General features: G+C 48.4%; 1 protein-coding gene across 3 annotated transcripts; it reads left to right on the top strand.

Annotated features, from left to right (window-relative positions):
• Nucleotides 1-166,145: 166,145 nt before the first annotated feature.
• On the top strand, nt 166,146-288,134 carry SH3PXD2B (SH3 and PX domains 2B). Of its 3 annotated transcripts, XM_027520489.1 has the most exons (14): nt 166,146-166,261; nt 200,114-200,194; nt 217,291-217,366; nt 224,225-224,301; nt 236,163-236,254; nt 244,045-244,070; nt 251,946-252,080; nt 257,752-257,856; nt 259,429-259,512; nt 262,868-262,985; nt 266,006-266,232; nt 267,830-267,879; nt 268,751-268,876; nt 281,702-288,134. In XM_027520489.1, the coding sequence occupies exons 1-14, from the start codon at nt 166,187-166,189 to the stop codon at nt 283,298-283,300; spliced, it is 2,871 nt and encodes a 956-aa protein (XP_027376290.1). In that variant the 5' UTR covers nt 166,146-166,186; the 3' UTR covers nt 283,301-288,134. The 3 variants fall into 3 exon arrangements, with proteins under 3 accessions (XP_027376290.1, XP_027376292.1, XP_027376291.1); XM_027520490.1 differs by lacking the exon at nt 259,429-259,512 and having other exon boundaries at nt 166,147-166,261; XM_027520491.1 differs by lacking the exons at nt 257,752-257,856; nt 259,429-259,512.
• Nucleotides 288,135-288,358: the final 224 nt, after the last annotated feature.

Raw genomic sequence — 288,358 nt, 5'->3', positions numbered from 1 at the left:
GGGCCTTTGCACCTGTGGTTCATCCCACCTGGAACTTTTCCCCCCAGATTCCAAGTGGCTTCGTCTCATGATGCACGTCTCAGTTCCTGTCCTGTCCTCAGGAAAGTCCCTGAGACCTTGACCGTCTCGACTAATGGGGCTTAATCTTCCTGCCCCTCTTCTCTCAGGATCAGGTTGTCTCAGCCTTCTATTTTTTTCAAATTTATGCACTTAAAATTTTTTAATTAATTTATTTTTAATTGAAAGATAATTGCTTTACAATATTGTGTTGGTTTCTGCCATAAATCAGCATGAATCAGTCACAGGTATACATACGTCCCCTCCCTCTTGAGCCTCCCTCCCAGCTCCCTCCCCATCCCACCCCTCTAGGCTGTCACAGAGCCCCAGTTCGAGCTCCCTGAGTCACACAGCAAATTGCCACTGGCTGTCTATTTTACATATGGTAGTGTATATGTTTCCATGCTGTCAGCCTTATGTTTTATTGTCTTCAAAGACTTTATGTAATTCAGATAGGGTTACTTGTTTATCATCTTTTTTTCCCTCTGAAAGGCCAGCAATACAGGAGCCAGAATCGCATCTGACTTGTTCACTGCTGTACCTTCAGATGTGAAATATAGAAGGTACTCAATAAATCGCTGTTGAACCAATGAATGAGCCCTCAGCAATGCTATTGCTATTTCTCCCATGTTATATTTAATAGATGAAGACACTGAGACCCAGAGGGGTTAAGCGACTTGTCCAAGGCCACACAGCCTGTACATGGGCATCCCCCTGGGCCCGTGAGCCCCGCAGTAGGTCTGGAGCTGAGAATCCCCCACAGAGCCCAGACCCTCCTTCCCTGCTCAGTGAACAAACCTTGAGGGACATGCGGTGAAAGGCTGGGGAAAGTCTGCCTAATTAACCAGTGCGGGGGCTGCCAAGCGGAGAGGGTGGGCCTTTGATCACAGCCCTCGGGACAGGAACTCCACCCATAAGGATGACTGTGTCATTTGGGCTAGCAGCACTGACAAGCAGACACCAGAGTTTGCTGTCATCAAGTCAGGTTATTACAGGGCATCACTGCCACCATAAAGGGCCTTGGAATGAAGGTGACGGGAAGAGAGCTTTTTGGAAATTTCCGAGCCAACTCCCAAGACCTTCCACCAGCTTAGAGGGAAGGGAGCTCGCGCTTACTGGGCTCCTTTGTTTTGTTGCTCAGTTGCTCAGTATGTCTGATTCTTTGCAACCCAAAGGACTGCAGCACGACAGGCCTCCCTGTCCTTCACCATCTCCCTGAGTTGGCTCAACCTCACATGCATTGAGTCAAAGATGCCATCCAACCATCTCATCCTCTGTCGCCCCCTTTTCCTTCCCTCCATCTCAGGGTCTTTTCCCATGAGCCGGCTCTTCGAATTGGGTGGCCAAAGTATTGGTACTTCAGTCCCAGCATCAGTCCTTCCAGTGAATATTCAGGGTTGATTTCCTTTAGGATTGACTGGGCTCCTACTGTGTGTCAAATGCCACACTAGGTGCTTTGCTTACGCTTTCCCATCAAATCCTCCCTGCCAACATGGGAGTCACGTACTGGTGCCATGGTGCACCAAACACAAGATGCTGTCCGTCATAAGATGCGTTTTGATTTCAGACACGCTGAAATGTGAACAAGCGTGACTTGTAGAATCTGTGAAACCTGGAATCGCTTCGTCTTACAAAGACACCCAGGCTCAGAGGGGACCAGTGATGATCAGTCGGCGTCCTCCAAACTGCTTGGTCTGGTTCCCTACCCTCTCCACCATGCATCCAGCTGCCAAGCCTGTCTGCTGTACCTTCTGCCTGGACCTTCCTGGTCACCACCCCACTTCAGCCTGGTGAGCTGCATGGCCCGGACATGACCCCGTCTTTGACTCTCCCTGGCTTTGGCACTCTGTGGATGAGTCTCTGTTGGCAGCTTGATCTGGAAAGCAGTTTATTGGTTCTTCCAGGACTCCCCCATCATCTGTCAGAAGTCACATAGGTAGAGTCACCTGAGGGGCTCTGTTCCTCTGTGTCACGGATGTAAGAACCATGAGAGGCGGGCATCTGAAATGCAGAGTCCTGACCCTTGACCTTAGAATTCCTGATTCTAGGTCTGGGTGAGGCTCTGCAATCTGGGTTTCTACAACCCCACCCTGTGATTCCTTTGTGGGAGGCTTTCCAATTCACTGCCTTAAGCTTTAGAGTCTTAGGTCATTTTGACTAGCACTAAGGCCCCCAGGCGTCTGCCTCATGAACTGAACAATCAGGACCCTTCTGGCTGTCAAGTGGGAAAGCAATACAACAGTAAGCACAGCTGCCCAAAACATTTATTTCTATATTACACCATCCCACCCAGGCTGACCTACCTGTTTATTCCCACTGGAATCAAAGCTTAGCCCTCCTAAATCAATTTTACTTTGATAAGAAAAAATAAAATTAAAAAAATAAGTCATGAGGATGTAAGGTACCGCATCAAGAATGTAGTTAATAAAACTGTAATAACTTTGCATGGTGACAGATGGTTACTAGACTTACGCTGATGATTTTGTAATGGATTTCAACATAAAATCACTATGCTGTACACCTGAAACTTGCTGTACAAGTTTCATCACGTTGGACACCTGGGCTTCCCGGGTGGCACTAGTGTTAAAGAACCGGCTGCCAACACAGGAAACATAAGAGATGTGGGTTTGATTCCAAGGTGGGAAGATCCCCTGGAGGAGGGCATGGGAAACCACTCCAGTACTCTTGCCTGGAGAATCCCATGGACAGAGGAGTCTGGCGGGCTACAGTCCATAGGGTCGCTAAGAGTCAGACACGACTGAAGCAACTTAGCAAGCAGGCACACACACCTGAAACTAACATAATATTGCATGTCAACTACAATTCTTTGCAGTCAAAGATGGAGAAGCTCTATACAGTCAGCAAAAACAAGACCGGGAGCGGACTGTGGCTCAGATCATGAACTCCTTATTGCCAAATTCAGACTTAAATTGAATAAAGTAGGGAAAACCACTAGACCATTCAGGTATGACCTAAATCAAATCCCTTATGACTATACAGTAGAAGTAAGAACTAGATTTAACGGACTAGATCTGATGGACAGAGTGCCTGATGAACTATGGATGGAGGTTCGTGACGTTGCACAGGAGACAGGAATCAAGACAAAAGAAATGCAAAAAAGCAAAATGGCTGTCTGTGGAGGCATTACAAATAGCTGTGAAAAGAAGAGAAGTGAAAAGCAAAGGAGAAAAGGAAAGATATACCCATTTGAATGCAGAGTTCCAAAGAATAGCAAGGAGAGATAAGAAAGCCTTTCTCAGCAATCAGTGCAAAGAAATAGAGGAAAACAATAGAATGGGAAAGATTAGAGATCTCTTCAAGAAAATTAGAGATACCAAGGGAACATTTCATGCAAAGATGGGCTCAATAAAGGACAGAAGTGGTATGAAACTAACAGAAGCAGAAGATATTAAGAAGAGGTGACAAGAATACACAGAAGAACTGTACATGACCCAGATAATCACGATGGTGTGATCACTCATCTAGAGCCAGACATCCTGGAATGTGAAGTCAAGTGGGCCTTAGGAAGAATCACTACGAACAAAGCTAGTGGAAGTAATGGAATTCCAGTTGAGCTATTTCAAATCCTAGAAGATGATGCTGTGAAAGTGCTGCACTCAATATGCCAGCAATTTGGAAAACTCAGCAGTGGCCACAGGACTGGAAAAGGTCAGTTTTCATTCCAATCCCAAAGAAAGGCAATGCCAAAGAATGCTCAAACTATAGCACAATTGCACTCATCTCATACGCTAGTAAAGTAATGCTGAAGATTCTCCAAGCCAGGGTTCAGCAATATGTGAACTGTGAACTTCCAGATGTTCAAGCTGGTTTTAGAAAAGGCAGAAGAACCAGAGATCAAATTGCCAACATCCGCTGGATCATCAAAAAAGCAAGAGAGTTCCAGAAAAACATCTATTTCTGCTTTATTGACTATGCCAAAGCCTTTGACTGTGTGGATCACAATAAACTGTGGGAAATTCTGAAAGAGATGGGAATACCAGACCACCTGACCTCTCTCTTGAGAAACCTGTATGCAGGTCAAGAAGCAACAATTAAAACTGGACACGAAACAACAGACTGGTTCCAAATAGGAAAAGGAGTACATCAAGGCTGTATATTGTCACCCTGCTTATTTAACTTCTATGCAGAGTACATCATGAGAAATGCTGGGCTGGATGAAGCACAAGCTGGAATCAAGATTGCCAGGAGAATTATCAATAACCTCAGATATGCAGATGACACCACCCTTATGGCAGAAAGTGAAGAAGAAATAAAAAGCCTCTTGATGAAAGTGAAAGAGGAGAGTGAAAAAGTTGGCTTAAAGCTCAACATTCAGAAAACGAAGATCATGGCATCTGGTCCCATCACTCCGTGGGAAATAGATGGGGCAACAGTGGAAACAGTGTCAGACTTTATTTTGGGGGGCTCCAAAATCACTGCAGATGGTGATTGCAGCCATGAAATTAAAAGACACTTACTCCTTGGAAGGAAAGTTATGACCAACCTAGACAGCATATTAAAAAGCAGAGACATTACTTTGTCAACAAAGGTCCGTCTAGTCAAGGCTATGGTTTTTCCAGTAGTCATGTATGGATGTGAAAGTTGGACTATAAAGAAAGCTGAGTGCCGAAGAATTGATGCTTTTGAACTGTGGTGTTAGAGAAGACTCTTGAGAGTCCCTTGGACTGCAAGGAGATCCAACCAGTCCATCCTAAAGGAGATCAGTCCTGGGTGTTCATTGGAAAGACTAATGTTGAAGCTGAAACTCCAATACTTCGGCCACCTGATGCAAAGAGCTGACTCATTTGAAAAGACCCTGATGCTGGGGAAGATTGAAAGCAGAAGGAGAAGGGGACGACAGAGGATGGGATGGTTGGATGGCATCACCGACTCAATGGACATGGGTTTGGGTGAACTCCAGGAGTTGGTGATGGACAGGGAGGCCTGGCGTGCTGCAGTTCATGGGGTCACAAAGAGTCGGACACGACTGAGCGACTGAACTGAACAATTAAAATTAAAAATAAAAAACAAAACCTAGAAAAACATCTTATGCCTCCTATGTCCTCTCTGTTAGAGTTCTGCTGTTGCTGGGAGTGTGCTGGCTCCCGGACACCCTGGCTTCTCAGGGTGCCAAGGTAAAGGTGTGCAGCGTAGGTGTGTGTATTCACTGCTGTATGTTCACAAGGGTTGCCAGGAGATAACACCTTCCTGCAGAGGTGTGACGTTAATGCTGGCACTCTAGGCCTGGCGGCAAGCTGCTGGTTGTAGGTGAGGACTGACATTGCTCGTGTAGATCCCTAGCACTTGGTATGTGCTCTATCAATGATTTATAGAAAAACCAAAGGACCCAGATCTCACTCCTGAGCTCTCCTATTTACAACTTCGCAATGTTTTTATGGCTTTTCAAACACTACTTACCCAGAACACAAGACTTCATAGGGTGAGTTCGAGACTGGCTGGGGAGAGCCCTGGGCCTGGGAGTTTTCCGGCTACTCTAGATTAATAGGGAGCCGTGGAGGGATTTTGAACAGGCTGGCAGAGGGACTGGAGGACAGAGAGTGGAGATATGCACCCCCATGAAGAAGCTGTTGCAATATTTTATCCAGTCATTTATGGACTGCTTACTGGTGGATAAGGAAGGTCCCTGTCCTTGGAGAGCCCACAGCCCAGATACTCAGCAGTAACCAGGGGGCATCAGGCTGTGGTCAGGTGGGTATGTGGTTCCTTCATGCTCTTTTGGGGTGTGCAGGTTTATTTATTTATTTTTAAAGGTTTATTTATTCATTTGGCTATGGTGGGTCTTTGTTGCTGTGCCTGGGCTTTCTCTAGTTGCGGCAAGCGGGGGCTGCTCTTCGCTGCGGTTTTTAGGCTTCTCATCGCAGTGGCTTCTCTTGGTGTGGAGCATGGACTGTAGGTTTGTGGGTTTCTGTAGCTGCGGTGTGTGGGCTCAGTAGATGTGCTGCCTGGGCTTAGCTGCTCCGTGGCATGTGGGATCTTCCCAGACCAGGGATTGAAGCCACGTCCCCTGTATTGCAAGGCAGATTCTTGACCCCTGGACCACCAGTACGAGTTTATTTTAGAACTAATGCCAAGACCTAAAGGACTGGGCCACTAGAACTTTTCTTTATTCTTGTTCTGCTTCCTGGAAGCCAGTGAATGACCTGGGGAATTTGAATTGTCTGCTTCAAACCTCAGTTCCCACCTTTGTAAAGTGGGGACCAAAATAAACTTGTCTCACAGGCTTGTTGGAATATCCCAAGGAGGAAACAGCTGTGTAGCCATGCCTGGAGTGTGAATAAGTGGCCTATGAGGGTTAGACGTGGGGACTATGTCCAAGACACCCTAGTAGAAAGAATGAGAGAGGCAGACGTTTCTACTAAGGCTCTCAGTGAGCAGGAAGTACAGAGAGCAGAGCAACATTCAAGAAGGAGGTAGATTTCCCTAAAGACCATCCTGTGTGGCTGTTGCCCCAGTGCCTTATACCTTCCCAGTTAGCCTGATCAAAGCAGCACCTCCAAGCTTAGAGACAGTCACATGCAAACTAAAGCTGTCACATGCATTAACCTTTTCTCTTCACAGCACCTGGAGTGTCTTCCCCACAAATCTGATGATGTCACACTTCTGCTTAAAACATTTAAGTGGTTTCCTGTTATTTTGGGATCAAACCCCAGTTCTCCGCTATGGTCCATTGAGCTCTACATGATCTGACCTCTGCTCATCTGACTTTATCTCAGCTCTTTTGGTTCTGCCCATGGGATCTGCTCCCTCTAAGCCCCTGATCTTTTTCATCCTGTTTCCTTGTCCTGGAATCCTTCCTACCACTCCCTCTTCTCCTAGGTACAGTCTTCAGACTTCAAGGAAGACTTGCCTTTATTCCTTCTGTCTCCTATCTTGCTCTGAGCATCCCCATCTCTGCCACACAAACCCTTTTCCTTTGTGAAGCTTCTCAAGGGGACAAGTATGCATGTATTCATGAGCTTATTTACTTATTGCCTCCCTGCCAACCCAGTCTATGACCACACAGTGTTGTCTTTAGGAAAATCTACCTCCTTCTTGAATGTTGCTCTGCTCTCTGTACTTCTGCTCATTGAGAGCCTTAGTAGAAATGTCTGCCTCTCTCATTCTTTCTACTAGGGTGTCTTGGATATAGTCCCCACGTCTAACCCTCATAGGGCACTTATTCACACTCCAGGCATGGCTACACAGCTGTTTCCTCCTTGGGATATTCCAACAAGCCTGTGAGACAGGTTTTATTTTGGTCCCCACTTTACAAAGGTGGGAACTGAGGTTTGAGGCAGAGACTAGTCTATAGTTCGGTTCAGTTCAGTCGCTCAGTTGTGTCCAACTCTTTGTGACCCCCTGGACTGCAGCATGCCAGGCGTCCCTGTCCATCACTAACTCCTGGAGCCTACTCAAACTCATGTCCATCGAATCAGTGATGCCATCCAACCATCTCATCCTCTGTCATCCCCTTCTCCTCCACCTTCAATCTTCCCCAGCAACAGGGGCTTTTCCAATGAGTCAGTTCTTCACATGGGGTGGCCAAAGTATTGGAGTTTCAGCTTTGGCATCAGTCCTTCTAATGAATATTCAGGACTGATTTCCTTTAGGATGGGCTGGTTGGATCTCCTTGCAGTCCAAGGGACTCTCAAGAGTCTTCTCCAGCACCACAGTTAAAGAGCATCAATTCTTTGGTGCTCAGCTTTCTTTATAGTTCAACTGTCACATCCACACATGACTAATGGAAAAACCATAGCCTTGACTAGACAGACATTTGTTGCAAAGTGAGCTCATACAGGGAAAGTGAGCTCTTATAGGCAGCAACGTAATCATTTGTTTAGTGCTGCATCCCTGACTCAGCACAGGGCCAGCATGTAGTAGGTATTCAATGAATGCTGGCTGGATGAATGAAGGAAAGGACGAACAGAGCACAGAAATCATTAGGAAGGACCTACTATGTGCACAGAGCTGAGTTGTGCAGAGGGATTCAGATGGATTAGAGGAGGCTGGGAAGAGGCCAGACTTGGCTACCGGGGGCAGCGGTTTCCACAAAGGACCCACTCCACCTACTGAACCCCAAGAGAAGGGGACTTGGGGTCCTTCATATCTGAGTCAAGCGGCCTGAGCCCACCTTCGTGGCCCACCCACAGCTTGCCGTGTGGCCTGGGGAGTCCTGTGGCCTCTGGGGGCCTCAGAGCGCTCACCTGGGAGATCACCACAGCTGCCCTCTGCCTTGGAGGTGAGCGGTTAGCAGCAGATGCTGACCCCGTGCCCGACACACAGTATGCTCTCAGTAAACACTCGTCCCCTCCTCACTGCAAGTGTTTGTAATTTAATCCATCAGGAGAACATGTTTCTCCCAGGACCTTTCTCTCTTCACATTAGCTGCTGCTGCTGCTGCTAAGTCGCTTCAGTCGTGTCTGACTCTGTGCGACCCCATAGACGGCAGCCCACCAGCGTCCCCTGTCCCTGGGATTCTCCAGGCAAGAACACTGGAGTGGGTTGTATTTCCTTCTCCAATGCATGAAAGTGAAAAGGGAAAGTGAAAAGGGAAAGTGAAAGGGGGAAAGTGAAAGGGGAAAGTGAAAATGGAAAGTGAAGTCGCTCAGTTGTGTCCGACTCTTTGAGACCCCATGGACTGCAGCCTACCAGGCTCCTCCGCCCATGGGATTTTCCAGGCAAGAGTACTGGAGTGGATTGCCATTGCTTTCTCTGTCACATTAGCTAGGAGGCTTTTAAAATCCCATTAACACCATATTTTTAAAAGCTGTGTTCTTGGGAGGAGGACGAAAAGGGAAGGCATTCCCTTGTGAATTTGATTTAGTGGGAAATGATGTTTGAGTCAGGAAATTCTTGTTTGGGGCCCAGTCCCGTTACCACTGAAGAAGCCATGATGGGATTGGCCAGTGCAGCGGGACCAGCTCGGGGTACGGGTGTGCAAGCACACACAGCACCTGCGGTTATGCTGTTAGCATCACCCTTTGCATTATCTGTGCTCTTTAGGAGTCTCTGTGCAAAAATAGCTCTGAGGGCATCATAGGTCCCTGGGGGGATGCTTCGGGGGTGGGGAGACACAGTGCACGTGTGCATGTGTCCCTGTGGGGAGGGCTGGGGGATTTTGTGTTTTACCTATGAAGTGAAACCTCTTCTACCTGAAAGAAGCTGATAGAAAAGCAGGGAGGGACCCACATGGAAAGAAAAGAAGTGAAGATTTGTTTTTCCACAGCTCGGGCGAGACCATGAGTCAGCAGGCGGATCAGGAGGGGAAGGTTCCAGCTGGAGATGCTCAAAGCAGCCCTGGGTTCTCTGAGGGAGACTCATGGGGGCTGGCCTCAGAGCCGGACGGCACCTCTGGGCTCCTCCCATGCCCCCCAGGACAAGTCAGTTCTAAGGAGGCACCAAGGAGGCACCATTCATGTCGTAGAAAAGGAGCACCTTCTACATACCACGCGGTGTGACGTGACGGCCGCTTGGCATCTGCTGTCTGATTTGATCCTCACAACAGCCCTGAGAGGCAGGGGATGCTATGCTCTTTTTTTTTTAAATAGATGAGGACACTGAGGCTCAGACAGGTTAGCTCATTTACCCAAGGCAGAACAGGGAGCCCGTGGTGGGGTTTGGGGGGTTGTACAGACTATCTGTGAACAAGCTGACAATATGCAGCAAAGCCCTCAAAATGTGCCTGCTTCTGCCCCTGTTGCCTCGCTTTGAGAAACTGAGGAACATAATCAGGCAAGGGCCACCACCTTCAGCTCTGTACACATCCTGGGAAGCATTCTTCATCATGGTGAAAAATTAGAGGCGACATTTCAGCCATGAGGAATTTGTGAAATAAATGCTAGCAATGGAATATTATGCAGCCACTAAAAAAAAAAATAGATGCATGCTGTTTACTGATGTGGAAAACATTCAGAAATGGCAGGGCTGAGATTTGAATAGTATGTGAAATTCCTGGATTCCGGGATGGGCTCAGCCACTCATCAGCTGTGTGACATTGGGCCATTGGTTAACCCTCTGGGCCTCTGTGTCTTGATTTCAAAGTGGGGATAAATCAAGAATTACATGGCTTTTATAGGACCATAAGAAGTAGGTGAGTTCAATCTGTGTAAGTACTTAGAATGATACTTGGCACAAGAAAACCACCTGGAAAGCATTAGCTATTAGATCCTTGATTGGGAAATCTGGGGCCATTATTTTTTAAAATATTTTTTGTCCCTTACTCCCATAATTACATGTGTATCAAGCAGCTTGAAGTTGTCCCACAACTATCTTTTAAGAATTTTTTATCCTTTAAAAAAATTCTCTTTTCTCTTTGTGTTTCATTTTTGGTAGTCTCTACTGATGTCTCCGTGTTCACGAATCTTTTGCCATGGAGCCCATCCAGTGTAACGTCTCAGACATGGTAGTTTTCATCTCTAGAAGTCTGTTTTATATCTTCCAAGTCTCTGTTTAACTTTTTCAACATATGGAATGCAGTTATAATAACTGTTTCAATGTCCTTGTCTGCTCATTCTTACATTCATGTCAGTTCTGGGTCAGCTTTCGTTGACTGACGCTTCTTACTATGGATCATATTCTCCTGCCTCTTTGCTTGCCTGGACATTTGTGATTAGATGGCAGACATCGTGAATTTTACCTTGCTGGTAATAGATTATTTTTATGTTCCTATGTTCTGGGGTGAAGTTATTTAGAAGCCATTTCATCCTTTCAGGGCTTGCTTTTAAGATTTGTCTGTCAGGCCGGGCTAGAGCAGTGCTCAGGAATTAGGACTGGCTGTTCTGCTAGTAAGGTAAGGTCCTTCTACGTATCATGCAGGCGCGATGCTCTGTGCACCGTCGTCTGCCCATCTGGGTGCTGAGAACAGGCACTCTTCCTGCCCCAGTATAAATACCCACTGCTCCATCTAATCCTTTTGGATGGTTCTTTCCCCAGCTCAGAGATTAAAAGTTTACCACTTGTGTGTACTGGTCAACTCAGCTGAGTATGCAAGCGAGGACTTCTGAGTTTCTCTGGATCTCTCTCTTTCTCTGGAGTACCCTCCCATCCAATGCCCTCTGCTGGAAACTCTAGCCACTTGGGACTGCCAGGGCTCTCAATTTGATCTCTTCAGCTCAGCGAGGCCATCAGGATCTGTGGGGCTCCCTCCCCTCCCTCTACCCCAGGCTGTGATCTGGGAACTCTCAAAGCAGTGGGCTTGTCCTTGTGTTACCTGACACTCCAGGCTCACTGTTGCCTCGTGCCCAGCCTGGAGAACTGTTATTTTGTGCGTTGTGTCCTGTTTTGTTTGTTTTGGGTGGGAGGGTCAATCCAGATTCTGTTCCTCTATTGTGGGCAGAAGTCCCTGCACTGGCTGGCTGTGATCAACGACCATCATTAACCCCATGCTCTAATGCCTTTTTCGGGCCCAGGATCTTGGGCAGAACGGGATTCAGAGAGGTTAACTGACTTGCCCAGATTGCACAGCTAGTAAGTGGTAGAGCCGGGATTGGCACAGGCTTGGCTGATCCAAAGCCCCTTCTCTCTTCTACAACTATTGCCTCTGGACAGACAGCTGGGCTGAACCGGGGTGGCTGAGTAGCAGGAGGGTGGGAGGCCAGGTTTATGCTTCAAGCTTTGGGATTCACGATCACCAGCTGCTGTTGGGCTGGGACTGAAGGCCAAGCTGAGACAGCACGAGGCCTTTGCAGGTTCTGGAGCCCAGGCTCACCGTCCCACCTGCAGGCTCCGTCCCCGGGACCTTGGTGGTGTGGGTGCTGGTGTGGGGCTGCCTAGTGTAGGTCACAGGCAGGGCCGAGGGCAGCAGGAGGGGCCATGTGACAGCTGCCCTCTCCCTCCCCTGTGGGACAGGACCCCTCTGGGCCCTGCCTGGCTTCAGGGTGTGCTGAGGGGCAGCACCTCCTCATTCATCTGTGTATAGCAGAGTCAGCGGGTTTGCTGCCAAAGAGAGAGTGGAGAAGGGAAGATAAAGTGAGTTTCCAAAGACCGATTTTATCTCTAAGCCATGGCTGTCCTGCAAGAGTCCCTCAAGTCTAGAAGGCAGGCATGCCCTCTAGCATCAGAGAATCTGCATCTAAAGAAACCCCTGGGCAAGGGACCTTACTTCCCTGGCATCAGTTTCCTCCACTGCTAAATGGGAAATGTTTTCATTGTGATTCAAGAGTTAGACACAACCGCTTGTCAGGTATTTGACCTGGGTCTGCCTCAGAGAAATTGCCTAGGAACTAGGAATGAAGAATTCACTGAATGAATGAATGAACACATGCATGCGTATTTGATCACGAAGCCATCCTGCCTACTCACCGCCCCAGGCTTGCAAATCTCAATTCCTCCCCAAGAGAGGCCTAGGCTTTCCTAAGCCTGACCCTCCCTCCTGTAAATACCCTCCCATCCTTGCTTCTCAAAACCCATGCGAAAGAGACTGGTCACTAAATTCCCTGACCTCAGATCTGCCCCGGACACCCCACAGTGGGAGTCCAGCGGCGCCAGTCTTTACTTGGACTCAGGGGTTTTGCCAGCTTCCCCGCAGGGCCCTGGAGCTGGGGCGCCATTTTCCCTGTCATCACCACAAAATCTTGTTTTGTTCCAATTTTGTTCCAACATTGTTCCATTGTTTTGTTCCATCTCCCTCTTGTTCCTCTTGGAACAGGTGAATTGGGGTGCCGTTTCTCTGACTGAAATACAATGTTGTGCCCATATGCAGAAAAGAGAAGAAAAGGAAACACAAAAAATAAATAAAACTTTAAAAAGTCCTCCACAGTCTCAGAGAGAGTCCTGCTAACATTTTAGCATATATGTCCAGTCTTGTTTCTGTATTGGAGTTAGAAATGTACAGAATTACAATTTTGATGAATGTGTTTTTAAAAAGGTTTAAGGAAACCATTGTGTTCGTTGGGTTCTTAAAACAAGGATACTGAAGCGATTTGCCATCCCCTTCTCCAGTGGCCCACGTTTTGTCAGGCCCTGACTGGCAGGGAAATGCCCTTTAGTTGCTCCACGTAGCCAGACGTCCTGGCTTGTTGGATGCCAGGGAAGCCTAGTGCCCTGGTTGCCCCACTGCTGGTCTTCATTTAGAATGTAAACCGTCACCGTTTTTTTCCAGCAATCATGTGTGGATGTGAGAGCTGGGCCGTAAGAAAGAAAGAAAGCTGAGCGCCGAAGAATTGATGCTTTCAAACTGTGGTGCTGGAGAAGACTCTTGAAAGTTCCTTGGACTGCAAGGAGATCAAACCAGTCCATTCTAAAGGAAATCAACCCTGAATATTCATTGGAAGAACTATGCTGAAGCGCCAATACTTTGGTCATCTGATGTAAAGAATCAACTCACTAGAAAAGACCCTGATGCTGGGAAAGATTGAGGGCAGGAGGAGAAGGGGGTGATAGAGGATGAGATGGTTGGATGGCTTCACGGACTCAATGGACGTGAGTCTGAGCAAAGGGAAACCTGGCGTGCTGCAGCTCAGGGGTCGCAAACAGCTGGACACTTAGTGACTGAAAAACAATAAGGAAAGCATGCTCCTAATAAAGTCTCTACAGTGGAAGAAGTTCACAGTGAAGAGTGAACTTCCATCCCTGCCCAGGGCCCCTCTTTACTCTCCTTAGAGATAACATGCTACGTTTTCTTGGAGAGACTTCCAGACAAACTGTGGTGATAGAAAGGTGTGTGTGTGTGTGCGTGTGCGTGTGTGAGCACACATGTGTGTGTTTGGTATCAGAATGCACCTAGTGTTCTGTAAATGCTTCTTTACTCAGCCTCCCTCTGGCGTGTGTTCCCATGTCAATCAGTCAATACTTCTCACACAGTATTCTATCTGATGGCTGCACTTATATAGGAACCGATTTCCAATTGTTGGGCGTATCAGTTGTTACCAATTGTAAACCATCTTGACCACCCTGTGTGTCAAACTGGTAAGTGTTAGACTGTCTAGGGGAGAGCAAGACCCTGATTTGCAGTGCTTGTCCATTTCTGTAGTGTAAATCTTCCCATTCCTCTGTGGCTGATTTCAAGCAATTGAAGACCTCAAGTCGGTATGGTCCTCAGAATCTAGTGCTGGCAGCTTCCAGCATGCCAGAGCCCCACTGCTCCCTTTGGGGACCACTTTGGTGCATATTCTGAATTCTTTCCTATGAATAAATTCCCCAGAGTGAAATGGCTGTCAAAGCATATGCTCAGTCCCAAAGCTGTGAGTGAGCAATACTGAATTGCCCTCCAGAAAGATGTTATCGATGCGTGCTCCCTCAGCCTAGTGTGAGAGATCCCTGCTCATCTCACCCCGCCCCTCCAACCATGGCTGTTATCATGCCTTTTCATCTTGCCCATCTGATAGAATAATCATAGCTCATTGCTGTTTTCATTTGCGTTGTTTTGGGTGAATAATTTTTTTAAACTTATAGTTAAGTGAAATTTTATTGGGGCAACTTTCAAAACATTTCACAAAGCCTCTGGGGATTATCAGTGTCTGGTAAGCAATTTGGGGACATGGCTTTTGTGCGTGGCTTTGTTTATGGATGAGACTAAATAGGAGAGCCAGTCACTCACCAAACAGCATCAAAGCCTTGCCCAGAAGGTTCCTTGCTTGCTGTGTTACTCAACCTCATCCTGTCCCAGTCACTCCTCACCCTCATCCCTCCCCACTCCTACCTTTGTCTCAGGCAAATATGCCTGGAAATACCACAGCATCCACTCAGCATGCCATGGGCATGGATGCCAACTAAGAACTGTGCTCTGGGAAGGTGGATGTGGGCAGTACGAAGTATCTGAGGTGCTTTGCAAATAACAGAGGTGCTTTTATTGGAGAGGTGGAGAGGGAGCTGTGTGGCCTTAGACAAGTTATGTTACCTCTCTGAACCTCAGCACCCTCATCTGCAAAATGGGGATGGGGGACGAAGTGGGAGTAGCACAGCCTATGCAAAACCGTGGTGGGAGTTGCATGAGCAAATGCGTTTGAAGTGCTTAGCACAGGGTCTGGCACCTAGTCGGTGTGCAACAAACCACGGTCATGGTCGTCGTCATCATTTGATCACACTGTCAGTGCTTTGTAAACCAGAAAGTAACGTAGTACCCTTATGACCCTCCGTGTTTCTTCTAGCTCCTCTGCTCTGATCAGGAAGGTCACCATAGACCTCACATGTCCTGCTCCGAAGCCGATGTTCTCTGGAACAGATGGGACCCCTTTGGATTCTTTGAACCTAGTGCCTTCATTTGACCAAACACGACTTTTCTTAGAGCAGAGCTAACGTCTTCTTCAAGGACCTTCCTCCAAAACGTCCTTTCTGCCTTTGCTTGGGTGGGGACAAAAGTGTCTTAATGGAGCTCTTACCTCCTGTCTCCCCCAGCCGATTCGTCCTGCCCAAGATGAGTTCATGAGGCTTTCAGGACACAGCCTTTAACCCATCCATTCATCCATATATCCATCCCTCCATCCATCCAGCCAACAAATTGCTTGTGCATGCCTATTTTCAGCTACAACACAGAATCACAGAAATCCAGTCAGTTGCCAGGGGTCTAATTTCAAGCAAATTTAAACGACAAAAACGAGTTTTACCCTACTCACCTCGCCAGTTTCATCTGCTACCATTCTCCTCTCTCATCTACCGTGTTCCAGCAACACACTCAAGCCACAGCCCCTGGGACACTCTCAGCCGTGTCCCTGCTCAGGGCCTTGGCCCATGCTGTTCCCTCGACCTGGAGGGCTTTCGTCTCTCGCCTTTGCCTGGCCAGTTTCTTCTCATCATTTAGTTTCCAGATTAAATGGTATTTCCTCCAAGGGCACTTGCGTTGCCCTGCCTCAGTGGAAATCATGCCCCCTTCATTAAGCTTCATTCACAGGCTTATCCTAATATGTGAAAATGTGTTTTATCTGTGTTTTTACTTGTTTGATGTTTGTCTCTGCTGGAGGATTGTAGGTTTATGAGGGTGGGGATCCTGCCTGCTGTGCTTATAGTGGTGGGACTGGAGCTTAGGACTGTGCCTGGCAGCGTACATCCTCAGGATAAATGTGTTGAATGAGTGAGGCAATATTTAGCCAAAGCTCAGTGAGAGAAACAGTGTTGAGCAAGAACTGCTTTAAAGACAGATTGTCCACCTTCCTTTCCAAATATTCTCCAATCTTTCCTGGAGGCAGCCAGATGGCAGCCGGTTGGGAACAGAGACTCTCCATGGGAACCATGCGGACCTGAAATGTGTGTTGCAGGAAAGTGTAAATGTGTGGAGGGGTGGGATAAAACATGACATTCCTTCTGTGCTCACTGCAAGAATGTTGGTTATTACGCACTGTCCACATGTATGAGAATCCTTGGAAGAGATCCTTCTCTTAAAACCACAAGATGGATGAAAGCCGAGGCTCTGAATTTACACAGTCTGTATTCCAACCCTTGTTCCACCAAGTGGGCAAGCTATGGACTCATCTTTCCTGTTAGTGAGGATAATAATAGTGCCTCCCTTGTGAGAGGTAGTAAACACCTAATAGATTCTAGCTATTACTATAATTCTCCTGGGTAATTGGTTTGTTCACATGGCATGATCATTGTGATTTATGTCACTGACCAAAATTCCCTTTTCACACTGGCTGCTAGGAAGCTCACCATCAATCTTGTGCCCAATCATAGCAAATTTCTAGAACCTCACGTGTGCTTTCTGTAAATAAGCTTTAGTTGTGCTTCTGTTTGTGTCCCAATGCTGTCATTTGTTCCTTCACTCGCTCTGCTATTTATGGGTGAAGATTGCTCTAACTTACCTGTCCTTGGAAGCTGCCTTTAATCCCTCCAGTAAGAGCTCTGTTATCCTGTATGAGAAGTTTCTGCTTGCAAAAGTTGCCACAGGCCACTTTTGTCTCCTTGATGAGATGACTACATTCTAAGCTGAGTGGGTGAGTTGATGAAATGTTAGAAAGTTGAGGAACTCAAAGAAGCCCTCGTCTTAGCCATAAGAGAGGAAATAACTGACCCAGGAGATCTCCAACCTCTCAATGTCCATAAAACTAAAAACAACTCCATGTGGGAAAGGTCAGTCATCAGTGGGCATGTTTCCTGTGCTTCAAGACTGCAGAGAGCCATGAGGATGTCTGGGAACAGGAGAGGGCAACCAGGGAAGTCTGGCAATCCCAGAACTGCCTCGTTGCTTGGCCAACATGAGGAACCAAGCGCCGTATTGATTCCTGGGAATGGTAAAGAGTGCTACAGACTTCTGCGTCACCCTCTTCTTTCTGGATACAGTGGACTCAGATCACGTATTTTACATCTCATGAAAACGTGGATAGTCTGGCAGCTCTGGGCTGAGTCTGACGTGGCCTCCACTGGTGTCCTCTTCTGATGAGCACAGATCTCTGAGTGCTGTGCTGGTCTCTGCTGCCCGGCCTGCCTCACCTACACATGACCTCGGCCTGCCCCCATTGGCATCTGAAGGCGAGCCCTGGCTGATGGTGACGGTGTCGATGCTGGGACGCAGGCAGCCTTCTTGTCTCCTTGGAGACCCTCTGCCACTGTGCCGACCTCGGCAGGCCCTTGTCCTCTTAGACCCCATCCTCTTTCCTGTAAGCTGTAGGGCCCTCCATGGCACCTCCAGCCCCCTCAGACAGCCATCCCCACCCCACTCCATTCGGCCAAATCCTTCCCATCCTTCAGTCTTGAGATGTCTCATCTCCTCTGGGAGAGCTGCCAGGATCCCCAGGCAACCCTGTTCACACGCCCCCGTGTTGTTCTGATAATTATTAACCCCTAGTTTAGCCACATACCCAGAGACGTCACACCTGCTCAGGGCTCAAAATATGCTTGTTGAATGAATGAATGAGTTAGGGAATAAACCACAGCACGAGTGAGTATTTGAAAGCCGCCTGCGTTCACGTGGGCCCGCGGAGCAGAGCCCGGATTAGAATGCAGGATGCAGAGCCCTGTGCTCGCCTACAGCACCCCTCTGGCTGGGACCCTGGACCCCCTGCTGTCCCCTGCCTGTCTCCCAATGCCAGGCCTTTCCTGCTGAGCCGCTGCACAGCCCTCCCCAGGCTGGAGCGCAGGGCAGAAAGATGTCACAGCACCACACAGGAAGAGCGGCCCCTCCCCCAGCAAGGAGCCTTTCTTCTCCGCTCTCCTTCCCCTCGCCCAGCCCTCTCTGTTTCATCGCTGTTCTAAGGAGCGGGAGGAATGTCATACATGGTGCATCCGCTTCTCTGGAATATGGTGAAGCTGCATTAAAATATGTGCTCTGTGGGCGTCTGGTAGGCTGGGGCCTCTCTCGTTGCTTAATGGGGTGGGGAGAGCTGAGCAGGGAGGAAATGGGAGAGACAGACAGATCGAGAGGGAACCCTCAGAGACAGAGACAGAATACAGAGGGTGAGAGAGTCAAGGAGATAAAGAGGGAAACAGAGGCAGAACAAGAAGCAGATGAGAGAGAAGAGACCGGAGGAAGACTGTGGGTCTGTGGCCATTGCCACGCTCTTCTGATTTTCAGCATTTTTCTAACAGGCCCCGGACAGAGATTTACGAGGGTTTATCTTACACATCTGCAGCACGAGGCTGACAAGATACACATTGCGTTTGTTTTCGGGAGCAGCCCTGAACTGCTCATGGAAACCCAGACGGGCCAGGGCCCCGCGGCTGCTGCCCGCCCACCCTGGTCCCCTCTGAGATGCTGGCAGCCGGCAGCACTGAGTTCCCTTCAAAGTTCATGGGTTCAAGTCACAGAGTCTGGGAAAGGGCCCTCTGGGTCAGCTGTTTGCAGCGGGTGGGGTGCAGCCTGACCTGCAGAGAAGGGGGGCGCCAGAACGAAGGATGCCTGGAGAGACGGGAAGGCGGGGGAGACAGTGGGGGAGCAGCCAGCGGCTCTGGGAGGGAGTGTTCTGTGAGTACAGATTGTACGTTCAGCCATCATCTCCACCCATGAGGTGAGAGTTGTCAGTCCCCCATTTCACAGACAGAGGAATGGAAGCTCAGAGAGGGAAGGGGCCTGTCTAAGGGCCCACAGCTGGGGGCCCCGTGAGAGTGCGGATGGGTACTTGACAACTGGCCCTTCCCCGGGTCCCTCCCTCAGCAACTCCCATTTCCATTTAGGGATCTGAGTGTTGGAGAATGCTGACTCCCCTCTGCGTCTGGGAAGAGCCTGTGATCCAGGCTAGGCAGGGGAAGCCATGCTTCCTGCTGGCCTCAGTGGCTGTGGCAGCGGGCAGGAGGCAGGGCTGCAAGGATCCCAGTGCCTGGCCAAGGGGCTTGGGCCAGGTCCTAAGGGGGGCAAAGACATCTCTCAGGAGGATCCAGAGCAGAGCTTGGAGAGGATCCGGGGGAGGAGGTAGGGGAGGGGTCAGACCTGGGCATGTGTGACAAAGGCAGACATTCAAATATCAATAAATCCAGCTACTCACATAGCATCACAAACCATGGTGTGACTGATTAAAAATAAATAGCAACCCTGCATATAAAGGCCTTAGAGAACACATAGTCTAGATGCTCACCCATTTTACAGTTGGAGAAACTGAGAGACTATTTTATTCAGTACTCTGTGTTCAGATTGTCTTAGAGTAAGTAGTTCAAGAATAGTGGGGCGGTGGGTAGGTCTTAACAATTACCTACACACCACCCTGTACCCTCTCTCCATCCTGTTTTACTCAACAATCCCCTCAGCTTCCCACCTCCTCCACCCTCTGTGGAGGGCTGACACTCATCCCAGTCCCTGGCCATAGTAATTGATTTGGAGAAAGAGTGACCCAAACGCATAATCACAGTCAATCTCCAGAGTCTTGTTTAGAATGCTGGGACAGAATGCTGTTGCTGACTTTCTAGATTTGTGGGAGGATGCATGAAGAGTTCTCTTTTGACAGATGTTAGAAATTATCCGGCCACCAGGAGAGAAATCAGCCTAAGAATGAAGCTCATAGAGACACAAAGGAAGGTGGAGCTGAGAGAACAGCTGGGAAGTGGAGCTCGAGCCCTGATCAAGCCTCACCTGAAGCTCATATACCCCATTTCCCAGCGATATGAGTCAATAAATCTCTTCTCTTATCTGCATTAGCTTGAGTTGAGGTTATTCACTTGTATACTATCTTGAATGATGCATGTAGTACAGGAAGGTCAGGCCACAGACCACAGATTTAAGTTTGAGACCTAGCTCCAGGTGTGGGATCTTGAATGGGTCACTTCCCTCTCTGAGCTTCACCTGTTTCCTCACTTGTAAGATGATGATGGCAAACCCTGATGGACTGGGCTGTTGATGGAGACTAGCTTGTTGGGCTCTTCTAATACAGATGACACCAAATAAGTCTCCAGAATTGCACGCTCTGAGACCTTGCCCTTGGCTTGCTCCTGGGCTTATAAGAGGAGCCTCCTGAAATCCCTTCCCATCATCCATGGTGCAGCAGCTTCTTGGAGCTGGGGAGGGGAGGCACTCTGATTTTGGCCCCAAGGGACCACTCAGGAGCCTTGGTAGGGCACTCCAGCTGGCTTTTAGGAAGCCAGGTGGCCAAAAATTAGTTACTTTGCTAGGTTTTTAATGGGAAATTGATTCCAGGCCCAGGGAGAAGGACTACTTGCCCCATCCTCCTGGAACCTCAGGAGCCTCCACATGGGCCCTCACGACCCCAAGGCCTGCTTCCTGAGGAAGGCCAGGCCAACCCAAGGTGACTGAATGGAGGGTGGGTCTTTGTTTTCATCATGACAGCAACACAGGTGATAAAAACTTACACGCTGTACTTAATATTGGAAAGTAGAGCTCCCTCTGTGTCCAGCACCAGCGCTCTCCTCCGAGCATCCTGAGAAGACGGTGTGGGCAACACGTGCTCAGGCGCTCAGTCGTGTCCGACTCTTTGCGACCCCGTGGACTGCAGCCTGCCAGGCTCCTCTGTCTGTGAGATTCTCCAGGCAAGAACACGAGTGGGTTGCCATTCCCTTCTCCAGGGGATCTTCCCAACCCAGGGATCAAACCTGGGTCTCCCGCATTGGAGGCGGATTCTTTACCATCTGAGCCACCAAGGAAGCCCCATGCATGCTCATGTATGTCCTTTTTCTCATACATGTAGAATCAGACTATACCTGACCTCCCACAACTTGAGTTTCCAAAGAGCTTTATTAAAGTAGAGTTCACATACCATAGAATTCACCCATTTAATGTACAGCTCAATGGCTTTGAGTAAACTCACAATTTGTGTAACCATTACCATAACCAATTTTAGAATATTTTGTGTACTCCAAAAGAGCCACACACTCCTTAGCCATCACCCTCCAATCCCTTTCTATTCTCACCCCTAGGCAAACACTAATCTACTTTCTGTCTCTGCAGGCTTGCCTAGTCTGGACACTTCATGTAAATGGAGTCATAGAGTACATGATCTTTCAGGACTGGTTTCTTTCACTTAGCATAACGTCTTAAAGGTTCATCGACATTGTAACATGTATTGGTACTTCTTTTCATGGCTGACTAATATTCCGCTGTATGGAGAGACCACACTTTATGTGTCCACTCCTCCCTTGGTGGCCACTGGGTTCTTTCTATGTTTTGGCTTTTACGAATAAAACTGCTATATCATTCACGTAGAAGTTTTTGTCTGGATATATCCTTGCATTTCTCCTGGACATCTACCTAGGATTAAAAGTGCTGGGTCATGTGGTGTGTCTTGGTTTCACCATTTGAGGCAGTGCCAGATGGTTTTCCACCCCAGCTGTATCACTGTACATGCCCACCATCAAGATATGGGGGCTCCAACGTCTTCACTTCCTCACCAGCACTGGGCCTTGTCTGTCTCTTTGATTCCAGCCATCCTCGTGGGTGTGGAGTGGGTCTGGTTAGCAATCTGGATTCTTTTTTAGCTTGGAGTTGGCATAGACCCATGTCAACATTTTCAATGCTCATACATCATTCCTCTACACGATGCAGCCTATTTAATCACTCTCCTATTGATGAACCCTGGGATTAGTTCCTGCAGTGAACACCTCCAGGGCAGAGAGGTCCTGGGCATATTCTTCCCTTGTAGGTGTTTAGAGGAGGGTGTTTAGAAGAGACCTTCTAGACCCTGGATGGTACTGCCTACAAGGAGAGTACCCGCTGCCCAGTTCTAGCCTAGGCTCTGCACCTGAAATGCTGTGCAACCTTCGGGCAGTCACGGAACTTCTCTGGGCCTTCTTTGCCTCATCTGTAAAAAGCAAGCCTTAAACTAAGTTCCCTAGCACCTTGCTCTCCTATCCAATCCCCTCCTTACTCTGATAATCACCTTTATCCTCTTGGTGGGTGCATTGAAAGCATTTTTCCTTGCCATCTCTACCACAGACCTTCTGCTGTGATTTCATGGCCTCATTTGCCTTTCCTAGAACTCTTAAAACAGAGACTCAGCTGGGTTTGTGGTCTGACTAGAGGTTCAGAGAGCCTTAGTGACCAGTCCATGGCCTCTCTCAGGTGTGTGTGGACTCTTGTGCCCATTTTACAGAGAGGAAAGCAGAGACCTAGAGAAGTGCAGTGGCCACCCCATGGCCACAGAGAGGGCCAGAGACGGTAGCAGGGATTTGAATCTGGGCTGACGACGCTTTCTCGGCAACCGTGCCCAGCTCTTGCATTCCAGCCTGCTCACCACAGGGGACAGGTTTGCACTCGGCCACTCTAAAAACTGTGAAAGTGAAAGGCCAGCCAGGCCACACACAGGGAGGGGACAGGACGGTGAGCGGGGGCTGGGGGCCCTGGGGAGTGATGTGCCACGGGCCTTTGAAATGAAGTTGAAAAGAAGACCTATAAATAGAAAAAAAAAAACACCCAGGTAGAACAATGGCTGTCCTGCTTTTTCTTTTTTTCATACTTTCTGTTACTCCGAAAAACCAGCTGGTGATGGGTACTGCCAGCTTTGGAAATCCCTTACTCTCCCTGGGCCTGGTCCCCTGCCTCCCCTTAGACTCAGCCTGAGAAGATGGACATCCCCAGCGGGTCCCAGGTCCGCTCTGCGGTGGCTCTTTGGGGGCCCCTCCCTGGATACCGCTGTGCATATGGCTGAGTGGAGGTGGGGAGGCAAGGACGGAGGCACAGATTTTCTCTACGCTTTCTTGCCAGTGAGATCTTCCCTAGTCACTCCAGGTGGACTTGCCACACCACCCCCTGCTAAGTGACTCTCGCCCCACCCTGCTGTCTTTCCTTCACAGCACCTTCCACACCTGATGGACCTCAAAGACCTTCTCTGTTCGTCTGCCTTTCTCCCGCACTAGTCCTGAGGCTCCCTGAGGGCAGTGATCTGGGTCTATTTCATCCATGCACGGCTCAGCCCAGGCTCGATCCTGAGGAGGTCATCTCCTCTCCCATTGCACTCGCCTCCTCACTGATCTCCCTCCCTCCAGTCCACCCTTGGCATCCTCTCTGTGGCCAGAGTGCTCTTGGTAAAATGCAAATCTGACTTTTCGGTCCTCAGATCAAAGCCTTTCTCCCTGCTCAACAGGAAGCCCAGGTTCTTTAGTGTCTTTGCAGAACCCTCCCTGATCTGCCCTGCAGACCCCTGTGGCTGTCCCCTACCCCATAGCTGCCACTAGACTCAATTCACTCCTGGCATTTATGCCATATTTCATCCCACTGCCAAACCTTTGCCCTTCGTGGGGTATCTGACTTCTGCTGCTGCTGCTGCTGCTGCTGCTGCTAAGTCACTTCAGTCATGTCCGACTCTGTGCGACCCCATAGATGGCAGCCCACTAGGCTCCCCCGTCCCTGGGATTCTCCAGGCAAGAACACTGGAGTGGGTTGCCATTTCCTTCTCCAATGCATGAAAGTGAAAAGTGAAAGTGAAGTTGCTCAGTCGTGTCCAACTCTTAGCGACCCCATGGACTGCAGCCCACCAGGCTCCTTCATCCATGGGATTTTTCCAGGCAAGAGTACTACTCACCCTCAAGTCCAGACTTCTGCTCTAGAAAGCCTTCTTTGACCCAAGGCTCAGCAAATGCCTCATGGGCTCTAGAAGCAAACAACCTGTTCATTTCCCTTGGTCTAGCTGTGAGTGCTGTACAACAGGAATCACACATTTTCTGCCTCTTCCTGAAGCAACTGACTGAGCTTGTGCCTGGCATGTTAAAGGGGCTCAGGTCATGTCTATTGATCTGTATTAAGATGAAATAAACTGAATTGAACGGAATAAATACAAACCAAGTGACTTAACTGGCAATTCAAGATAAAGCATTAGAAAGCAATTTTTAATTCTCATTTTTGATCTATGACTCTCATTTGCAGATGGGGAAACTGAGACCCAGAGATAGTAAATGTCAGAGTTCAGATGACATCCTCAAACTTAATTCTCCCAGTACAGGACATTTTTCTTTCTTTCTTTTTTGAGACTGTGGCTACAGGGCTTACTGCTCCACCAAGCCTTCTGGTCTGGAAAAGACCCTGAGGCAGTGTAGGGGAGAAAAAGCTCAGAGAGGTCAAGTGACTAACCCAACATCACAGAGCTAGGAGGTAGCTGAGCTAGGAAGAAATTTGAGATCCATTTGACTCCAGAGCTCCTCCATAGGCTGTAAAATAATGCTCATATCAAGGGGTAGGAGTGGACCTAAAATAGGTCCTGAGGTCCCTAAATAGGTCCCTCAGGTCCCTAAAAAGCAGACCTGAGATTCTGCCTTCAGTCTACGTTTCTTAGCCGTATCGTGGCTGTGATGAATGATGCTGCAATGAACGTGAGTGCAGATATCTCTTCAAAGTCCTAATTTAGCTTCCTTTGGATGTATACCCAGAAATGGGCTGGCTGGATCATATGGTAGTTCTATTTTTAATTTTTCAAAGAAGCTCCATACTATTTTCCATAAAGGATGCATCAATTAACATCCTCACCAGCAGCGTATAAGGCTTGTCTTTTCACTCCACGCTCACTGATCTGTTATCTCTCGTCTTTTTGATGATGGCCATCCTAACAGATGTGAACTGATATCTCACTGTGACTTTGATTTGTATTTCTCTGATGGTTAGTGATGTTGAGCACCTTTTCATATATACCTGTTGCCCATTTGTATATCTTCTTTGGAAAAATGTCTATTCAGTTTCTATGTCCATTTTTAAATCTAGGGTAAATTTTTTTTTTCTTAATGAGTTGTATGAGTTCCCTGGACATTTTAGGTATTACTCTCTCACTGGACACACAATTTGCAAATATTTTATCTCATTCTATAGGTTGCATTTTCAGTCTGTTGATGATTTCTAGTGCCTGTGCTTTTGCTGTGATTTCTAAAAAATCATTGACAGACCAATGTCAAGAAACTGTTCCCTATGTTATCTAGTATTTTCATGATTTTGGTCCATATGGTTAAGTCTTTAATCCACTTTGAGTTGATTTTTGTCTATGGTGTGAGTTAAAGATTCAAATTCATTCTTCTACATGTGGATATCTGGTTCTTCCAACACCATTTATTGAAAAGACTATCTTTTCACGATTGTATGTTCTTTACACCCTTATCAAAAGTCAGTTGACCATAGAGACATCGATTTATTTCTAGGATTCTGTTCTATTAAGACTAGTGTGTCTGTTTTTATGCTATTACTCTACCGATTTGATCATTGTATCCTGTTGGAAGGGCTATGATCAAAAGGACAAAAGATAACAATTGCTGGAAAGGATGCGGAGAAAAGATAATCCTTATGTACTGTTGGTAGAAATGTAAATTGATACAGTCATTATGAAAAAAGTCTGGAAGTTCCCTAAAAAAATTAAAAATAGAAAACCTTTATGATTCAGCAATCCCACTTCTGGAAATTTAACTGAAGGATACAAAATCAGCATCTCAGAGAAATATCTACACTCCCATATTCATTGCAGCTTTATTCATAATAGCCAAGAAATGGGAACAGCATAACTGTCCATTGACGAATGAATGAATGAAGAAAACACGGTGTATATTTACACAGTGGAATATTATTCAGCCTTTAAAAAGAAGAAAATCTTGCCATTTGCAACAATATGGATGGATCTGAGGGATGTAATGCTGAGTGAGATAACCCTAACACATCAGGACAAATACTGCCTGACCTCATTTATGTGTGGAATCTAACATAGACTCAGAAGCAGAACGATAGTCGCCAGGGCTGTGGGGAGGGCCGAGGGGGAGATGGAAAGTGTGCGAGACGGGTGCATCCTGGGGATCCGACCCACAGCACGGAGACGCTAGTTGACAACGTCATGTACTTGAAATCTGCTGAAAGACTAGATCTTAAGCGTTCTCACCACACAAAAAAGTCAACTATGTGAGGTGATGGATACGTTACTCAGCTTGACTGTGGTAATTTTTTCACAATGTATGTATATCAAGACACTGAGCTGTACACCTTAAATATACACAATTTTTATTTGCCGATTACACCTCAGTAAAGATGGAGGGGAAAAAACCTCCAAAGACCACACCTCTGAATAAGCCACCACACTTCAAGGACATACACATACAAAGTAGTCATGGTATACAGTAGATTCGCAAGATCCATGGCACTCCAGCTCTAAGAAGACACCCAAAGGCTGAATTAGCAAATACGGGAACATTGTTCTTGGGGAAAATACAGGGTGAGGGGCCTGCAAGCCACTGGTCACAACATGTGATCGATCGATCAGTGTGTAACCTTGTCTTACGTGTGGTTCTGTTTAAAGACACCTTATTTAATAATATATCACTGATTTATTAACACTGAACTCACGGCCAGTGTCTCCGTACCTCATGTCTGAAGGAAGTCTACCTAACACATGTATTTCCTCTGTAAGGCACAGCCCAGCCTTCTTGAGCTTAGCATCCCCTTGGCACTAGGCTGGGGGACCATATCAAACAGCAGAATCGCCAACAGAAAACACAAAACAATGTGGAAACGTGGCGCTACACGGCTCACAGACAGGACACTTGTTCACACACGTGGGAGAGCTGGAACGAGAAAGTAACATCTTGCCCCATTTGACCTCAGCTGGGGACATCCATGTCGGGTGACTCACGTTTGTTTTGCTGCTCTGCGCGTGTCCCGCAATGACCCCAAAAGTGTCACAAGTATTGATTTTGAGGTTGCAAATAAATTTTAGCAAGTAGGCAAAATACGGAATTTTTGAATAATGAGCATCAGCTTGGTGTCAAAAAGAAGTTGATGGCAACATTGTGATAACATAACCACTGGACATGGCCTAAGGCTAAGTAGGAGGGGTTGGTGAGGCCAAAGTTTCTCAGACGTTGGAACTTTTATTGACACTTGGGGCCAGATCATTCTTTGTTATAAGGAGTAGGGGTCTGCGTGTTGTAGGATGCTTAGCAACATCCCAGGCCTCGCTCCAGTAGTTGCCAGTAGCACCCCACTCTCTCCAAGCTGTGACCACCAAAAATGTCCCCAGCCATTGCCAAATGAGAATCGCTGGGTTAGATAAGCTGAGAGACGGCCACACAATGGAATGCTGTGTGGCCGTTAAAAAGGATGGTTTACATAATGACTTGGAAAGATTTCCACAACATTTCTAAGGAGAAAGAAAAGGTGACAAAACCGGATGTTGCTAAAAATCCCATTTTCACTCAGGTAGAGCAAAGAGAAAATGAGAGAGAGAAGGTGAACACTTTCCATGTTCCAGGGCTTTGCAGCAAAGCGAGGTCTTGAACCTGAACTTTAGGGTCTACTGGGGACACAGATTTGAGAGCCCCAACACTTGCTGCCCGGCACTCAGACCCTTGCCAGGATGGCGTGGGATCTGAAGTCAAGCCTTGCTTCTGTGTGGTCCTCCTGGCAACTGTCACCAGCTCCTTGCCTGGTATGCAGGCTTGCTCTGACCTTGGCCTGCTCCCCTTCTGTACCCCAAGCCTTCAACCTGCTCTCTACTGTATACTCTTGGTCAGTGGTTCCCACTTAGCTGGGTCCCTGGCCCCTCTGCTCAGTTGTAACCAGCACCTTTCCCTGGGAACAGGATCGATCCCTATTATCAGCCCCACGTGTGCATGCGTGCATGTGTGCATGCTAAGTTGCTTCAGTCGTGTCTGACTCTTTGCGACCCTGTGCACTGTAGCTCTCCAGGCTCCTCTGTCCATGGGATTCTCCAGCAAGAATACTGGAGTGGGTTGCCATGCTCTCCTCCAGGGATCTTCCCGACCCAGGGATTGAACCCAGGTCTCTTGTGTCTCCTGCATTGGCAGCGGGGTTCTTTATCACTAGCGCCACCTGGGAAGCCCTTGCCAGCTGCCAGACAGGCCGAAAGCCCTGCTACCATGCCATGCTCCCTCCGCTCCCCAGCTGAGCCTTGCCTCCAATCTGGATGCTTCAGTTTATCTACCGTTCCCCAGCAGAGCTGAGCTCCTCTTCATCATTTTCTGGGGTTGTATACAAATCAATGCAGCCACATCCCCATCTGTCCTCTCCAGTTTCAACAGCCTCCAACAGTCCCCTCAGGCACGATGGGCTCTAGAGCTAGACTAGCCTAGACTCATCCTCTCCTGGGCCTTTACAACCTGCATGGCTTTGAGCAAGTTACTGTCCTTTCCTGAGCCTCACCTTCCTCATCTGTAAAGCGGGTTCCTCTCAAAGCTGCAGGGAAGATTAGCTGAGATAATGTGTGTAGAGCACAGAGACGTCTTCAGTCAATGGGAGCTGACAGGGCTTCCATTTGGGGTGATGGAAAGTTCTGGAACTAGATAGTGGTGAGGTGGAACAACATCGTGCATAGACTAATGCCACAGAATTGCACTCTCTACAATAGTTCAATGGAAATTTTTACATTCTATGTATTTTATCATGGTCAGTGAATCAACAGTGGCTCCCTTCCCAGTCCTGTTACAGAGTTCTCTATATCCCGGCCCTTCCAGGTTTAATCTTTGGATGTCTCTGGCTCCTCTGCCACCTCCAGATGCTCCTTAGAAAACTGCCCTGACCTTGAAGCTGACTAAGACATCCTGTTTTTTCCTCTTCCTGGAAGGCCCCGGTGCCCCCCACCCCCCCGCGAGCCCTTCCACAGGGCGGTCAAGTGAGGGGAAGGACCGGAGGAGACGCAGCTGACCCGTCCTCCAAGCCCCGTGACTGCCGCTGGCAGGCTGGGAGGAGAGGACCCCACCCAGCCCAGGAGTTTGGAGTGAACCCTCTGTCTCTCAGGGCGGTGACTGTTGGCTGCTGAGGGTCCCTCCTGGGGTCTGTAGCTAAGCCTGGCCTGGGGAGCCCCTGCACTGACTCTGCCCCCGAGTCTCCTCTGTCCACCAGCAACCTGTCTAAACCAAGTTCACTCTCAGCATCTCCTTCCCCCCAGCTGCCTCTTCCTTTCTCCCAGCTTCCTGTACCCAAGAGCGGCCCTGTCCACTCAGCTGCCCAAGCCAGAAGTTCAGACCTCACTCCAGATAGCCAAGCTCCTAGAATTCTCTGCCCACACTTCCAGGGCCTAAGGCCATCCTCCTGGGCAGGGACTGTATCACTGGCATGCAGGGGCATCTCTAGACCTGAGGGGTGATGAGGGCGGCCATCTGAGGCAGGAAGAGGACACTGTTTAGAATTTGGAAGTGCTGGCTAAATCCGCGACGTGGTGAGCAGAGGGCAGGGCGCAGAGAGAAGAGGGGCAGGCCATGGGCGGCAGTGTGTATGAAAGATGAGGGTGGGCCTGTCTCCATCACCCACGGAGGGGGTCTTTCCTCCATTCCCAGCTGCCCAGCCTTCCAGAGCGGGAGGCAGGGCCTGGGCTCCGTCTCCCAGCTTCTGAAGGGTGGCTTCATGTGACCTCCTAAGTGTTTAATCCTGTGTTTTCAGTACCTCCATCATACCACTTATCTCTGCCTTCCTGTGGCAAGGAGCCAGGCTTCCCACCAGGGAGGCTGAGGCTTTGCCTGATGCTACTTGGGAGGTCCTCTGCCAAGAAAAAAGAGGGCAGTAGATGCCCCACCCCAGGCAGCTCCCAGCTGGGGCTGAACTGGACCTGGCATGGCCCACGTTACAGCTTTCCCCAAAGCCTGAGGGAGCAGCTGTCAGCCCTCTGGGCCTGACTGTTCCCCACGCCCATTTCTCCTCATACAACTGGTCAATTTGTCCCATTTCTCCCTAGTCTCTCTGCCCCAGCCGTCCTCCTCCTGCAGCCAGAATGAACTCTCCAAAGCACGGGCTGTCTCCCTGCCGACATGTTTTCAGGGACTCCCTCTGCTCTCTGGAGAATGCCCAGACTTCTCACAGGATATAGCCCTAGCTGGCCTCGCCCAGCCACACCCTGCCTTGAACAAACACATGAGCAGACAGAAGTTCTCCCGCCAGGTCGAGCCGGCCAGAGCTCTGGGGCCCTGGCAGCTGCCATAACCTCCACCTGTTCTTTCTCCTTCATGCATAGCGAATATTCCCTCGTGCATGGCCGTCAAGACCTGTGACGTAATTCTTAATAGCACCCTGACATAATCTCTCAGAGGCATCTCTATTAAAGAAGGCGGTCAGGTGTTAGTCTGCTAATACTAGATGGGCCTGGGTACAAATCCCAAGTGATTTTTGGTTGTGTGACTTGGGGCCAGGTACTTAACGTCTCCAAATCTATTTCCTTATATGTAGAATGGGACCAAAATGCCGCCCTTACAGGGTGATCATGAAATTTACATTAACATGAGATATATATGGACTTGATCCTGCCATTGTCATGGCCCCAAAAGCTATAGCTATGACCGTATTATTACTATGTTCTGCATACAGAAGGAGATGTGGGTAGTAGATTCCCAGATGTAATAGGGAAGATCTAACCCAGGGCATGAAATATAGCGATTAGAATAGGCACTATGTAACATCAGGTGAAATAAACAAATCCCAACGGTGAGCACAGCATAACTGAATCTTTCCAAAAACAGTAACGTATTTTTGATTGAGGGAAGAGCATCCCAAGATGTTGGAGATTCTGCATGAAGCAAATTTTTAAGATTTTATTCATTTATTTATTACTCCTCTTATTTTCTGTATTTTTTCCTATTATAAGTGCTGTGGGTTGAACGGTGTCCCCCTACAAGATATGTTAAAGTCCTAACCCCGGGTACCTACGGATGTGATCTTCTTTGGAAACGGTTATCTTTTCAGATATAATCGGGTAAGATGAAGTTATAATGGATTTATGTGGGCCCTAATCCAATGTGACTGGTGTCCCCAATAAGAAGAGAAAAGACACAGAGCCACACACAGGGAGAAAGTCATGTGACTGTGGAGGCAGATGGGAGCGACCCATAGACAAGTTAAGGAACACCAAGGTTTGCCAGCAAAGCCAGCAGCTGAGAGAAAAACAAGGAAGAGTCTCTACTATAGCCTTCAGAGAGAGCATGGCCCTTCTGACACCTTGATTTCAGACTTGTAGCTTCAGGATCTGCGAGGGAATGAATTCTTGTTGTTTTAAGGCACTCAGTTAGGGCAATTTGTTACGGCAGCTCTTGGACTTGTCTGACTTATGTACTAGAAAGGGCTGAGAGTTTAGAAAAAGAGAGGAGGAGGAGAGGGCGGGAGAGAGGGCAGAAGCAGGGGAAGAGGCATGAAGTGTGTCTGCTTAGGGCTCAGCCCAGAGGTGTAGGGAGTGTTTGTCAAATGAACAAATATATCTCCTTCCTATAAAGTTGTTCTCCCTGTGCTGTCTCCCCACGTATCTCCAGCTCCAGCCCAGGGCTGCCCCTGCCTCCCGGGTCAGCCAGGAGCTCTCCTGCCAGGCCCTGCCCAATGCAGGGCAGGTGGGCAGGGGACCGAAGGAGCGGTAGGTCAGCATCTCCAACACCACTGACCGCGCCAGGGTCCCTGTGGGACACATGCCCTCCTGTCCAGCTTCCTTCCTGTTCCTTGTGACCAAGCTACACTTGTCATGGGTCAGACCTTTACAATGCTTCCAGTACAAACTTCCAAAGCACAGGCAGAGCATGCCACGCCCCCCTTAAAGGCTGCCAGCGGCTCCCAGCTCCTTGGCGCAGGCTTCAAGGCCATGTATCCCAAGCCATTTCCTGGGTTTGTCCCCTACCCTGACAGCCCATGAGTCCTGTGGCCCCCCCGCCGACATCCCTCACCGCCACACCTCCGTGCTATCCTCACATGCCCTCGCGGTCTCTTCTCTAAGCATCGACACTCTGCTCAAGCCTCGGAGGGGCTGGGAGGGCACAGCCTTGCTCGCGCTCCTTCCAGGAAGAGGGGCCCGGGGCAGGGACACGTTTAGCTTTATGGGGACTCCGGCAGGGGAAGAAACAGCAGATGTCTTCTGCTCCTCCGAGTGACCCTTGGGCCTTGAAGAATGGCAGGAAGCAGTTCTGGGCCCTGCTAATTAGCTCTGGCCGGTTTCCCTCAGGCCTGGCAAAGGGCTGGGCGGGAGTGCCTTTGGGTCCTCCTTAACTTGTCACCTTGGCCTTTCTTCCACTTTCCAAACGCTTCCTTCCTCTTCCTCCCCCAGGAGGGCTCACATGATAGCAAGCCTGCAGGTGGGCCGACAGCCCAGGCAGAGGGAGCTGGGCTGCTCTCCAGTCTGGGTTTGCTGTGAACAGCTCTTCTTTTCTCCAGCAGAGTTTTGAGGATACCTCACCTTGGTCAGGAATTGCTTACTTCTCTGAACAGAGGAGCCTGGTGGGCTGCAGTCCATGGGGTCCGTAAGAGTCGGACATGACTGAAGCGACTTAGCAGCAGGAAAAGAAAACCCCATCAAGATAACTGGAATCAGTAGGGGAACAACATGGGACCCGGGGACCAGGGAGCCACAAGCCTGTGGAGGAAAACTGTCAGACACCAAGGTGGTCGCGCCCTCCCTCCATCTGGGACCTCCTCTCTCAGGCCATCTGTACTGTTTTCCTTTTTCTTTCTCTACTTTTAAATCTTTTTTTTTTTTTTTTTTAATATTTATTTATTTAGTTGCCCTGGGTCTTAGTTGCAGGATCTAGTTCCCTGACCAGGGATCAAACCCAGGTCCCCTGCATTGGGAGCACAGTCTTAGCCACTAGACCACCAGGGAAGTCCCTGAACCCTTTTTCTGATTGGAGATCAGCTCCCTTCGTTTGCTCCTTAGGGTCCCCAGATGGCAACCTTGTTCTTAAACCTTTCATGGCCCCCCAGGCCCAGCCAATGAAGCAGTTTTCTTCCTTTCTGAGAGTAAGAATTACCATCATTACATAACTGCAAACACCCAGCCACAAACATTTGCACCCCAGTTGTGTAGTGAGCACTGGTCTAAGGCCTTCAAGTGGGCTTTCTCATTTAATTTTCAAAATAACACTACAAGATAGGTTTTATCAATATCCTCACCATAGAAGGAAATAGAAGCTCAGAGTGAATGAGTAACTTGCCCATGATCACTCAACACATGAGTGGGGAGGTTGGGGTTTGAACTTGGGCAGCCCAACTGCAAGGTCTGTGTCCTGGAACTGATTGGCCCCACCGAGCTTCTGAACAACTGTCTTGGATCGGATGCCCCTTCCTGGCCCCATCACTGATGGCCGCAAGGATGGGGTGTGTCCCCTAGCACCCTGGCCTGTGGGAGGAGGAGAGGACAGGAGGGGAACAGAAATTCCTCCAGAGTGAAGATTTTGTCTTTTTGTGCCCTGACATATCCATTGCCTATAACAGCACCTGGAATGCTGCTGGCACTTAGGGGGGTTGTTGAATGAATGAAACCCAGCAACCTGGACTTGTTCTGCCAAACAAAGAGAAAGAGATGTAGCCTAATCAGGGTTATATACGACTGTCTCACCCTTCAAATGAAGATTACTTTTCTCTGCAAGGGCCTCTTTTTCACTGGTTTAATCCAGGAGCCCCATCAGTGATGGCCACAGGGATGGGGTTCTGCTCAAGGTGACGCCATAGGATGACACTGTTTAGTCACTAAGTCAAGTCTGACTCTTTTGAGATCCTATGGACTATAGACCACCAGGCTTCTCTGTCTATGGGTTTTCCCAAGCAAGAACACTGGGGTAGTTTGCCGTCTCCTTCTCCAGAGGATCTTCCCGACCCAGGGATTGAACCCCCATGTCCTGCATTGGCAGGTGGGTTCCTTAGCATTGAGTCACCAAGCCCACCATAGCACATGAGTAGCTATAAAAGACAACAGGCTCTGAGCTCGACCTGGAGGAATGGCAGGTCCAAGACCAGGCCTGAGTATCTTTCAGACTCTTCCTTCACCACCTTACGGAGCCCTGTGACTTACATACATTTCCTCCCAGTTATTTGAACATGAAACCCTCTGTTCTGAAGGCATCTTGTGAGCCCAGTAGGATGAACAATACACTATGAGGAATAAAATTTCAGTCAATCAATTTGTTTGTACTGATTTCATTTGAACAGTTCTTAAATTCATATTGTGTGCACAAGGAGAGTATCTGGTTTCCCTCAGCACCTCTGAGCTTAGAGGGGCATCTGCAGTGGCCCATCCACCATGCTCTCTGCCCACCTTCATTAACCTTGCTTGTTGGAAATCTCGCCTATGAACCCCTTGTACCTCCAGGCCGCCTCAGCCTCCGGTCAGTCTTGGAGCTGGAGCTTCCCACACTCAGGCTGAGGCCTGGCCTCAACCCCTTCCTTTCACGTGGTGGTGTAGAATGCAATTACATCTCCCTACACAGGTTCCAGGCAGCATATGAAGCTCAAAAACAATTGTGGAAGATTGCACTAATTATTTTCTTTCATCTAGTGAATCTGGAGGTTGGGGTCTTAGATCAGGATATGCAAATGAATGAAAATGAGACAGCATTTGTCAATCATTGGGCTTCCTTGGTGCCAGGCAGGTGGCTCCATGCTCTGAAGGTTCTCATCCTCAAGGCCCTTTCCAGGTTCCTCTTAGCTGCCTGATAAATCTCTCATCTTCTGGAACTTTCTTTTCAAGGCATTTTTCTTTTGGAATTCACTATCCTTTGTTTTTTTCTTTATACATTGATGCACGTGTACATGCTAAGTTGCTTCAGTTGTGTCCAACTCTTTGCAACCCTACGGAATAGCCCATCAGGGTCCTCTATCCATGGGGATTCTCCAGGCAAGAATACTAGAGTGGGTTGCCATGCCCTCCTCCAGGAGATCTTCCTGACCCAGGGATTGAACTCATGTCTCCTGCAGCTCCTGCATTGCAAGTGGGTTCTTTACCACTGAACCATCGGGGAAGCCCCTTTATACACTGGCTAATAGAATTAACCAATTAGATTTTAATTCTATTAATAGAATTAAATCTATTATTATTAAAAACCTGTTTATACATACAGATATGTATTTGTTTGTTCTTAACCATTTGCTCCAAGCAAAAATGATGGTTGATCTGAGTGTCAGCTTGGCCTGAGAATCCACTTTTCCCCTCTGCCACCACCAAAGAGCATCCTGGCTCAGATGTCTGGTCCCTGTCTCTCCAGGCCCCCCTCCTCTTGCTACCTGGCTTGGTGCTGCTCTGTACTGACCTGTGTGGACCTCATCAGAGGCCCTTCATGTCCTTTGACTTCCAGCTGGGTGGCCCAATGGGCAGGGCTGGCAGCAGAAGCAGAGGCAGAAGAGTGAATTCATCAATTGATCGCCGTGGCCCCGGCCTGGGCAGCCCTCTCCATAGAGCCTCTGGCTTCTGCTCAGTGGCTTCCTCCCCCTTACCTTCAGGCCAAGAGCGGGTCATCCTGTTGCTTCCAGCATTTACCTATCCCTCTGCAACTGAAGCTATAAGCCCTCTTTGGGAGACGCGTTTCCCTTGTGCCATCCGTTTCCTGGGACCTGTACTGACAGGGCCACTTGGCTTCCCTCCCCGCCCCGCCCCTCCCAGGAAGGACCTGTTGCTGACAATTCCCTGGGGTGTGTGTGATGCCAGTTTGGGAGAAAAGAGGAGAGGGGAGATTCTGGCAGATCTGCGGGGCACAGAGGACACAGGTGGAAGAAAAAAAGAGGATTCTGAGAAAACTCGTTACACACTAGGAATTCCTTTTCTGGTGTCTGAGAAGCCAAGAAGCTCGGCTACTCTGAGCATCTGTCTGGGTTGCATGGGCTTCTGACCTCGGCAGTGGGCCTGGAGCCAGCGGGCGTGAGCCCAGCATGCCGGTTCCCAAGTTAGCTTATCCTGTGGCCTCTCCAGTGTGACTGATCTTGAAACCCCTGCTTCTATTATCCTACCACTCCCCAAAAGGAAACACCCCAAACTAAACTTCACCCCCTCAAAGTAGACCTGAGACAAATCGCCAGGCTTCGAGGCAACCAGTGGAAGGCTTGACAAAGGAAATTCTCACACTTCCATGCTGAAGAGAGCCACTTCCACCCCAGCATCCCAGGGCAGGATGTGTTTGACGCCCCCCTGCAGAGAACCAGGGTTAAAATAGCACGAGAACTGACTGTGCCCTGCACCCTACCCCAGGCACTGGGGAATCAGATGGCTCAGACATGGTGTCTGCTCGCCAGGAGCAGCGGAGGAGGCGGGCTCCCAGGCAACTGTGACATAGTGGAAATCTTGACACAGAGGCCCTGCTGGGCTGTGGTCTGACTCTGCGAGCATCTCAGAGGGGCCTGTGGCTTCCTGGAGGAGGAGCAAACTTCTACACAAGGTGTTAACCCGTAAGGAAGAATTGATAGTAGAGGAATGGGTGATGAAAAGGCTGTTCTAGGCAGAGGGCTTCCCAGGTGATGCCGGTGGTAAAGAATCTGCCTGCAATGCAGGAGACGTAAGATACACAGGTTCAGTCCCTGGGTTACAAAGATCCCCTGGAGGAAGGCATGACTACCCACTCCAGTTTATTCTTGCCTGGAGAATTTCATGGACAGAGGAGCCTGGCGGGCTACAGTCCATGGGGTCACAAAGAGTCGGACATGACTGAAGTGACTTAGCACACACACAGGTAGAGAGCACAGCAAATCTAAGGCTAGAACTAGCCTGGGGCACAGGAAAACGGAGCTGGCTGCTGTAGCTGGGTCATTATGTGGAAGCCACATGAGTAGGTGGGGAGGCAGAAGAGCCTGGTGGGGCTGGGTCCAGGGGACCCTTGAATATCATTCCCGGGGGGTTGACTGCTAACCTGTGGGTTAACCTGTGCGCCACTGCAAGGGTCAGGCAGGGTGTATTGGAGGGTCACCTGGAGGCTGTGGGAAAGTGCAACAGAGGGGAGATCCTGAAAGCAGGAGGACCAGCTGGAAGGCTGCTGCCACACACGAGGGGGAGGTGGTGGCGGAGGGATGCAGGCAGGCAGCGATGTGAGGTCTCGCAGGGCTTGGCTTCTGTTCTCCAGGTGAGTGTCATTTCCAGGGTCCACGGGGAAGCCAGCCAGGTTATGCCAGGGGAGATGGTCTCATGTTAACACTGAGTTAGGCTCTTTGATTCGCTATCCCGCCCTCAGCTCCAGCCAGCAGCGCAAAGGGACGGAGGTGAACGGAAGAGGAGGAGCGGGCCGCCGGAAGTCAGGTGCCCGTCGGCGCTCTGTTTCTAGGGTCCAGGTCCCATCGTGTTTACAGTCCTCTGGGCTGGGTGCTCCTGGACTCAGAGAACAATGGGGCTGTGAGGTTTTTGGCCCAGATGGGGCTTCTGGCTCACAGGAATCGGAGTGGGCTCTGGCTGTGGTTCTCTGCCCCCACCCTGGGTTGGTTCATGCCACCCCTGGGAGGGGATGCCCAACACAGAGCCGTGTCTGGCCCAGATTTCTCTCTGTCCTCTCTCCCAGGTCACAGTGCGGACTGACACAAACAGGGAAGGGCTGATCCAAGCAGGTCCCAGCCCTGCACACGGGAACTGGAATGAGAGACCAGAGCCGGGAGAGGCAGGCCCAGAGGTGCACAGCTGCGGAGCTCCGGCGGGCCACAGCAGGCCAGGAGAAGGCCGGAGCTGTGAGGAAACGCGCACAGAGGCGATGGGAGCAGCCCCGGGGCGGGAGGATGCCCACGACAGCAGCCCAGAGCCGAAGCAGGCAGGGCTCGGGCAGGTCACCTCATGGGTGGAGGAGAGGGTGAATCTGCCGCCCCCAAAGCCCCGCAAGGCTATCCCCATGCCTCCAGGCCAGAGTCCTCCATTACTCTCCTTTGTATCTTATATCAAACCCCTGTCATCCCATGACCAACAGAACCAACCAGATTGGGTGGGGACCTGCCTACCTTCAGGTGCCAGTCTGGGACCCCCCACTCCCAGCTGCATCTACACCTCTCCCAGGGCCTGAGGAATCCTGGTGGCCCTCCCAGATAGTACCCTCCAGCGGGGCACCACTGGGGTACGTGTGGAGGGACACAGACAAACCTTTTCTTTAAAAATTTAATATTTATGCATCAACTTTAAGATGCATTAGAAAAATTACATAACTAGCCCACAATACATGTGGTTTAATGGTACAGTTTAGAATGTGGATGTGCTTTAGTTGTGTTCAACTCTGCAATGCCATGGACTGTAGCCCGCCAGCCTCCTCTGTCCATGGGAGTCTCCAGGCAGGAATATTGGGGTGGGTAGCCACTCCCTTCTCCAGAGAATTTTCAGAATCCAGGGATGAAACTTGCATCTCTGGTATCTCCTGCATTCGCAGGGAGGTTCTTTACCACTAGCGCCACCTAGGAAGCCCAGAATGTGGATACATTTAATTAAATAAAAAGTGGACGATGATAAAAGATGAATGTGAAGCCTCAATATAGGGTTGATGTTGAACTTAAAATACTGACATTCAAAGAGAAAAACGCCCCTTGGTGGTCCTCTCTTCTCCACCATGCTTCATGCCTGAGCTGCTCACTTCCACTTGAATGCTTCTCAAAACAGCAGTTTACTAGCTATGAGGTGGCCATGAGCCACGGCCCCTCTAGATCTGGAAATCTGACTCACCGTTGCTCTACAGCTTATCTTGACAAGCACACGTCAGTCACCAATCATGCCCCTCCTGTGCACTAGGACAGAGGAGCCTGGTGGACGATACTCCACAGGGTCACAAAGTGTCAGACACGACTGAAGCCGCTTAACACGCACACGATATCAAGTTTATCAAGACACAGCTCTTCCGCTCTGCCTAGGGCCTTCGCCTCTCTGAGCTTTACATTTCCCCATCTGTAAAGTGGGTATAATACTCGATTAAATACGGAAAGCACATGGTAGATGCTTAGCAAATGTCACCTCCCTTTCCTTGACCCCCTTGCCAAGTCGTCTCATATGCAATACAGATGCTGTATTAGTGTAATAGAAAGAGCATGGGCTTAGGGACTTCCCTATGTGACCTAGGGCAGGGTAATTAACCTTTGTGAGCCTCAGAGCCCTCATCGGTAAAATGGGAAAAACAATACCGTTTGCTGTGCGTTTATGTGGATAAAATGAGATGTTACTTGCAAAGCAGCCAGCATAGTATCTGTTCAGGTGTCCCCTTAGAACTCTTCCTGCCTGAACCAAAGTCATGTCTCTATGGCTCTCTCTCAGCGCCACCCGACTGCAGAAATATCAGGGATCTGTGAACCCGTGAGCTCCGGCCTCTGCCCTGGGGGCTGTGAGAACTTCTGCCCCCCTTGGCTGGCCCTGCGATGTCACTGGAGGGAAGTCCTCCCAGCTCGGGGGCCTCTTGGACCCCCTTCTAACCATCTTTGTTTTGTTCACTGTGTGTGTCATGGACTAAAAGCAGAGTGATCGCCTCACATTCTCGAGCCCTGTCCAGTGTGTAGCACTCGGGATCTGGTCAGGAAATGTTCATGGAGGGGCTGGAGGGAAGTCTGGAACGGCGGCGTTCGCAGGATGGCAGGCTTCTGTCTCAGCCTGCCGATATGTTTTGCAAGGGGCTCCCTTGGGCAGCATTATCTGGCCAGTTCCAGAAATGCACACGGTGGCCTGGGAACTGGGGCCCGTGCTCCAGCTGGGAGGAGTGTCATCAGCAAGGCCAGTGCGGAATCCCCACCCCGGGGCCTTGGGGCACAACACTCAAGCCACCCAGTGCATCCAGGTAACGTGGCTGGGGCTACAGTCCTGCGGGCAGGAGCCAGAGGCACCGGCTGTCCCAGCAGATGCAGGGCAGCTCTCCAAGATCATCGTCAGAGCAGCTGCTGGCTCTGCAATGTGGGGCCGGGGTCCACGGCCCGCATGCCCCTTCTCCCATGCTCCCACAGCGACTCCCTGGAGGTACCCATGCCTCCATCGTGAAGAGGAGGAGCCTGAAGCACAGAGACGTGGGGAAACTGCTGGAAGTCACACAGCGGTCAGTGCTGAGGCTGGATTTGAACTCTCATCTGCCCTTTTGAGCGTGGGCTTTGCAGCAGATTCAGAGCTGACAGAGAAGGGACACAGGGACTTCCCACAGTGCAAGGGCTGGCTTCCCATGTCTTTGGCAAGCCCAGATCAGAAGAAGGCAATCTTCACCAGGGGTCAGGGAGCCACCGTGGCTCAAGGCCCACTGGACGCCTGTTTGCCCAGCCGCGGAGAGGGCTGGGAGCAGTGAGGAGGGGCCCTGTGTCTCAAACCCAGGACTGAACCAGAAAGCCTGTGTTCCGTGCCCAAGTGCGCTTCATGCTGACTGTGTGACACGGGGGTGTCGCCTCACCTCTCTGGACCTCTGCTCCAGAGTCTGCCCAGCAAGGCGGTTACAGAGAGGGATGACTCTGTCCAAACGGACCTGGCACAGAGCGGGTGCCCAGCAAACCCATATCCTCACTTCTTCCTTTCTCTTTTCCCTCCCTCCCTCCTTCCCTCCTTCCTGCCTTTTTACCTCACTCTCTTCCTGTCTTTATTTTCTTCCCCTCCACCCCTTTCTTGGAAACTCCTCTTCAGAGACTTTGTAGAGCCTTAATCCCTCTTCCAAGGCAGATCCCAATGCAGCAGAGGACACTCCGTGCAGAGTTGACTCCCAGTCACCTTTAGTGGGTTTTGTGGGGTGGCTGATGCTTGGGGGGGCCCCTCCCAGGTGCTTGGTGCAGTCACAAAGGCCGCCTTCCAGCAGGGCCGGAAAAAGCAGGGCTCCCAATCCCCCACAGACTAAACCTAGCAACAGTCAGGGTTCCTATGGCAACCCAAGATTTATTTTTAGTCCTACTTTAACATTAACATGATGTGAGGGGATCTGAGACTTACATTACTCTCTTTAAACAGTACCAAAAAGGAGGGAAGAAAAGGAAAGAAAGAATGTCTCTTTGTCGGGAGGTATGAACCACTGCGGGGTGGAATAAAACGCCCGCCCGGTGGCGTTTGCAGGGACCCTATCGGGGAAAGTCAGAGGCTCCCTGTCTCCTGTGTGGGGTGAATTTGGGGAGGACGAGGGGGTGGTGAGCTGGGTCAGCCTAACCTGGTAGAAACAGCTGCGGCCCTTTCCTTCCACCGCCTCACGGGCAGAGTTGGGGACGGGAACATAAAGCAGCACGGTCCCTCTGTGGGGGGCCTCTGAGCCTCCAGTCTAAGAAGTGTGGAAAAGGAGAAAGCCTCAGGCAAGCTAAATAAACCTGTACGACCCTGGTGCCAGTTCCCGGGGTTCCAGCCAGATCCTTGGGGACTCAACAAGAAGCAAGTGCCGTGTATCTGCTCCCCACCCAGAAGACGCGGCAGTCACGTGTCCCCCAGGAGAAGGCAGGGCTTGGACAGAGGAGAACAGAGGTGTGTTCAGATGGACACGGCAGGGAGGATGCAGGATGCTGGCTGTGAAGATGTGAGTTCAAACCCTGCTTTATGCACAGCCAGGACAGACCTTAGAGCTGCACAGGGGCAGAGTCCAGACCCGCCTGGAGGAGCAGCCAGGCAGGGCAGATCCCGTGGGGGAGGCACACATGGGGCCAGGGGTGTCCAGTGAGGGAGAGGCGCCTGAGTTTGTTCTGGAAGGGAGAACCGGAGCTGAACAGACCAGGAAACGCTTTGTTAGGTTTTCAGCTGTGTAGCCTAGGCTTCTGTCTCATAAAAATTTTCTATATTGGTTGCTTTTCAGTCCAGCGAGGGTTCCTTATCCCCCTGGTATTAGATGTTGCTGCCTGGCCCCTTAAAATACTCCATCCCTCGCCAGATTGATTGGTCCAAGAAATGAGCACATGACCCAAGCACAGCCAATCAGATTCCTTCCCTGGGACTGAGTGATAGTCGCAGGAGGAAATAGCTCTTTCTTCCCTGGCTGCTGAGCAGGGGTTTCTGAGGGCCTCAGTCTCGGCCTGCTGGAAATGGGACAGTGGCAGGAGGAAAAGATCAGGCTGCCAGGGAGAAAGAAGAGACAACGTTCACTCACTGGCATCCACATTGCCTCCTTCACTGCTGGGTTCTTAGGCATTAAGCTCTTCTGTTTTCCCTTAAGCCAGTTTGAGTTGGCTTCTGTCTCTGACAGTTGAACCAACCTGACAAATTCAGATGGTCACTGTGGTTTTGCTAACATAACAGGACAAAAGTAGCTTATGAATGAAGTGAGAAAAACAAAACAGTATCTCTTGTTCCTGCTATGTTTCAGGCACCAGGCCGAGTAATCAATGTCAGAAGCTAACACTCATCAGCACCTTGGAAATTAAGCAGTAGTACTACCTGCAGGAGCTCAGAGAGGCAAAGTAACTTGCCCAAGGGCACACAGCCAGCAAATGCTAGAGCTGGACTGGTAACCAGGTCTTCCTGAAGCCTCGTTGAACTACACTGTCTTTTCTTCCTAGCCGTGGAGCAGTGACCTTAGGGCTGCTTGTCTGGATATAGCCTGGGATTCCCGCAGGTAAACCATGGACAAGCCCCAAGGGAAACACCTCTGGGTGCTGATTCCTGGACTCTCGACTCCTGACTTCCCAGATGAGAAGTCAGTCTCTCCAGCCTCCCCTCTGACCCCCTGCCACCCTCACACACTCTGACCCCCACCCCACCCCAGCAGCCTGTGCTCCAGCTACTGCTGTTCCCAAGATGTTCCGTGAGTTCTCTGGTTGCCATGGCTTTGCCCATGCTGTTCCTGCTGCCTGGCATGCCCTGCCTCCCTTCTTTGTCCCCCAACTCAGCTGATGTCGTATCTTTCTCACCTGAGCTGTCTGAGACTCCCAACATGTCCCCAGCACGCAAATGCCTGGCCCTTAACCCAGGCTGAATTTGTGGCTCCCTGCCCTGGTCCCTTTCACTTTTCACTTTCACGCATTGCAGAAGGAAATGGCAACCCACTCCAGGGTTCTTGCCTGGAGAATCCCAGGGATGGGGGAGTCTGGTGGGCTTCCGTCTATGGGGTCGCACAGAGTCGGACACAACTGAAGCAACTTAGCAGCAGCAGCAGCAGCAGCCCTGGTCAAAGTCACGGACTCTAAAAGGCCATGTAGGGCAAAGGTGGTGATTACGGCCCCCAGCTCCCTCCCTTTACAAACTCTTGGGCAGACCCTCAGTGTCCTCAGGCTGCCCAGGCAATTGGCCACAGTGAAAGACGATCTGAGAGCCATTCACTCCTTTGCCTTTAAAGGCAATGCCCAGTAAACTTAGCCTGTGCTCTTAATCAGGCACAAATGGTGGGGTTTCAGGTTCCCAAGAGGGCAATGTCTTCAGGTCAGGGGCCTCAGAGAAGTGTCCCCAACCCTGCATGTGAAGAGGGCTCACCCTTGAATGGGCACAGCCAGGCTGCCCCCACCCCAGGAAGAGGGAGGAGGGGCCTGGCCTCCTGGCTGGCTATTGCTCACTGGACGGGACAGGTGAGATGGGCCTAGGTTGGGGGCAGGAGAGAAAGCAGAGCTCTGAACCCTGCTCCAGCAGGGTTGAGCTGTAGGACGCCCACCTCCAATAGCTCCCCAAGCAAGGAGCTTTTCAGCCAAAAACGGGACTTTCCATCTGGACAGCGTCAGATCCTTGTCTAATTCAGGTTCAACGTAAACAGAATGTTGGGGTGGGGGTGGGGACCCCTGGATGGTGGATCGGGAGCGGGGGAGGCTAGTCCCAGCTGCCTCCCCCACAGCTCAGGTCATGAGCAGCAGCTCTCCGTGCGGAGCCTCGGGGCCCCCCTCTGTAAGCGTGGCTGTGGCCCAGGCATTCGGAAGTTCCTTCCCAGCTATGCCAATTAGAACTGCTGTGGCAGGAAGAGGAGCGGGTAGAGGTGGGGGTATCTATTAAATTCCTGGCCACTGGGACCAGGAAGCCTGAGGCCTCAAAGAAGACTGGACATGGAGGTTTGAGAAACCACCCCAAGAATACCAGTCAACTAGCAAACAAGGGTTGCTAGTTGGGTAATGCTGAATCCCAGTCCTAGCTCCACATCCTTGGGCCGCATGGGCCTGAGCTTCCATTCCAGCTTCCTCTCCTACAGTTTGTCCCGCCCCGTCAAAAGTCAGGGCCAGATTGTGACACCATTGTATGGGTCCCGGCTACTTTTCTCTCCATAGCCCTTACTCCACAAAAATTACCTGAAAATCATATTTTATGACAGCATCAGTATAAAGATGTATGTATCCAGAATAGGTCATATCAATATTTTATGCTTTTATAAGAAATGAGAATATTTTCTTTTGCCCGTGAAGGTCTAATGAGCCTTAGGCACTGTATCCATGGTGCCTGGTGGATGTTAGCCCTGGGCCCAGTGATATTTCTCACACTGATTGTGAAACGTCACATCAGCTGTTGAATCAAGCTTAACACACTTGAGAAAACCCCTCTCCTCTGAGTGTTTTCAGGGAAATCCCATTGACATTGGTGATTCCCATAGCAGGACGGGACTGAGAGGCTGGCAATCTTGGGGAGGGTGGATGGGATGGGGATGGATTAAGTGGGCCAGACAGGACCTGCAGAACCTGCTGACTTCCCATCCAGTCAGATCCAGGAAGCCAAGCAGTTTGAGTCCCAGAGAACTGAGCATCTGATTGGGTGGTGCATGGAGATGGGCTCAGGACCTGGGCCCTGCACTTGCTGGGCTGAGCCTGGCTCTCATTTCCTCATAACTTCTAGGCCAGGCCTACACCACACTACGTGACTGCATTTGGTGAGGGCAGGGTTGAGATCCCAGTTTCCAACAGAAAGTGTTTACCTTCTCCTTTCACTCCATCTCGCCGGCGTCTGCTTTACTCCAACAGAGCCTGATGCATCCTGGCAGCCCTATCTCTGGGCCTTTGCATATGCCATTCCCTCTGCCGAGAATCCGCTCACTTGTCCTTTCACCCCACCCACCCCACCAGCACCTCCTGCTCTACCGCTTCAAGGCCAGGGTCAAGTTTCACCTTCTCCAGGAAGCCTTCCTTGATTTGGGCTCCTTATGACTGTCCTTTCCTTCGAGCTCCCTGGACACTTGCCATCTGTACACTCATTTAACTCAGTAAATATTTACCACGCATCAGCCAGCCCTGGGCCAGGCCCTGTGTTGGACTCAGTGGGTAAAAGGTGACTCCACCCTAGGCTGGACTGAAAGGCGCTCTCGTCCTGCCCTGTTGGGGAGGCGGGCATATGCAAAGGGATCCAGGATTGGGGTGAGGGAGCCCTGATGCTAAGGATGCTGAGAGGAGAGAGTCCCCACCTCAGGAGGCTGACATTTGAGCCTGGTGTGGAAGGACTTGTAGGCACTCTGCTGGCCTGGAGGAAAGGAGAGGTAAGGGGACAGCTAAGTGAGGAGGAGGGGAGAAAAGAAGAAAGGAGGGAAGAGAGGAGGGAGAAGGGAGGAGATGGCGAGGGAAGGAAGGATCCGGAAGCTGGGTAATTTAAAGATGTTTTCAGAGGTCTGGGCCAGGTGTGGGGAAACCAGTGTGGCAGAGTAGTGGTGACTGGAGGAGCCAGTTTTACTTACTGAAGGGGTAAAGACGACAGGTTGGGCTTCCCTGGTGGCTCAGGTGGTAAAGAATCTGCAGACGGTAAAGAATCCGCCTGCAATGCAAGAGACTCGGGTTTAATCCCTGGGTCAGGAAGATCGTCTAGAGAAGGAAATGGCAATCCCCTCCAGTATTCTTGCCTGGAAAATCCCATAGACAGAGGAGACTGACAAGCTACAGTTCATGGGATTGCAAAGAGTCGGACACGACTGAGCGACTAACACTTTCACTTTTAAGGTGACAGGTGACCTGGGAGGGGGTACCAGGCAGAAGTGCTGCGGGGTGGGAGCTCTGTGGTGAGGCAGTTGGGGAAGCAGTGCCCCGACCCCTGCCAACTCCTGCCGCATGGACTCAGCGAGAAGCCATCACGCAAGGGAGCTGCTGAAGGGTCCCTGAGTGCAGGTCAGCCTCCTGGGGCGCAGGTCAGGGAGTGGAGGGTGGGGGGTGAATCCAGAGCATCAGAGGAGAAGTAGAGGGCAAGCAGGCACGGCTGTAGGGCCCACAGGGCCCCCTCCCGAGGCCCGATCCCCATTGCTCAGTTAAAACTCAGGTCCCCAGGCTGCCAGGTTCAGGGACCCCTCCCTCCCTGCCCATCAAGCCTCACATCCTTGGTAGGAAACGGTTGTTTCGCTGGGTCCTATCTCATTCCAGCATTGTTAAGATGTCACTAAGTGTCATCTGAAAATAGAAACACCCCCAGGCCCGCCGTGGAAACACTACGCCTGCCCAAAGCCACACAGGCAGACCGCCCACCTGCTGACAGAAGCTGCTCTCCCCAGGCTCGTTCAGTGACAAGGGCCCGTGTTTCCTGAGAGCTCCGTGTGCCAAGCCCTGGGTTACACTTTGCAGATGGAGTCACATCACTTTACTCTCTTGCCAACTCTGGAGATCTCGTCTTCCCATTCTGTAGAAGGGAAGCTGAGGGTCAGGATGGTCATTACTTGCTCAAGATCACAGGCTAGTAACTGTTGGGAATGGTATTCCCATCTGATGCCAGAAGCAGGTTTAATGAGTTTCCAAGGATGGAATGATCAGGAAACCAGTGACTTTTTCACTCTTCTCCCAATCACATAATCAATTGTAAGAAGAGCAAACATTTCTTGAGTGGTTACTCTGTGCCAAGCCCTGTGCTGAGCATTCTCACATTCCCTCTTCATAACATTGGAAAGTAGATATGATTCTTAGCTCCATTTTATCAGTCATGAAACTGAAGCTCAGAGAGGCTAAGCAACTTGCCCAAAGCCACACAGCACTGGGACTCCAAGGCCAGAGCTGCTTATGCTCACCAGCCTAGGCCCTGCCCTCAGGGTGTTCCTGAGGATAATTTGGTGACCTTTTTCTTAGAAAGGTTTTTCAGAAAACTCACCCTGGTCTCCTGTTTCTATAAACTTCCAAAGAGGCAAAGCCAGGTGATGGCGACCACAGAGAGGAGTGTCCTGGCCCCGCTGTGCTCACGTGATAGGGCAGCTCAGCCACCCTCCCTGGAGGGTGGTGCAGAGGGACCCAGTCTTGCTGACAGTTCCTGCAGAGAGCAGATGAAGAAGACCACCACGGTTCCCTCCCTGCCTGGTTATTACGAGCTGAGTTGTGTCACTTCTAAATTCATATGCCGACGTCCTAACTCAGTATTTCAAAACGAGACCTTATTTGGAGATGGGGTCTTTGCAGAGGTAATCAAGTTAAAATGAGTCCATTAGGTTGGGGCCTAATCCAGGATGACTGTTGTCCTTGCAAAAAGGGGAAATTTGGACACAGAGAGTGAGGCAGAGGGGAGGCACACACATGTAGGTTGCAAGCTCACACAGAGAACACCATCTGAAGATGGAGACTTAGATCAGGGTGATGCTCCCTCAAGCCAAGGAACCCTGAATACTGCTGTTGACTACCAGCAGTTAGGAGAGAGGCCAGGAATAGACTCTTCCTGCCAGCCACCAGAAAGAAACCCTGCTGACACCCTGATCTCAGCCACCAGCCTCCAGAAAACAGTACATGTAGATCATCTGCTGCAGAAACCACTCAGTTTAGGGTACTTTGTTACAGCAGCCCTAGCAAATTAGCACCCCAGCCTTTTCTGCGAGGGACAGGTCTTCTTCACCAGCCATCTGTTTTCCCACCCTATTTCTGATTCCCATTCCCTGGCAGGCCATGTGAGACAGGGAGGTCCCAGAAAGAGCACGTCTTCAAGAGCAGATCGAGCCTGCCGTGGTCCCCAGCTCCAGGCAGACAGACCTTTGAATGAGTGACCCACCCACCAACCTCTGAGGGGTACTTTGGAGACGCCCCCATTTTACAAGTGAGGAAGCAGGAAGACATCATCGGAGGGATCATCTGCTAGTGTGTGGCAGGCCTGAGATTCAGACTCGATGCTCTCATCTGCAGGGCTCAAAGCTGTAATTGCCACACTCCCTGCCTTCCAGGAGGAATGACAGCGGGGACACAGGCTGGGCTTTGTGGACAGCCACTGGCCCTTGCAAAGCTCTCAGCCGGCTGCCATCAGCGCGGCAAGACCTGTTGGGCTCAGGCCAGCCACTGCATCACCCTGGATTTTCACTTCACTTCACGGCTCCAAGCGAGGCACACCCCATCACTCCACAGAGCAGGAAGCCCCCAGAGAGGTGCTGTGTCATCAACCCAGCTCAGTACCCCTCTCCCCACATGTACCCACTTCCCCACTGCTCCCCTTGCCAGCTCCCAGCCCCCTCCCAGAGGCAGGGGAGCAAATGAAATGATGCCTGTAATGTGCTTAGGGCAGTGCCTGGTATATAAATGCTACTCAGTAGGTTGAGGCTATCAAAGCTATTGTCATCATTCTTATTCACGTTTATTGCCCGCTCAGGTGGCAAAGACAAATGGAGAAGGACAAGGTCACAAACTGGGTTCCAATCCCAGCTCTGTCTCTGCCGGCTGTGTGACTCTGGACAAGTCACTCCACCTCTCTGAGCCCCAGCATCCTCACCTGTACAGCGAGAATAAAGTCCTCACCTCCAAGGGTTGTTGGAGGGACTGGATGAGGGAACATGTATGAAGCTGCCTAGTTACTGGTTGAAATTAACAACAAACAAGTGAGTGTCTCCCACTGCCAAGCTGCTCCCCGATTTCTATGGAACATGTCAAACCAAACGACGCAGATGAAAGCCCCTGGCACAAAGCAGGTGCTCGGGCAGTGTTTGAACCTGAATAGACAAGCCGCGTGTTGTCTAAGATGTACTGCTATTGCACTTTTGCACGCATATCTATGTGGTTCCATCGAGAGCCCGGCTCACCTTGGCTCGCCCACTTGCGAGGCGTTCATGCTTTTGTTCAGGTGATCGTTTAGAAAAGGGGTCCAGCTCATCTCCCAGGTGCGATGTGGTCCCTCCCAGGCCCTACCTTGCAGGGGCAGGACCTGCCTGTCAGCAACAGCCCCAAAACAAACCTCAGAGGAGCCCCAGGCATCCTCCTGGGCTGGGTTTACAAAGCTTGTGGTGTTCTCTTGGCTTGTTTATTTGGTTTATAATCTCCCAGCTTGTCTGCCTCCTCTGCCTCCCCTCCCTGTGTGGGATGGCATGGGAGGATGTTCATCATCAGCTTGTCTCTGTCCCTGACCTGCTGGAATCTTCCCAGAAGGTAGCTGGCTGCCTGTCTGATAGGAGTTTCCTACTTGAACAGGAGACACTGAGACCACAGAAGAACCATAGTTTATAAGAAGCCAAAGCAGCACACAGGCCTGGGGCTTCTGATTCCAGCCCAGCTCTCTCTCTACTCAATTCCCCAGGACTTCCCTGGTGGTCCAGTGGTTGGGGCTTCGCCTTCCAACGCAGAGGGTGTGGCTTCAGTCCCTGTCGGGGAGCTAGGATCCTACATATCCTGCAGCCTAAAGACCAAGGCATAAAATAGAGGCAATGTTGTAGCAAATTCAATAAAGACTTTAAAATGGTCTACATTGAAAACAAAACCTTTTTAAAAATTTTAAAAAATAAATTTTCTGCCTCTGCAGAGAGATGACCAGCTGGGGTCAGAGTTGGCGGCTACATGCATCTTCCTTGAGTTACTCCTGGGTAGCAACCCCATTGCTCTCAGTGGGAGAATCTTCATCAATCAACATCTCCTGGGACCTGAGTCTCAACAGTCAGTGCTGAACCATGGTGGGGTGATGGGGAACAGAAGTTGCTGGCCGGACTCTCTTTCCCCAAGGAATCACATGGGAGCAAATGGGCTTTAACCAGGACAGATCCAGAGTCTGGCCGCTTCACTCCACCACCCCATCGCCGCTGGCACCCTGGGCTGAGCCTCCACCACCTGGACAGCTGCCAGAGCCTCTGGACTGGTCTCCTTTGCTGCCAGCCCTTTGCCTACAGCGTGTTCTCTGCAGCAACCAGTGGCACCTTTGGAAACAGAAGGCAGAAGACATCCCTCCTCTGCTCAGACCCCGCGGTGGCCCACACTGGTGCAGGGTGAAAACCCCAAAGCCTGCTGTGGCTGTGTGACTCCCTCTGGGGCTTCATCACCCGCCCTCCCTTCCCTGCTCTGCTCTGGCCCCACTGGCCTCTTTCTGCTCCTTCATGGACCATGCACACTCCTGACTTGGCCTCTGCCACAGGTGTGCCCTGATCCTGAACTCCTCTCACCCCAGAGGAGGGCATGGCTCCTCCTTCCCTCCTTCAATTCTGCCAGGAGGCCCCCGCCTCCCACTTTACTCAGCTACTGCCCCAACATCTCTCAGGACTGATTCCCCTTTTTATCCTGCTTTTCTTTATCTGGCGGGGGTGGGGGCAATGGAGTGGACATAGCCCTTATCAGCTAACACATGTGCACGTGCTTAGCCGCTCAGTTGTGTCCAGCTCTTTGCAAACCCCGTGGACTGTGGTCCACCAGGCTTCTCTATCCATGGGATTCTCTAGGCAAGAATACTGGAGTGCGTTGCCATTTGCTATTCCAAGGGATCTTCCCCACACAGGGATTGAACCTGGATCTCCTGCACTGGCAGGCAGATTCTTTACCACTGAGAGCCACCTGGGAAGCCCATCACCTAATACACCAGATAACTTGCCATCCTGCCTCCCTTGGAGTATCAGCTCTAGAAGGGCAAGGATCTTTGTTCTTTGACCCCAGCACCTAGAATGGTGACTTGATCGTCAAAAGAAACTCAGTAAATATTTGCTGAAGCCATCAAGGAGTCAATGAAATCTCCGAACCCTGGAGGCTGTCTACCATATTACCCTGTTTTATTTTATTCACGGCTTCTATCATTTTTTGAAATTACAATGTTAATGTTTTTGTCTCTTTTCGCTCCATAAATATTCAGCTCCAAGAGGGAAGGGACCTTGACTCTCAGGTCACCCCTTGCGTCCCTGGCACCAAAACCATGCCTGGTGCATAGGAGGTGAGCTCTCAGTATTAGTTGAGCCACAAGTGAACCAGTGCAGAAATTCTGAGAGTATGGTGTAAAATCTAAAGTAACTGGCTTTGATAGCAAGATATGTCTTTGAAATTTTACCTTTTTTTCCTTAAGACTTCATGCAAATTTTGCATTTTGATGAGTTATATCTGTGTTTGATTTTTTAAAAAATGGGTTTTTGACCCTCAAAAAGATGAGTAAAATTGGTACTCTAAGAGGATGCATTTCATTGCTCCATCGTCTTTGTAAAAGCTTACACTGTGTGGAGAATGACAGATCCAGCCCAAGCGCTCAGACTCTGTGCGGCGGAGGGTGTGGAAAACAATCCTTCTGCCCGTAGGATGCAGACCATGGGACCAGCCACTTGGGGGACCGTTTGGCAGCATCCAGTTGAACGGAACAGGTGCCTACTCAAAAAGTCTGGTAGACTGACTGCAGAAAGCGCCCCGATTCTGCCCCCCACGTGCTCCCACCATATTCTTTCAGTGTGACTTGCCACTCTTCCTTTCTAGAGGTGGACTCTACTCCCCAGCCTTTGAATCTAGATGGTCTTGTGGTCTGTTTTGGTCAATAGAATGGAGTAAAAGTGACCGTGGGCCAGTTCTGAGCCCAGACTTCCGGAGGCCCTGCACACTTCCCCTCACCCTCTTAGACCCCCGCCTCCACCAGGAGAACAAGCCCAGCCTAATCTGATTGAGGAAGAGCGGCCATACGGAGCAGAAATGGGCTGTCCCAGCTAAAGCCATTTAAGACCAGCCTTCCCCAGCTGACTTGCTAGTGAACTTTAAACACATAAGGAAGCATAACCACAATCAGATCAGCAGAACTGCCCAACCACCTTGTTGACTGGTGAGAAAGAATAAATGGTTGTTGTTCTAAGCCATGAAATCCAGGACTATTTGTTACACTCCCTGGTGGCTTAGCTGGTAAAGAATCCACCTGCAATGCAGGAGACCTGGGTTCAATCCCTGGGTTGGGAAGATCCCCTGGAGAAGGGAACAGCTGCCTACTCCAATATTCTGGCCTGGAGAATTCCATGGACTGTATAGTCCGTGGGGTCACAAAGAGTCAGACATGACTGCGCGACTTTCACTGTCATTTGTTACACAGCATTATTGCAGCAAAAGATAACTGATACCATTTCCTCAAGTTCCTCTCCTTAGAATCTACTTGAGAAGCAAACAGGCCACAGAAGTGCCAAGGACAAGATATTGCCAGTATCACTGTAACAGCAAAACACTGCAAACTAACTTCAATATCCAGCAGCAGGGAAATTAATTGATAAACTATGGTTCACCTTACAATGGAATTCTTCAGTTCAGTTCAGTTCAGTCGCTCAGTCGTGTTCAACTCTTTGAGACCCCATGAATTGCAGCATGCTAGGCCTCCCTGTCCATCACCAACTCCCGGAGTTCACTCAGACTCATGTCCATCGAGTCGTTGATGCCATCCAGCCATTTCATCCTCTATCGTCCCCTTCTCCTTCTGCCCCCAACCCCTCCCAGCATCAGAGTCTTTTCCAATGAGTCAACTCTTCGCATGAGGTGGCCAAAGGATTGGAGTTTCAGCTTCAGCATCATTCCTTCCAAAGAAATCCCAGGGCTGATCTGCTTCAGAACAGACTGGTTGGATCTCCTTGCAGTCCAAGGGACTCTCAAGAGTCTTCTCCAACACCACAGTTCAAAAGCATCAATTCTTTGGCACTCAGCCTTCTTCACAGTCCAACTCTCACATCCATACATGACCACTGGAAAAACCATAGCCTTGACTAGACGGACCTTTGTTGGCAAAGTAATGTCTGCTTTTCAATATGCTATCTAGGTTGGTCATAACTTTTCTTCCAAGGAGTAAGTGTCTTTTAATTTCATGGCTGCAGTCACTATCTGCAGTGATTTTGGAGCCCCAAAAAATAAAGTCTGACACTGTTTCCACTTCCCATCTATTTCCCATGAAGTGATGGGACCAGATGCCATGATCTTCGTTTTCTGAATGTTGAGCTTTAAGCCAACTTTTTCACTCTCCACTTTCACTTTCATCAAGAGAGTTTTTAGTTCCTCTTCACTTCTTGCCAGAGCAGATCCATAGATAATGACCTGGCAAGGTTTCCACCATAGTTTGACGATGAGAACAAGCATTCTGAAGAATGATTTGTATAGAATTGTGTTATCTATGTAAGAACATACACATACAGAAATAAATACTGAGTATTTTCTATGGCAACATATCTGAAAATATAAAGAAGGACCTCTGAGGAGAAGCAAGCAGATTAGGAGAGGAGCACTTGGTCAAAGGAATCTCAAGTCTTACACAAAATGTTTTAATATTCTTGTCATATGAATTTATTTGCATATATTACTCACATAATGAACAATTCACATATTAACATAGGTTAGTTGAAATAAGGATTATGGCACATGATCCTCTAATCCCCTCCCAAATCTCCCAGTTCCAGAGACCTGGTTCAGGACTCACATTTCATTTTCAAAATCCCATGAAAGATATAAACCTGTGAAAATATGCTTCACGCTGTTAATCACCAGAGAACTGCACATTTGAAACCGTGATAATATAATACTACCTACCATTTGAATGGTTACAGTTTTTTCTTATTAATTTTTATCGGGCATGGTTGCTTTACAATATGTTAGGTTCTGCTGTACAGCTAAGTAAATCAGCTATAGTTATACATATATCCCCCTTTTGGGGGATTTCCTCCATTTTGGTCACCATAGAGTGTTGGGTTGAATTCCATGTGGTATACAATAGGTTCTCATTAGTTAACTAGTTTATACATAGAAATGTATATATATGTCAGGGTTCCTTGGTGGGTCAGATGGTAAAGGACCTGCCTGTAACACAGGACACCCGGGTTCGATCCCTGGGTCAGGAAGATACCCTAGAGCAAGGCATGGCTATCTTCTCCAGTGTTCTTGCTTGGAGAATTCCATGGACAGAGGAGTCTGGGGGCTACAGTCCATGGGGTCACAGAGTCAGACACGGCTAAGCGAGTACATACACTGTGTATGTATGTCAGTCCCCTTTTCCCAGTTCGGCCCGCCCGCCACTTCCTCCCTTAGTATCCACACATCTGTTCTCTACATCTATGTCTCTCTTTCTGCTTTGCAAATATGGTTATCTGTAGCATTTTTCAAGATTCCACATAAAAGCAGTATTATACATTTGGTTTTCTTTCTGACTTAGTTCACTCTGGATGACATTCTCTAGGTCTATCCACGTCTCTGCAAATGGTGCAACTTCCTTCCTTTTCGTTGGCTGAGTAATTGAATGGCTACAATTTAAAAGATTGCCAGTATCAATGTTGGCGAGAAAATGGAACACCTGAAGCCCTTAGACAAAACTGATGAGAATGGCATGACTACTTCGAGAAAAGATCTGGAAATTCCTCATAATACTACACATACACTTATCATATGACCCAGCATCTCCATTTCCTGGTATTTGTCTGAGGGAAATGGAGACACGAGTTCACCTAAAGACTTGTGTGAGAACATTCATAGCAGCTATATATTCATAACAGCCCCAAACTAAAAGCAACCAGAGTGTTTAATAATAAATGAATGGATAAGGGAACTGTGTCATCTCCCCATAGTGGAATACAACTCAGCAGCAGGAAGGAATGGAGCAATGACTCACACAACGAGGTAGGTGAATTTCAGGAATGCTTCATGAGAGTAGCCTAATGCAAAAGAATCCATACTGGAGGACTCCGTTTATATGAAATCTTGGAAAAGATTGAAAAATAATATATAAAGACATAAAGGGTATTAGTGGTTATTTGGGGCAGAGGTGGGGATATTGACAGATAGAAGGCAAGAGGCAACTTTATTCAGAGATGGAAATGTTCCATATCTTGATTGGGTTGGTGATTTTATGTGTTTATGGGTTTGATTGGTTTATGGGAGTTTTATACAAACTAATTGGACTGTGTCCTAAATCATGTGCATTTTATTGTATATAGATTATTTCTCAGTTCAGCTGAGATCATGCAAAAGGCTTAACTCATCACTCCAGTGCCACTGCTTCTTTAACCAGGAGAAAAACAGCAACCAGCCCTTTCCACCCTCCTTCCTCAGGCTCCTGCGCCAGGCTTCCAAGACAATGAGTAATTAGCCACGCAGGAGTCTTGGATGTAGAGCCAAAAACAACAGCAGTATCACATCAAATGCTAAGACATCTCTGGCTAAGAGCTAAGCCTAGCCACCCCACCCCCCAAAACAGCCACAGCCGCCTGCAGAAGGAAAACAGCACCGTGGGGCAGAACACAGTCAAGGCTGCCTTCCTTACCCCGTGCCGGCCATTCTGCGTCTCCTGCCACAGAAGTGGTGTCTGGAGAGTTCCAGTCCCACGGAGGCTCACACAGATAATGGACCCTGTCTCTGTGCCAGGCACAGCTCTAGGCTCTTCCATATCCCGCTTCATTTTCTCCTTCCCCCAGGCCCAAGATCTAAGGGAGGAAAGCGAGGCTTTGAGGGATGAGTGGCCTCAGGTGCAGGAAACGTGACCCATGCAACTCCCTCCCACCCATTCCAGCCCCCTAGAGCCTCGGGTTCTCCCTCACTGAGAGGCCACCGCCCAGCCCACCTCATCCCCACAATCTCCCAGCCCCTTCCCCTCAATACCACATGCTCTTCTGCCCCTCGCCTCCACCTTTCCTGGCATGATGACCTGGCTCGGCCAGGCTCTGAGCCCTCCCGGGCTGGCCTGCCATCCTCCCAAAGCATCAGTGCTCCTCTCTCACACAAAGATCCCTCCTGAGGGAGGGCCTTGACGAAGAAGGAAAGGATTCAGGGGATTTCTGCTCACAGGGACGGTGGTGTTGGGAGGAGGGGGGTTGCTGGGGGTCGTGGCATCACATCTTGTCCCCTCTCTGAGGCCCTTGTGTAGAGTCTGGACGTCAGCATGGCTGGGCGTCGGGCTGTGGTCTGGGAGAGTCAGGCTTCCTGCAAAAGGGGTGGGAGCTCTTGGGGGTGTCCTTCTAGAACAAGCCTTCCAGAGTCTGCCTCTGCATGCCTGGCTTACAAAGTGTTCACTCAATCTCAAGTCCAAGCTACATAGCAGAGCCCTTGGTGTCCTCACATTCTGGCCCAGACTTTCCGACATCTGAGACCAAACTAGCCCTTGAGGAGGCTCTTCCTGAAGTGTAGCTATGACATTATTAATCATCTGGAGACAGAAGATCTAGTGGTTTGGTGACCAGATGTAGGAATCTGTAACATTGTCTCCTGTGTGTCCTAGAGCAACTCACTTGACCCCTCTGATCTCTGGAAATGGGCACAATAACAGGATCTAGGGTGGCTGAGAGCGTTCAGTGGAATCGCATGTGTCTTTCTTCAGCCACACTGATTCTACTGCCTGTAATAACTTTCCACCTGTCAAGTGCCTCTTCACGGAAGCAAGGCTCACTCATGTGTTTTCTTTCTGGGATGCCGAAGGACATTTAACCCCAGGCCAGAGGCTCCTACCCTGCTGTGTCCCCAGGACCCTCCTAGGGCTGTTTGGAGTCAGGGAACTTGGCAGACAGGAACATGCCCCTACCAAGTAGGGCTGTTCTGGGGTTTGAATGTGTTCATGCTAACTGGGTTTTTAGCAGAGACCCTGGCCCATGGTGAGTGTTCAGAGAAATGTGTGGCCTTCCTGTCATTACTTTAGCAGCTTTGGCCCTGGTTTATAGTCATCAGACCTCACCACTGGCCTGCAAGCTCTCCTAGGGTGGGAGGTGGCTTTATTCTCATCTATGTCGCTGTCGCCGGCACCCTGTAGGGTACTTATTTGCAGGAAGAGGGACTTGCCTTTGCAACAATGATAATGACACTCAGCAGTCCTTAGAGGGCTCACAATTTAGCCCAGGTCAGTTTTGTGTGTCAACTTAATCCTGGCTTGACTTGGGCCTGTCAAACTCTGGGGGATAAAAGGAACGGACTGTGATGCTGAAAACACACCCCAACCCCAACCCATTCCTGTTTTCAGGACACACATAAGACAGACAGAGATAAATACTCATGGTTTATCGCAGGAAGGTTCGTCCTGGCCAGGGGAGAGTGAGCGTGCGTGTGTGCGCAGCCAGATGATTTATGGTAACCTGAGCCAAGCCCAGAGCAGAGCGAGGCCATTCATCTCCTTGGCGGGGGGAGAGGTCAAGAGAGAGCAGTCAGAGATGAAGCTAAACATGTGACTGGAGTGGGGATAGGCGCTCAGTGCCTGAGTGAACTCCTGGGGCGTCTCTTAGGGATACCACTGTGAGGCCCTATGTGGAGAGAACCCCCGCGTCATGTGAAAAGCTGGACTCCTTCCTGTGAAAACAGCCTGGGCCCCGGGCGGCAGTCATGGCCGAGGACATGCTCAGTGGCCCCCAGATGGCCACGGGGAAGCACCGCCTATAGGAGGGAGGCCGAGGCGCTGAGAAGACGAGCCCGTAAGAGAAGACGTCCTGTCAGAGCAGAGCCACAGTGCACCTCCTTCTCACCACTTCTGCTTTGGGCATGCCTCACCTGGATGTAAGCTTCCAAGTGGTCTTCCTGCTTTTATCCCATCCTGCCCAGAATAAAGTCCAAAACAGTAAAATGCCACTATACCCTGCCCTACAGTAACTTCATTGGTGATTGATCTCCTTTCTCAGCTCAGCCTCTTCTAACATTTCATTGACTTTCAGGAGCAAAATTAGTGCTTTAAACTCCTGCATGTCTAGGTCGCTCACAGCCTTACGGCAAGGTCTCACCATAGCCCCGCCACCCCTCTCCTCTACCTGTCTGGCCCGTTTTCGTCCCTCACCCACCGGGCTCCAGTCCCAGCAGCCTCTTTGGATTTCCTCTAACACTCCAAACACACTTGCACCTCAGGGCCTTGGCGTTCGCTGTTCTCTCTGCTAAGGATGCTCTTTCAGACAGATAGGCTTGCTGTCTCCTCGCCTTCAGATCGCTGTGCAAATACCATACTTTCGGTGAGGCCTCCCTGCAGCATCCTAGTTAGATTAGCAACCCCAACACCCCCCACACAAAACCCCCATCACAGTCAGTGCCTTCCTCTGCTTTATTTCCTCCACAGGGCTTAATGCAATCTGACATATCTCTGTATTTATTTATTTACTTGTTGTTGGACCCGTTTGGATTAACTGTTATATCGTTATTCACATGTTGAACTAGGCACTTTGTAAGTACTCAATGAATATTGAGTCAGTGAATGACTAACGACAGCTAATATGTCATGACTGCTTAATATACACCTAGATAAGCATTGTATACCTAATTTTTCTTTAACACCTCAATAACATGATGTAGGTACTGTCTTCCAGTGATGAACAGGGAAGCCTGGAGTGCTGCAGTCCATGGGGTCGCAAAGAGTGGGACACAAGTTGGCGACTGAACGGAATGACAAAGTTACCATCTTTAGACTCAGAGAGGTGAAGTGACTTGCCCATGGTCACACAGCTGGAATCAGGATGCAGACCCACCCAGTGCCAGAGCCTGAGCTCTCAGCCATGATCCAGGACTGCAAAGGGCCATGGACTTGTGTAGAGAAGGACTAACCAAGGCCCAGCCCAGGGCGTACTAGGGGAAAAGGACCTTGATCTGAAAAGAAATACACCAAAGCCAAGTACAGAAGTGTTCTTCTTGCAGCAAAATGACCGGGGTGATTAAAAAGGAAACTAAACATCTAAAGCAAATTTCACCTAAAAAGAAATCACTACTGTTTACTGAGAACCAAATGCATCCCGGGCATCAGCTAAGAGCTTCACGCACTTAAATAACCCTGTTTAATCTTCGTGGTGACCCGGAGCAGCACGCACTGTTTTTATGCTACTTGACAATGAAGGAAAGTACAGCTCAGAGAGGTTAAGCAATTGACCTAAGGTCACCAAGTTATTTAGCAGCATGTCTGTCTCATTCCATAACCTGGGGAGTCGCCTCTTTAACCCGCTGCCTTTATTGTCTCATTCTTGGAGAAGGAAATGGCAACCCACTCCAGTGTTCATTCTACTAGACATTAACCTGGATGCTCCCAAATTGTCCTGTGTGCTTGGCAAGGGGAGAGTCAGGATAACACTTATCTTTTAACTCAGCGCAATGCCTGGCAGAAGTGATGCTGAGCAAGGACCTGCTGGTTATCTGGGAGGCTGAATAGATGAATGAATGAATGATCTGACTAAAGCAGGGAGTGGTCTCCAGCAGTATAACTTGATCTAAGCCCAGATCAATATCTCTACTCCTTCAGAAGTCCATGTGCAGTTCATGAGATGTTTAGATTTCTAGACCCCTTGGCAGACGCTGAATCAGAAGACCCGGGGCCCAGGGAATTGCATTTTTAATACATTTGCCAGGAGATTCTGACATTCTTAAAAACTTTGAGAGCCACAGCTCTCAGGTCGACTCAACACTCCGTCTGAGCTGAGGCCCCTCTCACACGAAGCCCTCGGACTCTGCTGACGGGCATCAGCCTGCTGCATAAACAGAGGCCAGCTGGAGGCAGTTCAGGGAAAACTGAGAGAGATTACCAAGGGTGAGGAGGATGACTTATTAGGAAAGATGGAAGGAACTGAGGGGGCAGTGTTTGTATGAGGGAAAGCAGGAGCCACACATAAATCCCAGAAGACGGCCGGCAGCCCATCTGAGAGGCATCATATATCCTGGCGTGCAGGCATTACCAGGCCTAATGGGGGCAGGAATTATATACATGAGAAACTCAAACTCTGTGCCAGGGTGATATTTATAACGGACAGCTTAAACTGTTACCCTATTATGATTTTTGCAACAAGATTCATCAGCTCTGAGCCTGGAAGGCCTTTGGAGAATGTCTCATCCATTTGTGTTTAGGCTTTTTCGAAGTTTTTTGTTTTGTTTTAAAGCAATAGATTCATTGGTTCAAACGAAATCTTATACATAATCCCAGGATATAAGACAAATAAAAATAAGGATGCTTAGTTCACCCCTCCCTGGGACATCTCCGCTGAATGCACTGATCTGAGCTGTGGCTCTCAGTATGCAAAGGAGAAACTGAGACTCTGAGAGAGAAGGGTCTTGCCCAGGGCCACCCAAAGTTGGGTTGGAGCTGCTGGCAACATAGGGTAGAGCAGACAAGTATCGCACCGTAGAGGAGCACCCAGACCAATGGCAGAGGAAACACAAATAGCAATTAGAGAAAATTCACACGCTGAGTGCCTCCCTCAGCAGGGCCCTGCTTCCAGCCCTTCACTTGCTTGATCTGGCTTCATCCTCGCCGCAGCTCCACAGTGGCCTACTGAGACTCCCGTTTCAGAAATGAGGAGCCAAGGCACAGGAAGGCTGAACACTAGGGTCACAACGCTAATAAGTGGAGATGGGATTTTTTTTTTTTTTTTGAGTATAATTGCTTTACCATGTTGTGTTTGTTTCTCCTGTACAACAAAGGGAATCAGCTGTCTGTGCATGTTTCCTCCCTCTTTTGTCTGTTTCTTTTTATTTATTTGTTTTTAGTTGGAGGATAATTGCTTTACAATATTGGGTTGGCTTCTTCCCTTTATCAACATGAGTCAGCCATAGGTATCCATCTGTCCCCTCCCTCTTAAACCTCCCTCCCAGCCCTCTAGGTCATGGCGGAGCACCAAGCTGAGCTGCCTGCGCTGTAGAGCAGCCTCCCGCTGGCTAGCTGTTTCACACACGGTCGCGTGTGTATGTCCGTCCAGCTCTCCCGCTCGTCTCAGCCTCCCCTCGCCACTCGTGCCCCTGTGTCCACTCTCAGCATCTCTATTCCTCCCCTGCAAACAGGCTCATCTGTATCATCTTTCTGGATTCCATACATAAGCATTAATATGGGCATACACCCAGAGAAAACCATAATTCAGAAAGATACATGTACCCCAGTGTTCACTGCAGGACTGTTTGCAGTAGACAGGACATGGAAGCAGCCTAAATGTCCTTCAACAGATGAGTGGATAAAGAAGATGTGGTCCATGTATACCATGGACTATCAGCCATAAAAAGGAATGAAACTGGGTCATTTGTAGTGACGTGGGTGGACCTAGAGTCTGTTATACAGAGTGAAGTAAGTCAGTGGAGGTAGAACTTGACACAAGGCTGTGGGCCTCCAGAACACATTGCTTCACCATCCCAGGCTGCCACCCCAAGAGCTCAGAGGTCTCAGCTTAGTAAGCTGGAGCTGCTCTTGCCTCCTTCGCGTCTTTCTCCCAAAAGAAGCCAGATTGTCATTTTTAAGGCACAGAACTCTTGGAGCCCCTCTCCTGCTCAAGCACCTTCTGTGGCTCTCCATTGCCCTTCGAGACACCCCTCCAGCCTTCTGTGCATACACTGCCCCACTCCTTTCTGGGCTCCAGCCATACTAGCCTCCCTTGCTCTTTCCAACCTCCCTGCCTTTGTACATACACACCAATGGCCTCCAAACTTTGTTGGCATGCACCTCATCCCCACAGATTTTTCAAACACATCCCCAATATCTGCATTTAAAATTTATAATTATTCCCATGTACATCTGTGCTAACATATTGTATATATTTAAAATATACACAAATATAAATGAAAGAAACAAGAACAAAAAATAAATGGGAATTTTTATTGATTTCTTCCTGCACCCCAAGGAATTATCCTAACACTCCTTGGGGTGCCTGAAGACCATTCCAAGGTTTCAGGTCTATAACATCCCTTGTCTAGAGACAAATCTTATATATAATCCCAGTACATAAGACAAATGAAAATAAAGATGCTTAGTCCACCCTTCCCTGGGGGCATTTCCACCGAAAACAATGATCTGAGCTATGGCTCTCATTTTGCCATTTCCTTCATCTGGAGCCTCCTGCTTACAGCATGATCATTTCATGGAATATTTTTTGAATACTTATTTATTTTTGGCTTCATAGGGTCTTATTGTGGCATGTGGGATCTGCATGGTGGTGCACGGGCTCTCGATCATGCAGGCCCAGTAGTTAGAGCACACGTGTGGGCTTAATTGCCTTACAGCATGTGGGATCTTAGTTCCCCAACCAGGGAGCGAACTCACGTCCTCTGCGTTGGAAGACAGATTCTTAACTACTGGACCATCAGGGAAGTCACCTACTGTAATATTTTAAATCAGTTGTGGGGTCTGTTTTCCTGTTCAAACTGTGTGTGCTTCGCAGGAAGACAGGGTCTGGTTTCTGTGTGACCCCCGCCCCCATCACTCAGGAGCTCAGATCATTTGATGACTAAGCGGCTAGCACAGAGGACCTTGCGGGTGCTGTAAGCTCCATTCCATGGCTTCTACACTTGACTATGCATCAGATTCACCCAAGGCTTCTTTAAAACACAGACTGCTTTGTCCCAGAGTTTCTGATTCATTAGGTGTTACGGGCTGATTTATGTCCCTTAAAAATTCCTATGTTGAAGCGTTAACACCCAGTCTCCCAGAATGAGATGGTATTTGGAGATAGGGCCTTAAGGAGGCAATTAAGTTAAAATGGGGATGTGTGCATGCTCAGTCGCTTCAGTTGTGTCCGACTCTTTGAAACTCCACCCACTGTAACCCTCCAGGCTCCTCTGTCCATGGGATTCTCCAGGCAAGAATATTGGAGTGGGTTGCAATGCTGTCCTCCAGGGGATCGTTCCAACCCTGGGATCGAACCCGCATCTCTTATGTCTCCTGCATTGGCAGGCAGGTTCTTTACCGCTGTTGCCATCAGGGAAGCCCCAAAATGAGGGTGGTTAGGGCTTAAACCGAATCTGTTATCCTGTTAAGAAGAGAAACTTAGGAGAAAGACAGTGAGAGACACGTGTGCAGCCCGAGAGGAGACCACACTGAGGACGCAGCAAGAAGGTGCAGCTTCAAGCTGAGCAGAGAGGCCGCAGGGAAAAAGCAACCCTGCTGACACCTTGGTCTTGAACGTCCAGCCTCCAGAACATGAGAAAATACACCCCTGCTCTTTAAAGCACCCAGTGGTATTTTGTAACACCAGCCTGAGCAGACTGACACCACGGGCCTGGCACGCGGGTCAGAGTTTTGAACGTCTGACAGGCACTCAGGTGGCGCGGGTGCTGTGGGTACATGGACCACACTCAGAGCTCCTGCTCTCGGCTCTGAGGGGCGGGAGCGGCTGAACACGTCTGGAGGGTGGAGGAGGAAGTCACTGGCCAGGAATGCTGCCCAGGCATTTCCTGGGCTCCGGGAGAAAGCACTCTCCCCTGTGGGCGTGAGCCCTGGAACAGGCCAACACGTTCTGAGCTGTAGCTCACTCTCTCTGTCCTTGGCCGGAGACGTGGGGAAGGAATGACCGGGGGTGGGTGTCTCCTCAGACACATCAGATCTTCCAGCTGGGGATCCTGGGGCCTAGGCTCAGGCCAGCCTCTTCCAAGAGAGCCAGCCGTCCCAGGCTGGCAGAGGTCAGGGGAAGCTGGCAGGTTGATGAGATCCTAGTATGCTGGAAATACTCCTGATTAAAGCCCACCACCCCTAGCCTAATAGGGGTCCTGGAATGGGAAGCCAGGCTCAGTGCACATCCTTCAGGGGAAGATTTGCTGAATGAAATCATTCATAGCCCAAAGGAGCCATGAACCTTCTCTGAACCTCAGTTTCCTCATTAATAAAATGGGCATGATAACACCTACTCCAAAGGATAGTAGTCAGGATTAAATACTGAGAATAGTAAATTGACTTCTATTGTATGTTTATCAAATGAGATTCAATGTCATGTCAACCTTATAATTACCAAAAGGCAATATAATAAGCTCCATTTTATGGATGTGGAAACTGGGGCTCAGAGAGGTTATATAAGTTACTCAAAGTTTTAGGACTAGAGAGTGAGGCAGCAAGGGTTCAACCTTGACTGCAGAGCCTACACTTGACCATTTAGAACCTTCCCCTTAGGGCCCTGACTCAGGAAGGCTATTGCTGTTCCCTTGGCTCAGCTCAAATTCCTACAACCCAAGTTAACTGCTCTGCCAATTCTGGAAGAAGGGTAGAAAAGGAGACTTAATACATGCCAGGCACTTTCCACCTCTCTCAAGGAGGTCCTCAAGACTGGACACCATGCATTGGTTTTTCTTTCCTTTTCTTTTTTTGCCACACCTCCTGTTTGTTAGATAAATGACCAATCTTGTTCTATCCCCACAACAACCCTCTGAACATTGTCATATTCCCACTTCACTGATGTGGAAACAGAGGCTCAGGGAAGTTGAGTTAGAGATAGTCCAGGTTCTCCCAGCTATGAGAAATGGTTGTCCTGGAGCAAGACCCCAGATCTGTCTGATTCGCCGGCCCTTGCTGATACTACATTACACTCCTCTCCTGGTCCGCTCATTCATATTCCCTCAAATCCCTTCCTTGGGGCAGAAAGCTCTGCCCAAGAGGGAAGATGTGATTTTTCTCCCAAAGTTCTGAGTCACTTCATAGAGTGTTATCTTGGTGGGCAAAATAATCAGACAAGGAAAAAACCTTTGCCCAACTGTCTGTGGCAGTCAGACTCTGTCCCATGAGAAAAAGAGATGGGGAGTGGGGGAGAGACAAATGGAGATGGAGATGGAGAGACAAAGAGAGAGAGAAGACCAAACCAACAGCGTTTTGACAGGTTTAACCCCCCCTATCCTTTGAGGCACAGTTCAAATTCTCTCTCATTCAGGAAGCTCTTTCTCCAATTCAGCCAAGTCGATCACACCCTCCTTCTGGCTTGTCATCTCACAGTGTGTGTCTGGTCTCCCACGCTAGATGACATGAGCCAAGATGGTTTGGGTTGCAAGGGACGGAAACCCCACTCAAGCTGACTTCAGCCAAAGTATGCATGCCTTGGCCCCCAAGACTGAAAGCGCAAGGGTAAAGCTAGCCTCATGGGCTTAACCATGCCACCAGGAACTGACTTCTCTGTGCTTGGGGCTCTGCTGTGTTTGCACCAATCTCGGGAGGCCCACCCAACAGGGGCAAAATGGCCACCAGCATCCTGGGTGCCATCCTGCCAACTCCACCGCCCCAGCAGACAAGCTCCTCTTCCCCTGACCCCTTCTGGCCTTGCCCATTCCTGAACCAGTCACCAGAGGCAGGTACTCTGAGCAGAGAAGCCTGGTCACAGGAGCAGAAGATTATTTTCCCAAAGGAAAATGAAGGCCCTGTTGCCAGACGAGGGGAACAGAGGCTGGGTGAGCAGAAACAGAAGGGCATCCCCCCAGGCCCTTTACCCAGCTTCCCAGCTCTCCCTCATCTTTGCCGCGTGACCTTTGACAAGTCACGTCCCCTCCTGATTCTCTGTTTCCTCATTTGGAAAATGGAGGTGATACCCTAACTCTGAAAAATGTTTGAGAGGATTCAATAAGTTACAGTACACAAAAGATCTGCCACCGTGCCCAGCACACCTAGGCATCAAGTTTCTGCCACCCCTTCCCTGCTCTGGACACCCTACACCCAGGCAGGCACGCCCTGAGTTTGGAACAATGGTGCTTCTTAAACAGTGGCCTATTGATTTAATTAAATGCTTTTCTCCTTGTAGGCATCTCTGTGCGTGTGAACTGTCCCATCCGTATTTTCTTTTACGAATCTCTCCAGAGCATATGAAGTTCCAAGTGGAACTTCCCAGAGATAGGCGATAGGTGTAACGATTCATTCAACACAGGCTCACTGAGCCCAGTTAGGACATGACCTATGCAGCATGCGACACAGCAGCGAAGGCAGGCCCAGGCCCTGCCCTCGTAGGGGGTCACGCTCACTCACAGGCATGCTCCATATTGAGCTAGGCCAATGTGTGATATCTCTTTAAATCTTTCCCAGGATGGACTTCTCATCAACACGGTCAAACATCACATGCCCATTTCACAAATAAAGAAACTGAGACTCGGGAGAGTGAAATCTCATCAGGGACATTGGTCACTCAGCAAGTGGCAGAGATAAGAAATTGCTTGACTACCCCTCCCCTCTGTGAAGGCTGAGTCAGCCCCGGGCAGAATTCAATGAAAGTTAATTATAATGACAGTGCCTATAAAAATCAAACGGGCTGCCTTCCAGGAAGCTAGAGGAGACAGGGGGAAAAAGACATCCATGTACAAAGTCAACCCTGGGGTCTGAGATGAGCCATGTCAAGTCCATACAAGGAAATCCACGTCTACCAGGATGGGAGGCAGGCGAGGAGCCTGCGAGTGTCAGGAGGAACCAAGTGATCCAAACCAAGACCCAAGGCTGAGAGCAGCCGGCGCGGGTGGAAAGGTTGGTGGAGCGGCCACCAGGCCGAAACCTGCACTTGGAAGAGGCCCGGGATCCACAGAAAGGCCCAAACTGCCTACCCAGCCCACCAGCAGCCCCTAGCTAGGCCAACAGGAAGGCCAGGGGAGGTCACATCATTCCCTGATTCCGATCCTTGGCCAGGTTTATGAAGGCTGAAGAGCCAGCCTGCTTGTGTCTGAGGCAGTGGTTAGCAGTGAATAATGACTTTTGAAGCCGCCAGAGCTAACTTCCCAGCTATGTGACTGTGGTCAATTTACTTTGCTTTTAAGCCTCAGTGTTCTCATCTGCAAAGTGGGTATGGCTAATACCTACCTTGAAGGAAAGAAAATGAAGTCACTCGGTTGTGTCCGACTCTTTGCAACCCCATGAACTGTAGCCTACCAGGCACCTCCATCCATGGGATTTTCCAGGCAAGAGTACTGGAGTGGGCTGCCATTTCCTTCTCCAGGAATACCTACCTTACAGCATGGGAAACAAATGTGGCATCAATGCATCTGCTTTACACACATCACACCACACAATCCAAGCAAGTAGAGGTTCACGTTCTCAGTGCACTTGAAGAAACCCAGGCTCAGAAAGGCGAGTCCCTTGCCCCAAATCCCCCAGCAGGTCAGCAGCTGGTAGAGGTTTGGCCCCAGTCTGCCTGACTCCATAGCAGGACTCTTCCCGCCTCTCCTAACACACGGTAAATCCTCATTACATGCTAGGTGCCTGCTCTGCACACCAGCAGTCATTTCCAGTTTAATGTCACATACATCCTGCTGGGGTGTGGGTCTGAAAAGGGTGGTTACGTTTGCTTCTGGTATGCTGAGGAAGACTTAGGGGTTCAAATATACCAGTGCAATCAAAACAGATGCATTTATTAATGACCCACAATGAGGCAGAGCATCTTAGCCAAACAAGAAGACAATAAAAGGCCTTCCTCGCGTGCAGGGCAGACAATAGGCTCTTTCTCACCCCCAGAGGTGGGGCATCCGCTCGGCTCTCTAGGGAGGAGGCAGATATTCTGGGGGGGACGGCTGCAGCTCACGTCTCTGCCTGAGACACCGATCAGGACAGAGGAGGTCTCATTCCGCACCCCCGCCCCACGCCCTCTCTGTGGCCATGAGTCCACTTTGTCGCCTTACCTTCATCAGGTGTGAGGGCTTCATGGGGCCAGGCAGCGCAGCAGCCTTGCAGCTGCTAAGGTTCAAAGAGGGAAGGTACATGGAGGACAAAGAAAAGAGAGGCTGGGGCACCCGGTCCCTTTCCCCATGATCAATCAGCACCGTAGCCTCGGGCCCCTCACCTGCTGTGGGTAAGGGGCTGTGCATTAAATGTGACGAGGGAACCAGAGAGGGATTGGACCCAGGCCCAGCTTTCAGGAAGCAAGGGAGGGACTTCCCTGGTGGGCCAGGGGCTAAGACTCCCTGCTCCCAGCGCAAGGGGGCCCAAGTTCGGTCCCTTTTCGGGGAGCTAGATTCCACATGCCACCTCTAAGAGTTCGTATGCCACAACTAAAAGATTCGCATGCTGCAAGTAAGAGATCCCACATAGCACAGCTAAGACCTGGCGCAGCCTAATTAATTAATCTTTTATATAAAAAAAAGCAAGAAGATGTGCGTCCTCAGCTTCCCTGGAGTAAGCTGCCTTTGTGAAGTCTAAGGCAAAAGATTTGTACATATCAGGCCTTGAGCAAGTTCAAGGTTTCCTGGTCACGTGATGATTCCTGGCAAATACTTGGAGCCTGGCTCCATGTGGGAGGGACACCATGCTGCCAGAATGGTTTAAATAATAGCACCCACCATCCTAGACTGCAGGGGGAGGAATTGGACTAGCCAGTCTCCAGCTTAACCCTTGAAAAGTCCCCGGTGTCCCTGCAGACACGGTTCAAATCCAGCTCTGCCTCTTCCTCCCTGATGTCCCTGGGCAGCTCCCTTCCCTTTCTAAGCCTCCTTGTCTCCATCTGCAGAATGCAGGTTGTGATGATGGGGTCTCCAAGGTGTGGGGATGAAGAGCCTAAAGCAGGTTAGTCATTTGATGGACACAGCTGTTTAGGACGACCACCCAAAACTCTCCCTAGGCAGAAAGAGCACCCTTGTCCCAGGCAGACAGGACGGACTTGGATTGGGGACCCCCACATCTACATCACTAGTCTGGACCTCTCCCCTGAAATGGACTCATATGTCCAATATACCTAATATGATCATATATCCAAGGATCCCCTGGACCTTCCCACTTGGCTGTTTAATAAGCAGCTCACACTTGACACACACCAGGCTGAACTCTCGATTCCACCCACACCTCCCCCAAACACGGTCCTGCCACCCCCTTTCCCATTTCAGTACACAGCACTCCCAACCATTGGAACCAAAAATCTTGAGACCATCCCTAATTCTTCTTTTCCATCCCATACCTAATTCACCTCAACTGACCCTTCAAAATGTATCCAGAATCCAGCCATTTTCACCTCCTCCTCACATCCACCGCCCTAGCCCAGGCCCCCACTGTCTTTCTGGGAGAGGATGGAGAATGCCTCCGGACCAGTCTTTCTGCTTCCCCCTAGTGCCTTCTTTATCCTCTTCTCTGCAGAGGAGCACAAGCTGTCTGTATCAGTTTCCAGATGCTGCTGTAACAAACGACCACAAACTTGATGGCTTAAAACAACACAGACTTATTCTCTACAATCCAGAAGGCTAAAATCAGCTTCATTGAGCTAAAGTCAAGATGTCAGCGGGCTAGTGTTTTCTGGGGGCTTTGGGGAGAGTCTGTTCCTTGCCTTTCCTAGCTTCTGGATGCTGCATTCCTTGGCAACCACGACCCCAGCCTCTTGCTTCTGTTGTCACAATTCTTTCTCCTCTTATGGAGCAGCATCTCCTTCTGCCTCCCTCTTATAAGGACCCTTGTGAGGCCATCCGTGGCCCCACCGGAATAAGCCAGTTTCCTCTTTCCATCAAGGACTTTAACCTTCATCACATCCGCAAAGTCCCTTTTGCCATGCAAAGCAATGCATTTGAAGGTCTGATAACTAGGATGTGGACATTCAGGGCAGGGGACATTTTTCAGAGGATCATGGGATCCTTTTTAAATGCCACTTGGGTCATGTGTCTCCTCTGCTCACCCCTCTATTCCCAGGAGCTCCCCTTCTCAGTGTCAAAGCCGCATCCTCACAACAGTCCGCAAGGCCCTCTGTGATCTGGCTCCTGCCCTTCTCTGATCTCAGATCCTCCCACCCTTCCCCTCACTCACTCTGCCCAGGCCACACTGGCCTCTGTGCTGTGTACTATAAACGCCAAACCCAGTCCTACCTCAGGGCCTGTGCACTGGCTGCTCCTTCTGCCCAGAATGGCCTTCCCCCAGACACCCTCATGGTTGAGTCCCTCGCATGCCCTCAAGCCTCTGACTGAGTCACTAAAGGAAGGCCTCCGCACCTCCCTGTATGAACAAAGCTCCCCACACAACCCCACCCTTCTATGGCTCCTTATTCGGCTTTATTTTTGTGCCTGATCCTCATCACCACCTGTGGTGTATCTGCTGGCTTATAGGTTTACAATCTGCTTCTCCACTGGGATGTAAGTTAACTCGGAGCAGAAATTCTGTTCATTGCTGTATCCCCAGTGCTGAGATCAGGGCCTTGTCTATAGTAGGTGACCCATCTCACCTAGACTCGCAGCTCTTTCTGAAACGACTGAACTCTAACCATTATACACTGTGTCGGTCCCCACACCCCCTCAGTACTTTAGCTGGACGTGCCAGTTCAAACATGAAAGTACAGCCAACAGTGGGGTTTAGACTGCAGCGCCAGCCGCCTTGCTCCACCACCGGCTCCTGGGCAGCCAGGGGCCGCCTGCGCTTTGAGGGCGACTCTCCTTCCCCACTTCCTCCACCAGCCAATGCACAGCGCTGGCGGTGGCTGCGGGTCCTGTGTGCTACACCTGTGCGGGTGGCAGCTTCTTCAATGCGCAGCGCAGCTCTCTGACTGTCACTGTCGCCCCCTCTTACAGGTAAAGAAACTGAGGCATGGACAAGCCTTACTGCATGCTAATGGTCTGTACACCGTGCTTGATTTTCCCCAGGGCTGGGCCTAAACCTGCTTCATCCCGGCATCTCCCTGAAGAGCCCAGGAATGGAGAGAGGGTGGGTGTTAAGAATCTCAGAAAGATCAAGACAAAAGGAGCCTGAGGGTCCATGGAGCCCAGCGCCACACTGCTCTGTGAATGCCCCTGTCTCGGTTAAGCGCCCCGAGGGGAGGGGTGAGGGTGAGACAGTAGGGAGGGAGCAGGGGCCTGAGACACTGACTTCGAAGGGGCACTGAGGCAAGCCTGGGGTGTGATGAGGTGCAGACCCTGGGGTACACCCTGTCTGTTAGCTGGGTACTGGAAGGGTTGGGAGGGGTTCTTCTACAAGCTTCTCTGGGTGGAGGTTCGACCCTACCTCACCCCACCCCTCAAAGTGAGAGCCTCTGTACACACAGGGGGCCTTCCCCCAGGGTGGGGGGAAAGCAGGTGAACAGCAGGACTTTGTGGAGGCCGGAGCCCAACTGCCAACCCCAGTACAGCGGCAGCTGCGGCCACCACCCGGGGCCCTGCCTTTCACTGCGCAGGGAGCACGCTCAGCTCACACAACCAACAAGGGTTTATAGAGTTTGGGTTTGAGCGCAATGCCAAGCCATCTCCTGCCCAGGGCACCGATGTGCTGGCCCTGCCACATGCACGGTTCAACCTTCCCATCAGCAGAAAGCAGTCTGGGTCTCCAGCACACCGAGACCAAGTGCTATGGATGTAAGAAGGCTCTATCTGCCTGCATCTGCTGGGCAGCCACCTGCACCAATAGAACCTCTCAGCCCCTGCCTGCCCCTAGCTCTGTCCCCAAACAAGCAGAGCCAATCAGCGTGTCAAGGTGGAGGTTGCCAGGCAAACAATGTCTTAGCTGATTCTGGTGACTTCAGGAGGGTAGAGGATAAACTCATGAAAATATAATGAATGGATGGATGGATGGGTGGATGGACGACGTGCACCATAGAAAGGCATCATTCATTGAACCCAAATAGTACCTATTCTCCCTGATAGATACCTCCATGGCTAAGATCTTCCAGCATCTGACCTCACAGCTTAGAGGATCTCTAATTCAGAGCCTTCACCTCAAGGGAGGAGATCTTGTTCACAAGCAGTAATAACAACCATCTTATATTGCTCATATCCGCATTCCAAAGCCTGTACTAAGCACCTCATATCAGCTCTCTTGGTCATTGTAACAGCTATCTGCAGTAAGGATTATTATTCCTATTTCACAGATAAGGAACCTGAGGGGAAAAGAGGTAAATCTGCTTGCTCAAGGACGTGCAGTCTGTAAGTGGCTGACTCAGGATATGAGCCCAGGTCCTTCTGCTCCAAAGCTTGCACTGCTACCACTCTACATAGACACAGCAAACCCGTGACCCAGGCCACAGGAACACAGTTAACCCATGGATGTTGTTCAGTCGCTCAGTCGTGTCTGATGCTTTTTTGTGACTCCATGGACTGCAGCACGCCAGGCTTCCCTGTCCTCACCATCTTCCGGACCTTGCTCAAACTCATGTTTATTGAGTCGGTGATGCTATCTAACCATCTCATCCGCCGCCGCCCTCTTCTCCTTCTGCGAAGCTTCATTCCTTCCCAGCATCATGAACCCTGTGCTTATTTATTCCCGATAACAATCATCTGCATTTGTACACATGTGTACACACACATCCCCCCATAGGAACATGAGCCCCATGGTAGCAAGAACTTTGTAAGCCATGTTGCTGGCACATAGTAGGTGCTTGTTATAGGCTGAATGTTTCAAATTCTTATATTGAAGCCATAACCCCGAGTATGCTTGTGTTTAGAGATGGAGATTTACGGAAATAATGATGGTTAAGTGAGAAGGTCGTAAGAGTGGAGCCTTGTTGCCATAGGGTTGTTGTCCTTATAAAAAGAGACAGGAGAGACACCAACTGTCCACGTGAGGGCACAGTGAGAAGGAGGCCATCTACAAGGCAGGAGGCGAGCTCTTTCGAGAAATCCACCCTGCTGGACTTCAGTCTGGGACTTCCAGCCTCCAGGACTGAGTGAGAATCATTTTTCTGTTGTTTAAGTCACCCAGCCTGTGGCCAAACAGTTTTCCATAACACCTAATGGGAAAACCTGAATGAATGTTTTGGTCAACCCAATATTTTATTATGGCAGCCTGAGCAGACAAATACTGCGCTCAGGACATTTTGGGTGTAGGATTCAAATCTGGTTTGCTGCATCTGAATTTAAAAAGAGGATTTGAATGTCCCAGTACCTGCTGGCCTCCTTCTTCGCAGCATCCCTCGTCTTCCTGCTCAGCCCTGTAGCCCCAGGTCCGTGGCTCTGCTCTGGGCTGGGCTGTTCTGATCTCTGCTCTGAGGCTTCCAGCCTGAGTCAGGGCCCCAGCCTCATGCACTGCTGGTACATATAAGGAAACAGGTGGTCCCTTGCATGGCCCCCAGAGTCCCCCATCCCAGGCCTGCAGGTGTGTGTGCTGGGACAGTGCTCTCCGGGCCCGGAGGCCTCTCCTACCTTGTGGCCGCTGGCAGCTCCTGATCTTAAGCTCACTCCTCAGTAACAGCGCCTCGTAACCCCTACTCGGCCGCAGTGGACAGGTTCTCTGGGGAGCTGCTCTCTCCATGGTGCTGGTCGGGACCCTCCAGCTCAGCTGGCACCCCTTGGCCTGGGAGCTGCAGCTTGTGGTGAAGACACTGGGCACTTCACCAGCCCCAAAGTGCCCACCCAGTGTGGGGCCCTCAGTGCGGAAATCCAAGAGGGTAACCAGAGTGGCTGCCAATGCCCAGGGGAGAGGCCCGCCTCCTCGCCACCTGGCCCGCGGAGCCCAGCTGCCGCGCTCAGCGTCCCAGCCCCAGGGCACACGAGGCAGCCGGCCACCTGGGCGCCAGCAGGACTCTGGCCTCTCCAACTGGTGTGGGGCCACTTAGAGGGTGCAGGATGAATCCAGCCTCTGCATGGTTGCCAACCACACCCAGCTTAGGGGGCTAGCCCTTTGCCTGGCAGGGCTTCACATTTTTCCTCTGAAAAGAGAGGACAGCAGGCCCTCATGTCTCAGACGGTAAAGAATCCGCCTGCAATGCAGGAGACTCAGGAGACTTGGGTTTGATCTCTGGGTTGGGAAGATGCCCTGAAGAAGGGAATGGCAACCCACTCCAGAATTCTTGCCTGGAGAATTTCATGGACAGAGTAGCCTGGTTGACCCTGGTTCGTGGGGTCGCAGAGTTGAACATGACTGAGAGACTAACACTTTTACTTTCACAGGCCCTCCACACCCCACTTGCCTCACCCTAAGGACAGCACCCCAGCTCTGGGTAAGGTACGGCATGGAAGCGAGGGGAGGAATGAGATGAGGGCCAGCAGAGGACGGGTACTGACGGAGCATGTACGTGTGCTGCGTGTTTGTTTATATCTTGATCATCATAGCTGGCATAGACTGAGGACGCGCCGAGGGCCAGGCCTTGCAACTGGCATTTGCTGTGTTCTCTCACTCCTCACAAGCTATCTAAGGGCAGGTATATTATCTTTGTTTAGTGAATGAGGAAATGGAGACTCAGGGAAGTCATATGACAGCCCCAAGGTCACACAGCTAATGAAACACTGGAGTCCACTAGAGTGGACTGGAGTCCAGTCCTAGGGTGGCTGGAGTCCACTCTAGGTCTTCCCAACACTGTTCTATACTGCCAGTGGATAATAATCAAAAAAAGTTCAAGTTTATGGAATGCTTACTGCAATCATATGTTAACCTATTTAATCCTCCTGCTGCTGCTGCTGCTAAGTCACTTCAGTCGTGTCCAACTCTTAGCAACCCCATGGACTGCAGCCCACCAGGTTCCCCTATCCCTGGGATTCTCCAGGCAAGAACACTGGAGTGGGTTGCCATTTCCTTCTCCAATGCATGAAAGTGAAAGTGAAGTCACTCAGTCGTGCCCAACTCTTAGCGACCCCATGGACTGCAGCCTACCAGGCTCCTCCATCCATGGGATTGCCTGTAACCCTTTAAAGCAGATACATCCCAGTAACAAAAACAGAGTCACGGATATAGAGAATAGACTAGGTGTAAGTAAGTGTTAGTCTCTCTATCATGTCTGATTCTTTGCGATCCCATGGACTGTAGCCTGCCAGGCTCCTCTGTCCATGAAATTCTCCAGGCAATAATCCTGGAGTGGGTTGCCATTTCCTTCTCTGGAGCTCCTGTAAGGCAAATTAGAATTAGATGCCTCAAGTCCAAGGGAGCCCCCAGGTATGTTCATCATTAGAGCGTTCCTCTCCTTTGTAAAGCGCTTCTGATTGCCAGACTGTCAGTGAGCCATTGCTCTCCTGATCTTAACACATTTAATATGCACCCCAAAGATCTTTCCTTCAGGATAGATAAAATATTTCCCATTTTTACAAGCTTTATAACACCAAAACACAAAAGATGCAGAGAAATTCCAACAAAAACAGCACAGATTCCAGCACCGATGCATACAGATGAACCGATTCCCCAGTAGGGTAAATAAATTAGCCCTATAAAACAAATGAACTAATTCCAACTAGGCTACCCACTCCCACAAGAACTAGCTCCCAAATGAACCTATTCCATCTGGACCAGTTCTCAAACCAGGTAAATAAGTTTATGCTACAAATGAGTTAATTCCAACTAAAGTGGGTTTGCCCCACAAGAGCTAGTTCCCAGTGAACCAGTTCAGGATAGAGTCCAACAACACCTCCCCTCTGCAAATGAGTTCCCAACCAAATTGACTTGTTCCATAAAGAAAAAACCCAGATTAAGGGGAAAAAATGTTCCAGGTATGCACACCAGAGTGACTTACCCTCCAAAATCGAGCCTGTCAGCTCTTAACACAAAAGGACACACCAAACAAGCGAACCGGCTGAACCAGACATCAGATTGGGTAGACTTACCCTACAAACAAAACCAAGTCCATAGACTCTACAAGTCTGTTGATCCCTTGTCTTAACTGCCAAGCACTGGGGGTAGTCGGCGCCACTTCAGGGAATCTTGAAGGAAAGAACCTCAGGAAAATGGTCCTGGCAACTTTTAGGGTCTTACCCCAGTATTCCCTGATTGGGGCCAGCTGGCCACAAGCAACAAGGCTCCTGGCTGGCTAAGCCAAATTGTTACCTGAGTCTAAGCTCATTCTGCTTGCCACAAGACAGGCCAATGAATCCAAGAGACGAGGTGTTGAGGCAAGGAAAACGACTTTATTTGGAAAGCCAGCTGACCGTGAAGATGGCAGACTAGCGCCTCAAAATAACCATCTTATTTGGGTCTGGATGCCAGGTTCTTTTATAGATCAGAGAGAAAGAAGCAATCAGGAACTAAAGTCAAAAAAGCAGAACAGACTGGTGGTTGCCAAAGGGGAGGAGGGTGGGAAAGGGTTGGATTGGAAGTTTGGAATTAGCAGATGCAAACTGGTGTGTATATAGAACAGATGAATGAGGTCTACTGTATAGCACAGGGAACGGTATTCAATATTCTGTGATAAATCATAATGAAAGAATATGAAAAAAGAATGGGTGCTCTTTGTGACCCTATGGACGATAGCCCACCAGGCTCCTCTGTCCATGGGATTCTCCAGGCTGGAATACTGGAGTGGGTTGCCATTCCCTTCTCCAGGGGATCTTCCCTTCAACTCAAGGATCAAACCCATGTCTCTTATGTCGCCTGTCTTGGCAGGTGGGTTCTTCACCACTAGAGTCATCTGGGAAGGCTCCAATGCAGCAGATGTAAGGTCCCTGGCCAGTATGCCTAGATCTTAGGTTTACTGAATGAGAGGCAGTGAGCACTCCAGAATCATCTACCCAGGGCAAAATCCCCAGCATGCTGTTGACTATCTGAACCCTTGGGAAAGTCATTAATTTCTCACCTTGCAATAAAGATAAGATAGGTCTCTTACACTTGTCATGGGGATTAGTTAATACCCATGAAGCACAATGGCTGTCCCATAGGAAATGTTCCATAAAGGTCAATTCTTTTTGCTGTTATGGTTATCCAGTTTCTAGTTTGAAAAGAAAAACACTTCCTAAATCAAAAGAATAACATAAACAAACTAATAGTGAAGGCAGTCCATGAGACTGAAACAATAGACAGGAAATATAAAAGTTCAATTGGACAACAGTTTTAAACAAAGAGGGTAAAAATAGCTATTGTAAGAGAGGTCAAATTTCTATTGGCTTTCTCGGAGTCTCTTAAAGCACACAAAATTGCAGATGGACGATGTTGCTGTAGTTGGTAAACAGTGGAATACCAGTTCTGGGAAACATTTTTGACAATATATACCAAAAGCCTTAAAGTTGTAATTGCCTTTTAACCTACCATCCCACTCCTGATTATCACTAGATAATCATTAGACGAGGGTGGTTTTCTCCCTTTCTATAGTGATGGAACGGAAGCCCAGAGAGGTTAAATAACTTGCCCATAGTCACACAGCTGGGAAGTAAAGGGCCTAGAATCCAAGCCAAGTTGGTCTGATGGTAAAATCATATTCTCATTAGCTATATTTCATGTCCTCAGAAGGATGGGTCTACAGAAATATCACAAAGCTTCAACTGTCCCTATTTGCATTGATATAATCTCTATGTGGAAAATCTCAAATAATTAATGAAAAAGCAACTTGAACTAATAGGTGAATTTAGAAAGGTCACATATGCAGAGCCAACACATAAAAGTCAATTTAGCTTCTGTATTCAGGCAATGAACAATTGGGATTTGAAGTTTTTTAAAAAGTAAAATTTATGATCAAATAAAAAATTATGAAATAGAGGCAGATCTGACAGAATTTATGCAAGGTCTATATTCTGAAAACTGTCAAACTATAAAGCATTAAAAGACATCAAAGGACTTCCTTAGTGGTACAGTAGATAAGAATCTGCCTGCCAGTTCAGGGGACACGGGTTCGATCCCTCATCCAGGAAGATTCCACATGCCACGGAGCAACTAAGCCTGTGCACCAAAACTGCAGAGCCTGCAGAGCACTACTACTGAAGCTTGTGAGGCTAGAGCCTCTACTCCGCAACATGGGAAGCCCTTGTTCAGCTATTGAGTAGCCTCTGCTCTCTGCAACTAGACAAAGCCCACATGCAGCAATAAACACCCAGTGCAGCCAAAATAAATAAAATTTTAAAAGGCATCAAAGAAAGACCAAATAAAGAGATAATCTATGTTCACAGATTAGAAAGCTCAATAGTCAACATAGTTAATATTCTATATCTCTTTGAATTGTTCTACAGGTTCAACACAGTATTAAATAAAATTTAAATAAGAATTTGGGTTTTTTTTTTTTTTTTAACTGAGAGGCTGATTATAAAATTTACATAGAAAAACAAAGGAATTAGAATAGCCAAAACAAGTTTTCAAAGTTGGAGGATTTGTGTTACCTTATTTCAAGATTTATTATAAGGCTACAGTAATCGAGGCAATGTGGCCCTCTTGAAAGGACAGACCCACAGATAGATGGAAAGAAAAGATAGTTCAGAAGTCCAGAGTCCAGTAGTTTAGCAAAAGTAAACCTACAGGTATATGGCCAATTTATTTTCAACAAAGATACAAAGGTAATTCAATGGAGAAAGAATAGTCTTTTCAATAAATGATATTGAAATAATTGCACATACAAACCAATAAACCTCAACTCCATCTTACAACATATATCAAAAAATCATTTGAAACTAATCAGGGCCTTAACACTAGAAAAACTCAAAATTTAAAAACTTCTAGAAAAAGAAACACTGGGGAACAATCTTTGTGATTTTGGTTTAGGCAATGATTTCTTAGGACACAAAAGCACAAACTTTAAAGGGAAAATAAATAAATTGGACTTAATCATGTTTTTAAAATTTTACTCTTCAAAAGACACGATTAAGAGAATGAAAAGACAAGTTACAGATTGGAGAAAACATTTGCAAAACACGTATTTGGTAAAAGACTTGTATCTTTAAATACATAAAGTACTCCCACAATTCAGTAATAAAAAATAAACAATCCAACTTTTTAATGGAAAAGAAATTTGAATACATGGGTAACCAAAAAAGAGAAGTGGATAGCAAATAAGGATGTGAAAAATGCTTGACTTCATTATTCATTACGTAAATGCACATTGAAACCAACAAGATAACACGACACATCTAGTAGAATGGTTAAGCATTTCTTTAAGTGCTGACGGGAATATGGAGCAATTGGAATCCTCATTACATTGCTAATAGAACCACTTAGGAAAACAGTTTGGCAGGTTCCTAGAAAGTTAAAACACATATTTACCCATGTTACTCAACTATCCCACTCCTAGCTATTTACCCAAGAGAAATTAAGCACATGCACACAGAAACCCACCTGCAAACACTTGTAGCAGCTTTCTTCATAATAGCCCCAAACTGAAAACAACCCTAATGTCCACACATTGAGACACAGTGGAATACTACTCAGCCAGACTAGGAATGATTTACAAACACATACATGGAACAACAGGGATGAATTTCAGAAACATTCATGCAAGTGAAAGAAGCCAGACACAAAAGGCTACGTTCAGTATGATTCCATTTATACCGCATTCTGAAAAACAAAGCTGTAATGACAGAAATCAGGTCAATCATTGCCGGGGTTTATGGCTGGGGATTGACTGCAAAGGAACAAGAAGAAACTTTCGGTGGGGATAGAAATTCTATCTTGACTGTAGTGGAGATAATACAACTATATATTAATACGTAAACTTATCACATAGCACAACTAAAAGATGTGAATTATACTTTAGACAAATTATGTCTCAATAAGGGTCTTCCCAGGTGGCTCAGTGGTAAACAATCTGACTGCAATGCAGGAGACTCAGGAGACTCAGTTTCGACCCCTGGATCAGGAACATCCCCTGGAGAGAGAAATGGCAGCCCACTCCAGTATTCTTGCCTGGAAAATGCCATGGACAGAGGAGCCTGGTGGGCAGCAATCCATGAGTTCACGAAGAGTCGGTCATGACTGAGCACGCGCATACTCATGTCTAAATGAACCCGATTTAAAGAAAGAAGATGTACACCCATAAAACATTCATTTGACGTACTGGTCATCTACTATGCATCATCAACAAGGTGGACAATGGTCTTCCCCCCACAGAGATTCTGTCCCTCTGTAATGTGTGTGTCTGTGTGTGTGTGTGTGTGCATGCACGCATGCCTATGGACATGGGTGTTTTGTCTGTGTGTGTCAGTATGCTTACTGTTTTCATGGGTTAAACTCTTTCTTGTTTTTGTCTGTTCTCTGGCATCTTTCAATGGTTGTTTTAAAATGTCCAGAGTTTACAATTTCTGTCTGTGGAAGGATTAGTCTGATACAAGCAACTCCAACAGAACCAGCACCGGATCTCAAGTGAGACTAGAACATCAGTGCTGACAAAATGTGATGACTTTGAAGACAGATGGCAAATAAACCCACAATAGGCATATATGATTCAAGAGGAAGTGTATGATTCAGATATTCTTGAATTTCATGCCAGCAGTCCTGAGTACACAAAGCATTGTCAGGAAATAGATAATGAGTGTGTTCCACTTTTTAATAAAAATATTTATTTAGTTAGTTAGTCTTTCATTTAATAAACATGAGCTGTGGTAGGGTGAGTGCAAAATGAAAATTCAGAGCTCCTTGGTCAAAGAGTAGGGAAAAGTGCTGTTAAAGGTACATACACAGTTGCTTCTTTCTTTCGTGATCTGTCTCTTGACTTACAATGCTTTTCATTTGTTATTTGGTGTCATTCTAAGTAAAGAAAACTATAAATTTTAAAATACTAGCATGAATTTACTGTCTTCATGTTGGTGATTCCAGTTTTAATTGTAAACACCAGGGGAACTTCCATGGAGGTCCAGTGGTTAAGACTCCACGCTTCCACCGGAGGGGGCGTGGGTTTGATCCCTGGTTGGGGAGCTAAGATCCCACACTTGGTGTGGCCAAAAAAAAAAAAAACACAAAAAGTAATCACCAGGGCATTTAATTCATAAACAAAACCACTGAAATTACACAATTTGTATTACATGGCTCATCCAAAAAGGACGCTTGAAGCTAGGCACAGAGATAAACATGCCAGACACAGGAAGACTGAAAGAGGAAGGGGATTCTGAGACCCCCATCCCTCCTCCCCCAGGCACACAGCCAGCTACATGAGTCCTTAGGGGTTCAGGCTACCAGTGGGGAGAGCACAGAAGTTCACAGCCTTCCACCACATGCCCTGGCCCGGCAGGTATGGAAAAGCAGATTCAGGCATCAGGCCCGACCCACTGCAGACTGGAGATCCTCTGGAACATTTAGACCTCCATGCTAACATGCACTGGGAACCTGGATTGAGTTTGACCTCCTTGCCCCACGGTCTCTGCCTGGTCACCCACCAGACCGCTGTTGTGTTAAACACAAGTTGGGGATCACACCTGCTGCAAGGTGCCACCAAGCGTGCATGGCTGGCTCCAACCCTCCAAGGGCCTGGCTCAGGCCCCCTGCTGGGTCAGGTGGTGGGAGGGGGAAGCCAGCAAGTCTCCTGGAATGTCCTGGGTACCAGGAGAGAAAGAGTAAATGTCTGAGGACCCATCCCAGGACGTGATGGAAGGTGGGACCGCACATGAGTGAGGTTCCAAGTCCCCAGTGCAGGCTCTGTTGTCCCATTCTGTTCACCTATAAACACAAATTCAGCGATAGTCATTAAGACTATTGAGATGGTGACCACGGAGCATTAAACCCCAAGTGCAGAGACCTTCTGCACAGGGTGCCCTGAGTGCTTGTTATGGTCACAAATGTGTGTGTGTGTGTTTTCAGAAGGAAAAGCAGGCTTTATTCTTTGATCAAAGCATTGGGAGGCACGAGTTTGTGCAGGGCTGCTTTACATGGTCCTTGTCAGTGGGAGGGCAGAGGAGTCCTCAGGGCTGGGGCGGTGCTGCTCGGGGCTGCCGACCGCAGTGTCAGCCGCAGCATCTCTGCACACGGCCCAGCTCCGCCATCTTGAATTGCAGTGAGGTGCGCAGCGCTTCTGCACACAGTCCAACGACTGAGGTGTCCGCTCAGCCATTTCACACTAGGGACTCTGGTCTGAAGGGCCAGGTGTGAGGTCTCTGCAAGAGACACCCTGTGAGCAAGTGAAACTCAACCCAGCTCCAGATTCCTGCTGCCAGGCTCGGCGGCCTGGCTCCTGCCGCCACGTGGCTTTCTTCTTCCAGCTGCAAGGTAGACTGACCTCTGCTCCGTGGGCAGGGCCCAGCGGGTGGGGCTCCGGAGGCGGGGCTTTGAGGCCTGCCTGCCCCACCACGGAGGGGATGGAGGTCCAGGGAGTCCTCTGAGAAAAGTGCCACTTCTGGTACCCGGACCATAAGGTGGCCAGGTGAAGAGATGGAGGAAGAACACGTCAGACAAAGGAATTCGGTATGCCGAACCGGAGGCTGGAGCGAGCCCGGCATGCTGGAGGTACTGAGAGAACACAGCATTATTCAGAGTGACAGGCACCGTGCCACCCCCTGGAGAGGTCCAAACTGGTTTTTTACTGCACCTCAGCCTCCTATTTATTACCTTGACATGAAATACAGTTGCCTGATGACCCACCTGGGACACACTGTGTCTACAAGTCTAGTGGGTGGTTATTAGTGGAAGTACAAGGAGTGCCTGATTCTCTCCGGTTTCATTTATAGCACGGTCTCCCCCACAAACGAGCTCTGCCTGCTGGGTTCAAGCAGGGGCACTGCTGGCTGCCAGATGCCAAGTTGGGGCTGGGAATTCCGCCCCCCTCCCAACTGTCAACTGAAAACAAGCCACAACCTAAAAGCTGAGAGTTATGTTTTATTCAGCTGTCATTTTTAGGCCCTTCAAGCCTGGGAGATAACATCTTAGCTCTAAGAAAACTGCTCTGAGGAGGCAAGGGGAGGAGCCAGGATATATAGAAGTTTGGGCAACAGAGGGAAGGTAGTCGGATTGTCAAAAGATTATTGCTAATTAAAGAAAACCAGATATCTCAAGTTAAGGAATTTAGTGCTTTTCTGTGTATGGGAAGATGCGAGAGCCTGGGCTCACTGAAATCCTTCCTTTGGTATGCTGCTGCTCCTAAGTCGCGTCAGTCGTGCCTGACTCTGTGCGACCCCATAGGCGGCAGCCTGCCAGGCTCCCCCGACCCTGGGATGCTCCAGGCAGGAACACTGGAGTGGGTTGCCATTTTCTTCTCCAATGCATGAAAGTGAAAAGTGAAAGTGAAGTCGCTCAGTCGTGTCCGACTCTTAGCGACCCCATGGACTGACCCTACCAGGCTCCTCCTTCCATGGGATTTTCCAGGCAAGAGCACTGGAGTGGGTCGCCAGTGCCTTCTCTGAGTTTCTTTGGTATGCACCTTGGCACTATGGGGCCAATATCCTTTGTTTTCAAATCCTGAGTTTCCTCAAGCTGCACCTTCAGTGGTGGCTGCGGTCTGATGACTGCTTGATGATGGACACTCCTTGTTTCCATCCTGAGTTCCCTCCGGGCTCACTGGGGGAGGGGTTGCAATTACTGATGCCTGTGACATCCTTGGTTTCTGATATGGCAGGCAGTGTTTTATTTCTCACAACTCTTCATATGTGTTGCGCACATTTGCTGTCCTACCTACCACATCTGCAGCCCTTGACCCTGCAGTTAAAGACCACTGCCCCAGCCTCAACCTCATCTCCTTCTCAGCCAAAGCTTCAGCTCTGCCTCTCCAGCCTGCCCCCATGTTCAAGGTAGGCAAGAATGAAGCCTCTTTCCAGAAGTTCCTCATCAAGCACCAGAGTTACTCTGATTGGACTAACCTAGACCACGTGCCCACTTCTGAGCCAACCGCTGTAGCTAGGGAAAGTCAGTATATTGACAGACGGGTCAGGAGCTGGGATCAGATCTCAATATTGAATTTCCAGCTATAGGACTGTTATAGTGGAAAAAACACTCTTTGGGGATGAGACAGATCTGGGTTCTGGTTCTGCCTTCTCTCCTTTACTGTCTGTGGTTCTCTGGGTCACTTCTCCCTGAGCCTTCAGTTCAGTTCAGTCGCTCAGTCATGTCCGACTCTTTGTGACCCCATGAATCGCAGCACGCCAGGCCTCCCTGTCCATCACCAACTCCTGGAGTTCACTCAGACTCACGTCCATCGAGTCAGTGATGCCATCCAGCCATCTCATCCTCTGTCGTCCCCTTCTCCTCCTGCCCCCAATCCCTCCCAGCATCAGAGTCTTCCAGTGAGTCAACTTTTCGCATGAGGTGGCCAAAGTACTGGAGTTTCAGCTTTAGCATCATTCCTTCCAAAGAAATCCCAGGGCTGATCTCCTTCAGAATGGACTGGTTGGATCTCCTTGCAGTCCAAGGGACTCTCAAGAGTCTTCTCCAACACCACAGTTCAAAAGCATCAGTTCTTCGGCGCTCAGCTTTCTCCTTGAGCCTTAGGCCCCCTTTAAAAAAATGTAGGTAAGAATATATAGACAGCTGTAGGGATTAAACACATGCAAAGTGCTTAGAACATAGTAGGTTCTCAGTAAATGCTAATTAGCAGCTTTATAAACCAATGTAGGGCAAGGCAACCCACTCCAGTATTCTTGCCTGGAGAATCCCATGGACCGATCTGGTGGGCTATTTGTTCATAGGGTTGGAAGAGCCTGACATGACTGAGCAACCAAGCACACAAGACATAACCAATGTACTGCGTCCACACAAATATGCAGTCTTTGGCAACACTGATTCATTTTTCAGGAACATAGTTCCTTCTTTTTTAAACATTTATTTTTATTTTTTGTTCTTTTAAGCTGGAGTACAATTGCTTTACAATGTTATGTTAGTTTCTGCTATACAGCGTTGTGAACCAGCTATATGTATAGCCTCTCCCTCTCGAACCTCCCTCCCACCTCTCCTCATTCCACCTCCTTAAATCATCATGGAGCACCAAGCTGAGCTCCCTGTGCTGTACAGCAGCGTCCCATTAGCTATTTACGCATAGTACGTGTCAGCCAATGCAGCTCTCGGGTCATCCCACCCTCTCCTTCCCCAACCGTGTCCACAAGTCCTCTCTACGTCTCCATATCCATGGAATATACTTCCTTCTCTTTTCAGCTCATCTTCTCAAATCCCATTTCCCACATCCCATCCCCAGTGGCTACCTTCTCCATGTACCATTTGATAGCAGAATGGTAAAGACATGGGTCTGTAGTCAGAAAGGACCAAGTTCAAATCTACTTTACTTCTCTGGCCTTCAATTTCTTCAATCAGCCTAATAATACCCATATCACAGGGTTTTATGGAAATTAAATGAGATCATTCAGGCAAAGCCTTCAGCACATAATCAATGAAGATTAGTTTTTATTATTATATACATCCCATTTTGTAATGATCTTTCATATGCCAGCCTCTCACACTGGAATGTGAGCTTCTAGATGGCAAGAGCTGCTGGCTTGCCTTCATTTCACTTTCTCATAACCCTACCCCAAATACTCAACCAGAGCCTGGTTTCAACTCGCTGTCCTAGAAATACCTGTGGGATGCTTGGCTAAAAATCAATGCTTGCTATAGGAAAGCTCACCCCCTTTTTCACTTGCCAGCTGCTTTTACTTACTCTCCTGGGATTGGATAGGCATGTCAGAGAGAGGAGAGTAAGAGGGAGCAGTGGGTACCATCCTAAGCTGCCCCCTAGTTGCATGTCTAAGGATGACATTTATGGGATGCTGTGCCCACAAGTCTGATTTCTGTGTCTGCATCTCTAATTCCTGTCCTGCAGGAATGGTTCACCAGTATCATTTTTCTAGATCCCACACATATGTGTTAATATATGATATTTGTTTTTCTCTTTTTGACTTGCTTCACTCTGTATAACAGTCTCTAGGTTCATCTACATCGGTTCCCTTTTATGGAACTGACTCACATTTATTCCCTTTTATGGCTGAATAATATTCCACTGTATATATGTACCACAGTTTCTTTCTTTATTCATCTGTCAGTGGACATCTAGGTTGCTTCCATGTCCTGGCTATTGTAAATAGTGCTGCAATGGACATTGGGATTCATGTGTCTTTTTGAATTGTGGTTTTCTCAGGGTGTATTGGGAGAAGGCAATGGCACCCCACTCCAGTACTGTTGCCTGGAAAATCCCATGGATGGAGGAGCCTGGTAGGCTGCAGTCCATGGGGTCGCTAAGAGTCGGACACGACTGAGTGACTTCACTTTCACTTTCCACTTTCATGCATTGGAGAAGGAAATGTTAACCCACTCCAGTGTTCTTACCTGGAGAATCCCATGGACAGAGAAGCCTGGTAGGCTGCAGTCCATGGGGTCTCACAGAGTCGGACACGACTGAAGCGACTTAGCAGCAGCAGCAGCAGCAGGGTGTATTAAACTTGAAAGCTTTTGCACAGCAAAGGAAACTGTGAGTTCAGTTCAGATCAGTTCAGTCATTCAGTCATGTCTGACTCTTTGTGACCCCTTGAACTGCAACACACCAGGCTTCCCTGTCCATCACCAACTTCTGGAGCTTGCTCAAATTAATGTCCATTGAGTCAGTGATGCCATCCAACCATCTCATCCTCTGTCATCCCCTTCTCCTCCTGCCTTCAATATTTCCTAGCATCAGGATCTTTTCCAATGAGTCAGGTCTTCACACCAGGTGGCCAAAGTATTGGAGCTTCAGCTTCAACATCAGTCCTGCCAATGAATATTCAGGACTGATCTCCTTTAGGATGGACCAGTTGAATCTCCTTGTAGTCCAAGGGACTCTCAAGAGTCTTTTCCAACACCACAGTTCAAAAGCATCAATTCTTTGGCACTCAGCTTTCTTTATGGTTCAATTCTCACATCCATACATAACTACTGGAAAACCCATAGCTGTGATTATGTGGACCTTGGTCAACAAAGTAATGTCTCTGCTTTGTAATATGCTGTCTAGGTTGGTCATAGCTTTTCTTCCAAGGAGTAAGCATCTTTTAATTTCATGGCTGCAGTCCCCATCTGCAGTGATTTTGGAGCCCAAGAAAATAAAGTCTCTCACTGTTTTCATTGTTTCCCCATCTATTTGCCACGAAGTGATGGGACCAGATGCCATGATCTTCATTCTTTATGCTGAGTTTTAAGCCAAATTTTTCACTCTCCTGTTTCACTTTTATCAAGAGACTCTTTAGTTCCTCTTCACTTTCTGCCATAAGGGTGGTGTCATCTGTATATCTGAGGTTATTGATATGTCTCCCTGCAGTCTTGATTCCAGCTTGTGCTTCATCCAGCCCAGCATTTCTCATGATGTACTCTGCATAGAAGTTAAATAAGCAGGGTGACTATATACAGTCTTGTCGTACTTCCTCAGAACAGTTAGAACCAGACGTGGAACAACAAACTGGTTCCAAATTGGGAAAGGATGCTATCAAGGAAACTATAAACAAAATGAAAAGACAACCCTCAGAATGAAAGAAAATAATAGGAAATGAAGCAACTGACAAAAGATTAATTTCCAAAATATACAAGCAGGTCATATACCTCAGTATCAGAAAAATGAACATCCCAATCAAAAAATGGGCAGAAGACCTAAACAGGCATTGCTCCAAAGAAGACGTACAGATGGCCAGCAAACACAGGAAAAGATAATCAACCTCACTCCTATTAGAGAAATGCAAATCAAAACTACAATGAGGTATCTCCTCACAGTTGTCAGAATGGCCATCATCAAAAAAATCTACAAACAATAAATTCTGGAGAGGATGTGGATAAAAGGTAACCCTCTTGCATTGTTAATGGGAATGTAAATTGATCCAGCTAATATGGAGAACAATATGAAGATTCCTTTAACCAAAAAAAGGAATAAAATTACTGTGAAAAACTGGAAGTGTGAAAGGGTTAGTCACTCAGTTGTGTTTAACTCTTTGTGACCCCATGGACTGTATGTAGCCTGCTAGGCTCCTCTGTCCATGGGCTTTTCCACACAAGAATACTGGAGTGGGTGTGACTCAGCAATCCTACTACAGGTAGTAGTATTCCCTTCTACAGGTATGACCCAGCAATCCTACTACTGGGCATATATGCTGAGAAAATCATATGAGCTGTGAGTGGAGACTGCCCCAATTAGAGCATAAAGAGTAGATAGCTTCAGGTCAGGCCATAGAGACTTCCCTGATAGACACACTCTCCTGGGTCCTTAAAAATCAGGGAGAGAAGTGACCACAGAGAAAGGAGGGCCAAGGAGTGTCCCCAGCCAGACAGAGAGAACACTGGTTGGGGAGCAGTAGCCCCACGTGAGAAGGCACATTGTGCTCACCAAGTTTCCCTCGGCCGCCCTGGCCTCGCCGAGGCCTCCGCAGAGAGAGCAGGGACCTGGGAGGAGACAGAAGATCGGGCCCCAGCAGGGCTACGTCAAATCCTGGGACTCAGCTGCCAAGCACAAACTTGACACACTTAGCTGTGAGCATTTCTGGCTACTCTCTGCTAGTCTTAAAAAAATCCCTTTTGCAGATTAATACAATTGATAATATCCAGTGTGGGCAAAGGGGCAGAGAGACTGGCATCCCTGTGCCCTGTCGGAGATTGTGTAAATTAATGTACCTTTTCAAGTGTAACTCATCACTGAGTATTGAAAGTCCTAAAAGGGCATGTTATTCTTTTGTCAGCAATTCCACTCTTAGGATTTATCTTAAGGATTTACTCAGCCAAGCACACTAAGATGTATATACAATGATATTCATCACAGTAGTGTTTATAAAGCAAAATACTGGAAATGATCTGAATATCCATCAATAAGGGATTGTCTAAATAAAGTGTTACATCCGTACTATGGAATGCCATGCAGACTTCTAAAAAGGATGTTGCAAATCTCCATTTGTTGACAGTAGAAAGAAGCTGATGGTATATTGCTGAGGGAAAAAAAAGTTTGCAGAACAGCATGTATAGCATGAGCATATTTCTGTCATGTTATACACATCTATAAATTTACATGTACATACACAGAGAGAGAAACATGGAGCCAAGATCACCAAAATGTATACAGTGGTCACTTGTGAGTAGGGAGATTTAGAGGGATTTTTGCTTGCTTTCTTATGCAAGAATTGTATTATAGCAAGATATAGATTTTAATTTCACGAAATTCCTAGAACAGGATTTCTCAACCTCAGCACTGGAAAATGTTTATTGGGCTGGAAAGTTCTCTGTTGCACAGGACTGTCTGTGCATCGTAGGATATCGAGCAGCAGCCCGGACTTCTACTCAACTCAGTGCCAGTCGCATTCCTGCATCCCCCCAAGCTGTGACAACCGAAAGTGTCTCCAGACAATGCTAAATGTTTCCTGGTTGAGACCCACTGTCCTAGAGGAAGACAGGCTAGAATATAGGGCTGCTCCCTAGAGAAGACTTGGAATGAGAGATCGGGAGTCCCTGCCCAGATACCAGCCTATCCCCCATCGAGTCTCCTGTGAGGTTCAACATCCTGAGACCGGATGTAGTGTGGAAAAGTGTGATGAAGCCAAGCCAAGATGGCAGGCTCGGTATAGAAATGGGGATGTGGGTATTAGCAGGAACTTAGCCAGGAACTGACAACAGTGAGCTCCAGGCTCACACAGGCTATGAACATGAGGTTCTGAGCCTGAGAAGTTTGGGTCTGAACAACTAGGTCCCTCAGGCCTTTGCTAACTGTACAGTACAGTTCCTTAGTTAGCACGAGCAAATGGTACCTCCCTCCGAGACGGAGCAGTCTGGCATTTGTCAGGCCTTTGTGCCCAGAATGGACTCTGATGAAAAAAAATTATTAATACTTATTGAGATCGTGGGCTTCCCAGGTGGCACAGCGGTAAAGAATCTGCTTGCCAATGCAGGAGATTTAAGAGACTTGGGTGTGATCCCTGGATGGAGAAGATCCCCTGGAGGAGGGCATGGCAACCCACTCCAGTATTCTTGTCTGGAAAATTCCTGGACAGAGGAGGCTGGCGGGCTACAGTCCATGGGGTCGCAAAGAGTAGCACACGACTGAGCAGCTGAGCACGCACACAGACGCACTGAGTTCCTAACTACTTGCCAGGCATTGCTCAGAGACCTTCATACATCACCTGTATAATCCTTGCATCATCCCTGTGAGGTGAGCAATGGTAACCATCCCAAGTTACAAATAAGGAAACTGAGGCACCCAACAGTAAATAAGACACCCAAGTTCCTCTAACTAGTACAAGTCAGACATGGGTTTCGGGCTCAGTCAGTTTGGCTCCAGAGCCTGTGGGCTGACCCCACCCCACTATGCTACCCCTGGAAATGTGTGGGTGGAGCTTCTAGAACCCCAAAGCACGAGTGACCACATTCCTGGATGCTCTGCCTCTGCGCAACTGCCTCCTTAATGAGAACACCGCCACTAGTGCAGGGCCCCATACGTGCCAGGACGGTAGAGGGTGTGTCACGTGTTGTTTATCAGTGTTTCTCAAACATCCGTGTGAGTCAGACAAGCGCTATCATTACTGCTCTTGTTTTACAGATGGGGAAACTGAGGCCAGATTCATGGTTCCTTCCTAGGTGCTGACACCGTCGTTTTTTGACCCCGGTGTTGTTTCAATTGTCATGTATCTGTGTCACACCCAATAGCAGGGGCTGGGTCGGACTCTCCTCTTGCCCTGATGCCCAGTCCTGGAGGCCACATGCAGTGTTGCTCACCATTTGGGGGCTAGCTGCTCAGCATCTGAGCCCCCATCCTGGGTTTGGAGAAATGCCCACCATGTGGGTGCTGATGAACCCCGCTCCTCTCTACAGAAGGCAAAGACCCAAACGTGTTCTCCGGACCACCACAGTCCTGCCAGCCTGTGAGATGATCTCGTCTAGGACACAAGTCTGGATGAGGAACAGAGACAAGCAGAAGTTCCTCCAATTCCATTTTAATCACCAGGGTGGTGGCATCTGGGATCTTGAGTGCTAGATGGCTGTGGATGGAGTTGAGAGTCCAGGGGTCCAGAGACCAGCAACCAGCCAGGGCAGCACCAGACCACACCCTTGGGATGACCTGTCTGTGCTTTGGCCCATCAGCATTCCCTTCAGTCCATTCTGAGAGCTGCTGCTGCTGCTGCTGCTAAGTCGCTTCAGTCATGTCCGACTGTGTGACCCCATAGACGGCAGCCCACCAGGCTCCCCCGTCCCTGGGATTCTCCAGGCAAGAACACTGGAATGGGTTGCCATTTCCTTCTCCAATGCATGAAAGTGAAAAGTGAAAGTCAAGTCGCTTAGTCGTGTTCAACTCTTTGCGACCCCATGGACTGCAGCCTCCCAGGCTTCTCCATCCATGGGATTTTCCAGGCAAGAGTACTGGAGTGGGGTGCCATTGCCTTCTCTGATTCTGAGAGCAACCTACCCAGTATTCTTACAGTATACTCCTTTTTTTTATGAGTAGGCTAAGATTCATTTGTGTGGTTTCCAACAGTGAATCACTGAGTTGACCAAGAACAGACAAAATTAAGAAAAGAAGGAGGGAAGCCAGGCATCACCTTCACCCTACGAGAATCACTAGGTCAAGTTAAACACCCCAGCCAGTTTCCACTCCTACTGCTTGAAGGGTCAGGGAGCAGCCTGCAGATGATCTGAGTGGAAGCACTCACTCGTACAAATTCCCCAACAAGCTGCAGTTGTGGCCAAACCAGATGCAGGTGGGGGGTGGTTACAGCCAACTATGGGGACCTGAGCTGAAGCCATTGTTGGCAAATTCAGTCTCTACCAAAACCCCACTCCAAGCTGACCTCATTATAAGAATTGCTGTTTAGTGGCTAGGCTGTGTCTGACTCTTTTGTGCCCCATGGACTATAGCCCCCAAGGCTCCACTATCCATGGGATTTCCCAGGCAAGACTACTGGAGTGGATTGCCATTTCCTTCTCCAGGGGATCTTGCCAACCCAGGGATCGAACCCGTGTCTCCAGTGTTGGCGGGTGAACTCTTCTTTGCTGAGCCACCAGGAAAGCCCCCGTTATAGGAATAGCTTGAAATCATTTCATCTTAATGACTCCTACAGTCCAGGTGTTAGTGAGGGGCCCAATTGTTCAGTGAACTTGAGGGGAAACTGCCCTGAACTCCTTCGGTTTCATGGCTTATGGAGTCCATGGCCCCAAGCTTGCAGTGGGTTGGCCAACTGGGAATAAGGGTCATGTGAGCCTGAATATGGCCACCCTAGCCTAAAGGACAGCCCAAGGAGGTCCCCAGTGCTGGCACCCTGGCGCGAGATAGGACAGACTGGGGTGAGGAGGAGGGGCCGGACCTCTCCCCACTTGCTCTGCCCTCTCTGCCCTCTCCCTGGGGACATTGCCTGCACTCCGTAAGGAGCGGGCAAGGAAGCCTCAGATTGCAGGTGGCTGCACAGGCTCGCCCTGGCCTCAGCAGTTCCCCTCCCTGCCCTGATCCCTCATTACCACGGGCAGAGTCTTGATCCTTCCAGATATAGAACCTGCCAAACACCTCCTTGTGTTTCTGGGGAAAGACCCCTCTCAACATAGAGAGCCTGAATGAAGCCTCTCCATGGAAGGACAGTCACTTCCTTGACTTTTTTCACAGTGTAAACACATAGGTACCTGGCTAAATAAAATTGTTTAGTTTTGCCTGTTTTGGGATACTTTTCTAAGTGGAATCATACTTCATGAATTCTTTTGTGTCTTACTGCCTTTGCTCAACATTATGTTTTTAAGAGCTATCCAAGTGTTGTGGGTATTTATAGCTCACTCATTTGCATGCACAAATATACCAGAGTTTATCCCTTCTACTCTCCATGGATATTTGGTAGTTCCGTTTAGGGTGTTACAAGTGATGCTGTGAACTCTTCTGCATCCTGAAAGTCTATTTTATAGGAATTTAATATAGCTATATCAGTTTTCTCTTGGTCAATACTTATATATTATTTCTTTTTCCATATTTTATTTTCTACCATTCTATATTCATATGTTTTAGATGTAACCCTTATAAATAGCATATAGTTCAATTTTGTATTTTGCCCTCAGTCTGACAGTTTTAATCTTTTAAGAGAGTTTTTTAGTCTGTTTGCATTTAATATAATTACTTTAAATTACTTATTTACCTATGCTGTTTTTAACTTATGCATTGATTTCTTTTGAATAATTTTTTCCTCTTCTAATTTGGAGTCACATACCTTTCTAGCACTTAACATGATCCTTGATTTATTGAAGTATAATTGATTAGTGCCTTTATCTTCCTCACAAAGAGAAGACTTTAGAACACTTTAACTCCATTTATCCTCATCCTGACTTTTACATCATAGTTTCTGTGCATTTTAATTATACGTATATTTTTAAGTCTCCATGAGGCATTAGTATAGTTTTATTTAGATTTATACTCACCACTTTCTTTACTGTTCTTTTATTTCATTTCTTTTTTATTTTGTCAGTGCTGAGGTTTTCTTTAAACACAACTTGAGTTATAATTTACATACCATAGAGTTCACTCATTTAAAATGTGTTCTATGTATTTCAGAGTGCAGCCATGACCACAGCCAATTTTAGAACACTTTCATCATCTCAGAAGGGAACCCAAAACACTTTAGGTATTACCCTTCCATATCCTCATCACCAGGCTTCCCTGGTGGCTCATTCGGGATAGAATCTGCCTGCAATGCAGGAGACCCAGGTTTGACCCTTGGGTTGGGAAGACTCCCTGGAGAAGGAAATGGCAACCACTTCAGTATTCTTGCCTGGGCAATCCCATGATCAGAGGAGCCTGGCAGGCTACAGTCCATGGGGTCACAAGAGTCACAAGTGAGTGACTAAATGACCACCATTACCACCATCCTCATCACCACCCCGTCCTCAGCCCTGCTGCTACTGCTGCTAAGTCGCTTCAGTCATGTCCGACTCTGTGCGACCCCATAGACCCACTAATATACCAGCTGTCTGTATGGAGTTTCTTACTCTGGACTGTCATATTAATGAAAGCAGATAATGTGTAGACTTTTATGACTGACTTCTTTCACTTAGTACATGCTTTCAAAGTTCATCTATGTGTGATACATATCAGCAATTCATTCTTTCTTTAATAAACTTTATTTCTTAGTGTAGTTTTAAATTCATTGCAAAATTGAACAGAAAGAACAATTCCCATACACATCCATATATATGTCCCCATATATACACAACCTCTTCCACACTGATACATTCCACACCAGAGTAGGTACACTGCTTACTATCAGTAAACCTATAACACGTTATTATCACCCAGACTTCATAGTTTGTATTCAAGCTCACTCTTGGTGGTGTACATCCTGTGGGTTTGGACACATGTATAATGGCATTGTGATATCATACAGAGGAGTGTCACTGTCCTAAAACATCTTCTGTGCTCCACATATTCATCCCTCTGTCTCTGCTACTTCCAACCCCTACAACCACTAATCTTTTTATAAGTCTCTATAGCCTTTGACTGTGTGGATCACAATAAACTGTGGAAAATTCTGAAAGGGATGGGAATACCAGACCACCTGATCTGCCTCTTGAGAAATTTGTATGCAGGTCGGGAAGCATCAGTTAGAACTGGACATGGAACAACAGACTGGTTCCAAATAGGAAAAGGAGTACGTCAAGGCTGTATATTGTCACCCTGTCTATTTAACTTCTATGCAGAGTACATCATGAGAAATGCTGGACTGGAAGAAACACAAGCTGGAATCAAGATTGCCAGGAGACATATTAATAACCTCAGATATGCAGATGACACCACCCTTATGGCAGAAAGTGAAGAGGAACTAAAAAGCCTCTTGATGAAAGTGGAGAGTGAAAAAGTTGGCTTAAAGCTCAACATTCAGAAAACGAAGATCATGGCATCTGGTCCCATCACTTCATGGGAAATAGATGGGGAAACAGTGGAAACAGTGTCAGACTTTATTTTTCTGGGCTCCAAAATCACTGCAGATGGTGATTGCAGCCATGAAATTAAAAGACACTTACTCCTTGGAAGGAAAGTTATGACCAACAGAGATAGCATATTCAAAAGCAGAGACATTACTTTGCCAACAAAGGTTCATCTAGTCAAGGCTATGATTTTTCCTGTGGTCATGTATGGATGTGAGAGTTGGACTGTGAAGAAGGTTGAGCGCCGAAGAATTGATGCTTTTGAACTGTGGTGTTGGAGAAGACTCTTGAGAGTCCCTTGGACTGCAAGGAGATCCAACCAGTCCATTCTGAAGGAGATCAGCCCTGGGATTTCTTTGGAAGGAATGATGCTAAAGCTGAAACTCCAGTACTTTGGCCACCTCATGTGAAGAGTTGACTCATTGGAAAAGACTCTGATGCTGGGAGGGATTGGGGGCAGGAGGAGAAGGGGACGACAGAGGATGAGATGGCTGGATGGCATCACTGACTCGATGGATGTGAGTCTGAGTGAACAATGGGAGTTTGTGATGGACAGGGAGGCCTGGTGTGCTGCGATTCATGGGGTCGCAAAGAGTCGGACATGACTGAGCGACTGAACTAAAAACTAAACTAAATGATATATGATGTTGGACATCTCTTCATGTGTGTCCAAGTTCATTTTTTTGCATGTGGATGCCCAGTTGTTCCAGCATCATTTTTTGAGAACACTGCTGAGCTCTACTGTTTTGCCTTTGCTCCTTTGCCAAAGATTGGTTAACTCTATTTTGAAGGGCCTATTTCTGGACTCTCTCTTCTGTTTCACTGATCTATGTGACTGTCCTTTTGCCAAAACTGTCTTGATTACTGCAGCTTCATAGTGAGTTTTGAAATCAGGTAGTGTCCAGCTTTGTTCTTCTCCTTCAATATTGAATTGGCTATTCTGGGTCTTTTGCTTCTTCATTTAAACTTTAGAATCTGTTTGTCAATATGCACCAAACAACTTAACAGGATTTATTTCCACTGGGATTTAATTGAATCCACAGATAAAATTGGGAAGAAATTACATCTTGAAAATATTGAGTCTACTTAACCATAAACATGAACTATCTCTGCATTTATTTAGTTCTTTGATATCTGTTATCAGAATTTTGTAGTTTTCCTCATATAGATCTTGTATATATTTTATAAGATTTATACCTAGGTATTTCTTTTTTTGAGTGCTGATGTAAATGATATTACATTTTTAATTTCAAAATCCACTTGTTCATTGCTGACATATAGGAAAGCAATTACTTTTTATATTAACCTTTTATCCTGCAATATTGCTATAATTGCTTATTCATTACAATTTCTTTGTCAGTTCTTACAGATTTTCTACATAGACAATCATGTCATCTGTGTAAAAAGACAGTTTTATTTCTTCTTTCCCAATCTGTTTACTTTTTATTTCCTTTTCTCGTCTTACTACATGAGCTTAGACGTTCAGTATGACGGTGAAAAGGCATGATGAAAGAGACATCCTTGTCTTATTCTTGATCTTAGAAGGAAAGCTAGTTTCTCACCATTAAGAATGATGTTAGCTATCGACCTTTTACAGATGTTCTGTATCAAGTTGAGGAAGCTCCCTTCTATTTTACTTTACTGAGAGATATTATTGTGAATCATAAAATCATATTGTGAATGGATTTTATCTCTCCATCAATTGATATGATCATGTGAATTTTCTTCTTTGAGTTACTGAGTTGATGAATTACATTAATTGTTTTCTAAATGTTGAAACAGCCTCGCATAACTGAAATAAACCCCACTTAGTTATAGCTATAATTTTTTTTGCATTGTTGGGTTCAACTTGCTAATGTTTTGTTGAGGACTTTTACCTCTTTGTTCATGAGAGATACTGTTCTGTAGTTTTCTTGTAATAACTGTGTCTGTTTTTGGTATTAGGGTAATGCTGGTAACCTAGAGTAACTTAGGAAGTATTTGTTCTGCTTCTATCTTCTGGAAATGATTGTAGAGAATTGATGCACTCTCTTCCATAAATGTTCAGTAGACTTCACCAGTGAACTCATCTGATCACGGCGCTTTCTGTTTTGCAAGGTACTTAATTCTTAATTCAATTGCTTTAATAGGCATATGTCTATTCAGATTATCTGTTTCCTCTTGTGCTCTGCTGGGTCTTCACTGCTGTGCAGGCTTTTCTCTAGTTGCAGCAGGTGGGAGCTACTCTATAGCTGCCGTGCAGGCCTCTCGTTGTGATGGCTTCTCCTGCTGCGGAACAGTCTCTAGGGTGCCCAGGCTTCTCATTGTGGTGGCTTCTCCTGCTGCGGGGCACAGTCTCTAGGGTGCACAGGCTTCAGTAGTTGTGGCACATGGGCTCAAGAGTTGCGGTTCCTAGACTCTGGAGCACAGGCTCTATCGTTGTGGCACACAGGCTTAGTTGCTCCACAGCATGTGGGATCTTCCAGATAGGGATCCAACCTGTGTCTCCTGCATTGGCAGGCAGATTATCACTGAGCCACCAGGGAAGCTCCTCTTATGTGAGTTTTAAGAGACTGCACTTTCAAATAATTGGTCCATCTCATCTAGGCTATCACATTTATGGGCATAGAGTTGTTAATAGTATTCATTTATCACCTTTTTTAATGTACATGGGATTTCTAATATTAGTAATTTGTGTCCAGCTAGAGGCTTATCAATTTGATTGACTTTTTTCAAAGAATCAGCTTTGATTTTCTCAATTTTCTCTGTTGATTTGCTATTTTCAATTTCATTGATTGGTACTCAACTTCTTAAATATTTCTTTTCTTCTGCTTACTTTGGATTTAATTTGTCCTTCTTTATCTAGTTTCCTAATGCAAAGGCTTAAATTATTAATTTAAATGTTTTTCTTTTCTAACATATACATTAATGCTGTAAATTTCTCTCTAAGCATTGCTTTCACTGCATCCTACATACTTCATGTTGAATTTTAGTTTTCATTTATTTCAATTTTTAAAAAAATTCTCTTGAGATTTCTTCTTTGACTCCTGTGTTATTTATAAATATGCTATTTAATCTCCAAGTATTTGGAGATTTTTCAGCTATCTTTCTGTTACTGATGTCTAGTTTAATTCCATTGTGTTCTGAGAGCAGACATTGTATGATTGATAGTCTTTTAAAATCTGTTAATCTGTGTTTTATGGTCTGGAATGTGGTCTGTTTGGTAAATGTACCGTGTGAGCTTGAAAAGAATGTATAATCTGCTGTTGTTGGATGAAGTAGTCTATAAATATCAATTATATCCAGTTGATTGATGGTGCTGTTGAGTTCAAATATGTGCTTACTGATCTTTTGCCTACTAAATCTGTTCTTCTGATACAGGTATATTAAAGTGTCCATTTATAACAGAGGGTTTATCTACTTCTCTTTGAATTTTGATCAGTTTTTGCCTCGTGTTGTTGGTTACATAGACATTAAGTATTCTTAGAACACTGTGTCTTCATGGGTGAGACAGGATGACTACAGAGGGCTGGAGTTGGATATTTCTCTTCCCCAGGGAACAGGTCTAGAGCTGGCTGGAGTTGGATATTTACAGAGGTTTTCTGTAATACTCTGTATTTGCCTGTTTCTCCCATTTGAGGGGCAGTGGTTTGCCCTGTAACATCCCTTTGATGATCAGATCTGAAAAAGTTGATTTTTCAAAAGTTCAACTTTTAATTTGTTGTTAGAGTGGAACTCCTTACATAATGGACAAGAAAACTGAACTCCACTTCATTCCTTTCTTTGGCCAAATAATAATTGTTTCATGGATGTACCACATATTGTTTATCCATTGATCAGTTCATAGGTATTTGGGTTGCTTCTTTTTGCTATTATGAATAATGCTACTATAAATAGTCACATACAGGCTTTTTTGTGTCCATGAACACATGTTTTCATTTCTTGGATATATATCTAGGAGTAGAACTGTTGGGTCATGTGTCTAATCATTTGAAGAATTGTCAGAATTTTTCCCAAAGTGCATACACCATTTTACATTCCCACTAGCAGTGTATGAAGGTTCCAATTTTCCCACATCCTTACCAACACTTATTATTATCTAACCTTAGTTTAGCTATTCTAGTGGGTGTGAAGTTGTATCTAAGTGGTTTTGATTTGTATTTCCCAATGGCACCCCACTCCAGTACTCTTGCCCGGAAAATCCCATGGACGGAGGAGCCTGGTGGGCTGCAGTCCATGGGGTCGCTAAGAGTCAGACACGACTGAGCGACTTCACTTTCAGTTTTCACTTTCATGCATTGGAGAAGGAAATGGCAACTCACTCCAGCATTCTTGCCTGGAGAATCCCAGGGTCGGGGGAGCCTGGTGGGCTGCCGTCTATGGGGTCGCACAGAGTCGGACACGACTGAAGCAACTTAGCAGCAGCAGCAGCTGAGTAATGATGTTAAACATCTTTTCATGTGTTATTGGCCATTTGTATATCTTCCTTGGAGAAAATCTTATTCTTATCATTTATTTATTTTTAAATTATTTATTATTGGGTTTCGGAGAAGGCAATGGCACCCCACTCCAGTGCTCTTGCCTGGAAAATCCCATGGACAGAGGAGCCTGGTAGGCTGCAGTCCATGGGGTCGCTAAGAGTCGGACACAACTGAAGCGACTTAGCAGCAGCAGCAGCATTATTGGGTTGTAAGAATTTTTTAAAATATACTCAGTATACAGGTCCCTTATAGAAAAATATTATTTGAAACCATTTTCTCCCATTCTATGGGTTGTTTTTTCACTTTCTTGATGGTGTTCTTTGAAATAGAAAAGTTTTTAATTTTTATGAAGCTCATTTATAATTTTTTTTTCCTTCTGTTGCTTGTCTTCTTTCATTTCTAGCCTTATGTTTGAAATAATTTGCTTTTAAAGAATATCTACTACTGCTTATCTATTGGTGGCATTTTGTTTGTCAAAAATTATGTTTATTTCACACCCATTCTTAAAGGATATGTCTCTGTGTATAGAATACTATCTTAGGACTATCTTCTCTCAGTACATTGATGATGCCATTTCACTGTCTTCCCATTTCCATTGTTTCTGTTGAGAAGTCAGCTGTCCTTCGGTCACTTATTTGAACAAACTATACTTTTTCTTTCATTTCTTTCCATCTTTTTTCTTTGTTGTAGTTTCCTGAAGAATCACTATGATGTATCAGGATATGGATTTTTGTTTTGTATCCCACCTTGGCTTTTTAAATTCACAAACATTGAAATTGGTATCTTTCAACAGAACTGGAAAGTTTTCAGCCATTATCTGTCTGTATCTCTCTTTCCTTCTAGATCTCCACCCTACTTACACATGTGTTAGAGGTTCTCACTATATTCGTTCATCCTTTCTTCAATATTTTCAGTCTTTTTGCTTCTCCTGCTGCATTCTGGATACTTTCTTCCAATCTGTCTTGCAGTTCATTAATTTTCTCTTCAGCTGTATCTAATCTGACATTAAACTAACTTTGAACTTTTAAGTTTTCAGTTCTCAAAGTTTATTTTGCTTTTTGCCAATATACAATGTTTCCTTTTATAGTTTTTGTCCCTTTGTATTTCTTTAAACACAGTAAACATTGTTATCTTATAGTCTGAGTCTGACAATTCTAATAACTGAAGTTTCATGTACATTTCTATTGTCTGTGGTTTTCACATGTTTATTATTTCCTTCACTTCCTGATTTTTTTCACTTTGGGCTGGAAATTTTATTTAAAAAATTATATGTAAGAACAATTTATAAACTAAGATAGTGATATTTTCTACAGAGGAGATTTTTTTGCTTGCTTCTGCCAGGAATCAGATACTCTACCATCCTGGAACCACTTTAGTCAAAGTTCAAAGCTTGAGGTTTTTTAGATAACCCAGGTAATTGGAACTAGAAAGTCCATGACACACTTGGTTTACTTATGACTTATCATAAATTTCAGTATAGTTATTTAGGATCCCAGCTTATAATAAGGAAGGATGAACATTTAAAAGTCCCCACTTTTGGCAGATTCTGGGACTTAAATTTTCCTGACATGACCAAAACCACAGTCATTTCTTCTGGATTTCTAAATGTCCTTGGGGAAAATGCACTTTTGGGTAATAGTCTTACTTCTCTGGGTTCTCATTTTTCAGTTTATTTTGTTAGAAAAATTTTTATTCTCTTACTGGCTCTTTGGTGCTTTTAAGATATTTTTATATTCCTTATATCCTTTTCAGTTGTCCTCTGTGGAAGATTTGGTCTTAATTAACTATCTTCCTATTGAAGTAGGAGATGGCAACCCACTCCAGTATTCTTGCCTGGAAAATTCCATGGGCAGAGCAGCCTGGTGGGCTTCCGTCCATGGGGTCACAGAGAGTCAGACACGACTGAGCAACTGAGCACTTAGCATGAAACTATCTCCCTGTACACGCAAGCTTCACACCAATCAGATACATAGGGTTATTTACACTTTTGTAATAACAGGAATATTTACATTTTTGATGAGGAAGTAAGGCTCAGAGTAGAGAAGTGACTGGTCACAGATCACACAGAAGATGTGGCAGAGCATAAATTGGACATCAAGAAGCTAAAGATTCTTTGAGCTACATCCTTCACAAACCAGGTACCAACTGTCTATAAAACAGGTCCCATAAACTCCTGCAGCAGTCATCTGGGTGGGCCAACTGAGGTAACAATTATGAGATATTTCCAAAGTGGAAATTCTCTTTCCACTGCAGAAATGATTATAATAAAATGTTACTCACTGGTGACAATGGCCTTTCATAGAAGTGGCTTTGAGTCTCCCTGGGAGCTAGATCTGTTGGTTATGAAATCACATTTAGAGTCACTTCTTCATTCATCATATTCATTCTATAGCATTTAATTAGCACCTACTATGGGCAGGCCTGTGCTCAGAGATCCCCTGTCCAAGGGAGGAGAACTGGACAAGAGCTGTATGATATAGCAGATCAATGACTGGGAAGTGCTAGGAACACTGGGGAGATAGCAGTGAGAATAAATAAAATAACTCCTGTTTACTGGGCAGTTCCCATGTGTCAGGCAGTGATTGCCCTGAAATACACATATAAATACATATCCATATTTTTATGAACATTCACAGGTTCTAGGAATTAGAACTTTGATATCTTTAAAGGCCATAATTTATTCATTATGTATATATATATATATTCACATACATATATATATGTATCACATATTATACATAAAATATAACACATATATATTCTATTTTTATATAGCATATAATACAACACATAGCACATGATTTACATACATATAATTTGATCCTTAAAAGAGGACTAGGGAGATGTAGAGATCTTGGGCAAGTTATCTTACATCTTGGTCAGTGAGGCTAACGCTACCATCTACCTCCTGAGCTTTTCTATAGGAAGGACTTAATAAAGGCAGCTGTTGAACACTAGCTCTGCCACCAGATGAGGAACCAGGGCTCCAAGAGTGGATCCCACATGTCTGCTTCGCACAGATGATCAGCACACATTCCTGATCTGCAAGCCAGCCTCTGAGCTGGGGCCTAGGGATGTAGGCCAGACAGCCCCCTTTCTCAGCCCACGTCTAAAAGGCTATGATTTCACCCCCAGTGTGGGTGGCTCAGTCTGGAGAAGTGGTGGCAGGCTGCCTGGGGGGAAGGGGGGCTCCCTCCAGCTGGCTTATGAAGCACAGTGAAGTATTTTCCAGATGGAATAGCTAAGCAGGGGATTTTAGGTGGGGGAATAATGTACAGAACAAATCAAGGCAAGGACCCTTCTCTTTCTTGCTCTGTCTGGGGAGGAACATGTCCTTCACCTGCGTTTTCCATCTAAGTGCTGAAGTAGCATCTTTGTTACAAGGAAGTAGGTCACATTTCCAGTCCAAAAAGGAAACTGCTATCTCCATTGTGACAGGGTGTGAAAGAGCCGCCTCCGCTGCCTCTCCCACGTGCCTCCCGGGAGTCCTCACTTGCTGGGCCTGCTATTCCCAGAGCAGCTTTTCCCTTCCTGCCTGGTGTGTGAGCCACGCTGGAGAATTCATTAGCAGCCCCTGAACTGGCCCCAATAGCAGTGGGGGTGCCATGGGCAGAACCTGAGGCTGGCATGTGTGCCCTAATCCACCCTCTGGCTCAGCTAATCTGTAGCAACTTGGAAGTGGCTTTTCCCAGAAGAAGTAGTTCAGGCATTGCCCCTTGCAAGCAAGTCTTAGCTCAAGCCCCGCCTTGGCTAGGATCTACTTGCAGGGAGCCTTGTCCTTCTTTGGGTGCTGTGAAGACTGTGGATGAGAGTATGCCTAAGCCTGGCATCCAGTCACATGAGAACCTGCTGTTGGGGACTCCATGCTTCTTGGAGTTGTCACAAAAATTTCTGAGGTGGGAGCCATGTCACCAAATGTTAGATTCAGGCTATGGACATGAAGTTCTCCAGGGAAGCCTGTGATGCTGTGAAAAAATGGCGTGTATCTCCAGGTAGACTGGTGCAGTGGGCAGCATTGTCTGAAAAGGGCCCCAGAATCTTGTGCTGTGTTGTCTAAGCAATGAGCTATCAGGAGGCAGCCTGCTCCCACAGGCCAGCATCTGCCTCTCCCCACCACCACAGAGGCCAACTTTAACATCCCACTGGCCCCCAGAGGCCCCAAGCTTCCTGGGTGCTGACAGGCAAACCACCCCTATAATCAGCCAGCACCCTGACTCCATTCTGCTTTGATTTAAGTGGTCTCTCTGGGCCTCTCTCTGGCATTTGTCTTTCCAAAGGGAGATCTAGGGGAGGTCCCTCCACTCCACTAAAGGAGGGGACATGGGGAGCCCTCTGGTTCAGGAGACTTCAGCCCTCATAAGAGAATCATGTTTGAAATCTCTTCTAACCTATGGTCAAGAGGGAATGAAACCCTGGTGTAGAAAGTTCCATTCAGAAAGTATTCCTTGTGGGCCAGCAACTTCCATCTATTGTTTTGCAAAAGTTCATTCCTGTATTTGTTTCCTGGGGCTGTCATAACAAATGAGCACAAACTGGGTGGCTTCAAACAATAGAAATTTAGAAATATACATGCATCAAGAGCTTCCCTGGCTTGGTGGTAAAGAACACCCCTACAATGCAGGAGATGTGGGTTTGATCCCTGGGTTGGGAAGATCCCCTGGAGAATGAGCAATGAGCTATTCTCCAGTATTCTTGCCTGGAGAATCCCACAGACAGAGTAGCCTGGCCACCTGCAGTCCATGGGGTCACAAGAGTCGGACAAGACTTAGCGAATAACCACCACCACCACATATGCATTGATACGTGATATTTGTTTTTCTTTTTCTGACTTATTTCACTCTGTGTAAGGGCTTCCCTGGTGGCTCAGATGGTAAAGAATCCGACTGCCAATGCAAGAGACCTGTATAACAGGCTCTAGGTATAGCCATCTCACTACTCAGAAACTAACACAACATTGTAAAGCAATTACCCTCTAATTAAAAAAACATTTTTTTAAACAGAAATTTATTCTCTCTTGGGTAGGAAGAATCAGTACTGTGAAAATGACTATACTACCAAACGCAATCTGTAGATACAATGCGATCCCTATCAAATTACCAATGGCATTTTTCACAGAACTAGAACAAAAAATTTCACAATTCATATGGAAACACAAAAGACCCTGAATAGCCAAAGCAGTCTTGAGAAAGAAGAATGGAGCTGAAGGAATCAACCTTCCTGACTTCAGATTATACTGCAAAGCTATAGTCATCAAGACAGTATGGTACTGGCACAGAAACAGAAATGTAGACCAACGGAACAAGACAGAAAGCCCAGAAATTAACCCACGCACCTGTGGGTACCTTACTTTTGACAAAGGAGGCAGGAAGATACAATGGGGCAAGACAGCCTCTTTAATACATGGTGCTGGGAAAACTGGACAACTACATGTAAAAGAATGAAATTAGAACATTTCTTAACACCATTCACAAAGATAAACTCAAAATGGATTAAAGACCTACATGTAAGACCAGAAACTATAAAACTCTTAGAGGAAAATGTAGGCAGAACACTCGATGACATAAATCAAAGCAATATCCCCTATGACACACCTCCTAGAATAACGGAAATAAAAACAAAAGTAAACAAGGGGGACCTGATTAAACTTAAAAGCTTTTTCACAGCAAAGGAAACTATAAGCAAGGTTAAAAGACAACCCTCAGAATGGGAGAAAATAACAGCAAATGAAACCACTGACAAAGGATTAATTTCCAAGATATAGAAGCAGCTCAAACAACTCAATACCAAAAAAAACAAACAACCCAATCAAAAAGTGGGAGAAAGACCTAAACAGACATATCTCCAAAGAAGACATACAGATGGCTAACAAACACATGAAAAGATGCTCAATATCGCTCATTTTTAGAGAAATGTAAGTCAAACTACAATGAGAAATCACCTCACACCAGTCAGAATGGCCATCACCAAAAAGTCGACAAACAATAAATGCTGGAGAGGGTGTGGAGAAGAGGGACCCCTCTTGTACTGTTGGTGGGAATGTAAATTGATACAGCCACTATGGAAGACGGTATGGAGACTCCTTGAAAAACTAGGAATAAAACCACCATATAACCCAGCAATCCCACTCCTAGGCATATACCCTGAGGAAACCAAAATTGAAAAAGAAACATGTATCCCATTGTTCACTGCAGCACCATTTACACTAGCTAGAACATGGAAGCAACCTAGATGTCCATCAACAGAAGAATAGATAAAGAGGTTGTGGTACATACACACAATGGCAGACTACTCAGCCTACTCAAAGGAACGCCTTTGAGTCAGTTCTAATGAGGTGGATGAACCTAGAACCTATTATACAAAGTGAAGTAAGTCAGAAAGAGAAAGATAAATATTGTATTATAACACACATATACGGAATATAGAAAAATGGTACTGCAGAATCTATTTACAGGGCAGCAATGGAGAAACAGACATAGAGAATAGACTTATGGACATGGCAGGAGGGGAGGAGAGGGTGAGATGTATGGAGAGAGTAACATGGAAACTTACATTACCATGTGTAAAATAGACAGCCAACGGGAATTTGCTGTATGGCTCAGGGAACTCAAACAGGGGCTCTGCATCCACCTAGAGGGGTGGGCTGGGGAGGGAGGTGGGAGGGAGGTTCAAAAGGGAGGGAATATATGTATACCTATGGCTGATTCATGTTAAGGTTTGACAGAAAACAGCAAAATTCTGTAAAGCAATCATCCTTCAATAAAAAATAAATTAAAAAAAAAAGAAATTTATTCTCTCATAGTTCTGGAGGCTGGAAGTCCAAAATCACAGAGTTGGCAGGACTAGGTGCCCTTTCATGCCATGCCTCTCTGCTGCTCCTGGTGGCTGCCAGCCATTTTTGGCATTTCCTGGCTTGTAGCCACAATGCTCCAGGCTCTACCTCCACCTTCACATCATGTCCTCTGTGTGTCTCTTATAAATATGACATTTGCTGTTGGTCTTAGGACCCACTGGATAACCAGCATGATATCATCTCAACATACTTAATGTCATTGGCAAAGACAGTTTTCAAAGAAGGTCGCGTTCACAGGTTCTGGGATTCGGAGGTGGATGTATCTTTTGAAGGGACACCATTCAACCTACTACAACCGCATTCCCATTTCTCCACAAGATGTGATGGTTCCTGTTACTCCACCAACTAGAGAGAGATGAGAGACAAGAACCTGTTCTTGCCAGGTTCGTGTCATTATCTACATATCTCCACATTCTTTATCTTGACTCTGTCCAGAATCTTGCCAAGCTCAGGATTCTTATTTCCTCTTGCCAGATAAGGACATAGGGGCTCAGAATTTTTAAGTGAGTTGCCCAAAGCCCCACAGCTAAGAAACAGCACAGGGATATTGGCCTCAGGTCTGTCCATGTCATGCAAAAGGATCCCACCAGGGCTTGGGACAAATCCTACAATATCACACGGGATGGGTTAAGGAAGATGTGTTATTGGAGAAAGGGACCAAGGGTCAATGAGAAGTGAGAAGATAGGGAACCCCCAGAGAGGAATGTGGAAGCCAGGGCGCCCCTGTGGTGCTGGGTGCACAGACACAGGCAAAAGCCAGCCAGATTCCGGGGCTTACACCCTAGTGGAGGAGACGATGTGTAACCTAACGGCATGTGTAGAGCAGCGCAGCAGGATAAGGGGCTTGGGGAGGGGAAGCTAGGGTGTGAAGATGCACCTGAGGGTGGAGGTCAGAGTGCTGAGAGAGCAGAAAGGGAGTGATGGGGGAGTCAGGCAGTGACTGCACCCAGTCGTCGTGGATATGTGGTGAGGGGTCTGCATTTTCTCTGAGTGTGAAGGACGTCCATCGTAGGACTGAAGCTGAGGACTGAGGGGATCGCCTTCACTTTTTAAAAGCTCGCCTTGGGAGGAAGTATCAGACAAGTTCACATTGAGAGGCATACTACAAAATAACTGGACTGTATGATTATACAGTGCAAGTGAGAAATAGATTTAAGGGACTAGATCTGATAGAGTGCCTGATGAACTATGGACAGAGGTTTGTGACATTGTCCAGGAGACAGGGATCAAGACCATCCCCAAGAAAAAGAAATGCAAAAAAGCAAAATGGCTGTCTGAGGAGGCCTTACAAATAGCTGTGAAAAGAAGAGAAGCGAAAAGCAAAGGAGAAAAGGAAAGATATACCCATTTGAATGCAGAGTTCCAAAGAATAGCAAGGAGAGATAAGAAAGCCTTCCTCAGCAATCAATGCAAAGAAATAGAGGAAAATAATAGAATGGGAAAGACTAGAGATCTCTTCAAGAAAATTAAGAGATACTAAGGGAACATTTTATGCAAAGATGGGCTTAATAAAGGTCAGAAATGGTATGGACCTAACAGAAGCAGAAGATATTAAGAAGAGGTGGCAAGAATACACAGAAGCACTATACAAAAAAGATCTTCATGACCAGGATAATCACGATGGTGTAATCACTCACCTAGAGCCAGACATCCTAGAATGCAAAGTCAAGTGGGCCTTAGGAAGCATCACTATGAACAAAGCTAGTGGAGGTGATGGAATTCCAGTTGAGCTATTTCGAATCCTAAAAGATGCTGCTGTGAAAGTGCTGCACTCAATGTCAGCAAATTTGGAAAACCCAGCAGTGGCCACAGAACTGGAAAAGGTCAGTTTTCATTCCAATCCCAAAGAAAGGCAATGCCAAAGAATGCTCAAACTACCACACAATTGCACTCATCTCATATGCTAGTAAAGCAATGCTCAAAATTCTCCAAGACAGGCTTCAGCAATATGTGAACTGTGAACTTCCAAATGTTCAAGTTGGTTTTAGAAAAGGCAGAGGAACCAGAGATCAAATTGCCAATATCTGTTGAATCATCGAAAAAGCAAGAGAGTTCCAGAAAAACATATATTTCTGCTTTATTGACTATGCCAAAGCCTTTGACTGTGTGGATCCACAATAAACTATGGAAAATTCTGAAAGAGATGGGAATACCAGACCATCTGACCTGCCTCTTGAGAAACCTGTATGCAGGTCAGGAAGCAACAGTTAGAACTGGACATGTGACAACAGACTGGTTCCAAATAGGAAAAGGAGTTCGTGAAGGCTGTATATTGTCACCCTGGTTATTTAACTTCTATGCAGAGTACATCATGAGAAATGCTGGGCTGGATGAAGCACAAGCTAGAATCAAGATTGCCGGGAGAAATATCAATAACCTCAGATATGCAGATGACACCACCCTTATGGCAGAAAGTGAAGAGGAACTACAAAGCCTCTTGATGAAAGTGAAAGAGAAGAGTGAAAAAGTTGGCTTAGAGCTCAACATTCAGAAAACGAAGATCATGGCATCCGGTCCCATCACTTCATGGCAAATAGATGGGGAAACAGTGGAAACAGTGGCTGACTTTATGTTTTGGGGCTCCAAAATCACTGCAGATGGTGATTGCAGCCATGAAATTAAAAGATGCTTACTCCTTGGAAGGAAAGTTATGACCAATCTACACAGCATATTAAAAGCAGAGATATTACTTTGTCAGCAAAGGTCCATCTAGTGAAGGCTATGGTTTTTCCAGTAGTCATGTATGGATGTGAGAGTTGGACCATGAAGAAAGCTGAGCACCAAAGAATTGATGCTTTTGAACTGTGGTGTTGGAGAAGACTCTTGAGAGTCCCTTGGACTGCAAGGAGATTCAACCAGTCCATCCTAAAGGAGATCAGTCCTGAGTGTTCAATGGAAGGACTGATGTTGAAAGTGAAGCTCCAATATTTTGGCTACCTGATGTGAAGAGCTGACTCATTTGAAAAGACAATGATGTTGGAAAAGATTGAGGGCAGGAGAAGAAGGGGACAACAGAGGATGAGATGGTTGGATGGTATCACCGACTCAATGGACATGAGTTTGGGTAGACTCCGGGAGTTGGTGATGGACAGGGAGGCCTGGCGTGCTTTGGTTCATCGGGTTGCAAAGAGTCGGACACGACTGAGTGACTGAACTGAACTGAACTTCTCAAAAGTGCCAAGGGCATGACAGGTGAAGACAGACCAAGGGACTAATCCAGTTTAAAGATGAGCGAAGGGACACGATAACAGAATGCAATGCCCTGGACTTTTCTTTGGGGACAATAGAAAGAATATTAATAAGGTCTGGAGATTAGCTGATAGTACTAGCTCAACAGCACATATTTTAACTCATGGTACTGTAGTTATGTAAGACAAGGCCCCTTTTATAGGAGCTATCCACTGGAATGTTTAGGGATAAAGAAATGTCATGTCTGCACTTCCTCTCAAATGTTTGAGAGAAAAAAATGTGTAGATATTGAGACCACAGATGATAAGGTACATGTCGGGGATTGAGTGAAGCGTGTATGGAGAATCTTTGAACTGTTCTTGCCATTTTTCTGGGAGGCTAAAAGTTACATTAAAATGAACAGTTAAAAGGAAAAGGAGAGGCTGCCTTGCAGAGCTGGCTGTTGGAGAGCAAGAGTGGGAGCAGGGAGCATGGGGAGGACTCTGAGCAGCACAGGAGAGAGAGTGGAAGGCGGTGTGGACTACAGCGATGCCGGTGGAGGTGGGGAGATTGGAGATGTGTTCTGAAGGTACAGGCGGCAGCATTTGCAGATGGGTTGGACTTGGTGGCAGAGGGAGAGAGAATCAAGATCTTTCCACTGAACAGAGGCACTTTCCCAAGATGGGCAGGGCTGGGGGGACAGTTGTTGCTTAGGGGGAATATAAAGGATCTGTGACCTGCAATAGTAAAGGCAGCACAGCTCCAAAGGACACCTCTGGAGCCAGTGTCGTGGAAACAGGGTTTAATGCTGTGGAGTGGCTGAGCCCTCGAGGAGTCAATGCAGAGCATGAGGGGAGGTGACAGGGACCTCTGACATTTAAAGCTGCTTTTTTTTAAAAATAGGAGGATATTTGCTTTTCAGTGTCGTGTTGGTTCCTGCTGTACAACAATGTGAATCGCAAGGGGTGTGTGTGTGTGTATATATATATATATATATATGTCCCTTCCCTCTTGAGCCCCCCTCCCACCTCCCACATCCCATCCTTCTATTGGTCATCACAGAGCACTGAGCTGAGCTCCCCGTGTTATACAGCAGCTTCCCACTAGCTATCTATGATATATATGTTTATATATGTGTGTGTGTATATACATATATACGGTAGTATATATATTGCCATGCCACTCTCAATTTGTCCTTCCCCCCTGTGTCCACAAGTCTGGTCTTTACATCTAGGTCTCTAGAAGCTTCTCGAGCAAACAAAGGGAGTTTCATTTTAGCTCTAGGTTGAGTGACTTACAATGACCTTTGATTGAGCACGTCCTGTGTACCAGGCACCGTGCAAGGCGCTTTAGACACTTTTTTTTCTTCTTCTCACCATACTCTTGTGAGATAAACATTGGTATCCCCATTTAGAAAATGATGCCACTAGGGTCAGAGAGGTGAAGTGACTTGCCCCAGGTCACACAGCCAGGAAGCAAGAGAGCTGGCTTTTGAACCCAGCCCCTCCCCACCCCTTCCCCCCACGAGAGAACTTGCCTGGGCGTTCCTGTTTTCTATCGCATCTTGCCCTGCTCCCCTAAGGACTGAGGTTTCCCCTCTTTGAAGAGAAGCCTCGGCTGTTTTTCCCGACAGCTATGAGGGTGTCTCGGGGGAGGGGGGCGGACATTGTGTTGCCGACCCGGCCCCTTCCAGGAAAGAACTCCTGAATCGCAGGATTCTGCCCTCCCGCACTCTGACGTGCAAAACTAGCCCTGGCGGCACCCAGAGAAATCGCCCCCTCCAGCTCCCGCCTTTCTCTACTTCTCCTTCTCTATAAACAGCTCCCAGAGGGTGGGGCGCGGCCTCCCCCAGCCCGATCCACCTTCTGGACGGGTGCCCGCTCACATTCCCCTGCTTATCGCTGTGGGTAACAAATCAGTAGCAATCACTGTGAGTCACCGAGAGCCTACTGAGTGCCAGGCTCTCTGTACACCATGGCTGATTTCCCCGGGGCCCAGTGAGGTAGCCATATCCATCCGCATTTCAATATAGGGAGCCCGAGGCTCAGACGGGCAAAAGAACCCGCCAGGTCTCAGAACCAGGGCGCCGCTAAGCCAGGATTCAGCACATCCCGAGCAGCAGGCCCAGGGCTGCCCCGCCGGAGCTCCGGAATCACTTTCTGAAGGGACTTAAGCCCACCCAAGGGTCTGACCACAAAGCTCCGATCTGTCTCTGTGCTTCAGGGTCATCAACACAGGCCAAGCTAAAGGGCACAAAAGGTCTCGCTCCCCTGGCCCCAGCCCCCGCGGGCTGCTTAGCTCTGGGTTTCCAACATCTCTCTCTTCTGCCTGCTCTCTGTTCCAACAGAGCCTCACCCGCCACACCCAGCCCAGCCCAAGCTGAGACATGGCCTGAAAGCCCTCTATTCCCGATCCCACCTTGGGCAGCCCAGGGCCTGGAAGGAGGAAGACTTCGGAGGTAGGGGCCAACAGGCTGGGTGGGTGCGGCTGGGTGCAGCTGGGCCTGAAGAACAAAGAGAACTACTTCTCACAGAGCTAGAAGACTTGGCATTCTTGCTGTTTTAGGCCCAGACACATTCCTCTGTGCGCTGCACAGCCTAGAAAAACAGGTCTGTTGTGTTCAGTTATGTACAGTTCAACAGCCGGGTACCAAGGTTCCGTTGCATTAGTCAGTGCTGGCTAATTGCTGTGACAAATGGTCCCTCATCTCAGGTGGCTCAGCACGATGAAGGGGTTTGGATTTCTGTTTTGTTTTTTTTTTTTTTGTCTCTTTTTGCACGATGTCTGGGAATAACTTTCAAGTACAACCAGTCCATTCTGAAGGAGATCAGCCCTGGGATTACTTTGGAGGGAATGATGCTGAAGCTGAAACTCCAGTACTTTGGCCACCTCATGCGAAGAGCTGACTCATTGGAAAAGACTCTGATGCTGGGAGGGATTGGGGGCAGGAGGAGAAGGGGACGACAGAGGATGAGATGGCTGGGTGGCATCACTGACTCGATGGACGTGAGTCTGAGTGAACTCCGGGAGTTGGTGATGGACAGGGAGGCCTGGCGTGCTGCGATTCATGGGGTCGCAAAGAGTCGGACACGACTGAGCGACTGAACTGAACTAAACTGAACACCAGCAGTTTGAAAAGTTGAGTGGAGGTGGTAAATGAAAGAAGTCTGGGAAAATGTCAGTAGATTTTGAAACTGAATGATGGATGACTAAGATGGGTTACTATACCATACTCTCTACTTCTTTTGTATATTCCAAATATTTATGAATATTTATTTGTCACTCAGACAAAGCTCAGTGCTCATGTTCCCGGCCCATGGCTCTCCTGGGTGGCTTCCCTTTAATGGACGCTCCAAGACACAGGCCCTTTTGTGTTGTGTCTCCTCTGCCATCTTTTGGCCTCAAGGTCATCTTGGAATCATCCAAACAAAATACAAGAAGAAGAAAGAAAGAAGGTGATATACCCACTACGTAGCACCTCATCCTGAAAGTGCTCTGCACATTGCATGGGTGAGGACTGGTCACATGATTGGCAAGGAAAAGCACTGGGAGATACAATTCCTGGCTGGGTGGGTACATTCCAGCATCACCACCACATAATAGAAAGGGAATTGAAACTTGGTTGGTCAGCTGACCATATCATCTATAACTACTCTACTAGGCCGTGTTAAGGTGATGCCCAAGGAGGTAGCCTGGTCTCCTGCAAGGAGATAGACAAGGGATTTTACAAGGTTTAGAAGAATGTATTTGTAAGCTGTTATTACAAGGCTTCCCAGACTTGCTCCATGACATACCCGTAAGGTGGTTCTGGCTTAGAGAAGAAGGGGAGGTGACAGGAAAGGAGGTCCCAGGTCACTGGAGCTCTCGGGGCGCCTGTCCTTCAGCACACTGATGCCCCCCATCCCAGCATCCACAGTCCTTGCAGAATGTGCTACCGTTGAAGGAACTTGGACACGATGTGCAAGGGCTATCTCAAACTGTTTCTTATAACCACATATGAATCTATAATTATCTCTGTAAAAAGAGGAGAGTGGCAAAGGAGAGACTCTGGAGTACCCTAAGTCACCAGAAGCTACCCTAAGATGGACCCAGGCCCCCTGTTCCCACTCCCTCTGCCCCCTTCCCAGGCCCCTAGAGTGGTGATTCCAAAGTCCAGACGTGCCGGGCTCCTCTGCTGGGGCTTATAGGATGGTGTCCAGTCTCTGTCATGCTGCGTCACAATCTGACTTTTTCCCAAACCATCTCTCCATCCTTGCTGTTTTCCCTCCCTACCTGCTTCACACCCCTCAACCCAACCCCCCATACACCTCAATCACGCTGAGCCACTTCTCCAAACTCATCACGATTTCTCCCACCTTGGTCCTTACACATGCTGTCCTTTGGAGTCCCAACCCATACAGCAAACTCCTACACATGTTCCAAGACCTCTGTCCCTGCCACGCCACCTTCTCTTACTGCTATGTTCATGCTCTAGCCCACTGTTCAAACGCCCACATTCATTTGTGGATCTTTCTCCCCTGCTGGATTGTGAACTCCTTGGGTGCGTCCTCATTTTAACGTCCTTAGTTCCCAGCATGCCTGCAAGGACTAGTTTTCACTCTCACGCTGCTACTACCACTCTCTCTGACCCACACCTGTCCACCACGTACCCCGACTTCACTTAGTCAACCCAATGGACCCTTCTAGGCCTTGACCAGGTGTCAGAGTGTAGGGGAAGACAAAGCTTTGCACTTGGAGAGATGTGATGTCAGACTTTGACTCTGCAAGGTCTACTGTGTTTTCTTGGCAAGATTAGTTCAATTCGCTGAGCCTGAGTTTCCTCCTCTGTAAAACGGAAGCAATCACCATTCTTCTCAGGGTTGATATAAGGACTCCAGGAGGGGGTGTATGTAAGAACGCAACATAGATCAATGAATGTTTCTCCTGTCCTGTAAAGCCCTTCTTCTTATCCACCAGTGAGCTTTCTTTCCTTTTGAATCTTTTTTTTAAGACAATTTTTTAGGGACTTCCCTGATGGTGCAGTGGATAAGAGTCTGCTTGCTAATGCAGGGGACACAGGTTCGATCCCTAGTCAGGGAAGATTCCACATGCCCTGGGGCAACTAATCCCGTGTGCCACAGCTGCTGAGCCTTCACTCTAGAGCTCACGTGCTGCAACTACTGAAGCCCTTGTGCCTGGAGCCTGTGCTCTGCAACTGGAGAAGACACCGCGAAGATAAGCTCAAGCACAGTGACAAAGAGTAGCCGCCACTCGCCGCAACTAGAGAAAACCGGCTCACAGGAACGAAGACCAGTGCAGCCAATGTAAGTTTTTTTAAAAGAAAAAACTCGTTTAAAAAAGCATAATTTTTTTAGAGCAGTTTTAGGTTTACAACAAAATTGAGAGGGAATACAAAGAGTGCCCTTACAGCCCCTCCCTCTACACGTGCATAGCCGACCCCACTATTAGCATCCCTGCATTTGCTGCATTGACACGTCTTTATCACCTAGAGACTGTGGTGTACATTACTGTTCAGTCTTAAGTGCATTCCACGGATTTGGACAAGTGTATAATGACCCTGGAAGGAAAGTTATGACCAACCTAGATAGCATATTGAAAGGCAGAGACGTTACTTTGCCAACAAAGGTCCGTCTAGTCAAGGCTATGGTTTTTGCAGAGGTCATGTATGGATGTGAGAGTTGGACTGTGAAGAAAGCTGGGCACCGAAGAATTGATGCTTTTGAACTGTGGTGTTGGAGAAGACTCTTGAGAGTCCCTTGGACTGCAAGGAGATCCAACCAGTCCATTCTGAAGGAGATCAGCCCTGGGATTTCTTTGAAAGGAACGATGCTAAAGCTGAAACTCCAGTACTTTGGCCACCTCATGTGAAGAGTTGACTCATTGGAAAAGACTCTGATGCTGGGAGGGATTGGGGGCAGGAGGAGAAGGGGACGACAGAGGCTGAGATGGCTGGATGGCATCACTGACTCGATGGACGTGAGTCTGAGTGAACCCCGGGAGTTGGTGGTGGACAGGGAGGCCTGGCGTGCTGCGATTCATGGGGTCACAAAGAGTCGGACACGACTGAGCGACTGAACTGAACTGATAATGACCTGTATTTGTCCTTATAACATCCTACACAGTATTTTCACCATCCTGAAATATGCTCTGTGCTCTGCCTATTCACCTTCCCCTCCCCCTGCCTCATCCCTGGCAACCGCTGATCTTTTGACAATAGTTTGGCCTTTTCCAGATGCCGTATAGTTGGAATCTCCCAGTCGTAGACTTCTCAGGTTGGCTTCTTTGGTTTAGCAATATGCATTTACGATTACTCCTTGTCTTTTCACGGCTTGCCACCACATTTCTTCTTAGTGCTGACGACATGTCACTGTCTGGCTATGCCACAGTGTATCATCCAGTCACTGACTGACGAAGGCCATCTGGGTTGCCTCCCAGTTTGGCAGTTGTGCATGAAGCTGCTATAGATATCCATGTTCAGATTTTTGTATGGACATAAGTTTTTTTTTTGACATAAGTTTTTAATTCACTTGGGTATGTACCCAGGATCACAATTGCTGAATTGTATAGTAGGAATAGGTATAGTTTTGCAAAAAAAAAAAACCACCAAGCTGTCTTCGAGAGTGACACCACCATTTTGCCTTTCCACCAGCAATAAGTGAGAATTCCCTTTTGGCCCTTTACTGAGTGAATGGTGAGTGCTACATTGTCAGTGGATGTTAGCCCAGGTTCCCTGGGTAGATTATTAAAACCTGGAAAGCCAGGGCCTGTGGGGAATATCTCATCTGTAGCCCAAAGGACCCCGTTCAGCAGGAAACACTCAGCAGGTGCTCCAGTGGGAAGTAGAGCTATTTTTTATGAGGAAAACCCAGAAGGTTCACAGTGAAAAGACAGCTAGCTATTACTTTTAAATACCTAACTAAAATACTTTGCATTTTACATGTATTTTCAAATTTAATCCTAACTACAAGTTTTTAAAGGAAATACTCTCCCTATCTCCACTTAAAAGTACTATTTCTTTTAGAAATAAGTGAGAAGTCTTATTTCATCCCTGTTCCCACCTACTCTTTGCCTCAAGGAATCACACTGAATAGGTTCTGGTGTGTCTCTCCAGATAGAAAAATACATTCTTGTATGCAAATACAAGAACACAATCTTAAAATCCTCTTTCCTTATATAAAATAGAACATATTTGTCACGCTGTACAAAACTTTGTTCTTTTCAACCTACAATTCGCCTTGAAGACTTTTCTATTTCAATAGACAGAGAATCTCCTGACTTTATCCCACTGTCTGGAGGTAACATAGTGTATCTTACCAGTCCTTATTAAGGGAATTTTACATTGTGGAACTGAAGACCAGAGAGGGGAAGATACTCGCCCCAGGTCACACAGCCAGGAAGTGGAAGGAAGGGCTCCCAGGTCCTCGCCGCCTTCTTTCTCATACTAGAGAAGCTTCACTACATCTCTCCTTTGAAGCACTGTGCAGAGAAGAGCTGTAAACTGTCTTGGCTCTACAGGAAGGGGCTACTCCCCTGATCGGCTTCCTTGGCTCAGGAAGCTGGCTCCAGGTGCCTGGTAATGTCTGAAGAAGGATAAGACCCTGGATCCCAGCATCAGTTGGGTGGTCAGGACGGTTGGTCCTGGAGAGGCTTCCTGGTCCCAGTTCTGGCCCTACCACTGAGCAGGTGTATGACCTTGACCACAAGACTTAACGTCTCCAGGACTCAGCTTCCCCGTCTATAAAAGAGGGATGATAATTGTATTCTCCAGAAGAACAGAATCAATTTATTTATTTTTTATAATTGACTCAGGACTTCCTTAACAGGTAAAGAATCCACCTGCAATGCAGGAGACACAGGAGACACGGGTTTGATTCCTGGGTCGAGTAAGTCTCCTAAAGGAGGGCATGGCAACCCACTCCAGTAATCTTGCCTGCAGAATCCCAAGAATAGAGGATCCTGGCAGGCTATAGTCTGTAGGATCGCTAATAGTCAGCTAATAGTCAGACACGACCGAGTGACTAACACTTTCACTTTTCACTTTCTCACATGATTGAGTGTTGTTCAGTCGCTCAGTCGTGCCCAGCTTTTTGCAACCCCATGGACTGCAGCACGCCAGGCTTGCCTGTCTTTCACCATCTCCCAGAGTTTGCTCAAACTCATGTCCACAGAGTCAGTGATGCCATCCAGCCATCTTGTCCTCTGTAGCCCCTATGACTGAGTGTGAGGGCTGGTAAATCCAAAACTTCCTAGCAGGCCTGCAGCCTGGAAACTCATGTAGGGTTTCTATGTTACAGTCTTCAGGCAGAATTCTTCTTTGGGAAACCTTCAGGCCTTCAACTCTTTGGATAAAGCGCACCCACATTAGGGAGGGTAGTCTTGTCTTAAAACCAACCTATTATAGGTGTTAATATCATCTACAAAACAACCTTCATGGCCACACCTGGTGTTTGCCCAACAAGTGGCCACCACAGTTTGCCCAGCGGACATCCCAACAGACACAGCCCATGTGAAAGCAAGTGTGAGAAGGCTGGGCACCGCCCCTGGAACTTGTAGTAAACGGTAAACAAGGTTTAGCTGTTGGTGCTGCAAGCTGGGCTGCACAGGTATTACAGCATCAGAAGATGCATGAGAGCCATGGGCTCAGGACCCCCACCTCCCCTCCCCGAGCCGGGCCCTGAGGATGCTGACGATGTGGCCGCAGTGGCCCTGGAGGGGCTCACAGACCAGCCCCCGTGGAGGCAGAAACACAATGACAAAACCTCAGACACGCCTCTGACAGATGGGACACACAAGGGAAGGCGGTGGGGCCCAGGAGCGAGCCAGAGACCAGAGATGCCTTCCTGGAGAAGGTGACATGGAGATCAGGCTTAGAGGCTAAAGCCGAATGAGCCAAGTGAAGAGAGAAGGGCGGGCAGTATTCCAGATAGAGGACTACCGGTGCAAAGGCACCAAGGAGCGAGGAGTGAGAATCAGCGTGGGGCAGGGCCCGCAGCTCTGTAGCTGGGGACGGAGGCAGGACCCATCGCAGGGCGTGGCAGGCCAAGCCAAGGTGTCAGGACAGGACGGCGCAGACAAGCGCTCACAGTGTGCCAAGTGCCAGGCACCAATTACGGATTTGCACCCTCACAGCTCTTGTAGGAGGTTGGTGCTATTACTATCCCAGGTTAGGTGTTTTGCAAAGTCACACAGCTGGAAGAGATGGGCCAAGATTCAGGTCCAGACAGACAGCTAGTTCCAGGGCCTGCAAGAGCTGGAAAATGCTGCTGGGGTAGCTGGGGGAGGGGGCAGGTGGGGTCTGTTGCATTTGGGATGATGGGGACTGCCAAGGGGAGGTCCCGGGAAGTGAGAGACAAATGCTGGAGACAGGAGTGTAGACCCATCCCCCGGGGCAGAAGTCTGCCTCACTCTCACCGGTGTACATGGGCTGTGTGCCAGGACCACTGCTTATGCACCCCTTGAAATCCTCCCCCAGCCCTGCAAAGAGGCAAAAATCATCTTCCTTTGGGGATGAGGAGGCTGAGGGCATCACCTTGGCCACCCCACGCTGCGAGGGAGGCAGGGAACGCAGAGGCCCTCAGGCTGAGTGCATTGCCACCCCAAGGAGGAGCAGAGTTTCCTTCACCAGGATGACTTGAGACATGGCTGTCTGGTTGGCAATTGATAGTATCTGCCCCATGGAGGTTCAGAGAGGTCAAGATACTTGCCCAGAGTCACAGAGCTGGTAAATGTCAGCAGGGATTTGAACTCCCTTCTGTCCACTCTCACGGAGCACCCGGGTCCCGGCTCCAGTGCCTTCCCAGGAATCTCTCCCCACTCTTCAGCTTTGTGCTCAAGCCACCATCCACTCAGGCGCCCCTGGCTCACCCGTCGCCCTGCCCCCAGCCTCTGCCTCTGATTCCTGTGCGTTTCGTCTCCTGCTACAACTGCTCTAAAAACCTCCCTTGACACAGTGCACACACCCAGAACTCTGATTCTTGTTTTCATCTGTCATTCTTTCCAGATTCTCGGCCCTCTAGCCTTTCCTCCCCCTCCCGCTTTCCCCAGAGGCCCCAGAGGCCACCGAGGATAAATTACATCATCTGTGCTCTGGACCTCACGGGGCCCAATTATCAGGCTATAAGTGGAAACGCCCTGCATTTTCCCACAGGAAAGCGCGCTCCCTCACTCCTGGCCCTGCATGCTTCTGGGGATCTGGGTAGAGTCTATGGGCTCATGCCTGAAGGAAACCAGTGCCCCCCAGGGCCTGTTTTTTATCCACTGCAGACCCTCTCAGTTTCTTCCACGTGGGCATGGGTGGCTTTCAACAGAAGAGAGGCAGCACCACGGGGTCAGGGAAACAGCAGTTTGGGAGTCTCATAGACCTACATTCCTGCCTGCCAAGGCAGGAGACAAGAGATGCAGGTTCGATCCCTGGGTTGGGAAGATCCCTTGGAGAAGGAAATGGCAACCCACCCCAGTATTCTTGCTTGAAAAATCCCATGGACAGAGGAGACAGGCGGGCTATGGTCTGTGGGATGGCAAAGAGTCGGACACCACTGAGTGACCGAGCACAACAGCAGCGTTCCACCAGCTCCTCTGCTTTCCACCTTTGGACAGGTGGCTTCATGGCTCTGGGATTCTATTGTCTCACTTTTAAGTTGGGAATAATAACAGACATCATCTCACTGAATCCTGTTAACAATCCTCTGAGGTACAAGCAACGTCCCCATTTGACAAGAGAGTAACCAGGCACAGAGAGAGTTGGACATTAGCCCAAGGCCACAAGCTAGCACAAGGGGCCGCCGGGGCCTGGATTAGAACCTGTGACATCAGGAGAGCTCTGAACTGCTAAGGAGTGACCCGGAGAGGTGGGCATGGTTTTTTTCAGCCCAGATATGCAGAACCTGGGCATTCAGTGGAGTGAGGTCAAGTGTCAGGGGACATCCAGATTCCAGAATTGACTCAGCCCTTGCCCATTGTTGGGGAGAAGGAACGTTAATTTTTCAGGACTCAGCTTTCCCAGCTATAAAATGTGGATGACAGTCCCCACTCCAGAGCTATCGTGGGGATCACAGAGGGTAATGCTCCCAGACTTCCACCACGCCTGGTTTACAGGCCTCATCTCCCCAGCATTGAGAGCCCTTGGACAGCAAGGAGATCAAACCAGTCAATCTTAAAGGAAATCAACCTTAAATACTCATTGGAAGGATTGATGCTGAAGCTGAAGCTTCAATACTTTGGCCACCTGATGCAAACAGCCAACTCATTGGAAAGGACCCTGATGCTGGGAAAGATTGAGGGCAGGAGGAGAAGGGGACGACAGAGGATGAGATGGTTGGATGGCAACACCAATTTGATGGAGATGAACTTGGGCAAACTCTGGGAGATGGGAGGGACAGGGAAGCCTGGCGTGCTGCAGTCCATGGGGTCACAAAGAGTCGGACATGACTTGGAGACTACTCCCCTGCATTAACCACTAGAGGCTTTTTCTTTAAATGAACCACAATTTATTACTCAAATATATTTATAGGAACTTTATTGAAACCAACTTCCTGTTGCTACCTTAAAAAGGAAACCGGGCACATTTGCCACAAATAGAAGGTATTTAAACAGTGAATGCTGGCAAACAAGTGTTAAAGTGTTAAAGCGTTAGCGCCCGCTCTCACAGGCGGCGTGCGCTTCCTGCTCCTTCCCATCTCCAGGCTGGGTTATCCAAGGCCAGATCCGGAGACCCTCTGAGTAACTTGTCACCTCTCTGCGAGCACACAGGCCACGGCCTGGCTTGGTACGCAGGAGATGGCCAGAAACCTGAGTTCCTCTCTCCAGCCTCACTCCCCGGGAACAGACCTCTCACAGGAAAAACTGGCCTTCCTCTTCCAAAGGACAAAGTGGCCCCAGCAGCAACCTACAACTACACTCGCGTTCTCCACTTACTCCAACTACACTCTCCACCTCCACTTACAGAGGGCTGAGGTTTACTGCCGACCGTGACTCAGCGTGGCGTGAGGTGTGGCGGGCCACGAACTGTTGTCCCCAGCCACCACCCTGAGGCTTCTGGACGGGAGCTAAAGCGCTCCTCGTGTACTGAGAACCGGCGGTGCTCCAAGACCTCTGTGGCTCCCCAGTGCCCAGAGGAGCATGTCTACCTCAACACGTCTACCAGCAGCACCCTCCCCGTGCTCAGTCAAGACACACTCTCTGCCACGGCCCTCTGTGCCTGAATCTTTCCGCAGCTGTCCCACAGGTTGAATGCCCTTGATCAGAGCACTCAAACTCCCTGAGGGCCAGACCCCTGGGAGGGGAAGGGTCTCTGTCTCATTAGCTTGTCTTGAGGCCCTACCAGCAGAATGTCCGTGGGCAGCACTGTCTTTGCTTCCCAAAGGGCCCCTCAGGGCAGCTGCACCCCCTCCGGCCATCTTAGCATGCATGCACTTGGCAGTCTGCCTGAGTTTCCTCAGCACGCCTCCCTCCCTTCTGCCAAAGGGCTTTTGCACCACTGTTGCCACTGCTCAGAGTGCTCTTCCTCCACCTATGGGCCCTGTGACCTCCTTCATGCTCAGCTGTCAGTTCAGGGTCACCTCCTCCAGGAAGCCTTCCCAGACTTCAGACCAGCTCAGATCCCTGTTACTGCTTAGGGAGAAACAAGCACCCCCTAGTCATTTGAGCTCCAGCCCCATCCCTGGACTCCATCTGGCCAGGAGCATTTCCCTTTTGTTGTCTCTGTGGCCCAGCACATCATACAGAGCCAGGTACAGGGCAAGAGCCCCCCAAATAGATGCCATCATTAGACTATTAGCATCTAAGGGCTTGTGGAGAGGAGCTGGTGTGTTTCCCCCTCCATCCCTTGCTCCTGCTGGTGCCCCTACGGTATATGTCCGTCTCTCTCCTCTCCTGTAACATCTGGCACCAGTTAGATTTTCCTCCCTCTGGATGCTCACAGCTGCCTCATGAGGCAGCAGGGAAGATTGTCACCCTGCTTTCAGGTACAGAAACTAAGACCCAGAGAGGACCCTCGATTTGCCTGCGCTCCTGAAGCTGAGAAGTGGCCAGATCTTGAGGCAACTGTGGTCTTCAGACCCTAGTATGAAACTCAGCCAGGGTTTAGGGGTTTTTCCATCCTTCCTTGTCCCCACAATCTCTGGGACTCCCGACACATGACTCCTCTTCCTGCTCAACTCATTGCACAGATGTTTAACTGTACCTCATTTCTTTCTCATGGCAGCCCCCCAGAATGCTGTTACCATTCCCATTTTAGAGGTAGAACAGAAGGATCCACAGGCTAGCAACCCACCCCCTACCACACAAGTGCTGAGAAGTGGAGCCTGGAGTCAGATCCAGGTCAAGGAAGGCGTGGAGTGATCTTCCCCCTCCACTGCCCTCGTGCTGGCAGCCTGGTTTCCTATGGATTACCACCTCCCACCACCCATCTCACACACAGTCCAGCAGGGCTGTCCATCAGGGTGCTTCAGCCACCCTTGACCCAGACTAGCAGAGGGACTCCACACGGTGACCTTTGCTGAGTGCTTCCTGTGAGAGTGTCTATTTATCCTCACTGCCTGGATCCCCAGAGCACCTGCCCTTTCAGAAGCCTCCAGCTTCTCTGTGGAATCTGGGAGCCACACCATATTTTTCCAGTGTGTTCCTTTGAGCTGAAGTTGGACAACCTGTTTCTGTTGCTTGCAACCAGAAGCACCAGCTGCTTCCCCCAAGCTAGTGATGAGATCCATGAGCCTTGCCTCACGCTCCTTTTATATTCTCCTTGTGCCTGGCCCAGAGCGAGGCAGCTGGTATGTGTTGGAGAAGCTGAGAAGCGTGGAGATCCTGGACGGTGCGATCCTTCGCCATTCTTAATGTCTTCTTTACGTTTTGTGTCAGTTTCCACATTTTCTACAATAAACTTGTATTGCTTGATTTTCTTCTAAAGAAATAAGCTAAGGATCCCTCAAAACAGTGACCACTGAGTCCCCATTGAAGTGCTCATTGATTCCCCAATCCTCTGCCTCTATGGGAGCTTTCAGGAGGTGTGGGATTTCACAGACAAGTCTACTTTGGATCATCAACTGCACACCCTCCAGAGAGCCCCAGATATGCATGAAAATCCCCGGCTTAGGAACCTGATGCCAGCTTAAGCCAAGGAAAATCTGCCTCACTCTCCTCCCCAAATTACAATATACCCACTGGAAAAGGGAAAGGTAATATTCTCATCTTGGATTTTTAAAAGATATTTTTCCTAAGTACAGAAGGAATGCAATTCGTTTTCATATCTATATGCATGCGTGCGTGCTCAGTTGTTCCAGTCACGTGCGACTCTGCAACCCTATGAACAGTAAGTAGCCCGCCAGGCTCCTCAGTCCATGGGATTTTCCCAGCAAGAATACCGAAACGGGTTGCCATGCCCTCCTCCAGAGGATCTTCCTGACCCAGGAATTGAACCTGTATCTCTTGCATCTCCTGCCCTGCAGGCGGATTCTTTACCACTGAGCCAGCGGGGAAGCCCATATATATACTTCAACTTCTTTCTCATTGTATTACCTGCTTTTAATTATCTATATGTATTACCTCCATTGTTAAAGTTTCTAATGCAAATTGAAAAAACAAAGTCATTTTTAATCATAACACAAATTTTTAAACAATGCAGAAGAACACAAAAAAGAAAATTAAAACCACCTGTTTTCGCTGCACTCAGAGGTAATATTAGGATCAGAATGTGAATGTATTTCCTTCCAGTCACTTTTCTGTGCAGATGGCTGTGCTTTCAGGGTGGCTGTCTTTCTGTCTCTTGGCTTCTTTTTTATTCTTAGAGCTGCCATCTGCTTGAATCATTGTAAAATTATGTATGAGTGACATACTTATAATAAAATGTCACATTATTGTACAAGTGTTGTTTGTCAGGTGTCCACACACATTTACACATATACCCACACACGTGCACACAGAGTGCTGTGTTCACGTACCTGGGTACCTTGGTATGGTTCATATAGTATAGTACCTTGCTAGGTACTTGCATACACATGTAAACACTCATATAGATGTATTTGATTTGTGCTCACCAACAGGAGGTGTGTTTAAATATGTAGGAAAAGAATACCATATTACAAGTAGAACAAATATGAAACCTTAAATAGAAATATCAGGAAATTATAGATCCCTGGGTACTGCATGAATCATCGGGGGTGGACTGATAATTTTAGGACCAAAGTTGACGGAAGGAGTTCACCACATCTTTAACTTCCTGCTTCAAATTCCATTGCATAAAATAATTTAAGGGTACATTTTTTCATGTATGTATGCTAGTCTTTTTCTAATTGTCCTTCCATGTCATAGTACTGAGATTCACATCCTCCTAACTTGTTCTATTTGCTGACTCTGCCCTGTGGTTGATCGCTTTTCTTAAGTACTAATAATTTGTGTGCTGGGAATTTTGTGAGAGTATCCTGTGCCCATGGAGAAGTGTCTTTGAAAACCAGTTTTACGTTTTCTCTTTGGTGCTCCCGAGTCTTCGCTAGTCAAGATTCAGTTTCTACAATGTTGTCTTGGTATGGGCTTCCTGTTCTAACTGGATAGCATAAATTTAATCTCTACTCTCTCACGTGGTACAAGCTTGAGATTTCAAATTCTCCAGGGGTACTTATTCATTTCCACCCAGAGCTTGAAGTGGAGACCACATTTTGGGTGAAGGTCCTCCAGCCCCTCTTCCATGGATAGTTATGGCAGTCGGGAAAGGAACAGTTATGCTTGGTGATAAACAAGCCCAAACTCTTTGTGGCTCAACACAGTAAAGGTTTATTTCCTACTGATTCCCCATATCCATCAGGGATCAGTTGAGAATTCCGTTCAATGTGTCCTCACTCAAGGACCCAGGCTGATGGAATAGCCATTCCCAGTCTGGACAATCTGCACAGGCACTTAAATGCTCTAGAAGTTTTTGGTGAACACTAGGAGGTTCTTGCTTCATTAACACGTCTCAGTTCTATCTGCCACCAGAGGCATGTCAAGCCCATGTCTTCTGTCCCAGTGGGGATTTCCCTTTATTTAAGCTCAGCTAAGTTTTTTAATACCTTTGTTTTGTATTATCCAGCACTTCTAGATGTTTCTGTTGGTTGAGGAATGAGAAGTGTCAGCCCAGTTTGCCATTTTGTCAGAATCAGAAAAATTTATATCAGGTCTTCTAGATTAGAAATGTGCTGTTAAAACCCTCTTTCATCTAACAAAAGATTATAATGATTTTTTCATAACCTTGCATATTCTTCGGAAGCATACTCTCCTTTTTTTAAATTTTATTTTATTTTTTATTATTTTTTAAGGTTAATACTATTATTTTTTTGTTTATTTTTAAAAATTTATTTATTTTAATTAGCAGCTAGTTACTTTACAATATTGTATTGGTTTTGCCATACATCAACATGAATTTGCCACGGGTGTACACATGTTCCCAATCCTGAACCCCCCTCCCATCTCCCTCCCCATACCATCCCTCTGGGTCATCCCAGTGCACCAGCCCAAGCATCCTGTATCCTGCATCGAACCTGGACTGGTGATTCGTTTCTTATATGATATTATACATGTTTCAGTGCCATTCTCCCAAATCATCCCCCCCACACACACAGAGTCCAAAAGACTGTTCAACATTATGCAGTAGTCTATGAATATATCGTCATTTCTTTAACCAGTCCGCTCCTGTTGGACACCTAGGTCATTTCCAGTTTCTTCCTATTAATGTTAGGGGTACAATGAGCATCCTCACACACTGAGTGACTTTCAAAGTATGTGACAGCTGGGAGATCTGGGCTTAGACACCAACCAGCTGGAGTGTGCAGTGGTCACAAGTGGCTGCTTTGGCAGCGCTGTGTATCCCCACTGCACACACATTTTTCTTTGCACACACCCTGTGATTTCCCCTGCATACATTCTAAGAAGCAGAATTTCTAAGTGGCCCAAAGGATAAGGGAACATTTTAAGATTGTGACATCTACTTCTAAATGTCTCAAGCCTCACTCTCACTTTAGAAGAGATTCTAAAAGAATCTGAATGATCCTAACAGAATTCCCATTTTCCATTTTCCCAGCTGCTTATCTGGTAATCGGTCAAAAAGGCGCTGGGATGGAATTTCTCACCAGCAACTCCGTGGTCAGCTGGGCTTGTGGTTCCCTAGAAGAGGCTGATAACGCTCACAGCTGATGAGGTGTCTAAGGTCCCCGTAGGAAGCCCGAGGGAAGGAGGTTGGAGATATGAGCATCCAGGGAGCAAGCACGCCTTGCTTCAGCAGTGGGGGGCTGTGGGTGCTGTGGGTCTGTGGGGGCCCCAGCAGCAGGTGCATCAGGTCTTCAAAACCTGCCCCAGGTTAAGAGCATCGTCTCTGGTGTCTAGGTCCGAGTCAGCATCACTGCCAGCTGTGTGACCTCAAGTAAGGCTGTCTTGATGAGCCTCACTTTTCTCATCTGTTGCATACGGGTGCCTCCTCCCAGGGTCGCCACGAGCATGCATTAATCAAGATGACGTGCACTTCCCCAGGCCTGGCACCAGGGAGCTGAGCTAAAGAAAAGATAGGGGTGAGGCGGAGGATGGTGGCCGCATCTCTTCTGGTGTGCAAAGGCAGCCTTGTGAACACCCATTTCCTTTCTTCCATAGGCTGAGTGTCCCTGGTTCCTTCCTGGTGCTTCAGAAGGGAAGGAGCCCCAGAAACCTGGGCTGACCTGGAGAGGAGACTGTGAGGCACACAGTACCAGTCTTCCCACTTGGCAGCCCCAGCACCCCGTGTTCCTGCACACATCCGTTCTCACCATGGCCTGCCGGGTCCCCCACATCCCGGCCCCGACTCCCCGTTTAGCCTACCGCCCTGCCCACCTTGCACCTCACCAGCCTTCTGCTAGCGCTTTGAACACGCAAGAGCCCTCCACCTCAAGGCCTTTGCACTTGCTGTTCTCCCAACAGAAATGCTTTTCTGAATCTTTACAGGATCGGGTCCCTTGCTTTATCCAGGCCTCAGTTCAAATGTCACCTTATTAGAAAGGCCTTCCTCAGTCACTCCATCTGTGACGCAGCCTGTCCTTGCCACCATCCTGTCCCTCCTTCTCTCTGTTTCCTCACTCCATCTGTTTTTTTTTCTAGCGCTTACCCTTACTTAAAACTATTTTCATGTTTCTTTGTTGCTTGTTTATTGCCTCTCACCTCACTAATAAAATATAAGCCCCTTGGGATGAAGGCCGTGCATAGTCCGCCACTGTGTCCCCAGCACCCAGAGCCATGCCTGGCGCACAGTAGATTCTCAACAAATACCCACCCCCTTTCACATGAGTGACCCCTTTCACTCATTCCCAGTTTGGTCACTTTATAGCAGTGTGCTCTCTGCTCTCTGCTCCTCAGTTTTCCCATCCATACAATGGGGCTAACTAGTCTTTATACACTGCGCAGCTGGCCGGCCATAGCATAAAGGTTGCAGAACGGCCTGGTGCTGAGGAAACCTGCTGCTGTGTGCCCCTCCCAGTGCAAATCCTTGAGGAACAGGCAACCCAGAAAGCTCCTGCAGCTCAGTTCCAGGAAAATAAATGACCCAATCAAAAAATGGGCCAAAGAGCTAAACAGACATTTCTCCAAAGAAGACATACAGATGGCTAACAAACACATGAAAAGATGCTCAACATCACTCATTATCAGAGAAATGCAAATCAAAACCATAATGAGGTCCCATTTCATGCCAGTCAGAATGACTGCTATCCAAAAGTCTACAAGCAATAAATGCTGGAGAGGGTGTGGAGAAAAGGGAACCCTCTTACACTGTTGGTGAGAATGCAAACTAGTACAGCCACTACGGAGAACAGTGTGGAGATTCCTTTAAAAATTGGAAATAGAACTGCCTTATGACCCAGCAATCCCACAGCTGGGCATACACACCGAGGAAACCAGAATTGAAAGAGACACGTGTACCCCAATGTTCATCGCAGCACTGTTTACAGTAGCCATGACATGGAAGCAACCTAGATGTCCATCAGCAGATGAATGGATAAGAAAGCTGTGGTACATATACACAATGGAGTATTACTCAGCCATTAAAAAGAATACATTTGAATCAGTTCTAATGAGGTGGATGAAACTGAAGCCTATTATACAGAGTGAATTAAGCCAGAAAGAAAAACGCCAATACAGTATACTAACGCATACATATGGAATTTAGAAAGATGGTGATGATGACCCTATATGTGAGACAGCAAAAGAGACACAGATGTAAAGAACAGTCTTTTGGACTCTGTGGGAGAGGGCAAGGGTGGGATGGTTTGAGAGAAAAGCATTGAAACATGTAAATTATCATATGTGAAACAGATTGCCAGTCCAGGTTCGATACATGAGACAGGGTGCTCAGGGCTGATGCACTGGGATGACCCTGAGGGATGGGATGGGAAGGGAGGTGGGAGGGGGGTTCAGGATGGGGAACACATGTACACCCATGGCGGATTCATATGAATGTATGGCAAAAACCACTACAATATTGTAAAGTAATTAGCATCCAATTAAAATACATAAATTAATTAATTTAAAAAAGAAGGCCTTAGCTTAGCTCCCCATGACTGGAGAGGGAACCAGCCTGGAGGGGCTGCCCCTGGGTGAGGTGCCTCCGAGTTCTCACCCTATCATCCCACCCTGCTCTCCAGCTGGGCTTTTCACATGGGTTCCTTTAGGCCCCATGAATAATAAGTGACGTGTGGGTCCCTTTTGAAGCCTCTCATAATCCGTGGGGTGGGGGAGAAGCCTTTCTTTGTCTTGTTTTGATGCCCTGTCTTGGCCTCCCTCTCTGTGCATGAGTCACCTGTACCCATCCTGCAGCTTCTCTGGGCGGGCAGCCCAGAAGCCTCGCCTCGGAGCCCCAGAGGCAGGGCTGGGGGAAAGAACCTCCCAGGAGTGTGGGCAGATTGGCCCAGGAGTGGTGCACCCAGGCTGGCCTGGATCGCTCCAAATGCAGTTCCAGCTCAACCTACAGACACCAGGCAGAGCCCCCATGCCTCCCCAGGAGGAAGCCTGGAGCCACCGTGGGGGCAAGCATGTGCCCGGGGAATGGACCATCTGTCGCCCCACAGGGAGCCACGCACACTTATTGGGCAGTGGCCATGGGCAGGCATCGTGCTGGACACTTCTCATATCTTACGTCGTTTCTTCCTCCTGACCCTCTGGAGAAGTAGGGGTGATTGTTCTCATTATACAACTAAGGGGGCAACAGAGGTGAAGTAACTTGCCCAAGGTCACACAGCCAGCAAGTGGTAGGTCTCTCTGGCTCTTCATCCACGTTCTTTCTATACCAGAGAGACAATACCAGGAATTCGGGGTGAGCTTCTGGGATTGCCCACCAGGGGGTGACCCGAAGCCTAACAGACAAGAGCCTGGGGCCACTTCAGACTAGAGAGGGCTAAGCCCACCCTCAGAGGCAATGCCCTATGGCACATACACCACTCACCTCCACCTAGGAGCAGTTACCCACCTTCCCTCCCCCCAGGGGTGTAACTTTTGGGGCACCAAATTACACCACCCAACTGAGCACTCGTCCCAAAATTAAAAATCTTAAATTCTACCATCAACTGGATCATAGCACTTCTGTGTGACCCAGGCAAGTTATGACTTTCTGTTTCCTTATTCATGAAATAACAGATCTTGTTCTCTGTTGGGAAATCTAGTTTCTAGAAGCTATGATGCTTGTAGGTGATTTTTAAAGCACTGCAGTGGTCATACCTCTTCCATGTACAGACACAGGTGCCTCAGTCCTCACCTCTGTTCTACTGAAACTCACCCCATCTTCCAGCCTTGTGAGTATGAACAAAGGGTGAGTGTTCCTACAGCCTTCAACGCACAGGGGGTTAGCCGCCCAACATCCTTCCCAACCCTTGGTCCACGTGACAGTTGGGGAAGTTGGCTGACCCCACACCAGGCCTGGCCAATTTAAGTACCCATGCACCAGCTAGCCTGACTCGTTTAGGGAAAGCCTGGGACCCAAGATGACCCGTCAGGATGGATCTCAAGGTTCTGCTGGAAACACTGAATGACGTGCTTGTCCTCTGCTCAACAGGAATGAAGAACGATGTCACTCTGGGCTGCTGGCAGCCCTCCCGGGACCACAGAGGAAAGGCCTGCTTGAGGCAGAGCTTCATGGAAGCAGCTAACCCATGAAGCAGATAGAGAGAGACACAGGAGTCCTGGACCAAGCTGCCCTTGTCTGCTCAATTACATGAGCTTTTTTTTTTTTTTCCTGTCATGTGCAACCGAAAGCATTCTAATGGTTATAGGCATGCAGCAGAGGACGGATACATGTGCACCAAACTGAAGTTAGCTCCAGAGCTCAGCACCACAACTTGACAAACAGCTGGACCCTTGATCTAAGAAAATAAAACCCAGGCTGGTTGAGAACCCACTACATGCCAGGGACAGAGGGTCGTCAGTCAGTTAAGAAGTGAAGGCCCAAGAGGGGACTTTCCCCCAAATGCAGCATTGGCCAGTGAGCCTTGGGTCCCCGTTGATCCGATTATTAATTCCACAGACGTGGGATAAGAAGGTGGCCCTGTTTCCTGTGGTCAAGAGGCTTACTTCATATCTCAAGTGCTCTCTTTTTCCCACCCAGAAGCTGCCTCCAGACTGGCCTCTTCTCTCGGAGAGGCTACTGTACAAGCTCAAATCTGCTGCGCTGTTCCTCCCACTGGAGTGGCTCTGACGGGCCACTTCCGCATTAGACACCCAGGAGCCTCCCTTCCGAGGCACTACTGGGCACAGAGGCAGAGCTCAGGGTCTCTGATGCGGTGCCCAGGGGCCTGGGCGGAGGCGGTGCCTGAGATTGAAGTGCAGGGGCTCTTGTAAACACCCACTGTGTGCCAGGCAGCAGGAAAACCAGGAACAGGACAAAGGCGGTGCTGCCTCAGGGGGAGCAGTCTATGACATCAAAGGACAGTTATCCAGTGTGCACAGCTGGCTCCAGGCGCGCCTAATAACCCTGCACAGGCATGCACACAAGCGCAAATGTACACACACGGTACATATACACAGTACACACGCATGCACACACGTGTACACACATGGCACACACACATATACAGCACATGCACAAATGCACACACAGTACAGATACATGGACATGGTGCACATGTGCGCACATGTGGCTCACATATATATATATAGTGTGTGCACACATATACACGTACACACATGCACACACATAAATGCACACATATATACAGGACGTACACACAGTACATATACACTGTACACACATGCATATGTGCACACACGGTGTACACACATGTGTACACGGTACATATACACAGTGCACACGCCTGCACACATGTATGTGCACACATCGTACACACACACATATACAGTGCCTGCACACATGTCCACACAGTACACAACAGTGAAATACATTGTTTTAAGAGTACGAATAACTAGATACAAAACGCAGGGGAGAAATCTCTGTAGGGACCCATATCAAACTGCTAACAGTGGTTACCTCTGTAGATGAGGGCTGTCCAAAGGGACTTGAGCCTCATTTAGAGTGCTTATCTCCCGAGGAGAATGTATTCTTGTTTAATTTGTGCTCTAAAGATTAATTTAGAAAAAAGATCAAATCCGGGAACATGGTTAACTCATGATAACTATGTTTTTCTGGGAAGAGCATCCAGGGTGCTGACCGCTCCTCTCAAAGCAGAGTGGAAGAAACACAGGAGGGGGGGATAGACTCCAGGGAGGAGGAAGCCCAGAGGCCCCGCTGCTCCCCACCTCTAATCACACTGGGCTTGTGCACCCACGTCAGTCTGGCCCCCGGGACTGGGGAATTTCCCGGAAGCCTTGACATCCTGAGAAAACCCATCTTCTCACGGCCTTTGGGCAAAGGGAGTTGGGTGAGTGTCTTTGAATTAGCATTTTCATCATTTTTTCTGTCTTTTACAAAATCCAGCATATGATGAGTGGTCGTAGGGGTGAGGCTTCAGAGAGGAGAGGTCAGGATTTTATTAGGTCTGGTACCCAGAAGAGAAATGTTTTCTAGACAAATCTAACCCCAGGGTCAAACAAACTTTTGACAATGATTTTTAAAAAATATTTTGTATTCCATGTTTGAATGACACACATAATATATGAAAAGATTCTCTTAAGAATTAAAACCATCTTGATGAAGTTGAGATTCCCTCTGCCCCACATTCCCCATTGGGTCCCCTCTTGAAAGTGACCATCCTACCTGACTTGATGAATGTCCTTCGGAACTTTCTTGAGGCCTTTATATACATACACAGACCTATCAAAACATGTCATTCTGGCTTGGCTCTGTTTTTTTTTAAGTAGTAGCATGCTATATATATTCTTCTGCAGCTTTTTTTCTCTTAACAAGCGTTAGAGACGTCTGCTGGTTCATACACATCTTTTTTCTTCTTTTTAAATCCTATAAAGAACCATAGCATTGAGGTGGCATACATTATTTAACTATTTAATGCAGTGATTATTTAAAAGAAAATGAAAAGTGTGTGTCAGTTTATAAAGAAAACGAGGTCTCTCCTCCAACCACAGACCCAACTCTGAACCTCAGTTTCTTCATTTATAAAACGGAGTGTGTGTGTGTGCTCAGGCGTGTCCACCTCTTTGCAATCCTGTAGACTGTAGCCCAGCTTCCTGGTGGCTCAGCAGTGAAGAATCCACCTGCAACGCAGGAGACACTGGAGACACAGGTTCAATCCCTGAGTTGGGAAGATCCCCTGAAGGAGAATATGGCAACCCACTCCAGTATTCTTGCCTGAAAAATCCCACGGATAGAGGAACCTGGTGGGCTATAGTCGGTGAAGTCGCAGAGTCGGACACAACCGAAGCAACCAAGGATGCGTCACACAGACTGTAGCCCGTCAGCCTCCTCTGTCCATGGAATTTTCCAGGCAAGAATACTGGAGTGGGTTGCCATTTCTTCCTCCAGGGGATCTTCCCTGACCCAGGGATCAAACCCGCATCTCCTGCGTTGGCAGGCAGGTTCTTTACCGCTGACCCACCTGGGAATCCCATAAAACGGAGGCATCAGCCTAAATGATGTCTGCAGGCACTTGGGATTGAAAACAGCTTCTCTGCCTCCTGTGCTACCCTCGCTGGAGGCCCGCTGCTGCGCCTGGCTTCCCCTCTGGCCATGACTTTGCTGGGGTCTGGGTGTGTCAGCCTTCCTCCCCTCACCCAGCTCCTGGCCTGCTCCCACCGCATCAGCTTCTCGGGTTTGCTCCAGCTCCTCTGACAGGCCTGTGACAAGAGAGTGGACACGCAGCTCCCACAGCTGCCTCAAAATAGTAGGTTTGTCTCACCTGTGTGCTCCTGCAAAGCAGTCACACTTGGTTTTGTCTAGAACTGTCTGGAATCAGAGACAATGGGCCCTGTACACAGTCTCCAACTCTCAGAAACTGGAGGCTTCAGGCAAAGGACAAATCCCTTACACCAAGTGTCCTTTCTGATCAGTGCGGAGGAGTGGGAGGCTCAGGCAGAAATGGGAGGCTCGAACGCACCTGACTGCCTGCTTCCACTTCAGCAGGGCGATGGCCAATGTTTTACTTGTCCTGGCTGCCCCCCAAGAGGGCTGCCCTCCGGAGGGACACAGTTGGCGTCTGCCTCTGCACAGCTCCATCACCCACAAAATGCAGGCATGCTCCGTGTCTTTGGTCGTGTCCCCCTCTTTGTGACCCCAGGGACTGTAGCCCACCAGGCTCCTCTGTCCATGGGATTCTCCAGGCAAGAATACTGGAGTGAGTTACCCATTTCCTCCTCCAGGAGATCTTCCTGACCCAGGGATCGAACCTGCATCTCCTGCATTACAGGCAGATTCTTTACCACTGAGCCACCTGGGAAGTCCTCACAATATAGCACCTGTGTGTTGTAAGTGCTTTCCATCCATACGCTCACTTCGTGATGCAAAAACGTTGTGAGTAGGTTCTGCTATTGTCCCCATCGGCAGATGAGGAGGCTGAGGCAGCACCCCGGGTAAGCGCAACTACGCAGTGGCAGAGCCAGGCTCAGGCAGCCTGTCTTCCAAGCCGTGGCGCTAGGCACTCCCTGTGGTCTCACCCCTTTGGAGGGTGTAGGACCTTTGCACATGCTATTTCCTGGCCTGGAATATTCTCTCCATCCTACCCATCCTCTGCTTATCTCCTTTTGCCTAATTCTTCCCATGGCTGATCTTTGTAAGACTTATAGATCAGAGCTGGGCATAAAATGTTCAGCCAAGTGACTGGCACATAGTAGGTCTTCAGTAAACAAAAGAGAGGCTTGGAGGAGTTCTGATGAGGCGCCACTGAGGACGTGGAGGTGAGAGGGTTTGTGCGTGGGAGTGTGCAGAGCAGGCAGCCACTCAACTGTCTCCCCCACCCCACCCCACGCTTCTGGGTGCCCTTTTTCCAAGGCGGTGAGAACAGAGACTAATTCCCACCTCCTGAGCCATTTCACAGAAAAATTACCGCAAACCTCCCAGCTCCTTAGCGGGGCCCAGGCTGCTCTGAGATCTCCATGTTGTGGTTGCCATGGCAGCCAAGTGGGTTCTCACCCACCTCAGCATCCTGTTAACATCGCTGATACTCTGTATTCTCTGAGGCAACTTTGTGCCAAGGCCTGGGCCAGACCTGGGACATACAGAGGAAATAAGACGTTCCTGAGTCCAGGCAGAGCCCAGTAAGAAGGAGCCATGAAGGAGAAGATTGGTGACTTTAGTGCACACACACACACACACACACACACAGGCATGCACATATACACTTGAGATCCTTGAACACAAGTGAATTAAAAATCAAGGCATTCACAAGCTGGTTGGGGGGGAAGGGGAAGAGACATCCACAGATTACGGAAGTGATGTTCTGATTGTGACTTACAGGCCATAGGAGGGCAGCCCCATGGTAGCCAGTGCTGTGTCCCAGCCGTGTTAGTTATCTACCGCCACATAGCAAATTACCCGCAAACTAAGCAGCCTAAAACAACAACACTGATTACCACCCAGTTTCGGAGGATCAGGTATCTGTGAGCAGCCGAGCTGGGTTGTTCCGGCTCAAGGCCTCCCAGCGGGTGGCAGCCGGGTTGTCAGTGAATGCACAAAGAAGAGGCGACCGCACGGGACATGAATGACAGCCTGAGGGACCACAGGGCCGCCCTGGAGGCTGACTACCACACCCAATAAGAACCTTTCCTCGTCTCTTGCTAATAAAACCCCCGTTTCAATCAGACAATCCCTCCTTAGCTCCAAGGAGAATATATGATTTATTTGATTTAATCAGATAATCACATATTCCTTGTTGGTTTAAAACAGTTGATCCAGATCTGTCCAGGGGAAATTAAGAAGCTCTTGAGAAAGCTTTTACCCCCTGCTACAAGGAAGAAATCATCGCACCTTCTTCAGATGTCATATGCCAATTTGTCTGAAGTTATGGCAGCCATTTTTCAGTCCTGAGGAAAGTCACCACCATCAACGAGATGCAACAGAAGAAAGACCTAGTTGTGCCTAAATTAACCAATTCTGGAACTGGCCTATCTCTAGACTGCTCATTAAGTGAAGTGATAAGGTCCTCATTGCTTCAGCTTCTTTTCATTGAGTGTTTTGTTGTATTTGACCAATAAAGTACTCCAATAGAAACAGGCGCCTTGCCAAACATTGGGAACTCAGGGCAGGCTTCTGAGAGGAAGTGCTTCGATGAGTGATTAGAAAGTCACCAGATAAACCAGTGGCAGAGAGCATTCCAGACAGTGGGGAGAGCCTGACAGAGGTCAGAGGTCATGGGTTCAAGCTAAAGTGGCTGGACTCTCTCCAGAGGGTGATGGGAGCCGCAAGGAGGGATGTGGTTTTGCTCTTCAGAAGGGCCTGTCTGGAGGCAGCGCAGAGGGCGCAGAGGAGGCAGAGAGGCAGGAGAGAAGCAGGTGATCCCTCTCTGGCTCATGTTTGGACCCGTCCAGACCAGAGGCCTAGCTCCCTGCAGAGGGGTGAGCCAAAGGGCTGTATCAAGGCCCCTGGCCAGATTCAATAGCCTTCACCCCCTAGAACTCTGAGGAGGGACTTAGCTCTAGAAAGTGACAAGGTCAGGTCACATCACACCACTCCCTGCTCTAAAACCATCCTGTGCTTTCTCCTCACACAGAGACTAAACTCCAAATTCCTCTCCTGGCCTCACAGGCCCCATGGGATCTGGCCTTGGCCAACCAGTGTCTCTGGTCTTGCCTCACCCTGCTCTCCTCCTTGCCCAGCATGTTCTAGTCTCTAGATGTGCTGGCCCTCTGCATGCACGAATTCTTAGTTGCTCAGTCATGTCCAACTCTTTGCGACCCCATGGACTACAGCCTGCCAGATTCCTCTGTCCATGGGGATTCTCCAGGTAAGAATACTGGAGTGGGTTGCCATGCCTTCCTCCAGGGGAATCTTCCCAAGCCAGGAATCAAATTCAGGTCTCCCGCACTGTAGGCAGATTCTTTACCATCTGAGCCACCAGGGAAACCCAAGAACACTGAGTAGGTAGCCTATCCCTTCTCCAGGGGATCCTCCTGACCCAGGAATCAAACTGGGGTCTCCTGCATTGCAGGTGGATTCCTGACCAGCTGAGCCACCAGGCTGCTGTCCCACAACTGTGCCAACCCTGCTCCACCTCAGGGCCTTTGCACGTGCTCTTCCCTGCCTGGAATGTGCCTCTGTGGCTTCTCATTTGCTGCCTGTGGCTCAACCTTCTGGGCATGCTCAGAGGCCACCCTCTAAGAGGGTCCTCCTGGCCTCCACAAGCACACTAGGTCTCCTCTCCCTTGTTACCGTCTGCTACATCACCCTGCTCATCCAGCGCTGTTGCTGCTGCAAAATGCCGTGTGTGTTTTCCACTTGCTCTATACTGTCTATGTGATTGTCCACTGGCCCCAGCATCCTGCTTCCTCCTCCTCTCCCTAGTACTAGAAGATCCCCAGCACAGCTCCTGGCACAAACTGGGCTAGATAAATATTTTTCAGCTCATATGCACGTCTCTGCCTTCATGTGGAATATGAAGCCATTTAAGCAGATAAGGAACCACTCTCATAGGCAGGAATATTTCCAACCCATTTCCCCATCTTATTGCTGTTATGTCTGAATCAATCCCTGGCAGATGCCATAAATAACTTGGAGGACAGAGACTGTGTATTTAACTCCCCACAGGGTCTGAGTGCTGTGCTATGTAGAGATATGTAACTAGCACTTGTGTGTTCAAACTGATGGTGATGATGATAAGATTGGCTTTTACACACCAATTTTCAGAGATTGCTCTGGACTTTGTATTAGTCAAATCATCAAACTTCTTGGGACCGTGGAAATAGACATGTGAGGTAGAGCCCTTACCCTGAAGAATTTACAATCTTAACAGAGAAGCCAGTTGAAATTCCAAAGGTTACAGCACAGGACAGAGGAAAGGATATGGACTCTGGAGTCAAACAGGCTTTGGTTTTAAACTCCACCTCAACCACTCACTGCTGTGTGACCCAGGAAACGCCTTAACCTCTCTGTATCTCTTTTTCCTTGCCTACAGATGGAGATAGTCATTCTCACCTTAAAGGCTTGTAAAAACATAGCTCGGTAGATAGCATTGCCCCCCAAAAATGGTCATCAGGTATATAAGTGTAGCTAGATTATAACACCGGAGAAGGCGATGGCACCCCACTCCAGTACTCTTGCCTGGGAAATCCCATGGATGGAGGAACCTGGTGGGCTGCAATCCATGGGGTCTCGAAGAGTCAGACGCGGCTGAGTGACTTCACTTTCACTTTTCACTTTCATGCATTGGAGAAGGAAATGGCAACCCACTCCAGTGTTCTTGCCTGGAGCATTCCAGGGACGGTGGAGGCTGTTGGGCTGCCATCTATGGGGCCCGCACAGAGTCGGACACGACTGAGGTGACTTAGCAGCAGATTATAACACGATAGTCTAATGGTTCACTACTGCTTGTGTTTGCAGTCAAATGATCCAACAATCAATAAGCAAGAGCATGTGATTATAATTATTCTTGGAAAACTCTAATGGCGGGACATGAGAGCTCTCCTCAGATCCTGTAAATTTTGTTAAAAATCCTGGTCACAAAGAATAAGCTCCATGAAACCTCTCCAAAGCTATGTTTTAAAAGAGAGACATGTATCACGATATTTACAAATAAAATACCATAATGATAGGAATTTGCTTCAAGATAATCCAGTGGGATGGGGGCAACATGGGTGAAAAAAGTAATGAAAAAAAAGTGTCTAAAACGTCAACACTGTTGTAGCTGCAAGGTGAGGACGTGGGACTTTAAAGTGTCCTGTCTGTGTTTCTTATTTGTGTTTGAAGTGTTTCATAATGGAAAGTATACTTTAAAGCTGTCCAAAGAACCTCATGAGAAAGATACTCTAATTTCCGTTTCACAGATGAAGAAGATGAAACACAGACAGGTCCAGTAACTTGTCCAAGGTCACACCACTCATTTAGCCACAGAGTCAGAATTCAAAACCAGGTCAGCGTGATTCCAGAACCAAACTCTGCCCGTGACACCAGTCACTCAGGGGAAAAAATGACAAGACAAAAATCTGTGCAAATGTTCACGGAAAGATATATTTAGTCAAACTAGTGAAAAAGAACAGTTTTAAGAAGTCCAGACTGAAGTATATGAAGGAAAACATTTCCTCTCAATCATCAATCTGGTGGAGAAGAAATCCTGCTCCTTCTCCTCCAGCCTGGTTCTGTTTCTCTTCCTCCGGGATTTCAGAGAGTAGTAACAAACAAGGGCTTCCCTGGTAGCTCAAGTGGCATAGTAACGGCCTACAATGCAGGAGATGTGGGTTTGATCCAGAAGATCCCCTGGAGAAGGAAATGGCAACCCCTCCAATATTCTTGCCTGGAGAACCCCATGGACAGAGGAGTCTGACGGGCTACAGTCCTTGGGGTTGCAAAGAGTCGGACATGACTGAGCAACTAACACACACACAATAATAAATAACAATAGCAGTAAACGGGTCTCATGTTGCCAGCAGGCTGATCATTCTCCCTATATCTCCCAGAGACACCCACACAGGCCTGGGCACAGCACTGACTCTCCACAAAGGCCGCCGGTTTGGGGCTGGATGGAGAACGGGGAAGGCATCATGGTTCTTTAGCCCGACAACTGGAGTTCAGATCCAGATCCACTCCGAGCTGTGTGACACCGCGGAAGTCACTCTCTCCATCTGACCCTTGCAGGGCCCTTGGCACATTGTTGGGCAGGTAGGGCTCGCTGGAGAGCATTTCCTCCTCTCTATCCCTGCCTCCTTGCTCTTACAGAAGCAAGACTGGCATAGTCACAGTAAACATGAATCCAGTCCCCTGTGTGAAGCCACCATGAGTTATGAGTTGTGAAAGCTGACTTACTCAGGCTGGAGTTGAGTCACCCCTGCACCTTCAGCACCTGTGGGGGCTCAGAGTAGAAGGCAGATGAATGGGCAGAGTGTGCATCTTTGGCGAAGCAGCTCTAGCGTTTTCAAGCTTGGCACTGCCACCAGATGACTCCCCTCTCACATGGAGGACAGAGCGGGGGTCACCTGTGTACCTGGGCAGCATCTCTCTAGAAAATCGGGTCCCCGTCAGGGCACCTGGAGTGGGTGTGAGCTCAGACCGAGCTCAGAGTGGGGGGCTGTCTGACCGCTTGTTTCAGATGAAGACGCAATCAACTGAGAAGCAAATTAGAATCTGATGGCTTTGTCTGTCATCCAGGACTCTGTCTGTCCACCCAAGAATGCTTTTAAAAGAGGTGACAAAGCCCTCTGGTGGCGAGTGAGCCAGCTCCTGGAAAAGTCTTCTATGAGCATGCGGGGAATAAGAAAGCAGTGACTGCCCCCGTCTGGCAGGAGACAGGAAGACAGGACTCTTGATTAAAGAGCCAAGAGTCCCAACAGCCCCAAGCTGGCAAAATAGCCAGTAAGATTGACCTTTCAATGAGCACCTGCCGTGTGCCGGGCTCTTTCCGTGAGCCTCCTCATTTAATCCTCACAATAACCCTGGAGTGCCCATTATACAGAAGAAAACACTGAGACTTTAAGCGGTTTGCTGCTCTGGCCAAGGTCACTCAGTTGTTCAATAGGAGAACCAGGGTCAAACCCAGGCCAAAGAGTCCCAAAGCCCAGGCTCTATTTGCCAGATGGAGAGGAGAGAGGAAGGGATGCAAACAGCATTTGTTGAGCATCATCTGTGCCCTGGACAGCGTGGCTCCTTTGTGAAAAGAGCCGCCAACACTTTCCAAGTGCTTGCTACGAGTCCACTGTATTCTGTTCTAGGGGCATTCTCCAAGCCAGCTCCGTTCACCTTCACAGTAACTCTGGGAAGTAAGTGCTACTGGTATTTCCAGTTTATAAATGAAGCCCGGGAAGGATAAGTACCCAGGATTGCCCAGAGCTAAGCTGGGCCCTGACCCAGGTAGTCCAGAGGCAGAGCCTGTGTACATAACTGGTCTACTGTGAACTTCTCAGATGAGCACTCATCCTTCTGAACAGGGAAAGCTCTCCATGCTTGATGAAGATAATATCCACTAGATTGCTTCATTGTACCCTGGTCCTCTTGTAACTGATGAGTAAAGTGTAGGACAGCTCTGCAAGACCATGCAACAGTTCTGTTCAACAAATTTTCACCTACCGGCTTTAGCATTCACTCAATCTTTGCCTGCAATCAATTATTGCTTACTAAATGGTGATTTTATACTCCTTTCATCCCTTCTAAATGTATTCATTGGTACTCTACTATAAAAGAGAGCTCTCTTTCCTCTTCTTCAGTGTTATTATAGATTCATGGATTTAAAAAATTCGATATATTATTATCCATTTTCATTGCTCTTCTTTTTGATATTTAAGTCATGTCCAAATTGACCAGTGGGAGGCCCTTCAAGCAAACTCTGTGTCCCTTTTGTCCTTCTAACAACTGTCTGTGTGTCTGTCGCTGGCTGCGTCGGGTCTCAGCTGTGGCTCGCAGGCTGCCCGCTGCTGGCGGCGTGCAGGCTGCTCTTCGGTTGTGGCCTGTGGGCTCAGCTGCCCCTCGGCGTGTGGGATCTTAGTTCCCTGACCAGGGGTCAGACCTGTGTCTCCTGCATTGGAAGGCAGATTCTCAACCCCTGAACCGCAAGGGAAGAGCCTCCTTTTGGTCCTTTCATCTCATCTTCATTGGCTTTTAAGCTACAGACTTAACCTGTGCTCTCCGTGCCCCAACCCAGGAATCTCTCATGTCATCAGAGTTCTTTTTGGTGAGAAATGGTGTTTAGAAACCAACACCTAAGGGACAGATGTGCTAACCGCTGCTTTACTTTAGTTTTAGTTATCAGTTTATAATGATTATCTCAATTCAAGCCCAACACCACAGGTTTCCTTGGCACTTGCCCCCATTCCTATTTACATCTTCCTTCTTCCAGAGTGAGAACTCCGGCTTGTAATGACATCAATATATAACTCTGTTTCACAGCACATACAAACTGCTACACCTATATCACTAGCAACAGCAACAACAAAAACGCTACTAAGTAAAGTTCATGATTTACTTGAAGTTCTTTTCATCCTTAAAATATATCCGATGAAGAGTACGTAGTCACTGTCATGAAGCTACTTCTAATCTCTCGGTTGTTGTTGTTTAGTCGCTCAGTTGTATCCGACTCTGCGACCCCATGGACTGCAACATGCCAGTCCTTGCTGTCCCTCATCATCTCCCGGAGTTTGCCCAAGTTCGTATTCATTGAATCGGTGATGCCATCCAACCATCTCGTCCTCTGTCATCCCCTTCTCCTCCCACCTTCAGTCTTTCCCAACATCAGGGTTTTTCTAAGGAGTCGGCTCTTCACATCATTTTAGTATTCTTCCCATGTTTCATTTTTACAAAACAAAAAAGATAAATACATAGACAAAGTATTGGCCAAAGTATTGGAGTTTCAGCCTCAGCATCAGTCCCTCCAATGAATATTCAGGATTGGTTTCCTTTAGGATTGACTGGTTTGATCTCCATGCAATCCAAGGGACTCTGAAGAGTCTTCTCCAATACCACAGTTCAAAAGCATTATTTCTTCAGCGCTCAGCTTTCTTTATGGTCCAACTGTCACATCCATACATGACTACTGGAAAAAAATCATAGCTTTGAATAGATGGACCTTGGTTGGCAAAGTAATGTCTCTGCTTTTTAATATGCTGTCTAGGTTTGCCATAGTTTTTCTTCCAAGGAGCAAGTGTCTTTTAATTTCATGGCTACAGTCACCATCTGCAGTGATTTTGGAGCCCAAGAAAATAAAGTCTGTCACTGTTTCCATTGTTTCCCCATCTATTTGCCATGAAGTGATGGGACAAGATCCCATGATCTTCGTTTTTTGAATGTTGAGTTTTAACCCAGCTTTTTCACTCTCCTCTTTCACCTTCGTCAAGAGGCTCTTTAGTTCTTCTTCACTTTCTGCCATAGGGTGCTGTCATCTGTAAATCTGAAGTTATCAATATCTCTGGGTAGTTGGTATCAATTTTACGGACAACTTCATTTGTTTCGATTTATATTTAAATTTAGGGTTGTTTCCCCATCATTTCTATTTCATCTTAATTTTTGATTAGGTAAACTATTTAAAATTCAAAAACTATAAAGGATAGTGATTCTTCTATTCCTATCTTTTCTGCACCATTCATACCTACTGTCATTGGTAATCATTCTTATCATTTTAGTATTCTTCCCATGTTTCATTTTTACAAAACAAAAAAGATAAATACATAGACATATATACATAGATAAAAAAGATCATATGCTATAAGTACTTTTTTGCACATAAAAATAAATCTTACTCAAATAGCCAAAGCAATCTTGATAAGAAAGAACAAAGCTGGAGGCATCACACTACCTGATTTCAAACTATATTACAAAGCTATGATAATAAAAACAGCCTATCACAAGGGATTAATATCCAACATTTATGAACAGCTCATACAACTCAACATTGAAAAAACAAACAGCCCAGTTAAAAATGGACAAAGGTTCTGAGTAGACATCTTCCCAGAGAATACAACAGACGGCCAGCAGGTACATGAAAACATGCTCAGCATCACTGATCATCAGGGAAATGGAACTCTAAACCACAGTGGGACACCACCTCCCACCTGCAGGATGGCTGTTATCAAAAAGACAGACAACAATTGCTGATGAGGATGTGAAGAAAAGGGAACGCTTGTGTATTCTTGGTAGGAATGTAACTTGGTCCAGCCCCATGGAAAACAAAATGAAGTTTCCTCAAAAAATTAAAAATAGAACTATTATATGGGACTTCCCTGATGGTCCAGTGGTTAAGAACCCTCCTGCCAATGTCAGGGACAAGGCTTTGATCCCTGCTCTGGGAAGATTCCATATGCTCTGATGCAGCTAAGCCCATGGGGCAGCTAAGCCCATGCACCAACTAATCTCATGAGCTACAGACACTGTGCCCTTTCTCTAAAGCCTGTTAGCTGCAGCTGGAGAGTAGCCCCTGCTCCCTGCAACTAGAGAAAGCCTGTGAGCAGCAATGAAGATCCAGGGCATCCAAAAACAAATAAATTCATAATTTTTAAAAAAGAACTACTATGCATTCAGCAATTCTACTTCTGGGTATTTATTGGAAGGAAATGAAAACACTAAAAAAGATAAATGCACTCCCATTTTCATTTCATCATTATTTACAACAACCAAGACATAAAATAATTTAAGTGTCTGTGGATGGTGAAATGGATTTAAAAAAAAAATGTAGTATCATATCTGTATTAGGGGCTTCCCTGGTAGCTCAGATTGTAAAGCGTCTGTCTACAATGTGGGAGACCCGAGTTCAATCCCTGGGTCAGGAAGATCCCCTGGAGACGGCAATGGCAACCCACTCCAGTACTCTTGCCTGGAAAATCCCATGGACTGAGGAGCCTGGTGGGCTACAGTCCATGGGGTCGCAAAGAGTCGGACACGACTGAGAGCTTCACTTCACTTCATGCATATATGTAGGTATGGGCTTCCCGGGTGGCACCAGTGGTAAAGAACCTGCCTGCCAGTGCAGGAGACAGAAGAGATGCAAGTTCGATCCCTGGGTCAGGAAGATCCCCTGGAGGAGGTCTTGGCAACCCACTCCAGTACTCTTGCCTGGAAAATCCCATGGACAGAGGAGCCTGGCAGGCTATAATCCTTAGGGTCGCAAACCATTGGACATGACTAAAGCAACTTAACACACATGCATATATAGGTATACACTGGAATATAATTCAGCCCTAAAAAGAAAGAAATCTTGCTATTTGGAGTAACGTGAATGGACCTTGAGGGCTCTGCACAATGTGAAATAATCCAGAGAAAGACACATGATGCAAGATCTCACTTATATGTGGAAGTAAAAAACAGCATTGAAGAACGAAACATAAATACAAAGAATAGATGGGTAGTTTCCAGAGGCAGGGTTTGGGCAAGAGAGCCAAAATGGGTGAAGGGGGTCGAAAGGTACAAACCTCCAGCTCTAAGATGAAAAAGTCACCAGGATGTAACGCAGAACAATGCATGAGACTGTAGTTAGTAACACTGTACTGTATACTTGAAAGTTGCTAAGAGAGTAGATCTTAAAAATTCTCACCACAAGAAAAAAATTGTAACTATGTGTGATGATACGTGTTAACCAGACTTACTGTGGTGATCATTTTGCTATATATACAAGGATTAAATCATTATGTTGTACACCAGAAACTTGTATGATGTTATATGTCAATTATGACAAGAGAAGACTCTCAAGATTCCCTTGGACTGCAAGGAGATCAAACCAGTCAACCCTAAAAGAAATCAACCTTGAATACTCATTGGAAGGACTCCAATACTTTGGCCACCTGATGCAAAGAGACCCTGATGCTGGGAAAGATTGGAGACAAAAGGAGAAGGGAGCAGCAGAGGATGAGACGTTAAATGGCATCACCGACTCAACGGATATGAATCTGAGCAAATTTCAGGAGACAGTGAAGGACAGGAAGCCCTGGTGTGCTTGGGGTTGCAAAAAGTTGAACTTAACTTACTGACTGAACAACAGCATGTCAATTGTATTCAATTGTTAAAAATACATCCTGGGGGACTTCCCCGGTGGTTAAGCCTCCACGGTCCCAACACAGGGAGCCTGGGTTTGATCCCTGGTCAGGGAACTAGATTCCACATGCCACAACCAAAGATCTTGCATGCCACAGCTAATAGGTTCTACATGTGGGGGTTTTCCTGGTGGCTCAGTAGTAAAGAATCCACTTGCCAATGCAGGAGTCATGGGTTCGATCCCTGGTCCAGGAAAACCCCCATGCTGCAGAGCAGCCAAGCCTGCATGCCACAACTATTGAGCCTGTGCTTCAGAGCCCGAGAGCCACAACTACTGAGCCCCCAGGTGCCACGGCTACTGAAGCCTGCGTGTTCTAGAGCCTGTGCTCACCAACAAGAGAAGCCACCAAAACGAGAAGACCACACGCCACGGTTAGAGAGTAGCCCCCGCTTGCCACAACTAGAGGAAAGCTTGTGCGGCAGTGAAGACCCAGCACAGCCATAAATAGATACATTTAAAAAAAAATTGCATGCCACAACTAAAGATTCCACATGCCACAGCTAAGCCCTGCACAATCAAATGAATAAATAATTAAAAAATAATACATCTTGGAAATTACTCCATATCAGTTCCTAGAGATCCTTTCCATCTATTTGAAAAATTAATCTTTAATGACATAATCAATAATGAGTCTCCTCTGGTTTTTTTAAAAGCTGAACCTTGCGTGTAAGGCTGACAGCTCTCTAAGACCCCTCCAATCACCATACCCACGGGCAGCCCTCCCCAGAGTTTGGTGATTATCTTCCTAGGTCTCTCCCCACATGTGTGTGTCACCATATGCATACTTCGGGAAGGTTTCTTTACTACATTAGAAACATTAGTACTACATTAGAAACATCATGGCTGACAAATGTTTTTGACTCAATAATGCATGGGGATTCAGCCATGTCGCTAGGGAACATCCCCCCTTTCCTACTTGAAGAAATTCATCAGCTCTTGCAAGCCCAGATCAAATATCACCCCCTCTAAAGGTCTGCCACAGCCAAGAGTATACAGTGGAGTAGATAGTCTCTTTAGTAAGTAGTCCTGGGAAAAGTGGACCATGTGAAAGAATGGAATTAGAACACTTCTTAACACCATACACAAAGATAAACTCCAAATGGATCTAAATGTAAGGACAGAAACTATAAAGCTCTTAGAGGAAAACATAGGCAGAACACTCTGACATAAATCACAGCAAGATCCTCTGTGATCCACCTCCTAGAGTACTGGAAATAGACACACAAATAAACAAGTGGGGTCTAATTAAGCTTAAAACCTTTTGCACAACAAAGGGAACTATAAACAAGGTGAAGGAAGAGCCTCTAGAATAGAAGATAACAGCAAATGAAACAACTGACAAAGGATTTTCAAAATGTATAAGCAATTCATGAAGCTCAATACCAGAAAAACAAACAACTCAGTCAAAAAGTGGGTAGAAGACCTAAACAGACATTTCGCCAAAGAAGGCATACAGATGGCTAATAAACACATGAAAAGATGCTCAATAACACTCATTATAAGAGAAATGCAAATCAAAACTACAATGAGATATCACCTCACACCAGGCAGAATGGCCATCATCAAAAAATCTACAAACAATAAATGCTAGAGAGGGTGTGGAGAAAAGGGAACTCAATTGCACTGCTGGTGGGAGTGTCGATTGATAGAACCACTATGCAGAGCAGTACGTGCTTAGTCACTCAGTCGTGTCTGACTCTCTGCAGCTCCATGGACTGTAACTCCTCTGTCCATGGGATTCTCCAGGCAAGAATACTGGAGTGGGTTGCCATGCCCTCCTCCCGGATATCTTCCCAACCCTGGGATTGAACCCAGGTCTCCCACGTTGCAGGTGAATTCTTATCATCTGAGCCACCAGAGAAGCCCAGTGTGGAGATTCCTTAAAAAACTAGGAATAAAACTACCATATGATCCAACAATCCCACTACTGAGCATATGCCCTAAAACCAAATTGAAAAAGACACATGTACCCCAATGTTCACTGCAGCACTGTTTACAAAAACTGGGACGTGGAAGCCACCTAGGTGTCCACTGACAGACGAATGGATAAAGAAGCTGTGGTGCATATACACAACGGAATAAAGCTCAGCCATAGAAAGGATCACATCTGAGTCAGTTCTAATGAGGTGGATGAACGTAGAACCTGTTGTATAGAATGAAGTAAGTCAGAAAGAGAAAAACAAATATCCTATATGAACGCGTATATGTGGAATCCAGAAAGATGGTATGATGGACTTATCTGCAGAGCAGCAGTGGAGACACAGATACATACAACAGACTTGTGGTCACGGGAGAGGGCTGGGGAGAGGAGAGGCTGGGGCGAACGGGAAGAGCAGCACGGAAACATATACACTGCCATATGCACAACGGATGGTCAGTGGGAACTTGCTGTATGACACACCCCTCTAGAGAGGTGGGATGGGGTGGGAGGTGGGAGGAAGGTTCAAGAGGGAGGGGACATGTGTATACCTATGGCTGATTCATGCTGATGTATGGCAGAAACCAACACAATATTGTAAAGCAATTATCCTTCAATTAAAAATAAATCAGTTCAATTCAGTTCAGTCACTTAGTCGTGTCCCACTCTTTGCGATCCCATGGACTGCAGCACGCCAGGCTTCCCTGTCCATCACCAACTCCCGGAGCTTACGCAAACTCATGTCCATCGAGTTGGTGATGCCATCCAACCATCTCCTCCTCTGTCATCCCCTTCTCCTCCTGCCCTCAATCTTTCCCAGCATCAGGGGCTTTTCCAATGAGTCGGTTCTCGGCATTGGTGGCCAAAGTATTGGAGTTTCAGCTTCAGCATCAGTCCTTTCAATGAATATTCAGGACTGATTTCCTTTAGGATGGACAGGTTGGATCTCCTTGCAGTCCAAGGGACTCTCAAGTCTTCTCCAACACCACAGTTCAAAAGCATCGATTCTTCAGTGCTCAACTTTCTTTATGGTCCAACTCTCACATCCAAACATGACCACTGGAAAAACCATAGCTTTGATTAGATGGACCTTTGCTGGTAAAGTAATGTCTCTGCTTTTTAATATGCTATCGAGGTTAGTCATTGCTTTTCTTCCAAGGAGTAAGCGTCTTAATTTCATGGCTGCAGTCACTATGTGCAGTGATTCTGGAGCCCCCCCAAAAATAAAGTCTTTCACCATCTATTTGCCATGAAGTGATGGGACCGGATGCTGTGATCTTCGTTTTCTGAATGTTGGACTTTAAGCCAACTTTTTCACTCTCCTCTTTCACTTTCATTAAGAGGCTGTTTAGTTCTTTTTCACTTTCTGCCGTAAGGGTGGTATCATCTGCATATCTGAGGTTATTGATATTTCTCCAAGCAATCTTGATTCCAGCACTTTTTTTAAAAAAAGAAGTCTGCCACAGCATGGCAGGACTAAAGGCATCCTTGCTATTCCTGGGCTCCCAGTACTTGTGGCTCAGCTTGACTCTGTCCTGATTAGTATACGTCATATACAGTCTGTGACACACAGAAAGCCTTCGGCATGGCCACAGGACAGGCCCACAGCAGGAGGTATGAAAACTCCTGAGAGCAAGGCTCACGCCTTCATTCCATATTCTTTCAACAAACATTGACTGTGGACCCGCTACATGCAAGGGCCTGCAGTGGGATTGGGCAGAGAGAGGCAGAAAAGGCAGATGTGGCCCGCTGGCCAGGATAGGGCAGTGGGTAGTGCGTGGATCCGCAGACAGCTGCCTGGGTTCAGATCCTGCCCCTGCACTTACAAACCGTGTGAGCTTGCTGATTCTGTTTTTATTTAAAATTCTAGTATTTTTTCATCATAGGTTTCTTCACATTAATTTTGATCCCCTTAAATATTGTATTTACATAGTACTTATCTTGATTACTGAGGGTCTTCCTCACCACCTTTAACTTTGCATCTCTGGTGAATGCCTCACTCAGCTCACCCTAGTTCCGGCTGTGCCTTGTACCAAGGTTTCATTCCTTTGTACCTTAGTTTCCTCAACTGGACAATGGGAATAACAATAGCACTTCCCTCTCAGTGTTGCTGTGAGTATTAAATAAGATGATATAGGCACAGAGGACTTCCCTGGGGCTCAGATGCCAAAGAATCCACCTGCAATGCGGGAGACCCAGGTTTCACTCGTGAGTCAGGAAGATCTCCCAGAGAAGGGAATGGCTACCCACTCCAGTATTCTTGCTTGGAGAATCCCATGGACAGAGAGAGGAGCCTGGTGGGCTCCAGTCCATGGGGTCGCAAAGAGTTGGACACGACTGAGCAACTAATATCATCATCATGATGGTGCACAGAACTAATGCCAGAGCTCCGCAAGTGTTCAGTGCAGTTCAGTCGCTCGGTCGTGTCCGACTCTTTGCGACTCCATGAATCGCAGCACGCCAGGCCTCCCTGTCCATCACCAACTCCCGGAGTTCACCCAGACTCACGTCCATTGAGTCAGTGATGCCATCCAGCCATCTCATCCTCTGTCGTCCCCTTCTCCTCCTGCGCCCAATCCCTCCCAGCATCAGTCTTTTCCAATGAGTCAACTCTTCGCATAAGGTGGCCAAAGTACTGGAGTTTCAGCTTTAGCATCAGTCCTTCCAAAGAAATCCCAGGGCTGATCTCCTTCAGAATGGACTGGTTGGATCTCCTTGCAGTCCAAGGGACTCTCAAGAGTCTTCTCCAACACCACAATTCAAAAGCATCAATTCTTCGGCGCTCAGCCTTCTTCACAGTGCAGCTCTCACATCCATACATGACCACTGGAAAAACCACAAGGGTTAGGTGAGTGTTACCTGTCATGTGAGCACAGTGCCAGGCACACGAAGAGCACACGGGGAATGTTGGCTGATAAACAAGCGCTACAATAGCTACTGCACGCTCCATATTTAATTCAGCACCTCTTATAATCTTCACAGCAAACAGGGGTTTCCACAGTTCTCTGGCATATGTAATATGTTCAGCGCTTCTCTCGCCCTGCAGTGATTTATTTCTAATGTAATCTCCCAGTTCCTTTCTGAAGGATAAAAAGGTCTTCCCTCCAACCATTCATCTTTGTCCGTGATCGTATCTTACCTTTTCCTGCGGCAAGCTCTCTGAGGCTCCAGGACCCCTTCCTGGATACTGCATCTCAAATGAGATGATTTACAGATGCTTCTCAACTGTCGGGCCTCACTCCTTCGTGACCTCGCTTCCGCTTCAAGTTCAGACGAACTCGTGAAGGACATTAACAGATGTGTTCTCCCGTTGTATGTCTTCTGACAGAGCAAAAACCGAGGTGTGCCCAGCAGCCGGGCCTTTCTCATTACTTATGATCTTGTAACTCTCAGCCATCCATCTTTCAGCTCTTCATTTACGCCAGCTCCTTCCTGTTCTAGTTGGCTTTTAAATACAGCTCAATTATTAATCTTCTCTAATTGAATTTTTCCTTTTGCCTTTCTGACTCCATACATAGTAGTTCTTTCCCCCTGCTTTCCATATTCTCTCTACGTGCTTTCAGTTCAGAATCTTGATGTTCTAGTCCCAGTTCTACTCTCTGGCTTCCCAGCCTGTTCAAATTCAAAGGAATCAATATTGATCGACATTTCCATTTTGCACTTCCTGATTGTCCCCAGTGCCACTTAATGCCTCCATTTGGAAAGCCTCTGTCTTCCGGAACCCATTTCCCTCTCGCTGATTAAGTTCACAATAAAGGCCCCGGTGCCACAGCCAAAGCCATCATGCTCCTGGCTCCACTCCCAGGCGGCTCTTCTACCCTGGCCTTCGTCCCCGGGTCCTCCCGCACTGCTCTTTGCTTACAGAAATCTCCCCTGTCTGACCCTAACTCTGCTGAGAAAAGAAAATGGCCCGGGGGCGGCCAGACCCAGAGCGCCTGAGACGCCCTGATCCCTGGGACAGGAGGCAAAATTGCCGCGGGTTCTTCATCACAATGAGAGCACGTTTATTGATTTCCCTCGGGTCCAAGGTCTATGCAGGAGAATGGTTTTTGTTTTTATTTTTTCCATGTATAAGTATGTGGGTTTTTTCCCTTAAACTTGTGTTATTCACATCTCAGTCGTATTGGTTTGTGAGTAAAGGGTATGGACCATCCACTTTCTGCCTTTTGTGTTTAAAGTAACTGTTCTTAGTGGCTTCAGACAGGTTCTACTTCTGTGCTCGGTACATGGGCACCAGAAAGAAGGTATTTTATTTCTTTGCAAAGGACAAGACCCGTGAGCCGCACTATCATTCTAGCGGCAGCAGTAGTAAAAGCTGCCATACGCGCAGAGCCCGCTGTGCCAGGCTCTCATGTAGCCCTCTCAGCGTCCTGCAAGACATGTGTCTTGCTGTTGTTGTTGCTGTTTTGTTTGTTTTGGCTAGGGGAGGGGCTGGTGGTGTGGGGTTTTGTTTTTCAATATAATTTATTTTTGCTTTCTAATTCTTTTATTGAAGTACAGTTGATTCATAATATTCTGTCAGTTTTTAGGCATACAGCAAAGTGATCGGTTATATATACAGATATATGTATTTACCTCTACTCTTTTTAAAAATTCTTTTCCATTATAGTTTATTGCAAGACATTGAATATAGTTCCCTGTGCTATACAGTAGGTCCTTGCTGCTTATCTATTTTATATACAGTAACGTGTATCTTGGAGAAGGCAGTGGCACCCACACTCCAGTACTCTTGCCTGGAAAATCCCATGGGTGGAGGAGCCTGGTGGGTTGCAGTCCATGGGGTTGCTAAGAGTTGGACACGACTGAGCGACTTCACTTTCACTTTTCACTTTCATGCATTGGAGAAGGAAATGGCAACCCACTCCAGTGTTCTTGCCTGGAGAATCCCAGGGACGGGGGAGCCTGTTGGGCTGCCATCTATGGGGTCGCACAGAGTCGGACACGACAGAAGCTACTTAGCAGCAGCAGCAGCAATGTGTATCTGCTAATACCAAACTCCCCTTCCCCTTTGGTAACCTTTTTCTTTCCATGTCTGTTTCTGTTTCATAAATAAATTCATTTGTACTAGTTTTTAGATTCTATGTGTGACATCATATAATATTTGCCTAAGAAATGTCTCTTGTGATTGTGATTGTGATCCTCATTTTACTGATAAGGTAACTAAGGCTTAGAGAGTTTTGCTGCCTAGTATAAGGTTCAGTTCAGTCGCTCAGTCGTGTCTGACTCTTTGCGACCCCATGGACTGAGCATGCCAGGCTTCCCTGTCCATCACCAACCCCCAGAGCTTACTCAAACTCATGTCCATCAAGTCGCTGATGCCATCCAACCATCTCATCCTCTATCATCCCCTTCGTCTCCTGCCTTCAATCTTTCCCAGCATCAGGGTCTTTTCCAGTGAGTCAGTTCTTTGCATCAGGTGGCCAAAGTATTGGAGCTTCAGCTTCAGTCCTTCCAATGAATATTCAGGACTGATTTCCTTTAGAATGTATAAGGTTGCCATCAGAGATGTGGAGCTGGAATTCAAATTTAAGTCTGATTCTTAAGATTGGGCTGAATTATAATTAGAGTCTTCAGTATCAGGAATTCACGGAGCTCCTGCTGGGGGCAAAGAGCGCCTCAGATGTGTGTAAAACACTAAACTACCATCAGATTTGCACTTTTCTGGAGCAAAGGTTCATTGGGCTCATTCAAGTCTCCAAAACGTCAAGAAACATTGCTCTGTGTCCATATGCGGTTGTTGTCTATTTGACCTACCAAAGAATGAGATGGATGTTTAAACCTGCCCATCCCCTCTTGGGTTTCTTTCTTTTTCTTTCTATTTTGTTTTCATCTTCTTCTCTTCTTTTTTTTTTTTTTTTTGGCTGCAATGTTTTCCAGCACACCTAGGCTGATGACTCATATCATCAATTCAAATTGTACCTTTCTCAACATAAAATGACTCTCTACAACTAAATAACGATTTTCAGAATCCAAGTTTACAGCTTGCTGGCTATGTGACCTTAGAGCACACATTCTCTCCTCTGAGCTTCTGTAAAGCAGGGGCCCCATGCCTACCATGGGGACCCTGGTTAGACTCTGCAGAGACCCCCTCAAGCCTGTGAGGCTGGAAACACGTGTCCACAAATGAAGCCCTGTTTCCTCACTATGGACATCCCTCCCCTGACCCAAGCAGGTAGCAGGCTCCACGCTTCCTTATCTCCTGAGAGATTTGAGGCAGGGCTTTTCCCTCTCAAACTCGAGCCTGCTGAGGAGAACAGGATTTGAAGAAGAGAGGGAAACAGGAAGAAGCATTCCTGCTGGACGACAGCTGGCAGCTGGCCTCTTGCTCCTGGCCAGGCTGTGCCACTGCATCCTAAGCATACACAACTTCCCAGAACATCAGTGTCAGATGAGGACGTCTTGTGATGGTGAGGGAATGAACGAAAAGCAAACACTCCTTCGTCACACCCAAGCAAGCGTGGAGACAACCACCTCTGAGTCAGCAACACCCCCTCCTGCCTGACTTGCAACTGTGACTCTGTTTCTCCTGCCTCCTGGGTGAAAAACACTGCCCGATCCTCTGAGTACCCCCGCTTCCTGACAGCACCCAATCTAGAACAGACCCCACTTCCTTGGGCCCTCTCCACACCCTCCAACACAGGCTCCAATCCCCTAACAAGCCCTCCCTCACCCTCTCTCCCCCAGACACGAAGCTCCCCATGGTGTATATCCCCTCCCCGCCCCCTCAAAGCAGCAGGTGGCACACTCACAGGTATGTCTGCCTACAGGTGTGTGCTGGGGTGCTTGGCTTGTAGGCATCAACCAGGGATTTCCCCCAGGACAAAAAGAGCCCTCCCTGGGCGTGGGAGAAGCAGGAGGGCCTGAAGATCTGAGAGCAGAAGGGAGCTGTGCCTGCTCCCCAGCTTCACCTTGAGGTGGACTCTGGAATTACTAGCGAGGCTGGACCCCAGGTCTCCCCCGAGATCCTGCGCCCCTAGCAGGGTGTGGATCTGCCAACCAAGGGACATGAAGGGACAATAAGAGCCAGAGCTAAGGGTGACTTGGCATGAAAGGCTGGACATGATGAATGGAAGGAAAGCTACTGGGGCTTTACTTAATGTGAAATTCTGTTAGAACCTAGGGAAGGGGTACCCCAGCAGCGGTTGAGCATGTAGGAGGTAAATTCAAAATGAAGTTGTTCTAAGAAAATTTAGAACTGATGTCATTATCGGACACTTACATCTGTGACCTGAGTTTCATACCTACTGCATGGGTTAAGAAAAAAAAAAAAAAAACGGGGAGGGGGCGGTGGTTAAAGGGACACTGGGGTGCCTTCAGTAACTTCAGGACAGATGCTGTGGGGCTTCTGGGAGAGTCTGACCCCTGCCTAAAAGGAAGCCTGGACTGTGTGTTCCTGCTTCTCCCCACGGATCTGACTGATCCTTTTCTCTCCAGTGTTTCACAGGATCCACCGTTCAGTCCCTGTGGCGGGAGATGCCTCCTCACAGCGTCCAGCAAGACTCCTCTCTCCCAGTCTGGGATCCTGGAAAAACAGAACCAGAGGCCAGGGCGAACACTGTGCTGGAGACAGGGGTTCGGGAACCCCGGGGACGAGCAGGAACTGACCTGACTGCATCCCTGACGGTCTTCAGAACCGCTGCAGCCTCCCTCCGCCCGCTCCTGGTCAGAGCTGAGCAACATCTCTATCTATTCCTCTCAGAGTGAGCTTTGTAGGGCCTTTAAGCTTCCCACCACTACGGAGACCTTTTCCTGCCCAGTCCCTGGCTTAGGTCTCTGTGACTCTCCTTCAGATCCCCTACTTTGAGGGTCCACCCCTCAGACTCTTTCTGGCAGGCATTCCCACTCCCAGACCCCTCAGAGGCCCCTTGCTCTGGGAAGGGAGCTTTTACGAAGCTCTAGCCCAGTGCGAAAAGGCTGGTTTAAAACTCAACACTCAAAAAAGAAAAATCATGGCATTCGGTCCCATCACTTCATGGTAAATAGATGGGGAAACAATGGAAACAGTGACAGACTTTATTTCCTTGGGCTCCAAAATCATCGCAGATGGTGACTGTACCCATGAAATTAAAAGACACTTGGAAGAAAAGCTCTGACCAACCTAGACAGCATATTAAAAAGCAGAGACATTACTTTGTTTCCAGTGGTCATGTATAGATGTGAGAATTGGACCATAAAGAAAGCTGAGTGCCAAAGAATTGATGCATTTGAACTGTGGTGTTGGAGAAGACTCTTGAGAGTCCTTTGGACTGCAAGGAGATCAAACCAGTCAATCCTAAAGGAAATCAATCCTGAATATTTATTGGAAGGACTGATGCTAAACCTCCAATCAATACTTTGGCCACCTGATGCGAAAAGCTGACTCACTGGAAAAGACCCTGATGCTGGGAAAGATTGAAGGCAGGAGGAGAAGGGGACGACAGAGGATGAAAAGATTGGATGGCATCACCAACTAGATGGACATGAGTTTGAGTAAGTTCTGGGAGTTGGTGATGGAATGGGAAGTCTGGCATGCTGCAGTCCATGGGGTTGCAAAGAGTCGGACACAACTGAGTGAGTGAACTGAACTGAACTGGTCTGAGCCCAGTGTTTGTTCTGCCTGGTTCTGGAAGTGGAGGCCTCACCTCCTGAGCCCTCTCATTTGGCTCGGTTTTTCATAACACACTTTACCTTCTAATGCGCTTCACAATTGCCTTGTTTCTTATGTTTATTGCTTTTTGTCTGCCTTCCTTACTAAAACATGAGCACCACAGGGAAAAGAAAGTTTACCTATTCAGCTCACTGATATATTCCCACCACCTCTTACTGTGCCTAGCGCATATCAGGGGTTCAAGAAAACCTGTTTAGACAAATGATAAATACTTGTATACAAGTGATGTATAAATAGGAATGAATACATAATGGGGCTCCCTGGGCTACCTGCCCTTTGGGATCATGCTCTGATACACTTTGAGTAGGCGAGGCTGAGTCACAACCTTCATAACCACTGGAACAAATTTATATGGTAACAAAGCACTTAGGTTCCCCTGGGAATGTGGGGTGTGGGAAGCCCTGAGGATGATCAGTCAGGGCTGGGGACCTGATTCTGGTGGTGCATTGCGGCCATTACAGGCTTCCACCTAGTGGCTAAATGAGGAAATGCACCCAGTCTGACTGGGAAGCGGCTCTATGGCAGGTGACCTCTACCTCTTAACACACTCAGTGTTTGCAAGTTTCTCTAGGCGCTGTTAACAACATGAGAGTCACCAGTCCCGGCCCTCTCAGAGGTCTCTGGAGTATGTGCCAATTGATCTGAAATGCAAGCCCAAACCCTTTTGTGATCAGCATCATCTTTTACACACATGCATTCATCCATCCATTCATCATTCATTCAACAAACATTTGCTGAACAGTTATGAGAGGTCTCACACACTAGCAAGTAATGCTCAAAATTCTCCAAGCCAGGCTTCAACAGTACCTGAACTGAGAACTTCCAGATGTTCAAGCTAGATTTAGAAAAGCCAGAGGAACCCAGAGATCAGACTGCCAGCATTCATTGGATCATAGAAAAAGCAAGAGAGTTCCAGAAAAACATCTACTTTTGCTTTATTGACTATGCCAAAGCTTTTGACTGTGTGGATCACAACGAACTATGGAAAATTCTTCAAGAGATGTGAATACCAGATCACCTTACTTGCCTCCTGAGAAATCTGTGTGCAGGTCAAGAAGCAACAGTTAAAACCAGACATGGAACAATGGACTGGTTTCAAATTGGGAAAGGAGTACGTCAAGGCTGTATATTGTCACCCTGCTTATTTAACTTATATTCAGAGTACATCACACAATATGCCGGGCTGGATGAAGCACAAACTGTAATCAAGATTGCAGGGAGAAATATCAATAACCTCAGATATGCAGATGACACCACCCTTAAGACAGAAAGTGAAGAGGAACCGAAGAGCCTCTTGATGAAAGTGAAACAGGAGAGTGAAAAAGCTGGCTTAAAACTCAACTTTCTAAAAATGAAGATCATGACATCCGATCTCATCACTTCATGGCGAATATATGGGAAACAATGAAAACAGTGACAGACTTTATTTTCTTGGACTCCAAAATCATTGCAGATGGGGACTGCAGCCATGAAATTAAAAGACGCTTGCTCCTTGGAAGAAAAGCTATGACAAACCTAGACAGTATATTAAAAAGCAGAGACATTACTTTGACGACAAAGATCTGTCTAGTCAAAGCTATGATTTTTTGCATTATGGATGTGAGAGATGGACCATAAAGAAGGCTGAGCACTGAAGAATTGATGCTTTTGAACTGTGGTGTTGGAGAAGACTCTTGAGAATCCCTTGGACTGCAAGGAGATCCAACCAATCCATCCTAAAGGAAATAAGTCTTGAATATTTATTGGAAGGACTGATGATGAAGCTGAAGCTCCAGTACTTTAGCCACCTGATGTGAAGAACTGACTCATTGGAAAAGACCCTGATGCTGGGAAAGAGAGAGAAGGCAGGAGGAGAAGGGGATGACAGAGGATAAGGTGGTTGGATGGCATCACCGACTTGATGGTGATGAGTTTGGGCAAGCTCCGGGAATTGGTGATGAATACGAAAGTCTGGTGTGCTGCAGTCCATGGGGTCTCAAGGAGTTGGACATGACTGAATGGCTGAACTAAACTGAACTATAAATGACCAGACACTGGGGGGAGGGGGGAAAGAGGTCCTGCCTTTCCTGTGAAAAGAAAGCCTTTCAGTAGTCAGCAACAATTTACCAAGATCCTGCTGGCTCCATGCTGATGTTTGTGAATCGTAACTACTGAGACAGAGTAGACACTCATCATGGAGCCAATCTTCCAGTTGAAGATAAATAAATAACATTGTAAGACCATAGATAATACACACATTGGTCTCTGCCCACAGTTCCTGGCACAGAGCTCTGAAACCTTTATAATTTCTTAAGTGACAGGAACACTAGGAGCATCTTATGTTCTAATGAAGCAAGTCTGAATGGGCTGCTGGGGGCCTCCTGGTTGGGGGCTGATCACCAGAAAGACCAAGTCTGATTAGAAGCTTAGAATTTTCAGCCCACCCCAATCTTCCAGAGAGGGGAGAGGGGCTGGAAATGAAGGGGCTAGAAATTGAATTAATGTTATCATGCCTAAGTGAGGAAGCCTCCATAAAGTTCCAGTTGTAAGGGGTCCTCTGAGCTTCCAAGTTAGTGGGTAATGCAGTCCAATTCCACGGATACTAAGAAGCTCCTGTGTGCAAGACCCTCCCAGACTTTGCCCTATATGTCTCTTCAACTGGCTGTTCATCTATATTCTTTTTTTTTCCTCTGGTTTTATTGAGATAGAATTGACATACACCACTAAGTCCATGGGGCCTCAAAGAGTCAGACACGACTTAGCAATAACAACAACTGTCTAAGTTTAAGGTGTACAGTATGGTGATTTGACTCACATATATCATGAAACGACTGCAACAGTAAGTTTAGTGAACCTCCATCATTTCATACAGATACAGAACAAAAGAAATAGAAAGGATATTTTCCCTTGTGATGAGAATTCAAGATGTACTCTCTTAATTGTCATACATAACACACAGCATTGTTCATTACACTTCTCATGCTGTGCATTATTTCCCTGGTACTTACTTATCTTATAAATGCAAGTTTTTACCTTTGGCCACCTTCATCCAAGTCCTTCTTTCCCCGCCTGCGGTTTTCCACTCTGAAAACCACAAATCGGATCTATTTTTCTATGAGTTTATGAAGTACAGAAACTACAATACTGTGTTAGTTCCTGTTACAGAACATAGTGATTCAGTATTTCTACACATTTGAAAATGATCATCGTGATAAGTCTAGTCATAACCTGTCACCATACGAAGCTGTCATATAATTATTGCCTATATTATGCCCACATTTCACCCCCATGACTTATGGATTTTTCAACTGGAAGTTTATGCCTCTTAATCTCTGTCACTTGTTTCTCTCTTCTTCCCTTCTCTGGATTCTTCATCAGATCCTTCAATAAACGGGTAGACATAAGTAAGCGTGTCTCTGAGTCCTATGAGCTACTCTAGCCAATTAATTGAACCTGAGGAGAGGCTCGTGGGTAGCCTGGGGACCTACTGCTTAGGTGTCTGAAGTGGATGGGAGCAACCTCAGGGGACTAAATGCCTAGTCTGTGGGACCTGACAATATGTCCAGGTAGACTTTGTCAGAATTGAGTTAAATTGTAGGACACCCAGCTGGTGTCACCGGAGAAGGCAATGGCACCCCACTCCAGTACTCTTGCCTGGAAAATCCCACGGACGGAGGAGCCTGGTGGGCTGCAGTCCATGGGGTCGCTAAGAGTCGGACATGACTGAACGACTTCACTTTCACTTTTCACTTTCATGCATTGGAGAAGGAAATGGTACCCCACTCCAGTGTTCTTGCCTGGAGAATCCCAGGGCTGGGGGAGCCTGGTGGGCTGCCGTCTATGGGGTCGCACAGAGTCGGACACGACTGAAGTGACTTAGCAGCAGCAGCAGCTAGTGTCACAGACAATTGCTTGACGTTGGGGAAAACCTCCACATACTTGGTGGCCAGAGTGAAGTGTCCTTTGTAAGTAGTGAAGGAGACAACAGGAGAGGAACAGCTGTCGGAGGGAAGAACCGCTATTTTTCTTCATTCTGATGACAATGGTGATGAGTGCTGTGAAAGAAACACACACGGGAGAGAAACGAGGGGCTACTTAAGGGAGGGCCCCCCAAAGAGACGGCATCTAGAAGCCTGCGAGACAGGAATGGGCCAGGTGAAGGGAAAGCACTCCTGGAGGACAGAACGGCAGGTGAGAAGCAGCGAGTGCTCTTGGAACGGAGAGAAGGCCCGAGTGGGTGGAGGGTGTGTGTCAGGGAAGAGGCCAGCAGAGGCCAGATCCAGCTGGCCATTGAGGGCTGACTTTATACAGATTATCCAGCTTGCCTTTTCTTTCCTAAAGACCCATCTAGCTGGGTATGGAGAATGGCTTTACAGGATGTCTTAGTCCTTTTGGGCTGCTAAGAGCAGAATGTTATAGACTGGCTGCCTCATAGGAAAAAGAAAAAAAACAGAAATTTACTTCTCACAGTTCTGGTGGCTGAGAATTCCAAGATCAAGGTGCTAATTTAAAGTCTGGTGAGGGCCTGCCTCCTGTTCATAAATGGTTGTCTTTTCACTGTGTCCTCACATAGCAGAACGGACAAGGAAGCTCTCTTCAGTCTTATTTATTTATTAAATGTTACATTTAATAACAAAGGGATTTGTTTTTGTTGCTTGTATGCATCTAGATGTCTTGTCTTCTCTTGCCTTATAAAGCAACGTAATGATATAACATTTCACTGTGCATTTTTGCAGACTTGAAATACTTTGTTTCTTTGGGCTTCCTTATTTTCACTCTCTGAAGTTTTTGCTACTGTATATTTACTGTAAATAATGTGTTCATGAATAAATTCAAATTGATAAATTTTGTTTACATTTACATTTGTTAAAATGTTAATTCATAAGCTTATTTTTACATATATCCCATGACATTTTTATTTTATACAATTTCTTTTTTAATTGAAGTATGGTTAATTTATAACGTTTTGTTAGTTTCAAGTGAACAGCAAAGTGATTCAGTTACAGATAAATTTATAGTATTTTTCAGAGTCTTTTCCATTATAGGTTATTACATGACATTGTGGAGAAGGAAATGGCAACCCACTCCAGTATTCTTGCCTGGAGAATCCAGGGACAGGGGAGCCTGGTGGGCTGCCATCTATGGGGTCGCACAGAGTCGGACACGACTGAAGTGACTTAGCAGCAGCAGCATCGAGTATGGATGTGAGAGTTGGACTGTGAAGAAGGCTGAGCGCCGAAGAATTGATGCTTTTGAACTGTGGTGTTGGAGAAGACTCTTGAGAGTCCCTTGGACTGGAAGGAAATCCAACCAGTCCTTTCTAAAGGAGATCAGTCCTGAGTGTTCATTGGAAGGACTGATGTTGAAGGTGAAACTCCAATATTTTGGCCACCTGATGTGAAGAGCTGACTCATTTGAAAAGACAATGATGTTGGGAAAGATTGAGGGCAGGAGGAGAAGGGGACAACAGAGGATGAGATGGTTGGATGGTATCACCGACTCAATGGACACGAGTTTGGGTAGACTCTGGGAGTTGGTGATGGACAGGCAGGCCTGGCGTGCTTCGGTTCATGGGGTCGCAGAGCGACTTAGCAGCAGCAGCAGCAGCAGCACACGATATTGAGTATAGTTCCCTGTGCTATATGGTAGGTCCTTGCTGTTTACCTGTTTTAATAGTGTTTATATGTTAATTATGGGTGTCTTTTAAAGGGGCACTGACCCCGTTCACAAAGGCTCCACTACCCCCCTCCCCCATCTCCCAAATACCAACAAATGAGGGGCTCGATTTCAATGTAAATTTCGGAAGGATGCAAACATTCAGTCTATAGCAGAGGGATGCCTACTTTACGGCAGGGAGTGGATACCAGCCCTGTCCTCAAAGGAGCTCTGACTCCAGTGGGAAGAACAAGGGTCAGGCGGCCCAGCAATTCTGAGTTCAAAGCCCAGCTTCACCACTTTCCCATGCTATAACTCTGAGCAACCTCTCTAAGCTTGGTTTTCTCACAGGAAAATGGGGGGGGATAGTACTCACACTGTGGATTTGTAAATGAGAGAAGCGGATACGGAATGTCTGGTGCTATGCACAGCACTTGGTAGATGCTTGATAAGAGTTACATTATCACACACATCCCTTTACCAAGTAGAGAAAAGACAGCCACATGCACAATTAATAAACACAAAACAGGGAGAGAGGAAAGCAGTACTAAAGGGACCAGGGCGTGGAGGCCTTGAATGCCAACCTAAAGCACGAAAACCTCTGTGAGCAGTGGAAGCCTGTGAGGGTTTCTGAGCAGGGAGGAGCAAGGACAGAGCTTCTTTTTCAGAGGAAGACCATTTTTGGCTTCCAGAAAAGAGGAAGAAGGTGGGAGGAAGGAAGTCATGATCCCCTTCTTGACCCTGAGTTATAGCTTCACTCACCCTCCTCCCAACCCCGGAAGCTACATCCTGCAGCGGGCACCGGCCATGTTGCCTTAAGGCCTGCTTCCTTCCAACCCATGGCCTATTCCACAGGGCCACATGTGCCTGGCCACTTGGTATTCGCAGGCTTAGCCCTGTTAATTATGGCATCTTGCCGTGCCAGCCAATCAAACAGCAGTTGGGGGGAGAGGGAGCAGGCGTCTGTTTCCAGGTCTCCCGCTTTGTCCTGGAAAGAAGCCTAGTTCCTTCTCAGAGGCAGTTGAGGGGAGAGGCAGAAAAGGAGCAGGCCTCAGCTTCCTGGGTCTGGCTGTCCATCCTGGGAACTTGGGATCTGGTAGAAGTACAGCCTGCCAGCCCGATAGACACCAAAAATCACAAAAAGACCAGAGCCTAATTCAGGCTGATGGACTAAATGCTCCTTGAAAGCGCAGCCCTCCTCCCAAATAAACCTGCCATATGGAATTCTGAGGTCCACTGGCTCTGGCACTGATTTTCCACGGTCTGCAGCTCTCAAGCTTGCAAAGTGCACTCCTGAAAGAGGAATTTGGAAGGATAAAGTCCTTCTAAAGCAAAAACAGCAGATTTACCATCTTCTCTACACTGTCCACTCCACACCACAATCAGTGAGAATGCCAGTGTTCCCAGAAGCAGTGGAGCTCGGGATGAAGATGTCTTTTGGGGGTGGGGAGGGACAAAACTAGGCCCTGCCTGGAGGTTTGATTAATGCTGCCGGTGGAGACTGAGTTCCAAGCTAGGGAGGTGGAGTTGCGTTCTTTCATCTTGCAAACATTTCCTTGGGGCCTCTCGACACTAGTCTGTGCCGGATGCTGGGGGCATTTGAGACCCACTCCAGCTCTTTGGAAGCTCAGAGTCTGGCAAAGTCATCAGATCTATAAGAAGGCAGTTACAGCCCAGAGTAATGGCTGCAATAGTACACAGTGTTAGCCACGGGAGGAAGTGATGATATATCTGGGAGGCAGAGGTTCCTGAAGGAAGTGACATCAAGCCGGGCTTTGAAGGCTGAATAAGAGGTCACTGGCAGACAAGGTGGGGAAATAAATAGTTTATGCCAAGGATGTCAGTAGGAAAAAACAGAATATGTTTTCTTCTAGAGATGACAAGCCATTTCTCTGGTTGGGACGAGGAAAGTGGAGATGACTAGTGGGAGATGGGAACTTCCAAGGTGGAGCTAGTGGTAAAGGCTTGCTAACGCAGGAGACGAAGGAAACACAGTTTCGATCCCTGGGTCAGGAAGATCTCCTGGAGGAGAAATGACAACCCACTCCAGCATTCTTGCCTGGAGAGTCCCACAGGCAGAGGAGCCTGGCAGGGAGAGTCCATAGGGTCACAGAGTTGGACATGACTGAGCGACTGAACACACACACAGTGGGAGATGAGGCAGGACATGCAACTGGGGCCAAAGAGAGGGTGAGCACTGGGAAGAGTGCATGTAGGTCAAGGCAGAGTCAGGATTAAAATTAGGTTGGGGAGACTTCCCTGGCGGTCCAGTGGTGAGGAATCTGCCTTGCAAAGCAGGGGACATGAGTTTGATCCCTGGTTGGGGCAAGTAGGCCCACGTGCCACCACCACTGAGCCTGCACGCTGCAGCGGAAGGTCCCACACGAGGCAACAAACAAAAAAACTTTAAAAAGTTAGGTTTGGCATCTGGATGCAGGTTAAAAGGAGATATTGAGGGGTATCAGATTGGCTAGTAGCAAAATAACGAAAATAAGTGTGCTTTAGACTCTGATGCTGGGAGGGACTGGGGGCAGGAGGAGAAGGGGACGATGGAGGATGAGATGGCTGGATGGCATCACCGACTCAATGGATGTGAGTCTGAGTGAACTCCGGGAGTCGGTGATGAACAGGGAGGCCTGGCGTGCTGCGATTCATGGGGTCGCAAAGAGTCGGACACGACTGAGCGACTGAACTGAACTGAACTGAACCCGTATTATCTCATTTAGAGCTCAGAACAAACCTATGTGGTCAGTGGGTATTCTTATCACATCTTACAGATGCAGAGATGGAGGTATAGAGAGGTCAGGTAACTTGCCCAAACTCATACGCTCGGTAAGAGGCGGTTGCCAAGGGCTTGGGGAGAGGAAATGGGGAGTTGGTGTTTAAGGGGTAGAGAATTTCAGTTTGGGAGCATCACAAAAGTCCTGGAAGTGTATATATGTCAATTGAGAGAGTTGTTAAAACAGATAGCTGGATCCCATGTGTGAGATAGATAGCTGGTGGGAAGCTGTTGCACAGCACAGGACCTCAGCTCCGTGCTCTGTGATGACCTAGAAGAGGGGGATGGCAGGGGTGGGCTGGGAGGGAGGCTCAGGAGGTGATAGATGTGTACATAGAGCTGACTCACGTTGTTGTACAGCAGAAACTAACACAACATTGCAAAGCAATTATCCTCCAATTTTAAAAAGTATTTTTTTTAAGTTCTAGGGATGGATAGTGGTGATGGTTGCGCAACAACGCGAATGCACTTAATGCCACAGAGCAGTATGCTTACAAATGGTTCAAATGGTAAATTTCATCTCATGTGTATTTCAGTACAACAGAAGAAAAAGGAAGGGTGGGCGTGGAAGGATGCAGGGATTGTGTCTCTGCTACAGGCAGGTAGGGGGACGGTGCCTCCTCCAGCCAGGCCTGCCGCAGCGGAGGAGGGGAAGACACTCAGGAGGACGGAGCGCCAGCTCCACTGCGGAGGGCGCAACTGAGGACAGGTCTCATTGCCTTTCTGGGAAAACCGAGGAAGCAGGCTGATTCACAGACTTCCTCTAGCGTCTGCCCTCCACGGCTCTGCCTTATTAGGAAGGCTTGGCTCATGCACACGATGAGGCAAAAGGCACAAAAAAGCCAAGCCTTCAACCCACTGGACATTTCCATGTCCTTTGACTTGTAATTGTGATGCGGAAGAAGGTGCCTTACACGAGTTACATCAATGAGGGTCCCACAAAACAAATGTCACCCACAAACTGGGTTACAGAGGAAAGTTTATTGAAGAGTCTGTTTACAAAGTTGTGGGCAGGGTTCGAAGAGTCAAAGAAGGGCGCAATACAGGCAGGACTGTCACCACCCTTGGAGGGAAGGCTGGGAGAGCTGGTAAGGGAAGGTGGCTTTGGTAAGGACAACCCGGCAGGAAGAAAGTTTGGGAAGTGAATTCCCACACCTCTCTCTCCTCCTGCTCTCAGTCTCTTGCCAAGCCACCCCTCTATTCACCCAGCCCAACACGAAGCCAAAGGACAGGGAACCCATCAGTGAAATCCGTACCAGTCAGCCTCCAGGGTCAGAGTGGGGTGGTAAAACCTGGCAAGAAAGTCAGAGAGGCAAGGGGTGGCACAGAGCTAAAGGGAAACGGTACTGAAATCTCTAGCTGCCTGGCCAGGGCTGCTGAGAAGCATCCGCTCTGAAAGACCCCCACCCACTTTCAAAGGCTGACCTTGAACCCAGGGTGGTAAGGAGCCCTGAGCTCTCACAGGCCCAGAAAGGAGCTGTGTGGTTTTTTGTACCTGCTTACTACTTACTATATGGGAACATTGGCCAGGAGCCTGAACTTCCCATCCCTGCACTGTGTACGCTCATTCAGACGGTCTGTTCAGTCAACATCTCCTGAAAATGACTCACTGCGGAGCCAGAGCTGGGAGGCACTGGATAAAGAAATGTGGGGCGGCCCCAGGCACCCTCGGCTTCAACCCGTGATTGTGCCTAGGGCTGGCCGGTGACAGGGTCTCTCCCATAGCTCTGTGACTCCAGACGTTGCTCTCATTTGCCTTCTCGGAGTGTGAGTACTCTTTGCAATCCTATGGACTGTAGCCCGCCAGGCTCCTCTGTCCATGGGATTCTCCAGGCAAGAATACTGGAGTGGGTTGCCATTTCCTCCTCCAGGAGGTCTTCCCGACCCAGGGATGGATCCTGCGTCCACCGGTGCACCTCGGAAGCCCACCTCCTCTATAATATGAGTCAACCACTTTTCCCCCCCACAGTTGGCCTGAGAATTCAAAGAGAAATTATTTTTTACAAAACAGGAGGCACTGGGCCAGGCATGGAGTAAGTGCCCCAAATCTGGGAATCGGTGTTCTTGTTAAAAAGCACCCATTGCGTCTCCCCCCTTCACCACCCTCTTACTCGGTTTTGCTGCTGTTATTGACATTATACCACACTTGCATACTGGGGGTGGGGGGCTCTTTTCTTGCTCCTCCTTGAATACCCATGGCTTTGGGCTGAGCTGACAATTACCAATATTTATAGTGCACTGACACGCGCTTAATCCTGAAGACAGCCCCGCTTCGAAGGCAGCAGTACTAGGCCCATTTTATACATGAAGAAATTGAGCCCAGAGAGGTTAAGCCACTTGCCCAAGGACACAGTCGAAGAGCAGCAGAGCCCCCCTCAAATCCGGCGCCAGACCGCGGCTACCACAAGGGGTGAGGGAGGGAACGAGGCCACCAGTCAATCATGATCGCAGGGCGGACGCGCGCCCGTCCCCTCCCCCGACCGCGGGGGCGCAGCGCCGGGACAAAGGCCCCGCGGCGGCCGGACGTCGGCCAGCCGGGTCCGCGCGGGGGGCGGGAGCGGGGGCCGGGCCCTTTAAGCTGGGCGGGCCGGCAGCGCGGGGGGCGGGCCGGGGGCGGGCTGGGGGCGGGCGGCGGCGGCCGGGCCGGAGGGCGAGCGGAGCGAAGGGCGGCGGCGGCGGCGGCAGCTCGCGCTCGGCCCGGGCTCCCGATCGCGCCCGGCCCCTGGTTCCCGGCCCGCGGCGGCGCGCCCCCGCAACCCCCGCGCCCGCCCCCGGCCCCGCGGAGGAGCGGCCATGCCGCCGCGGCGCAGCATCGTGGAGGTGAAGGTGCTAGACGTGCAGAAGCGGCGGGTGCCCAACAAGCATTATGTGAGTGCCTCGCGGCCCCACGCCCCCTCGAGCCCGGGCCCGGTCGGAGGCGGCCGGGAGCCCCCCAGCTCTGAAAACTTCTGCCTCCTGCTCTTTCTCCCCCACCGCCCCTGCGCTCCTCCGCCGCCCTGCTGCTGCGCGGCCCGGGTCTCTCCCGGCTCCTCCCTCTCCCCCTCCCCCTCCTCCCTTTTGCCCTGTTCAGCTCCTCCACCCAGTGCTCGGGCATCGCCCCTCATCGCCTCTTTGCGTGCCATCTCCCCCTTTCCCTCTCTCTCTTGTCCCCCAGTAGTCCCTCCCTTTCCATCCGTGGAGAAGTCTGGCCCCAGCCGGTGTAGGGAACGAGAGGCTGAGAGAGAGGCGCCTGTTTCTCAGGCCGCCTGCCCTGTCCCTCGTTGTCCGGAGGCGCTCAGACCCGCAGTGCCCAGCCACAGGTAGCCCCGCCGGGGATCACCAGGTTGGCCCCGTCCTTCTGGAAGAGGCAGCCTGAAATCTCTGAGAATGGATCCTTTCAGTGCCTGCACCATGAAAAGGTTTTTTTTTTTTTTTGCCCCTTCTCTCCAATACTTCTGTTTAAAAATGTATGAAAGTTTTTTCCTGGTATCTCCCTGGCAAAATGAGAACTTGTTTAGAGCTGGCGAGGACTTGAGAAAATGGGCCGGTGTCCTCATTTTGCAGATGGGAAGGCTGAGACTCTGGGAGGCATTGGGTTCTGTAACAAGGCTGAGCTGCATTTGGTTTTTCTCTGCTTCTGGAAGATGTGCCTGGGGTAGACGGTGACCTCCCCCCCACCTCGCCCCCCCGCAGATGGGAATGGATTCCCTCACCAGCCTAGGAGCTCAATCTGTGGGTTCAGAGGGCCCTCAGAGGGCCTCAGAGGTTCTAGATGAGGACTAGAGGGGCTGGGGGGTGTTGGGCCCTGGGGAGGCCTCTCTGCAGGAGGGAAGGGGCTCTGGTGTCTCTGGTGGTGAGAAGGGGGCAGTGGCAGCGCCTAGTTGCAGAGAAGTTAACCGGGAAGGGAAAAAAGAGCAAGAAGGAGGGAAAAAAAATCCTAACAAAGAAGTGTAGAACAATAAAGAGCAAGGGGCGTTGGCTGGCTAAATTCAGCTCCTTGACATCTCGGCAAGTCCTCTTTGGGTCTCTTGTCTTAAGAGGCTCCTTCTTTTAAGATAGATATACATGCCCTCCACAGATAGTCTACACAATTCTGAAAGGAGATAGCCGGGAATCCACTCTGCACTCCCTACAGAAAGGCTGTGCTGTGTGAGCCTGTATTGTTATTGGCTGGGCAGCCAGTTATTCAAGCCTTAGCCAGGCGGTGGGAAGCTATTTCCTGGACCTGTGGCATCTTTAAATAGAGTGAAGTTTCCCTTGATTCCAAAGCTAGGTTAAACTGTCTTTTTTTTAATCCCTTATTTATTTATTTTTAACTGTTTCAAATGCTGCCAAGTCTTGGTTTCTTGTTTGAGCTTGTTGACTGCTTAACTGAGTTGCCTCTTTGGTATACAGACAGTTTTTACCAACTTGGCAACAGGAGGAAGTCTGAAAGTCTCCATGCTGCCTCCCCCCAGATCTGTGAGCCACCAAGAACTGGGCGTCATCGTCCACGCTCCTGTCCTCTCCTATCACATCAGGTGCAGGTTCTTAATTAAGCCCACTTGACAGATGAGAAAACTAAGGCTCAGAAAGGTGAGGTCCTATGCCTGAGGTCACAATCAGGGCGAAAGAGGGAATGTAAACCCAAGTCTGTTCAACACCAGAAAGTGTTTTCCACCAGGCCACACCATTTTGCAGATTTCATGCCCCATAGTTTCCCTAAGCAGACTCCCCTCAAAGACTAGGAAATCTGCCATCATTTGTGATCACTCTGAGGCTTTTCATTCTCTGCTTAGATCCCTCCCTACCAGTGTTTTGGAGGTTCTGCAGCTCTGAAGGGCATCTTTCTAAGCCTTCAACCACTTTTTAGGGGCCCCTTCAGATAAATCTCTACATATTAACATGGATTTCAGTTTAAATCTTGACATCACAAGTTGCTAGCTTGTGACCTTGGTTTCCTCATCTGTAAAATGGGGGTAATGGTGCCCACTTCTTAGGGGGAGAGACCTTGTGACTGGCAGGGTTGACATTCCATAACAGCTAGCCGCCTGCCCCCCTGCCCTGTGGTATCCATGTCACTTTGGTTGGGAACGTGCCGACGTCATGTGAGGAGGATTTCACCGAGAATTTGTTTTTCTGCATGTGGGTTTAGTCACTCTTGTGATTCAAAAGGGCCCCCTCCCTTCCAGGCAGGCTTTTGGGTTTATCAGATGAAGAGGGGTAGCGAGTTGAACTGAAGCCTGAGTCATCCACAGGAACAGAGAAAATTAAGTGCCTTGATGGCAAGAAGCCCACCAGAAACTGCCAGTGATCCCCACTTGTTCTCCAGTCATACCTGCCTCCGCCACTCTGGGAACTGGGATGGAGGTAGCTGTTGGCATGAGCCTGAACTTTCTCCCCACGTAGTGTCCCCTTATCTGCAGCTGGCCCAGCCGCTCTGGAGAGAGAGCATGAGCAGGGGAGTTGGCCCGTCGCGGGCTCTGCCACTTCCTGCTGTGCCACCTTGGGCTGCTGTACCTCTGTTTACCTCTCTGAGCCCCACCTTCTGTATCTGCAAATTGTAAATACTGCTTTCCTCCAGAGCAGAATTTCTAAACCTTCACACTGTCGATATTTGGGGCCAGATCATTCTTTGTTGTTGGGGGCTGGTCCTGTGCATTGTAGGATGTTCAGCAGCATCTCTAGTTTCCACCCCTGAGATGCCCCCCATAGAGCGTCCCCCTCCCTAATTATACCAAAAATGTCCAAAATGTCCCCACACATGTCCCCCAACCTCTAACCCCCTGCTCCAACGACTCTATGAGAATATACAAGTCAGTTACGGAGGGTTCCCCACCACCTGCTCCCCATTTGCAGCTACTTTGATCTCCTCTGCTCATAGCTTGGTTGCCTGAGAAAGAAAAAGTCATAGATGCTATATCTTTCCAGCTGCACCTGGAGCTTAGGGCTGCCCATCAGGACTGGGCTACTTGTTCCATCTGAAATGGCATCTTCTCCATAATCAAGGCGGCATCTTTATTAGGCCTGGTCCCAGCCTCCTTCACCTTATGGGCAGACACATCATCAGTGGGCCCAAGGGCACAGCCAGAGGCCACATTTGGAGAATTCAGGCACAGAAGCTCCCAGGGCCTCCGAGATCCCAATGGATGGGTAGGGATTATTGTTGCCAATAATATCAACACTATTATCATTTGGAGAGGACTTCCCTGGAGCCACTGCCCTCTGTCTGTTGGCCTTTCTCTGCTGGCATCTATCCAGGCTTTCTGAATGAATGGAAAGGGGGCTTTCACGTGTGACACCCTGAGAGACGCTCCCAGCTAGGTTATCTTCCAGCTTGAGGGGAGAAGGATGTGCTTCCTGTAGGTTTTGCAGGTTTTATTTGAATTGTCCCAGTTCCGGCACTGGAGAGGGAGGTACAGAAGCCTTGGGGTTGGGAAAACAGTCTCTGTTAGCAGGGGCCAGGAGACACTAGCTTGCTCTGTCTTGAGATCTTTAGATGTTAAGAAGAACAAGATGCTAGGAGTTGTTATAGAAGCAATAATCTTAATAGCTGAAATTTAATTTGTTGCTGTGGGCCAGGCATTAGATGAGCTCTCTGTGTGTTCATATTTAGTTATCAGAGTGGTCCTTTTAAATAAGTACTTTTCTATTATCAGATCAGATCAGTCGCTCAGTCGTGTCCAACTCTTTGCGACCCCATGAATTGCAGCACGCCAGGCCTCCCTGTCCATCACGAACTCCCATTGTTCACTCAGACTCACGTCCATCGAGTCAGTGATGCCATCTAGCCATCTCATCCTCTGTCGTCCCCTTCTCCTCCTGCCCCCAATCCCTCTCAGCATCAGAGTCTTTTCCAATGAGTCAACTCTTTGCATGAGGTGGCCCAAGTACTGGAGTTTCAGCTTTAGCATCATTCCTTCCAAAGAAATCCCAGGGCTGATCTCCTTCAGAATGGATTTCTATTATACTCATACATAATTTTAAATATACAGATACATGGAATAAGTTAAATATCTATCTACCATCCAGCTGTCAGATCTTTACATTTTTCCGTAGTCAAGTCATTTTTATTTTTTAAGAAATAAAATCTTGCAGCTGCAAAGCCCCCTGCGCATTCATCCCAACAAGCTCCCCTATAAAACAAATCACAGTATCCTACATTTGGCGCTTGTCGTTCCCGTGCACACTTTAAAAATAACCAACAGACATGATTTTTTTAATTCACTAGCTTTATTGAGGTATGATTTACATACCATAAATTCACCCATTATAAGTATACGGTTGGCTTATTTTTTAAAGAAATGTATAGAGCTGTGCAGCCATCATCTCAATCCAGCTTTATCATATGCCCATCACCCCCAGAAAGATCCCTTGTGCCCTGTGGCAATCACTCCCCTTGCCACCTAGGTCCTGTGTACCTTTTAATGTTCTTACCTTTTCAGCACTCCCCAGGATCTTATATGGAAAGTTTTAAAAACTGTACAAAAACATACTTTTGCGATCTATGTTGGTATATGGAGCTCCAGTTCATTTCAACTGCTGCTTCACATTCCATTTATGAATATGTTTGTGTTGGTTCATGCTTCTGGAGGAGACTTTTAGAATGCTTTCTTTTAGCTGCTTTGTACATACAGCTCAGTGTGGGTCAGACCCAAGGCTCAGACCCAGCTTACTGGGCCTTGGGCTTTGTGCATTTTCAGCTGTGCATTCAGTGTCCCTGGGAGCGGTGTTTGTGTGTCTCTTTGCTCTGGGTCCTTGCTAACACTCTGAATTGTCAGACTTCTTGTTGTGGCCCAGTTGTGTCCGACTCTTTGTGACCCCACGGACTGCAGCATGCCACGGTCTGTGTCCTTCACTATCCCCTAGAGTTTGCTCAGATTCATGTCCACTGAGGCAGTGTTGCTATCTAATCATATCATCCTCTGCTGCCCGCTTCTCCTCCTGGCTTCAGTCTTTCCCAGCATCAGGGTCTTTTCCAGTGAGTCAGCTTTTCGAATCAGGTGGCCAAAGTATTGGAGCTTCAGCTTCAGCATCAGTCCTTCCAATGAATAGTCAGGGTTGATTTCCTTTAGCATTGACTGGTTTGATCTCCTTACCATCCAAGGGACTCTCAAGAGTCTTGTCCAGCCCCACAATTCAAAAGTATCAGTTCAGTGCTCAGCCTTTCTGGTCCAACTCTCACATCCTGTACATGACTACTGGATGGACTCACATCCCCTACATGACTTTTTAGTGGGTACAGAATAGTATCTCATAGCAGTGTGTATTTGCATTTCCCTGCTCTCTAGTAAAATTAAGCACCTTTTCACACCTTTCTCAGCCATTTGAGTTTCGTCTTCTGTGAGTTAATTGCTTGTTTTATCTTTTGTCCCCTTTTTCAGTATATTGAGTTATTGGTTTTCTGTTAATTTATAGGATTTATTTATACACTTGGGATCCTGGTCCTTCATTAGTGTTCCTGTTTTCCCCTTGAAACCAGAGGTTCAGAGTGGTACAGGCACATACCTGAGGTCACGCAGCAAAGCATGGCAGGGTGGGGATCGATGTATGTGTACTCAGCAGCCCTGTGATCCCACCCCTGAGCCAAGTGACCTTGGGTGGATCATTTAAGCCTCCAGGCCCCAGCTTCTGCATCCTGGCCTTTCCTCATCTCACTGTCCGCCTAGCCTGGATTGACGAAGCACAAGCTGCCGCCAGCCCTTAGTCATTGTCACCCCAGGAAAGCTCTAGGTTGATTGTGCCCCTGGAGTGACGGGTTGGCAGACCCTGTGCTCCTGGCTTTGAGACCTCCCTCCTCACTTGCCATGCTCTAAGAGCCGAGGGTCTCTCCTCTGAGCAGCTGACTTTTGCAGGATGGATCATGCCCATATGAGGCATTATCAGCATTCTTGTTTCAGTCTATGGGAGGCCACTGGCTGGCAGGCTCAGTGGTCTGGAACGAACTGTGAATCTGCTGCCCAAATTAGCTACATTCTGCTTTCCAGCCTCCCCCGCCCCTCCCCCCAGACATCCTGGCACCCCATTTTGCAGAAACATGCAGGGCAGGCCAACAAACTTGAGTGAAAAGAACTTGGGCGTCAGAGACAAACATTTCTGCCTTCAAATTCTGCACAGTCTTGGGTGACTCACTCAACCCCAGGCCTTAGATTCTGTATGTGTAAAATGGGGACAGTGTCGCCCTTCTAGGATGATTGTGTGCTTGTTTAGATAATGTATGCACTGATCCGTTCTCCATCCCTCCTGCGGAGGGATAACTGCCAGCTCCTAGCACGTTTCTTACGGCTGCACCATTGCTTCGTGAAGGAAGGACCTGACTCTGAGTTCTCTTCATGAGCTCCCAACCTGGGTGACCTCGCACAGCAGCTCCCCGAGGGTCTGTAAAATAGGAGCAGTAATGGTGCTTACCTACAGGGACTCGGTGCTCCTCACACGCTGCTGAGCCTGATGCCTTCTGTAGAAAAGGCACTCAATCGTTGGCCGTCATGAAAACTACTATTAATGATAGTCATTGCCATGATCCACCTCTCTGCCTCTCTCCTGCCTACTGCCCTGGGGGCCTGCGAGTGTTTTCTCTACTCCGGGTGCTGCCACAGGCAGGGCACTTGCTGTCCTGAGAGAGGCCCATGAGCGAGGCAGAGCCCACCTGCCTTCCGTATAGGTGGGTTCTGCGCCCTGTCTGTGGCACACAGTTAGTGCCCTCAGGAGACGTTAAGGCCCCTCGGGTAGGTTTGATTTGTTTGTTTGTTTGTTTCATTGGCTGTTGGCTTTGTCAGCCGTGCTGTGCCATCCTGCTCGCTCTGGTCCATGGCTGCAAGGAGCCAGGCCCCTCACCTCACCTGCCAGGTCATCCTCAGCCTGCCAGTCTTATACTCTGGACCCCTGCACTTGTCTGAAGATCCAAGAGGGTGAGGCTATCATAGCTTCATATTTACTTAAATGTCACTTTAGTTCAGACTTTGAATCAGTGCCATTCCTTGCTCCTGGTAAGCAAAGAAAGTGCACCAAACGGCCTGGGTTCAAATCCCGGCCCGGCCACCTCCCGACAGTGTGACTTCAGACAGATTACTTACCTTTTCTGCACCTCATCTCTGTTTCCTCATCTGTAAAGTGGGAATAATAATGGTGGTTCCAATTTCATTGGGCTGATGTGAGGACGGAATGGTCCTGGCACACAGTAAGGGCTTAATAGCTCTGAGCTATATTAGGAGTGTACAAACGTAGTATCATTTATGATAGTAAAAGTTGGAAACCACTTAAACACCCATCAGTAGAGAATAAGATAAATAAAACACACTATAACCTTGAGCTACAAAGAGCTAGAATACCATCGAGATGGCAAAAATGCGTTCCATCTTCTGTCACGGGAATGTAAAATAGCAAAACCAGTGGCAAAACCACGTGCTCAGACTGACTCCCACCTGGTTACAAATGAAAGCTGAAAAGATGCGTCGGTGAAAGCACAGAAGCATAGCTCATGAAATATATGTCACTTTCTTTTTGCTCATCTGTGCATTTCTCTGTTTTCCAAATGTTCTGCGGAGAATCCATATTCCTGTTTTTAGTTAAAAATTTAAAAAACAGCAAATGCTCACTTTAAAAGAGAAGCAGTGCCAGGCCATGGCAGCTCCAGCCAGGTTCCCAGGTTCCCACATCCCCGCCCCACTGTCGTGTCCTGAAGCTGCAGAGTTCTCCAGCTCCTCCGAGAGCCTGTTCTCTGCAGACAGGCTCTGGCCTCCGAGACTCTCCCCTGACTCGTCCCGCGGAGTTGGGGCTCTGGGTGTGGCTTTCCAATCCTTGAGCCCAAGAAGTGGCAAGAGATGAGTTCACAGTTGCAAGACGGAAGAAAGTCCAGAGCAGATGCTTTTCTGGTTGAAGTGCTCCTTGCTTGGGAGCCAGGCCCTCTGCCCACCGGGAGGCCTGGGGTCTCCCACCAGTCGGCTAGTGGGGGAGCTGCTGCAGCTCCCCAGGGGCTCTTATATCGCTAGTGCTTATACTGGATAGGTTGGAAGGGTCTGCACCATGAGGTCATAGGGGCACCAGAAAGGTCGTTCAGGTTAGAGGTGTGCCCCACACCCACTCCCCTGGACGGATCGTCCATTGGCTTGTCACCCATCCGGAGGTGCACAGGCGGCGTCACACAGCAGAGTCATCACACGGCCAAAAAGGCCTAGCGGACTGTTCCCATGCACGGACGCTCGTATCCTGTCGCGAGTCGTCCATGCTTTTTTCCGTGAAGAAAGAGCTCTGGGGAGGCGAAAGGTCTTACTTGGTGGTGTGACTCCGTTTTCTCCTTCCCCTGGGAGGCCAGGGCCAGCTGCAGGTCACTGCAGCTATGAGAAGGGCAGCCGCCAACTGAGCGTCCTGTCAGCCTGGCGGGCGCGAGGCTGAGGCGTGCGCGAGGCTGAGGCGTGCGCGCCCTGGCCCACGGCGAGGAGGCCTCTTCCGGAGGCCGTCAGGGTGCGCGCGCCTCTGCGCCGAGACTGGGCCCGGGGCTGGTTCTGTTCTTCACTCACTCTGGGACCTCAGCCTTCTCCTCTGGGAAATGGGCGGCTTTGGCGGGGAAGTTGCATGAGCTTTTGTGCAGAGTGCCTGAGGGCGCTGCTGGCACGGCTGTACCTTGGTGCTTCCTGGCCTGGGGTTGTGCCCAGAAACTGGGGCCCTGGGGTTCCTCTCAAGCCCTTGTCAGTGGGGTCACCCAGACCAGGGTGGAGCTGGCATCCCTGCCCTCTGCTGGTTTGTGGGGACTGGCTGATGCGATAGACGGGAGGCCTGGGGTCTCCCACCAGTCGGCCTCTGGGGAGGGGCTGGTGCCACTCCTGAGGGGCTCTTCCTGGAGCCCACAGGCCCGAGCTTTGCTGGAAGCCATCCTCCTTTGGTCCCATTTTCCAAGCTGCAGGTGTTCTCTCCTCATGATTGCTGGCCCAGGTGCAGACCTGCAGATAGGAGATGAACCCAAGCCTGGGGCCTTTTTCATGTAGCGAAGGGACAAGGGACCAGAGGTGCATCTACTCTGTGTGTGTGTGTGTGTGTGTGTGCACGCGCGTTTAGCAGTTGGGGAAGCAGAGCTCTCCTGCCAGCTTTTGCAGGCCTCTCTCCGGCCGTCCCAGAGCCTAGGGCTGCCAGATTTACCAAAGAAAATACAGGATGCCCAGGGAAATTTAAATTTCAGATAAACATACAAAATTTGGGACATACTTATACTAAAAAATCATTCATTATTTATTTGAAATTCAAATTTCCCTGGGCATCCTGTGCTTGATCTGGCAAGACTGCTAAAACTACCACTTTCAATAAGACAACTACCAAGAAACGATCATACTTCGTGATTCTGACAGTTCTTAAGAATTCACTGAACACAGGTAAATCCCTTCAGGGGCCAGGCACTTTTGAGCAAAGAGATGACACCCAGATGTGCAAAGTGGGGATTCAGACCTCAGGGAGGCCAGTGTCCTGAGAGATAGATGGATGGCAGTTTAGGACTAGTCTGGCACTGAGGAATGAGCAGGGGCCTGTGCCCCTGGGTTCTGGGAAGCTGGACTTGGAGAAGGCAGCACGGTATCCAAGGCTGTTCACACGCCATAGGAGAGACGCTGCCGAGTGGCAAAGGGTAAAGGGCTTCAGGCGGAGAGGACAGAGGACAAGGAAGCAGCAGCCCTGGCATCTGGCATGTTTGCAAAAAGCAGGAGAGGTTTGAGTGATGGAGATGGAGCTTGATGGGTGGCTGGGGGCCCCAAGGGTCTGGGGGTTTCTGACTGGGCCAAAACCCACAGAAGAATAAAAGCAAAGGGGACTCCCTGACAGTCCAATGGTTAAGGCTCCACCCTATTCCTACCCGGGCCCTGAGTTCAATCCCTGGTTGAGGAACTAAATTCCCACAAGCCACATGGTGCAGCCTAAATAAATAAACATAGACTCTACCTTTAAGAAGGCCATGCCCTGCTCCTCTCACTTCCCCCCCGCCCCCCCACACACACATACACACGCACACACACACCCAGCCAGTGCTCAGAATCAGAGGTGTCCCAAATGAAAGTTGCTGGAGAGGTCAGGAGGAGCTGGGACTCAAAGACACTCCCCCAGCTTGATGGGTGGGGGGCACACCTTTCACAGGAGAATGGAAGGGGCAGACACACAACAAACCTGGGAGGCTAGAGGGAGAGAGCACCTGTGCACAGGAGGACTGGACACCTGTGCACAGGGGGACTGAACACCTGCCCACAGGGGGACTGAGCACCTGTGCACAGGGGGACTGAGCACCTGTGCACAGGAGGACTGAGCACCTGTTCATAGGAGGACTGAGCACCTGTGCACAGGAGGACTGAGCACCTGTGCACAGGAGGACTGAGCACCTGTTCACAGGAGGACTGGACACCTGTGCACAGGAAGACTGAGCACCTGTGCACAGGAGGACTGAGCACCTGTGCACAGGAGGACTGTGTGCAGACAGGAGAGATGAAGTCAGAGAAGGAGTGGAGGATGGGAAACAGAGAGGGGTCTGTGAAAGCCAGTAGGGCTTCCCTGGCAGCTCAGCAGTAAAGAATCCCCCTGCGGTGCAGGAGGCATGGGTTCCATCCTTGGGTCAGGAAGATCCCCTGGAGATGGGGATGTAACCCACTCCAGTATTCTTGCCTGGAAAATCCCATGGACAGAGGAGCCTGGCAGGCTACAGTCCATGGGGTCACAAGTCAGACATGACTTAGCAACTAAACCACCACCACCAACACCATGAAAGCCAGTAGGAATTCTGAAATTTGGGAGGGATTAAATAACTCCGGATTAGTTTGGTTCTCAAGACTTAATAATTACTTATTATTGTTATTATTGAACAGCTTTCATTTACTCAAGTGCTTATTATATGCTCAAAAGCTTTTCATGCTTTATGTCGCAGAATCTGAGCAGCAGTTCTGTGAGATAAGGAGTATTACTCAGGATTCTTGGGTAGCAAGTGACAGAAATGAACCTAGCTAACGTAAGCCAGAGGAAATGTATTGGATAAATGGCTCTGGCAGGACTGGCTTAGCCCCCCATCACAGACAGGACCTGGCCAGCTGGGGCCATCCAGGGAGTTGAAACTGCCAACAGGCATCAGCATCACGAGAAGCAGGCCCCTGCTCCATCCCTCGGTCCCTGTGGCCACTCATGAGTCCAGTTCCAGGGAGAGAGAAACTGATTGGCCCAGCCGGGTCACCTGACCCTCCTTTGGTTAGGAAGGGCGAGGAGCTGTGATAGACCGGCCCACCGAAACTGTCGGTAGTTGTTGTAGGGGACTTGGGGTGCTGTGTTGCTGGAAGAAGTGGGGCATGGCGCCCGAATGGGTGGAAACAATAGATGTCTGCTACGCAGGCACTGTTACTAGCCCATTTCACAAACATGGAAACTGAGGCTCAGATGAAGTACTTTGCCCAGGATCACACTCGGCTCTGCTGCCTGTCACTGAATGTAAAGAATGGTACACTCAACTCGCCACCACCTCCACCCCTCAGACTTGCCTTTAAAGCACATAAGGATAGGATTTTCTGTTCCGCTTAATTAGGCAGAATTGCAGGGACCCCCCTGCCTGCTCCACTGACAAAGAAAGCCAGAAGCCCACACACTGGCGTCCCCGTTTCCTCCTTCCTGGCCAGGGTGTGAATCAGCAGCAGTGGCGTTGGGCCATCCTTGGCTGCCAGTCAGTTGCACAGATGTGGTTTGTTGTCTGCCCCGGGCCAGGCCTGGCCCCAAGCCAAAGAGAGGCTGAGATGACCAGGCAGCCTTTGTCCTCACAGAGGTCACCATCTGTTTAGACCGTGTCACTACAACGTAAGGGCTGTGCTGGGGCCTGCTATAGGGCCATGGGGACAAGGCAAGGGGCCGAGGCCTGGCTTGCCTGTGCCCCACTAGGACAGAGAGGCGGCATTCTGAGCTGGGGTCCACAGGAGATGGATGTTCCCGGACAAGGAGAGCCAGCTAGCAGAGTTCTTAATACGGGAAGAATTTGGAGGGTCCTTGGACTTCGAAGGGGGAGGAGTACATCTTTATCATCAATAACCTCCAATAGCAATTTAGCGTTGCTTTCCTTTATGAAGACAGCGACCCTTGGATATTTACTAATGCCTGTGACTTTGTCACAGGTGGAAATTCACAGGTATTCCCACTCACTTTACAGTTGTCTCATGGACCCCAGTAGATCATTTACACTTACCCCTGCTTCAGAATCATGATGCTTTTTGACCTACTGCTGGATTTTGTTACTTATTGCATTAATAAAGTGTGTGTCTATTCATTGTCTTTTTGAAACATTTTTATTCAGTATTAGTTTCATTTGGAATGTTACATGCTTTATTCATTTTTAAGTTATTTTGAGAAGGGGACCATAGATATCATCAGATTGCCAAGAGGCTCCATGGCACATACACGCAAAAAGACGAAAGACTTCTGGGTAGAAGTGTCAGAGTTTGGGCTTGGGAGTCAGGCGGCAATTTGACCTGGCCCTGCTAGTGAGTGGCTGAGTGTGTGACCTTCGTAAGTGACATGACTTCTTTGTGCCTCAAGTTTTTCATCTGTAAAATGAGGGTAAGAATAGTACCTACTGTGGGTTATTTCCTGTAAAGGGTTTAGAGCAGTGCCTAGGACATAAAGTACTGAATAGTTACCTGTTAGTATTATATTTATCATCATCATCATTCTCATCCCCTAACGAATGATGTGCATTTTTAATAAGCAACCTTGGACGATGTGACATGGGTGGTCTGGAATGACCTCACCTTGAGAAACAGTCTCTAAATGGACACACCCCCTCCTAAGATTTAAAAGCAACATTCCCTGAAGATTTATGTATTCGGATGTTTAGCAGTGTGGTGATTAAAATAATATTGAAAATAACATCAGTGCTTATCAGAGGCATGATTAAATAAATGGACTACTGAAGATCCTTCAAAAATTTTTCTCAAAGAATTTTTAATGAAATAGGGACTCACTCACCATATAACACAAGTGAAAAAGATCATATATACAATGTGATCTTAATTTCATAAACTAACGTATAGAAAAAGGATCTGGGAAGAAATACGCCCAAAGCTTCATCTCTGGTGGTAGAAACATGCATGCTTGTTAAGACCTCAGACTCTGCCATCAGACTTCATTACCAGCTGGATGGAACAGGTTACTTCACACACTGGGTCTTACTTTCCACCACTGCTGAGTGGAAACAGTAATGCAGTGTAGCCTCGTAGGAAACACGATGGAGACCATTGGTGGTTGTGAGCAATTACATTGTTTTATATTTTTATGTATTATGCCAGGTGTCTCTAGAGGGGAGAGGACTGGGTTAGGACCAGAGTCAGGAAAGCGTCCTGAAGGGAGGGAGAAGGAGGGACCCCGCTTCCCCTGCTCTGTTTTTTCTGTCTCATAGACTTGTATGTGAAGCCCCAGAAGCTGGTGAAAAAGTCCACACAGGGGTTCACATCAAGGCTAGGAGGAAGAATATGCTGGGTGAGGAGACCAGCAGGGCACAGGTACAGGGGTGGCCAAGGAATCCACAGAACCTGACCTTTGGGAACCACATGCAGTTTCATGCAGGAAAAGGGGCTCCTTGGATGTGCAAAGTTTGGTACCCACTTATGCAGCCTCCCCTCCTTTATCTGGGGTGAGAATCCCTAATCCTCTTCTGGTACCCCTAATAGATGGCTGTCCCCAGGGTTTGAGAACTCAGTCCCTCTACATTCTCATCTGTTTCTTTTCTCCCTCATGCCCTCAAGCCCAGGGGGATAGGAATATGGAGCTGCACTTACATGGAGGGGGCAGATGTTTAAGGCGTATCCTAGACCGTCTTAATTGGCCTCTATCTACCTGTCACCCAACCAGGGCGTTCAGCTTAGATGCTTCCTACTGGACCAAGCCTGTCTCAGTGCTCCTGCATTGGGTCTAGTTGTCTGTTAACTTGTCTCCTCTCCACTAGGCCCTGAGTCCCTCACAGTCCAGGACCTGACCCAGAACAAGTCAGTTCTTGTTCTTTCAATGAACCCTCTTAGTCCCAAGGTCCCATGATTCTAGGGTGATGGCCATGGATGGCATCCTTCAGCTGAGACAGAGTCAGATGCCTTGTGTTGACCCGTTCCTGCCACCAGACCAAGCATTGTGTCATAGTCGATAAGGCACAGGCCTTGGAGGCAGCCAGGCCTGGGTGTAAATCCTGGCTTTATTACTTTCTGCCTGTGCGGTTTAGGGTTTGTTACTTAACCTCTCAGAACCTCAGTATCTTCTTCATCTTTAAATAGAGGAGTCATACCAGTAAGTGACACATAGCAAACCCTCAAGAGTCCAGTGGACATGGATGGAATACTTTAACACTTTGGGATGCTACAAGGTCAAACCGTATGAAATTGCCAGTTTTTGACTTAACAAATGGCAATTTCACTTAGTTCAACCTAATAATCTAGTTTGATTTGGGCCTACGGAACCCACTCTGCTTGCATGGCAGGGGATTAGGGGCCACCACTCTACCAGGCATCTTATCGAGATTATCCCTTTACAACAGCCCTGAGAGACAGGTAATACTCTTCCAGTCATCCCTTGGTATCCATGGGGGGCTGGTTCCAAGGCTCTTGTGGATACCAAAACCCATGGATTCTGGAGTCCCTTATATACAGTGGCATAGTGTTTGCACATAACCTTGTTCAGTTCTGTTCAGTTCAGTCGCTCAGTCGTGTCTGACTCTTTGTGACCCCATGAACCGCAGCACACCAGGTCTTCCAGTCCATCACCAACTCCTGGAGTTTACCTAAACTCATGTCCATTGTGTTGGTGATGCCATCCAACCATCTCACCTCTGTCGTCCCCTTCTCCTGCCTTCAATCTTTCCCAACATCTGGGTCTTTTCAAATGAGTCAGCTCTTCACATCAGGCGGCTAAAATACTGGAGTTTCAGCTTCAATATCAGTGCTTCAAATGAACACCCAGGACTGATTTCCTTTAGGATGGACTGGTTGGATCTCCTTGCAGTCCCCTTGTGTATCCTCAGCAAATACTTTAATCGTCTCTAGGTTACTTATAATACCTAATACAATGTAAATGCTATGTCAGATCAGATCAGATCAGATCAGTCGCTCAGTCGTGTCCGACTCTTTGCGACCCCATGAATCGCAGCACGCCAGGCCTCCCTGTCCATCACCAACTCCCGGAGTTCACTGAGACTCACGCCCATCGAGTCAGTGATGCCATCCAGCCATCTCATCCTCTGTCGTCCCCTTCTCCTCTTGCCCCCAATCCCTCCCAGCATCAGAGTCTTTTCCAATGAGTCAACTCTTCACATGAGGTGGGGCCAAAGTATGTAGATAGTTGTAAATACAATGTAAATGCTATGTAAATAGTTGCCGGCAAACAGCAAATTCAAATTTTGGTTTTTTGGAACTTTCTGGATTTTCTTCCTCTTTCTTTTTAAATCTGAGCTTGGTTGAATCCACAAAAGCAAAGGGCTGACTGTATTAGCATCCCCACTTACCAGATGGGGAAACTGGGGCTCCTAAGTAGCTTGCTCAAGGAAGTATATAGCCAGGGTTGGAACCCAGGTCTGTCTGAGTCTGTGGCTGTTTGCTTTGCTGCTGTCTTGAGACGGGGCTGCCTGTCTCCCCGTGGAGTGGCAGGAGAGCTCCCAGCACTCTCTTGGACCCCCTGACCTGGGGGCTGGCAGCTATAGACTGAAACTCCCTGAGCTGCTGCTGTGGGATGCCACGGTTCTTGTTCTGGTTTGGACAGTTGGCTTCTGCAGTTTCTGCTGCAGTGTCTGTAGCTTTGGTTGGGGACTGTAAGGGGCATTATGGAGTCAGACAAACCTGGGTTTGCATTCTGGCCCCCTCCTCAAGCAGCGGTGTGGCTTTGGACCCACCATCAGTTCACCATGCTGTGAAATGGGATGGACGGTAAGCCTCACTCCGTAGGGCTCCTGAGATCAGAGTGAAATCCTGAGGATTTCACAGGTGTTCATTAGTGTTGGTCCTCAGCTGGAGAAGCCCTGTGAATCCCTCCAGATTCAGAGCCTCTCCAAGCTCCACCAACAGAATTAGCTCCTCCTCCACCGTGCTCCATCAGTGGCTGTAAAGTGCTCCCTGAGGGCCTGTGGCCTGTGAGAGGATTCCACCACTCTCTTCTCTGCTGAGTACCTACTGTGTGTCAGGCACTGTGATGGGCCCTTTAGGTGTGAACCAAGACCCCAGGTAGCGCAGTGGTAAAGAATCTGCCTGCCAGTGCAGGAGATGCGAGATCCCTCAGTCAGGAAGATCTTCTGCAGTAGGAAATGGCAACCCATCCAGTATTCTTGCCTGGGGAATCCCACAGACAGAGGAACCTCGTGGGCTCCAGTCCACGGGGACACAAAGAGTCGGACACGACTGAGCACACACTCAGTAAGACCCATGGGACCGCATGTCCCACCGTCCTGGTTGATTTCATGGCTGTGCCACATGGCACGCAGGAGCTTAGTTCCCTGATCAGGGGTTGGACCCGTGCCCAGCCCCCTGCAGTAGAAGCACAGAATCTTAACCACTGGACCACCAGGGAAGACCCCCACAGCCCTGGTTTAGATCTTAACTCTGTCACGTGCTGGCCGTGTGGCCTCGTGCCAGCCAGTGTCACCACTCCCCATGCCCAGTCAGCCAAGTAAACTGGCCGTTTGGATTCTTTTGCGTTACTCAGCTTCATCCCTGCTGCCTGTGCGCTTGCACACAGTGGGTGCTCCAGGTGGCTACCCAGTTCTCCCCGTAGGAGAGGCGCTGATTTAAAATCTCTCAGCTGCATTTCCTGCATTGCCCCGGGCTCCTCTGAGGCCTGGCAACCTGGGCCATCTCCACGAGCCCTCAGTGCTTGCCCTGGAGGCTTTCCTAGAAAGCTAGCCTTCAGGTTAGTTTCAGCAGAGCCTGGGCTCCGGCTGCCAACACCTCTGCTTGCCATTGGAAAGTTCCCCGTGCCGCTCCGGCCAGATGTGTGCAAGGCCATGAGCTGGCAGCCAGAGGCCCGGCTGATGCTGCAGACCCGGTCCAGCGAGAGTTTCCACCAGCTCTGAGTCTCCGTCTAGAAGAACAGAGGGGCTGGGCCCCCTGGCCCTGCGAGTGGGTCATGCCCATCCTCTGGGTGAGACCCCAGCAGTGAGGGAAAGATGGGCTTCAGGGAGGGCAGTTGATTGGATTTCACAGCGAGACATTCCTGACTTTTCCCTTTAACATAGCTTGTCTCGACAGATTTGAGTCAGCCTGGAGGGGGCTGGGGGACAGGCTCAGCCTGAGCCTCTAGGGCCCCATCTCTGACAGAGTTATTAGTGATTGCTCTCGCAGCTTCCTGTAAGTCAGGCTGTGTGCCAAGATTCTGCCCTGCATTAGCCTGTTGAATCCCTAGCCAACCCTGTAAAGTAGGTACGACTGTTCTGTCCATTTTACAAATAAGAAAATGGAGACTCAGAGCCATGAAGTGACTTATGAAGTCCCACAGCAGCGGTAAGCTATAGAGCCCAGAATCACACCCAGGTACCCGAAAGCCAGTGCCTTTTTTTTTTTTTAATGGCATTAAAGAGTAGTTGTTAATTTTAATTTTTGATTTATATGCATGCATGCAGGAGGATTCGGAGAAGGCAATGGCACCCCACTCCAGTACTTTTGCCTGGAAAATCCCATGGATGGAGAAGCCTGGTAGGCTATAGTCCATGGGGTCGCTAGAGTCAGACACGACTGTGCGACTTCACTTTCACTTTTCACTTTCATGCATTGGAGAAGGAAATGGCAACCCACTCCAGTGTTCTTGCCTGAAGAATCCCAAGGACGGGGAAGCCTGGTGGGCTGCCACCTATGGGGTCGCACAGAGTCGGACACGACTGAAGTGACTTAGCAGCAGCAGCAGCATGCAGGAGGATTCCCTTTTTGGTATCACATTCTGTTAGCTTTTGTGCGTGTATAGGTTCTCATAACCACCACCCCAGACAGGAAGAATGAGCCCATCACCTCCTAAGAGTCCCCTCGGCTGCCCGGACTCTTGGATGATGTGAAATGCTGCCTCCACCCGCAGTTGGAGTTGCTCCTATGCTGTTCTCTTATTCTCCATTGCCTGTCCAGAGAGGTCTCGGGGTGAAGAGTGGACCTCTCTCCCAGGCTGGGCCCTGTGCCTGCATTCTTCTCTGTAACAAAGCTGATTCTGTTTCCAGCATGCTTGGCAGTTGAACTGTTCACTCAGCCATTCCAAGAGCATTGTTACCCCAGACTCAGAGCCTTGAATGAGGCCACCTTGATTTATGACCGTGTGGCCCTGTCTTGGCTTTCTCTCATTCTGCCCCCCTGCCTCTCCATCCGCCTGTTGGTCTCCCACTGGGCAGTTCCTGAGAGCAGGCGCAGCACAGACTAGGGTGAGCCCTACAGGCCTGGCTTGAGGGCCCCCAGGGGAGTGGGCTGAAGTCATGTGAACAGATTTCCCGGAAGAACATGTGCTGAGCAAGGGCAGCCCTAGTGGGAACCTGGAGAATGAGGGTCTCCAGGAAGGCTTCCAGGAGGAGGCGACCTCTGCACTGACTCCTGGGAAGTGACGAGTTGCTATACAGGTGAAGGGAGAGAAGATGCTCCCTCCAGAGGCAATGGGAGGCGCAGGGGTCACAGGCAGGGGAGCACCTGGTCAGGTGGGAGCGGGAGGAGGCCCCCTAAAGACCTGACATGCCTTTGTTGTCTTCACTGTCTGAGAGCTCCAGAAGGGTCAGGACTTCTGTCTTCCTGGTTCATGGCCGTATCTCCAGCCTTTGGAAGGGAGCCTGGTACACAGTAGGTGCTCTATATTTGCTGAATGAATAAATGAACTGAAGTGTTTGTAGCAGAAGAGAGACTCAGTTCTACTTGCACTTTAGAGATAAACTGGACCTGTCTCCCACCTCCCAGCTTGGCAGCCCTCTGCCCGTAGGCACAGTCTGAGACCAGCCTTATCGCCCACCTGAGCATTTACTGTGTGTCCTAGGGGCGAGGAGTACAGTCAGTCCTGAACCAGAGCGTTCTATCTGCTGCTAACACCACAAGCACTTGTATGTGGGCCCCTTTCCAAGCATTCACTTAATTGAAAAGATTGAAAAGAAAAAACCTTGGCTGCCAGCCGCACTCTGTATGTCACTTGCTGTGGCGCCTGAGCTTGGCAATCCTGACGCTGACTCGGGACAGGAAAACGCTGCCTGGGGCCAGGCCTGGCCTTGGGGATCTGGGAGGAGGAGAAGGGACTTCGGGGGCTGAAGGAGCTGGGCTTGAGACTGAGGTCGCCCGCTTCCCAGCTACCTGGCCTTGAGCGTGGCAGCATGGCCCTGGGTTTCCACCTCCCCCACCTGAGGATGGCCCCACCTTCTGACAGGCCTTTCATGATGATTGACATGATGTTGGTAAAATCCCATGGGCAAAGGAGCCTGGAGGGCTACAGTCCATGAGGTCACAAAAGTGTCGGACACAAGTTAGTGACTAAAGAACCACAGAGCGCCCAGCACAGGGTCAGCATGTAGCCAGCAGGTTTCCTGGCATGGATGCTGCTTTTATTTTAGGCCCCCACTCAGCTCAGGAAGATCCCCTGGAGAAGGAAATGGCAACCCACTCCAGTATTCTTGCCTGGAGAATTCCATGGACAGAGGAGCCTGGCGGGCTCCAGTCCATGGGGTCGCTAAGAGTCAGACATGACTGAGCAGCTAACACACACACACACCACTCAGCTTGGTCCTGCCTCACTCTGACATCCTAGGTCTCAAGGGCATCATGACACTCAGTGGCATTTCTCCAGGATTAAACTTAATGTCTGGAGAAGGAAATGGCAACCCACTCTTGTATTCTTGCCTGGAGAATCCCACGGACCGGGGAGCCTGGTGGGCTACAGTCCGTGGGGTCGCAAAGGGTCAGACACGACTGGATGACTAATATAAATTTAATGGACCTTCTTTAAAAAGAGAAATAACACGTTTCTCAGCACTTCCGGTGGTGATGCTGCTCTGGGGTGTTGGGAAATCAAACATGCAGCAGGGTTTTGCAATTCTAAAAAGAGGTTGGGAATGCTGACCTACATAGGCCAGATGTTGGGCAGACATCTGGGGAGAGCTGACAGATCGGGAACCAAAGGGAGCGCGTGGTCTCCATGGGGAATGGCAGAATCATGTTTCCCATTAGTTAAGCTGGTGGAGCCTAGCCAGCTGCCCCTGCCCTCTCCCCGCTCTCCCCTTCTCCTCCACCCTTCTCTCCTCCTCTCCCTCCTTACCTCCTGCTTCACCCCACCCCAGCCCCACACCTCCCCGCCCTTTAGCGACTTTGTCCTCCGCCTTAAGCCCTGGCAGCAGATAGCCAGCGAGGTGGGCCTGGAGCCCAGCCAGTCTTTAATCACCAAGCTCTTCCCAGGAACCACCAACCCAGAAACCCAACCGGTGTGGGAGCTTTATTGGGGTGGCCCAGAAGGTCGCAGTTACCTTTCAAAGTCGGTTTCTTAAACGAGGGTTTATAGACTCTTGGGCGCCCTCAGACATATCCCCAGAAGCCCATCTAGATCTTGAAACTAACACTGCTGCTTGATTTCAGGGCTGCACATGTTTTGTGTTTAATAAAGGTTGTTCTGGCTGCAGTGCAGGACAGCTTTAGTTATCCTGGGCTAAGGACTTGCTGCAGGAACTGTGTGGTCTGTGAACAGAAGTCATAGCCCCTCAATATGGAGAATTCCCTGGGCAGAGGAGCCTGGCGGGCTACAGTCCATGGAGTTGCGAAGAGTTGGACATGACTGAATGACTGACACTTTCACTTTTCTTCGTGCTGCATGAGAGATGGAGTTTTTCCTCTCTCAATCCAAAAAGAGCTCCCCACACCTGAGAAACAGCATTCCAGATTGGAGCTCCAGCATCCTCAGCCCTCATCCTAAGAGGGCCCTAGATCTGGTTCCAACTCTCCTCCCCACTTGCTGTGTGGCCTTGGCAAGTCCCTTCCCCTCTATGACCTCATAACCCCAACTATAAAATGAGGGATGATCTAGAGCAGGATTTTTGTATATTTTAAAGTCTTGGAACCCTGTGCTGTCGGCTTGAAGCAGGCAAAGGAAGACCGTGAGCAATGGAGGAGCCTGAGCCCTGTCTAGAGGCTCCACTGAGGGTTGCCTTGTGGCAGTGTGGACCGGTTACACCCTGTTCCACATATAGAAGAGCTAAAAGCGGCAATGCCTAGTGGAAACCAGGGTGGAAAGTCTGGGAACCCACCCACCTCACCAGCAGCCGCGGGCTTCTTGCAGGCCAATTTGACCACTGGCTAATCACCTAAGAACTCTCCAAATGTGAAGTCCTCTGGGGTGTCATTTGTGCAGGAGGCCCCGAGGAACGTGCAAGGAAATTTGCATACTACCATGGAAGTTTAAAGAGTCCATGCTGGGAGTGGAACCCCTAGCAAGTCACGACACTTCTCTGAATCCCCATTTGTAGAATGGAGGAGCTGCCCTAATCAGAGCTGTGTGGTACGTGTCCGCCCGGGGCCCGGGGCCCAGGGCAGGCATCACTAATGGGCCGCAGAGTTGTGTCTTGCTGGTGCTCCTTTCTCTCAGCCCTTGCAGGAAAACAGCCCCAACCCTGCTGTCCTATTGGTACCCTTCCTTTCGATGTGTTCTTTGGTCTCCCAGGTCATTCCAGGCTCCCCATCAATACTTCAGAGCCAGGAGAGGGCTTTCACCTTGAGAAATGTGGGCTCATTGGCCTGTAAACAACAGCTCCAGACAGATGAGAATGGCAAGGAATTCCACTTAAAACAGCCCTGCCCTCATTGGGGACTGTCCCGCCGCCACCATCCTGCCACAAACCCCTGTACCATATATCCTTAATCCTTAACTCAGTGTTGTTCTTCTAACTGACTCTTTTTTTTTTTTTGACTTACATTATTTTTAAAGGAAATTTTAGCTGTCCACTGTAAGTGGAAAACCAGCAGCCCTCGCTAGAAATAGAAGGGAACTAAATAGAAAGGAAAAAGAAAATCAGCGTGTTAAAGTTCTTCCTGGCAAGGGTTGCCTGCCCTGAGGTCTTCTGTCCCTTCTTCAGGAAATGAGACCAACAAGTGCTGGAAGGGGTGTTAAGAAACCACGACTGCCAACTTTCTGAGCCAGTCAGGGCTGGAAGGGAATGGCAGAGACTGACTTTCTCACTGTGGGATTCCCTGCAGTTTGAGTGCCGAGCCCTGAATCACCTGAAACCCGCTGGTGTGCCCAAGCTCCTGCGTGCCCTGAGACTGTCATCTAAGCAAAGACCGTAGCTTGAGAAGAGCTTGGACCACACCCGTCCCCAGACCCTCCCCCAAATGTAAACCTCTGGCCACCGCACCCCTCCCATCAAAATGAAATCCCTTTGTCCCGTGACTAGTGCAGAAGCCACGCCCCTTCTAATTAACATCAGTGGGGAATTTCAGCCCCAGAAACCCCACCACAGAGATCTGCCGAAACAAAGTGTGATTGGAGGCCATTCCCCCGTGCCTCAGGGATTTTATTCTCAGGGCAAAAACACCTTCTCATGTTTTGTGAGTTCACATGATGAAAGCATATGAGATCACAGCACTCCCGAGGCGGGAAGACAGCTGTTTCATATCATCCTGCCCTGGGGAGGCTGTATCGGTGGAGTTCTGGGGCCTCTCCCAGGGCTGCGGCTGTGGGCAGAGCTCTGGGCCAGTGGGTCTGCAGGGAGAGGGCATGGCAGTTAAACCGAGCTGCCTGGGGCTTGCCCGTTTCTGGGCCACTACTTAGCCATGCCCAGCCCTGGTTCCAGGCATTTTTAAAGGCCTCTAAACTTTGTTCTAGTTTAAATCTTTATTCATGGGTGACCTCTTGGCTGTTGTCACTTAGAAATGGAATGTAAATTTCTGTGTGTTTAATGGGGTCCTCCAGGCACTGGGAACCCCCAACCCATGGGGCTAGGTTGGACCTGCCAAAAGAGGTGACTGGAGGCCATAGGAAGCATTTATGGAACATTCTCTCTCAAATCCCAGCCATGGGCAGAGATTCTGACCAAGGTAGATTCCATTTCAGGAACTTTGAAAAAAATACCTCATTCAGTCTTTGCCTGTGAGATAAGAAGGACGAGCATCCTTATCCCATTATCCTCAGAGAACACAGAGGCTGAAAAGCGCAAAGGACCTCCCCAAACTTGGAGTGCGGTCAGGGCCAAGGCCCCCCTCTGCCCACTCCCAGCTCCTCCCCGCCCCGCACTCCCGCCTCTGTCCTCAGCTGCATCTGCACCCGGGGGTGCTCCGTGATCCGGACTGGCGCACCAGAGGGTGAGCCAGGGTGGTGCGGGAAGCTGGGGCTCATTCCACCTTGGAGTTCACGGTGCTGAGTCAAACACATTTCTTCCTGTTCTCCTAGGAAAGTGACTTTTTTTTTTTTCCCCTAAAAGAAAACAGACTATAGAAAATATGAAGAAGACTACAAGAAAGCATCAAGAAGAGAAGTTTTTAATATTCATTTATTTTTGGCCCTGCTGGGCCTTTATTGCTGCAGCCAGGCTTTCTCCAGCTGCACCAAGCGGGGGCTGCCTTCCCGCCGTGGCGCGTGGGCTTCTCTCTGCGGGGGCTTCTCTTGTGGGAGAACATGGACTCTGGGCGCATGGGCTCAGTAGTTGTGGCTCGTAGACTTCGTTGGACCCTGACATGTGGCATCTTCCCAGACAAGGGATCAAACCTGTGTCCCCTGTATTGGCAGGTGGACACTGGACCACCAGGGGAGTCTCAAGAAGAGAATTTTTAAAGTCTAATATTCCTACCAACCCAGAGCAAACCGTATATGTACATTTATATGTCTATTTATTTATACATATCAGGGGGTTATGTACGTATGCACATTTATATAGAATATAGTCAATCCGTGTTATTTGTGGATTTCGTATTTGGGGATTTGCCTATTTGCTGAACTTTATTTCTAATCCAGCCAATACTTGCAGTGCTTCCCCAGTCACTTGCAGATGTGGGCATGTGCATGGCAGCAGAAATTGTGTGCGGCCTGATGTGCAAGTTCCCAGCTCGGGTTGAACACAGCGACCTCTGCTTTCTTGTTCCAGCTCTTAATACTCTGCATAAGTGTCTTTGTCATGGCCTGTTTAGTGCTACATTGTCTTCACATTCTTGCGCTCTTTATCAGCCATTTCACTGTTTAAAATGACCTCTAATGTGGTGCTGAAGGGCAGTCTAGGGTTCCTAAGCCCAGGATGGCTGTGTTGTGCCTTTTGGAGAAAATATGGGTGTTAGGTAAGCTCCGTTCAGGCATTAGTTCCAGTGCCACTGGCCATGAGGTCAAGGTTAGTGAATGAACAACATACACTAAGTAAGGTGTCGTTAAAGAGAAACATACAACCAGGCTGTGTACTGTTGACTACTAGATGAAAATGCTGTGATCAGAGGCTTGCAAGGCCCCAGCCCTCATTTCCCCTGGGAGCGGCAGGTCTGCATTCACTAAGTCAGTAGTCACAGTGACTGTAGAATGTCACTCTGTGTGTGTGCGTGCACACTTGCTCAGTCGTGTCCAACTCTCTGCGACCCCATGGACTAGAGCCCACCAGACTCCTCTGTCCAAGGAATTTTCCAGGCAAGAATACTGGAGTGAGTTGCTATTTCTTTCTCCAGAATGTAACTACACAGATTAAATATACACAAGCACATGCATACATGTATATATTGTATACATAGTTTTTTTGAGATTGAGATCTGTTCTTATACCTAAGATGATGCCTGAACTTTCCCCGAAACCACAGAATTCTTTTAGCTGCACACGGACCTTCTTCATGCCGGGAGGGGCGTTAACTGGAAGGCCAGTCCCCTGTCCTGTGTCCCAGCAGCCCCGGGCGGGCCCCAGAAGCAGGATCTGGAGAGCGCGTGGGAGCCGAGCAAGGCTCCCCTCTGTCTCCTTCCTTCATCCCGCTCTGCAGACCAGACATCTGTCGCAAACTGGAGGTGGCTCGGGCTGCAGCAGTATCCTCTCAGAGCCAGCATATTCAGGTCTGATTTCAGGTTCCTGAGAGAGACTGACCATCCCTGGCTGTGGGATGGGAGAGGGGGCACTTCTCATGTAGGGGGTCCATGGATGGATTCTTGGCATCTCCCAGGGGGCTTCTATGTCTCCCAGAAGCAGTCTGAGTTGAAGAAAAGTGGTCTCTGGAGGCCCCAGGACAGGGTGGGTTCCTGTGGCCCAGGCTTCAGGACACCTAATGGCATCTATGAGCAGGTGGGGTTTCCACCCTGTTTATGATGACTCCTGGCAGGTCACACTGCCCTGGGCCTCCCTGGAATGGTCCTCAGCCCGGAGAGAGGAAGGGTCAGGGCCGCTGAAGCCCCAGCACCAAGCAGGCTCAAGACGGAGGCCAGGGGTTGGGGTGGGAGGGGCAGCACCCTGGCTCATCCAACAGCTGGGAGACCCGTGCCCAGGCCCTGGAGGGGCAGTCCCTCTGCACGGCCGTGGGCCCAGAGAAGACAGTGGAAGGGGCAGGGCCCTGGGGCGATGGGGACTGGAGAGGGGACTCTGGGGGGCTCCCCTGTCAAGATGGAGAGCAGGGGCAAGGTCCCCTCAGCTTCATGTCCCTGTGTTTAGCTCTTAGTGAGGATGACGACGACGGTGGCTTCTCTTCATGGAACGTTTACCCTGTGCCAGGGCCATGTTAGGCACTCTCTGTGCGTTTTCCCATTAATTATCACACAAGCTCTGAGGTTGATGCTATTATGATCCCCCTGTTTTTACGGAGGAGGAAGCTGAGTTGCAGAGAGGTCAGGCCCCTTTCCCAAGACCATGCAGCTAGCTGAGATGGAGGCAGAGGGTGAGTCCAGGCCCTCTTAAGCCCTGAACTCAGAAGCCTCCAGTAGGCTCTCAGGAGGACCTCTAAGATAGAAAGCGAGCAGGCACCTTGCCAGGTCAGCTGTGGCCCAGCTGCTGGGCAAGGGCATGGTTCCCCGGGGTGGCAAGGCTGTCGGGGTTGGAAATAATGGGAGGGCAGAGTCCTTGCACTGCACAGCGTAGCTTGTGACCTCAGGCAAGTCACTACATTTCTGAACCTCCAGCCTCAACAGGACAGCGTGGAAGGTGTTCGCCTGACCTGCAAGCTCACGAGGATTTGGGGGAGACCAAGCCCACCTTGACCCCAAGCACCCTGTTATGGCTCATCGCCCCCACCTTAGCCTGCCCCTCGCCACCAGTTCATCTCCCTGTGGACTCAGAGGAAGTAGAAGCTCAGGACGTCTGGCCCTGGTGACTCTGAGCCCCTGTGGGAAACCCAGGCCTGGGGAGTCTAGACTTAGTTAATCATTCAGACTCTGCTGCTGAGATTGTGTAAGAAGGGATTTTGATGGTGGCTAATTCCAGTTTAGAGCCTCCTGTGGGGAGCGAGAGGAAGCCCTTGGTGGCCCTCAGACACCAGTATGGTCTCTGCTTCCTCATTCCCAGAGGAAGGGAGTCCCATGCTGAAGGGAGTCCCATGCTGAAGCAGGACAGAGCCGGAGAGGGCTGGACTTCCTGGCTTCTCTGTTTCTTCCTCATTTTTTTTCCCACAAAGTATAGATTTTTCCATTGACCTCAGTGCTGGGCATTCAGTGTGTGTACAAGACAGTCATGGTTCCTGCTCTCAGCAATTGCTGTAAAATGTGATTGACTTTGTGATGAGGAGGTGGGTTCCAAGGAGACGTGTGCCACGGAGACCCAACCTAATATTGATGGGGTGGGAGCAGTCAGGGAGGGCTTTTTGGAGGAGGTAGCATTTGAACTCTGCCCTGTGAGTGGACTTGTAAACCATCCCATCTTCTGGATCTGTCTGATTGTTTCCTTTTGGTGTCATTGAGCTTGTTTCTCGACCTCCTCTATTTTCTATGAATTGAAACTTGGGTCAAGAGGCTTGAGATTCAGGTTAAATGTTGTGGTATCAATACTTGACAGATTTTGTATTCTCCTACTGTATCACCTCAGGGACCATTCCGTGTCTAATTATCCCTCTTATTGGTGACATTAGGTTTGATCACTGTTACAGTTGTGGTCACCAGATCTCTCCACTGAAAAGGGATATTTTCCCCCTTTGCTGGGAGAGTAATTCCTGGGGTGATATCTTCAGCCTGTGTGACCCTCCCTTTCTCCAATAACCATTCACCCAGTGGTCCAGCACCCATCAAGGATCTTTCCAGAGTAGCTGTGCCACCTTGCTTTCCCAGCAGCAATGTCTGAGAGTTCCTGTGCCCACGTTTTTGTCAGCATCTCCTATCTCTGCCATTCTAATGGGTGTATGGTGATACCTCATCATGGTTTTCATTTGCCTTTCTCTAATGCCTAATGGTGTTGAACATCTTCTCATGCACTTACTTGCCATCCATATATCCTCTTCAATAAAGTGTCTGTTTAGGTCTTTTTTCATCATGTAATCAGGTCGGTTTGTTTCCTTACTGTTGAGCTGGTTTTGTGTTTTTGAAAATATGTTCTGGGTATAAAAGTTCTTCAGGTATGCAGCCCATGTTTTGAGGATTACACTATAAAATTATAGTGTCGTGTCCAGGGAGTATGACAGGTACTGTGTAAATTTCTGAAGGATGTCTGCTTATTTATTTATTTAAATTGTGATAAAATATGTATAACATAAACATTACCATTTCAGCTGTTTTTAAGGGTCCAGCTTAGGGGTGTTAAGTGCACTCACATCGTCGTGCTCCATCACCACCATCCGTCTCCACAGCTCTTTTCATCTCCGGAACTGAACCTGCATAACCCATTAAACACTAACTCTCCATTCCCCTTTCCCCAGTCCCTGGCAACCGCCATTCTACTTTCTGTCTCTAGGAATTTAACTACTCTAAGTACCTACTATGAGTGGAATCACACAGCATGTCTTTTTGTGAACCAGCTTATTTCACTTAGCATCTCAGGTCTTTAAGTTTCATCCATATTGTAGCATATGGCAGAATTTCCTTTTTAAGGCTGAGTAATATTCCATTGTATGAATATACCACAATTTGCTTATCCATTCATCCATCAGTGGACACTTGCATTGTTTCCACCTTTTGGCTGTTGTGAAGTCTACTTTTAATTTCTTAATGCCAGGCCACTGGGTATTAAACTGTTTTGGAGATATAATCTAAAAGCCAAGATCAGATGTATTAGGATTGCTTTGGTTGAAAGTAACAGAAACTCACTCAAACTGACTTAAATAAGTAAGGAAAAATTTGGGCCTGTGTCTAGGTAATGTCCAGGATACTGGATCCAGGGATTCAAACAATGTCATGGGACTTGGCGCGTCTCTCTTGCTCTGACCTCTGCTTACTTCTGCGCTTTCTCCGTCTTAAGTCTCGGTGTGATGGTCTCCCAGTTAGTCGCTGCAGTGAGGAAAGCAGTCTCTTTCCTGATTGTGCCATCAGACATCCAGAACTGAGTCTCATTACCCTGGCGTGGGTGACGTGCCCATCCCTGAGCCATTATTGAAGCCAGGGACCAACAGTACTCTGGTAGCCAGGCTTGGAACGTGACACTCTCTGTCACAAAGACAAGGGAAAGAAGAGGCATGGCTTTTCAAGGGAAATTGGGGGCCGCCACCTAAAGGAGAGACGGGGCGCCAGGCCAGCCAGGGGAACTGGGGGCCACCTAAAGGAGAGACGGGGCGCCAGGCCAGCCAGGGGAATTGGGGGCCGCCACCTAAAGGAGAGACGGGGAGCCAGGCCAGCCGGGGGAATTGGGGGCCGCCACCTAAAGGAGAGACGGGGCGCCAGGCCAGCCGGAACACCAGACACAGCTCGTGGGTGCTGGGCACTGGACAAGGCCCTGTGTACCTCAGTTGTTATAGTGAGTCCTCGGGGGAAATACTATCCCCATTCCATTTTATTTGTTTTTAAATTAATTTTTATAGTATACTTGATTTACACTGTTGTGTTAATTTCAGGTACGCAGCAAAGTGAATCAGTTGTACTTAAATGTATATCCACTCTTTTTTAGACTCTGTTCCCAGAGAGGTCATTACAGAGTATTGCGTTCCTGTGCTAGGCAGTAGGCTCTCATTAGTTATCTAGTTTATATATAGTAGTGTGCATATGTCAATCCTAACCTCCCAGTTTCGGAGAAGGCAATGGCATCCCACTCCGGTACTCTTGCCTGGAAAATCCCATGGACAGAGGAGCCTGGTAGGCTGCAGTGCATGGGGTCACTAAGGGTCGGACACGACTGAGCAACCGCACTTTCACTTTTCACTTTCCTGCATTGGAGAAGGAAATGGCAACCCACTCCAGTGTTCTTGCCTGGAGAATCCCAGGGACGGGGGAGCCTGGTGGGCTGCCGTCTATGGGGTCACACAGAGTCGGACACGACTGAAGCAACTTAGCAGCAGCAGCAGCAGCCTCCCAGTTTATCCCTGCTCTGCTTACCCCTTGGGAACCATAAGTTGGTTTCCTGTGCCCATGTTAGAGAGGAGGATGCTGTGGCCAGAGAGACTGATACCTTGTGAGTTTCAACCACAGCAGGGCTGGCATTAGAACCCATCACACGGGCTCCTTCACCAGCCCCCAAGCCCTGGGAAAGGCCAAAGCTCTGCAGTGGGACCATTCTTATTAAAAAGTTAGATCTGTGCCTAAAAAGTGAAGCTATCAAATTGTGTTCAGAGGTTGATTCCAGTAAACCAATTAGATCTGCTGCAGAGTTCTTGTACCATAGGGACAGAACTTTAAAAATTGTAAGCAAGAGGTCAAGAATGAATTATGTAAGCAGAATTGTTTTTCTCCATTTATGGGTGTATGCTCTGTGTTGGCTTTTACATCTTCAGTTATCTTTTTTTTTTTCTTGTTTTTTAATCCACATTGGCATTGTCCTTCACAGATAGTCATCTAAACTTTGCTTGTACATCCCCCAGGATGGGGGCTTTTGGTAAGGTGCATTCTGGGTCTCAGTTTACCCATCTGGAAGGTGGGACCATTTGGTTGACTGAGTTCCGTGGTCCCTTTCAGATGCGGGGAAGCCCGTTTACTAGTTTCCCTGCTCCTTTTCAAGACCATTTTCTACACAACAGCCAGAGGTATGCCTGTGGGTATATTTATCTATCTATCTATCTCTATATATATATATGTATTTATTTTTAAATATACATTAAATTATATCTCATGCTTTTTCCCCAACCCCTGTGCCTCACAAACCTTCAGAAGAATAAAGTTCCTCGCCCTGGTGTGTAAGCCTGCGGTGATGCCTCCGCTGCCCCTCCTGGGAGCACCCCCTTCCCCGCCTGGGAGCACCCCCTTCCCCGCTAGTGCTGTTCTGCCATAATGGTCTTCTGGTTCCTCGACAGGCCAAGCGTTTTCCAGCCTGCGCATCGTTGTTTGCACTTCTCTTTCTGTGTGGAATACACATTCCTCAGCTCTTCTCCAGACCAGTTCCTCATCTTTCGGGTGTCAGTTCAGAGTCTGCTTCCTTGGAGGGACTTTCCTTTCCAGGAACGCTCACCCCCACCACTTGTGTCTTGCACTCTCACAGCAGGCTTTGGGGTCCTTCCTAGCACGGACTGTAACTTAAATTATACACATATTTCTTCATCAGCTGGTTTATTGCCCATCTTCCCACTCTCCAAGAGTAGGGTCCGGACTGTCCGACTGTCTACTTCATTCTAGTGAACTAGAATTGGTGTTTTCTTTTTCATAACACTAATGACTATTGGCGTGGCTTTGATAACAACTCTTTTTGTTGTAAAATCACTTTTCCAGGGTGACTGTCTCCCAGAGGATGCCTTGACCTGTTTTTTGGCTCCATGAGTGACCCAGGACTAGTGGGAGAGAAAAGGGCCAAGATACGTGAATCCCTGGTGAAATCATGAAATCATTTCTTTCTAAAACAGGGGCTGGGTAGGCATTGGGGAATCGGGGTGCAGGATACTAAGATTTCTTGAACCTTTCCTCTCTGCCAGGCAAGGAACTCAGAGCTTTATCTCTGATAATCATCATAAAGCTATGTGAGGTGGGCTTGATGACTCCATTTTACAGATAAGGAAACTGTGATTCAAGAGCCCAAGTCCCTTCCTCCCTGCTGTGCTTCACTGAAATGAAATAGATGTTGGATTTGGAGAGTCCCCGGTGAACCTCTGAGTTGGGCATTCAAGGGCACCTCCCACCTTGTCCTGATTCGTCTTTCAATTTTTCATCTCTTCTCACCAGGAGAAACTTCTCCCATAAGTCCCTGGTGTTTACAGTGGGCTCTGGCTCCCTCTGCCCAAAGCTGCTCCTCCTTTTCCTGTTTTGAATGAAGGTATCCTAGCAAGAACTCATTTGGGAAGAGACTTTGTTTACCACCACCTTGGAAACCACTGCCAGGTGTGGCCCCCCGTACTCCCTGAGCTGGTCTTTGCTCCACCGTCGTCCCCCCACCACCCACGGCCTCTTCCTTCCTCTCCTGCTCTCTGGATTGACATGCCCTTCAAGGTACACCACAATGACTTCAAGCTTTAGAGAGCTCTCCTGCCCCGCTTCCTGTGCCAGTCAGGACTAAATTACATGTGTCAAAAACCCAACTCAAACTGGCTTCAAAAATATTCCCGGAGTGTGGGTGTGGCCCGAGATTTACTGGCTCAGGAGAGACCAGGAGTAGACGGAGCTACATGCAAAGCTGGATCTAAGGGTCAGACCGTGTCATCAGAAATCTGCTGATTTCATTCTCAGGCACATTCCTCCCAAGTGATGATGCTGTGATCCCCCAGCGACTCCAGGTCATGTCCTAACAGCAGAGCAACTTCAAGGAAGAGAGAACTGGTTTTTCTCAGGGTGGGAGCAGAAGTCCCAGGGCTGGTTCTTAGTGCCTGTGATTGGCCTGGCATGAGTCACGTGATCACTCCTTAACCAGTCACCGTGGACAGTGGTACCCAGTGTGGTGTCTAAAGGACTGTGTTGAGGTGGGAAAGGAGGTTCCCAGGAGAAAAGTCCAGGCACTCTGGTTGAAAGAAAGGTTTATCAACACAGTAAAATAATGATACAGCAGGGGAAGGAGAGGGTGGGATGAGTTGAGAGAGTGCCATTGACATGTATACTCTGCCATGTGTAAACATAACTAGTGGGAACCTGCTGTATGACACAGGGAGCTCAACTCAGCACTCTACTGACATAGAGCTGGAGGTGGGAGGGAGGCTCATGAGGGCGGGAATATATGTATACTTACAGCTGATTCACATTGTTGTATGGCAGAAACCAACAGAACATTGTGAAGCAGTTATGCTCCAATTTAAAAAAAATTAAATGCAAAAAATAATGATGTCTACTGTAGTTGATCAGTCACTCGGTTGCGTCTGAATGTTTGCAAGCTCATGGGCTGCAGCACACAGGCTTCTCTGTCCTTCACTATCTCATGGCATTTGCTCCAAATCCTGTCCATTGAGTCGGTGATGCTATCCAGCCATCTCATCCTCTGTTGCCCCCTTCTCCTCTCGCCTTCAGTCTTTCCCAGCATCAGGGTCTTTTCCAATGAGTCAGCACTGCACATCAGGTGGCCAAAGTATTGGAGCTTCAGCTTCAGCATCAGTCCTTCCAGTGAATATTCAGGGTTGATGTCCTTTAGGATTTACTGGTTTGATCTCCTTGCAGTCCAAGTGACTCTCAAGAATCTTCAGCACCACAGTTCAAAAGCATCAGTTCTTCAGCACTCAGACTTTATGGTCCAACTCTCACATTGGTACAAGACTATTGGAAAAACCATAGCTTTGACTAGATGGACCGTTGTCAGCAAAGTGATGTCTCTGCTTTTTAATATGCTGTCTAGGTTTGTCATAGCTTTTCTTCCAAGGGGCAAGTGTCTTTCAGTTTTATGGCTGCAGTCAGCATCTGCAGCAATTTCCACCGTCCACATGTTATTTATCTTCATTTATGCACATGCTGTCTCCCCAGCTCACTCTGCACTCATGGAGTCAGAAGCCTTGCCTGTGTATTCCTGTGCCTCTAACAACACCCAGCCCCTCGGGTTTATTTCTCTTTCTAGGTGGCTTTCACACATGTATGTTTTACATGTCAAAATCGCCCTGTAACCACAGATCATTTGTGCAAAGCAGAAATAGATGTGCTCATCCCTTATCCCTTGAGTACCCAGGTGGGGTCCAAGGTCACCAGAGTCCCCAGCCAGAGGCCTCTGACCTCCTGTCGTCACCTTTTGTGCCTGAATTTGTTGTCGATGTATTATTTTCTGTGCGTGCTTCAGTTAGTGACAGAGATTAGAAACATGGCCCTGTGGTTTGTAGAGTGGTTTCCCATCCTCCGCTTTATCGGAGCCTCACGCTATCCTGGTAGGCAGCAGAAACAGTTGTTATTAGCACACTTTACAGACGGAGAAACTGCCCATAGAGGGAAATGATGACTCGGCCCAGGCCCTAACTGGAGGAAATGACACGATGGCTAAGCTTATGAGAAACTCGGGAGAGCTGAGAGCCACAGGTTGCTGTGACTTCTGACAATTCCAAGTTTTAAGAATGATGCTGACAAAATAGCCAGCCCGATGGCTCTCTGAATTGAGTGGAGAGTAAGAAATCCTGAAAATAGCAGCATCTCCTGAGATAAGCAGGGTGCTTATGCTTTCCTAGACTTGATTTCCTGTGATCCTTTGCACAACTCTCAGAGGTGAGGGTATTATACCCATTTTACTGAAGAGGAAGCTGGGTCGCAGAGAGGGCGAGTAGCCTGTCCCAAGTCATAGAGCTGGTCAGGGGCGGAGCTGAGAGTCAAGCCCAGGCCTTGCTGCCTCTAACCCTGGTGCTTTGCTCTAGAGCCCTGGCGATGGAGAGGCTGCCTCGGCGTTAACGGCTGTCTCCCTTCCTCCCTGCAGGTCTACATCATCCGGGTCACGTGGTCCAGTGGCTCTACGGAGGCCATTTACCGGCGCTACAGCAAGTTCTTCGATCTCCAGGTAAGGACGTGGGGTCTCCAGGGAGCTGCAGGGTAGGAAAGAGTGTGTATGGACCTACTTTCCGCTTTGACTTCAGAGCCTGGGTCCTCACCCACAGGGGATGTGCAGTATTTATTTCCTAGACTTAAAAATGATGTCCATCTGCTCACCTCAGCAGCTCACATACTATAAAAATGTAGAGAAGATGAGTCTGGCCCCTGTGTAGGGATAACACTAATTTGTGGAGCATTCCATATTAAAAAAAAAAAAAAGGTGTCCATCACTTTGGGGACATAAGTGATGGGCTGTATTGCTTTTGCTTTGGTATTCAGTATTTTTTAAATAAAATAAAGTCTCATGTTGCCTGCTCCAGAATGGAGGCTAATCTGGAAATTGTTTGTGTTTGGCTTTGGCGTTCAGATGGTAAACTTGTGTAATCGTGTTTGCTGGTGAGTTACATGTGATCAGACTTTTTGGGGCCATTCTGCTCTCAAGACAGACCCAAATCTTCCTCACCTTGGCCTCCTCTCCCCATCAGGCTCCATGTTTAGCCTGAAACACCTGCTGTGTATTGAGGGCATCGCACTTGCCCTTTCCTAAGGGCTGTCCTCACCTGAAACGCCTCCTGCACCCTGCAGGCCCTGTTGGCTCGCCGCCCTCAGGGCTCTCATCCCCTGGAAAGCCTGGTCTGACTTCACTTCCCAGCCAGAGAGAGCCATATCCCCTAATCCCCACAGCTCTGTATCCCTTTGTGCTGACTCTTTTGAAGTTGTCTGCCTGTCCTGCTCTAATCCGTGACCCTTGTGGGCAGGAACCGCATCTTCTTTATCCTGTCCCTCCTTTGTTTTGTTTTTTTTTTCTGTCCCTCCTTTGTGTTTTACTCAAGGACACTGTATGTAGCCAGTCAGCGTTTGTGAATGAATGAATGAACAAATGAACAAAGGGACGAACTAATACCCACACCGAGCACCACCAGTCTCATAGGGAGCCTCTGTGGACAGCTCTGTGTTAGCCCCTCCCCACTAGGGCAAAAGAACTCTAATCCATGGATCAGTAGCATTATGCTGACATCACCAACAGCCAGCAAATCAGAGCAAGTGTATCTCGATGAGAAGTCACAGTGCCTGATATCATGTCGCAAATTTCTTTAGGAAACACAGGCCTTAGGAGGAGATGGGAACTGGCTTGGCTTCCTGAATCCACAAGTGTTCCGTGCCTTGTGGTGAGGGGCTCACATACCCGACAGGCCAGTGTGAGGGCTCGTGGAGATGACTGTCTTCTTTTCCTCTGTACCAATTAGGCTGCTTTTGTTGCAAATGACAGAAACCCGACTCAAACTGGCCTAAGTAAACAGGAGGATTTAGGGGACTGTTGTAATAGAATGCCCTGGGAGAGGGAAACTGGCAGGCTTCAGGCACAGCTTGATCCAGGGTTTTCCACTGTGTCCTCTTGTCCAGCTTCTCTCTCTTGTTCTGGATTCCCAGTTCCCTTGCATTGGCTTTATCTTGGGTCTCATGTGGTTGCAAAATGCTCTGGGCTCACACTCAGCAGGAAAGAGTAAAAGGTCAGTTCACAGAAGTGCCAGCAAACACAGTGTTTTCTAGGCTCATCTCTAAGCCAGTCAACAGGGCTGACGAACGTGGCGGCCAGTGGACTCGTCTGGTCCCTGCTCTGCCTCTCATGCACGGGGCAGGGGCTGAGACATGGCGAGAACAGCTGGGATCCGAGGGAGAAGGGGCACTGTGGGGCCGCCAGAAGAGCCCTCGTCCTCCACACACCAGCCTGCCTCTGTGCCGCCCACCTTCTTTCTGAAGGTTAGGTGATATTAACCACAGGCATCCTTGGTCGAGCAGACCTGATCTGTTCCTGAAAATGTCAAATGGAAGATTTTCAGAGCCTGTGTTCCAGTATTTTAAAGGGGGAGGAGCAATGTTAATGTGCTCTTAACCAGTTTCCCCAAACAATCACCGAGCAGTCTACATTACAAACTGCCAAGAGTCACTGCACACGGGCCAGCCCTTAACCCCCGTTGCCTAACTACTTAAAATGTGATGAACTCAGTGATGCAATAAAACCAAACAGGGTCATATACAAACAATATTTTTCTTCTGCTGCTGCTGCTGCTAAGTCGCTTCAGTCATGTCCGACTCTGCAACCCCATAGAGGGCAGCCCACCAGGCTCCCCCATCCCTGGGATTCTCCAGGCAAGAACACTGAAGTGGGTTGCCATTTCCTTCTCCAATGCATGAAAGTGAAAAGTGAAAGTGAAGTCGCTCAGTTGTGTCCGACTCTTCATGACCCCATGGACTGCAGCCCCCCAGGCTCCTCCATCCATGGGATTTTCCAGGCAAGAGTACTGGAATGGGGTGCCATTGCCTTCTCTGATTTTTTCTTCTGGTCCACAGCAAACATGAACCGAATGTCAATACCCGAAGAGGCTCTGTGTTAAAGATGCTAAGATACTATCTAAAATGGACTTGGCAGGGGACATTCCTGGCAGTCCTATGATTGAGACTCCAGGCTTCCACTGCAGGGGGCGTGAGTTCAATCCCTGCTTGGGGAACTAAGATACTAAGATCCCACAAACCGTGTGGCACAGCCAATAAATAAAGGAAGGAGAAGACACAGGCATGGTGAGGGATGTCGGGTAGGACCTATGGGAGAGGCTATAGCGGGGTAGGGCTGACCCTGGGCAAAGGCAGGGAAGGTAATAGCTATAATGCCCAACACCTCCAGACACCATGAGCCAAACCTCAGTCCTGTGTGAAACTGATGGAGATCCACACCCTCTTTCCCAGACACGGGTGGTTTATGCAGACCCTTTATGGCAGATCTCTAAAGCATAGGTGCTGGGTGAATGTTTTGCAAGTTGTTAGACTGATTTTTTATGCACTGGGGGGAGTGGGGAGTGCTGCCTGTATTTTGCTTTCAGAGGCCTCTTCCCTGCCTGATGCATCCAAGAAGGAACAGAGGGGGCAGAGACGGGTGACGTGGGTGACTGCTCGCCTGGAGAATAATGGCGTGCACAGAACAGACAGTTTCCCAGCTAGCTGAGGCAGACAGCAGTGGGGTGGATTGATGCGAGGAGGCAGGTGTGCCCCCCTGGGACCCAGAGCGAGGGGTGTAGTTGGCTTCACAGGGTCCCGGAGCCAGCAACAGAATGATCCTCCAGAAGCCCCCAAGCCACGTGTCACATGGCCAGAAACTCTCCGAACAAGCTCCCTTTCCTGCCAACCCCTCTGGACCAGCTTCCTCTGCTGGCCCGTTGACCTACATGCCCCTTCAGTCCTGAGGTGAAGTGCCCTTCCCCGTGTCCAGGCAGTGGAGTTTGGGTACCGATTCTAGTGTCTGAGAGAGAGCACCTGAGTGTCAGTGTCTGGGGTCAGAGTCCACCCCCGAGCCTGCCGTCTGTGGCCCGAAGGGTGGAGCGTGGGCCGGGCTGTGTGTGGGGAATTTGACTGGGTCATCGATTTGCCCATTGCAGCTGCGCTCAAGGCTTCTGACCTTGACTTCCGGGGTTTGACAGACCTGGGCTCACATCTCAGTTTGCCGTCTCAGTCTCAGCTTGGTGTCCCGCTCTGTTTCTGAGCCTCAGTTTCCCCGTCGTCATGTTGAGAATGAAAGCGCTTTCCCCGCATCCCCCGTGACAGTTCGCTGAGCGGTGCCTGGCTCAGTAAGCAGGAGCAGTCACCTGCTGTCACTCTGCCCAGATGGGACCTGCCCAAAGTGACATCATTAAGGGAACATTTGAGGTGGGGTTGGATCCCAGGGCGCCCTGGCCCAGAGCCTGTATTCCCTCCACTCTTCTGTTCTAACTCAACTTTCTTACTTCTCCCAGAACTTAAAAGTGAGGTTTCCTCCCCGCCTCGCCATAATAGGTATTAACTGGAGGTTTACTGTGACATAAAGCTGCCTGAGACTCCACTCCCAAAACAAAGTCGTCTAGAAGCAGGGCTTAAGGGAGCTTTAAAGAGTTCCAGATGGGCAGCTGGAGTGGGAGAGTTCTGAAATTCCAGAGGGGCCTGCCCTGCCTCCAACCCCATACCTGCCTGATTGGGGGAAACTGGAAGAAGTCAAGGCAGGACCCCATCCGCCAAAGTGGGCTGATCCCAAGGACCAGGCAGGAGGAGGCCGCCCGCATGGGACCTCAGCACCCTGAAGTCGGTGATTTCATGACTCACCCCACCCCCACTCCTGGCTGGGAGTAGCCTTGGCTTTTTCAGACAGCTTGGCTCAGAGCATAGGGGACAGTCGATCTTTCGTGAAGGAGCAGCTCGGCCAGTGTGGTGTAATGGAAACAGCAGAGGACTCGGTCAGGAGACTTGGGACCCAGCCACCTCTGCTGTGTGGCCGTGGGCACACCCCTTAACCCCGCTGTGCCCACATTTCTTCATCAGTAGCATGGGGGTGGCGATAGTAGAAACAGCTGGCATTGCTGGGATGTTGCCCACTCAGCCTCAAGATAAAATGACTTGTTTAATCCTCTTGTCAAGGTTATCAAATCATACAGATGAAGAAACCCAGGCTCAGAGAGGTTCAGGCATCTGCCCAAGGTCACACAGCCGGTGAGCATTAGAGCTTGGATTTGAAGCTGGGCGGTACCACCGGGGTCCACAGCCTCATCCACTCTGCTGGCCTGTGCGCCCCTCGTGAGTCACTACTTCACAAGGCCCCTCTGGAGTTAAAAGTGATGACGTGTGTCCGGAAGAGGCAAATCCATACAGATAGAAAGCAGATTAGTGGTTGCCAGGAGCCAGGGGGAGAGAGAGAGGAGGAGAGCCTGCTAATGGGTACTGGGTGTCTTTCGGGGGTGATGAAATTGTTCTGGAATTAGATAGTGGTAATTGTTGCACAACCTTGTAAATAGACTAAAAACCACTGAATTGAACACTTTAAAAGGGTGAATTTTATGGTATGTGAAGTATATCTCAATTCCTTTTTGTAGAAAAGTGATGATATGTGCGAGAGCAGTTTCTGGGCTGTCAAGCCCTCAGCAAATGTCAGCTGTTGGGATTATTGATGGGCATGGGTTGCTGTTAGGAACTGGCATGAAGATTAGAGCAGGAGATGATGCCAGTTTAATAGAGTGGTTAGGATCCTGGGCTTTGATCCAAATGCTGCCACTTCCTGGCCATGAGACCTTGTTTTAGTCAGAAGTGTTTTGGTTATGGATGACAGAAACCTAGTCTGTATGGATTATTCAAAAAGAACATTGATTAGCTAAAGGGAACTGAGAAGACTGAGGGTGCTTGGCTTCAGGTCTGCCTGGATCTAGGGGCACAGTGTCAGTGAGGACCTGCCTTCCTCTGGTTCTCGGCCTGCTCTGTGTCCAGACAGGGTGTTGACTGTATGGTGGTGGCCATACAGTTCCCAGCTTATCGAACAACTCAGCTCAGTGACTTCAGGGAAAAACAGAACACCCCAGCGGTTTCAGCACAAGTCTTAGGGGTTCATCCTGGGTGTCTGGCCAGGAAGAGCCCAGGAAGTGGAGGAATCCTACCACATCCATGCTTGTTGACTGGCAGAGGAGTAGAAGATCCCCCAGAAGAGGTCAGAGACTTGCTGCCAGAGAAGAGAAGATAACCTGTGGGTGACACAACAGTAATTGCCCCCTCTGGTGGGGGCAGGACACTCAGGCAGAGGGGAAGGTCTGCACAGAGGCCACCAGGGTGGAAGGAAGGAGCATGACTCAGACTCCTCTGTGGGAAAAGAGACTCACAGTTCCCAGCAAGAAGGGCCCCTCTGGCACTTTCTGGGGACAGTCACGCCCACTGCTGCTGCTTGACATCTGACCATACGACTTGTGTGAGGGTGTCAGCGGGAGAGCCCTGGGCTTGGAGTGAAAGGCCTGGTGCCGTCCCAGTCCTCTGTCTGACCCTCTGTGTGGCCTTGGGCAGGCCCCTCAGCCTCTCTGAACCTCCCTTTCTGCCCTCATCTGAGCCTCTCTGGAGAATCTCGCAGAGTGTAACAGAGAGCTGGCCTCAGAGCAGGGCACTGGGCGGGGACAAGAGAGCCCGGAGAGCCCGAAGGGCCCAGGGCGGAGCCTTGAGGAAGTGTGGTTGGTGAGCAATGTAATTTTTTTTGAGCAGTGTAATTTTTGAACTGTGGTGTTGGAGAAGACTCTTGAGAGTCCCTTGGTCTGCAAGGAGATCCAACCAGTCTGTCCTAAAGATCAGTCCTGGGTGTTCATTGGAAGGATTGATGTTGAAGCTGAAACTTCAATACTTTGTCCACCTGATGTGAAGAGCTGACTCATTGGAAAAGACCCTGATGCTGGGAAAGATTGAGGGCAGGAGGAGAAGGGGATGACAGAGGATGAGATGGTTGGATGGCATCACTGACTCAATGGACATGGGTTTGGGTGGACTCCAGGAGTTGGTGATGGACAGGGAGGCCTGGCGTGCTGCGGTTCATGGGGTCGCAAAGAGTTGGACACGACTGAGCGACTGAACTGAACTGAGCAATGTAATAACAAACAGTATTGGTGGCTGTTTACTAAAACATGCTAGCTGCCTGATTTATGCATCATTTCATATAGTCTTTGGGCCTCCCCAGTGGCTCGGTGGTAAAGAATCTGCCTGCAAGGCAGGAGATGCAGGTTGGACCCTGAGTCGGAAAGATCCCCTGGAGAAGGGCATGGCAGTGCACTCCAGTATTCTTGCCTGGAGAATCCCATGGACAGAGGAGCCTGGTGGGCTGCAGTCCATGGGGTCGAGAAGAGTTAGACATGACTGAAGCGAGTAAGTGCACACACACGTACATTAAGTCCTCACTTACAGGCATAAAGTCAGATGGGGGAAGGGAAGCTCAGAGAGGCAAAAATCATGTGCCTAGAAGGCAGCGTGGGTGGGATTCAGCCCTAGGGGTGGCTGAGTCTGAAGCCTGTGCTCCTAAGTGCTGCACCCCCACCTCCTGGAGGCCCAGGATTGCCTTTGAGTCTGTCTCCTCATAGAGTTCTGCCCTTTGAAGAGAGCTGCTCTTTGAAGGCCCACGTAGCACCTCCTTGTGAGATTCAGGTAGCATCTGTCCTGCGGAGGGCTGCTCTGAGCAGGACGCGGCCCCTCACAGACAGACCCTGAGTGTATGATGGATCTGTGCCTTGCGACCTTTGCCCTCTGAGTTTTCCCGAGAGTTCATTGCATCCTCAAGGCCGAGATGGTCGTCCCTGGAACCAAGGGTTCCCTCATGGAGGGCACACTTAAAGGTTTGCTGAGCCAGACTCCAGTTACTGCCTGTCCCTGCGTCCTCTGTCCTAGCCAGGGAACTCAGGCAGGGCTTGCTTCCTGGAGGAGGTGGCAGCTGAGCAGAGTCTTGACTATGAGTAAGGAGTTGCCTCACCGACAGGGTGGGGGAGGTCATCCCACACAGAGGACATCATGAGTGCAAAGATGCAGAAGCGTGAGAGAGCAGGACTGTTAGCTTGGCATCTTGCAGAATTCCCGTGGCGCACGAGCCAGCCGGTCAGCCTGCCAGGCAGGGAGCTGGCGAGAGAAGCCCTGACTGCTTGTGTCCTGTAAGCAGGAGCCCTCCACACTGTGGGGACGGCTTCTGGGCATGGGTGCTTTCAGCGGGGTCTGTTTCCCAAACGTAGCACGTCACAGAGCTGAAGGCAGGCTGCTACATCTTGGTCTGAGCCTTTTGTTTCTCCCCAGAGAAGGGAACTCAGACCCGGAGACGAGAGAGGCTGTCCAGTGTCGCATGGCAAGCATCGCTTGTTTCCACTCTCTGTTGAGATAGGACAGCCCCTGACGCACTTCATGAGCCCTGGGAACTGCCGGAAGCCCCTAGGCTGCACCACAGAAGCCACGGGGAGGGAGTGTTTTCTCCCGTCTTTTCTGGAGCAGGTGTAGGAGGGGCACAGCTGAAGCTATCGCTCCGCAGGCAGGCCTCGCCCAGTTGGGAAGACTTCCCGGCGAGCTCGTAGCCAACACTTGGCCTGGGATTCCACCAAGCATCTTTACCCAGATACTGTCTTTGCTGGCTCCTCAGACACACTTTCTTTCCCCAGACATTATCTTCTGAAATTGGGGTGTTATACACACCAGCATATCTGTTCCCTTGTGTCTGAAAACCATTGCCATATTGATGGTGTAGAGCTGAGGACATGTAAGCGTTACCTTTCTTCTCACAGCATCTGTGGGAGAATTGATTCCAGGACCTCTCCCTTTCACCCTCCAACAGACACCAAGATCCAAAGATGCCCAAGTCCCTTGTATTAAATATTGTGCATGCGTACTCAGTCACTAAGTCGTGTCTGATTCTGTGGTCCCCATGAGACTGTAGCCCACCAGGCTCCTCTGTCTATGAGATTTTCCAAGCAAGAATACTCGCTCTAGTGAGTTGTCATTTCCTCCTCCAGGGGATCTTCCTGAGCCAGAGTCACACCTGCATCTCCTGCATTAGCTGGTGGATTCTTTACCACTAGTGCCACCTGGGAAGCGCATTAAATAGTGTAGCATTTGCATATAGCCTACACACATTCTCCTGTATAGCTTTAAATCATCTCTAGGTTACTTATACCTAACACGGTGTCAATGCTATGTAAATAAAAGGTAAATGCTATGTAAATGGTTGCCAACCGTAGTAGAATCAAGTTTGCCTTTTCTAGAACTTTCTGAAAGTTTTTTTCCCTCAAATATTTTTGATCTGCCATTGGTTGAATCTGCAAGTAGGGGACCTGAGGGTATGGAGGGCCAACTGCAATTCTTTATTTGGAAAACAGAAAGAGGGAAGGTTGTATTGGTTGATTGCATCTAAGGCCCAAACCGGGGCCTGCTAGCACCACCTGGAAAATAATGTCTCCATTTCTAGACAGCGGCTGACAAGCCAGTTAACCAGTTCTTCATTCATTTGTTCGTCCATTATTCATTCATTCTTTGCACATATATATCCCAAGGGTCTACTATGTACCAGAGAGGAGGTGATGGGGAAGGGGGTGGGCCAGAGGGCCGCCCAGTAAGGGAGTCAGGCTGAGAACATGCTGCCCTGACTGAGAAGGGGCCGTAAGAAGGAGAGAAGTGGGGCTGGGGACAGACAGGACGGACAGCGGGCTCCAGTGGAGACCAGGACATGCCGACATTTAGCAAAGCAAGGTCGTCGAGGGGACAGGATCCCCAGAGGCAACCAGCAACACACCATCTGTGGTAACTGTAGTCGACGGTAACTGCAGTGAGACAGCTGTTTGCAAGGAGAGGCGATCAGAGCCTGGGAGCTGATTTGCTTTGGGTCTTAGCGTGTCCTGCCCCGAGAACCACATGGCTCCCTGCCAGCCTGCAGCTGCCCGTGACGGTCACCTGGGCCCTTGCACACTGCCTGCCCTGGCTCTCCTGGGACACGGGGCCTTTGTCCCAGTGCGGTAGTGCACCCCTCCAAGTCCAGTCTGCCGCTAACACAAACCACGTGTGGACCTCCACGCCAGCCTCCACGATGTTTTCCTTGGACGGCCCATTTCCTCTCCCTCCACCACAAGCTGCGTCCTGAAAACTGCTGATGGAGTGTTCTCCCGTTCCCTTGTGATGTGGCTGCTTGACGTGGCTCCCTCTCCCTTCCCACCCCCGAGACTGACTCACTTTCCTCCGGGGTTTCCAGTCCTCCTCACTCTCAGCACCGCTTCCTTTCATTCTCTGAGGGGCGGGGCATGGATGTCCAGTCTCCAAGGACACCGTCTGCCGTCGGACTTGCCTGGCATGCCTCTGGTCCTGCTGCTGCAGGCCGCCTGGGGTCCCCACAGAGGGTCTGGGATGCTGCCCGTGTCTGCTTCAAAGCCTCTGGGGCCAAGTGTGACAGCTCCCTGGCTAGAAGTAGCTTGTGGCCTGTGAACCCCAACACACTGAGACCTAAAGCCAAATAGCTCCCAGGCTTTGCTCGCCTCTCCTGGCGAATAGCCGTCATACAGATTGCAGTTACCACTGATGGGATAATAAAGAAAATGAAATAAAACTGGAGTGGGTTGCCTTTCCTTCTCCAGAAATAAAACTGCTGCTGCTATCGCTTCAGTCGTGTCCGACTCTGCGCGACCCCATAGACGGCAGCCCACCAGGCTCTGCCGTCCCTGGGATTCTCCAGGCAAGAACACTGGAGTGGGTTGCCATTTCCTTCTCCAGTGCATGAAAGTGAAAAGTGAAAGTGAAGTCGCTCAGTCACGTTTGACTCTTAGCGACGCCATAGACTGCAGCCCACCAGGCTCCTCCGTCCATGGGATTTTCCAGGCAAGAGTACTGGAATGGGGTGCCATTGCCTTCTCCGATAGATATGGCTAAAAGAGGAGAATGAGTATTATAGTCCAGCCCTGTGCTATCCAATATAGTAGCCACTAGTCATGTGAGGCTACTTAAATTTAAGTTAATTAAAATTGAATAAAATTAAAAGGTTAGTTCCTCCATCCAGTGAAGGTTCCACCTCCAATACAGGAGCTCCCTTTCAAGTGCTTAATAGCAATCCAAGGCCAATGACTACTGTAAGGGACACCACAGATGTAGAACATTTCTATCATCATAGAAAATTCTACTAGAAAGCCCAGCTCTGGCCACTGTGGGGACCTTGATAGTGGGAGGAGTTTGGCCAACCTTAAAACACAGCCTCATGGTGGAATATTATTCAGACCTAAGAAGGAAGGAAATTGCAGTGCATACTACAATATAGATGAGACTTGAAGATATTATTCTAAGTGAAATAAGCCAGACACAAAGGACAGATATTTACATATGGTTCCTAGAATAGTCAGATGTAAAGTCAGAGATAAAAAGTAGAGTGGTGGTTGTCACAGTCTGGAGAAGAGGAATGTGGAGTTCGTGTTTAATGGACATAGAGCTTCAATGTGGAATGATGAAGAGGCTCTGAAGATGGAGGGTGGCAGTGGTTGTACAACAATGTACTTAATGCCACTTAATTGTATACTTAAAATAGTTGAAATGATCAATTTCATGTTATGTATGCTTAACCCCAAAATACAGTCTTATAAAATACTGATAATTATTCCCAGATGATTCTCAGAACAGCATTCTTTGTGGGCAGAGTGCAAGGAGGGGCCTTCCTTGTTGGGCACCTGGTGCGCCCCCGTGTCCAGCTCACATGCAGAATCATTTACAAAACCCCCCTGCCCAGCAGGCCGCATCCGTCGGTCTGCAAATGGTGACTCCGACTCACTGGGCTAGGTCTCTGGCCAGGGACACACAGCTGGCATGAAGAAACATCAGGATTAAACCCCGGGGCTGTCTGGTCCTCAGGGATAATGTCTGTGGTTAGACTTTGCAACATTAAACCCGAGACTACTGCTTCAAATTAATAATACCTGCCTCAAATTAATACCACTTGGGGAGACACTTCAGCTCTTTGAGCTCCACTTATGTGGGTAAAAGCAAGTCAGGACAGAGGATGAATAACTTCCTGACCGAGCGGTGAAGACCACAGGGCAACGCAGCAGTGGGCTGGGCCGCTGAGCCTGCGTGCGCACTCAGACAGAAGCGCAGCAGAAGCCTCGACGAGTGCACACAGGCAGGGTGTGGTTGATGGGTTACCAGGGCATACCTTCTAAGAAAATGTTCCCCTGTATTCCAACATTGTCTTCACAAGTAAAATTGAGAGGAAGAAAAGAAGATGCGTAAGTGCTAAGTCCCTTCCGTTGGGTCTGACTCTGTGTGCCCCTGGGGTCTGCAGCCCACCAGGCTCCTCTGTACACAGGATTCTCCAGGGCAGGATGCTGGAGTGAGCTGCCATGCCCTCCTCCAGGAAAAAAAGGATAGCGTAAATACAAAACTTAAACAGTGCCAGAAAGACTCTGCAGCTGAGCTTGACTAATCACTCTGCATTTAAACAGAAAGCATACTCCACCTGTGCATGGAACATGAAACTTAGCCTGGCTGATTTTTCATGTTCATGTGACGCTCTGAAGCTGCCTAAGAGAGTGGTCTGAGGGGAAAAGAAGAGGATTTAGGCTAAGATATCTGAACTGGCTGTACCTCCACTTAGCTGTGTGACCTCAGGCAGGTCACTGTGTCCTTCTGCTCTGTAGCTTCTCCATCTGTGACTTGGGGGTTGTGCACTGATTTCATAGAATTATTCTGAAGGACAGATGAATCCAGGTGTCTGAGAAGGCTTGTTAGCTGTAAACTGTCAAACCAACATTCATAGTCATTCATTTCAGTTCAGTTCGGTCACTCAGTCATGTCCGACTCTTTGCAACCCCATGGACTGCAGCACACCAGGCCTCCCTGTCCATCACCAACTCCCGGAGTTCACCCAGACTCACATCCATTGAGTCAGTGATGCCATCCAGCCATCTCATCCTCTGTCGTCCCCTTTTCCTCCTGCCCCCAATAACTCCCAGCATCAGTCTTTTCCAATGAGTCAACTTTTCGCATGAGGTGGCCAAAGTACTGGAGTTTCAGCTTTAGTATCATTCCTTCCAAAGAAATCCCAGGGCTGATCTCCTTCAGAATGGACTGGTTGGATCTCCTTGCAGTCCAAGGCTCTCAAGAGTCTTCTCCAACACCACAGTTCAAAAGCATCAATTCTCCGGCGCTCAGCTTTCTTCACAGTCCAACTATCACATCCATACATGACCACTGGAAAAACCATAGCCTTGACTAGACAGACCTTTGTTGGCAAAGTAATGTCTCTGCTTTTTAATATGCTATCTAGGTTGGTCATAACTTTCCTTCCAAGGAGTAAGCGTCTTTTAATGTCATGGCTGCAATCACCATCCGCAGTGATTTTGGAGCCCCCAAAAATAAAGTCTGATGCTGTTTTTCCCATCTATTTCCCATGAAGTGATGGGACCGGATGCCATGATCTTCGTTTTCTGAATGTTGAGCTTTAAGCCAACTTTTTCACTCTCCTCTTTCACTTTCATCAAGAGGCTTTTTAGTTCCTCTTCACTTTCTGCCATAAGGATGGTGTCATCTGCATATCTGAGATTATTGATATTTCTCCCGGCAGTCTTGATTCCAGCTTGTGCTTCTTCCAGCCCAGCGTTTCTCGTGATGTACTCTGCATATAAGTTAAATAAGCAGGGTGAAAATATACAGCCTTGATGTACTCCTTTTCCTATTTGGAGCCAGTCTGTTGTTCCATGTCCACTTCTAACTGTTGCTTCCTGACCTGCATATAGGTTTCTCAAGAGGCAGGTCAGGTGGTCTGGGATTCCTATCTCTCAGAATTCTCCACAGTTTATTGTGATCCACACAGTCAAAGGCTTTGTCATAGTCAATAAAACAGAAATAGATGTTTTTCTGGAAGTCTCTTGCTTTTTCCATGATCCAGCAGATGTTGGCAATTTGATCTCTGGTTCCTCTGCCTTTTCTAAAACCATTACTAATTATTATTTATTATTAGTAATGCAGTGGCTCAGTGGTAAAGAATCCTCCTACAATGCAGGAGTCACAGGAAATGCAGGTTTCATCCCTGGGTCAGAAAGATCCCCTAGAGAAGGGCATGGCAACCCACTCCAGTTTTCCTGCCTGGAGAATCCCAGGGACAGAGGAGCCTGGCGGGCTGCAGTCCACAGGGTCACAAAGAGTCGGACACGACTGAAGTGACTTAGTGCACACACTCATGCATTAGTAAATTGAATATTATTAATCAGGGATGCATTGCAAATATCTTCGCAAATAAGCTGCCCGTATTTCCAGACTTCATTTACGTGCATTCATTGGCTTAGCCAATTTTTATTGCATGCCTACTATGTGTCAGCATTGAAAAACTCTTGGATTAAAAAGGGAAGCCTGCCTTTCCAGCAAGTCCTTTCCAGATGCTGGTAAGCCACAGTTCCCCATCACTGCACAGCATAGCACAGAGTAAGGGCCAGTTGGCAATCACAAATAAAACCACAGCCTCATGGGCAGCCCTTCAGGGTTGTCAGCCAAGCTGAGGGTGACCACCCCCTACCCAGGGGTGTCACACTGAACAGTACTAAGGAGGCAAGGCGCTCTTAAATGACCCTGTTTCCTGAATACTGGGGAGCAATCCTTTTTAATTACTGCTGTAGCATCTCAGAGGCAGGTGATACAATGGCAGAAAAGCCATGGGCTTCTGTCTGTGTCCCTGCCCCTTGCTGGCTGCAGGCCCATGGTGGATTTCTTCACTCTGGACTTCAGTTCCCTACATGATAATGTCCGTCTCTTGAAGGGGTATTCTGCAGGTTTTGTGAGAGGATGTGTCCGAAGAATCTAACTGGGCTTGGCATGTATACATGTTTCTCTGCTCTCCCACTTCAGGCCTCTCCTCCGTCCCCCTGCACCATATCTGTGCTTATTTTCCCCAGGCTATTCAAAGCTGCTTTCATGCTATCAGAGGCACTCATCTTTTTTTTAATCACAGTATAGTTGATTCACCAACTTCCCTAGTAGCTCTGTGGGTAAAGAATCAGCCTGCAGCGCAGGAGACCCAGGTTTGATCCCTGGATTGGGAAGATTCCCCTGGAGGAGGAAATGGCAACCCATTCCAGTTTTCCTGCCTGGAGAATCCCATGGGGAGAGGAGCCTGGTGAGCTACAGCCCATGGGGTCGCAGAGTCGGACACGGCTGAGCGCCTAAACCACCACCATGTAGATGATTCACAGGGCTATGTTAGTTTTAGGTGTACAACATATGATTCAGGATTTTTGTAGATTATACTTCACTATAGTTTTACAAGATAATGGCTGTAATTCTCTGTGTTGTACCATATATTCTTGTTGCTTATCTGTGTTATATATAGTAGTGGTATCTGTTAATCCTGCACCCCTAATTAGCCCCTCCCTCCTTGCCTTTCTCGCTTGGTAACTGCAAGTTTGCTTTCTGTGTCTCTGAGTCTGATTCTGTTTTGCATATACATTTATTTGTATTATTTTTTAGATTCCACATACAAGTGGCACCCCACTCCAGTACTCTTGCCTGGAAAATCCCGTGGATGGAGAAGCCTGGCGGGCTGCAGTCCATGGGTTCGCTAAGAGTCAGAAACGACTGAGCGACTTCACTTTCACTTTTCACTTTCATACATTGGAGAAGGAAATGGCAACCCACTCCAGTGTTCTTACCTGGAGAATCCCAGGAACGGGGGAGCCTGGTGGGCTGCCGTCTATGGGGTCGCACAGAGTCGGACACGACTGAAGCGACTTAGCAGCAGCAGCAGCAGCAGCACAAGTGATATTGTTAATATATAATATTTGTCTTTCTCTGACTTATTTCACTAAGCATAATATTCTCTGGGTGCATCCATGTTGCTGCAGATAGCAGAATTTCGTTCTTTATGGCTGAATACTATTCCACTGTGTCTGTGTGTGTTATATGTGTATATATGCACCCACACACCCCACGCCATCCTAATCCAGTCATCTCTTGACGGGCCCTTGGGTTGTTCCTTGTCTTCGTTACTGTAAGTAGTGCTGCTGTGAATGTTGGGGTGCATGTATCTTTTCAAATTAACGTCTCCATTCTTTTCAGATATATGCCCAGGAGTGGAATTGCTAGGTCATATGGTAGTTCTTTTTTAGTTTCTTGAGGAGCCTCCAGACCATTTTCCATAGTGGCCGTACCAATTTACATTCCCACCAGCAGTGCACAAAAGTTCCCTTTTTCCACATCCAGAGGGACACATCTGAAGATCCAGGGTGACTTTCTCCTTGAGGCAAAATGATGGACAGGTTTCTCACATTCGGCCACCACTGTGGGAGGTTCAGGACTCCGTTTTCTTCTCCTTGAATCCTGGGCCTGCATACTAATCAGACTGGCTTAAAATGGTCTGCTATGAGGCATACAGCAGACACAGGTGGACACGCGGGTGGGAGGGGAGGGTGGGACGAACTGAGTGGTGCCAACATATATACACGCCCACATGTGAAGCAGGTGGTGAGAAGCGGCTGCACAGCACAGGGAGCTCAACTCGCCGCTCTGTGAACCTAGAAGGGTGGGAAGGGCTATATGTGTACTTAGAGCTGATCCACTTCATTGTACAACAGAAACTAGCACATCATAAAGCAGTTACATCCAATTTTTTTAAAAAAGATACGATGCTATGACAGACAGCCTCACTGTACACGCGGTTTACTTCTCGCTTGGGAAATAAAGATTGTCCACAGAGGTTGCTGGGGGCCCTGGGCCCTCGCTCTAGGTCCCTTGCTGACAGAAAAGCCACACTATGGAGCATGGTTGTCACATGGCAGGCAGAACTGGAGAGGGATGGGTAAAGTACCACTCCTAGCTCTTCTCCCCGAAGTGAGCCATGTCCCTTCTGCTCACCTTGAATTTGCCGCATCTTATTTCAGGGGGGTGGGGAGGTAGGAATCTACCACGTGCTGAAAGGAAGAACCAGAAATCTGGTGACAGCATTAATGACCACCACACCCCAGCTTTAATCTGTAAAACAATGCTGGCAGTGGGTACCATTATGGTCAACTAAGGATGAGACGCAAGATATCACAAATAACAGATCCTGATGATTGTGTATATCCGATCAGATACTTCACATTAATTCCTTAAAATATCAGGGATGCATTTGCTGTTATCAGAAGACATGAAAGGTTTTTGTTTGGGGTGTTCCATCCCTCTTCTTCCTCTGTGCCCGCAGCAGTCTGTACTACCTCTCAAGATGCTTCCTACACCACCCGTCAATGATCAGTTTACTTTTCAGTCTCTCCCTAGACTCTGAGTTGCTTCATTGCTGCACCCCATGTGCCTGACTCAGAGCTAGGAACGGAGCTGAGCCAGCCAGGGCAATTTTTCCTGCGGCAGGAGTGTGTCATGACCTCACAGGTGGAGACCTAACCAGATTAACTGAGTCTCCATGGTTTGAGCACCACCTGGCAATTCTTAGGAAACAGGATGACCTGCCATCCGTGGAATTTGGGGGGCTCTAGTGGGCGTTGTTCATGCTTCAGGTCCTGTGACTAGAGCCCACGGGAAAACTGAGATTGGTCTCTCCCAGCCCTGAGCCTGCACCAGGCTGCCAGTTGCGGATCTAGAGAATTGTTTGTATGGAGATCCTAGGTCTGGTTGACTTTGTCTTCCGCTAGTTTGGGTTTTTGGAACACTGAGCAAAGTGAGCTTTTCTCTATCAAATCACATAGTTCACGTAATTCCTGTAAACTGTCAGAGACGCTTTTATCATTTAAAGGCTTTCATTTTGTTATTCTTCCCATTTAGATGCAGATGTTGGACAAATTTCCCATGGAAGGAGGACAGAAGGACCCCAAACAGCGGATCATTCCCTTTCTCCCCGGTGAGTGAGACTCGTGCTCTCAGATGGGGCCTCTAGGCTCTCATACAGCCCTTGGATCGCTCCCCTCTTTGTCCCTGTCCATTGTCCCGGTGACCAGACCTCAGTCTTTTGTAGAACTCAGTGCTTAAGAATACGGGTTTTGGAGTTAGATGCTACGCCATTTACTAGCTGCGTGACCTTAGGCAAGACACTTCGCCTCTAGGATCCTCAGTTTCTCCCATCTCTGGGAGTAGGGACTTCCCTGGCCGCCCAATGTTTAAGACTCTATGCTTCCACCGCAGGAGGCACGGGTTCAATCCCTGGTTGGGGAACTAAGATTCCACGTGCCACGTGGCAAGGCCTTCCAAAATAAATTAATAACAAAATAAAAGGAATAATTCGAGCTCATGTGGTCTGTGTAGTGAGTGGCACCTATTTTAACAGCTTCTGTTAAAATATTTGTTTTCTGTTGTGCATAACAAATTACTACCCATTTAGCAGCTTAAAATAACACCCGTTTATTATCTCACAGCTCTGCTGGTCTGAAGTCCAGGCAGGCTCAGCCTGCTTCTCTGTTTAGCATTTTAGAAGACCAAAGTCAGGGTCTTGCCTGGGCTGGACAGTTACCTGGAGGATTTAGGGAAGAATCTCTCCCAACCTCATCTAGGTTGTTGGCAGAACTCGGTTCCTTGCAGCTCTAGAACCTAGATGCCTGTTTCCTTCCTGGCTGTCCGCTTCGAACTCAGCTTCCAGAGGCTGCCTGTATTCCTCATCCACCTTCAGGCTGGCAACAGGGCATGGAATCTCTCCTGGGCTCGGAATCGCTCTGACTTCCCCCGCCTGCCTCCAATGGGGAACGTTGTCTGCGTTTAAAGCCTCATGGGATTACCTTGTACCCACTTGGCTAATCCAGGATAATCTCCTTCGCTTGAAATGAACTGAGGCATATCATGTAACATGATCCCAGGCGGGAGCTCCCACTCTGTTGACAGGTGCTGAGATTGAGAAGAGATATCTTCGGGAGCCATTTAAGAAATTCTGCCTGCCTGCCTGCCTGCCTACCACAGCCACCAAGCACCTTTTAAGGGCCAGGCTCAATGCAGCCATCGCTGGTTCCTGCTCTCAGTACATCCCCCCCAAAATTTTTTTACCCAAGAAATAGCATCAGGGCTTCAACTCAAAAAAATGAGCTACCCAAACCAGTGTTATAGCTTCCAATAATAATAGCTACCATTAGATATCTGCTGTGGGCCAGTCACTGGGCCAGGTGCTTTCGTTAGCTCATTTAGTCCTTAGAACAACCCAGCAGGGCAGACATTACTATGCCCATTTCACAGATGAGGAAATGAAGACTGAGAGAAATTATGATCTCTTGCACAAATGGCAGAGCTGGGATTCAGACACAGGTGTGGCAGGCTCTAAAATTTATGCCTGAAAGTCACACACCGCAGGCTCAAATCCCAGTGTCCCTAATCATCCAGTCTGTTCTCTTGGGTAAGTTAGGTAAGCACACAGAGTTTCATTTCTACACTTGCACATTGGAGATCATAATGGTACATAAATGATGAAGTTGTTCTGAGGATTAGGTAAGTGCCTGGTGTGTAGCTAGCAACAAGTAAGCACTTACTACTACCCTTCTGTACAGATGATCAGCAGATTGACAATCAACCTAAATCACAAATATTTGGAGCTAGACTGGCCCTTAGACTTCCCTGATGGCTCAGATGGTAAAGCGTCTGCCTACAATGAGGGAGACCCAGGTTCAATCCCTGGGTCAGGAAGATCTGCTGGAGAAGGAAATGGCACCCCATTCCAGTACTCTTGCCTGGAAAATCCCATGGACGGAGGAGCCTGGTAGGCTACAGTCCCTGGGGTTGCAAAGAGTCGAACACGACTGAGTGACTTCACTTTCCTGGCCCTTCAGTCTTTTTCATTTTGAGGGGACAGGGGGGCAAGCACCAAGATGGGGAGACTCTGAGTCACCCAGGAGCTCGTTCTCCCCTCTCCCATTCCAAGATCCTGCTATCAGCATATCATTGTGTTCTTTCAAATATTGTCATTGTTGAGTGAGTTTAGAGACAGGGTAGATGTATTTGCTCGGAGAAGGCGATGGCAACCCACTCCAGTACTCTTGCTTGGAAAATCCAATGGGTGGAGGAGCCTGGTAGGCTGCAGTCCATGGGGTCGCTAAGAGTTGGACACGACTGAGCGACTTCACTTTCACTTTTCACTTTCATGCATTGGAGATGGAAATGGCAACCCACTCCAGTGTTCTTGCCTGGAGAATCCCAGGGACGGGGGAGCCTGGTGGGCTGCCATCTGTGGGGTCGCAAAGAGTCGGACACGACTGAAGCGACTTAGCAGCAGCAGCAGATGTATTTGCCAGGCCCCCATTTACTGGGAGCATCGTTTACCTAAAAAAATTAATGTTTTTAGTTCTTCCATGGGGAAAGAACACTGGAATTTTCCTCTATTGGAGATAACCCAGTGTGCCAGCTGCAGGAGTCAAATCTCAGCACCCAAAGCGTGTGCTTTGGAGTCCAGTGGACCAAGTCCTGTGATCTCAAGCAGACAACATCTCCCACCACTGAGCCCCAGTTTCCTCATCTGTAAAATGGAACAGTGACCCCTGCTTCATAAGCTTCTCTCCCTGGCACATAGAAGGTTCTCAGTAAAGGCAGAAACAGAGTCCGGGGACATTCTTTTGGAATTTCGGGGTATTTCGTATCATGGAATCCTGCTTAAGTGATCCATCTGGATATTCAAGTTGAAATGGGCTCTGAATGTATATTTTTCTTCAAGACAGGAAAGGAAAGCCGTGAGTTAGAACTCTGCTGGATGAAAGGCAAAACCAGCTCTGGAAAAACTTCCCCGAACAGGGAAGAACTTGAGCCGACCCTCTCCCCAGCCCCTGAAAGCTTTTGTGGTTACGTAATCCTTATCCACCCACGAGTGCATGGAGATGCCGTTCTCAGGGACTCGGCTCCATTGTCCCTGCTCAGGAGACCCACTTGCAGCTTGGAGAGGTCCTGCTGGGCCCCAGGACCCCTGGAGCATCCTTTACCAGCCCACCTCTTAGCTTTTCCTCTAGGCCAAGGCCAAGGGCAGGGACTGGTGGGAGAAACGTCCCCCACTCCGAGGGGTCAGTTTTCTGCCAAGACTGCCGCGTCAGCAGAACAAAAGCAAGTTTCTTGTTAGCACAAAGGCGGGGGAGGGGAGGGGAGAACAGGCCTGTGCAATTTTCCATCCCAGCAAGAGCTGGGGAAAGCCAACTTGGCAGAGGATGTGGCTTGAAAAATAAGAATTACAGTTTGGCCTTTCTCCACTGTGGAAAACAAAAGCTTGCTCGTTCCCACCAAAGGCTCTTCTCTTCTCTGAGGACCCTTTCCATTCCAGCAAGGCTGGCCTGCCTGGGAGGGCTGGGTGCAGGCTCGCTTGCCTTCTTTCCCCACAACTCACACAGAAACACCTGGACACAGGTGCGGGCCGGGGGTGCGGCCCTCCCAGCCTTTTGCCCAGAGGCACCAGCCAAGGGGGTGCTGGCCACGCAGTTCTGCCCCCAAGCCTGAGCAGCACTCCAGCTCTGCTGGGGGTAAATGATAAGGGAGCCTGTCGGTGACAGGTCTTAAGAAACCAAGCTGGGAGTTGAAGAAAAGACGTGTGCCCTTCCTAGTGGGGAGTCAGGCAGTGCCCTGTAACTTTTTTTTTTTTTTTTTTCAAGTAATTACCCTTTTTTAAGCACCTAGCAAGGGCCAAGCCCAATGCCCGTGAGTCTTGGAGATTACTAAGACATGGGGGCGGTTCTCCCTTTTTGCAGATGAAGAGACTGAGGCTCCAGCAGGTAAATGCATTTTCCAAGGCAGCGCAGGAAGGAAGAGGACCCCCTGGGATTGGCCCGGGGGGGCCTTGCTCGTCACCCCAGAGCCTCTGTGTGTCTCCCCGGCACATGCTAATCCTGCCATGGGGCTTCCTGCCTCCTGTGTTGTGCAGGGGCCCTGACATGAGCCCAGAGACTGGTCCCACTGAGGCCACACAGGGAAAGGAGAGACACTGCTGTGTCACACCCCAGGAGACACGAAGGCACCTGAGTTCTCTGTCCTCTCCCAGCCTCTGCAGGACAGGCCTCAGGCAGATTCTCTTGGGTGGTGGTGGCTCCGAGGCGGCCTGTGCTGTTCCCACGGGCCAGGGCTAGCACCACGGCCACTGTAAGTCGCAGCCTTCTCAGCCAAGCCTGTACACCCAACTCTGCCCACTTCCTCTGATTTTATAGAAGGGGAAATTATACTAAACGGAGAGCAAAATGTTTTTGATAGGGACTCCTCCCATTTTGAGAAATGGATTAGAGGCAGGAAGCGTTTGCCCTGTGGGATTTCTCTCTTTTTTTTTTAAAGGCTTAGGACTCTCCTAGAGTTTGTGATCTTCAGGTGGTCCCACCCGTGAGGGTGGTGATTTGATTATCACAGTGACTAGGAAACAGGAAGGCCAGCGGCCTTCTCTGGATTGGAGGCCAAGGATGCAAGCCTCCTGCAGGGCAGGGGCCCTATTCCCCTACTGGGAAACATCGACTGTCAAGTGTAGAAAAGGCAGGCCCCCAGCACCCTGCACACATGGGGCTCACGCAGAGCCTGCGCCTCAGGAGTAAATGAGGGAATGCCATCAGTTCTAGGGAGACCAGGTTGTAAACCCCTTCTCACTTCCTGCGTAATTTCCTTTCTTTGTTTTAAATGACATGAATGTTTTTGATAGCACAAGTAATCAATGTTTAGGGTAGGGACTTTGGGGAAAGTATAAAGAAGAACACAAGAAAGCTTTGTCTTCCACCCTCAGAAACAAGCACTTTGAACCGTGATGCATTTTCCTCTAGATTTTTTCTAACAGGCGTGGTATATCAGAAATTTGACTGATTCATCAGAATTAAGCCCGTCACCACTATAAAGAAAGGAGATCTTCGTTATTAAGAAATATATGTTTCATCTCCTTGTGGGTTTTTTTTAATTGATGGAAATGAACAAAGAAAGGATGACTATTAGGTCTATCATATCTACCTAATTTCCTAATTGTGCCCTTTTGCCCAAGAGCAAGCTGTCCGACTATTTTACATGTGACATTAAGCATATGGCCTCTTTGGGTGCACATCTCCTGAGCACCTTAGATTGCAAATCTTCAAAAGTCAAGAGGCTGTTTTCCGTTATCCCTTCCGATTCTGTCCTATGACGAAATTCTTTATGGACCTTTCCTGCCGTCTTGTCCCTGCTCACCCAAGCGTGACCCAGGCAGACAGCAGTCCCTCCAGTGCCATCTCTCCTCCCCCTGCCAGCTTCGTGACCCAAATTTGTCTCCATGACCTGCCTCCTCGGACCAGAAGTAGGTGAAGTTCTCAGTAGGTCTCCTCGCTCTGCTGTCTGGAGGGCTGTGGCCTGCCTGTGCTGTCCTCTTTGAGCCCTGGAGACCCCCTGGTCGCCCTGAGTAAGCATGGCGTGGGGGCTTGTCCCCGTCTCCCCCTCCTTGCTGTCTTATTTCTGATTTTGCCTGCCCCCTGTCTGTGTGGTGTGGCCACACTGTCTGGATCTTTCAGTGCGTGAACCTTGCCACCATCTCCCCGTGAGAAGTGGCAAATCAGAGGGAACCCACTGATTTGCTTGAAACAAACCTCACCTGTAACATTTCAGCCTCTTGGATATTTCCCAAGACCCTTGGTGGCACCATTTACATACTTAGCTTTGCCCGTGACCCACATCCTCTGCGTCTACGTCACACTGGAGGCTCTGGTATCACACCCCAGCACTCAGGTGTCACCAAGCAAGTAGTGAGTGGACCATCTCTTAGTGTTTGGTGGGGGGAGGCATGGAGCCTCTGCTACACACTGACTAGGGAAGGGATGGGAGGGATTTGTCGTCTTGGCAGGTAGAGTGTTAATTTCTACAGAGAGTGACTCAGTTACACATATATATGTTTTCTCATATTCTTTTCCATTACAGTTTATCATAGGATATTGACTGTAGCTCCCTGTGCTATACAGTAGGACCTTGTTGTTTATCCATCCTTTATGTACTAGTTTGCTCTGCTAATCCCAGACTCCCAATCCACCCCCATCCCGTGGCAACCACAAGTCTGTTCCGAAAGCCACAGGAACTCATAACCCATTTGAAGTGGGTAAGAGTTTCCCAGCAGGGATAGTGGTGAGGTTGGTTGGGGAAGGTATTCCAGGAAGAGGGAAAGGCTCAGAACTACGAGAGAGCAGAGCACACCGGGGACACATCAGGTGAGAGCAGGAAATATACACAGGAAGAGGAGGGAAGGAGGCTGAGCTGTTGGCTGAGGGCACAGCTGAGCGTTCACTGAACCGCTCACAGGTCTGAGAATGTTATATTTAGACAGGGGGCCTCTGAGCATCAGGTCTTCCTTGCTTCCAGTCTCCCTTATCTCACCAAAACTTAACCACTAAGTCCGACTTCATCAGACTCTTGTACTAGAGCTGTGAACAAGGTTTTGGGGGACCAGGCATGGGGTCATCCAAACCCTGTGGATGAGCAGCAGTGGGTTTTGATGGCAGCCAGGAATTTAGGGACCACTTCCCAGATGGTGCAGTGGTAAAGAATCTGCCTGCCCAGTGCAGGAGACCCAAGAGACAAGTGTTCAAGCCCTAGGTCGGGAAGATCCCCTGGAGTAGGAAATGGCAACCCACTGCAGTATTCTTGCTTAGAAAATCCATGGACAGAGGAGCTTGACAGGCTACAGTCCATGGGGCCCGAAAGAGCCAGGCATGACTGAGCACGCGCACACAAGCATGCCAGAGGCAGGCACGTCCTCATCCTCCCAAGCCGCTGAGAGCTTGTCACTGCTGCCTCTCAACACTGTACGCACTCTTGTCCTCCGCAGGCAAAATTCTCTTCCGACGAAGCCACATTCGGGACGTGGCCGTCAAGCGCCTGATCCCAATAGACGAATACTGTAAGGTAAGTCTGAGAAATTCCAGTACTTCCCTGTTTCTCGTCTTCTCCTTGGATAGTTTTTTTTTTTTTTTCCCCTTCTCTTTTTCTGACTGAAGGATGCCCATTGTGAAAGATCTGTACAGGTGAAAGAAATGTAAAGAAATTAGAAAAACCAATCACCCATGATCCTTCACCTCAAAGGTGACAATCGTGAAGGTGTTTACATATTTCCTTTCTTTTTGTGTGCCTTTCGTTATGACGTTGAGACCATCTGACGTGTTATTTTTGTCGCTCCTTCCCTTTTCTTTTGCATTATAAGGATTTCCTGTGCTATTAAAAAATCTCCTTGAACCTGCTTTTCGTGGCTTCATAGTATTCCATTGTGCGTGAATGTTCTAGAAGCTATTCAGCCAGCTCCTTTTGTTGCACAGTGCAGCTGGCTTCCAGTCCCTTGAATGTTCTCAACCACATGGAGCCTGTCTGCCTCTTGCTTTTATTTCATTTGATTTGAGGTTGTGGTTGCGAAAGAAGCCTATTTTTCTTTTATTTAGCTGCCCTAATTTTTAGTATTTGTTTCTCTGACTCAACTAGCAGTTTGATTGGAGAAGGGTGGGAACAGCAAAAACTGCCTTAACAATGGAGCGGTGACCACTTTCTCCCCCGAAGCTCAGGAGCAAAGCAAGTATGATTGCGCTCTCCACCTCTGTTCTGTGTTTTCCGGAAGATTGTGGCTGGCGTTAAGCAGGCAAGAAAAAGAAATACAGGGAATACAGATTAGAAAGGAAGAAGTAGGGATTTCCCTGGCAGTCCAGTGGTAGGAAGTCCGTCCTTCCAATGCTGAGGCTCAATCCCTGATCAGGAACCTAGGATCCCACATCTGTGTGGCATGGCCAAATGAAAGGAAGAAAGAAGTAAAACTGCCTTGATTCACAGATGACATGATTCTACTCTAGAAAATCATAAGTGAAATGAAGTTGCTCGGTCGTGTCCGACTCTTTGCAACCCCATGGACTGGAGCCTACCAGGCTCCTCCATCCAGGGGATTTCCAGGCAAAAATACTGGGAGTGGGTTGCCATTTCCTTCTCCAGGAGATCTTCCCAACCCAGGGACTGAACCCAGGTCTCCCACATTGTAGGCAGATGCTTTACTGTCTGAGCCACCAGGGAAGTGCTCATAGAAAATCATAAGCGATCCACAAAAAAAACCCTGCAGAAACTAATAAATGAACTTAGTAAGATTATAGGCTACAAGACAAATATTTAAAAAATCAATTGTATTTCTATATACTAGAAGTGAAAATCCCAAAAATGAAATTAAGAAAATAATTCCACTTACAATAACATCAAAAAGAATGAAGTAATTAGGAATAAATTTAATAAAAGAAATACCAAGTTTATACACTGTAACTGCAAAACATTGTTGAGAGAAATTAAAGAAACTAAATTAGTGGAGAGATATTCCATACTCATGGATTGGAAGACTCGATAGTGTTAAATGGCAGTTCTCCCCCAGTTGATCTACAGAGTCAGTATAAACTCTGCCAAAGTCGTAGTAGGCTTTTTTGTAGAAAGGAACAAGCTGATCCAAAAGTATATGGGGAAGTACAAAGGGCTCAGAATAGCCAAAACAATTTTGCAAAAAAAGAAAAAGAACGAAATTGTGCTACCCATTTTCCAAACTTCTTATGAAGCCACAGGAATCAAGATGGTGACACTGGCATAAGGAAAGGCACATGGACCCGGGGAAGAGAATTGAGTCTGCAAATAAACTCTTTAGGTTTATACTCAGTCGATTTTCAACACAAATACCAAGAAATTCAATGGGCAAGGGTCGTGTAGTCTTTTAACAAATGATGGGATCATGCGATATTCATATGCAAAAAAATTTTTTTTAATTAAACTGGACCCTGACCTCACACACATGATTAAAAAATCAAGTCAAAAGCTCAAGCTCAAGTCAAAATGGATCATAGACCTAGATATAAAAGCTAAAACTATAAAATTTCTAGAAGAAAGCATAGAAGAGAATCTTCATGACCTTGGTTTAGGCAAGGAGTTCATAAATACAGCACCAAAAGAAGTGATGCACTGGACCTCATTAAACTTACACATTTCTGTGCTTCGAAAGATGCCATGAAGGAAAGGGAAAGACATGCCACAGATGGGAGAAAATATCTGTAAATCCTGTCTGAGAAGGGACTTGTGTTACGACTATATAAAGAGCGCTTACAACCTCGAAATAAAAAGACAACCAGGCTAAGGCTTCCCTGGTGGTCCAGTGGTTGGGACTCCAAGCTTCCACTGCAGGGGACATAGGTTCAATCCCTGATCAGGGAACTAAGACTCCTCACGCCATGCAGCATGATCAAAAAAATTAAATAAATACATATATAAATAAGTAAATAGTTGTTTTTTTTTTAAAACACAGCCAGTTTAACAATAGACAAAAGATTGAATAGAAATTTCATCCATGGAGACATACAATGCTTATTAAGCACATGAAAATTGTTCAACATCATGAGTCATTAGGGCAACATGAAATAAAATCATCATAAGATGCCAACACAGCACCCCAAATGCCTGTAACTGACAAGGCACACAAGACCAAGAGCTGGGGAGGATGTGGAGCAATGGGCTCCTCATTCTGCTAGGTGAGTGGCCGCATCACGTGGCGAGTGGGATCTCAGTTCCCCAGCCGGGGATCAAACCCACACCCCCCGCATTGGAAGCACGCGGTTTCAACCGCCGATGGCCGGGGACATATGAGGGAATCTACTTTGGAAACCAGTTTCGGCAGTTTCTTCCAGAGTAAAATTGACCACCCAGCTAGTCTCAGGTGTATACTCTCAAGAAGTGAACACTTCTGTCCACACAGACACTTGGATGCAGTTGTTCATCACAGCATTAATTCATAACAGCCCCAAAGTGGAAGCAATCCCTATGTCTATCATCTGGGGAATAGATAAAGAAAATGTTCAATAGGCATTCAATGGAATATTATTCAACAGAGCAATGCTGATCAGTGCTGCAAAATGAATGACTCTCAGAAACATGATGCTATGCAAAAGAAGCCAAATGCAAAAGGCTACATATTGTATGATTCCATTTACATGAAATGTGCAGTAAAGGCAAATTTAGAGAAAGCAGGTCAGTGGTTTCCTGGGCCTTGGGGTGGTGAAAATGGAGATTGACTGCAGATGAGGTTGGGGAAATTTTTGAGGTGATGGAAAAGTTCTAAAACTAGAGTGTGGTGATGATTGCCCAACTCTGTAATTTGAATTTGAATCATTGAATTGTACACTTATAATGGGTGAATTTTATGGTGCATAAATTTTACTTCAGTAAGTCTATTGAAAAATTTGAAGGGGGACAGTGTGGGGACAGATGCCCCCTCTCTTGGCAGGAGATGTCACGCAAGGGCAGAACATCACTTCTGATTGGGCCTCTGCTCTTTATCAGACATGACCTTGTTTCGTCCCTCCAGTAACTTTGAGGAGGAGGTTTTCTTTTTCCCTTTGTGTTGATGAAAATGGAGACCTAGTCAAGTTACTTGTAGTAACAGTGTTGGAGGCTTTGAGAGTTAAACCCGAGACTTTTAGGACTCAGCACTCACATACCACTGACTGCCTCTCTAAGAAAGTACTTGGCCACCTGATGCGAAAAGCTGACTCATTGGAAAAGACCCTGATACTGGGAACGATTGAGGGCAGGAGGAGAAGGGGACGACAGAGGATGAGACAGCTGAATGGCATCACCAACCTAATGGATGCGAGTTTGGGTAAACTCCGGGAGTTGGTGATGGACAGGGAGGCCTGGCGTGCTGCAGTCCATGGGGTGACAAAGAGCTGGACACGACTGAGCAACTAAACAACAGCAACGAGAAAGTACAAACTCAAGAGGCCCAAAGAGTCAAGCACAAGTTTCATAGTAGACTTTTCCCTCTCCTAAGGATGCCTTTAAAAGGGATGGGGATGAGGGGCAGGGCCAGTCTCTCAGGCACAAAGAAACCGCTTCTGCCTCCCAGATCTCAGAGGAAGATTCAGATCTTCTTCTCTTTGTCCTTTTTCAAATGTCTAGAGCCTGAAATTCCTTTGTCCAGGCCCTGCTGGCAGAAACTTCGTACTCTGGAGTCATCTTAGCCAACTGGCAAGTTCTACCTGGTACCTTCCCAGAAAGTGTTATCTCTCAGCCCATATGCATTCTCCTGCTTCTTCCCCAGCCCACCCAATTTCTCTCCAGAGTCACACCTTCTTCTCACACCCGGGGTTCCCTGAACCCCTGGACACTTGATTTGAAAGAGGAAGTATAAAATGCAGGAGAAGGAGAAGTAAGGGACAGCGGCAGCTGCCTGCATCTGCTCTGCTTGGAGCAGTCCAGAGATCATGAATTGACCTGGATTAACCATAGGAGAGAAACTGCTTATGTTATATGAGTCACGTAGAAGTTACCACCCCAGCTATTAATGCAGCATAAGAAGCAGAGCAGATATTTGGGGGGTTTGGTTGGCCAGATTCCCTGAACTTGGCTTAGGGACACTGCCCTCCTGGAAGGAGATGAAACCTTATGCCTTTTATCTCAAGGCCTGTGGAGTCTTTTAGAGACTGCATAGACCTTTATGTAACAGTTGGGCTCTGTTATTGACATCGTTGTGGGCTGACTTAAGCCAATTTGATCTATCTCTGTTTTAGCATTATTTTGGTAGAAATTGGGCAGTTTCCAATAGATGAAGATAGAAGAGGGCTGTAGATGTCCCTAAAACTACCTACCAGCTAGGAAGTAACTTGCTGCTCTCTTAGACCTATTATAAAGTTTCGGTGATTAACACAATATGCTGTCAGCACAGGGATAGACTAACCATTGCAACAGAACAGAGAACCCAAAACACATCCATGTGTATTTGGACACTTTGATACTAACAAAAGCAGCTTTGTAGATCATTGAGGAAAGGCAGGATTCCTCAGTAAATGGATGTCCGTATTGGGAAAAAACAAACAGGATAACTCCTGCCTAGGCGATGGCACCCCACTCCAGTACTCTTGCCTGGAAAATCCCATGGACGGAGGAGCCTGGTGGGCTGCAGTCCATGGGGTCACTAGGAGTCGGACACAACTGAGCGACTTCACTGTCAGTTTTCACTTTCAAGTGTTGGAGAAGGAAATGGCAACCCAGTGTTCTGCCTGGAGAATCCCAGGGACGGGGGAGCCTGGTGGGCTGCCATCTATGGGGTCAAGCAGAGTCGGACACGACTGAAGCAACTTAGCAGCAGCAGCAGCACACTACACATATAATCATTTCCAAGTACATTAAAGACTTAAATGTACGAGGCAATTATAAAAGATTTTAGAAAATAAAAATAGGAAAATTCCTCATAATCTCAAGGTATTGAGGGACTTCTAAAGACACAAAAAGTTCCAAGCATAAAAAGATTGATTTATCGGACTACATGAAGTTCAAGAACTTCTGTTCATCAAAAGACACAATGAAAACAAGACTCAGCCAAATCCTGCCCCACACACAAGCATTTGTTATCAAGCAGTTCCCTAAACAGCTTCTCGAGTTGTTCTGTAAACTTGGTGAAATACCAGCTGTCTTGTCTGACGCCACTTTGCATGAAAGTTTTCTCAAGACAGATGCAATGATATCGTAGTGGCAGGATCAGCTAATCCTAACCATGGTGTGACAGTAAAATCTTCAGGAAGAGGCCGAACACACAGGATTCAGAATCCAAGAGCTAGGACACCATGTCGAAGGGTGTTTAATGCTGGGCTCAGCACGTTCTGTTCACGCAAGAGCCATCCCTCATTTTCCCAGTGAAGAAAATGATTTCTGACAACTGTTATGCTAGTGGATAGAGGCTGTGGTGTTGGTCAGAGGGGGATATACCTGAAGCCCCAAAGTTGCCTTTTCTGAAATGAGAACTTGTGATTAGAGTCTTTTACTTGCTAAAGTGTTCATTCCTGATGAAGGTCCTTCAGATATTAACTCACCATTATTAGAGTATAGGTTACATTAACACACACACATGCATTCCTATGAGTTTGTGAGTGTATATGCTCATGCCATGGTACTTGATTGTTTAATTTTATTCAAGTATAATTGATTTACAGTGTTTTGTTCATATCTGCTGTACAGCAAAATGACTCAGTTATGCACATATGTATTCTTTTTCATAGTTTTCCATTATGGTTTATTGCACGATATTGAATATAGTTCCCCGTGCTATCCAGTAGGACCTTGTTATTTAACCATCCTATATATAATAGTTTCTATCTGCTAATCCCAAACTCCCAATCTATCCCTCCCCCACTGCCTCTACTGTGCTGTAGGCAGTGTGGGGACTTCCCTGGTGGCCCAGATGGTAAAGAATCTGCCTCCAATGCGGGAGACCCAGGTTCCATTGCTGGGTTGGGAAGATCCTCTGGAGAAGGGAATGGCTACCCACTGCAGTATTCTTGCCTGGAGAATTCTGTGGACAGAGGAGCCTGGCGGGCTACAAGCCAGGGGGTCACAAAGAGCTGAATGTGACTGAGCAACTAACAAGAACAACATAGGCAGTGTAACAACAGTGTTTATCAGACTCCAGTCCCTGAGACCTCACCTGAAGGTTCTTACCATATTCAACCACCTGTATTACTATTAATATTTTTCTTTAATTATTCACTTTTTTAACTTTTTTAAGAATATATATTTTAGAGGAAATTTTATAGCACAATCATAATATAAAACTGATTTCACTTACCCCAAAAGTAAAAATTAAATCAGTGATGCAACAGCAACAAGAAATATTTTTAAATCTAGCCAGCTGCTGTTACCTCCTATTGGAGGAAGGTCTGCAAAGCCTGGTCCTGCTCGTGGGAAGCAAGTTGGGAAGTACTTTCTTCTAGGAATTTTATAGTTTCAGTCTTACATTTAAGTCTTTAGTCCATTTTGAGTTGCTTTTTTGCATGGTATAAGATAAGGGCGCAATTTCATTTTTTTTGCATATGGGTATCAGTTTTCCCAGCGCCATTTGTTTAAGAGATTGTCCTGTCCCTGTGTGTATTCTTGGTGCCTTTGTTGAGGATCAGTTAACCACATGCATGGCTTTATTTCAGGACTTGGCAATGATCTCGTGGATATGGCACCAAAAGTGCGGGGAACAGAAACGAAAATAAAGAAGTGGGAATAAATCAAACTAAAATACTTCTGCACAACAAAGTATACAATCTATAGAGTAAAAAGGCAGGCTATCAGATGGGAAATCACATATTTGCAAATCAAATATCTGATAAGGGGTTAATCCCCTAAATATGTAAAGAACTCATACATCTCAATAAACAAAAAGAGCTAATATCCCAATTTTTAAATAGGCTAATGGCTTGAATTTCTCCAGAGAAGATACACAAGTGACCGATAGGTATATGAAAAGTTGCTCAGCGTCACTAATGATCAGGGAAATGCAAATCAAAACCACAATATAATATCACCTCACGTCTGTCAGGATGGCTGGTATCAAAAACAATGGCAACAAGACAACATGCTGGTGAGGATACAGGGAAATTGGAACCTCGCACACTGTGCTGGAGTGCAAAGTGCAGCCGCTATGGAAAACAGTTAAAATTAAAAATAGAGCTGTCATGTAGTCAAGCAATGCTATTTCTGGGTATTTGTCAAAGGAATTGAAATTGGGATCTGAAAGCGATGTTAACACACCCATGTTCATTGCAGCACTGTTGACCATAGCCAAGATGTACAAGCAACCTAAATGTGGCCTGTACATACAGTGGAATACTATTCAGTTCATACAAAGAAGAAATCCAGCCATTCACAGCAACAGGGTAAACCTTAAGCCCGTTATCCTAAGTGCAGTAAGCCAGTCACAGAAAGATCAAATATTGTATGGTCCCACTCACTTGACACATCTAAAATAGTCAGATTTGTAGAATCAGAGAGTGAAATGGTTGGGACGTCCCTGGCCATCCAGTGGCTAAGACTCCAGCGCTTCCAAAGCAGGGAGCACAGTTTCCATCCCTGGTCAGGGAGCTAAGATCCTGAATGCTGCAGGTGTGACCTAAAAAGAGAAGAGGTGAAACAGTGGTTTCCAGGGGCTGGTGGGGAGGGAAAAGTGAGGAGTTAGTAATCAATAGGCACAAGGTTTCAGTCAAGCAAGACAAATCAGCTCTAGAAATCTGCTGTACGGCAGCCAATAGTACTGTGCTGTGCGCTTAAAATTTTGTTGAAGACACAAACTCTGTCTCTCTAGCTGAGGCGTTGTTACTGAACTGAATCACCTTGCTGACTCTAAAGTCACCCCGGAAGCAAGCAGCACACTGTTGTTCTTGGTACAGTCCAGAGGGCCAGAGGGTTAACCACATGTTTATCAAGCAGCTAGTGTGTGATAAACACTTGCTCACTTGTTCTGTAGCCCAAGTAACCCTCCAGGTAGGGTGTTACTTATTTCCGTTTTACAGACTGAAGCTCAGAGGTGCCAGAATGTGGCCAGCGCAGACCCAGGACCTGTCTGACGTTACACAGACAAGCAGGACTTGCTCTCCTCACCTCTCCTTGTGCCCTATGTCATGTAGCCACATCTATCAATTCCACGGGGAACAGAACCAGAGTTTTCCTGGAACTGTGGTTCTCTGTCATTACTGACCAAACACGAAATGATTCTGGGGTATTTCAGAAGCAGAACTGTTGCTGTGCCCTGGGTCATGATTTTGGAAGTATCAAAGCATTTGGAGCCGCCCTTTATGAGTAACTTGGATTTATTTTATGCTTCAGGGGTTTGGTTGGGCTTTTACCTCCTTAGGAATTGCTCAGAAACAGAGAACGTGGTCTTGTCTTCTGTGGGCCTCGTTGACCCTTCTTCACTGGTCCTTTGGGGTCTCTGCCCATTTTAGCAGACAGACCCCCTCCAGGCAGAGACTGTGGCCACCTCCAGGCCTCATCCTCATTTATCCAGCAGACACTTTGGACCAGATATCAAGGCCCTCTCGGCACTGTCGAGGCACCTAGGGAAGGTACAGGAGGAAACCCTCTGTCGATTTGAGGTAGAGGAGCTGGAGTCAGCTCCTTTGGCCCCCACGTGGCCTAGTTAACCTCCCCAGAACCTCCATTTCCCCATCTCTAGAGTGGGCCAGCCCTCTGAGGATGATATGACATGATGCAGACAGATGTATTTTAGGAGCCGTCAAGTGCTGAGCCCACAGAAAGGGAATGTGGTGTTTGCAGTCTGGGGGGAGCCGCAAGATTTCTGCCCACGAGGCAGCCAGGACACACCACAGTCCAGCATAGTATGATCAGCTCCTTCATTATGTGGTTCCAATTGCAAGAACTGCAGGATTTCAGAGGAAAGAGCGACCCACAGGGAGCCCCAGGACAGCATGAGAATAAATACTGTTCCAAACCAGAAAGAGGGTCAGAAATGGGAGGTGGGGGGGGTGGTATCCGTTTTCTCCCTCTTGAGCTCTCCGCCTCTGGCCTGGATAAGACTGGTTCTGGGAAGTTGCTGCAGGGCAGAAGATACTTATGCAAGGCTAATAAAAAATATCAGTGAGTCACAGATACCAGGCCCTTCAAGCCAACATCCTTTATCCTTCTATCCTTATCCATTGTAGAAAGTTGACAGTGACCAGGAAGGCACACTACTAAAACATGTCCACCCACTTCTCCACTTTAGGTTTGGGCCAGGTCATACATCAGGAGAAGGCAATGGCAACCCACTCCAGTACTCTTGCCTGGAAAATCCCATGGATGGAGGAGCCTGGTAGGCTGCAGTCCATGGGATCGCGAAGAGTCGGACACAACTGAGCGACTTTAACTTCTCAGTTTCATGCATTGGAGAAGGAAATGGCAACCCACTCCAGTGTTCTTGCCTGGAGAATCCCAGGGACGGAAGAGCCTGGTGGGCTGCCGTCTATGGGGTCGCACAGAGTCGGACACGACTGAAGCTACTTAGCAGCAGCAGCATACATCAGGAGAAGGGAGGTGACTTAAAGTCAGAGCCTGACTCAAAGGTCCTGTTGGATCAGCAACCCACTTGAATCTCAAGGGGTGAATAAACAAATGTGTCATATACATACAATGGAATACCGGTTAGCCTTGAAAAGGAAGGAGATTCTGGCACACTGCATACAATATGGGTGAACCTTGAGGTCCTGATGCTAAGAGAACCAGCCAGTCAAAAGAAGACTAGTACTGTGTGATTGCCCTCATATCAACGAGGTGCCTGCAACAGTCAGATGCGTACACACAGAAAGTGAAATGCGGTGCCCGGTCAGGAGGGGAGTGGAGAGCTGTTATTTGCTGGGTGCGGGGTTGCAGTCTCCCAGGATGAGAAGAGACCTGTGGATGGTGGTGATGGTCCCACCACAGCGTGACTGTACTCAATGCCACTGAATGGACAGGTAAAAATGATCAAGATGGTGATGATGTTATGTATATTTTACCACAACTAAAACTTCTTTAAAACCAGAAGGATAAATCATGGATGGGCAAAATACCCCCTGAAAATGCTGTAGAAGATGCCACAATCGAGACCCCCCAGCCATTTCTCCGTAGTCCATCGTCGTCCGTGGTAGGGTTAGAAAATCACTTCGCGTGGGGATGGCTTTTAGAGCCTTGTTTCACAGAAATTACAAGACAAATCTTTTTCACTCCAGACTCAACATCAACATGGTAAGAAGGCACAGGAGAAGCACAGGGAATGAGGCCTTCTGCGGGGAGAGCAGGGTCCTGCCTCACTCCATAGCACAGCTGTGCTGTTTAAATTCCAGTATCTGCACTGGCCCTCTCCCTGCTCGGAAGTTTATAATAAAGTGTGTACATGAAACAGCTCTACTGCACTCAGATTTGCATCCTCAGAACCTGTGCCAGAGGGGGTTTAAGTGAATATTTGCTAAATTGTTTATTCATTTTGGAGCCATGGTCTTTGTTTCAGATCCTTTCATGATGGGATGTACCCTGTAATTCTGTCCTGTTTGACCCAGAAATCAGTCAGTGCTGGGCATAAGTAAATGTCTGTTGAATCACTGAATAGCTGTTGGTAGATAAATCAGCATAAGAAATGCCTGGGTCCACTTTATTTCCTCCCCCCACCCCCGCTGCCTCCTTATCTAGCTGGTTGGGACAGTTGAAGCTCCTTAAAATGATGAGCCACAGGGGCAGATGAACATGGACATGAACAGTAGGACGTCCCGGGTATTTCAACCTCTCTGACCTCTACCTAAATCATAAAATAGTCACTTCGCTTGACCCCTCAGATCCGTGAGTTAGGACATGTGGGCAGATCACGTTGGAGACAACCTAACTGTCACCAGTCAGCAGGCAGCTAGTTGAATAAAGCCTGAGATTTCTATCCAGCAGACACTGAGTGTCCCGTAGAGATGGTGATATAGAGGAATAATGACAGGGCATGAAATTCACAATTTTTAAAAGCATTTTTATTGAAGTTTAGTTGATTTACAATGTCGTGCTAGTTTCTGGTGTACAGCAAAGTGGTTTAGCTATATGTATGTGTGTGTGTATATATATATATATATATATATATATATATATTCTTTTTCATATCCTGTTCCATTATGGTTTATTGCAAGATGTTGAAATAGTCCCTGTGCTCTATAGTAGGACCTTGTTCACAATTTATTGTTTTGTCTAAATATGTACATATTATTTGTCAAAGTATGCCTGTAATATATGTGTGTATATATTCTGTGTGTGTGTGTTCCCTAAGCCAGCCATGGAGCATCACCGGGAAACTTGCTAGAATTGCACATTCTCAGGCCCCACTCCGGACCTACTGAATCTGAAACTCTGGGGGGTGGGTGATCACGATGGAGTCTTGACTTTCTGCATCCTGACCCCTCTTCCCTTCCGCTGAGCTCGCCTGCCTGTCTCTTCCCCAGGCCCTGATCCAGCTGCCCCCGTATATCTCCCAGTGTGATGAGGTGCTACAGTTCTTTGAAACAAGACCGGAGGACCTGAATCCCCCCAAAGAGTAAGTTGGTTTGTGGATCTCCCTCGGGCGCGTTCTCAAAGCCCTCCTTCCTGCCGGACCAGCCAGCCCAGGATCGATTACAGGAAAGCTAAGTAAAAACGGAACTAGATTCTCTCATTGGAGCCCCTGCCAGGCCTTACCTCTTACGGCCTCCTCAGTGACCACAGGCGGCGTCGGTGAGTTTTACAGGTGAAGGAAGCCGGCCGCATGCACCTCTGAAATCCCTAATGCCCTACGCTCCCCATGGCACGTGAACGGGAGACGGTGAGCCCCCGAGGTGGGACCGTGTGCCCTGTCCTCGAGGGCGGATGTGCACACGACCACCGGGGGTGTGAGTGAGGGAGACCCCGTGGAGGCCCCGTTGCTAGCGAGTGGCGGGACCAGGGTGTGGTCGCGTTCTCCCGCAGCAGACAGCCTGCGGCCCACCCCCCTGCCCCCCGCCCTGCAACGTGCAGTGCGCATCGCATAGAACCCAACACGCCCTGCCTGCCGGCCTTCTCGTGCCAGCAGTGGCTGGCACCCGCAGGAAACGCTGACTTACGCATGGTGCTTTTTAAAAAAAGCCCTTCTGGGGGAAGAGGCCTCCTGCCTGTTTGCAGAAAGAAGGGATCTGTCTAATGGAGAAGTCACAGTAGAGGGAGTGGAGGACACAGATCACAGGTGCTGGGCTCTCCTGGGTCCTAGGAGCAAGAGCTGGCAGGCTTGGGGGTCCACTGGGACCCTGGCAGGAAGAGCTGAGAAGTGCCATCCAGGCACAGTTTTGGGAGGAGTGCGAATGTTCCTCTTAGCTCTGAGCATAACTCACTGCCCAGAGCAGCAGCGGCGACCCAGGCTCTCGTGGGTTCAGTATTAGGTGGGGCTCGAAAGACCCACATTGCCTTCTGGAAGTGAATCTGGTGAAGACATAAAGCTTAGTTTTTCAATAGTCCTGTACGGTGAAAGCAGCAAAGAGTTCTAACAAGTAGAATCAAGCCATTTATACACACTCACAGAGCGACACGCAGAATCAGGTTTGGAGGTCACCCAAAGTGAGCTGCTCGCTCAGGACTAATGGCTTAGCTATCCACGGCTGATAAACTTAACTTTCCGGAATAAATATCGTTTTCTGTGACAAGCCCAGCATAAGCGAATATACCTTCTCAGAGACAGCCTACAGAAGTGTGGGGGCGATTTCATAAGGGACCCCAGTAAATCTTTTGAACCAGAACATCACAAGGGAATGCCTTGCCAACCCGTGGATTTTTTTGGAAAGATGCAGAATAAGTATAAATCTGTTCTTGGGCCTGCAGCCCATCCTGGCTGATATTTCCGTTCCTGGTGTCTTCATCATTTGTGCCTGGTCAACATTCCCCAGCTTTTATGGACAGAACAAGACATGGTGAAATATTCTCAAGGGATCTTTGTTTGCAGTGCTCCAGGCAGTCGAGTTAAACTGTCAAGTTCAGGCTTGTAGCCCGTGGCTTTGAGTCTCATTTCTGGGCGGGGGGCGGGGTGGGGTGGGGTGGGGATGTGAATCAAAGGATATGGAGCATAGCGTGTTCGGTTCCTACTTCATTGTCTCACAGAACTGCCAGGGAGGAGTTGTCATTCTATTTTACAGGTGAGGAAGTTGAGGTTCACAGTAATGAGAGACACTTGCCTGAGGTCACACAGTTTGGGAGAGGTGAGGTGACTCTTCCCCAGGTCTCCCTGAGTCTGAACGTAAGCTCTGTGTGTTCCTTCCACCAAAGGGACAACCAGACTAAAGAGAAAGAGTCTGGATTTGCAATCAGGTACATCCAGGTTCAAATCTCGCCTCTACCACACATGGGCTGTGTAGCCTTGGGCCTTGATTTCCATCCCTGTGAAATGGAAATAGCAATGTATCTTATGGTTATAGTGACGATGGAGTGGCTACCACAAGTAGAAATTCCAGGAACCTGCCAAGAGCTCAAAAAGTGGTGGCCCATGGTATTTTTTCCTCTCTGGGTGCCCAGCCATAGCTGTTTATATCCCAGAGTTGTCCAGGATGCCCCTCGGTAGGCCCTCACCAGGAGGATTGCTGGGCCACTGTTAAGCCGAGTGGCTCTGGGCAGGCTGCTGCTCACGCCTGCTCCCATCTCCTGTCTCATGGGGTGGATCTGATTGCACCTCCCTTGCAGCTTTGCTCAAGAGTCCAATGACAAGATGCAGAGAGAAGTGCTTGGCCAGCACTCTACAAACCAGACTCGGCACCCACGGGAGGAAGGGCAAAATGCCAGCCCCTGAGGGGCAGATCTGACCTGGGTGTGGCTTCCCTGGGCCACTGGATTCCATAACATCCAGATTTTCTTCTGCCTCATCTCAGCATCCCAGGGATTTTAACTTTGAGGAGGATCACAGAACATTTAGAGAACCCAATAAATGCTTTCTTCCTTCTCAAAAAAAAAAAAAAAAAAAAATGCCCCAGTTTCTGGAGGTCCTCAGTTCTGTCAGATCCCATTCAGGGACCTGAAGTTAAGAACCGCCACCCAGGCACCCTTTGTGAGTGTTAACACTCGCATGTCCTCAGCCTCCTGCTTGGCGAGAATGGTGTGTGCATCCTCAGCCTCTGAGCAGGCCTCACCCCAGCTCATCTGCAGAGATGGGTGAGGGCCAGGCCTGGGGCAGCCTGCTGTGCTGGAGAAGAGTCTGGCCACTTCTGTGCAGGAAGGAAGGACGCTGCGGCACGCGGGGTGGAAGCCAGCCCCCTAGAGGGCCCGGGGTGTCAAGAGAGGCTGGTGCCATGGCGTGACCTTCCCCACTTACTGGCTGGCTCAGGCTGGCAGAAGGAGCACAGGACTGGGAGGTCTAAAGCCAGTGGTGTTCCCAGTTAGGAGTGCCAGCATTGTTCATCCATCAGGAAATAGGCATCGAGGTCCTGCCCCCTGCCAGGCCCAAGGGCTGGGCACGGGGACATGGAGATGACGTGGCAGATGCAGTCTGTGCCCACAGGGCACTTCTGGTCTGCTGGCCAGGCAGCCAGCTGTTCCCCCCGGGCAGAACGACCCCCTCTCCTCCCCTCCCACCCCACTGACTTCATCTGTGAAATGAGACCGCGTCCCCTGCCCCACCCACATTATGGGGTTACCGGGAGACTGAACAGAAATAACAATGGGGAGATTAGGACATGATCAGTGCTGGTTTTCTGGAGTTTGGGGGCTGAAATCATGATGGTGCCCCCTGGGTATTATTAGAAAATTCTAAACATAGATTTTCTCCAGTTTCCTGGAGTTAGAGTTTTGTTCTTATACTTTTCAGGTGAATCCGTTTCCTCTTAGGTGGGAATAATAGTACTGTCATTATTGACAAAGGAATTGGTTCCAGGGCCCCCCACAGATACCAAAATCCACGGATGCTCAAGTCCCTTATGTAAAATGGTGCAGTGTTTGCCTGAAACCCACACACATCCTCTCATACACATTAAATCATCTCCAGATTACTTATGATACCTGATGCAATATAAATGCTCTGGAAATAGTTACCAGACACACAGCAAATATAAGTTTTGCTTTTTGGAACTTTCTGGAAATTTTTTTCCAAACATTTTCAATCCAAGGTTGGTTGAATCCACGGATGTGGGACCCACAGTCATTGTGAGGTTTGGCTGTATGTGTGAAGGGCTTAGCACAGTGCCTGACACATAGTAGGTACTCAGTTTTCACATCTCCTTGGCTGTCAGGGCCAAGATGCTTGGATTCTGCAGTCTTTTATGAGATGCTAAGAAAGAAGCTAGTTGGTCTGTTTGGTTGTAGTACGTCCCTGGAAGGAGTGGGTACCGTGTGTAGATGCTTGTTCTCCTATGGGAGGACCAGAGTCTTTCCTCGCAGGCCTTCCAGATGGCTCTCCCATCCCCCACATCTCCGGGCGAAACCCAGCAGAGACAGGGTCAACCCATTCAAGTGAGTTAATTTCCTAAATGTTTCCCACAAGTGCCACCCACACTGAAAGCCTGGAAAACAATCCCAGTTCTTGCCTTGGGGAGCCTTACAGGCTGGTGGGCACTTTTTGAGCTAGAAAAGAGGCAAGCTGGTTGGCATTAAAGTTCAAGAGTAAGAAGCTCTTAAAAAAAAAAAAAGAAGCTCTTGACTCATGGTTGGAAGGGGAAAATCTCTTTGCTCGGTTTTTCTGTTGGTTTTACTGTTGTATATAGTAAGGAATATTTTATTATTTATATAGTAAGGAATTAGCTTTGCTGTATTTGTTGTAAATATGTGTACCTTTTATCGTGCATTTATATTTTGTTTCTGGATTTTATGATGCGCATAAGTTTTATATTTTTGCGAAGTCAAATCCGGTGCCCAGTTTTTTTAGTTGTGACTTCTTTCACTTGCTTTCAGTCTAAAAAGGGCAGTTACCATTCAGACACAAGATAGTTCCCTTAATTTTTTCTAGTTGATTTATGGTTTGGGGTTTCTTTTAGTATTTACTCATGAAATCGATTAGCATTCATTTCAACTGACGGTATGTGCTGAGAATCTAAAGTTTTTTTCTACAGTTATAACCTTTTGAGTGCTAAAAGAAATCTTACTGCTCCAATTATTTAAAAACAAAAAATAAAAAAGACCACAACCTATAGCGTTTAATGATCATTTCCCTTTCTTCCCTCAGGAATAATACAAGAGAAATATAGCACCTGCCCTCAGGAGATTGCTATACTTGTGGGAAAGGCTGTGTGAGCATGTGAATACAGGTGTGCATGCACACACACAAGCACACCCACAAATAAGAACATCCACTAAAAATACAAAACACAGCCTAGACTGTACCCCGCAAAAGCACAAGGTAACAGCTAAGATAAGCTAACCGGCATCCTGCGGAGTGTGTCTATCTGGTTCCCAGAGGTTTCCTGGAAGGAAAAGGAAGTTTCCTATCTCTCTATCCATTCCTTGCTTTGTCCTTGGACAAGTGACTTGACATCTCTGAGTTTCTCTTTCCTCATCAGTAAAGTGGGCACAGCTAACCTTGCTCACATCTTGGTGAAGCAATATCCTGCTCATGAAGGGTGATAATGGTGTCAGGCACACGACAGATACTTTCCTAGTGATGCCTTCCTGTCCTTAAGCCAGACTTTGAAGAGGAAGGAAGGGAGGAAAGAAGGAAGGAAGGAAGTTAGTTGCTGAGAGCCCAAGGGGTGGCTCTGGGGCCACAGCAGACAGCGTCACCTAGCTGTTGTTTAGGGAGTAATGAATTGTGAGGGCAGCCGCTCAGTGGCGTTAGTCCCTTGATCAAGTCTCTGATGCTCAGCCCTGAGTAAGGGCTTGCAGTGGAGATTGGGAGATTTGCCCAGCATTTCTAAGCAAAGACATCATGGGTTCCAAATGGTGCTTTTTGGGAGGGTTTTTGCTGCCATACCTGGGAAAACTTGGGATCACCCTGAGCAAGTCACACAGAGGAAATAGTGTGCTTGTTTGAGCCCACACCAGCTGCTGCTTGACCCTGAGAGCCCCCTGCCGCCCCTCACTCCCCGCTCCAGCTGGGCCAGTGCAGCGGTAGCAGCGGGGCCAGGGCAGGGCAGGAGCCAGGATTTCAGGTGTCCCGGACCACAGTCTAGGTCACAGGCTGGACAGCCATGCGGACAGAGGGCGCTCTGCTTAGAAGCAGACTTTAGAGGCCTTTGCTGGTGTGTCCTGAGCCCGGCCGTTTTAAGGATAGCTCCTCCCGCAGAACTGTACGGGGCTTGGTCAGAGAGTGAGCTCCAGCCAGGCCTGCTGGGTTCCAGTCCTGGGAGAAGCGCCTCACCTCAGTGGGCCTCCATGTCTCCACCTGCGGAGTGGAGTGATGGGAGGGTTCTGGGGGTCAGTCCAGGTACAGCGCTCCGACCAGGACCCTGTCCGCAGTGGACGGCAGGGACAGTGAGCGGGAGATTCCCCTGTCACCCTCGCCTTCCTCCACACAGAGTGTGACACTGGGCCTCGCTGGACAACACCTGGCCAGAGGACATCACTCCTGACCGGCCCAGCCCTGCCGCTGCTTCCAGACATGCAGAAGGGCAGCCCCGGGCTCCAGAGCTTAGCTCCCTGCTCCCCAGCTTTTCAGATTACACCAAAACATTATTAAAAAACCCAGACTTTAAAATCAGACACTGAATAGACATTTCTTCAGAAAAGATACAGAAATGGCCAGTGAGCATATGAAAAGATGCTCAGCATCCTTAGCCATCAGAAAATGCAAGTCCCAACCACAGGGAGATACCACTTCATACCCACTAGCGTGGCTGGACTCAGAAAGATAAGACAGTAACAAGTGGTGTTGAGGACATGGAGCAATTGAAACCTCCTCATGTTGCTGCTGAGAATGTAAACGGTGTAGCTGCTGTGGGAGACAGCCTGACAATTCCTCAAAAATTAAACCTAGAGTTACTGTTTCATCAGCGATTCCATCTCTATGTATATAACCAAGAGAAATAAAAATATGTACATGAAAATTTGTGTATACTGTTCATAAAGCATTATTTGTAATAGCCAAAAAGTGGAAACCACCCAAATGTCCATGAACAGATAAGAGTGTGATTTATCCACACAATGGTATCCCATTGAATAATATTTTATTCAGCCATAAAATGGAATGGAACACTGATGTGAGCTACCACATGGATGACCCTTGAAAACATTATGTTACATGGAAGAAACCAGTTACAGGCCACCTATTGTATGATTCCATTCATAGTGCACATCCAGAATAGACAGAGCCTTAGAAACAGCAAGTGTGTTAATAGTTGTCAAGGGCTGGAAGGAATGGCAATGGAGAGGAGCTGATAAGCGGTACGGGGTTTCTTTTTAGATGAAAATTTCCTGGAATTTGATGGTGGCAGTGGTTGCACAACTTTGTGAATATTACTAAAAAAACAGTGAATTCTATACTTTAAAAGAATGAAATTTACGCAAGTGAGTTGCATCTCAATCCTTAAAAATTTAGACAGACTTGGATTCAGACCCTGGCCATGCTGCTTGCAAGCTGTGTGACCTTGTGTGAGTTAGTTAGCCTCTCTGTGTCTCAGTTTCCTCATCTGTAAAATGGGTGTTCAGAGAGTTATTATGAGTATTAAGTGAGTGAACTCAAAATACCTAGCAGGATCCTGGCACAAGTTAACAGTATTTATCAGAAATTTAAGTATTAGCTAATACTGCTGTTGCCACAGTATCTATCTCAAGCCAACCATCTCATCTTACTTTCTGTAACACTGGAAAGCTCTTTACCAATGAGATAATTTACTTAAAAGTATGTTATAAACCCTCATTTGTAACATTGTGTTCATAACGCAGTTGTGTATATAAACTCTGCTGTGGTTCACAAGTATAAAACGTGATTGCTCATTCTGTATGGGTTCCAGCCTGTAATGGTGTCCTGGGTGTTGCCATGAGGGAGGGGTGCAATGTATTCCCCTCACCACCAAGAGTTTCCTGCTCCAGTTGTTCAGCTCAGGGCACTGCTCAGGGTAGGCGAGGCCGCCCCCGAGCCTGATGAGGTGGCCTCAGGCCCCGTGCAGCGTGGGGGTCTACCTCCTGTTTTCAGATTGCATACCCACCCCTGCCCATCAACTCCCTGGAGCACCCTCCTCTACAAACAGAGTGCAGATGCTGTCCCCAGGGCACCAGAGCAAAAGGAGAAAATTAAAAGGAATTCCTTCTTTTAAGGAGGTCTGGGTCCCTGGGGCTGACGTGGATCTTACCTTCATTCACTGGAGATGTTGTGGGAGGGAAAAATCTCCTTTTCCTAATGGAATAACTTGTAGCAATACACAAGAGATACTGACTCATTACTCTTCCCCACCCCCATTCTTTCCTATACAGGGAACATGTTGGGAAAAAGAAATCTGGTAAGAATATTTTCCATTTCTTCTATTGATTTGATGTTTAGTATACCCCTACTGAGTGATGTCCACGGCCCTGGGCACCACATGGGGGATACAGCGATGGGATGGATGGATGGATGGATGGATAATGAGGAGCACTTGGGGCTGAGGGGACAGCGTGCAAGCTCAGAAATGCGAGTGTGCAGTAGATTTGGGCCTGATCCATTTGCCAGCCTCTGTGCCAGGCCTGTCTGTGTGCTTCCTTCGATCAGCCACTGATCTGGGCAGTTCTTGCAGGCAGCTCCCGTACTCACTTCCACATAGTCAGTTCTCTGCCTTCTTAATGCACTTTCATTCCCTGGACAGCATGACTCTTTCATCAGGAGCAATTGTGGAAAAAAAGAAGGTGAGATTTTGAGTATGTGCAGAGTAAAGATTGAGTTCTCACAGACCTGGGGTTGATAAGCTTAGATTTACAATCGCCCAACTTTATCCTCCTGCAGCCCAAGAACATCCTGCATGTCTGCAAAGGCCCAAGCCCGTGCCACATCTGGAGGCAACACGGCCTTCAGAGCTTTCCAGAGTTCTAAATTCTTTTATTTATCTAGAACTCCAAGAAGTTTGAGGGGGTTGATAAGGAAGAGAGGAGAGGAGGCCAAGCAGAGATCCCCGAAGTGAAAAAGGATGCCTTCTTTATGATGGGCCTCAGTTTCCTCATCTGTAAAATGGGGATAAGGATAGTATTCTACCTTGTAGGATTATTATAGGATTTATTAATATAATAATATGTAAAGCACTTAGAACCGTGTGTGGCATGCACTAAGGATATATATGCTCTTTTTATGTTGAATTACTCATTCAACGCACAAAGGTGTTCTCATCCAGCATCAGTAATAATGCCAAATTCAACATCTTTTACCCCTTTACTTCCCCCTGGGTACCAGGCCTGTGGTCAGCTTTACAGGCCCCAAGGCTATTCTTGCAGGGAAGAGTAGAAAAGAACTGCATCTCTTTGCCTTAAGGTATGGGGTCATGCATGAACTCCAGCCTTTCCCCCATCAGTCTGTTTATAGCTCTGCTTTCTTGCTTAATAGGTACTGGCCGGAGCCGTGACATCCTGCTAAATCTACAAATAGCCCTTGAACCCTGAGGATAATGATAGGTTTCTTAGAAAAGAGCAGAGAGGAGAAGAGAAGCAGACAGTCTTAGGCCGGTCATAGAGTTTCTGGCTTTGAGTGTGCGGAGACTTTCTTGGAGTGGACGGGTGGGAGGGAGGGAGGAAACAGACAGCTCTGGTTGGTGAAAACCAAGGTATTCAGTCAGAACAGGCTTAATGAGGGGACCGGTCTGGAGAAGAAAGAAGGAGCTCTATAATTTGTGGTGACCACTGTTACATCATTCACCTGCAATGATGGGGGACAGATTTATTTATAGTTCAACTGGGTGGAAAATAGCATCTTTCTTCATTCAGACTAAGAATCCTTGCTGGGATTAGCCTTATTTTTTTATCTGACCTTTGAACACTTCCTTTAAGTTAGAACAAGCCTCCCTGATTAAATTCAAAAAGGATTTAATGTTGACAGCCCAACCCTGCAGTTTCTGTGCCCGAATTGTGAGTTGGAGAAGGCTTATCTCTCCAGAACGTGCCTGTTGTGGCTGGCTGGCTGGTTCCTGCAGACGTTGGCTAATGTGGTCTCAAATTCTGCTCATCCTGCAGGAAAAAAAAATCCTCTTACCAAAATTTAACAGAGCATGTGATTATTTAAGGACCATCTCTTTCTGCTTTTTCTACCCTTTACTTATCGAAGTAGTCTCTTGTTTGGGGGCTCTTTCAGCAAGACAGACAGTATAGTGAATTTCTAGAAATAAAGTCCTGCTTTACCATTACTCATCAGTTAAAAAATTCTAAAGCTACCATCATGAAGAAAAAAAAATAGCCAAACAGAAAGCTTTTGTGGTACATGAAAGCTATTACCTTTTGAGGATATTTTATAGTATAATACTTCCTTAATGATAAAATTGCCCTTCCACTGTCAAAGCTCCTCCTTTCTCCTGACCTTTCCCTTCTCTCTTGTTCCCTGCTGAACCACAGGAGTGATGTTTCTTATCTAGAAATACTTTGGTTTCACGCTTATAACTCCTAGAACTTAGTTCTCTCTGTATCAGCTTCTAAGTACTGTGATTACTATGCATTATAAAGCCTGGTTGCAATATCATAGTCCTCTAGTAGATGTCTCCACCTAACACTTAAATGGCCTGTGGCCTAGTTTGAGACTCCTTGTAGATCAAACGAATGATGTTTTTGATAAGTTGAGTCCTCTGGGTAAAATGAAGGTAACCTGCCCTGGAAGAACTGATGCTGAAAAAGCAGCTCCAATTCTGAGCCACTTAGTGGCAGGAAACTACAGTCTAAAGCTACTGTTAGAGAAGAATAGGAAGGAGATGTAGGTAAGGCTCAGCCCTGGCCCCTGAGCAAGACTTGGAAGGAGTACCAGCCCTGAGCCCTGAGCCAGCACCTGGCCCGCTCAGGCCAGCGCTGAGTCCCCTACCCTGCCCCCTGCCCTCCTCACTTCCTGACTTCATGTCTTGTTCACCGTGAGTCCCCTCACTCCCCGGTCCCGTCACTGCTCATGGTTATCCTAGACTGGTTGGCAGCTTGGTGAGGAGAGTTGGTGCAGAAATGAATAGATCAGTCCATTGACCAGAGTCCTGACAATTGTATCTGGTACCACTGCACCATCAGTTGTTGAAAGCAGGTGGCAACTGCTAAACTTTCTGAACAGAGTAACCCAACTTACCCGGACCCTGACTTAACCAGAGCCTCTGTCCCTGCCTACAGATAAGAAGGAGTAGTCTTTGGCTGCTTGTGAGGTGGACCGGTGCCTGCCGATGGACTCAGCACGGAGTGTTCTCAGGAAGAGGCCCGAGCTGTGTAGAGCAGGAAGGGTTTCTAGATGTCTCCATTCCCCCTTTGTTCATTCACACCACAAATGTTCACTGAGCCTCTGTGCTGCGTGAATAAGACCAACATGGTTATTCGTTCATTGTCTATTAAGCACCTACTGTGTGCCTGACAGTGTTCTAGGTCCCCAGGGAATGCAAAGGCCAGCATCATGTGGGCAATAATCTCACAGTTGGGTAGAAAAGACAGATGTGTAAACAAAATAAAACTGTAAATGCCGTGTGAGAAGGCATTTGAGTGTCTCCCTGAGGTCAGAAGTCATTTAAAGCTGTTTTAAAATATTCATTCTTCTGTTCAAATATTTATTAAGCCTTTGCGGATGCCATTCATATTCTGGGGTCAAGGGTTGGCAAACGTTTTTTCTCTAAATGGCCAGATAGTAAATATTTTCGGCGTTGCAAGCTGCATACAGACTCTGTCACTAATAGTAATTTTTTTGTTTCCTCTTCTTTTTATTCTCTCTCTTATTCTTTACAAGGTTTTAAAACATAAAAGTACATTCTTTGCTCCCCTTGCACAAAAATGGAGCATGGGCCTGTGAGCCTTTAGGGAGTGTGGGTACAGCAGTAAGCAAGAAACTGAGTCCCTGGCCTGACGGGAGCTTATGTTCCAGAGTAGAAAACAGACAAGGAGACGAGGAGATATATAGAACCCATGACGGTTTTAAAAAAAAGCATGGTGGCACGAAATAAAAAGGCGTGAAGTAGGGCAGGTGGTCAGGGGACATCTCTGATGGGATGCCACTTGAGCAGGAGCCTGAAGGAAGGGAGGGAGGGAGGAAGCCCTGCAGATATCTAGAGGAAACTTGTCCCTGGCAAGGGAACAGTAAATTCACTGTGCCCTGAGGTGGACATTGCTTTGTGTTATCAAACAGTAGCAAGGAGGCCTGAGCATAGTAACTAAAAATAATTGTGCCTTTAAATTTTTAATTGTGTTTCTTAGTTCACATTCCATAGATAGTCCAGAAGTAATATTGTGTTTCACAATAGGAGTGACCCAGACTCCTGTCTTGCTGCTTTGCCACACGTGGCCAGCATTTTCTGAGGTCATCTCATGGCCCAAGGTGGCTGCTGCAGCACCAGCCATCACTTGCACATTTTAGTGAGCAGTATCAAGTAAAGGGTGAAATACAGTAAGCCCCTCCTGTAATGATCCTTACCAAGCAGTTACATAGAACACTTCTGCTTATATCCTACTGGCTAACAGTTAGTCATGTGACCACTCCCAGTGTGAAGGAGTCTCATTCCAAGTAGCCCTGTGCCAAGCTAAAACTCAGGCAAGTCTATTTATTGCAGAAGAAAGAATGGGGGAGAAGTAGCCATCTGTGCCACCTTGGAGAGAGTGGAGGAGAAGTAACTATCAGCATAGACCAGGGAGGGCTTATAGGCCAGTGGGACTTTTCCTGAGTGAAGTGAAGGCCATTGCCAGGCCTTGAATTTCGAACTGTGATCCACTTTCTTTTTAAGTGTGATTCTTTTAGCTGCTGTGTCCAGAACAGACTGTAGGGGTCAAGGCTGGCAGCAGGAGGCCACTTAGGAGGCTAAGAATAGGTGGTTCCTATTTGAATGCGGAGGAGAAGAGGAGACGTCCCAGGCAGAGAAAACAGCTATGCAAAGGCACCTGCATGCTTTCCAGTTTTACAAGTGAGCCAGGAATGAGGTGGCCAAAAAGTATAAGCAGAGAGAAGAGAACAGTGCAGGTCATGGAGGACCTGAGGGTGCAAGGGAGCCACAGCAGGTGCTGAGCAGAGGGTAGCGTGACCAGAGTAGCGGTTCTGAGTAAGCACTCTGCCTGCAGTGTGGAGGACCCACTGGAGGGGCGCGATGGAGAGCAATCACAGGGTGCCCCGCCTCTGCACCCCCGGCCCCAAGAAGCCTTTCTCAGACCCTGGTGCAGAGGATGTGGCTTCATGAGGATGTGGGTGAAGCGAGGTGATAGGGTGCTAGCAAGAAGGTCCTCCCACATCAGGCCTGCGGCTCTGGGAGGGTGAGTCCTGACGGCCACCTCTAGGGGCAGCAGAGAACCACCCCACACACACACACATACACACATGTGCGCAGACACCTCTTGCCCCCTCTAGCCTGCCCAGAAGACCTGGGCTGTCTGAGCACTAACCCGAGCAGCAGTCTCCGCGTGCAGCCTGACTGACGTGGGCGCTTCTCTTCTGTCTCTCTAGTTCTCTGTCTCCAGGGAAGACCCAGGGAAGCATAGTTAAAATGAACCCAGCCCCAAAGGGGTTAAAGCAGAAGAGTAGCTGCATTCCTGGGGCTGCAGACCCCAGGGCAGGCTGTATTCTGGGGTAAACCTGTAGACCCATGGTCTCTATCTATTGCATTCACTAGAGAATGTGTCTCCTGCTCACAATGACCTGAGCCAAGAGCCTCCAGCAAGCCAGCGTCTGCTTTACTCGTTCACAGGAGAGTACCTCCTAGGAGCACAGTGCCGGGGGGTTAAGGAGCCGGTCAGGAGGTCACTGTCCAGAAGGGCAGCAGGGGAGGCCAGGCACCAGCCTGCTCTGCGGCCACTGAAAGGTGTTAGCGCTCAAGTGGCCGGGCTGGTTTGGGCTGTCTGTCTTGCTTGAGGCTGGGAGGAAGTCAGCTCTGCAGACTGACCTAGGTGAGAGGTAACAGAGGAGGAGAGGGCTGGCAGTAGTGAAGACCCCCTGAAGCTACAAAGAAATAAGACTTGGGGGCGGTCGGGGGGAACCCACAGAGGAGGAGAGCAAGACCTCAGACACCCTTCCTTCCTACCATCTTTTCTTTCTCACCTGCTGCCACCACATGGACCTGCTTCAGATCTGGCCTTGTCACCAGCTGGCTGCGGGATCTGAGGCAAGTCACCTGATAGCTGAGCCTGTGTCTTCTTGTCCATAAAAGGAGAGTGGTAATACCCACCTTCAGGGCGGTTGTGTCGAGGTGGTTTATGAACAGTGGAGCCTGTGGTAGGCGTTCACGTGGGGCCACTTCCCTCCCAATCTTCTGAACCTTCATTCCACATCTTCCATCTCTTTTTTCCCCTCTTTCTCTGCTCTCACGCTTTCTCCACCCAGGGAGTGTGTAGCGAGGTTACCCTGGGGCCCTGCCATTTTGCTTTGTGACCCTCAGCCTGGGAGGGTGAATGGCCAGAGCGTGGTCAGAGAGTCAAAATGCAGTGACCCTTCACCCGGCTACCATGCCCTGCTCTGATTTTCCGCCTCAGAAATGCAGAAAGCATGGTTCTAACAAAGGGCTCTTGTGTTGCTTCTGAATGCCAGAGGCTGGGTGCAGTGGCCTGCTGGTAAATACTTCACAACCAGCCTTCTGATGGAAAGCCCAGCTTTGTAGCATTTGCCAATTTCCGTGGTGTAAATACTCCCACTATGGCCAGTTTCAGTAAGGCACCACCCAGCAGAGCTGGGAAGAGATGCACAGACTCAGCTCCGTATGGGTGTATTTGGACACAGAATATAAACGGCTATTTTAGCGGTTTATGGAAACAATATAAGGGAAAATACTTCGAATCAGGACTTTCAGAAAACCAGGCCTGGTGGCAACAAGAGCCAGGCTGCCCTCCCACCACATTCAGCTTGCTGCTCTGAAAGTGCTGCCCCCTCTGTTTGGAGTGTCTGATGTCCCTTTACATTACCCATATCCTGTGATAGCTTTTCATTTGATTTATCAGATATGTCTTAGTACTTAACCAGGGCTGCACAGCACTGCATCCTGTGGAAACAGCCTCCTTCGGGTCGCCTCTCCCCCACTGCCCCTGCCCTCGTTCAAAGCTACCATCCTGTCTTGTCCTGCAAATCTACAGCCTCCATCTGGTCTGCTGCTTTTTTTCTTGCTAGGCTCTAATCCAGTCTCCGTGTGGCAGCCAGAATTGTCTTTGGAAAGATGTAAATCTTGTCATTCCCTTCTTAAAGCCCTTCAATGGCTTTCTCCTTTAGGGTTTAAAAAAATCCAGACTCCTTGCCTTGGTCCAGCAGACCCTCCCTGCTCTGGCCCATGCCTGCAAAAGTGATCTCAGACAGGAATGCCCTCTCCTTGCTCCTGGACTTCAGCCACCCCATTCCAGTTCCTAGAAGGCTCCCGGCCTGTCCTGTCCGACAGTGCCTGCGTTGCTCTGTCCCCACGTCTTTATGCCTTCTTGTCTCAGAGGTCTTTGCTTTACATCACCTCCCAGAGGGGTCCACTGACCGCTCCATTTAATGTAACCTCCTTTTCCTGCTCATTCTTTGTCTGCCATCTTGGTTGTTTCCAGCAATGCATCAATCAAAAACTTGTTGTTGTTCAGTCGCTAAGTCATGTCCAACTCTCCGTGACCCCATGAACTGCAGCACGCCAGGCTTCCCTGTGCTTTGCTGTCTCCTGGAGTTTGCTCAAATTCATGTCCGTTGAGTTGGTGATGCTGTGTAATCATCTCATCCCCTGCCACCTCCTTCTCCTTTTGCCTTCAGTCTTTCCTGGCATTAGAGTCTTTTCCAATGAGTTGGCTCTCTGCATCAAGTGGACAAGTATCAGCTTCAGTATCAGCCCTTTCAATGAATATTCGGGGTTGATTTCCTTTCGGATGGATGGATGGCAACAGATGGATGTTTGGTTGGATGGATGATGAGTGGATGCTTAGTTGAGTGGATGTGATGGATGAATAATGACAGATCGATAGATAAATAGATATGAATGAATGAACTTTCCCACTAGGCTGTCATCCTATTTGGGGCAAGTACCATATCTTAATGAACTCTGAATCCTCAGTGCCTGCCAAAGGACGGGCACTTGGTAAATTGCAGTGGTTGAGGGAGCAAATGAGTGAAAGAATAAATGGATGAGGTGACCATTGAGACCAGTCCTGCCACAGCTTCTGTCTCTAATTGGAATATCCTCATGACCCACCTGCCCGCTATTCCTGGCTCCTGGTCCTTCACACATGGATTGTGTGATGACAATTTGTACCCCCAGGGGGCGACCTGACCTCAGTGGACCCCATGGTCTTGGAGCAGTATGTGGTGGTGGCAGACTACCAGAAGCAGGAGAGCTCGGAGATCAGCCTCAGCGTGGGGCAAGTGGTGGACATCATCGAGAAGAACGAGTCAGGTAGGAGGCCTGGACTCCCTCCCTTCCACCCTACACTGTCAGCCAGCCCCTGGGACAGGGAACACTGGGGAGTGCAGAAATGGCAGTAGCCAGTCCAGGCTGGTCACTTTCCACAGACCCGGTTGATGACTCTCTAGAAATCTGACCTTGTTTGATCACAATGCTTGAGTACTCCACTTGGTCACAGCTCACCAGCATCCTTTGGGTCATATGTTATCAACTGTCCTGAGGTTCACATCTGATGGACATTCCTTCTGGTTTCAAAGCACCTGGAGACAGAGCCCCCCATTGCAGCGGAAATTTGCTCTGTTGGCTTGCCTTTGGCTACCATGGGAGTCCTCATGCAGGTTCTGTCAGCTGTGGGCTCTGGCGGGATGCACACCCTGCTTCAGCCCTCTTGCTGTCACAGGAACCTCTATTCACATACCATCAGACCTGAGAGATGTTGCAGATTCAGTTACAGACCACTGCCATAAAGCAAATCACGTGAATTTTTTTGGTTTCTTCGTGCAAATAAAAGCCCACAATACCGTGGGCTTCCCTGGTAGCTCAACTGGTAATGAATCCACCTGCAATGCAGGAAACCCTGGTTGGATTCCTGGGTTGGGAAGTTCCCCTGGAGAAGGGAAAGGTTACCCACTCCAGTATTCTTGGGCTTCCCTGTTGGCTAAGATGGTAAAGAATCTGCCTGCAATGCAGGAGACCTGGGTTCCATCCCTAGGTTGGAAAGATCCCCTGGAGGAGGGCATGGCAACTCACTCTAGTATTCTTGCCTAGAGAATCCCCATGGCCAGAGGAGCATGGTGGGCGACAGTCCATGAGGTCGCAAAGAGTCGGACATGACTGAGCGACTCAGTGCAGCAGCACAGCATATAGTACTGTAATCTGTCAAGTGTGCAATAGCATTGTGTCAAAAAAACAACGTACGTACCTTAATTTTAAAAATACTCCCTTGCTGACCATCATCTGAGCCTCCAGTGAGTCATAATTTTTTTGCAGCACTAACATCAAAGATCACCAATCACAGGGTGGTCCAGTGGCTAAGATTCAAAAGTTTGAAATATTGGGAGAATTACCAAAATGTGACACAGAGACAGAAAGTGAGCAAATGCTGTAAGAAAAATGACACTGATAGAGTTGCTTGATGCAGGGTTGCCACAAACCTCCAATTTAAAAAAAAAATAAAACACATTATCTGTGAAATGCAATAAAGAGAAGCACCATAAAACATTTGTCTGGTTACTGGCCGGGACAGAGTGTGATGAGACGCTGAGGCACTTAGCCTGGGTTCCTACCTGAACTCCGCATTTCACAGCCATGCAGGTCGCTTCATCAAAAAGGGTGCTCCAAGGATTAAATGAGGCAATACATAGAGAGCGCCCAAGCCTGTGTTTGGCACACAGCAAGTGCTCAAAAATATGAATTTCCTTCCCTTTTGTCTTTTTTAGCCAGAATAGGCCATTGGCACCATTGAAGACAGATCAAGGAGCAGGGCATAAGTGGACCCTCTCCAGGAGAAAGAGGCATAAACCCACTGACTTTGTTGTGGCTAAAATGTGATGTGGGCTGGTATTAGTGGGCCAATCTCTGTGATATCCCAGTGACTAGCTGCTGCTGCTAAGTTGCTTCAGTTGTGTCCAACTCTGTGCTACCCCATAGATGGCAGCCCACCAGGCTCCCCCGTCCCTGGGATTCTCCAGGCAAGAACACTGGAGTGGGTTGCCATTTCCTTCTCCAATGCATGAAAGTGGAAAGTGAAAATGAAGTCGATCAGTCGTGTCCGACCCTTAGTGACCCCATGGACTGCAGCCTACCAGGCTCCTCCGTCCATGGGATTTTCCAGGCAAGAGTACTGGAGTGGGGTGCCATTGCCTTCTCCGCAGTGACTAGCTAAGGTCCAACGAAAAGGGGAAAAATCATTTCCAGCAGTCTCTGGATTGTGTTCCCTTTAGTCAGGAGATGAGCATTTAGCCAACCAAAACTCCTTGATTACTCAATATAGCAGTTGTTATTCCTGCTTCACAGCTGAAGACGCTAAGACTCCAAGTGACTCGGTCACTCATCCAGAATCGCGTGACAGGTTGCCGAGCTGGAACTCCTAACCAGTTCCAGCTGGCCCCAAGGCCATGTGACGTTCTAATTCCTGGAAATGAGTATAGTCAGCTCATGGGTGTGACTGGGATGCTCCATGGAGACAGAAGAAGGGAGCACCCCCCCCCCCGCTTTGCTTCAGCCCCTTGAGTGATGTTAGGAAGAACATGTTGCTGGGAGGAGAGGAGGAGCAGGGATGGGGTGGAGGACGAGCCTGGTGTGTCCAGAGGGCAGCAGGGGAAAGAGAGCAGATGCTCAAATCTTCAAGTGGTCCACAAAGTCAACAATTATTTTTAATTATGTTTTACTTACACAAGTAATATATGGATATGTTCCTCTTGAAACATTAATGATAAAGTTAAAATGTAATTTTCCCCACCAACTTCTTGCCTGGTCCTCTTTCCAGACAGGTTGCTCTTCTGTCAGTTTGGGGTGAATGCTTCTTGATAATTGTATACACAGGTGTATATAAGTATGTGTATATGCGTGTGTACACGTGTGTGTACATATATGTATATGCACAGTGTACACATTTGTACGTGTGTATGTGCATGCACACCTGCATATGCATGTGTACATGTATAACTATACACACACACATACAGGTCATATTTCATGCATATTTATAGATTTCTTAACCCCAGTGGTGTATCATTCTATGCATTTTGACCTGCAGCTTGCTTTTCCTTTTTTGTTTTTTGTTGTTGTTGTTAAATTTTTTTTATTTTTGGTGATGCCGAGTTCCCCAACCAGGGATCGAGCTTGCACCCCCTGTTGTGGAAGCACAGAGTCTTAACTACTGGTGTATGCTTAGTCGCTCAGTCATAACTGTAGCCTGCCAGGCTCCTCTGTCCATGGGATCCTCCAGGCAAGAATACTGGAGTGAGTTGCCATTTCCTTCACTAGGGGATCTTCCCAACCCAGGAATCGAACCTGGGTCTCCTGCATTGCAGGCATATTGTTTACCGACTGAGCTACGAGGGAAGCCCTCTTAACTACTGGACCCCTGGGGGAGTCCCAACATGCTCTTTCTCAAGTCAACTTTTAGCTCTTATTCCCATAACATCTGCACCCTACTTGGAGAGATGGCATACTAGAAGTCTTCTCTTCCTCTAGTTTGAACAGTGTATCTATGTATACACTGTGACTGTCTCTTTAAGTTAGAAACCCAGAAGGCTGGCATGGCAGTGGGCTTCGCAGGTGGCGCTAGTAAAAAGCCTGCCTGCCAGTGCAGGAGACATAGAAATATGGGTTCGATGACTGGGTCAGGAAGATCCCCTGGAGGCGGAAATGGCAGTCCACTCCAGTATTTTTACCTGGAGAATCCCATGGACAGAAGAGCCTGGTAAGCTATGGTCCAGGAGGTCTCACAGAGTTGGACATGACTGAAACGACTTAGCACGCACATACCCAGAACACTGCAGGACCATAAGATAGGCACATTTTAAATCTTAAGACACAGCAAACAACCTGCTTCCAAACTGTGGCCAAACCCATTTACTCTTCCTCCAGCAATGTGTGAGGCGTTAGTGCCAAGTTAAGAGCGGAGGCTTCGAAGCCAGACAGCCTGGGTGTGAATCTCGGCTCTCCCACTTTCTTTGTGACGTTGGTCAAGTCACTGCCCCTCTCTGAACCCTGCTTCCCCATCTGTAAAATGGGCTCATAATGGAACACATATTGCTATTGTGACAGTTTCTTTATCTGCCACACACATACCTACAAAGATGAGTCCTTAGGAAGACATATATGGCATATTTCCTGATTTTCCACAGGTTTATCAACGCCATTCATTCATATACACACATACATACACACCCACACTGCTCAGCCACCAAAACACGTATTAAGAGGTGCACCCAGTCAAGCAAAGCCGAAGGTGGCTTCTGCTTCAAGGAGCTTGAAAGCCAAGGCCTCCCTGTGAGACCAGGAAGCTAGTTCAGAGTCTGCCCCTTCTTGCTCTTCTCCTTTGGGGTCTCCAGAGCCTGGAGGTCTGTAATCCTGCAAAGCAGATCCTGTTTTTCCCATTCATGCTGTGCATGAGCTGTTTGGGCCCTGAGTTGATGCGCTATGACTGTTGTAATGAGATACCACAAACTTACAGACTTAACACAGATTTATCATCATATGGTTTGAGGGGTTCGAAGTCCAGAATGGGTCCCACTGGACGAAAAGGCACTGTCAGGGCTATGTTCCCTTCTGCAGGTTCTGGATAAGATCTGCTGCTTTGCCTTTTCCATTTTCTAGAGACCACCCACATCCCTTGGCTTGTGGTCCTTTCCTCCATCTTATGTCTAGCAGTTGCCCCCTTCTCTGCCTTTCTTCCTTACCACATCTCCCTCGAACTGTTCTGCCTCACTTGAGATTACATTGGGCCCATCCAGATATGGAGAAGGCGATGGCACCCCACTCCAGTACTCTTTTGCCTGGAAAATCCCATGGACGGAGGAGCCTGGTGGACTGCAGTCCATGGGATCGCTAAGAGTCGGACACGACTGAGCGACTTCACTTTCACTTTTCACTTTCGTGCATTGGAGAAAGAAATGGCAACCCACTCCAGTGTTCTTGCCTGGAGAATCCCAGAGACCGTGGAGCCTGGTGGGCTGCCATCTATGGGGTCACAGAGTCGGATGTGATTGAAGCGACTTAGCAGCAACAGCAGCATCCAGATAAGCCAGGATCTTCCTGTTTGAGTTCAGCACATTAGCACCCTTAATCCTGTCTGCAACCTTAATTGTAACTGTTTGCCACCCGAGTCATTACTTTGCCTACCACAGGCCCCATGAGAGCCCCTTCTCTAAAGAGGGAGGGCCTGAGTCTGAGTGAACAGCCTCTCAAACTGTTACATCTGAAGCCAGGTTTACCTTGACATGAACAGAGGCAAAATCAGTGTCTCAGATGACTTACTAGGGCAGTGGTTTCCGTGTCAGAGAGCCCTGGGTACAAGTCTCAGCCCAGCCATAAGTTCTGTGAACTTGGACAAGTCTTGTCTCTTGTAGCCTCAGTTTCATCTGCGCAGTAGGGATAATAAACTACAAGTAAAATGGTAAGTGCTTTGCTCACCTTAGTGAAGGTAGCTACTTTCTTCACTCTCGTCCTTTAGAACAACCTTTCTCCACATCCCCACCCCTGACTCCCTTCCCCAGCCCTGTCCCAGGCTCAAGAGCAGGTTTCCCGTTAGCCTGTCTGTAGCAGTTAACAGTCGGTAAACACGGGTGTGCTTAGTCACTTCAGTCCTGTCCAACTCTTTACAACCCTACGGACTGTAGCTCACCAGGCTCAACTGTCCATAGGATTCTCCAGGCAAGAATACTGGAGTGGGTTGCCATGCCCACCCCCAGAGAATCTTCCCAATCCGGGGATCAAACCCACATCTCTTATGTCTCCTGAGTTGTTAGGTTCTTTACCACTAATACCACCTGGGAAGCCCTACATGGGTATTTGTGTTCTCTAATAAAGTGGTGACTTTTTTAGCCTCACCCTGAGTGTTGACTCCTCTCACGGCTGAGTCTGTTGTTATATTCTGACGCACAGGCCTCATACTTGACCCAACTACATTCAGTCTGCACTCTCACTTTCTCAGGTTGGTGGTTCGTCAGTACTGCTGAAGAGCAAGGCTGGGTCCCTGCAACCTGCCTGGAAGGGCAGGACGGTGTGCAAGATGAGTTCTCCCTGCAGCCCGAAGAAGGTAGGAAGGGCCAGGCCCCCGGGCCTGCTGTGCCGCCGGCCGTCACCCGCGGGGGCCTCCTCACCCAGTGCAGTCTCAGCAGCTTCCTGGCTCAGGCTCTGTAGCCTGTGGACAGGAAGCCAGGCCCTGTGGCTGGGACAGGGCAAGCCCGCCCGCTCTTGGTGGCCTTGGGGAGCCAGCCCAGGTGAGCCTGGCCAGAGCTGGGGCCCTGATGCCTCCGTGGGGCCTCAGCGGGCCCGGTTGGATTGCTGTCCACACCCCACTCATCCTCCCTTGAATTATTCTGATGGCCAAGGTGCTGGCGCTGCTTCTGGCTCGTTTACAAAACATCTGAAGCCATCTGTAAAGATCTCTGCTTTGTCTGCTTTCTGTGTCGGCTTAATGGCCCTGCCTGGGTGTCAGGATCAGAACTGACCCTCTCCACTCACTCCTGTTTCCCAGAGAATTTTCCCCACAGGTGTCCTAAAGAGTGGTTCCTGCTGCATCAGAAATCCTAACCCAGCCACCTCCCCTCCCCTCACCCACCAAGAATTCCTAAATCGAGACTATGAACTCACTTTAAATACTAAACAAAGGGGTTCTGGAGTCAGGCCTGAATTTGACTCTCACCACTGAATTTGAATTTGTACCACTAACTGGCTGAGTGATCTTGGACCAGCAACTTAACCTTTCTATGCCTCAGCCACCTCCTCTAAAAATGGAAATGATGGTATCGACATCATGGGATTCTTTTAAGTTAAATGAGATCCCACATGCAAAGCAGTTGGCAAGAACCTAAAATAATAAATAACTAGGAACGGTTTTTACCACCGTTTTATCAGAGCTGTGGCTTACCTAGGGTTGAATATTTGCTGCTTCTAGTTGACTCTTTTTAGAAAGCACAGAGCTTCTTATGTATGTATTTAACATAAGAGAGAGTGAGGAAAAGGGGTTTCTATGCTCAAAGGTTGGCAAAAAAGCACACACGTGGTTTTACATCTAGTTTTATTACAGCCAGCACCAGCAGAGTAAAATGCATTTTGTTTTGCTCTGTGTTTGCAGGGCCACCAGGCTCTAGGGGCGGGGCTAATGAAGAAAAAGTACAAAAACCAACTCAGCTTAAAGATAGTGGTGTGCTGCCTGGAAACTATAGCTCTCTTAGACAGTTAATGATGCCCACCATGGGGCGTGTCTCTGTAAAGGACTGATTATTATCCCCATTTTACAGATGGGAAAACAGTCTCAGAAAGGTAGAAACACTGGCTCGGGATCACACAGCTAGAAGATGGGAGAGGGACCACATTTTCCTAAGGGTCTGTACATTTTTTCCCTCTGCCGTGAGGATTTCTCTTAGGGCCTCTTCATAATCATGCTGGGAATAGCACTGTGTCTCCTGGGTGGCTCTTCACTCAAGTTCAGGGCTAATACTGAGGAATTTGGTCCTTCTGAGACAGCTAGGGCTTGGCAGAGACACAGAATTAATTGCTCCTAAGTGGGAGCATGTGCTTGGTGCTGCCTTTGCCTCAAGACCCTGGAAGTGCTTTCTTCTCACCTCTTCCTTCTGCCCTTCACCTCCACATGCTGCCCGACCAGTCTCTTGGAGGTACTGGTCTCTGCCCCAGCCCGCGGGTCGCCGCCGGACACTGGGGGACTTGTATGCCATCAGCTGGCGTCAAGGTGCCTACCTTGGAGTTTTCCTCCCCATTCGGTGTTCAGAACCGGATCCTGCATCTGCATGCATCCCCCTGCTCCAGGACTGCCTGTGCCTGTTGCATGTGAAAAACGGTGATCTGGTCTGTACCATGTGTGTGTCGGCATGTATGTTTGGGAGGAGGGAGCCTGGGGTGTTTCTCGACCTGGGGCCCTAAAATTTCCCAGGTTAGAAAATGATACCCAGAGGTGTAGGTGCTAAAATTAATGAACAAAATAAAAACCCTTTTCCTAAGGTTGTGTTATGTTGCAGAGACAAAACTATCAAAGCCAACTGTATTTTATATCGAATCAAAAGCAAAATATTTAAAAAATAAAGCAAAAATATAAAAGCAAGAAAAGTTAAATGTAAAAAACAAGTCAAATTTATTGCAAGAAGGATAAAGATCATTTGATTCTAAAATAAAATAAAGTAAAAATAAATGATTCCCAGAGGCCTCTATAATGTTGATCCAGTGATCTGTTCCCTGTATCTGGCACATTTGAGTGACAAGAGTAAAGAAACCCATGTCACACCAGCTTAAGCAAAAGGGAAGCGTGTTGACTCAGGTCGCTGAAAACTCTAGGTAGAGGCAGCTTCAAGCATGGCTGGATTCGGGAGCTTGAAAACATCTGTCGACTGAAGAAAAATGCACAACCTAACAGCTATGAGTTAAGTTTTATTCAGGCACCTTACTGAGGACTGTAGCCTGGGAGACAGTCTCTCAGACAGATCTGAGGCACCGCCCCCAAAGAGGTAAGGGAGGAGCCAGGATATATAGGGGAGTTTTGTCTGAAAAAAACAAAACACGTAGTCTAACATTGAAAGATTACTGCTAATCACAGAAGGCAAACATCTTAAGTTAATGGTTTTCATGCTTTTCTATGAGTGGAAAGATGCAAGAGTCTGGACTCATTGAAATTACTCCTTTGATATGTACCTTATCTATCTTGGGCCAGTACCCAGAGCAAAGAATGCTTCCTGTTTTTATACGTCTGAATTACCCTCAGGGTGCACTCTTGGGGGTGGCTGCAGTGGCTGATGGCTTGATGGTGGGCATCATTCTTTGTTTACTGGCTTGGCAGGTAACATTTCCTTTCCACCTGCCCTTGGCACCTGAGACTCACGCTTGCCACCCTCAGCTCCATTCTCTGCCCTGCTGGAACCATTCTCTCATGGTGATGGTAGTTACAGGCACTCTTTGGGGACATCCACCAAAGAACATGCTTCTCCTTCAACACAGTCCCAGGATTTGATTCCAGCTGAGCCAGCTGGGTCATGTGCCATCCCTAAACTAATCACAGTGGCCAGTCACTTTGGACCCTCCCTTTAGGTGCTGGCGAGGGCAGCCTCACCCAAACATGTGGCTGGAGGCCGGCGGTGCCACCAGGGGAAGGGCAGATGGATGGTAAGCAGGTGGTGTCACCACCATGCAGTCCACAAGGTCTCCCACCTTCAGCTTTGTTAGGGATCACTGGACTTTCAATGGAGTCCAGAAAGGCCTCTGGGTGCTAGAGAACCCCCAGGAGTTTGGAGCCCGTAGTAATGACCCTATTTATTCTGGGGCCCAGGCAGTGCGCTTCTCACCTAGCCAGACAGAACTTCTCTGCCTCCACGGGGTTGGATTCCCCGCGGCAGCCCTCACAGCCTGCATCCGTGAGTGAGGAGAACCGCTGACTCTGCTGTACACAGGATGTGTGGCGTTTGAGTCAGCTCAGCCCCCGCCGCGCAGGTCAGGGGGCTAGATCAATAAATAAATAAACGCCCTGTGTGTTTTCCGCCTCCCTCTGCACCAGCTGGGCAGGCCACAGGCAGCCCGTGGTGTTTTCCCCGACACACTCACCATCAGCATCGGTGCACAGCTGGCTCGGTGACTCCCTGGGGTCTGGAATGTAACTGAAACAGGAAGGCCCTCTTCCCCTGCTCACTGTCTCCCCTGGGACTCTCATCTGTTATCTGTTTCAGCAGTCACTGCCTGCAGTGCCGGGGGTGGGAGCTGTGCCCTTGCTCTGGGGAGGGCCCCGTCTGAGGACGACAATGAACAGCCTTCCAGCAGGGCCTGCAGGGCAGTGGGAGTGACCCTGCTGGAGGCAATTCTCTTGGCTCTGAGGGTAAGGGAGCCGGGATCCACCGAGACGGGGATGGAAAGCACCCCGGTGACATTAATAAAAACAGAAGCAGGCAATCTTTTCATGATACATATCTCAAACCGTTATGTTGTACACACGAAACTAACACAGTGTTAGGTGTCAATTATATCTCAATTAAAAAATAATTTTTTAATAAAACTTAAGCTTCAGGCTGGAGAAGGCACTGGCGACCCACTCCAGTACTCTTGCCTGGAAACTCCCATGGATGGAGGAGCCTGGTAGGCTGCAGTCCATGGGGTTGCTAAGAGTCAGACACGACCGAGCGACTTCACTTTCACTTCTCACTTTCATGCATTGGAGAAGGCAATGGCAACCCACTCTAGTGTTCTTGCCTGGAGAATCCCAGGGACCTGGGAGCCTGGTGGGCTGCCATCTATGGGGTCACACAGAGTCGGACACGACTGACGTGACTTAGCAGCAAGCTTCAGGCATGGTTGGATCCAGGGACTTGAAAATAAATGAAAAGTGGAAATCAGCTACCAGCTAGGTAATGAAAAATGGCTATCTCCTCCGTGATACTGATTCAACCCCAAACCATATGCTGCCAAGTCCAGCTTGTTCCTGACCCCTCCACCAACAAGGACTGCAGAGGAGCTACCACAAGGGTTTAACACCGGTCCTCTACCCCAGCATGAGCAAGGTGACTCCCACCAGGCCTTCAGGACTTATTCATTTACTAAACCTTGGCTATTTTACTGAATAGTTCCGAAATATTCCCAGTGCTAGAGATAGAGGAATGAACAAGACAGACTCAAATCCTGCCTTTCTGGAACTCTTTATTCTATCTGGGGAAAGAGAGATGAAGCATAATAGATAAATAAATAATCTGGTATGTTAGAAGGTTGTTCCTGTTAAGTAGGGTGAGGGTGCCCTGGGTCTGGGTATTACATAAGGCACGTTCAAGGAAGGTGACCTTGAGGCACAGATTGGAGGAAGGTGAGTGCGATGTGTGATGCTGAGGAATTTCTGAGGACCTGCCCTTTGTCCTGTGTCTTGTTGCTGCTTGACCAGGGTCATCCAGGGCTAAGTGAGGGTCACTGGGGCATGGTGGAGGACTGGGGGAAGGATGGTGCACAGAAGCCTCTGGAAGAAAGCCTTCCCTGCAAGGGCATCTCAGGATCACAGCCTTGGCCATTAACATTCCAAGCTTACAGCATCCTTGACTTACCCCAGCATACCTTTGTCCCCACAGAAGAGAAGTACACAGTCATCTACCCCTACACAGCCCGTGACCAAGATGAAATGAACCTGGAGAGAGGAGCCGTGGTGGAGGTCATCCAGAAAAACCTGGAAGGCTGGTGGAAGATCAGGTACCCTCTGCAGCTGGGTGGGTTTCAGGCCACGTGGACTCCAGCTGCACAGGTGTCTGTAAACGATTGCAGAGGAGATGAGGCTTCAGCCTGAGCCATAGAAGGACACTTCTCTGTGCTATTTGGCGTCCTTCCATACCCATATCCTTCTCTAAAAAGCCATAGTAAGCAAAACTGTCTCTGAACACACTGAACCACAGATAGCAATAACCCCATTGAGCAAGACTGGTCTTCACCTCCAGGTGTGTCTCGTAATGAGTAACTGGAGGCTGAAGCTGCCGTGTGGGAGTGATTTCCTACTCCAGCCCCACTCTGAGAGCAACAGGGTGGGTAACACCACATGGACTGTAGCCCGTCCTAAAGCTCATCATTTGCCGTCATCTCTGCGAGTCTGGTGGAGACCGGCATTTCCAACACTTTGTTACAGTTCTTTCATCTATGTGATGGAATCAAAAGCTCATCGGTAGGTAAGGTGGCCAGTTCATCCTGCTGTGCTTGGGACTTTCCTAGTTTTAGTAATAAGTGTCCTGGGAACTCCCTCCTTGGTTACTCTGGTGGGCAGGCGGCAACCTCAGGAGTTTTAGGCAAGAGAGGAAGTCTGGGGGCCCTACCCCCTGGTGTCTGTGCCTTGGTGTGAGGCAAGACACTGGGGCCAGTCACTGGGGCTGAGTGTGTGATGCTTCATTCATTGAGCCAACCTACACCAGAATGTATTCTGGGCCAAGCTGTATTGTGAAAACTGGGACTCAACAGTGAGAAAGACACAATAGTTTACACCCTCAGGTGTGGAAGACAGACTCGGACACACATACAGGGCAGGGCAGTGAGTGAGTGCAGGAGGAATGCATAGGGGACTTTGGAGCCCAGAAGACAGCTCCTCAGCCTGCAAAGAAGGCTTCTTTAGAGTCAGGACCTCAGAACTGAGGTATGAAGGCTTATTTAGGACAGTGATGGGCTTCCCTGGTGGTTCAGACGGTGAAGAATCTGCCTGCAATGTAGGAGACCCAGATTCGATCCCTGGATGGAGAAGAAGGGAATGCCTACCCACTGCAGTATTCTTGCTGGGAGAATCCCATGGACAGAGGAGCCTGGTGGGCTACAGTCCATGGGGTTGCAAAGAGCTGGACACACTGAGCCACTAACACTTCAGCATATGCTTACAATGACAGTGGCGGCTCACATGTCTTGAGTGTGTTTTATCTTGTGATATAACAAATTATCCCCAAACCAAGTGGCTGTGGAATGCAGGTGGCTTGACTGGGCTCAGGCTCCCTCACGAGGCGGCAGCGGGATGCTGCCGTGGTCATCAGAAGCTTTGAGCGAAGCTGGAAAGTGACGGAGCCAGGATGTGAACCTGTACCTTTCCGACCCCAGAGCCCACTCAGCAGTGCCTCCAGATGATGAACTGTCTCATGGTGATGCCTGCATTGTGTGGCGCCCAGCATTTTCCAGCTGGCACGAGATTTAGTCCTTCTCAAAGGGTGTTTTAAGGTTGATAGACACCAAAATCTGCAGATTTCTGTCTCCTTATAAGTTTGCTTCTAGTTAAAAAGGACCCTTTTTATTGAAACACAGTGCTGTTTAGCACTTAAAGTGATTCTTGATGAGAGATGGGCCTGCTCTGTGCAATCTCCAGTCCATTAGGCTTATTCCCCAAAGGTCTGGGCACCTGTTTTGTGGTTCAGACTAGTGGTCTGCTGGCAAATGTTTCACAGCCAGTCCCAGAAGGAAAAAGTGCTCTTGAGTTGTGGTGTTTGCCAGTTTCCATGGTGTATGTCATCCCTCCGGGTAGATTTCAGGCTTCCACTGTGATTGTGCTAAACGTGGAGCTGGGAAGGGACATGAACAGTTGGTTCTCACGAGCTACCTCCTGCACACCTGTGGTCCCCAATCAGCCCCTCCGGTAATGCTATTCAACCACACTCCATCATGCAGAGAATTAAATGATTGTTACACTTGATCAGTTCCCTTTGGAATTCAGTGAGCTGGGCTCTTAGGGTGTCAGTCATTCTGGAGTTCAGTGACCCTTGGTTACCCTAGAACCAGCCCCCGACCTGCTCCAGTCCCATCTGAACACGTTTTAATCTGCTTGTGACCGGAGCCCCACCCCGCCTATACCAGGCTTTGTACCAGCAGCTGTGGCTGCTGGGAAGAGGCTGCAGAGCAGAGGTGAACAGCACAGACAGGTGCCAGCTGTCTAGGGCTGAACCCACTCCTGCCACCCACCCAACAGATTGGATGGATGAAATGCATCAATGGCTATAAAGTGCTTGAAACAGGACTGACACGGAGTGGTGTGCCTCAGTGGCGGTTCCCATCGCTGTTGTCACTGCAGTGGTGACTGTGGGATGTGTGAGGACTGAGCAGAGCTCCGTGGCCGCTCACTCCTGCCAGTTCTGTCGACAGTTTGTCCACTGTCCCCTTTTTCTTCATTCAGCTCACGGGCAGTGAGGCCCACGCAGAGATGAATCGCTCGTGATCTCCACCCCCAGGACCTCACATTCTAAGTGGGGAAACAAGACCATCACTGCCAAGTGTCACTGTGCATTTTAGATGGGATGCTGTTGTGTGGGCAAGACCACCAGGGCACTGTGGAAGGAGGCTCAGGAAAGCCTTGAGAGGGCACCTTAAGCAGAGCTGGGATGATAGAGAGGAGGATGATAGAGAATGGGCTTTCCAGGCAGAGGGTCTCCCAGAGCAGGAGCTTGGGGCAAGAGGGTGAGAGATAGTGGAGCATTTGCAAGACTGCAGGCTACATGGGGTGGGTGGGATGTGGAGGTTGCTGTGAGAGCCAAGGCCAGGAAGGCAAGGAGAGGCCAGACTGGGGAGGCCTTGAATGCCCAGCTAGGGGCTTAGGCTTCAGCAGGAGGCAGCAAGCAGTGTGCCAGCCTCTGGCCCTGGGCAATGATGGTCCATCGTTCCTACCATCTGGGGCCAGAAGGGAGATTCATTGTAGAAGCTCGGCTTCTTCCCATGGGCCTGGCAGAGCAGGCTGGACGACATCTTTCCCCTCCTCCCAGGTACCAGGGCAAAGAGGGCTGGGCCCCAGCCTCCTACCTGAGGAAGAGCAGCGGGGAACCCTTACCCCCAAAGCTGGCCCCTGGCTCACCCGCCCACGTGGGCGTCCTGGAGCTCGACGGCGTCTCCCGGCAGCAGAACTCGGTGGGCCGGGAGAAGGAGCTGCTTAACAACCAGAGGGATGGCCGGTTGGAGGGCCGCCCTGTGCCCGACGGTGACATCAGGCAGAGTAAGTGGCACCCACCTGGCTCCCAGAGTCACGGCAGGCTCTGTGTCCAGAGCTGCTCACAGGCTGTCGCTATCCCTCACCCTCACAGCAGCCCTGTGGCCCTCCATCCTGTAGATAAGAAAATGGGCTCACAGCCCCAGGTCACTTGTTTCCAGATCATCCCATCAGCAAGTTACAGAACCTGAGTGGAGAAATGTGGCTCTCCTACTCAAGCTGTGGTTTTTCCACTGTCTCATGATAATCACCAGACCTCCTGTTTCTCAAGCCCCTACCGTGTGCCAGGAATGTTATAATCAGTCTTACTAATCCTTCATAACAAACTTTGTAGGACTCACTGCTTTTGTTTTACAGGTTAGGAAGCAGAGACATGAAGTGGTTTGTCCAAAACCACCCAGATAGTGAACAGTGGGACTTAAACCCACAGCCTTCTGACTCAAGGGCCAGTGTTCTGTCTGCAGGGCCTCATTTCTGAGCCTGGGGAAGAAAAAATGGACCCTTGTGTTGGGTTTACTCCAAAGATAGTTCTTTACTTAGCTTGCTTTTCAGAACTCTGTTGTATATGTTTTACGACTGAATGTTCCCAGCACACCTGAGAGTAGATTGTCTGGCCACATCCCATTGGCCAGACTTAGAGGATGAGATGGTTGGATGGCATCACTTACTCGATGGACATGAGTTTGAGCAAGCTACAGGAGTTGGTGATGGACAGGGAAGCCTCGTGTGCTGCAGTCCATGGGGTCACAAAGAGTCAGACACCACTGAGCAACCGAACTGAATGAATTGAGTCCCGTACCATTAGCTAGCTGCAAGGGAGTCTGGGAAATGTCATCTTTATGTAGGCAGTCAAGTGTCTGGCTAAAATTCTGTTGCTATTTATTCTAATAAGAGACAGAGGAAATGGGTATTTAAGAGTTTAGCAGTCTTCCCCACACCCCAACTGACAAACCACCCCTCTGTGTAGACTCAAACTAAATCAGCTCTGGCAGCATGTGGGGTGCCTTCCTCAATAATCTGCCTTTAGCCAGGAGCATTGGCCCACTGCAGAGTCATCCTCTTCCTGACCCAGCGCAGGAGCAGCCCAATTTCAGAGTAAAAACCCCTGAAGTCATCAATCCAGGTTTGTTTGGCTCTGTTTATGCATTATTTAATTTGGGTTTGCTCCAGAGCAAACAAAGACAGGGGCAGTAACATTAATGCGTCCCTGCCACGTGCCAAGAGGCAAGCCTGTACTGCTGACTTTCATCTCCACCAGTACCTCCAGGAGGCAGGCATTATCCCCACTCCTCAGAAGAGGGCTGCATGGTTCAAAGTCACATAACTTGTTGCCTCCCACCTCACATTACACTTGTTGCCTTTCCTGGAAGGCTTTCCGTCGCTCCAGGACTCAGAAGCATACCATTGCTAATAGAGAGTCCTGGACCCAATCTTCGTGGTCCCGCCCCCATCAGGCTTCTCCCACAGGAAGGGTCACAGCCGCTCCCTGACGCTTGTGCAAAACATGATACCTCATCTCCTGCAGGAGAGGTTGGATCTGTCATGGTGTCCACCTCAGGGATTATGTTCATCGTTTGTGAAACAAGATCTTGTCTCTTTATAGGATCACCCAAGATGAGGCAGAGACCCCCTCCTCGCCGGGATATGACCATAGTAAGTGGACCCTTGCAACTGGGGAGCCAGCCCCCGACCTAAGACTGGACCCCAACACTCACCTCGCCCTTTCCAAGGATGGGTTCTTTTACACAGCAGCCTTGTGAAGCTAATCCCATTGACAGGTGGAAGAACTCGGGTCCAGGGAGATCGCACAGTTGGCCTATGGCTTTGTGACAGTTAGGCCTGGGTGTGTGATCTCTGCGTCCTGAGCGCACTCTGCTTTGTCGTAAATGAGTCTTCTCCAATAAGGTGACTTAAGACTGAAACAGAATGAAGGACACATTTCTCTTTTGGTGCCATTCTGGCATTTTACTCTCATATTCCATTTTTAATTCTTAGGTACCTCTTTAAGCAGTACCGTGAAAAATGGGCCTCTCGTTTTTAGTGTCTGCCATCTACGGAGCACCTACTGGGTGCTAGGCAGTGTGCTCATGTTTCACTACGTGAAGTCATCGAATGCTCAGGATGACCCCACCAGGTAGATCCTGTTATTATCCCCATTTTACAGGAGATGGAACTGAGGCTCTCAGGAGGGGATGGGCTTTGCCCAAAGTCACACCAGTGTGTCTGACTTGGAAACCTGTGTTCATTTCACAACCCTCGCTATTTCTTAGGTTCAGAGAGTATTGTCTTGCACCTGATTTTCATGACTGTGGGCAAATGTCCCAGGTTTTTTCTTATCACCCTAAAGCTGAAGGGTTTATCTAGAAGATGATAGTCATTGATCCCCTTTGTTTTGTCCCTTAGAATCCAAATGGGCCCACCAGCACCCCTTTAGGGGTGATTGTGTGCCCCTGTCCCTTAGCCCCTCATTCAGCACTGGGGAATGGAGTTATATTGGATTTAACACTGTGTTTAATTGTACCAGCCTCGAGGTCTCAACCTGCCCAAGCCTCCCATCCCACCTCAAGTGGAGGAAGAGTATTACACCATTGCCGAATTCCAGACGACCATCCCTGATGGCATCAGCTTCCAGGCGGGCCTCAAGGTTGAAGTGAGTAGACCTGGTGTTCTTTTGCCTACTTGTGATTCTTTTTCTTTCTCAATTATTTTTTTTTTTTGGAGTATAGTTGACTTGCAATGTTGTGTTAATTTCTGTGGTACCAAAAAGTGATTTGGGTTTATTGGGTTGGCCAAAAAGTTTGTTCAGGTTTTTGATACCATCTTACAGAAAAACCTGAACAAACTTTTTAACTAACCCAAAACTTACATACATTTTCTTTTTCATGTTCTTTACCATATGGTTTATCACAGGATATTGAATATAGTTCCCTGTGCTATCCAGTAGAGCCCCATTGTTTATCCATACTGTATGTAGTACTTTGTATCTGCTGACCCCAAACTCCCAATTCATCCTTCCTTCTACTCGCCCTTCCCCTTAGCAACCACAAGTCGGTTCTCTATGTCTGTGAGTCTATTTCTATTTCGTAGATGAGTTTATTTATGTCATATTTTAGATTCCACACATAAGTGATATCATACCGTATTTGTTTTTCTCTTTCTGACTTACTTCACTTAGTGCAATAATTCTGTGCCATCCATGCTGCTGCAGTTGGCATTCATTATTTATGAGTGAGTGGTACTCCATTGCATCTCTATATGCACACACTGTATCTTTATCATCTGTCACTCATGTGTCAGTGAGAGGCACTCCATTTTATCTCTGTGTGTGCGCACACTGTATCTTTATCATCTGGCACTCATCTGTCAGTGAGTGGCACTCCATTGTATCTCTGTGTGTGCACACACTGTATCTTTTTCATCTGTCACTCATCTGTCAGTGAGTGGCACTCCATTGTATCTCTGTGTGTGCACACACTGTATCTTTATCATCTGTCAGTGAGAGGCACTCCATTGTATCTCTGTGTGTGCACACACTGTATCTATATCATCTGGCACTCATCTGTCAGTGAGAGGCACTCCACTGTATCTCTGTGTGTGCACACACTGTATCTTTATCATCTGTCAGTCATCTGTCAGTGAGTGGCACTCCATTGTATCTCTGTGTGTGCACACACTGTATCATCTGTCAGTGAGTGGTACTCCATTGTATCTCTGTGTGTGCACACACTGTGTCTTTATCATCTGTCAGTCATCTGTCAGTGAGAGGCACTCCATTGTATCTCTATGTGTGCACACACTGTATTATCTGTCAGTGAGTGGTACTCCATTGTATCTCTGTGTGCACACACTGTATCTTTATCATCTGGCACTCATCTGTCAGTGAGAGGCACTCCATTGTATCTCTGTGTGTGCACACACTGTATCATCTGTCAGTGAGTGGTACTCCATTGTTATCTCTGTGTGCACACACTATATCTTTATCATCTGTCACTCATCTGTCAGTGAGTGGCACTCCATTGTATCTCTGTGTGTGCACACACTGTATCTTTATCATCTGTCACTCATCCGTCAGTGAGTGGCACTCCATTGTATCTCTGTGTGTGCACACACTGTATCTTTATCATCTGGCACTCATCTGTCAGTGAGTGGTACTCCATTGTGTCTCTGTGTGTGCACACACTGTATCTTTATCATCTGTCACTCATCTGTCAGTGAGTGGTACTCCATTGTATCTCTGTGTGCACACACTGTATCTTTATCATCTGTCACTCATCCGTCAGTGAGTGGCACTCCATTGTGTCTCTGTGTGCGCACACTGTATCTTTATCATCTGTCACTCATCTGTCAGTGAGTGGCACTCCATTGTATCTCTGTGTGTGCGCACACTGTATCTTTATCATCTGTCACTCATCTGTCAGTGAGTGGCACTCCATTGTATCTCTGTGTGCGCACACTGTATCTTCATCATCTGTCAGTGGACCTGTAGGTTGTCTCTACCCGTTGGCTGTTCATAGTGCTGCAGTGAACACTGAGGTGCTTATCTGTTTGAGTTAGAGGTCTCCCTGGATATGTACCCAGAAGCGGGATTGCTAAATCATTTGGCAGGTCTACTGGTTTTGTGAGGAATTTCCTTACTGTTTTCTCATGGCTGCACCAATCTATATTCCCACCAACAGTGTGGGAGGGTTCCCTTTTCTCCACAGCCTCTCCAGCATTTGTTATTGTAGATTTGTAGATTTTTTTTAATGATGGCTATTCTGACCCATGTGAAGTGATATTTCATTTTCGTTTTGATTTGCATTTCTCTAATAATTAGTGATAGTGTGCACCTTTTCATGTGCCTGTTGGCCATCTCTGTGTCTTCTTTGGAGAAATGTCTGTTTAGGTCTTCTGCCCATTTTTCAGTTAGCCTGTTTGCTTTTTGTTGTTGAGTTGAATGAGCTGTTTATTTATTTTAGGAATTGAGCCTTGTCAGTTGCATCATATATAAATATTTTTTCCCAGTCTGTGGGCTTTTCCTTTAGTTCACGGTTTCCTTTGCTGTATACAAGCTTGTTCTACTTGGGATTCTTGGTATAGCCACCATCTTCTACTTCTGCATTTTTAAAATTTTGGTAACAGCTTTATTGAGATATAATTCACATACCATACAAGTCAGTGATTTAAGGTATAAAATTCAGTGGTTTTTTAGTATAGTTAGAAAGTTGTGCAACCATCACCATAATCAACGTGAGAGCAGTTCATCACCCACATAAGAAGCCCTGTGCACATTAGCAGTCCCTCTCCATTTCTCCTCATTCCCTCTCAGTGCCCCTGCCCCAGCCTCAGGCAACCACTTCTCTGCTTTCTGTGTCCAGAGACTTATCAATTTTGGACTTTTCATATGCGTGGAATCATATACTGTGCAGCCTTTGTGACTGACCTGTATTCTGTTTTGATCACCTCCTTCCCTACTTGCCTCTTCTCTCTTTTATTTTTTCTCCTCTCCCATTTCTCTTCTCTTTCTCATGGGGTTAGAGCTTGAACAGAAGTCCATAAGTAACGGAGAAGCAGTTAGGTGCCAGCCACAGCACTCAGCACCTCGCAGGCTGTGTCTCCCTTAATCATATTATCATTTATTCTTATGAGGCAGGAATGGTTCAATCCCTGTTTTTCAGATGAGGAAGTTGTGGCTCAGAAAAAAGGTGCTATTCAAAGTCACACAGCCAAAAGGTGACAGAGTCAGGATTTGAACCCTTGTCTGTCTCCGGATTAGAACCAGACGTATTGACAGCCTGCTGGTTATCTGCCCAGTATTTGAGGATCTCAGGAGGATGGAGACCGTATCTGTTTTTTTACTTCTGTAACCCCAGAGCTAGCACAGTGCCTGGCACATGGTGGATTTGCAATAAATGTTGTTAAATCAATGAAAATCCATCTCCCCGCTAGCCTCCTGCTAATACCCAGAAAACCAGGGAATGTTTTCCTCTTCATTCTCGCCTCTAACCCTGTCTGGTCCGCAGTAGGTACTCAGAGAGCCATTCCTTTGTGAACGCACATTGGAATGAATGACAGGTACAGAGAGTGAACAGATGATTATGAGCCAGTACATGAGTGTGGTGTGTGTCCTAAGCGTCTTTTTTTTGGCCATGCTGGGGCTTCCCTATGCCACGTGGGCTTCTCTAGTTGCCATGTGTGGCTTAGTTGCCCCACAGCATATGAGATCTTAGTTCCCCAACCAGAGACAGAACCCATGTCCTCTGCCTTGGAAAGCTGATCTTTTTTTTTTTTTCTTCAACTTCTTATTTTATATTGGGGTGTAGCTGATGCTGAAGCTGGAGCTCCAGTACTTTGGCCACCTGATGCAAAGTTCCGACTCACTGGAAAAGACCCTGATGCTGGAAAAGATTGAGGGCAGGAGGGGAAGGGGGAGACAGAGGATGAGATGGTTGGATGGCATCATTGACTCCATGGACATAAGTCTGAGCAAACTGCGGGAGATGGTGAAGGACAGAGAAGCCTGGTGTGCTGCAGTCCATGGGGTCACAAAGAATAGAGTCAGACAGGACCGAGCGACTGAACACCACCACAGTTGATTAACAAACAATGCTGTGACAGTTTCAGGTGAACAGTCAAGGGACTCAGCAGTACATATGCATGTATCCACTCTCCCCCAAACTTCCCTCCCATCCAGGCTTGGAAGGTGGATTCTTAACCACTAGACCACCAGGAAAGTCCCCTAAGGGTCTTCAGTCCCTTTTCTAGACCTCTGAAGCACCCACCATTTTTCCCCAGCTCCGACTCCGCCTGCCTCCCTCTGTCTTCCTCTCGCGTCCCGGGACAGTGGCCTGGTGAGCCCTGGAGGAGCTGCTTCCCGTGCCTCACCCAAGCTGCTTTACACCCTGTGCTCTTCAGTCCATGCAGGCATCAGAGGGGCTGTCTGAAGTGGTATTTAAAGAACCTGAGTTGAAGCCTCTCAAACTTATTTTTATAAAATTCAAATCCCAATTCTCACAGAGAAACTGAGGGGACAGTAGAAGTACCTCCAAGACTCTAAAAGGGTCTTTATCTGCTCCTATTATTTTTCTCCCAATCTGTTCTTACTAACTTCAAGTCCACAGAGCAAATTCTCAAGATATCCTGCTTGGGTTTCAAGATAAATTCTATGTCCACTTCTCCCATTTTGCTGTTGCAAAACATGTACTGATGTTCTGGTGTGAAACATACGCCTGTTCCTTAACATCGTTCCACATCAAGGGCTGTTCCTCCTCCCACTACTGATCAGCCTTATTTTCACTGCTTTCGTCTGAACCCTTGCCCCACCTCTCTTGCTCTCTCTGCCTTTTGTTGTTCAGTCACCAAGTCATGTCTGAGTCTCTGTGACCCCATGGACTGCAGCACGCTAGGCTTCCCTATCCCTCTCTGCCTTTAACCTAGCTCTTAGCCCACTACCTGCTTTCTCGTGGAAAGCACTCAAGGCCGTTCTTTGAATGGAACTTGGCATATCAAAATCCAACTTATTCTTCATATCCCTGCCTCATCTGGGAAGCCTCCCTGGGTTCACAATGGTGTCCCTTCTCTACCCTTTGGTAGTTTCTGTGGGTTTGTATGGGGTTCCCAAGTGGCTCAGTGGTAAAGAATCCGCCTGCCGACATGGAGGCATGGGTTTGATCCCTGGGTTGGGAAGATCCCCTGGAGGAGGAAATGGCAACCCACTCCAGTATTCTTGCCTGAAAGGTTCCATGGACGAGGAGCCTGGCAGGCTGCAGTCCATAGCGTTGCAAACACACACGTATGCACGATGGGTCCATACATTTCAGTCCTTAACTGAGGGCAGGCCCTTATCTGTGTCCAGAATGCTTTCTTGTTTTAATCCTATTTTTGGCTGTGCTGGGTCTCTGTTGTTGCACACGGGCTTTCTCTAGTTGCAGCAAGCAGGGAATCTTCCCAGACCAGGGGTCAAACCTGTGTCTCCTTCATTGGTGGGAGGATCCTTAACCGCTGGACCACCAGGGACGTCCCATAATGCTTTCCTGGCATTATGATGAGTGAATGTTATCCTCCCCGATTCTTCAGGGATTGACTTTTGAATTCCGGTCGTCTTCCCTTGGCGTGCTGAACAGATTATTCCATTCTCTTCTTGCGTCGACCGTTGCTAGCCAGGTGCTGCTATCACCTGTTCCTTGTTCTTTCTCATTAGCTGTCATTCCTCTGATTTTCTCAGGAGCTCCTCACTGTCTTTAAAATGCTGGCATTTCTCTACAGCATGTCTAGGTACCTTTCTTTATTTTTATCCTGATCAGTATATGGTGGATCTTTCCAATTGTAGGACTAGGAGATCTACCTATAAAATTTCCCACTTGTACATAATTAAATGTTGACTATCTTTGCTCTTTTTATTCTTCCCCTCTGGAATGGTTATGAAACAGTATGAGAACTCCATGTCGCTTAACTTTCCGTTTTTTCATTTTCATCACTTTGTTCTGCATTCCTGGCGTATTCTGCTTCATCTTTTAGTCCATTAATTGTTTTTTTTTTAACAATTCAGTCTCTTTATTATTTTATTTCAGCAATTATCATTTTTCATTTCCAAAAGCTCTTACCAATTCTTTTTCATAGTTACCTGTTCATGTTTCACAATAGCCTATTCTTTCATGATTTCTATACTGTTCTTTATCTAAGAATATTAAATGTGTTACTGTTCATGATCTCTTTCCTCAATGTTAAATCCTTTGCAGTGGTGTTGGTATTTATTTCAGTTCTTTTCATGGCGTTAGTACTTGGGCTGTACAAAAAGAGGCGACAGACAGTCAAAAGCCCAGCTGGGGAGTATCTCCAAGGGGCTGGTTGACTTCCAGTGGCTTCAGGGCCAGATTAGAGACTATGAGCAATGTCATGTCTCTGACCCAAGCTTACCTTTCCACTGTTTCCACTTGTGAGCAATCACTTCATTCTCTCCACCTGCTTTACAGAAACGGAGTGGAGGGCACAGAGGGGTCAACCAGCGTGGTTGCTTCTGCCCTGGTATCGCGGGTAATCAATCCCCGGTGACTTCCCCCCGGACCTCACTACTCCCAGATTCCACCTCCTGGAAGCCTGGCAGGCCGTTTGCGGCAGAACTCCCGTAGCATTCCTGGGCCACTGACCCCACTTACAGCTTCCATCCATTAGTGATTCCTCACAATTCCTGGTCCACCGACTTCTTGTCTGCCTCCTTCTGAGCTTGGCTTTGTGTTCGTTTATTCATTTCCTGGCTTTATTGCACTAAAAGAAAACTGCTGTTCATTCCATCTCCCATCTTGAAACCAGAAGTCCGCTTTGCAAATTATAAAAGTGTTTTGCTTTTTTCCCCAAGTGTGCTGAAAACCATGATAAAACCTTTTCCTTTAAGACGAGGAGTTTCCAGGATTTTGTGCAAACACACACCACTGTTTGAGCATGCCAGCTAACAGGACATTTGCTGATAAGTACCAGCACTCATTGGCTTAGAACGTTACAAAATCCACCAGGGAATCCCAGACACTGTGCTGATGCTGAGGGCTGACTGTGTGCCATAGGTAGTGAGTGGATCCCTGGGGTTTTCTGGGGAGCTGGGGAGTCTCCCCTCAAGGCCCCAACCCCACTTCAAGCAGACCCATTCCCCTTTCTTGTTTCTGGCTTTTATCCTGTCTGCTTTTGCTCAAGCTGAGCCAATAAATAGCTCACATAGCCAGCATTCTTTTCCAGAAGCACAGATGTAACCCATCCTTGAAACTTCTCTGCTTTATTGTTCTATGATGTTGGCATAGGTTCCGCCAGTGGTGACTTGAAGGACTCAGGTGAGAAATAGTTGTCCCTAAAGTTTTTGGTTTAACCAGGTAGTCTTCTCTTAACATGATAAACACTGTTATCCTTTGTTTTCTTCTCTTTCAGTTTTGCTTCCTGGTTCAATTCAACACCATCTTAGTGTTCAGAATTCATTAATGGAAGCACAGCATTCTAGTAGTATAGCTATAGGAATAGCTTAGTTCTTTGTGTGGTCTATGTATCTTCAAGACATGTTTAACTAGTGATGATATGATGATACAGGCACTTATCTGTGCAGATCCCTTATATCCTTGATAACTAATCTTCACAGAAGTCCCAAGAGGTTGATGATATGTTTAGCCCATTTTATACATGTGTTTGAGACAAAGAGAGGTTAGGTAAATGTCCAAAGTTACATATCTAGGAAGTGGTGGAGGTAGGATTTGAGCTTAGATCTCTCCTGTTTTAAAGTCCATGCTCTTTTCTTTCATCTCCATTCTTATGATTTTGCATTTGCTTTTACAAGCCAACCTTGGAGATTGCAGGTTCAGTTCCAGATTACCACTATAAAGCCAAATTACAATAAAGCGAGTCACGTGAATGTTTTGGTTTCCCAGTGCATATAAAAATCGTGTTGGAATTCCCTGGTGCTCCAGTGGTTAGGGCTGTATGCTTCCACTTCAGGGACTGTGGGTTCAGTCCCTAGTCAGGGAACTAAGATTCCACATGCCAAACAGCAGAGCCAAAAAAAAAATGTTATGTTGACACTACACTGTAGTCCATTAAGCATTATGTCTAAAAAAAATGTGCAGACTTTAATTTTAAAAACACTTAATTGCTTAAAATAATGTTACCAGCCATCTGAAACTTCAGCGAGTCATAATCTTCTTGTAACAATGACATCAAAGATCACTGATCACAGATCACCATTACTTATATGATAACAATGAAAGAGTTTGAAATATGATGTTGTTCAGTCACTAAGTCCTGTCAGACTCTTTGCAGCCCCATGGACTTCAGCCCCCCAGGCTCCTCTGTCCTTCACTATCTCCCTGAGTTTGCTCAAATTCATGTCCATTGAGTCAATGATGCTATCTAACTATCTCATCTTCTGCTGTCCCCTTCTCCTTTTGCCTTCAATCTTTCCCAGCATCAGGGTCTTTTCCATGAATTAGCTATTGGCATCAGGAGGCCATAGCATTGGAGCCTCACTTTCAGCATCAGTCCTTCCAATGAATATTCAGGGTGATTTCCTTTCGGATAAACTGGTTTGACCTTCTTGCAGCCCAAGCAATTCTGAAGATCCTCTCCAGCACCACAATTTGAAAGCACCAATTCCTTGGCACTCAGTCTTCTTTATGGTCCAACTCTCACATCCATACATGACTACTGGAAAAACCATGGCTTTTACTATGTGGACCTTTGTTAGCAAAGTGATGTCTCTGCTTTTTAGTATGCTGTCTAGGTTTGTCATAGCTTTCCTTCCAAAGAACATACGTCTTTTAATTTCATGGCTGCAGTCACTGTCCACAGTGATTTTGGAGGCCAAGAGAAAATCTTTCACTGCGTCCATTTGTTCCCTGTTTGCCATGAAATGATGGGACTGGATGTCATCATCTTCATTTTTTAAATGTTGAATTTTAATAAGCTTTTTCACTCTCCTCTTTCACCCTCATCAAGAGACTCTTTAGTTCCTCTTCACTTTCTGCCATTAGAGTGGTATCATCTACATACCTGAGGTTGTTGATGTCTCTTACAGCAATCTTGATTCCAGCTTGTGCTTCATCTAGCTCAGCATTTTGCATGATGTACTGCTAAGTCACTTCAGTCGTGTTCGACTCTGTGTGACCCCATAGACGGCAGCCCACCAGGCTCCCCCGTCCCTGGGATTCTCCATGGAAGAACACTGGAGTGGGTTGCCATTTCCTTCTCCAATGCAGGAAAGTGAAAAGTGAAAGTGAAGTCGCTCAGTCATGTCCGACTCTTAGCCACCCCATGTACTGCAGCCTACCAGGCTCCTCCTTCCATGGGATTTTCCAGGCAAAGTACTGGAGTGGGGTGCTATTGCCTTCTCTGATGATGTACTCTGCATATAAATTAAATAAGCAGAGTGACAGTATACAACCTTGTCATACTCCTTTCCCAATTTTGAACCAGTCAGTTGTCCCATATTCAGTTTTAACTGTTGTTTCTTGACCTGCATACAGAATTCTCAGGAAACAGATAAGGTGGTCTGGTGTTCCCATCTCTTTAAGAGTTTTCCAGTTTGTTGTGATCCACACAGTCAAAGGCTTCCCTGACGGCTCACTGGGTAAATAATCCACCTGTAATGCAGGAGACACAGGAGTCGTGGGTTTGAACCCTGGGTCAGGAAGATCCCTTGGAGGAGGAAATGGCAACCCAGTCCAGTATCCTTGCCTGAAAACTCCATGGACAGAGAAGCCTGGTGGACTACAGTCCAAAGGGTGGCAGAGAGGCAGACAGGACCGAGCAACTAAACACAGGCACACACAACAAGTACACAGTCGAAGACTTCAGCATAATCATTGAAAAAGAAGTGGGTGTTTTTCTGGAATTCCCTAGCTTTCCCTGTGATCCAAGGAGTGTTGGCAAATTGATCTTTGGTTCTTCTGCCTTTTGTAAACCCAGCTTGTACATCTGGAAGTTCTCGCATACAGATGAAGCCTAGCCGGAAGGATTTTGAGCATAACCTTGCTAGCATCTGAGATAAGTGCAATTGCACAGTAGTTTGAACATTCTTTGGCATTGCACTTCTTTGGGATTGGAATGAAAACTGACCTTTTCCAGTCCTGTAGTGAGAATGACCAAAATGTGACAGGAAGATATGAAGGGAGCAACTGCTGTTGAAAAAATGGCACCAGTAGACTTGCTCAATGCAGGGTTGCCACAGACCTTCAATTTGCTTAAAAAAAAAAATGCAGTATCTGTAGAGCACAACTGAGTGAAGCACAAGAAAACAAGGTATGTCTGTATTCACAGTAGCTCATAGCTTCTCTCTAGTAAATGAAAACTACCATACATGATGATTAAGAACACATATACACAGGGACTTCCTGGTGGTCCAGGGGGCCTGGGTTCCACCCCTGGTCAGGGAACTAGACCCCACAGGCCGCAACTAAGCGTTCACATGCTGCATCCTGCACGCCACGACTAAGACTCGGTGCAGTCAAATAAATAAATAAAAGTAAATTCTAGAAAAGGATAAATTAAAATTACCTTTTAACAACAAAACTAAAAAGAACAAAAATGTTTAGAGCTTCTGCCACGGTACATGGTAGAGTGTAAGCTCAGCAAACCCTCCCTGATGTATTAGTTTGATTGCTGTTCTGTTTTCATTCACTTATGTACATACTTAGAGTTTAAATTTATGGATGTGCCAGCAATGACTTGTACACCAAGAATCACCTGTGATCATCACCAGAGCTAGCATGTGTTGGTAAGACGCTGGCCACCTGCACATAAGAGACTTCCATTTCTCATTACCCTTTCCTGGAGAGACTCCAATGGGACGTGTTAAATATCTGCCTGCCACGTGCCTGCTGCGTTCCCAGTGCTCTCCCCTGAAGTTGAATTACTAGTAGGTAGCATTTGCCCTCCTTTACCAAGCGCTGCTGCACATTCCCTTCTGTGGTCATCATGGAAACCCTGCTCGTGGGCGTGATTGTTCTTCCCCTCCTCTCTGTTTTGTGGCATGGCGTCTCAGGCCCGGGCCTGAGCGGGGCTGTTCAGGCGGCCAGAACCAAGCCCAGCCTCTGCTCCTGCACTGGGTCTGTGGCTGCCCTTCCTCTGTGGTCTGGGCAGCAGAGTGCAACAGCAGAACTGCACCCACAGCCCTCTGCCTCAGTGGTTTCTCACCTCAGGCACCATTTCCCTCCCCCCGCCCCAAGCAGGGTCCACTTTCCAGGGCAGGGCTGGGTTGTGGTAAAGACCCAGGCTCTGGAGCCTGCTCCCCAGCCTTAGACTCCCACCTCCACCCCTGATATTCCGTGTGAGCCTCTGTGAGTCCTTCAGCTCTCATGGGGCTCAGCTCTGCAAGTGGACAATGGCGTGAAAATCCCTGTCTTCTCGGGTGGCTGTAATGATTAGTCAGCTCTCCTGTGCACAGAGCCTGCTGACGTATTGCTGTGTATTCGTTTGCCCTCGCTACCCTCACCAAAGACCACAGACTGGTTGGTTTAAACAGCAGAGGTGTATTTTCTCATATTCTTAAGGCTGGATGTTCAAGGTCAAGGTGTCAGGTTTAGCCTCTTCTTGGTTCACAGCCGGTCACTTCCCTGGGTTCACACGTGGTCTCCCCTCACGCTGGATGTTCTGTGTCCTAATCTCCTCTTAAAAGGATAACAATTCACAACCCCACCCCAACGACCCTGTTTTAACCTAATTACCTCTTTAAAAGCTCTGTTTTCAAATATAGTCACGGTCTAAGGTAGGGAGGTTAGGGCTTAGTGTGTGAATGTGGGGCGGGGGGGGGGCGCCTCAATGCAGCCCATAATATCGAGCATGTACATTTTTCACCCATGTGAATTCAGCCACATGGTTCTAAACAAAAAGGAGACAGGAAACATAAGATCTTAAATAATATGAGTGATTCTACCTACCATTCCAGTCAATGAGCCAGTCAATGAGCCTGTGTCCCAGAGGGATAGAGAGATGAGAGGGGGGTCTGTTAAACTTCCATCAGCATCAGTTCCCCTGTATCCAAACAGGAGCGGGTGTGACTCCCACAGTTAAGGATGCACGTTTTTCATACACCATGCCTGTAAACACCAGCCAGCATCTTTGTCTGGTGCTCAACCAAAGGAGCAATGATCAAGGCTAGTTTGGGCTGTACTGGGGGTTTGTCTTGAACCACTTCAGAATTTTAGCAGACGCTGCTGGTGGACTGCCCTGCATCCCCACCCCCTGACTGCTTCCCACCCCCTATGCTCGCCTGAGCGCACCACCCCGAAAGGGGGGAGGTTAATGTCCAGGCGGTGGGGGGACTAGGAGTCAGGAGGTCAGTGTCCCCACCCCGTGTCTGATTCTGCACTGTCTCTCATAGGGTCCTGTGGAATTAAGCCCCGCTGGCCTAGAGCCTTCAGAGAAGGCAATGGCACCCCACTCCCGTACTTTTGCCTGGAAAATCCCATGGATGGAGGAGCCTGATAGGCTGCAGTCCATGGGGTCGCTAAGAGTCGCACACGACTGAGCGACTTCACTTTCACTTTTCACTTTCCTGCATTGGAGAAGGAAATGGCAACCCACGCCAGTGTTCTTCCCTGGAGAATCCCAGGGACGGGGGAGCCTGGTGGGCTGCCGTCTCTGGGGTCGCACAGAGTCGGACACAACTGAAGTGACTTAGTAGTAGTAGTAGGCCTAGAGCCTTAACCTGTTCCTAATTGGCCCTCCCTTTCCTCACTTCCACTTCCTGGAACCATCTCTCAAATTACCTACCTACACCAGAGTTCATGTCTCAAGGACTGCTTTTTTGAGGAATCCTAAAGTAGACAAGCACCTACCCCTGTGTAAGATGTTTCTTATACACAGCAGTCTCCATAGATGGTCCGCCTGGTAGATACAGTCTGGGAACCTGCCGAATGTAAAGTCTCTGATTGTAGAGCCTCAGTCGCACGTGGGCTCTCCCAGCCCACCCTGGCCCCTGGCCCTGCCTCCATTCTTACTCAGAGCTTTCCTCTGCCCTCCCTTTCAGGTGATTGAGAAGAACTTAAGCGGCTGGTGGTACATTCAGATTGAAGATAAGGAGGGATGGGCCCCAGCGACCTTCATTGACAAGTATAAGAAGACTAGCAATGCCTCAAGACCCAACTTCCTGGCTCCGTTGCCCAACGAGGTGGCACAGCTCCGGCTGGGGGATGCAGCAGCAATGGAAAACAGCTCGGGCAGTGAAGCCAGCGGCCCCTCCCGGCCACTGCCCGACGCCCCGCACAGCGCAGGGGACTCCGGGACGCCGTGGGCCAAAGACTGGAAGGGTGGTAAGGAGGTGCTGAGGAAGGCGTCTTCAGACACGTCTTCGTGTGCAGGCTACGAGGAGATCTCAGACCCCGACCTGGAGGAGAAACCCAGCCTCCCTCCCCGGAAAGAATCCATCATCAAGTCGGAAGAGGAACTGCAGGAGCGGCAGAGGATGGAGCAGTTCAGGGGTTCCTCACCCAAGCCACCTGGCATGATCTTGCCAATGATCCCAGCCAAACATGCCCTGCCAGCCCGGGACAGCAGGAAAGCAGAGCCCAAACCTGAGAAAAGCAAGTTGTTCCAGCTGAAAAATGAGACAGGGCTGGAGTGCGGCCACAGAGTGCTGGCCAAGGAGGTGAAGAAGCCCAGCCTGCGACCTATCTCCAAATCCAAAGCTGGCCTGCCGGAGGAGAAGCCGGAAGCCGTTCCCCAGAACCTTTTCTTGAAGTCCAAACCTCAGGTTAGGCCAAAACCAGCTCCTTCCCCCAGGACAGAGCCACCTCAGGGCGAAGACCAAGTGGACATCTGTAACCTCCGGAGCAAGCTCAGGCCTGCCAAGTCCCAGGAGAAGGCCTCTGTAGACGGAGAGAGCAGCCACCAGGCGGGAGGAGGCCAGGATGGGGCCTTCAGTCGTGGCTTCCCTCCAGGGGAGGGGCCTGGCCGTGCCCAGGACAGGACGAGCAAGCAGGAGGGGCCCAGCCCAAAGGAGGCGCCCTGCAGAGCCCCTCCAAGGCCAGCCAAGACCACCGATCCTGTGCCTAAGGCCACGCCAGTCCCTCTCCAAGAGGCATCCCTCCAGAGACCTGTGGTCCCACCTCGGAGACCGCCACCCCCCAAGAAAACCTCCTCATCATCTAGGCCCCTTCCAGAGGTCAGAGGTCCACTTCCAGAGGTCAGAGGGCCCCTTCCAGAGGTCAGAGGGCCCCTTCCAGAGGTCAGAGGGCCGCAGCGGGAGAGCAGTGAAGGCAAGGCAGCTCCTGCCCCAGGCCGGGCCCTGCTTGTCCCCCCGAAAGCCAAACCTTTTCTCTCCAACTCCTCAGGGGGCCAGGATGACATGCGAGGCAAAGGTGGGCTGGGGCCACGGATGATGGGCAAGACGGGAGAAAACAAGGAGAAAGTGGCTGCAGGCCCCTTCCCCAGCACCGACGGCCCGAAGGACTTGTACGTGGCCGTGGCCAACTTTGAAGGAGACCAAGATACCAGCAGCTTCCAGGAGGGGACGGTGTTCGAGGTCCGGGAAAAGAACAGCAGCGGCTGGTGGTTCTGCCAGGTCCAGAGTGGGGCCCCGTCCTGGGAAGGGTGGATTCCTTCCAACTATCTCAGAAAGAAGCCCTAGCCACCTCCTCTCCTGCCTGGAGGTCTTGCGTGTCCCTGCTGGCTTTACCCACATATTTAATATGCCTCTTAATTTATCATCCTCCACGCAACGTCAAAGGAAGGAAGAATGGAATACTGTGGTTTCTTTCCCGGCTGGAGAGTGATCCCTCCCATCATAGCATCCCCTGGAGGCTTCGAGGCCACACCCCTTTCTCTTGACTCAACATCCCTGCCTTAAGGCCAGTGGCATTCCTGTCCAGCAGCTTGCTGCCCACCCAGCAGTGGGACCCTGACTCTCTGAGGCTTCTGGGACCAGAACCCATCATCTGGAGAAACTGCAGAAACGGTTTCTCGTTGCTCGGATCAGACAGAGTCCTAAGAATGTCCCCAGCTTCCTACCCAGTTCGTTCATGTCCAGCGACTTGATTAACTCGCTTCCCAAATGCCTGGTCCCAGAAAGAACTTTCTCGTGTAGAAGTCGGCTCTGTTGCTGATCCCAGGAAGGTGTCCTCTTGCCCAAGGCCTCAGGTCCCCGGGCCTCTCAGGTTCAAGCAGATGCAGCTGCCCCAGGCATGGGGCCTGGAGGCCCGCCCAGCCGTCCTCCCTTCTGTGCTGGGACCGTGATCAGTTCTAGAGGAGTGCAGCCAGCTACAAGCATGCTTCACTTTCCTGCTGCAGACTCTGGTCCAATCCAATGCATTTAAACAAGAATCCCCAAGGCTTTTGGGGGGCCTTTCACTTCTGCCTCCCTAGTGCCAGAATCTCAAAGTTCGTTTGAGAAAGGGGACCCTTCACAGGCCACACCCCCTGGGAACTCCTCTTTGCTGAGTAGCTAATTGGTGCCAAACGCTGTACTTGGCACTTTCCCTTCATGTGGAGCCCTCACAGTAGCCCTCTCTGATCCAGTGTACCTGTTCTATAGATGAGGAAACTGGGGTTCGGTGTGCCCAAGGGCACACTAGCTGGGAAGAGGAGGGAAGGGGGTGTGAGTCTAGGCTGGCCTGACCTCCATGCCTGTGCCCTGTGAGAGCCAACCAGGCGGGGGAGAGGGAGATACCGGCGGGCTGCCATGGGTGTGTGTCAGGGGGCCACGTGGCTGCTCCCGCTCCCACCACCCCTCCAACCCCTTGTGGCATCTGCTAAAGGCTGCCCTGAACCCCCACAGCTGCACCACCCAGGGGCTGCCCAGCACCCTGGTGTTGCCACGGAGCCCTGCTTCCTGCTCTTGTGCTTGTGCCCCCGGGGGACAGAGCTTATGAAGCAAGGGGAGCCAAGGTGGTCTCACATGCCAGTCCCAAGGGGCCCCAGTGGCTCAAGGGCCAGCGGCTGGATCTCCAGCAGACAGAGCAGAGTTAAGCAGTAGCCCCATAGCGGAGCCCAGGGGCCAGGCAGAACCTTCTGTCTCTCTCTGCTGCTGCTTCCTGCTGCTCTCTGGTTCTCGAAGAGTAGTTTTCTTCCTTTTCTTTTTTTTCCACGCATTCTCCCTCTCTGTGGTCTCGTGGGAAGGAACCCAGGGCAGCCCTTGCACCCATTTGACTGATGTGGTTCACTGAGGCACACAGAGGCACAGTTACACTACAGAACAAGAATCAGGACCCAGGGTTTCTGGCTCCTAGCCCACAGCCTGTGGCCCAGGTTGCCTGGGCTGGGGTAGGGCTGGGGAACGACGTGAGAGGGCAGCACACACCCTATCCCCCCCTTCCCTGCAGGACAGGAAGTAGCCCCGTCCTGCCCTAGAGGCTCTGACTCAGAGCCGTCATCTGCTGCCATGCTCTTGTGGCTTCCTGGGGGCTCCTCGCAGTGCCAAGGACTGATGTGCAGACAGTCCTCTACGCTCTCCCCCGACTCCCGTCCTGCCCCCTGCCCCCACTGCCACGTGGGCTGTGGACGCTGCTGCAGGAGAAGGAGCCTCCCCTGATCCACAGTAGCATCTTTATTCCTTCCTTCAGCAGGTCTGTACATCCCACACCCCAGAGTCTGGGGCAGGGCTCCAAGGTTCCCTTGCAGCACCCGCTTGCCCCTTGGCCCTGTGCCCAGAACTTTGCAGGGGTGAGTAGCAGCCAGAGGCAGGAGAGAGAATGGGAGAGGGCCACCCACCCTCCAAGGTCACCTCGTCTTGGGGGAGGCTCCGTAGCATGTTTCCCTGTTTTTGACCCACGTTGGTTTAAACACCATTTGTGAAGCTGTTATGTAGGATTTGACTACCTTTCAAAAGACAGAACTCTCAATTTTTTTTTCCAATTCTTTCTCTGCCTTCATGAAACTTTTCACTATTTTGTGAGAGCCCATGTGCCAGGCGCTGAGTAAAGACCAGGCCGTGGGTGGCTCCATGCCTGGCTGTGAAGAGCTTGTGTTCTTGTGTGCGGATTCCACTGAAGGGGTTTGTCATTGACCTCATCTCCTCCTCTGAGGGGTCAGCTAGGTGGGAAGGACAGCTTCTCCCTTTTCCAGGGCAGAAAGTTTTCCCTGCACTTGAAAGAATTCGCCTTTTTACTATTATTCTGACATGAACTGAAGGTACTAAAGCCACACTCCTCTCTCTTCACCATTCTTTCTTGAGGATGCCTTTGTAGCCTGAGTCTTGTCTCTCCAGCTCTTCCTATCGCAGTGACAGCACTTCCCCAGGTAGCTGCAAGGGGTGGTCCCGGTGGCCAGGGGCGCTCCCTCGCTGTCCTCCCCTGGGGACCTAGGTTTACACCATCCAGGACTGTAGCCACCACTCTGTGAGCCTTTGCTGGAACAAATGCAAACTTCCTGGACCTGGAGTCACCACCGTGGCACACGTCATAGGAATGGCGTGGGGCCGTAGGAGTATCTGCCGTGCCGAGCGCCGGGCAGGTTACCGGTGCTCAACACTCCCTCCTTTAACATCCTCTTCGCTTCAACCCTGTGAGGTGCATAGGGTCAGCCCCAATCTGCAGTGAGAACATTGGGGTTCAGAGGATGAAGTCACATGCCCAGCATCATCCAAACAGTGACCAAGCCAAGACTTGAATCCGGGAATTTTTCTCCCCAGGGCCCATGACCTTTCCTCTGCCATCAGCAGTGAAATGTTGATGATGCTTTCAGGGAAGCAGTGACCCTCCCTCTTAATTTAGATTTTTCCTCCCCGGCCCCACAGTCACACACGTCAGTAGGTCACAGGCCAAATGCCAGTCCAAAAAAGGCAGGTATCCTTGGGATGGCTATCTTATCTTACATCTTAGGGTAAGACTACAGCTCGTGGTAACACTAAATCTTTGGGAAAAACAGTTTTAGGACCTAAAATAAGCCTTTGCTCAAGTTTTTTACTCTGAATTTATTTGCCATTTGATGGATTTATGTCCCAGTCTCAGGATGAGACTTGGGGAGAGCTGGGCTGCAGCTGGAGCCCTGCCAGGCTTCCAGGAGGTGTGTTAGGCGTCAAAGCCTCTCGCTGTGATTGGTTTCTTAGGCCAAGTTCTTGGCCTTAAAACATTTCTGGGCACACTGGGGATTTCCTCATCAAATAGAATGTAGGAAAACAAACTTGCCACATTGAAGGACCGGTGCCAAATCTCCCCAGTTTGGAAGGCCCTCTGCTTAGGCTGAGAGATGGGACAGTCTAGTATTCATTCAGTTTGTACTCAGTGGGATGGAGAAGAAATGGCTCCTGCCCTCAAATAGCTGGCAAGTCAACATCAAGAACAGGCGCGTGCGTGGCCCGGCTCAGCTCCCATCCTCTGTTTGAGTCTCAGGCTGCTCTCTGGGAGGTCTCGCCCTTCACTTTGGGCTGTGACATTGGACACAAAACAGCCTGAGTCACGTGTGGCAGTCTTGTCCCCTCCTTGATTTCCCAGGCCCACCCTTCAGGGCTTCTGCTGCAAACAGTCATATATGCCATAGACCAAAGATGACCTATCGTCAGACCGTGGGGCCTGAAAGAGGAGGAGACTGGCTGGCACTGAGGCCTGAGGGTGCAGAGAGCCCTCCCGTGGCCTGCAGGAATTGCTCCTAACTCGGCTAAGCTTCTCACGTCCAGATGCGCCTCAGCCCGTGAAGATCACAGAGCTGTGGACCTGCAGGGTTAAATCGAATGGGCTCCAGAGTGGCCCAACCCCAGATTGTACCATCCAGCCCCTGGGGGTAACATCGGCTTTCTGGTGCTACCTTGCCAAGTTCTCAAGCCACCCATTGTGTGCCAGCATCCTACCTTCTCTGCCACTTCTATCTATACTCCAAAGTCAGCCTTTTTGGCTCCACTCGGGGACAAGGGACTCAACTTCTGTTGTCCTTAAAGAGACCAAACCCAGTGCCACGGCCAGCATCCTTCACTTCCGGGTCTTTATAAACATACAAAAGGAGGTGCCCCTGCCAGGCTTACTACAGCAATAAGCAATCCTAACACAACTAAAGGTGTCCATATTTTATCCTGGTGTGTGCCTGTCTATGCCATTGTGCCCAAGAAATCGTTAATAGCCAGCCCCCTTCATTCTCAGGGGGTGATGACACAATGGTCACCTTGGCTACAACCCACATTTCCTGCTTCAGGGAGCCACCAAGTAACTAGGCTGTTTCTGGCATGCCTCCAGAACAGTGGGCACTGACAGCATTGCCCACCACCTGGTGTCTGCTCCCAGGACGATGCTGGAGGTCTCTGGGTATCTCAGTACTCCTCGTACCCGTGGCAAGCTGACAAATTCTGGTGGTGTTTTTTGTTTCCTTTTCACACACACACAAAAAAATACATGAACATATATAATGTGAGGGGGAGGGGCGATGAACAATGAGTTAGCTGTAGCATGTATAAACTATATACTTTACCATTAGACTTTTCTTTCTTTTTTTTTTTTTTTAATAAAGAGTGCTTGACTGGTTTCAAGCTTCATTGTGAAGATGTGTCTATGGATTTTATTTGGCTGAAGAAAGGGTGAGTAGCTTTGTGCCCTCACGTCTTGGCCTGGATTCAAAGATCAGAAAGCAGAAGCCTGTGTGAGCTCGATTTGGGCATTGCTTAGAAATAGGGATGACTTCTCTCTGGGCTCTTGTGCACTTTGATTCTTTTAACTGCAGGATTCAGAAACCAAGAGCAAGCTTCCTTGTATTTGCTGGGTCTCCT

Source organism: Bos indicus x Bos taurus, chromosome 20 (assembly GCF_003369695.1).
Source record: "Bos indicus x Bos taurus breed Angus x Brahman F1 hybrid chromosome 20, Bos_hybrid_MaternalHap_v2.0, whole genome shotgun sequence".
Taxonomy (NCBI): Eukaryota; Metazoa; Chordata; class Mammalia; order Artiodactyla; family Bovidae; genus Bos; species Bos indicus x Bos taurus.
The sequence above is the reverse complement of the archived record's forward strand: the minus strand, read 5'-3'. Positions and strand labels throughout refer to the sequence as shown.

Coding starts and splice junctions, on each gene's coding strand:
- SH3PXD2B (XM_027520489.1), top strand. CDS start 166,187: ATGCCGCCGCGGCGCAGCATCGTGGAGGTGAAGGTGCTAGACGTGCAG. Junction 224,302..236,162: donor CAATAGACGAATACTGTAAG/GTAAGTCTGAGA, acceptor TCTCTTCCCCAG/GCCCTGATCCAGCTGCCCCC. Junction 252,081..257,751: donor CATCGAGAAGAACGAGTCAG/GTAGGAGGCCTG, acceptor TCACTTTCTCAG/GTTGGTGGTTCGTCAGTACT.